Source organism: Typopeltis vanoorti, chromosome 23 (assembly GCF_054136105.1).
Source record: "Typopeltis vanoorti isolate ZY-2024b chromosome 23, IOZ_Tvanoo_1.0, whole genome shotgun sequence".
Classification (NCBI taxonomy): domain Eukaryota; kingdom Metazoa; phylum Arthropoda; class Arachnida; order Uropygi; family Thelyphonidae; genus Typopeltis; species Typopeltis vanoorti.
In genome coordinates, this window is record NC_143571.1 from 81,021,081 (window position 1) to 81,230,439 (window position 209,359).

At 35.0% G+C, this 209,359-nt stretch overlaps 1 protein-coding gene and 1 non-coding gene across 2 annotated transcripts; both read right to left on the bottom strand.

Annotated features, from left to right (window-relative positions):
• Positions 1-6,571: 6,571 nt before the first annotated feature.
• On the bottom strand, positions 6,572-130,624 carry LOC150094031 (Friend leukemia integration 1 transcription factor-like). The gene is made up of 7 exons (XM_090412907.1): positions 130,581-130,624; positions 91,435-92,614; positions 38,803-39,003; positions 33,389-33,472; positions 20,258-20,350; positions 13,254-13,301; positions 6,572-8,827 (listed from the first exon to the last, which is right to left on the bottom strand). Exons 2-7 carry the CDS (start codon positions 92,261-92,263, stop codon positions 8,280-8,282), a joined length of 1,803 nt encoding a protein of 600 aa, XP_090269033.1. The 5' UTR covers positions 92,264-92,614; positions 130,581-130,624; the 3' UTR covers positions 6,572-8,279.
• Positions 130,625-170,224: 39,600 nt separating this feature from the next.
• TRNAL-UAA (transfer RNA leucine (anticodon UAA)) lies at positions 170,225-170,308 on the bottom strand. The gene has a single exon. It is a non-coding gene; the product is annotated as a tRNA-Leu (tRNA).
• Positions 170,309-209,359: the final 39,051 nt, after the last annotated feature.

The following is a 209,359-nucleotide window of genomic DNA, read 5'->3' on the forward strand; positions in this document are numbered from 1 at the left end:
CTGAGTCTTTGTTTGGTTCCTAATGCCTCATTAGTTGTGTCAGTAAACGATGGTACAGGTTTGGAACAGTCGTTTGGTCAGTAAACAATCCCTTGATTGTGCCCCCCCCCCTCCCTCCTCCAGCACCAGACTTCATTGCCGCAACGATGACACAGATGCAGTTTATTGGTCCTCATTCTAGCTTGCCGCCACTTGAGTTCGTTTCTTGTTTAATTACAAAGTTCGAAAATTGCAACACACTAGTTAACCTTCAAGGATGCGAGTGCTGCCATCTGACGCAAACTTTCGATAACAGTACAGAGCGCTTGCAACACTGGATTGTTAATATATTTTTGGTTTCACCACTGTTCGAATTTAATTTATTTTGCAGCGGTGATTGACACCATAGTTATGCTAACAATACTTACAGTAGCATTACAAAATATTTGACGTATGTTTGAGGTTTTATTATGTCTATATTAATGAAATATATAAAAGGAACATTAGTTAGATTGCATTAATATATACATAACAAAAAAAAAAAAATTCAAATTACTTCGTTTTCAGAAATTTCATTGGTAAATAAATTGTATTTAATTTTTGGATGATCACAAATTGTGCCAGAACCGTCAAAGCGTATGCATGTCATCTGAAATAGGATGTAAATGGCCATTTTAATCGGAATTGAAAACATATTACCATCTAGATGCCTTCTAATTTTATTTAATTTTTCCAAAATATAAAAATCTATTATACAAATTATTTGTAATGCTGTAGCCAATGAAGTTTTAACCGAGGCTCGACTATTGCCGTTACCCAGCCATGACCACAGCTTTTAGCTCAATAACACCCTGTTCACACAGATTTTCTTCAATCAGATGAAGGGATGAAGAGTCAAGGACTCAGTCCATCTCACCCCCAAAAGTAAACTGGAACAAGACATATGTTGCTTCTTTCTCTCTATTTCCAATTGGTCCACTGGCTTCACGTTTCTTGGCATGTCACCATGTTTCCCGAAGTTGAAAATACCATAAAAAAATTCACGTGCAAAGGATATTAAATAAAAGATACCAGTGGCTCCATCTCTTAACAAATCAGAAAACTATTAATTACAAGTTTGCTGGCAGGAGCCTCAAACTGTATGCATATAAACCCCGCTGATTCATCTTATGTTTACTTGGATAAGTAAAGGTAGGTAGGTGAATAAAAACATGACCACAGGTTGGTAGGTGTCAGCAGACAGGAAAGAATATTGCATCGGCACCTCTTAGTACTTCTGGACGGATGTTTATTATTGTTATTCGGACAGCAAGTGTGATTATTCATATCTCTGACTACTCATAGGAAAGTTGACATTATTCGTCGCATTATCCATGGTTTCAATTTTGTCTAGAATGGTGATGATGGGTTGTGAAGGAGGCTTTGATGGATTTGTAAACAGCTTCTACAAAAAAGTGTGCCAACTATCTAGCGACACGAAAGAAGAAGCAATATTGCCTGAAATATTACACGCACTCATCACTATGCAAACGTTATTAATGGAAGTAAATGCGCTTTCTTTCTCTCCCTCTCTCTCACTGTTAATAAGAATCTCATATTATCGAAACGGTACACATTAAGGTTTATCTGCAACCTATGAGTTTCTATATTACAGTGTTAGTAAGAGTTAATGCACGTTGGAGTGTCAATACAACAGTCCCTTTAGCACTCGAAGCGCGCGCACACAAACCAACACACGCATACACACAGAAATGCGCATGTATAGATAAGTGTGATAACTCTGAGTGGATAAGATTAACACAAATACAATATTATGCAACGAGGCTCCCTCCTTTTATCGCAGGATTTCGTAAAACATTCCTCCTTACGCCAATCTATAATCGATGTTATATTCATAAAATTACAGAAGACTTTTATAACTAAAAAACAATCGCCCAAATAAAAATTAGATAGACTTTTTTTTGCCCTAACCCACTTTTTATTTATTTTTATTCAGGGAACATTGAGAACCATCATGGCTCCAATACCAACTCTTCATTTCGTGGAGAAATAACTACAATCGGTTTGAATATTACAAGCCAAAATTAATAATGTTTAATTTTTAAAATAATATTAAATACTTTTATAGAATAAAAAACAAAGTTAATAATTAAGGGGATACAAATAAATTGAAAGACAAACGGCCGTTTGGCTTTCAATTTATGTTATAATATACAAACACATCTTTATGGCATTCGTATAGTGAAGGTATGTAAGTTCTTTCACTTAAACCTTGTCCCAATACCCTTGGAGGGTAATGGATGGCAATGCTGTAGCCAATGAAGTTCTGAGGCTTGGCTGTTGCTGTTACCCTCCTGCCATGATCAGAGCTTTAATAGCTCAATAACACCTTATCCCTACACTATCCTCTACAGATAACGGGGAAGATGAAAAGCATTCTTGCTTCGCCCCTTTAAGCCAGTCCTTATAAGGACTTGTTAGTATCTTCCAGGTCAACCTACTCACTGATGAGACCGCAATGAGGGTGGAAACCGGTGCGGGGCGGATCTGGCTTTGAGAGGCTCCGCTTGGAGGTAGGTTTTTGCCTGTCTCTGAGTGGGGCCACCGCTGAGATTATGGCTCTGCTTGGTGGTGGGGTGAGCCTGCCACTGGGTAGAGCCAATGCTGAGTTCTTCTCGGTGACGGGGTGAGCCTGTCATCGATTGGAACGACACTGAGTTGGGCGATCTTTCGGGATCGTCTTATTTTTAGAGCCCGCTTCACCTATACATATACATAAGGTTGAAACCGGTCTGGGTAGTGACCTCTCCTCATAATGTAATTACAGTATTACATCTCCTAGGAGCTGTATTTTTACATTATCAGAAAATATCAAGGATAGTGGGGGAACTTGCTCCACCTTTGCTTCGAGTTGCCTTGGTGTTGTACTACCAAGTGATCATTTACACTTGGATTCGCCGATAGTTTTTCGGTATATATGAAACTCATAGATTCGTAGTTCTCGATCTTAGAGTTTTGCTTACTGGCAGTTGAACAACAAGGGATTTGTATCCCCTTACTTATTATTAAGGATGCCAGAAAAATAGCCGTTTGGCTATTTTTTTTTTCAAAAAATAAAGCTGTATGTATATATGTATATATTAATTAATTTTAATTTAAAATCTAAAATTTACTTAATATTTTTAATAATGTTTTAAGTTTTATAATCTACCTTTTATTTATTGATATGACTTACACTGTAATTCGACTTCTTTTTCTACGGCACGACGTGGTAGGAAAAGAATGTTGACCCTGGGAGGGTAATGGATGGCAATGCTGTACCAATGAAGTTTAACTGAGGCTCGGCTGTTGCTGTTACCCCCTGGGGCGCAGAGATTCGAGAGTTTGAGTTAGCTCTCTTAAGGTTTTTGCCTTATGAGAGCAATTTTAGTCTCCGGGGAAAGTGTTCTCCGGTGAGGGGCTTTGTTGGTGAAAGCTTTTCTTCGGAATATGAGCGGTTCTGCTCGGTAGTGGTGGTGGGTGGAAGGCCATCATTGAGTGGAGCCACCGCTGAGATGGAAGGTCTTTAGCCCACGATTGAGTGGCCTAGGGATCGTCAGAAGTTTTAGAGACGGCTTTACCTTTACATATGGCAATGCTGTAGCCAATGAAGTTTTAACTAAGGCTTGGCTGTTGCTGTTACCCCCTGAGATGCTGAGTTTCGAGAATTTCGCTCTCTTAAGGTTTTTACCTTGAGGGAGCAAATTTGAGTTTCCAGGGAGGGTGTTTTCCGGCACTGCCCGGTGATGGGCTTTGTCGGTGAATGCGTTTCCCTGGAATATGAGCGATTCTGCTCGGGAGTGGGGGAGCCAACGCTGAGTTGGACGGTTGTTAGGCCAATATGGAGTGGTCTAAAGATCGTCCGAATTTTTAGAGCATTGCGTTTACTTAAACATTGGCAATGCTAAATGCTATAGCCAATAAAGATCTAAACTGAGACTCGGCTATTGCTGTTACCCTCCTGCCATGATCAGAGCTTTATAGCTCAATAGCACCTTATTCTTACACTGTCCTCTACAGATAACGGGGAAGATGAAAAGCATTCTTGCTTCGCCTCTTTAAGCCAATCCTTATAAGGACGGCACGACGTACGCTTACAAACGTAGTTGTTTAGTGGAAAAAAATCTATAAGTTTCTGAAGTATCAGTGAAGGGATGTTTATAATGAGTCCAGATTTATTGATTATACCCAAACACCGCATGAACCTCGAAATGTTTTTGAAAGAAATGAGTTCAGAAGTCTGAATTTAAATGATATTGAAAGGAATTTCTGCCAATATTATTATTACTGATTTCCAATGGTCTGGAAACGAGATCCTCTATGTCAAGATGAGTATTGTGAGCATTAATACAAGCCTCATAGCTTTTGTTGCTTCTACTGTAATTCAACATAACCCAGATCAACTCTCCTTCGGATTACACTCTTCATGCTTTTAGGCAATAGTTTACGATAATATAAGCCAGATATTTTGGACCATTCTTTCTTTTAAATGAACATTCGTCAAAGGGAATTCAATGGCCTAGTTTGCCAAGTGGATAGTGTCTCTGCTCTTCAGGGTTCGTGTCCCACTGCGGCATAGATGTCTCTGAATGTTTTTAGGAAGGAGAAGAATCTCATCGTCAATGAGGGGGGGGGGAGGGACCTCCAAACGTGTTTACTATAGGCCTGAAGTGGTCTGATAAAAATTCCAGGTTGGTTTCTAGATTATCGGACCTCTTAATCCATGTAAATTTACAACATTTCGCGGATAGGAGTCACGAAAAAAAAAAAAAATCTGCTGTTGTTGGATGCACCGGCATGTCCCATATTCGATGTACTAGTTAGTATTTTGTTGAGTTGAGAAGGGAATTTTTTGTGTATGCCTCAACCATAAGCCAGACATCAATCTATGGTTGATGTCTGGCTTATGGTTCTGTCTTATATGTGGCTATCCTTCCTTAGAAACCGAGGCTGTCCAGATCTTTAAGTAGTTGTCTTTCTAACGACCAGAATCGCAAATATGGTTCCTTTATGATTCCTAATTAACTTGATAAATATCCAAGAATGCGCAATTAAAAGACATAATAAACGGCAGTCACTGCCATAATTACCTCGCTATTAATAATCCTACCAATCGTAAATTTTGAAGGTATTCACTTTACGTACGGCTCCTTTAATTTTGGCAGTTATTCATCGATGTTGACAGCGTTTGCATTTCAAGAGGTCAAACAATATATCGTATTTGCTATGTGCCTTTTTCAAATTATTAATATCACAGATTTTTCTAGTTATTCTGTTTAAGAACCAATTAAAAAAATCGATAATACAAATAATGAACTTCCTCGTATATATATATATATATATATATATATATTTTTTTTTTTTTTTTTTTTTTCACTTCTTCCGGAAACATGATTTCCTGTTTTCAACTGTTTCATTTCGTTGCCTAATGAGTTAGCAGAACAAATCATTTTGTGCAGATCCATTTATTATTATTAAGTAACAGTTTCCCACATCCATTTGTATTGTTGAGCACGTGATATTTTAAATTGACCAATATTAGATTGAGGTCTTGTACAAATGCAATACGCGATCCTAACTGAGATTAATGAGAACATTTTTAATGAACTGTGATTTCGATAGAAATCCAGTAGTCTCTCGAACATTAATGTCATCGTCAGACATCTCATCATTTAATTCAACCAATCTCTTCAAGAGCCATTTCTTCGAATTCTTGCTAGGACCTTTCATTGGTTTTCTTTATTGTGTAGTCAAAATTTTCAAGTTAGTTAATTCGGTGAGGGCGCTGTTTTTATTGTTATTTGTTATGAGCGAAACAATTAAGGCAATGAGGTTAATGGATCAGTTTCTGGGAGAAAACAAAAAAAAAAAATTCCGCCTATTCATGAGACGAGCTAAATCATCTTCATTTGAAAAATTCTTTATAAAGATTCTTTGCGTTCCAGACGGGATTTGAACTGTCACACATATCGGCCAGTGAATTAGCAACCTTTATGTAGATGTACGTAAACGTCACTTATGCAGGGTATGTGCAAAATACTTGGTCACGTGCATCACCACATGTTCTAGGCAACTATTTAAAAATGCTGCTGGCCAGTGACGTCAACACTGTCGATCACAATGGGAAATACAAAGGCTCTTTCAGAGTTCGATAAAAGGCTTATTGTGGGTGCCAGCCTGACTGGAGCCAAGATTTGAAAACAGTAGAGCTGACTAGTTTCTCGAAAGGTGAGATATCCCAGGTGTTTAATCAGTGGAAAAATAACCCTTGTTGATTGTCTAAGAAACGTGACTGTGGTCATAAGACAGTCTCCTACTTTCTACCTATTATTACTTTTTTGTCTTTTCATTTCTCTTAGTTTGTCCCTTAAATATATTCTTTTGCTTTTTTACTGACCCCAGGGATGCCATATCGACATTCCTTGACGTAGGAAATTTGATTGACTGCAATGACACAAGAAACTATTTTTACTTTCACTACTTTATTTTAATAATAGATTACAGTACAAGAAACACCTACAGAATGATGTACTTTGCTTCTATGATAACTGAGTCGTTTTTCTTATTAAAAAAAGTCTTACATAAGTGTGCGTTGATATGATAACATGGCAAGGATTCGTCTACAAAAAAACGTTCGGTAGTATACATAATGGCTCAATGAATCCGAACAGGGGATGATGGAGAAAGGTTGCACTTGTTGTGACGACAGAAAACTGTAAATTGATAACTTAAAACAGATGCTCAAAATGGAAATGAATTGGCATCTAGAAGATAAATGAAATCCCTCTTTCCCTTTTTCTTTCTGTCTCTCCTGCGTTCCAATTTCTCTCTCTCTGAGTTTAGTTTAGCTTTTTCTCTTTTATATTTCTGTTACTTTCTTTCTCTCTCTTTCTTCTGATATTCTTTCATTCTCTGTAATCTCTCATCCATGTCCTTTATGATCTCATTCGCATCTTCATTTTCTCTTTCTCTGATTTCTTTTACTCTCTGTCATCAGCATCTTCACTATCCCTCTTCCCACACGTCTCTGTTATCTCTCTCTCTCTCTCTCACACACACACACATGGACCTTTTCTTCTTTCTCTCGTTCTTTTCTTTTCTCGCTTCTCCAATTTCAGCAATTTTTTTCTATGCTTTATCTGTATCTAGAACTTAATACGAATGTATCATGCAGTAGAAAAAATTTCATACTCCAATCACTCCTCTTATAGTCTCTTAGATAATAAAAAAAAAAAATTCGAATTTTATTGCGAAAGAAAATTGTTTTGCTTTGTTTATTTATTAATTTTCTCAAGACATTATTCATACTATCTGCTACATTTGTTGAAGTGTTCTATTTGCTTATCAGAATTCATTTCAAACGTTTTCTGATGTGATTCAGAGGTAGATAAATGTTGACTTGACTCATAAAGTGAGTCAAGAAAAACTCAAAAGTTTCTCTACGTCAAGGGAATTTTTACTTCAATGTTTCTTTACCCATATGCTGTCATTCACTTAGCCAAAAAAAAAAAAAAAAAGACCAGTTTTTGTCATTGTCTGCTTTTGTATATTTCAACCAGACTAATACAACTCTTCACACACGCACACGCACGCACACAAACACACATCAATATTCCAGAAAAAAACCACACTATGGTGGCTCCATCTGTAGCGCCAAACGCAAATTACAATGTCTATGAGTTTTAACTATTTTAAATGTAATCATAATAATGATAATAACTTCAACAGAAATTTGTATAAGTTTGGCTGAAAGTTTCCTGTGCCATTAAATTTGCAAAACTATAGCTATAAAATTAAAAACTGTTGGATATAAATATTTAAAAAAAATATTAAATATTCGTAGGTTACAATGATTAATAAAATAAAAAGTTCAAGATGGCAATAGGACATTTTCCCCTACCATCTTTAGAAAGACCGATGGATAAATATCAGTTATTTTATGAAGGCTGCGAGTACACAGTTTAAAGACGAATACTTTTCCGACCAGCAGAAAGTATCGGTTGATTATAATATGTGTACTTAGTTTTGATTATTTGTTGGGTACAAAAATACACAATACAGAAAAATATATCCGGTAAAATTTTCTGCATGTACAGCGTGAACAAAATGTGTTCGTGGAGAGCAACAATTCTACAGCCGCATGCATTTCATGCGTTGCCATGGTTACTTGAGCTCTTCCAAAATTGTAAGTTGGATACTGCAAGCGATAGTAAAGGTCTTATAGATTATATATCAAACACACGTAGAATAATAGTGTTCCTTTACACAATAGTATTCCGTACAGAATATCCGCTGGTCCTTTGATTTTGAGGATTACTAGATTGTGACAAATCACCAGAAAATTCCAAGCAGTTAATAGATGGAGGGGAGGACCAGTAATGAGGAGGTGTGGTGTTCAGTTGTTGGTTTAAAGGACTACCTGGAGCGGAACTGGACCACGTGGTGAGGTAGTTAATCTTACTGGCAGGGCCAGGATACGGAGGTAGCAGGTAATCTGATTGCAGTTTGAAAGAATCGCTGACGTTGGGCTGACAGGCTTGGGCTAATCCCTGGAAGTCGAATTTATAGGCATATCGTTTGCCGTGTACTTTGGTCATGATGTTCTTGTCGTAATAGTAACGCAGAGCTCGACTTAGCTTATCATAGTTCATATTTGGTTTGCTCTTTCGTTCACCCCATCGTCGAGCCACTTCGTCGGGGTCAGTCAGCTTGAACTCGCCGTTTGTACCTTCCCAAGTGATGCAACTGGCGTTGGCGTTGTCGGATAGAAGTTCCAGAAGAAACTGCCATAACTGGATTTGTCCGCCCCCTGAAAATGCAAAATAAATAAAATAAAATAATTAATAAAAATAAAATTAAATAATTGATTTTATTTAAAATTCAGTTTGAACAGAAATATGAGTTACAATAAATGAATCTGGATGATTTATGTTTTGTTAAAGTCAATTTTAATAAAATTATATATACGTAGGTGATCTGAAAAGTTCTCGGCCTCAACCATAAATGGCAACACTATCGGCACGATTTTTTTTTCTTAATTGGTACATCTGTCATAAGCATCCATGTGAAATTGCAAGTCAATCTATCAAGTAGTTTGTTTTATACAGCTGTCTGAAGCAAAAGTGTTGTCTGTATTCCTTGAAATGGATAAAATTGAGTATCGTGCGTTATAAAATTCTTTGTAAAAGAAGGTTTAACGCCAAAAGAAATTCATTCGAAGTTCATAAAAGTTTATAGGCACTCTTTTCTTTCGTTTACGACAATTAAGAAATGGGCTGCCGAGTTTAAACGCGGCCGTACTAGCCTTGAAGATGATCCACGTGAAGGACGTCCAAAAAGTGTAACAACACCAAAAATCATTGATCAAGTGCTCAATATGGTATTGGATGACCGGCGAGTCAAAGTGCGTGAAATTGCTGAGACTATAGGCATTTCAAAAGAACGTGTAGGATATATTTTGGATGAAGAATTGTATGAAAAAGGTTTGAGCAAGATGAGTGCCGCGCTGATCAAAAACGCACTCACATGAAAATCTCTGAATAGTGCTTGAAGCGTTTTAACAAGAATAAAACTGATTTTGTGCGTCGATTCTTTACTAGGGATGAGACTCGGATTCACCATTACACACCAGAATCCAAACAGCAGTTAAAACAGTGGACAGAAGCCGGTTGTTTAGCGCCATAGAAGACAAAGACGGTTCCATCAGCAAAAAAGGTCTTAGCATCGGTATTTGGGGATGCTAAAGGTATTTTGTTTATTAATTATCTTGAAAATGGTAAAACAATAACCGGGGAATATTATTCCGATCTTTTAACCAAACTAGGCGAAAAAATTCGTAAGAAAGACCCGGTTTTCAGAAGAAAAAAAAATCATCTTTCATCAGGACAATGCACCTGCCCACAAAAGTGTTTTGGCAATGGGAAAATTAAGGGATCTGCACTATGAATTGTTGAAGCCTCCACCCTATTCCCAGATTTGGCTCCCTCTGACTTCTATCTCTTCCCAAAACGAAAACTCTTCCTCGCCGGTCAGCGTTTTTCTTCGAATCAAGAGGTGATTGCAGCTGTAGAGAGTTATTTTCCAGATCTTACTGAGAACCACTACAGGGACGGGTTAGTGGTGGTGGAGCATCGCTGGAATAAATGTATTACTCTTAAGGGAGATTATGTGAAAAAAAAAAAAATTTCATCATCATCATCATACGTATCAAGGATTTAGGCCTAGTATGGCCTGTTCCGGCCTTAGAAGTCATCGTTGAATCGTTTAAGAGGGCGTCCTGGTTTTCTTTTTCCTAATGGCTTGTACTTTAAGGCTTGTTTTGGTAATCTTTCTGTTTTCATTCTTTGAACGTGTTCCATCCATTTATGTTTATATTTTTTAATTTTTTCAATTACTGGTTCTTGGTTTAATTCTTTCATAATATCTTCGTTTCTTTTGTGATCAAATAGGGTATACTTTGCAGTTTTTCTCATAAACTTCATTTCTGCTGTTGTTAATCTTTGTTTGTCTTTTTGATTTATTGTCCAGATTTCGCTTCCATACATTAAGACCGGTAGGGCTAACGTATTGTATACTTTTAGTCTGGTTTGTTTTTGAACTAGGTTTGGTTTAAATATAGAGTTAATTATACCTGTTATTTTTAAATATTTTGCAATTTTTATGTTTATATCTTTTTCATTTTCATAAGTGATCATACATCCTAGGTAGTTAAATGAATTCACCTGTTCTGAGATCTTGTTATCTAATACTATTTTAGTTCTTGCTGGATCTTGTCCTTTAAAGGCCATAGTTTTTGATTTTTCCGTTGATATTATCATACCATAATCTTTGGATATCTCATTTAGATTTAAAACAGCTTTCTGTAAGTCATCTTCAGAATTTGTAATTATTATTTGGTCGTCTGCAAAGAGGAGAATGTTTAAGTTAACTGTAGGTGAAAGTTTAATTCCTTGATGTAAATTTTTATTCCATTTTATTATTATTTCATTTAAGTAGATATTAAAAAGAGTTGCTGAGAGGGGACATCCCTGTCGTACCCCTTGGTTTATATCTCTCGTATATGATAGCTCGTGATTTAATCTTATTTGTATTTGATTATTTTCATATATACTTGTGACAGCTTTTAGAATATTATTTGGTATTTGTCTTTCTTTTAGTATGTTAAATAATATGTTTCTTTTAACTTTGTCAAATGCTTTTTCAGAGTCAATAAATGCAATATGTGTTTCTAAATTATATTCTCTTCTTTTCTCTATTATTAATTTTAGGCAGACGGCTGGGTCTGTACATGATCGTTCTTTTCTAAATCCATTTTGCACCTCTAGAATAAAGTTTTCGGAATATTTCATTAGTTTGCTATTTAAGATTCTGCTATATATTTTGTAACATGAATTTAGTATACTGATACCTCTATAGTTTTTAGGGTCATCTCTATTACCTTTCTTAAAGATAGGAATCACAATTACTTTTTTCCATTCTATTGGGGGGATACCATTTGAGTAAATTTTATTTAAAAATAATAGGAGTCTTCCTTTGAATCTTGTTCCTGCGTATTTATATAGTTCTGAACCTAGCTTATCTTCTCCAGGTGATTTCCCGTTTCTTGTTTCTTTCAGGCTGATTTCTAATTCTTCTTCAGTTATTTCCTTTTCGTTTTCGTTAATTGTTTGCCAGTTGTCTTTTTTTAAAATATTTGTCTGTCCACAGTTCTGTGTAGTAATTTAGAAATTCTTCTAATTTCAATTCAGTGTTTAATTTTATGTTTTCTTTGGTATCTGCATTTAGGTGTTTCAAAATCTTATATACATGTCTTATTTTATATAAATCATGTTCTAAATTAGAGACAAATTTGTTTCATGATTCTGTATGTCTTTTTCTGACTTCTCTTTTAGCTATGGCTCTTATTCTTTTATATTCTATTTCATCTTCTAATCTTTTACTGCTTAACCATTTGTGATAGGCTTCTTTTTTCTTTTTGATTATTTCTTTGATTGTATCATCCCAGATCTTCAGTTTTTTCTTTTATTGAATTTTTTGGTCCTTCCTAAGCTTTCATTTGCTGCTGCATTTAGTATCGTTTTTATATTAAGCCATTCTATTTCTATTTCTTCATTTTGTTTTATTTTATCTAGATACTGGTTAATTCTTTGTTCATATAGCCATTGTACATTTGTGTCATTCAATAGTCTAGTTTTATAAACAAATGTTTCAATTTTTCTTTCTGTTCTTGTTACTTGTAGCCATTTAGGTGGTAATCTTAATTTTATTTTAACAAGGAAGTGGTCACTGCTTATTTCATATCCTCTGTGAACTCTATTTATAATTTCAAAAAAAATTTGAAATTATAAATTCGTTTTTTTATTATTAGGCTGAGAACTTTTCAGACCACCCTCGTGTGTGTGTGTGTGTGTGTGTGTGTGTGTGTGTGTGTGTGTGTGTGTGTGTGTGTGTGTGTGTGTGTGTGTGTGTGTGTGTGTGTGTGTGTGTGTGTGTGTGCCTGTCAAGTTCTTCGACCTTTTGATTGAATCCATTACCGATCTGTACTCGAGTCAACCAGCCTCGTTTGTTTCGCGGTGCACACGACTGGACGCAAACGTCCTGAGCACTATTCCCACCATTTCATAGTTGCGAATCTTTCCATTAAGCTCTGCCTGTTTGATAGTTGCTGACATCGTTATAAAGTAAGTCTTTAGGAAATAAAGCACACACACACACACACACACACACACACACACACACACACACACACACACACACACACACACACACACACACACACACACACACACACGTGTTTGTTTTTGCTGTTATTCACCACCGAATCAATCTTTTCCCTCCCTTGCATAGTAACAGACATCTGTTAAGTAAAAACGCCTGTCCTGATAACGTGCCCGCTAAGCACCCTCGTTTCCAACAGCGTCAAGTGGCAAGGAGTGAAATGAAATTAGGCTTAAGCTAAAGCTAATGGAAGTCAAATGATATGTTAACAATGCCGGGCTGCTTTGGGTACACAATAAGCCAAGCCGAGGCTACAGAATCCCACTGTCGAGCGTCAAGTTACCTCCCACCGCACACCCTCCCTCCTATTTGCATGGCGTCAAGCGATGTTTGCTTTTGGCACGTGAGTGGTTAGCTTCGTTTACACGATGTCTTGTTTCCCCCTCACAAAAGAAGAAATCGCAGACGATACGCCAAAAAGACAAAGAAATTAAAGGTTGTGAGTTGTACAGACTTACCTTGGGATACCAGACGATGGCTTGCTGCACTAAGGAGTCTGTAGGGATCTGAAAAGAATAAATAAGAAACATTTAGGACCGGGAAGTCATAATTATAGAAAGAGCAAATGAAAATGTTGATGGCAACAATGATCATATATAAATTAAGGGGATAAAAATCCCTTATTATTTTACAGCCAGTAAAATGAAAAAGCAAACGCAAAAGATTCGAGCTTGACTTCCATAGATATGCAAACTATTTTAAAAAGGCATGCTTTTAATTTTATTTTAAAATTTTATTTTATTTTTATTTTATAATGATCATATATATTTCTTGATATCCATTCTCTGAATTCAACGTTAATATAATCAAACATTGCTGTCTAGCCGCTGATCACTTGTTTTTTAGGGCAGTGGTTCTTAACCTTTTCGAAGTAACGGAACGCTTTTGATTAGAAGAAAAATTTGCGGAACACCAAAAGCATTAGGGTCATAAAACTAACAATAAAAATATGCATGGACTTGCCTTTTATGAAAATGGAACTGATTTTAATGCGATACCTGAACCCGTTGGCTTTTGCAGATATCAGCAATGTCAGATCTAATACGTGATATCGCTACCCTCATCTCTTTGTGTATATTAGTAAGTCTTTCACGCTTTTCAGTTTTTATATTGGTTGATATTGAGAAACCGAGCTCACACAAATATGATGTTGAAAACTGTAACCAAATTTTCAGATTTTGAAAAAGGCCAATAATTCATTCTTAAATTCTAAAATTCGGAATTGCACTTGACCCCTGGATAATCATCTTATTTCAGCTTGCAAAAGCAAAGATTCGATTGATTCAAAGATATTTGCATATCAATGACTTTCATTGATAAAAAAACATGACTTACAAAATACAAGACTAGAATAGAAGAACAATCTGTCACATTTTCTCAGCTGATTGTGAATCAGCTAAGAAAGAACACTATGTTTTGTTTTTTCATGGATTCATATCCGCGGCTATTATTCACAGAATGTAACTTCTTTTTTCCGATACAATAAATCGTCTTGATTTTCTCTCTCTTTTTATTGTTGTATTTTTTTTTGGGGGGGGGGGATTGAGATGATTATCTTATCAATGCAAAAAAAAAAATATTTCAATTAATCTTGAATTATTAGACTACGAGTATTTAATGAGAAAATGTTTTTTTTTTTTTAAATTTCTTCTTTTTTTTTTTTTTTTTAATATTATGCCTATTACTTTGTAAGTTTCGAAATCTTTTCAAGTGTTTGTCATTCTTATTTTATGAACTAGCCAAGGTAAAGATTAACAAGTGATATGTACATACAACGGTCGCAAGAATGGGTTATACATAATGCACATAATGAGATTTCAAATTCTTTATCCTTTTTTTTATTTCTGTTTACGCTGAATATCGCATCACATTCCATTTATGATATGATATGTCCTTATAGTCCTTATAAGGACTGGCTTAAAGGGGCGAAGCAAGAATGCTTTTCATCTTCCCCGTTATCTGTAGCGGACAGTCTAGGGATAAGGTTATTGGGCTATTATTAAAGCTCTGATCATGGCAGGAGGGTAACAGCAATAGCCGAGCCTCAGTTAGAGCTTCATTAGCTACAGCATTGCCATCCATTACCCTCCAAGGGTATTGGATTGAATGAGTCAATCACCGCATCTCACGGTCGATTGAATTCAGTCCATGATATGATATGACGACATAAATTCGGGTTATGGTTTATGTTTATAAAAATAAAAAATTGATGTCTTAGTATAATATAATTTAATCAAGAATTATTAAAAAGTAAAATATATACTTTATTTTTTTTAGTAATATATTATAGTATACAAAAACTTTTATATCTAGATAATAAAAAAATAAATTTAAATAATGTGTTCTTTTGTATATTTTAGACAAACATGTTTCAATTAACATTTCAGTTAACAATAAGAAGTCCGTTTTTTTAGACTTTCTGTTTTGTGTGTTGGTGTTTTTTTGAGCGAAATGTCTTAGTGGTAGGCTACATCTGCTATTGGTGCTTTTATTTTTGAGCGAAATGTCTTAGTGGTAGGCTACATCTGCTATTGGTGCTTTTATTTTTGAGCGAAATGTCTTAGCGGTAGGCTACAGGTAGTCAAATCATACGCAATACATGGATGACCTGCAGGTCAGTTCTTAGTCTTATTTAAAACCGTATCTTGAACATTGTACAGTATAGTAATGAAACCAATATGTTAAAGTCTATTAATTGTGTATGTTCTGAACAGTTTGCATGTTTTTAAACAGGAAATATCGCGCCACCAGAGTACGAGTCTGGCTAACTACCTTCAGGCGAGAAATCTTTATACAGATTTATAGATGGGATTCCTACATAAGTTGAAATCCTATAATATAATACAATGCTGGGAATAACAAAGAAAGTAAAAAAAAAAATGTTACGTAAGGATATTAATAGTATTATATATCTCTTAAGCGGTAATAACAATAGGAAAGACTGCATAATAATCATGCAACATCATTGCGTAATTAAATATACAATCACAAAATGCCTATCGTATATTCATTGCAGAAAGCAGGATTTTTTTCAGAGATCCTTTTTCTATTTAGAAGTATTTAGACATAATATTCAATGAAATGTGTGATATTGACGTTCTCAAGTTTAGATATAGTACCAAATTTAAAAAAATATTATGTTAAAAGTTCTTAATTATGCAACATTAAAAAGAAGAAACATAGCACTGAATAATTTGATTTTAATTAAGCAGCTTGGAAAAATGTGTCGCCCTTAATAACTTCGTGACGACACTAATAAGTAAGATGACATACGCCACAGTCCCAATGTTTGGTAGTCAAACGATTTTTCCACACCTTTTTTTAATGATAATTTTGTTACGAAACGTAAATCGGCATTAGCTCAATGCCGTGGTGGTGGTGGTGGTGTGTGTGTGTGGGGGGGTTAAAGGCTAGGCCACACATGGAACGTTTTTCAAGCCACATCAGGTCTCCGATAAACAGGGCAGTCTCACACCGGGAGATGAAAATTATCTACCACTTAAATGCATTTCCACACATCCATGCTCACTGGGGGTATTTAAACCTACAAAACAACCTTCTAGTTAGGGAAGATACTATCCACTCAACCAGCAACTTTGACGACTGCTACTGTTATTTAAGTTCAGCGTGAATTTCGTGATTATTTGAAAATTGCAAGTCGGTTTTATGAGTGTCTACAACAAACAGATAGGTTTATAAGTTTCAAATTATTCGGACTACAGTGACGGGACGTTTCCGGGGGGGGGGGGTCAAAACTCCGGAAAATATTGTCCTGTTCGGTAAATATGAATGCAAAGTGCCGAAAAATCCATAAAAAAATCGATTGTTAAGAAACAATTCCAGTTTTAGGGAACTCATCAGCATATGCAAATGATGCGAAATGCCCCACACAAAACTCAGAATCTAGAATCCCTTGGCGTAGTGATAAAGACAGTAGATGATTTTTGTTGTCTTTTTTCAAGTGTTTCGAGATTTTTTTTTCAGTTATGTCAAACATGTAAAACTAAATAAAAATTCGAAAATATATTGCCAGAGCCTGTGTAGCTCAGTGGATGTGGCGTTTGCACACCATCGCGCTAGGCCGCACGAAGGAAGTCTTGGTTTCGAGTCTAGTCGGCGACTAGAGGAAATTTTTCTAAGCCTTTTTTCGACCGGTTCCCGAGTTAGTCGATCTCTGGCACGGGCAAGCAGGTTTTTCCTCCCGGAAACTCGGGTTTTTCGTCCTGTAAACTCAAGAAAATCGACCGTAGAACCCACATTATTTCAGACATTAAATATATTGTGTTAGGTTTAGAGACCACGAGATGGCGGCACATTTGAGCCGTCTCTCTTCACTGCGTACCGCTTAATTAGTGATAGCCTTGGGCCATCTGTCTCTGATTGGGTACCAGTGGAGATTGAACTGCCCACTCAGTCTCCAAAAGTTAGATAGGGCTAAATGGCCTCGCCTACTCCCGTATATACGGGAATAAAAAGGCGTTAGCTGATTTTTTTTTTTTTTTTTTGAAATATATTGCCGTCGTCCGGTACCATTCTCTAGCAAGAGGGTTGCAGCAGATGAGCAGCTCTCCTCCATTTCTCTCTGCCTGTCGCCTCCGTCATTCTTAAACCACTCCATTCATCTTAAGTTATTAATGTTTCTTCCATTTATTTTTATTCCTTCTTCTACATCCTCAAGTGCCTCTCTAAGCATCTGTTCACTATAAAGGTTAAACAATAATGGTGATAACTTGCATCCTTGTCTAACTCCTCTCTCTCCACCGGGAATTCTCCTGTTTCCTATCCATTTACACATACTGGCGCTATTTGTGACCAATATAATCTCTTTAAAATTTCCAAGTCATAAGAGTCAATATCAATATTTTCTAGAATGTCAAAAAGCCTTTCATGTTTCACTGTATCAAATGCCTTTTCAAAATCTAGAAATCCCCAAAACAGCTTTCCACCACGGTTTGGTGTTTTCTCCCCAATAATTCTTAGACAAGTTATAGCCTCTCTAGTTCCTCTGTTGGTTCGGAATCCAAACTGTTCTTCATTCATTTCTTTTTTATTCTTAATTCTCTCTAAAATTATTTGTGCCAGAATTTTTGCTGTGTGAGTTATATAAAATTGTTACAGTCTAAAACTCCCGTCTTTTTTGGAATGGGGATAAAAATTGATCTTCTAAATTCCTCTGGTAATTCTCCCTCATAAATTCCGTTAATAATTTGCCATAACACTTCCATACCTTTTTCACCTATATTCCTTATAAGTTCTATCTGTACACCATCTATTCCAGGGGATTTTCCTTCTTTCATCTTTTGAATTGCTAGATTCAATTTCTCCCTCATGATGTACAGCCTCTGCCCACCATGCTTTTCATTTAATTTTCTCCTCTTCCTCTGTCTTCATAAAGTTTACTTACATATTCTTCCCATCTCTGTAATATCTTCTCTTTTTCTATCAGAATTTCACCTCTTTCATTTTTGACTGCTCCAGTCCGTTGCATCGTTCTCCTTCCTGTCATCATATTAATGTTTTTATAAACACCTTTTATGTCCCTTTTTCTTGTGTTTAGAAAATTTTAAACACCTTTTAAACTAAATAAAAATTCAAAAATATATAAAATTAATAAAAAATGGGAAAAAAATCCTTAGGGACTAAGAATAACAACAATATAGTTTAATTTTTTCCGTTAATTTGCAGAATTGAACAGTAGACATTTTTTTTTTCAAGGGCATTAATTTAGTATAACGGGCATCCTTTGTAATTTGTATTACGGCACAGCGCTTCTATTGTGAATGGTTATTATTTTTTTTCCCGCAATACTTCTATACCGAACAGTCGTATGGGCTACCTAATACACTTTGCTGCAGGATTCTGTTTACATTCTATGTTAACCCTGCATAAGCCTTGTTTTCTTACATCGGATGTAATATGATCTAATTGTTAATTATTTATATGATTAATTTATTGATTGATTCTTATTATTTGATAATATTTACTATTTATTAATCTTTTGTCTCCTGAATAATAAACTTAAAAACCTTAATAGGAGACCGAACTGTTTTAAACATTTATCTTGCGACAAAGTGATGCATTATATATATATAAGCATTTCTACATTATATAACAATAATATTCACTGTAGTTTAATTACTTTGATTATTTTCTTGTTTCTTATGTAAATTCGAGGGACATTAGAAAGACGGCACAGCTGTTGTAGCCATGTAGTCAGAGAAATATTTACGGCTTTTCAAATTCGCGAGGTTCCTGCCTGATACGCTCCTACCATTCGGTTTACTTTTTTTTTTCTTTTTTTTTTTTGTATTTTTCTTAGAGCACAGGTGGTCATCACTCTTCCCAACTACCCCACGACTGTCAGTGACATCCCTGAACGTTGAGAACATATCTGAAGCAATACAACATCACTTCTGGCTATTTCAAGACTGAGCAGACATTCGAAGTTCGTTACGAGGGTTGTCTGGTGATTTGTTTTTCGCCTTCGAGCGACAACTTGTCTTAGATAAACACAAACTCCTACAGCTGCCTACTGGCTAATTATATAGAACAGACGTTGCATTAGTAGTGATTCTCTTTGCATCACATGTGGACAAGAAAGAATAATTCAGAACACAAAAAAGACGTAAAAAAAGAAAAGAAAAAGGGAAAAAAATGTGACTAAAAAGTAATAGAAAATAAGTCCAAGAAAGTAAAGTTCAAATCTTAAGATTTGACTTGACAACCGGTGAATGCCCTACGATCAGCTGTTTTGCATTACTTTTGAGATCTTTCAATCCCAACTAAAATATAAATAATATGACATCATATCCGGTATCAGTGATCGCTAGAAGAAATCTCGTGCTGTTAAATGTGAAACATACCATGTGTCAATGGTGACGTCATCACCCCTGTCTATTGTTGTATAATACGGTGACTATGCAAGTTTAAAGCCTGTAAGAGACAATGTTTGGCAAATAAATCGAATTACGTTATCACGCGGCTAAAGATTTCTCAATCTTGTGTTTAGAAAACACTTATTCAGTGGAATCCATTTCAATTGCTATTATTCTGAGTGTTTGAAGCGTGACTCAGCAGGTACGCCATCAAGTTTTTCTTGACATATTAGATATTACTATCTAGAAAGAAAATTATCTCCTTCCCCAATGGGGCGCCAATCCTAGTGATTTTGATAATGATATCTTTTATAAACTTTACGAGCCTTTGCACTGATAATTTTTATAAACAGAAAGCACAGGTGTTTAACTTTCTTAATGACTTTGTTTAGTCGATATTTAATTCGTTAATTTCTAACTATTTCTCATTGCAGTCATTTGACATTTTGAAGTAAAACACTGATTTTTAGATTACATTTTAAAGGATTATAATTTTTTAAATTCAAATACCATTTTTTGATAACCATCAAGGATGTTGAAACTTGCATTTAAGATGTAAGAAGTGTAATTATGATTGCAATACCTACCATTATTGCCGCAGATCTCTAGACTTGAGGAGTCTGAGTTGAATGTTGATGTCAAACCATTTCTTCGAAATACTTCAGAATATGCTGAAAAATCTAGAAGAAAATACGAAATCCCATAAGTAAAGAGTATTTTTAATATTTATCATAAAGTTTTTAATGGTCAACAAAATATTCCTAAATTTTATCCGCAACTTCTGTTCTGCTAGCAGAAATCGGTTTATCGTGACGTTAATTCGAATGTTTTGTGCGAATATAAATTTTCCTTCAGTCTTTGACTGGATTTGACCGCGTAATTCATAATTAGTGAGCAGCGATGGGTACGGGAGGGGATAATGTATACTTCAATTTTTTTTGTAATAAAAAAAGGCGCCTGCATGTCGAAAGTCAAAAGGTAGCGAACTGCCTGATTCACTCAATTTTGCATATGCAAGCTTGTTAATTAATGCAATTACTTAAATGAAACAATAAATTGGTTCATTCACTCCCATATTACAGTTGGATAATCATTGAATTGGGATTGGCACCAACGATAGGGCCAATAAACTCGGACTTGTCCGATAGATAGCACGCATGTGAAGTTCCACAAACAGAACAAGTTCAAGACAGTAATAATACTTGTACTCCAAGGAAAGCTAATTTGAAAGAGAATGGAGCGTCTGACTATTTTATTTCGAACTAAAGATGATATTTGGAGCTCTATAACTTGGATGTTAAATACATAAACACTTAAGTAATGCAATAAAACTTTTTTTTTTTGTTTGTAGTTTTTAAGCAATAGATAAAATGCAACCGCCCCTGTGAAAGTTGTTTTACTGCATAAATGAAAACACGAGATGAAGGAAAATAACATATTTAACGCAAATTCATTTCGAATTTTCATACAACCGTTTGGATACAAATAAGTACAATACAGTATTATAAAACAATTAAAACACCAAGAAATAAAATAGCTCAAATGAAAAGTGTTAAAAATTTGTCTTTAAACTCTTCTAGACTTGCTTATCCCAAGATAAGCCACTCAAATAGTTCAAAGCTTTTTAAGACATTCTTAAACTTCATACCATTATGAACCATACTGCAAGGATTATAGGTCACAAGATGATCTCTCATTGTTAAATGATGCATGTACAGTGTCGGCGTATGTTCCACTCTTTCCTGGCAATTTGTCCTCTCCTTCTTTCATTCACACTTTCTTTGATTTATCCGATGGTCACACTAAGTCCAGTAATTTTGGCTTCTTCCATAACAAGACTAATTGATATAACAATGGATGGGGATCAGAAAACCAATCACTTATGTTCCCACGTCTGGTAGTGACGTTTAAAACCGCTGCCAATAGAACAACCCTTCGCCTCTTCACGATATCCAATGAAGCCAAACTGATGCCAGTAACAGAACGAGCAGCCAGCTCAGTGGCTGATTGAAAGAACCAACAATACTTGGCCATGGTTGCTATGGATACCAAACGAAATAAAGCTCTTTCAGTGATTATATTTGATACTATTGTGCGTTCCTATCAAATGAAACAAGAGAAGTGTGTTGATGAAGGAAATGAGCTGTCAGATATGTTATTGCTAAACTTGATATGACAAATTCATTAAAAAAAAATTAAGAAAAAAAAATTTTGTTCATTAATTTTCCCATACAGATTGATCATTTTATTGGCATTATGCGTACACTATAAATTGGCGAAGATTAGCAACTACCCATTTACTAGAAATAGGGATATGTAACGACTGCAAAACTATTCCAAAGAGGGGTTTTGGTGTTCTTTTAACTGCAGCAAGGACGACTATGATTACTGGGTGATTTATCAATTCAAGGCTATTTCAATCCACTTATAGCATGCAAAGAACAACAAATGTCAAAGGTTGAACATAATTTCACAGTCGGAGATCACCGTACTATCTAGGATTCTAGTTGGAAAATAAAGATATACCAGAGAAAAGCACATGTTGGAGTAATAAGCAGAACATAATGAGATAAAAATCATCTATTATCTAAGGACATTCAGAAATATCCATGTCCACGGTAGGATACGATCCCGTACGTATTACTTACGGAGAAGTGGATATGTCAACCAGCCCAAGCAATGTTAAAAGTAAATTCAAGTATTCAAGATAAAACTTGAAATATAATTTAAGAAAATATTTTTATAAAACTGCAATCCGTATTCTTTTTCCTCCTAAGGAGTTTAATATTTAATAAATGTAAGCACTAAGTGAATTAATAACTTTGTATTGTATGATTTCCACTCTCATAAATTAAAATAAAATACACAAAAGTCAGCAAACAGATTTTGCAACTATAATGTATCCCTCCGCACTTATGATTCCCATTCATACTGAACTCAAGAAATAGTACCACTCAAACGATATTATCGAAGGTTAATTAAAAATAACACGCTTTTAATCATATTTGCATTTATTTTGAGCATAAGTAAATTAAATGGCTAAGCAAAAACAAATGTGAAACCGAAGCATTAACATTAACGAGAGAAGCGGATTGTTATAATTATTGTTCATGTTCTTTGAAATTTCATAATACAGTACCTCAATGCAAGCAAGCTATAATTAACATATCAATAATATTTCATAATAATATATATAAACGTAAAAGAAGATGCAATAGAATATAAGAGAATAACAGCTGTAGCTAAAAGAGAAAAAACAAAACATAAAGAATCATGGAACAAATTTGTTTCTAATTTAGAACATGATTTATATAAAATAAGCCCCAATGTATAGAAGATTTTGAATGTACAGATACTAAAGAAAACATAAAATTAAACACGAATTGAAATTAAAAGAATTTCTAAATTTCTATACGGAATTGTGGACAGATAAATATTTTAAAAAAGACAACTGGCAAACATTTAATGAAAATGAAAAGGAAATAACTAAAGAAGAATTAGAAATCAGCTTGAAAAAAACAAGAAATGGAAAATCACCTGGAGAAGAAAAGTCCGATTCAGAATTACATAAATATGCAGGAATACGGTTCAAAGAAAGACTCCTAGTATTTTTAAATAAAATCTATTCAACAAGTAACCCCACAATAGAATGGATAAAGCAATTGTGATCCCTGATCCCAATCTTTAAAAAAGGTAGTAGAAACCTAAAAAATTATAGAGGTATAAGTATTCTAAATTCCTGTTACAAAATATATAGCAGAATTTTAAATAACAAACTAATAAAATATTCTGAAAACTTTATTTTAGAAGTAGAGAATGGATTTAGAAAAGGTCGATCATGCATAGACCCGGTCTTTTGTCAAAATTAATAAGAGAGAAAAGAAGAGAATACAATTTAGAAACAGATTACATTTATTGGCTTTGAAAAAGTATTTGATAAAGTTAAAAGAAGCATTTTATTTAACATATTAAAAGAAAGACAAATACCAAATAATATCCTAAAAGCTATCACAAGTATATATGAAAATAATCAAATACAAATAAGATTAAATCACGAGCTATCATATACGAGAGAGATAAACCAAGGAGTCCGACAGGGATGTCCCCTCTCAGCAACTCTTTTTAATATCTACTTAAATGAAATAATAATAAAATGGAATAAATTTTTCCATCGAGGTATTAAACTTTCTCCTACTGTGAACTTAAACACTCTCCTTTTTGCTGACGACCAAATAATAATTACAAATTCTGAAGATAACCAACAGAAAGATATTTTAAATTTAAATGAGATAGTCAAAGATTATGGAATGATAATATCAGCAGAAAAATCAAAAAACGATGGCCTTAAAAAGACAGATCCTATTAGAACTAAAATAGTGATAGATAATAAGATTTTAGAAAGTAAATTAATTTAACTACCTAAGATATATGATTACATATGAAAATGAAAAAGATATAATTCTGAAAATTGCGAAATATTTAAAAATAACAGGTGTAATTAACTCTATATTTAAACCAAACCTAATTCAAAAACAAACCAGACTACAAGTATACAATACATTAGCCTTACCGGTCTTAATGTATGGAAGCGAAATCTGGACAATAAAACAAAAAGACAAACAAAGATTAATAAGAGCTTAAATGAAGTTTTTGAGAAAAACTGCAAAGTACTCTATTCCAGTGATTATCAGCCTTTTTCATAATATGGCACACCTAGCTAATTATTAAAATTCTGCGGCACACTAAAATATATTCTTTTAATTTTTTTGACGATCTAGCAAAAAATAGGCATACTTTTGATTGATATACACACACAAGATATTAATAATAGTAATTACTTATCCTTTTTTGCTCCAAACATTTTTGAACTATATTTTTGATATTTTGAGTAAGAAAAACAGTACACAAAATTATTTTTAAAATTTTTTATTGATTCTTCAAACGAATATATAATATCCATATTAAAGGAATACTATTGAATAAAATTAACTGAATGTAAAAAAAAAAAAAAAACACAATAAAAGAACTCTTACCAGTTACCTTAAAAATAAGAGAATTAAATGAAGTTATTTGTGAACACACTTATCAAAAGATTAAGCTGATTAACACACAATTTTAACCCGATTCACCAACCGTAAGTTTCGTAAAATATAAATAAGGGAGCTTCTGGTGCGGATGGAAGACCAGACACTAATAAATAAATGCGCAAATTACGATATTATTTCTTTCAATTAATTTGTTTTCACAAATCTCGCGGCACACAAGTTGAAAATCACTGCTCTATTCGATCAAAAAAAAAAAAAAAAACACGATGAAAGAATTAAACCAGGAATCAGAAAAAATTTAAAAAATATAAACATAAATGGATGGAACACGTTGAAATAATGAAAACAGAAAGATTACCAAAATAAGCCTTAAATTACAAACTATTAGGAAAAAGAAAACCAGAACGTTCTCTAAAAAGATTCAATGATGATTACAAAGATAATCAGCCTTTCGGCTGATTATCTTTGTAATAGATAATCAGCCGAAAGGCTGATTATCTTTGTAATCATCATTGGATCATAATGTAATCATCATTGGTAGTGACCTCTTATCATAATGTAAAACAGTATTTATACATCTCTTAGGAGCTGGATTTTACATGAGAGAATATTAAAGTAAGTGACGGAGCTTGCTCCAGCTTTGCATGGAGTTGCCCTGGTGTTGTACTACCCAAGTGATCATTTACACTTGGTTAAGCCGATAGTTTTTTTGGCATTGAAACTCGATGGATGTCGACCCGAGTTTCGTACCCGGCTATAAAATAAAACGGGATTTACCATCTCCCGCTCAATCAAGATTCAATGATGATTTCTAAGGCCGGAACAGGTCATTCTAGGCCTAAATCCTTGGCAAGCATGATGATGACATTTAAACGTAGAAAAAAGTTTTGTAAACAATCTTTGTAATTTGTCTATAAAACAATAATGGATATTTATTATCCTTTCGTATAATTTATTAAATATTATAAAATTTGAATATACTTTAAAAAAAAAAAAAAATATATATATATATATATATATATATATGTGTGTGTGTGTGTGTGTGTGTGTGTGTGTGTGTGTGTGTGTGTGTGTGTGTGTTTAATGAAAAAAATACAACGTTATATGAATCACTCATAATTTGACTATTTGATTTTATTTTTATATGAAAAGTATTGGAATGAAGTCCTGTTTAGGACTTCCAGGGTAACAAATGGCAATGCTGTAGCCAATGAAGTTTAACTGAGGCTCGGCTGTTGCTGTTACCCCCTGGGACGCAGAGATTCGAGAGTTTGAATTCGCTCTCTTAAGGTTTTTCCCTTAAGGGAGCAATTTGAGTCTCCGGGGAAAGTGTTCTCCGGCACGGCCCGCTGAGGGGCTTTGTCGGTGAATGCTTTTCTTCGGAATATGAGCGGTTCTGCTCGGTGGTGGCGTGTGGGTGGAAGGCCATCACTGAGTGGAGCCATCTCTGAGATGGACGGTCTTTCGGCCACTATTGAGTGGTCTAGGGATCGTCTGAATTTTTAGAGACGGCTTTAAATTTAAATATGGCAATGCTGTAGCTAATGAAGTTTTAACTGAGGCTCGGCTATTGCCGTTACCCAGCCATGACTAGAGCTTTTAGCTCAGTAACACCCCATCCATACAGATTTTCTTCATTCAGATGACGGGATAAAGAGTCAAGGACTCAGTCCATAGCCCAGTTCTTTTAAGAAATATTGTATTGACCTTACATATGAGTGAGCTGGGGGGGGGCACTGCTTAGTGATATTTAGTATTAGTCTCGCGTTTTTGATTAGTGTGATATTGTTGGGACTTCCGAATGATAGATAGATATATGATATTTAGAGGCAAGCTTTCTTCGTTTTGGCTATTTTTGTGATTACACATTGTTTAGCGCTGGTAGACTCTTGCGTGAGTCTAAGGGATTTGTGAATATACCCTCCTAGGTCGTCAGGAATAAGACATCGGAATATTCCTTCATTGCACACAAGGATGGAGAATGTAAAAGATATTAAGAACGCCATTCAACATTTAAACAAAGATATGTCACTTGACATTCTCAAATTCATTCTAAAGAAATTTGAAACGGAATATCCTGGTTGCTTGAATCTCTTCACTCAAGTAAATGACACCAAAGACGATGATGTGGACATCGAAGGGGACTTTACACCTGTTCCACCTACAAAGACTCCCCTGCAGTTCGATTGTTCACAGGAGGAACAATCTAATAATAGACACAGAACATCGGAAGATGGAATGGAAGAGGATGTAACAACTCACAAAAATCAAGTCACCCAAGATAGAAAATAAAAGGTCCCTCCAGTTAACCTTCGAGATAAAGATAAATGGACCTCAGTCTCAAGATCCCTAGAGGAACAAAATATCAATTTCTCCTGGGCAAGAAATACTGACGAGGGTGTAAAGATTCATATTACCACTGTCACAGATTATCGCATGATGACGAAAATGCTGGACAACTCTAAATTGCCCTTCCATACCTTTGCGCTAGCAAGCGAGAAGAACCTAAAAGTGGTTCTAAGAGGGGTGGCTGAGGGCATCATAACTTGTGAGATCACAGCTGACCTCATCAGTCAAGAATTTATTGACCCCAATCAAAGTCAGTTGGATGCTGAGGTCAGATAAAATACCAATGCCACTGGTGTTGGTCGAAATCTCCAATACACAAAAAAGAAACCATGAAGTTATTGACATTTGTAAGCTTAAAATTACAACCGAACCTCTAAGGAAGAAGGCATCGGCAGGGCAGGGCCACAGATGCCAGAGGTTCGGGCACGCCCAAAAACTGTGCAGAGCTGCCTAAAATGCGGTGAAGGTCACCATACCAACTGCTGCGCCAAGCCCAGATCCACACCTGCCTGCTGGACCAACTGTAGAGGACCATATCCTGCTAATTACAAGGGATGCCTTTTCCATCCAAAAAACCGTGGATCAACAAGAACGAACTACGCTCCTCCAAGCAATGACACAAACAACCAAGCAGGTCGCCCTCCAGATCGTAATACCTCACATTGGGCAGCACAGGAAGGCACTCGACCTTCGTTCATGTCTAAATCATATGCGGAAGCGGTAAGAACTCAGACTCCTTCATCGCAAGAGCAAACAAGCTCCAAACTCACACAAGCTAAAACTTCACTTGCAACAGTGCTGCACGAATTCAGCAAAGCAAGCACCTCACCATCTTCCAGAAAGAGATTTTATCTAGAAACCCAATCCATATTAATAGCTCTCTATAATGTTTAAAAAATTAAAACCGAATTCCCTCATGATAACAGCATGGAATGCCAATGGCTTAACAAATAAAATTCTCGAGCTGCAAGAATTCGCAAAGAGATACAATCCAGACATAATTTTGATCAGTGAATCCCACCTCAGACCATCAAACAACCCAAGACTAAGAGGTTATATTTTATATAACCTCTTAGTCTTGACTATCATCCAGACATAATCTTGACATATACAATCCAGACATAATCTTGATCAGTGAATCTCACCTCAGACTATCAAACAACCCAAGACTAAGAGGTTATATTTTATATAGGACAGACAGACTTAACACTAGTGGAGGCAGCACAGCTATTTTTATTAAAAGTTATTTGAGCCACAACTCGTTGACCAGCCTCCAAACTATAAACCTTGAAGTGACAGGTGTAGAGGTGCACACTAATAACGCAGGCAAACTCAAAATCTACGCAGCATACAATCCTCCCAGCATTCCACTATTGACAGCAGACTTAGACTTCATCCTCGGCTCCACGGGTTCCATAGTTATAGCAGGAGACCTAAACTCCAAATATACGGTTTGGTTCAGTTCGTCAATCAACTCCAAAGGCCGTACCTTATTCAACTACACGTCACTCAACTCATCAATAGTAGCTGGACCCACTGAGCCCACCCACTACAGCCCATCAGGAAGTTCTGATGTATTAGACATAGTTATCCTCAGAAACATCAAATATCAATACCAGCTAGAGACATTAGAAGAGCTTAACTCAGATCACAATCCCATCCTGCTCAGGTTAGGATTTCAAGATCAGCTCTCTCCCCATCATTCTTTCTTACCATGGGACAAGCTCTCCAAGGTTCTCCCAGTCCACATCAGTCCACCTCTGTCATTCGTAGAAAAGAAGACATAGACCAAGCTGTAAGCAATTTAACTAGGCAAATTTGCCTAGTTAAATTGCTTACAGCTTGGTCTATGTCTTCTTGCTATTGTTTTGTCTTGGTCTATGTCTTCTTGCTATTGTCTTGTCTTGGTCTTTGTCTTCTTGCTACTGATGCTATTGTGTCATCACAGCAATAGCATCAGTCACTCAAACCACTGTCTGCCACGCTTCCAACTGGATCCCAGAAGAGATATGATTAGGGCCAAAAATAAAGCCAGAAAGCGATATCACAACACTAGATCCCCGCAGGACAAAACAACCTGAATAGACAGGTTCGAGAAGCCCTCCAGATACACAGAATTTCAAATTGGACCAAACTCATAGAAATCAACCCAGAAGATAACTCCATGTGGAAATTTGTAAAATCTCTTCGTACCAAAAGACAGCCCCTTCCCCCTTTGAAGACCAATCTTGGAATTGCACACTCAGATGAAGAAAAAGTAGAAGCCCTAATTGACAATCTGGAAAATCAATGCAGCCGATCTTACGTAAACTTAAATATCAATCTCATTTACAAAGTTCATCGTAAAGTTAGAAAAACATTAAGACAGCCTAAGGATGATTCAGAAACCATCATCCCCACATTTCCAACAGAAATAATAAATATTATTTCCCATCTGAAGAACAAAAAGGCTCCCGTCCCGTCATTAGCAATAGAATAATAAAGCTACTCCCACGGAAAGCCATAATTCATCTAGTTAATATTACCAATTCCATTTTAAGATTCCAGTACTTTCCCACAGATTGGAAAATCGCTGACATTATACCTCCGAAAAAGCCTGGTAATAACTCACAACTTCCCCAAAGCTACAGGCCCATCAGTCTTCTTTCCTGTCTTGGCAAAGTAACAGAAAAGGTTATCTTATCAAGACTACAATCAGCAGTGGACAAACAGAAAATAATCCCAAATGAGCAATTTAGGTTTCGCAAAGCTCACAACACACTACAACAAATTCAGACTAACAGAACATATCACCCATGGTTTTAACTGGCACCTTCACACTGCTGCTGTATTTTTAGATGTTGCCAAGGCCTTTGATAAGGTCTGGCATCAAGGCCTTGTCTTCAAACTAATTGAAAACAATATCCCAATTAAACTAGTGAAACTCATAATACTCATATATTAGTGAAAGATACATGTAAGTAAAACTCAATGGAATTGTGTCGTCAAGGCGCAAAATTCTGGCGGGAGTACCTCAGGGTTCTCTTCTGGCCCCAGTACTTTTCACAACTTACATAGCAGATAAAGAGCCAAGAGGCTATTTTTTCCGGCGGTGTAAATTAAGTTAAGGGGATAAAAATCCCTCATTATTTTAAAGCCGGATACGAAAACAGTAATACATCTCCTAGGAGCTGCGTTTAACATTATGAGAAAATATTAAGGATAGTGACGGAGCTTGCTCCACCTTTGACACGAGTTGCCATAGTGTTGTACTACCCAAGTGATGACTTACGCTTGGACTTGCCGATAGTTCTTCGGCATGAAACTCTTAGATTTCGATCTCCGAGTTTCTTATCCGGCTATAAAATAATGCGGGATTTATTATCCCCTTAACTTAGTTTATGTCGCCGAAAAAATCGCCTCTTGGCTCTTTATCATAGTAATAATAATATATGGGTACACCGGTCTGGCATTTCGTTAGTAGGGGTATATGAAAATTCGGTTCACTTGAACCTTGGTATTGACCAGCGCTAGGAGATGGAGAGGAAAGAAGCCAAAAGTCCTTTTTAGGACTTCCAGGGTAACAAATGGCAATGTTGTAGCCAATGAAGTTTTAACTGAGGCTCGGCTATTGCCGTTACCCAGCCATGACTAGAGCCTTTTAGCTCAATAACACTCTATCCACACAGATTTACTTCATTCAGATGACGGGATAAAGAGTCAAGGACTCAGTCCATCGCCCAGTTCTTTTAAGAACTTTAAGAACCTTAGTATTCGGGTATTCGGGTAGGAAGGCATGCAAGTGTTTCAGATTCAGGTCTGAGAGATCTGGAAGAAAAATGAGTCTTTTTTAGGACTTCCAGGGTAACGAATGGCAATGCTGTAGCCAATGAAGTTTTAACTGAGGTTCGGCTATTGCTCGTTACCCAGCCATGACTGGAGCTTTTTGCTCAATAACACTCCATCCACATAGTTTCTCTTCATTCAGATGACGGGATAAAGAGTCAAGGACTCAGTCCATCGCCCAGTTCTTTTAAGAACCTTGGTATTCGGTGGACTTTTGGTAAATCCGGAAGGCTACAAAAAGTCCTTTTTAGGACTTCCAGGGTAACGAATAGCAATGCTGTAGCCAATGAAGTTTTAACCGAGGCTCGGCTATTGCCGTTATCCATCCATGACTAGAGCTTTTAGCTGAATAACACTCCATCCACACAGATTCTCTTCATTCAGATGACGGGATAAACAGTCAAGGACTCAGTCCATCGTCCAGTTCTTTTACTTAAGAACCTTGATATTCCAGGTTTACCTACTCACTGATGAGACCCAAATGAGGGTTGAAATCGGTGCGGGGAGGATCTGGCTCTGAGAAACTCCGCTTGGAGGTAGGTTTTTGCCTGTCTCTGAGTGGGGCCACCGCTGAGATTATGGCTCTGCTTGGTGGTGGGGTGAGCCTGCCACTGGGTAGAGCCAATGCTGAGAAGTTCTCGGTGATGGGGTGAGCCTGTCACTGAGTGGAACAACGTTGATTTGGGAGATCTTTAGGGATCGTCTTATTTTTAGAGCCCGCTTCACCTATACAAAGGTTGAAACCGGTCTGAGTAGTGACCTCTCCTCATAATATAAAACAGTAATACATCTCCTAGGAGCTGCGTTTTACATTATGAGAAAATATTAAGGATAGGGACGGAGCTTGTTCCACCTTTGACACGAGTTGCCATAGTGTTGTACTACCCAAGTGATGACTTACGCTTGGACTCGCCGATAGTTCTTCGGCATCAAACTCTTAGATTTCGATGGATTTCGATCTCTGCGTTTTGTATCCGGCTTTAAAATAATGAGGGATTTATTATCGCCTTAACTTAATTTACATAGCAGATATTCCTCTCAATTCAAGAACAACCACTACGGCCTTTTATGCCGACAACACCGCTATTCTAGCAAGATCACTCAGCCCTCGCCTAGCAATCACCATCCAAGGAAGTATCAATGAAGTAGCAAACTGGTTCACAACTGGAGGATTCAAGTGGAACCCTCAAAAGCTCAGCCATGCTGTTTTCTAGGAGAACGGTCTGCATTAAAGAAGACATCCTGCTCTCTGGTCATAAGATCCCATGGCAATCAGAGACCAAATATCTTGGGGTATTAATGGATAAGAAACCCATTTTTAACAAGCACATCAATCTCATTGGCTCCAAATCTTCCAAAGTAATAGCACAGCTCTACCCATTGATCAACCGCAACAGCAAATTGAACTGACATAATAAATTGCTACTTTACCAGGATGGTAATACGTCCAGTCATTACCTACGCCTCACCAGCATGGAGTCACACTTCAAGATCAAACATTTCAAAATTGCAGAGAATCCAAAATAAATGCCTTAGGAAGATCCTGGATGCACCGTGGTTCGTCAGAAATTCACAGATTCACCGAGAAACCGGCACTCCATACATCTCCTCCCTTCTTCGTGATCGTGCAGAAAAATTCTTCGTGAAGTCAAGTTCACATTCAAACCCACTGATCGTACAAGCTGTCAATTACAATGAGTCTGATTACTACAAACACAAAAGAGCGAAGGCTATTCTTCTCTCAACTGATCACAGCTAACACAACAGCCCCCAGAGGGCGAGCTTAATTGCTCACAAATCTCCCAATTCCAAACAACTCTCATTACAGATAAAGGGGAATATGAAAAGCACTAGTGCTTCACCCATCCTGTCAGTAACGTTAATGGTAAAATATTTTATATCATATTGTATTATATATTGCATCCGTGTATGTGTACTTTAAGTAGGTACATAATTCTATTAATTCTGTATACTAATGGGTGTATTCTAAGTAGATGCAGTGTAATTATACTTGCGGTTTATTATATTATATTATATATCACGGATTTTGAATGAAAATGCTGCATCACTTAACTAAATTCATAATAATGCTTTATCATTAACTAAACTTATGAGGTATTTTTTGCTGTATAAACACGATTCAGAGAAACGTGGAAAGATTCTTTTCTTAATTGAGCAGAATTAATTTGTTTTCTTATTAACGTCATATGAATACGTGAATTATAAAAATAACTTCGGCATTTATTTATCGTGAACAAATATTTGCATAGTTGTTAACCACGTTTTCAACTTAGACCTAACCACTCGTCAGTTGTAAGGAGATTGAGAGTAGCCAGTGACGGGGTGGGGGATTAAAAACCACATCACTACATCCCTCTCTACTTCATTCGACAGAGTTGTAACTCAGAAAATGTCTGCTACTATTACTGAAATGCTGTAGTTTGAACTATCGTTCAGAGACAATTCTACGAAAGTATCATTGATTTCATGTTTACTTACCATTCTTCTTCGAGTCAGCAGTAGAATCTTTGTCTGGAGTGGTCTCCGGAGATTCAGGCCTGGGTATAGGCCCATATCCGCTGGCTGCAATCAAAGAAGAAAATTAGGTCACTGGAAAGGAATACCCAGATTATGTAATAAGCAAATATTTGTTAGAAGGGGGGTTCATTCAAATACTATACATTACTTTATGGGCGAAGTTTCAATATATAATTTTAGCAAAGTTCTAGTTTTAAACACAATTATGATCTGCGCTTGACAGATGATTAATGTTTACGAACAATAGAAATACCGAGCCGTCTCCAATGGCAATTTCTTCAGCTTTCCAACTGTCATAAATTGTGAGTGGAATAACAAACTCCTAATTGAATTTTCTTCTGTGCCTTCCACCTGACACAAGTTCCGTGTCATGAAGGGACTTCCGGGATTCCCCGAACATTCTTTTTAGATTTTTTTCCCCCTTCTTGTTTCCGTTGTATGAGAAACCGGTTTTGAGGTGATCACGCAAAGAGAGACTGAGAGTGGAATGCTGTAGCGTCCTGAAGGGGTTCGACAACGTTCACGATGTTATGAGGAAATAATAGGGATGAAAGGAAAAGCATGGTTCACTTCCAGGTGTTCGAGTTTCTCTTAAACTGAAAGTCATGCATAATAAAAACCGTTTCATATTTCGACGCCACTGAGATGATTTATTTTTCGCGCCCACTCTACTGCTCCATCAAAAATATGAAAGAATGTTCCATCTCCATTCAACAAAAGATGTTCGTGATCTCCACTGAAGTCATCCTTTATACAGATCAAAGCCTGTCATCTATGTCTACAAGTGGCTAAGATAACTTAGATTTGCCTAAAAAAAAAAAGACTTAAGAAAGTCCTAGATACTTTTAAATACGAGTTTCTTGGAGAGAAAAACTTTGCCATCTAAATAAGACAGCTAACGACCTCGTGAAATGACTTTATTCCTTATGTTTCTCGTGGAAGTGAGATAAGAACACAAATCTCTGGAACCAAAAGGGGGAGCATGTGTTATTTCTATGAATGCTCAGAACGCGCTTCCTTCTGTAATGGATTCATGTGAATTGTTTCTGCCCAACCTATGAAAATCTCTTGAATGTCGGTCAAGAAAATTTATCCCTAAAGACTCCAACTGAATTCCATCCCTACGAAATTCAAATGGTAAAGTGATTGCAACTAAACTGCCGTGGACTATTTTGACTGCATAAAGTCACTTTCGAATAATGACCTGGAATATCATGACATTTAAAAGAACGACGCGTCTATTGATTGAAAAGGTCTAAGTTCGACTCCAGTCAAGGACGAGAGGAACGTCTTCTAGACCAGAATTGATGGAAACTGATTTAGCCTGATTGAGACGGAAATGGTTCTCTCTCTCTCTCTCTCTCTCTCTCTCTCTCTCTCTCTTTCTCTCTCTCTCTCTCTCTCTCTCTCTCTTTCTCTCTCTCTTTATCTATCTATCTATCTGAAAAACCTCGTTTTTTATTTTTATTATTTTTATTAAAATGGTTATCTCTCTCTCTCTCTCTCTTTTTATCTATCTATCTATCTATCTATCTGAAAAACCTCATTTTTTATTTTTATTATTTTTATTAAAATGGTTATCTCTCTCTCTCTCTCTTTATCTATCTATCTATCTGAAAAGCCTCGTTTTTTATTTTTATTCAATTTAAATACAAATAAACAAACGGCAGTTAAATATTCGCAATCGAAAGACACGTGATATGGAAATGCGATATTTGTTTCAATGGATAGGGCGTCACCTCACTCTAAAGTTTGTTGGTCGCAACGAGTAAGCATCAAAGACAATCATAAAAAGATGTATTCAACTGCATTACTGTATAGCGATAACACTCACTACTCTAACTAACCCACAAGTTGATTTTAGCTTATTTACTGCAGACAGTTTATTTATAACATCAGCTTGTTTTGCAGCGAATCGTTTTGTAACTACAGATTGCCCGGTTTAAACCAAAATTGAATTTAATAAACGTTTATACATTTTGCAAATACACAAAAAAAAAAGAGAAACAATGACGGTAAGAGAAAATGAAGTCATAGGTTGTATATATAGATATTTAAGAAGGAGAAAATGTTGACAACTAAGACGTTTGTCCAAAAGGAAGTCTAGATGACACTGGCGATGAAAATTCCTAAAAGGATAAGACAAGGCAAGAGAGGAAGAAGCATGTACACAGGAAAGTCTCGGGAAGCATGGATGTCCTGATAGGGATCACATTTGAGATGAAAGATAAATTTAACTTCAGTATTTCAAAGAAGTATCTTGCTCGATTCTCAATACAATTATGCACCAGGGAGCTTCCGTCTAAATTAGCATCATAGAAATTCACGTAGTTTTGGTAAAAGTTGCTGATCAAATGCATTTTCTCATGGTAGATTTCGTAAAATAATTTTAATAATTTAAACACACAACATAAACCTTTTAATTACACTTTTAATAATAACTTTCTCTAAATTTTAAATTATGCATGGCGAACTCAGGCATACACATTATACATATATGATATAAATAAGTAGAAATAGGTGTTATTTGTAATCAAGAATTTATTTTTATTTCATTTATATTTTAAAACTATATTCAAATAAGCGTTTGCATTTTTTTAAAATTTATTTTTAACGTGTTGCGTACACTCAGTTGGATCGAAAGGATAAGTATATATAGCATGGGTTACATAATATTGGAACCATGACAGGAAAGGGAGAGAACGACAAAGATGACATTTAACTGAACATTGATAAAAACAATTTGTCTTATTTTGGGTCTGAAAAAAATAGTAAAAGTAAGTCGTTGAAGTTGAAAGGTAGGATTCGTAAGACACTGAAAGATGACAGCGAATTAAATGTCACGTGAACCTGACTTTGACTTTGCAACATGTAATATTACATTATATGAAAAAATTACATACATCGGGGGTGTTTCACAAATCCTTTACTTTCACAGTACACTCTCGGTCCACCTTTGGCCACGATTACAGATGCACTCATTCTGGCACACTTCCACCAAATGTTGATAAACATATACAGTTATTTTGGCCCATTGCTCTACCAAAATGGCACTCAGTTTACGTTTTGAACACGAGAAACTTGCCTTAAATAGATATTTCAATTCTTCCAAGGGGGGTGTTTTACAATAGTATTCCGATATGACTGCGCTGTTGTCCACGAATTGAACTTTATATTCCCACCATCCAAATAATACAGTGCACCCCCTTGCAGGATAATATCATACGTGATCATGTTTCATCAGTTTATATTCACAATCAGTTTCCATATTTTAATAACCGATTAATGATTATTAACGCTTCCTTCTCCAACCACTAGGTGGCAGGTTCGCATTCCATCGAAGGCATGAATGAATGCCTTTAGATGGAAGATGAGTTTCGTCGCAGTGTAAGATCACCGCTCTGAGGCTTCTAAAAAAAAACTTCATGTTGGTCTTTATATATATATATATATATATATATATATATATATATATATATAAAGAAGTAAAGTTTTCAAACCCTTGGCTACCGGATTCACGTGGTACTTCAAAGAAAGAAAGAAAGAAAGATTCCAGAGGAATGTAAGACCTCAAAAACCATACTTTTATTCAAAAAAGGGAAGAAGGAAGACAAAAAATAATCGTCCAATCTGTCTATTCTCTCACATATATAAGTTCATGAACAGAGTAATACTGAACAGAATCCAAAACTCTCTTGAAGACAACTCCAGTAGAGAGCAGGCAGGATTCAGAAGAGGATTCTCCACAATAGATCATATTCATGTCATTTCACAACTAACAGAAAAATGCAGAGAATACCGAATCCCTCTATGCTTCTTCTTTATTGATTTTAAAAAAGTATTTGATACCATAGAACACAATGCAGTTGTCAGTGCCTTACTGGAAATAAATGTAGACCCCTACTTACATTCACATGATAAAAGAAATTAACAAAAATCAGACCATACAAATAACCCTATTTGATCAACCAATAAATATAGATATAAAGAGAGGGGTCCGCCAAGGCGATGGGATCTCCCCAAATCTATTTACCAGCACTTCAGAATACATTCTAAAAAAATAGACCAAAACGGAGGAATAAGCATAGATGGTTATAAACTACAAATCCTTATGTTTGCCGATGATCTAGTACTGATATCCCACAACCCAAAAGACCTAGAAGAAATGGATGAAAAAATATACACAAACAGCAGTAAGATAGGCTTAGAAATGAATCTACAAAAAAACAAAATGGATCAAAAACATCTACACAAGTGACAGTCACCTATGTATTAATAACATCCCTATAGAAGAAGTTGACTCCTACAATTACAAGGACAAACAATAAAAATGAATAACGATTTATCTGAAGAACTAGCAAAAAGAAAGAAAGCTGCATGGCTATCATTCAACAGATTAAAAGAAACACTTACTGATCCAAATCTTGACATCTCTGAGAAGGCAAAACTATTTAATGGTGACATTCTATTAGAAACACGGAACTAAGAAAGAGATCAGGCATAAAAGATGTGATAACTGCAGTGTATGAATGCAAGATGAGATGGGCAGGTAACATAGCCTGACGCAGGGATAACAGATGGACATAAAGAATACTCAATTAGCAATCAAGAATAAAGAGAAAACTAGGAAGACCACCTACAAGAGGGAAGATCCACTAGTGAAATCTATGGGTATAATATGGAAGAGAGAGGCTGAAGAGCGAGATCGTTGGAGGCATCTTTGTGACCTGAACTCATGGAGAAAACTGAGGGAAGCAAATGAATCCTGTGTGAGGTTTAAGCATTGCAATAATAGTAATTTTCTCTTCCTGAGATCCCTAAATTTTCAAGAAGATTTTCACTTTTGTAATAACATCAAATATTACAAGTCTGTTATTTAGGCACATCAAATAATCACAAGAAAGATAATGAAGATAATCGAAATCTTGTTCTTGTGTTTTCAGAACATAGTTTTACAAAATGTCGTTGAAACGGTATTAAAGAAACTAGTAAAATACTTAGATGTTTGTCAGAAAGCTGAGTTTAAAGTCAACATTTGATCTGGATAGAAAAGGACTCTGTTATTACAACTTATTTATATTAAAGAGAATGTTTTGTGAAAATTTCTAAACTCTTTCCCGTATCCCCACCTTTCTCTCTCTCTCTCTCTCTCTCTCTCTCTCACACACACACACACACACACACACACACACACATACATTCTTGATCGTTTCCTCATTTAACTGTGTTTTATCGATTTTCAAGTGAAGTCACTTGCTGAATATATGGCGTGCTCTTAAATGGGAAATCAGTGACTCTTATCTAATGTGGGTTATCTGCGATAATTTAAAAACGAATGCAGCAGAACAAGTGGCTGTCGGCGAGAGTTTACTCACACTGCCTGAGGTGCGCTAGGTGTGTCGTCAGGATATCCGCCGACCTACGATCTGTCACTCGCCGGAAATCTTCCCTGGTGAACCTACTCAGCTCGTGACCAGTGCTGGGGAACTGGGAGTGGTCGATGGGGTTGAGGTTAAACTGCCTTTGGGCCCATTCCAACCACTGACGGATATGACGTACTTCCCACTCTTCCGGATCTGTAATATAGTAGCAAGGGAAATGGTGTTATTTTTTTGTGACATGTGGCTCCATCTATTAGCTCTTTTGGTAAATAATAAACACATTCACTGTATAAATAAACATGTATAGAAATAATGTGAGATAAAATAATAGGAAAGTGACATGATTCATTATTACAGAAAATGAAAGCAGAGCTGTTTCTGACTTATACATTTGTAACAATTCTGTATAGTTTTATCTAAATTCTAGGAGAGTTTTGTGTTCTGATGCATATACGTATAGACAAATCTAATAAGTACTTAAGCACTTTCCAAAAACACAACTTGAATATTTTGTTCAAAAATATAATTCTCTTCTCCTTTTTTAAATAATTATGCAATAAAAGAATCTAATTAAATACAAAACCACTTATACGACTACAAAATAACTCCATTGTGAATCAGAGTTCTCAGGTAAATAGTGTTTAGGTGACGTCAAATTCTAGTATCATCATGAAGGAAAAAACAAAAAGGTGTCTATCTTAACGCTTTTTTTTTTAAATAAAAGAATAGTTTTATTTCTACTGTAAAATTTATTTTCGAAATTAATATTTTATTTTACCTACAAAAGATATGTCTATTCACATTTCGAATTAAGAATATTTGAATAAAGCGACGTTTTCACCGCCATCTATCATCTGCATTAATTCAAATATTCGTTTGTGCTCTCACTGTTGAAGAAATCAACAGAAAAGGCTTAGGATATTTGATTTTATGAAAAATTCTTCCGGACACATGCATGAAAAAGGGAGGTACTAGTAGAAAACCAAGAACAAACACGTACGCAAACCTGCTATTCTGCGTGTCATTTTTTTTTTTTTTTTTTGAATGTTCTTCGTGGCGTAATTGCTTACTGAAAATCTCATAAAGCAAACGAATAAGGCTGTTTATAATATTAACACATTGCGAGCATTGATATTATATCTGTGAGTTATGTGTGTTCGTCAGCTAGTTTATCTATTTTGTTGGGAGGAAGAACAGAAGGAATGTCTTTCATCTTCGGCAGATTAATTGACAGGAGCTGAATCTTGCATGATGCATATTAATGATTCCATATGTATTTTAATTCAAAGAAGACAGTCGTTTGTTATTGTTCGTCTGCTAATCATCCATTCGCAGACGAACGTGTGTACATCACCGTTCGTCTGCGAACGGTGATGTACACACGCATCTACGTGTGTACACACGAAAGGGTGATGTACGCACGAAAGGGTGATGTACACGCATCTACGGATGCGTGTACATCACCCTCCCATGGTTAAGAATGTTCATCAATTTAGTCAACAGAACGAAAGAAGAAATATCGAAGATGGAATGAAAGAAGAGCATTGAAAACAGAAAAGAAAACGCAGTCTCAAGATGAAACTTAATGAAAGCAGTAACGAAAAATCACAAACAAGCAGATTAATATAAAATACAGCAAACTGTCTTCGCAGTTCAAGAGTACTATTTTCTAACCGTAGAGTAACACAACTACAAACGCCATGCGCGGAGCAACACAACAGTTAAAGAAAATCGACACATTTGAGCAGATGTTATGGCAACCATCAGAAATCGCATAACAAACATAGAGAAGGCGTATTGATTGGAGAAAGTAAAAATGGTTATCGTTAGAATTCTAAAGAAACAGCAAATGATAACTCTTCATCTTTAATTAATCAGATATAAATTTCAATGCATCAAAATATTAATTTTTTACAGCGCAATTCTATGAAACTGCTATCCTTAATTAAAATCACAACAACACCAAAATTAATAATTGAAATCCCTCTCACACGATCTCTCTTTCTTTCCTTGTTTATCCATGTCGTTATCTTCTGTCTACGTGCACATGCACCGATTTCCTCTCTACCGCTTTTAAAGCTAATTGGGCAAAGATGGAATCGGTGGAACTAGCAGGTCGATCAAGAGTGGCGTATGGAATTCCCCCTCCAATTGTCCCCTATCGGAGATAGAGAGAGGAGCTGGGTGTGTCTGCATTTATCGACTTTCCCATGCTGCCTTTTATTAAACACAGCACACGTGTGTTGAGTGACCTTTGACTGCTACCTGTCTGGACCATCGCAGAAATATCCCGGTGCAGGAATCCTCGAAAGACCCTATCAGTTTTTTTCGCTCCCTAAAGCAATCTTTGACGGAAGCACAGTTAATCGTAGGTTGCTGGAGTAACGTTGCTGTTCCCACGGATCGGTCCAAACCTGTGCTTTACGGGCGTATCTGGAGACACGGTGAAAAAATCGTGCTCAGGACCCCTTCCTCAGGGTGATTGGTAATTTGGTAATTATTCCGTAGCTCTTTTTTCGGTCATCTGCTTCCAGATCAACTTCTAGTTCCTCCCTGACTTGCAGGAGGAGCGGGTAGTCTAACAGGTGTACGGAGGTCAGGTGTGTTAAATATTGAACAGTGGGCATCGAGAGGTCATACGAGGGTAATTGAGGAGTGCAAGTATCTAAACTGGGATTTCGCTGATGATCATCCTTATTAACGTTTGGTCCCTTGTCCAAGACTTGCCATATATATATATATATATATATATATATGGCTTCTAATCATATATATATATATATATATATATATATATATATATATATATATATATATATATATATATATATATATATATGGCTTCTAATCATATATATATATATATATATATGGCTTCTAATCATATATATATATATATATATATATGGTTAGAAGTGAAATTAAAGGCTGCAGATAGTTCTGTTGAATCAGAACCTCCGTGGTGAGCTAGTAAACTAAATATATCTTACTTCTTGGCTATTTTTATATGATTTAAACAGCATGTCTGTACTTCTTTGACAAAAAAGTGATTTACGGAAAACAGCATATAAAGGAGTTGTAAGGGAAGAACAAAAGTCTTGATTGGTTTAAAAAAAAACCAGTTGAAATTTATCTGGATGAGCATCAATGTTAACAAAAATGGAGAATGTGCAAAAGTTACTTCAAAGTGATTAGCGATGAGGTGTAAGTAATATTTAAAAAAATAATCAAACTGACATTTTTAGCTCCTCTCGATCTGAATATGAGACACATTACTGCAAAGATTGCCACCTGTTGTTATTTGGGATTAATTACGTCCATATGAATGTATGATGTTTTCAAATTCCTTCTGTTCTTCTGCCTGTCGTGGGATGAGAGTTCTAGAGGAAAAACTCAGTTTTTTTCGCTCGTTGCTGACTGCATTATGGAAAAATCATCCCCTTAATAGGTGATGATATTTTTTAGAAACCTCGTCGATGTAAATTATACATGCATTTATGAATTTTCATTTTATAAATGAAAATAGCAGTATAATTTAAATCGTCTTGAAGAAAATAATGACTAGTATTTTGAGAGGTTATCGTAATTTATTGAGCGAAGATAAAACATGAAGAGATGTTACTAATAAAATGGTCACTCAGTGCATATGAGTTAATGGAAATTCTTTTCTATACGTGCACAACAACATAAATAAATTCGTGGGCACACAGGCGTGTATATTTTATATTTTATAAAAATATATTTCATAAAAACATATTTTATATAAAAATATATTTTATATTTTTTATATTTTATAAAAATAGTATATTTTTTATATTTTATAAAAAATAGTATAGTAGATAAAAATAGTATATAAAAATATATATTTTATAAAAAATAGTATAGTAGATAAAAATAGTATATAAAAATATATTTTATATTTTTTATATTTTATTTTATAAAAATAGTATAGTAGATTTTATAAAATCAGTCGTTAGGCCGGTTCTTATATGAACACCATAAATGATCACTTGAACAATTCACATGAAAAATGTCAATAAATAAATACCTTTTATTTCCAAAAAAAAAAGGTGTTTTAAGAGGATCTTGTTTCTTTTAAGTAAAATTAAAAAAATATTTTTATAAATATTTAAAATTAAAATAAAATTTAGAAATGCACATATATATTCATATAAATTATGTTAGTATATTAATATATTACTTATATGTTTATTATTATAATGTATGTTTACTTAATAATACTAAAGAGGAAAAATTATACTGGGAGATTTCGAAGAAATTTAACAGAAAATGCCCTTCACTTGAAAACTTATTAATTTAGAAATTAGGTGTCGGATAATTAGCCAGTTCCTTACGATGAGACGGAATCACACGATGGAGGACGTTTTCTGTTATTTAAAGTTATTTTTTCATGAATTTATTCCTTGTTTACAACAACCCAAGGCACAATAGTTTTAGAGGTAAATTTTGCGTCTTCAAAATGCAATTTGCATATATGGTACCGCATTCCTTTGAAATTTTAAAGTGAATTTTATAATATATATATTTTATGGTAATCAACGAAGTATATATTTGTTTGGAAGTATAAGTTAAACGCTAACCTTTTGTTTTCTGCTTGGATCCGAAATTACCCTCGGGATCACATCTTTCCACGAAGAATTAGTTCAGTGATTCTCTATTATCGTTAAAGCAGTTGCAGAATTAACTTTCTTAAGGTATGATTCGGATATAAAATGACTGGTTAGTATGAACTGTCCGTTGCATATCCGAAAAACTTAGTGTGAACTAAAGAATTATAAACCTAGTTATGTGAAAAAGCAGGAACATAAACTGACATCCAAGGAAATAATCTTGGAGGTCCTAATTAGCTCATTTTTCGTGATTTTAATTATTATTATTATTTTGAACATTTCATTGTTTATAATTTTACATTTCAAACCTGAGAATAGCAGAATTGAAGCACATTATAAGTTTAAGCGTAACATTAGAGACATTTCATACATAAAAAGGAAAAGAAAAAAGAATAAAAGTCACCAAAGAAGAAAAAAAAATTTTTTCGCTATTCTGCTTTATTTTTCTTCTTTCTCTCTCTCTCTTTCTCTCTCTCCGTTTCTATCTTCTGGAGGTCAATGACGTCACCATTCTCATCCTTTGGAGTCCGAAGCGCCGACCCTCTTGGGTAGCGATCGCATCACACATCGTAAGTGGGTGTATGATTTAGGGGATCGTATTTTGCCATTTCCGACGTAGATGGACCATCAAGCGAGGGTTGGGAAGGCATCACGAAGAGTTACTGGACCCCTTATTGCTGCATCCCGTTTACTCAGGAGGACCACGGAGCTGTAATCGTCGGCAACATGACGAAGGGGAGGGCGGCCTGTTTGATTTACATAACGACGCTATTGTGACGTCCTCTCACCTGCGACTCCTGTTCAACCTCTCGCTGGCAGTTTTCAAATCGGCACCCTCGAGCCTCTTGCCCCCTTATTTATGTTTCGGAAGGGGGGGGGGATTGTTCTCTTAAAGCCGTTTCTTGCTCGCGTTTCTACAGCAACACCTGTAATTACCTGCTTCCCTCTTCTAATCTGCTCGTAAAGAAAGCTCGTCGTCAATCTCCGTATGGACACGTAAATGCCCTCATCTCCATTTGTGGTTAGGGAACTGCACTGATTTTCACCTGTGCGTGCACTGAAACCTCAGCGCACGCGGGAGGTGAAGCGCTGAGTAATCCGTCAGTGAAATTCACTTTGGCACGTTTCACGCAGGTGTTAGTTTTCACTTTTTTCCCATACAACACTCTCACTTGGGGAAAAAAAAAAAAAAAAAAACCTTACGTAAATAACACACAAAATGAAGTTTACCACTCACTCACTCTCACTCTCTCTATCTCTCTCTCTCTCTCTCTCTCTACTTTCGTCTTTATATCTTACGAGTTCTCTTAATATCTCTTTCCGTTTTCATTTTACACAGTCATTTATGTTCTCTGAATATCAGATGACCTACTACCTAGAAACCTCCATCAGTTGGCTTTAAATGTTAACTACATTGTATATGCCACTGCGTTATTTGTTTTGTCTTCTTTCTTGTTCTGTACTGTCCTCAGTCTTCAATATCACTATCTTTTTCTTCTTCCTCTTGTACCTTATCCCATCTATTTGGGTCTTTTACATGATGCGATTTTACGCGCGCGATCCCATCCGATTTGTCGCCTAGTCTGATGTTGGGGGAGGTATTTTATGTCTGTAGAAATGTGCCCGGTTTGCCTGTTCTAAAGGACGAAAAACCGGAGTTTCCGGAAGAAAATAAAACGCTAAAAAAACCTACGTATGAGACCGGCTAACTCACCTTTAGTCGAAAGAGACCAGATAAAGGGTCCGTGTAGGAAGATGCAAAGAACCTTTGCATTAGAAAATGCATGTTCTAATTGTTTTCAATAAATTTAAATTACACCCTTAGTACCATTTAGTTTTATAATATTGTATACACAAACTATTTATAACAAACTATAAAGATTAAAAACATTTATATTTATAACAAACTATAAATTATAAATAAAACTATTTATAAACTATTATACGAAATAAATGGTACTAAAGCTGCAGTTGAAATTTATAATTAAAATCAATTATCAAATATTAAAATTCTAAATTTCATCAAAATTCGTCAACACACAGCTGATCGGGTTTTATGCAAACGAAGCAATCTTAATGTGCTGAAATGTAAATGCATCTCCGATGTCAAATAATCCTTTCGTCTGTAAAAGGTTTTTTCTTTTTCTTTTTTTTTTCTTTATTCATTCTTATAATTACTTGAGAGAGAGAGAATGAGTCCGAATCCATCGGTCTATCATAAAGCAGGGCACATCCCTTGATATTTCTCTTTCATCGAACTTGGCGATAACATTGTGATCTTCACGAGTTGCCTGTCTAAACATGCTACATTTTTGCATGTTCGAACCCTTTAGAATTAGCGCTTGTTGATACCTGTCGTGCTGTATTTTAACTTGTAACATTTATCCGTCCACGATCATACTGCTATGACAGTTTACAATCATAAAGCGCACTTGAGTCTGTCGTAAAGCTTCAGATTTTTAACGGAGAGCTTTCGACGGTGAACAGCGATTGGGTAGATTAAAACGATGTCCCCTGATAAGCAATTGTGCTCCTTAAGTATCTGGACTGGGCGATGTTTTCCCAACGTTTTCGCGCGGATGCTGTGCCTTGACCTCCGGACGACGAGGGTCGCGTATTCAACGTAAACCCCGTCATTACGCAGTCCTTCCATGTATCTTACGAAAGTCATCTGCAGCCTCCAGAACTGTATAATAGTCTCACCTGCGCAAGTAGCCCACGTCAGCCGGGGTCAAACTGCGGAATGCCAGACACGTGCAGAATGTGCTCCCTCGGTAACGGTTCGTGAGAGAATCTCCCACTGGACACCCGTTTTTCTGCCCTACCTACGCCGCTAGTCGGCTTAACGTACCTTCCGGTAACATTCTTGTCGTTTTCAACAAGTGTTGCTATGGTGACACGAGCAAGCATTGTTGCGGAACCAGACCGATATGCGTGTGCACATCCTAGCGAGTGGCATCCAATTATCAGACATAAAAGGCAGGACAACGCAATCGACGTGGGTGTCTCCGTCTCTTTTTTATCTCTTCGTCATCCGGCCGCTGTTTTTATTCTCTGCTAGTGTTAAGAAGTCTCAATTATGTTCTTAACATTGAAAGGAAATTCTTACAATGTAATACAATAATTTCACGATAATCAGACTTGGTCAAGTTTATACTCATCTACATCAGATGCCTAACGTGATCTTATAAAGTTCCCTCTTTTAATGACAACGATTTCAACACCATCAGATATTATTATTAATGTTATAAAATATTTTTAATATTACTATATTATCAATATTGAGATAAACGTTTTCAAATTGTAGAGGTGCGAATTCGTGTTCAGGTAAACTTAAATGTCTAATTTGCAACTTTTCTCTCTTTATTTTTTTATGAATATAATTTAAATGAAACAGATATGGAAGATAAAAGTTATACCTCCCTTAATTTAGATTTGCTGAGTGCATAATTTGCATGTTTTTCATCAATTCATATACTTTGGATTTCAAATTACTTTATTATTCTTGTGTATCCATTGATTATTACCATACTGTAATTTTACCGTGGATTATTTTTTTATAGCTGTGGGGTAAGTCTTCCTCGAACATGTACATGGTATGAATATGAATTAACTTTATTCTTCAAATTCATTCCTCCTCCTACTAGGTGGATTTGTGCATATGCGTGCTTCTTAAGTGTTTTTCCCAACGAAAACATTGGGAAAACATAGCATATTATTATTATTAATCTTTCTTCGAAGACTAATAATAATAATAACAACAACAGATGTCTATGAATTGGTGAGGTTTTGCACAATAGGTGAAGGTAGGAAGAGAACAAGAAGTCATCCCTGGATTTATTGGTTTATACAGCCATTCATACAGCTGTGTAAAAAAAAAATTAGAATTTTGTTGATTTATTACACATATGTCAAATGGAATATTCACCCTTTCGCTCATCTATCGCTAGTTTTTTTAACATATTTCATTATTTTTATGATTTAATATAGAAAGTATAATAATCTCAAAAAGAGTTTTAAAATTCTTTTAATTTTTTTATTTTTAAAAAAATAATTATATATAGATTAATAATTTTTTAAAAATAAAAAAATTAAAAGAATTTTAAAACTCTTTTTGAGATTATTATACTTTCTATATTAAATCATAAAAATAATGAAATATGCTAAAAAATTAGCGATAGATGAGCGAAAGGGTGAATCATGCTCCCTTATTAAGAATGCTGTTCTTTCATTATTTACATTTCCACATCTAGCATTTATTCTTTTACGTCCTGCTTTCAAAACATAATTTTGAGGTGATCAAAATTAGTTTTCTAATGAAGTTTTGAGCCATGTACCATATCTATTATGCCTCAGTTTTTTTTTTTTAATCAACCCACAAGAGATTATATGTATGTCTATAAAACAGAATAACAGAATGCTAATTGCTCAAGCTGTTTCAATGTCTGTGATTCGACTGATTAGCATTACCAAAAGTCGAAGTTTCATTTTTTAGTTTTTTTCAAAGGTTTGTATTTCGCTTCCTTCAAAAATGTATGTTTCAAGCACATCAACAAGAGATCAAAATTTCAATAAATCTATAAAAATAAAAATAATCCATATAATAAAGAACGTTACGTATGCTCTTCACTATATAGATAAGAACACAATTTAACGCCTATTATAATGGAAATAAAACAGAAACGCTTCGCTGTAATAACAGTTCGGTGTATCCACCCGCCGACAGCAGTAATTTAACATTTCTTCTGTTTGGCTCCAACATTCTCACTATAACCCATCGTGTAATTCCTTCTATTCCCAGTATGCACATTGAGAATATGAATCCGAAACAAGTCGGTGACACCAAGTTAGTGATGCGGCAATCTTTTCTCAGAACTTCACAGGTGTGCAGCAGGTCGCATAGCCATTTCACGGAAGGCGGGAAACTTGAAAAATGGGAACAACCCGCCACATCAAAGGGTTCACTGGCGTCTGTTTGCAAGCGTCCAGGTTGCACGCACGCGGTGGTCTTTTTAAGGAGCGACCATGCCATTCACACGTCGCGATGTCTATTGTTCAATCGGAGAATTTGCAGGCTTGAACATTTCCTTGCAGTCGTTTTTTTAAGACCGAGGGAGCAAAGTAAGAAGGGGTAGACACCTGTGAGATTTTGTTAAGGCTGAAAAGTAAGGATGATACCTGACACCAACTACTTCTTACAACTCAAGATAAACTTTATACAGATTTTGCAGTGATCTTTCACTTTATTAAGATGTTGAGATCATCGCGACATCATGTAAAACAGAGTGGCCAATTACAGTACTTTGGTCAAAGATACATTACCTTTCTTATATTATTTTATTAATTACACATCATGTTTAATTACCTGCTTATATTTTTTCATTGTCTATTATTAAACCATTAGGTTGAAAGGCCTATATTTGTATATTAATCAAAGGCCTTAATATATTAATATTAAATTAATAATATATATTAATTAAAGGCACTTAATTAATGTATATATTAATTAAGCGCTGCATGCTTATTTAAAACATTACTCATTTATTATAAGATTTTTTCTCGAATGGTATTTTTAAATTTACTATTAATGTGCCCAAACATACTTCAGATGATGTGACATGAGAAAAAAATGGTTTACTGGTTATTTGATATCGATTCTTCACACTAATGATCAATTAGAAAAGCGACTTATTGAGATTTTTTTAAATATCTTTAAGCTGTAAATAATTTGGAGAAAACAGGAGAAAATAAGGCTTCAAAAAATAATAAAAAGTTATGTTGGACGTAGTGTGAATGTTGACTAGCTGCCACTTCTAGTCGGTTGACTAGAAGCTATCTACGAAAGATTTCATCTTTCGTAGATAGCTTCGTTGACTTGCAGATACTAAATTTGTACGCCCCCCCCCCTCAACTTATGAAATAAATAGAGTGTCATAAAATAAGGAGAAAAAGGGATTCCAAGTACGTACTTGAAGTCGTTTCAAGTATTCCGAAAAAACTTTGATAACGACATTACCAAGGATGTGGTGATAACGATAATAGCAAGGTAATATTACGAATGTATAAAGGACGCCTTTCAAGATCTTGAAATTAAAGTGATTAGAAATATTGATTAACGACAGTTTCCTGAATTATCAAAGCCGCTAAATATTTCATATGGAAGTTGCATGCACAGTTGTCGATCAGGTATGTTTTGTCATTCATTTATGCATTGCACATATGAACGATTTCGAACTGGAAACCGTATATATATATATATATATATATATATATATATATTTTTTTTTTTTTTTAAATTAATTTTTTTCCCCGTACGTTTTCCTCTATCTGTATTGAAACTGGAATGACTTGTTTCACAATAGAAATTACTGTACCTAGGAGTGTCAAATATTCCGAATCATTTTGTTCAAATAAAAATGGCCATTTAACGAAGAAAATGAAAACAAAAAATGTTTTTATCATTTTAAATTAATTTTTCAATAGAAGTGAGTTAATAAAAAAAATCGATGAATTTAGAACATGTAAAAAACTATTCTGAGGGGATCGCATCCAGTTCAGAGTTATTAATTCTTTTATAACTGTTTCCACAGAATAGAATTTTGACTACCGGTGTTTATTTATTTATATATTGCGTAACTAAGTTACGCAAATACTGTATTATGTGACATTATGTAACAAAGTTATTAAAAAAACTTTACATGGTCCTTATAAGGACTGGCTTAAAGGGAAAAAGCAAGAATGCTTTTAATTTTCCCCGTTATCTGTAGAGATAAGGTGTTATTGAGCTAAAGCTCTGATCATGGCAGGAGGGTAACAGCAATAGCCGAGCCTCAGCTAGAACTTCATTGGCTACAGCATTGCAATCCATTACCCTCCAACGGTATTAATCACCACATCTCACGGTCGATTAACTTCTTATAATCCTTATAAGGACTGGCTTAAAGGGGCGAAGCAAGAATGCTTTTCATCTTCCCCGTTATCTGTAGAGGACAGTGTAGGGATAAGGTGTTATTGAGCAATTAAAGATCTGATCATGGCAGGAGGGTAACAGCAATAGCCGAGCCTCAGTCAGAACTTCATTAGCTACAGCATTGCCATCCTTACACTCCAAAGGTATTGGATTGAATGAATCAGTCACCGATTGTGTAAGTAAAGGGTAAAATCTCAAAAAATCGGACGATCTCTAGGCCACTCCATAGTGGGCAAAAGACCGTCCATATCTCAGCGTTGGTTCCACTCAGTGACGGGCTCCCCGACCACCGAGCAGAACCGCTCAAATTCCGAAGAAAATAATTCACCGACAAAGCCCCTCAGTGGGCCGTGCGGGAGAACACTTTCCCCGGAGACTCAAATTGCTCCCTTAAGGCAAAAACCTTAAGACAGCGAACTCAAACTCTCAATATCTCTGCGCCCCATGGGGTAACAGCAACAGCTGAACCTCAGTTAAACTTCATTGGTACAGCATTGCCATCCATTACCCTCCAAGGGTTATTATCAATCAACCACCGACTATGTAAGTAAAGGTGAAATCTCAAAAAATCGGACGATCTCTAGGCCACTCCATACTGGGCGAAAGACCGTCCATATCTCAGCGTTGGTTCCACTCAATGACGGGCTCCCCGACCACCGAGCAGAACCGCTCAAATTCCGATTCAGAAGAAAAGCATTCACCGACAAAGCCCCTCACCGGCTGTACCGGAGAACACTTTCCCCGGAGACTCAAATTGCTCCCTTAAGGCAAAAACCTCAAGAGAGCAAACTCTCGAAACTCATTATCCAAGGGGGTAACAGCAACAGCCGAACCTCAGTTAAACTTCATTGGTTCAGCATTGCCATCCATTACCTCCAAGGGTATTAATGAATCATTCACCGCATCTCACAGTCGATCGATTCCCCACAACCTCGATTAACTACTCCGCCGTTGTCACCATATAATAAATAAATAGATAATAAAATAAAGAAGGCGTCCGAAAAGTTTTATTAAATTTTATCAACTGCCTGGAATTCAATTTAAAAAAAAAAATATTAAATTACTTGACAAATTTTATGTAAGTTTTTTAACATTTATCTAGAAATACTTAAATATTAAATCAGTTCATGCCATTTAGCCAATGAAAATCTTTGTTGAAATCAGAATGAACCACACGTTTGTTCTTGTATTATTTGTTTGTTCCTTCAAGAATGGTCCGAATAAATCAAAAACTGAAACGGTTCGGCAGATTTTTGTAACGATTCCCAAGAGTAAATTTGACTAAAGCGAAAATAATTCTGAGTTGTTTTTGAATAGGAACACATTTACTGGTTTATGAAATAATTTCGAAATCTTCCCGTTTGCAAATATAAATAATTAATTAAAGTTACAAAATACAAATGAAAATGGAAATGTGAGCCAAAACGTATTTAAATTCATATCTTTGCATATTTCTTTTTTAAGGGAAGAATATCTGACACTGTACGTGATATTTTGTGACACTCGAGGATGACCCCCCCTCCTTTCAAGATTAATTCTGTTGTGTGAATACAAAATAATTTCCTATTTAAATTCATATTTTTGTTAATGTATTGTATTATAATATAATGGTCAATCGGATGATTGTGATTGTTTTTGTTACTTTTAAAAAAATTATACTGGATGGCCTCAAAATAACTAAGTACAGCAATCCTCACTGTAGTACTTACCATTACTGTAAAAAGCAAAAGAATATATTTTTTACTACATTTTTTTAAACATCGGTACCACATATGATAGCTTGCAAAAACATTTGTGTGTTCGAAGGCTGGTTTCTTTTGTTTTTTTTTTTCGGAAAATATAATCCGAGTTTCAGGAGAAAAAAATCCTTCCACCTCCGTTCGAGACCGGTTAAATTACTTACTTATTCTGTTGAAAAAGCCTTTATAAGTTTCTTTCCTCTCACACACATTCTGACCAAAATCTTTTCAACCAAAGTACAAACTGCGTCCTCCTCGCGAATATGCTACGGAAGCGCCTATGATGAAACCACTCACAGGCTTAAGACCGTTTTTCTCCGATACTTAGCACTCTCTAGTAAAGAAAAGTTATCTAAGTTAGAGCCGTTTCAACAGGACTAGTCATTAACAGTTAACCGCAGTTCAACCCAATATTCTCAATACAATCCTATTATGACCACATAAATTAGTTTTTCAGTCTGTTTCTAAAAGACTGAATATAATTTTCTTAAAGGTATGATGATCTTCCTATTCCTATCATTAATATAAAATGTGTTTAGCTCTTCAAGCTGCATTCGAGGAATGTTCATAGCACGAGCTATATTTTGGTTCGGACGTCAGCCTCAATGGTCCAGTGGATACAGTCTCCATTCTCCAACCCAAAGATTGTGGATTCGAACCCACTTTAACATGACCGTTTGTGAATTTCGCTGGAGAATTTTCATCTCCAGCCAAAGGGCTTCCAGATTTGCTGATTCTCAGAACTCCACAATAATAAACCTAGAGTAGGTTTACCTTTCACGAGTAGTATTTATATAAAATATAGATGTAATGTCAATAAATGTTATTTATCTAATATTTATATTATATGTATTCCAATTATCCCCAATTTTGTGGTGTCGGGAGAATAGAGGCTTCTGATAGCACACGTTGCGTTTCAATTAGCTGATTGATATGCTATCTCTTTGTGTAAGATCCGACATAACGATCAGCACACGTCATTAAAGTCTTTTGCGAGACCCCTTCGTTTAGATCCGCATTTTACTTTCCATTTTCTCACCGTTATCAGGACGGGAACCCAAGCAGAACCTCGGAATTCCATCGTCGACGAACTACCGCATCTCTTTTCTCGCCATCGGCAACTAGTCGAAAGTGTGTCGACTCCCCCCCCCCCCTCCATCACTTTTCTGCACCACGCAGATCTCTGACAGACTGCCCTAATAGGAAGTAGGAGGGAGTGTCCCCGTGATGACACCTAGAGAATCCGGGAGGCTGCGATATCCCGGCGTCTTTCCACATCCGCATTTGAGATCGCTCGCCTGGCGACACAGCGAGAAGCTCGAGGTGTGACGTCTACCCACGTATTGGCGGGAGTCGTGGCACCGCAGACGGCAAACGTTCATCGCCCCGAATCACGTACTAGTGAGTGCGACAAACAGTTTGGTGGAATGTCACTGATAACAGCATCGATGACCCCACAGTGTCGTCTCAATTTCGGTAGGTCTCCCCCATGCAGGGTTCATTTATGTGATCCGATCCTTCATCATTAAACTATTTCCAGAACATCTTCATTACTAATGGGGGAAGGCTGCACTATGGTGCGCTTAAGTGATGCTTTACAAGCTCACTGACCTGTAACCTTTTTTTTACGGACACACCGAAGCGTTGCAGCACGTGGTGCAAAAGTACCCAGATAATCATCCTTGTTCTAAGAAGAAAGGCGCTATTAAACGAGTCAGGTTGATAGTTTCGCTCGCCCGTAACCACCCGGCAGTTTCTTGACGACAGATGCGAAGTGTAATCTATGCAATACAGCGTATTTTAGGCCTTCTCGTTACAAGAGAAGTTGGTGGTACTGAAATTATGTAGTACCACAATAAATGAACATTCTTTCAATATTGATTTATTGGTGTACTATATAAATCCCCATCAATGAATAAAGATTGTGTGTGTGAAATTTTAATAAATTCCGTTTTTTTACGCAAAAATAACCCTAATCATAATATAAGATTGGGGTTAATTTTATGATATAATTTGTCAAATAATATATGACAAATGAGAAATGACATGAGAGCGTCTAGCTCAGTAAGTATCGCCGATGCCCTTTTTTGGAAAGACCTTGGTTCAAATCACGGACGTGAAGAACGTTTATCAGTTCTTTCAAGTGAGGAGTTAGCAGGTTTCATACGATCGTGGTAGGAATCCTACCCCTATCGTAACTGGTAGGGGTAACTGCCCTTATCAAAGCATTAATTAGGTTTGAAATAAACCAAGTTACTTGACCATGACAACCAAATGAGTTTAACACGCAACAGAAGATAGATGAATGACAAATGAAATTATTCTAGCCGTCATTTTGTTAGTCGAAATACGTAATAAACGCACTAGTTTTTGTGTACTTAAGCTTCTTTTCCTGAAATATATTTTAAAAAATGCACTCATTTGCTAAAAAAAGTGTACAGATTTATTAATAAAGCTGGGAAAAAAAAACTGTAAAGAGATCTTACCATAAAGAGAAACTAACACATGGAAGCCATAGCTCGTTTTAATACGTAGAAATGAAACCGTTACAGACGAATAATTTATTGAAATCAATCAAGACCTTATTTTTAAGTCCTTATAAGGACTGGCTTAAAGAGGCGAATCAAAAATGCTTTTCATCTTCCCCGTTATCTGTAGAAAGTGCAGGGATAAGGTGTTATTGAGCTATTAAAGCTCTGATCATGGCAGGAAATCAAGACCTGACACTGTTTTTCAATTTTATATATATTAGGTATTTTAAAATGTATATATAAAGATCGAAATGGTGTGTTAATATATATTTAATTTAATTGTGGAATTAATTTAAAAAATTAAAATTGAAAAATACTTTGATTAAATTTTATTTATTTTATTCTTTATATAAATAAAAATCAATAAATATTTGTTATGGTCACAGATAACTGAATAAGCAACGTATTGGTGCATGTACTGAAGATTATGCGTGTGTGGTTAGATGAGGGGAGATTATGGAGGAATATTTGTTCTCAAAGATGAATCAACTTTCTTGACAATTACAGTAAGAAACTATTTATTTTTATTTTTTTTTTTTTATAAAAGAAATTTTAAGAACTAAATAGGAATAAAGCATTAAAATTATTGTATACATGGCATTGATCACATTTAATCTGCATCACATTAGCACCAATTTGATCACCTGATTTACGGTAATCGGATTACCGTAAATCACACCTGAATTCTTGGGAAAATCGGATTACCGTAAATCACGTATCCACATTTCAGTTAAGCATGCAGATGCTGATTTTTTTTTAAAAGAAAATGTGAATTGCAAAGCCCAGATGGAGCAAGTAAGAAGGAAGATATAATTGAGATATAAGATGGTGGGTAGTATATCATACAAAATAAAGAAAGCAATTTCTCATGACAGGAAAGAAAAGGAAGACAAGGGACCATTTGTGGGGGGGGGAATATATATATATATATATATATATATTCAAATAACCCGTCATATATATATTTATATATATATATATATATATATATATATATGACGGGTTATTTGAATAAAAAGTTTTAGCATGAAAGTTGATTAAATATAATGTTTGAATAAACAAGAAATGCTAATAAACGAAATTAATAGAACAGAAAATATTGAATGTTTTGCCCAAAATGTTATAAAATGAGGTCATCTGATAAAAGCAGTCAAATGTCAATCGCTGAAATTACAGTGATATGGGCACGTCATAGAGACTCACTCTCATAATAGAACAACTTGCGTTGGTAGCAATTTAAAACGATTTCTCCCCGAACACTTTTTTTTTTTTTTAATCTTCGGGGAAGCTGTTCTGGTCTCATTATAGTCAGCTTATGACAGTATTTGTCCAAATACGGATCCTAAACTAGGTTTCGAGGTCATTTAATATTGCATTATTTATACTGTTGAAAGTATCAATTTTTGTTCATCTATCGACTTTGTTCCATTTAACTTGGGGAATTCCTTCTTATGCTATACGCATGTAGTAGCTACACCTGAAAATAAACAAATTCAAAGAAGTTCCTTGTTGCGAGGTCGCGTTTCGAGTACTGGGAAATACGTGGCTGGTACAGCATCGTACACTTAAGGGATTTTAATTGACACAAGCAAATCTAATTGTAATCAGACCGAATCAATAGAAAAGAGAGCTAAGGTCAATTATAATAATTACCAAAACTAGATATTGAATTATAAACAGTCTTGGATAATAATCACAAAAGTGGAAACAAATTAACGGAAACACAATAACGGAAATAGAGTAGAATAATATAATCACGTGTGCTGATATGGAATAGAGTTAATTTTTATATCTCTTTTAATGTTGTTATGAAAATAACCACTTTTCTATTTATGGACCAGCCTATACCTGTCATAAAATGGACCTATCATCCTCTTACTATATAAACAGTTCATGTTTGTAGAGAATCTAGTTCTCGGTATTAGCTATCACCTATTTTAGGAGATGGACGAATTCATTCACCTATTTTTTCATAACTTTGAGGGTTATGAAGAAACTATTCCCCTCCATCCAAGAGTAGTTAACTTAACCTTTCTGAGAAAAGGTTTAGAAACTGCTAGCAACAGACAAATTCAAAATTCAGATTTGTCAGACCATGTGACAAATGACGTCACGCATTATTACTCCTATAGAAACTTTAACAAGCAGCAGTATATGTTGATGGCATTCACAAGTTACCTTTTTTGACTTCCAACCATAATAAAAAATGAGTTATATGAGATACAGCAATGACGAAATTTATCGCTTGCGAAATAACCTCTCAACTTTTTTTTTTTATTATTATTTTTTTCCCTTTTCTTTTCTGGGTATGTTTTATAGTATGACGTTGCTTTCACTGCATATTACGTCAACACAAGAAAAAACTCTTTGTGTGAGTTCTGATTTTGTCATAGATAATGCCTGTTGGAACATGTTAGTCTCAGTAGGAATTATAGGGGGTAGAAAGAAAAAGATAAAAAGGAAACTTGCACTGATATTACTTCACATGCGGTGAAAAGTACCATTGTATTCACGGCATTCATTATTATTTTTTTTTTAAACCAGATATGAAGCTATAAAAATAAACATCGGATTGAACGTAGGACGTAACGCCCACGTGTTGAGGAAGCAGTCGCTTTTTCGAATGAGAATTGACATGTTCCGGTATTAGAAGCACATCATTGAGTCATTAAGAGCAGATCAACTAGGGTGTTCGCCGACAGTGTACGATTCCGTAGCCTCATATTATACACATTTAACAAAGAAGCAAATAAAATGACACAAACACCGACGGTGTTTGTATTATTCCTATCAACCTCACTTAAATCACTCCAGGTGGGCAACGGAAAAACCACTTTTAACCCTGCATGAACGCAACTATTAAAGCCACTCACAGAGTTTTTCTGTAGCTGAAGACAGCACTTGTACAGATTATTCTGTGTCTTTATAACGTTTGGTTTTACACCTTCGCACCTCATCCTGACTATTTAAGTCAGTACATTTAGCTACCCGAATAGTTATCCAGTTTTTGGATTGACATGGCTTGAAAACAAACGCCGATTCATACTTTAGCAAATTGATTTTCGATTAAAAATATAATATTAATTAGTATTATTTCTATGATGATACAACAGCCGTGAGGCCCCTTTTACGGGGAAGTACTGCACATCTCAATCCCCCCCTAATTTTATCCTGACTAGGGACCGGCACAGCTGACGAATCACGCCTATGGCTGGGTCTTAAGTATTCCTGACTGTAATCCGTGTGTGTTCACGGGGTCGGTTTGCCTGTTCTGGGGGACGAAAAACCCGAGTTTCCGGGTGAAAAAACTCCCCGTATGAGACCCGCTAACTCACCTTTCGTCGAAAGAGACCAGATAAAGATTCCTCACACGTCACTGACGGGAATCGAACTCAGGTCTTTCCGTCCAAAGGGTTTCGTCTATACCGACTGATAGGAGGCTCTATAATACTTCTCATTAAGGTTATTAAAAAAAAAACACAAAAATTTGACTTTAAATATTTAAAAGAGCGACACACACACACACACACACACACACACACACACACACACACACACACACACACAAATACAAGTTAGTACTTTGTAATTTTAGCAAAGGGCACATATGTTCTTATGCTATCATTATTCGTAAAGTAATTACTATATAACAAATATATAATTTTTACTTCATATTACTATTACAGTAATGATTTATGGTTCGATCTAAACTATTTTGTGGTTTTGTTAACGAGCAGTAGACAGAGAGCCTTTAATAAGCTCGGATCCGGGCATTGAGGCGATTAAAGAAAAAAAAAAAAAAGACTACATTAAGAAACTGATGTCATGGTTCCTTGGGCAAGGTCGCGAATGTCGAGCAGATGTCACAACATCACCCCGAAGGACAATGAACAGGGAGGTGCGGTGAGCAATGAAAGTGTGATTCACGGCTGACGCAAGCTGGTAGAACTAAGACAACGTCTCCTCTACGTACTCCCATTATTGTCAAAAGGGTACCGTTCGACATCCTCTATTAACATCCTGTTTCTGCAGTATACGAAGCTCACCCCTCTCTATGGGTCGGGATGATAATGCACCCGCTCTCCTTACCATCGATATCACGCAGCCAAACTAAACAGCGTCACACTTAATCACTCACAGAACGTAACAGCTCGCAAAACACCCTCTTCTTAGGTGTTCTCTTCATCCAGCGCCAAAGCGCCTTCCCCTATACTTAACGGGTAACTCTTCGTATACGCAACCGCCAAGGTTCTTTCTGGTCGAATCGCATCGGCGAGCGCCTCTGATTAACCACTCGATGACGAAGAAGTAAGTCTCCTTTGAACTGCCATCTCCGCCTTGTAATCTTTTCGGCGTCAGACACGTTATGTTCCGTGCTGTTACACGTGCCAGATAATGAAGGCGAAACTCACTTACTAGAAACGATTTGGAAGGGAGCACGACATGAGATAGAATTATTTCAAGTAAGAAATAGTAAACAGATAACAATCAAATTGTCTTTCTAGTTGGCAACAACAACGAGAGCAGGTGGCTGATATAGCTTTTTCTCCTAAAAAGAGCTACTCTCTTGTTTTAAGAGGGGAAAAAAAGTGGAATTGAATAGGCCAGGTTTTGGAAATAATATACGTAAACAATCAAAACTTAGTTAATACTTGAACAGAGAAGAGTTAAAACTGTTAGTATTATGGTGATTTAATTTTCAAGATAATCATGAGTCGTATTCTTGGATAGCGAGAATTCTAAATGAACATACTGGGGAGAAAAAAAAAAAAAGATTTTTTTTTTTTTCCTCGCGTAAATAATTTAATCAATTACTGAGTAGTGCAATCTATGATTGTTTCGAATTCGATTTCAGATAAATTTATTTTTTATTGGAAATATTTACCTTTTTTTAATTCATAGATTTAGAAAATGTATGATAGTTCGCGCTGAGATTGATCGGGAATAAGCTTTTTTTTATTATTATTATAGAGTTAATGAAGGGCTAAAATAGAAAATCAGGGAAAACAAATACTCCAGATAATCACTATAATTCTGCTATCATCATTTCAGCTCGGCTAGACTTTAGTTTTTCAAATTATTTTCACTGGTCAACGGTAATTATCAAATTCAGGGTATCGATTGTGATTTTACATACTTTTCTGTATATGACATAAAAGCTAGTAAGAATAACAGTGTGTGTAGCATCTGACAGCTTAATCAAAGAGTGGTTTATAGGGTAATATAGATAATAAAAGCCACGTGGAATGTCTTGAGAGAGAGAGAGAGAGAGAGAGAGAGAGAGAGAGAGAGTGTGTTTCTGTTATTTAACTGCTTTTTATTTTGCATATTAATGATATTGTGGTTAGTTTGAAGGAAATATACAGTTGTGTTTGTTGATGTTACAAAGTTAGAAATAGCGATAAGGGATGACGAATAGAAATTGTATCTTCTTTTATAAGGCTTGATTCGAATGCATTTGGATAACTGGAAGTAGGTTTGGTCTTTTCGGTTTCTGTGTGAGATGTGGAAACATTGGAAGCAGTGCAGAAGAGGATAACTAAAATGATATCGGATTATGAAAACTTTGAATACGAGAAGAGATTTAAGGGCTTGTGGACTGTAGAATAGGAGCAAAAGAAGGAATATGGTAAAGGAGTTTTACAGGACAGACTCAGGGAGAGTTTTCAATCCATGATTCTTGGAGGAGAATAACTGGTTATTCCTCGAAGTTGAATAGGAACGTAGTTAGCAAGGAAATAATAGATTTTTCTTAAGACAAGCAGTGAATTGATTGCTGAAGGAAGGTGTGAATGCACTAAGGGAGAATGACTTTAAAAACGAGTATGATAGGTATTGTATCAAAATCAATAAGAGAGAATGGACTTCGGCGAGAATTCCTAAAACTCCACAGGAATTTCGGCTTATCATAAACGGAAAACTGTTATTATTGTCCGTATGTCAACCTCCATTTGCCAGTTTGGAAATGACTTGAACGGATTAGAATTCATTCATTTCTACATGCGGCAGAAATCAGTGAGGGGGGGGGGGAAATGATTAACAGGATTATATTCTGCAAAGCAGCTTGTAAAGCAAAGAGAAATCAAATAATCTCACAATGAAATAGTTCTACATATTTTTGATTCAGAAGTAATAAAATATTTTGGGAACTCGTGATTCATTCATTTTTGGATCATTTTGAATTCCAGGGAAAGTTTATTCAGCTGATACCCCCCCTCCCAAATTTCCGCGGTGCTCTTTTTTGATGATAATTGATTTAAACAGCAAACAGAAAAGAAATGTTCAAGTTTAGAACGTTATGTTGACTTTAACACCAATGAATTTAATTCTAATGGAATGGAAACTCATATAATTCATTTAATACAAAGTTATAGCAATTCGCGATTATATTTCTTATAACCGAAGGGGAAGGAAATGTCCCCCAATCGAAGGGGGGACGTTCCCCCCCTTCGTTTCAGTTGGGATACGAGAGAAGAAAGGCTCTCATCTACAGTGAATCTGATAACACTGAAACTTTTTTTTCCCCATTAAGGAAAATACAGTGAATTTTTAGATCATACAACTAATTTTTTTCTAATGTTTTTTATTCGTAAGCCCCGCTTTCTGCAGTCTAATAAAAGGACCAAAGTTCATCTAACATACTAGAATTCGGTCTTCCTTGGAACCGCTTTTCCAAGGATTCAATGTGGTGCTGAAGCCTTTTGTTCGTCGCTGAATACACCCAAGTTTAACCAGGCAGAAATCCAGGTATGACTATAACTGTCAGACATCGAAAAAAACTAACTTGATGGCCAATCGCGGTGATTTTTTATTTATTTATTTATTAAATTTTGTTTTCATCAAAATGGTCTTCATAATTGTTCGCATTTGTGGACCAATAAAGATGTTTCCTTTTTACTTTAATATCATTTATCCTTAAGAATATAATGAATGTGTTGGCAGTACAGTTGTTCATATAATGTAAAGTTTAGTGGAACATTCATACAGATTTATGAAAATGGTGGGCAATATAAAAATAAAAAAATAAAAATAAAAAACCTCTATTTTGGTCTAGCTACTCACTGATGAAGCCTCAAAAAAGGCTGAAACCGGTCTGGATAGTGACCTCCCACCTTAATGTAATAACAGCATACATTTCCTAGGAAATGTGTTTTTACATTATGGAAAATACCAAGAACAGCGATCAGAACTTTCCCCACCTTTGCAACGAGTTGCCCGTGTTTGTACTACGATCTAGGACTACTTGCATTAGCTCACGCTAGTGATCGCCGATACTTTATAGTTTACTATATTCGGCATGAAACTCTCTGATTCCAATCTTTGAGTTTCTTATTCGGTTTTAAAACAATGCGGGATTTAATATCCTCTTAATTTAAATAATGTTTATATCGCCGAAATGAAGCCTATTGGTTCTTTATATTTAAATATAAAAAACCTATTAATAATCAGACAAACAGTTAAGAAATCATAGGAATATGACAAGAATCTCTGCACTAAGTTTTGTACATCTGAAAGAGGCATACAACAAGTTGTCCAGGAAAAAGCCTTTCAAAACGTTACAGTTATATGGAGTGAATGGAACATTATACTAATCAATACATAGTCTATATTCAAGTTGTAAATCAGCAGTTAGAACTGAAGGAAATACAGGATGGTTTGATGTAAAATCAGGGTAACACAAGATGCACATTATCTCCACTCTTATTCATCATATTGATGATGAATAAGAGTGGATCTATACGGATCACATTATGAAAGAAAGTGACATTAGGCCTGATATTAGAATTGGAGATGTACAACTTAGCTCTTTGCTTTGCTGATGATGTTGTACTCCTGATCACATCTAGTGCAAGTCTCCAGGATTTCCCAACTAAACTGAATAACAGCTGTAACAAATTTGATGACACGAAAATCAGCAATAAAAAGACCAAAACAATGAAAATAGGCAGAAACACAACACAGCTACATTCAATCTTTAATGAAGAGACTACAGAAGAAGTAAAATATTTCAGCTATTTAGGCACAGTTTTTAGTGAAGATGGCAAGTTAAATTTGGAAAAAGACAACAGAATTAGTTTGGTGGGGATCCAGCTGAATAAAGTTATATGAAATAAGAGAGGGATTAGTCAAAACACTAAATTAGCTGTATACAAGACAGTGTTCAAACCAATTTTAACTTATGGATCTGAGAGCTGGATTAGAAATAAAAATCTTGATCAAAGACTGAGGACCACAGATATGGGAGTTCTGAGAAATATTAGGGGACTGAACAGATGGCGTCAATGACAGTATCACATTAAAAACGAGAATATTGGGAAAGAACTTGACATTGTTAGCATTCAAGAATATGTCAGCAGAGCTAATCTAAGGTGGTAGGCACTTAAATAGAATGGGTGAGGAAAGGTGAGCAAAACAAGTGTTTGATGCCAAGATGGCAGGAAAGAGACCCAGAGGAAGACCAAGGTCTAGGTACCTTAGACCTTGGTCTTCCTCTGGGTACCTCAAGACCAAGGTAAAAAGTACTGAGAAGCACGAAATGGTAGATATGACAATACTGGGGCGCTACAAGTAATAGATTGATTTGGAGAGAAATGGTTGATAGGATATTAATAATAATGTAAATTTAATCATGTAATGCTGTCGTAGTAGCTTGAACACCCCCCCCCCTCAAGGGGTGTTCAGGCTACTACGAGGGGGACATATGAGGGTGACATATCAGAAAATTGACGATAATGACGATTCATAATCAGAGTAAAAAATACGTACAAAAATCGGAAGAATTATTGCGAAGTACAAAACTTGGATTGTGTTTGTGTAATCGAAGAAAAAGAAATAATCGGTGCAAAGGTGTCTATCGTATGTTAGCGGTTCCATTCTGATTGGTTCCACCATTCCACCAGAGGCACTTCTTCTAGGTTCAACTTCGGCCATTTCGCTAATTAGTCGATCTTTGGCGCTGCAAGGAAGTTTTCTTCCTCCCGCGTTAAAAGTTAAAAACTCAACTTTTTAACTTGGCATCTCAATAATCGAATGAAAAACTCACATTTTCGTACTATTACAAACAATAATGCGAATGTTAGAGTTTAGGGCTGCAATATGGAAGAGGGTTGCCTCTCTCTCTCTCTCTCTCTCTCTCTCTCCTCTCTCTCTCTCTCTCTCCTCTCTCTCTCTCTCTCTCTCTCTCTCTCTTCCCCCTGAAAAGGCGTGGCTAATTGATAGTTCAAACTCACTATTGGTGAAAGCCTGCAGGATGGAGACTGGCTGTCAGTCTATCCCCAAAAAGTTAGTTATCATAAAGAAAGCCTATAGGGAATAAATGGTGTTAGTGGATTTTTTATGTATTTATATATCATTTTTTTATAATGAACGTAAGCACATTTGCTGCACTTAATGAACAGTTATCAAAAAATTGTGGAGTTTCAAACAAAACTGCTTGCATTGTCATTATCGTCAACCGTTTGAATTTAGTACAGGTATCACTTGCTTAACGCGGTTTTGCTTAACGAGGGATTTGACGCAGCGAAATTAATTGCGGCAATCCCTTGATATACGCGGCAAGAGTTTTGATTAATGCGCCTTTAACCCTGCGGAGCTCGCAGGTGATCTGACAGATACATGCAAAATGTTTAATGTAAATATTCTTACACAATTCAGTGTATAGCTTGGAGGTCATGAGTAGCTGTGCATTCTTATGTTAAGAGTGATATTCCGCACTGTTTTTTTCTGCCTTGGTTTAACACATGTTATATAACGGTTTGTGATATTTCGCAGTTAAATTGTATCTGAGAGATACCGCGACCTCCGATGTCAGTATAGTATGGTTTATTTTTATTTTTTTCCTATTCTTTGTTCAATAATTTCTAGATTGTAACTGAAAATAAATAAACCATCATGTATTACTGAAATAGAGAGCCAAAGGCTTATTTATCATACATGTCCTCTAGGAGATGTGCTTTACATTATGGAAAATACGCAGGAAAGTGATCTGGAGCTTATTCCACCTTTACTACGAGTTGCCCATAAGGTTGCTTATGCTTGCATCCGCCGAAACGTTTAGTTTCTATATATTCGACACGAAACTCTTGTAGTTTCTATATTCGGCTATGAAATAATGTTGGATTCAATATTCGCTTAATGTGTACCATCATGTATTATATTTGCGGTGTTTTTTCTTTGTTTTATTGCTTGTTTGCTGAGGCTGGAGAGTCATTTTGTTTGTTATCGTAGAATTTATGCCAATAAGAATAAAACTAAAACTGCTCAAAACTTTTGATAAAAAAAATTGAAGTAAATGATGTAGGTACAAGTATTTATTAAACATTTATTTTGCATTCATTTTTTATCTTTCCTAAAAGAGTACCATATAAAACGAATTATTAATACAGTAATCGATCATGGACGAATTGTACTTTTTAGCATTGATTTTTATATTTGATTAACGCGATTTTGATATACGCCGTAACATCGAGGGATACCTGTATTTAATATTTAAGCGTCCTGTTTATACGGAAGTTGTGAGGCTTTCCTCCAGGTAACAGGTTTTTTCTTGAATAGATTGCGATGAACCGTTATAAAGGCTTTTCAGCTGGAACTGAGTTAGTCAGTTTCATATGGAAATAACCGGAAACTTTTATTTAGAGAAAAACTACAGATATTAATAAATATAGAAACTATGGAGATAGAATTAACTGTCCTAATAAATTTTGAGAGGGCGGCTAATTCTCTAAAGATAAATTACTTGACTGTTGGGAAATTGGGCATAAGTTGATATACGTAGCATTTAAATTTATTAACTGAAATGCACTGCATTTAAACTCTTTATTAAATACACACACGAGAGAGAGAGAGAGAGAAACGTGCGTGACCAAATGTTTTTTAAACGAAATGTATGTGTTCAAAGCATATTTGGTCACGTGAATATTTGTTTTTCAGTTGCACTCCTTCCATACAAGAAAGCTATTCATTCCATTATCTATATATTTATCTATTATCTATTATATATTTATATATTATCTATATACATCCGTGTTAAGATATTAAGGTAAGAGAACATATATATAGCTGATATAAGTTTATGTATCCGCTTTAAGATATGATATAAAATATATATTTCTGGTGTATCTCTGATATGTTTAGATATATGCTTATGTGTAGTCCTTATAAGGACTGGCTTAAAGGGGCGAAGCAAGAATGCTTTTCATCTTCCCCGTTATCTGTAGAGGGCAGTATAGGAATAAGGTGTTATTGAGCTATTAAAGCTCTGATCATGGCAAGAGGGTAACAGCAATAGCCGAGCCTCAGTTAGGACTTCATTAGCTACAGCATTACCATCCATTACCATCCAAGGGTATTAATCACCGCATCTCACGGTAGATTTTCACCTGACCATGTGTTCTTAAAGTTCTTAAAAGAACTGGGCGATGGACTGAGTTCTTGACTCTTTATCCCGTCATCTGAATGAAGAAAATCTGTGTGGATGGGGTGTTATTGAGCTAAAAGCTCTAGTCATGGCTGGGTAACGGCAAAAGCCGAGCCTCAGTTAAAACTTTATTTGCTACAGCATTGCCATTTGTTACTCTGGAAGTCCTAAAAAGAACTATTCATAATCGGAATCTTCTCCCACCTGACCATATGTACTGATAACTGACAACATTACTGACATAAGGGTGAAGCAAAAGCTTTTCATATTCCTGGCTATCTTGGGAGAAGCTGTGAGTTGGGAAAGTTTATGAGCTAATTGCTCGCCCTGAGTGGGCTAGAAGATTAATCCTCAGTGTTGGGGTTTAGGATGGCTTTAGGTCTTTTGTGCTTAGAATAGTCCATTGCGTCATAATCAGCAGCCAGTTGGATCAGACTGTTAGGGTGCACAGTTGCTTTTGAGAAGAATTTGATTGCTATAGTCTGCATGAAAGTGTAAATATAGGGGAGGTTTATGTCCCGATGTAGCTGGACAGTTCGAATGAATCATGGGGCGCCCAGGATCATTCTGAGACATTTGTTCTGGATGCGTTGTAATTCGACAATATTCGAGTTTGAAGTATGACTCCAGGGCGGTGAAGCGTAGATGAGTATTGGACTAACCATCAGTTTGTATATGAAAAGTTTGATTCTGGTGCTCAGCTTACTGTTTCTGTTTATTAACAGGTAGAGCTGGGCTATGTTGGCACAAAGATTGCTGATGTGTGAACTGAATCTCAGTTTTCTGTCTAATCCTTATAAGGACTGGCTTAAAGGGGCGAAGCAAGAATGCTTTTCATTTTCCCCGTTACCTGTAGAGGACAGTGTAGGGATAAGGTGATATTGAGCAATTAAAGCTCTGATCATGGCAGGAGGGTAACAGCAATAGCCGAGCCTCAGTTAGAACTTCATTAGCTACAGCATTGCCATCCATTACCCTCGGAAAAAGTTTTGGACAGTGTATCCGTATTAAGATATAAGATAAGATTTATAAAAAAAAGTATGGTGTTAACTGGTTTACTTATTTTTGTGGAATTTGTTTTTTCAATTTTTCAAATATAATTATAACGAAAGTTATTTTATTTTATTTTCGTTTAAAATCTTAAGAAATTAAAAAGAAAAAAAAATAATCCAAAAGGAGCGGATGCGATGTGCCTATATCTCGGTTCCAATAATTGTTTGAAGTAGTTCCCTGACGAAAATAGCCTCGATCTTGTTTGACCGATCGACACTCCAGCCATTATGACATTTATGATCATCAGGTCTAAAGTAATGCCAATCTGGTCGGCTAAGTCGCAAGTTGCCAGCCCATCTTTGTTTGTTTGTTCGGTATCCAAGTGATACCTACTTAAGGAGTGCACAACAAGAAAGAGATAGACACCACTTCACTTTTGGATTTAGCCATGGTTATGTAGTTTTATACCAGTAATTCTGAAATTTCTAAAAAAAAAAAAGGAAGAACAAAAAATATTTCTAGAATCAAATAATTAACTGTTACTTGCATTATATATATCTAGAGGCTGAAATGAACGTGTTTCAGCAACTGCTAATAAAAGAAATAAGTGCTACTGGACAAACTAAAATAAGACAAGGAAGGAAATAAAGTAATTTGGAGGAAAATCAGCAGCAAATTACAGTATAATGGTAGAGGGGCGTCAGGAGGTGGCGTCAGTTGCAACAACATCGCACGACAATACAAATCTCATGACAGAGGATTAGTGTGGAGTCATGCGGCATTCGAATGCTAGTTCCCCAAGGACCGTGTTGTAATCATTTAAGAGAATTTGCTAATTTCTCTGCCTTAATTGTTGCGCTTAGCTGTACGCAATAGAAATTGAAAGATGGTATTATTTATTTATCATTTTTTTTTTTTATATAAAGATCACAGTCATGGGCAAATTGTAAACCTACAAAACACTAACAACAGGTTATGTGTAATCTTTTTCTGCGTGCATCGAGAGGTTCTGTTTGTAGTGATTCTTCTGACTATTCACATAGCATTCAGGTAAGTTCAGGTCATATGTAGAACATCTTGCTTCAGCTCAGACTTGGCTTTAGTGGATTCCTGGTTATTTCATAAACTCTAGGACATTCATTTTAAAAATGAAGAACAGGCTAAAGAAGAGGACAAAAATGGTTCCAAATACAATTCGAAGAGATTCTGTTTAAAAACTTTACGACAATAAAGCAGAAAATTCAAACTATCTTTTGTTATTGATTTCACTGACATATCCCATTCAGTTATTGGAGACACTATTCTTGGAACCCTCCCCTGGAATATATATATATAATGATATTAATGGTTAGTTGTTTGAAATTACGAAAAAATCAACTAAGGCTGTGTCCAAATGTATAACGTTCTGCTTCAACGTGTTCTCCCGAGTAGGTTTGGTCTGTTTTTCGGGATGAAAAACTCCAAGTTTTCAAGAAAGTTCTTTCATCTACAGATGAAACTGATTATCCTATCCTCAGTTGAAAAGCCCCTCTAAAGGCTCCTTGTGTTAGACGGATTCGAACGAAGGTGTTTCATTTCAAAGGACAAACTTCGCGACTATGAAAAGTAAAGTGCTTATGAAAAATAGCATGATGTCTCGGACAGTTCCAGTTACTTGCGTAGCAGCATTCTAGTTCGCTAGCGGATTACATCACTCGTTGCGTTGATGTTTCTGTTCAAGTCTGAGCACATACCTCATCAACGATAACGACCTAATAATGGATTCCTTTCGCTAATTTATCGGTCTTCTTTAAATTGCGATGTAGAATGCGGTAGTCAACATAAACGGTAGGCATCGTTTAGTTGGAAGAACTGGATTCAAATCTAAGAGAAAGAGTGAAAATTTTATGAGTTTTCAGCTAAGATGAGTTAGCTACTACTGTTATACTGAGGTAGAAGGACTTTTATTCCGGAAACTGAATTTCTCATTCTACGCAAAACATGCATACCGGCAGGGGAACGCAATTAACACACAAAAAATATACTAGCCTCAGAGATGGGAATTAATTGTAAATAACCACAACGGTTTATATGCATATAAATTCATACTCAAGATTCTGTCTGTTACCATATATCTCGTGAAGAAAACCCTAAATGCATTATCGGTTATCAAGCCTAATACGTTTTTATATTTTCTATTTATTTTGATTCATTTGTTATTTTTAGTATACATACATACACTTTCCATAGATGAAGATTTGATACAGCCTACACGAACTAACAATAGTCAAGCACTAACATCAGTGCGACTTTGAATTAGATACAAACAACTTTTAGGATAATTTTTATCTAAAAAAATTTTGCATTCTAGAAATAATTCTATATTTTTTAGAACAGAAATTTCAAAAAAATCAAAACAATTAAAAGAAATTAATGGCTAATTATAGTTTACATATTTTTTGATATAATTTCTTTAAAGCTTTTAAAAATAATAAAACTTTGTCATATATATCAAGCTATTCCCGTGTCAACAATATTAAAGGTTAGCTATTGTATTCATTGCGAATATCAGTTTCTCTTTGTAGTTTCAGTTATCTGCTATGGTTTTTGGAATTACGCCGAAGCAATTAAGATATTTATTATATTTGTTAATGGTATATATATTCCGGTCAATTTTTTTTGTCGTTTGAAGAGTCATCGTATACTAGATGACATTCGAACACGTCTTGACATCCAAACAGCATCGTTGATAGGCGAATCATGAATGTTTATGACATATGAAAGAGTATGACTGCTAGAAATAAAATTCTTGTTGAATGTAAAAATTCCACGCATCTTTCACCGTCTTATTTTTATTAATTATTTTATGATTATCCTACCACGAAATACTGTAAATTTATAGAACATTACAGAAATTTATGGAACCTTACACGGAAAATTCTGTTTTTAGATACCAAATGTGGTATCTTTTCCAGACAATTTACGCTTCAATAAGTACCTGATGTTCTCGCACCTAGCGATGACGTCATCTCTCACTTTCTATGGATTCTACCAATTATTAACTTCATTACAAAATACCAAAGAGCCACAAACATCTGAAACCGCAATTCATGTCATATGGGGATGTTGCTGTTGTTCCGAAATTAAATGCCGAAGCAACTAAAGTTCTGAAAAGCCAACATATCGTGTCTGTTAACTGCTTTTGTTCTCCTGACCTATTTGTCTCGTTTGCGGGATTTAAAAAAAAAAAAAATATATACATAAAATGTTTCCTGGAAATAAAACTCTGCTACCGTACGCCCACAGATGCGAGACCCTTCGACACTTGTGCGCATGTCAGGAGAAGGAGAATCCATTCCGATAATAGGTAATCAATCCGTCTTGTGGGATGAGTTGTTTATTATTACACGTCGGAAAATTAACTTTTCTTTTATGAACATTGTAGTTTTTAAACTACTTTGCTTGTATAACAGTTGGAAAATTTTACATATAGAGCACGTGATTTAGCATGTTGCTGACCAATTCGTATCCTTTATTTCTTTCTCCCCTTTAGCATGAATTGACTATTCTTGGCAATCTGCCACACCCGGTTCTATGAACTGTGGGCGTACAATACCTCTCTATCACACGGAGACATCCTAAAATTGAAATCACTTTCTACGAAAAAAAAAAAAAAAAAATTATATATATATATATATATATATAAAGAATTTTGCAAACATAAAAGCGGCACTTTCAAGTATTCAATTAAAAAAAAAATTAAATACCCTTAAAAATGAATTGGAAACACTGGTCAATACAAATGTCATGATTGTGAATATTTACACAACCATGTAAAATTACTGAAGTTACAAAAATATAAATAAACTCATTTCAAAATTTTGATTTAGAGACAATGTGTTGATATAAAATTTCTCTTACTTTTGCTTATTTTTTTAAGCGTGAAACTTCTCGAGCATGTACGTTGGGATCACGTCACTAACGACATTTGAGTTACAGTAATATTTTTTTTTTTTTTTTTTTTTTTTTTTGAGTAGTCATGTGAATTTATCCTCAATGGATAGATTGCCTTCTTAAAAAAAATGTAAATTAAGCTTTTGGTTATATAGGATGATATCTGAAACTGCTGGATAGTCATTAATTATAGTTAACTAAGTGATGTAATTCTTTTCATAAGATGCGCTCTGGTTCGATTTTTCCTTTTTTCATTGTCTTTAAAGTCTTCGATTTTTCTTATCGAAAACCCAGGCATAATTGATGAATATAATGGTCTTAGTTTTCCTAAGTGTTAGTCTCTTCAAATAGCATAAATGGTATTCTGTGTTGTATATGTGTAAGAAGTCTGGATTTTCCTAAGGTATTTTTTTTTTATCCCTTTGTGCAAGTTTTCTAGTAAGCACGCATTCTTCTAATCCATTTGATGTATTGAATTTTCTCCAATGAAAAACAAAAATGTTATTTTGAGTAAATTTCAGTCCTTGTAATACCACATGTCCATTCACTCTTTACCAAGGTTAACCGAACTAGACAACGTTCACGTTGCACACCCGTTCTGCAACCCAAAAGATCACCTTCTCTGAGGTGGCCTTCAGCTTACTAGATGTTCACATCTCAGAGATTGATGCCATTACATTGATCACAACATTGGATTGTCTAGTGTGATATTTAGACGCTTGTTAATTAATAGTATGAGCATCTCATTCTTTCAACCCATCGAACTGAGCAGCTGGATTTGGAACGTTTCCAAAAGAGACAAAGAACAGAAGAAACATTAGTTATAAGTAGATAAAGTAACCCGTCATTATTTTGAAACGACCTTCAGATTTTTTTTCAAGGTTATCGTTAGCCTTTCCCCATAGATCTTAAGGAGGAAAAAATATTAAACTAAAGCGCGTCTAATGCATTCGACCTTGACAAACGGATGCTATTCCACAGAGGAGACATCTTTCAATATACGTCGGCATGAGGGCTCCAATACGAATAAGGAGACAGTCCTTGAACGAGATAAGGAATTTCCCCAACTTCCTTGGGAGATTGCAAGAACAAGCCTAACCTGGTGACCCTTATTGGAGCAAAGACTGTGCTCAAGGTTTCGAGACTTCAACATTTATGTACCAGTTCTGTGTCCAAGAAAAAGAGGACATTGCAATTATTCCATTGAATAATTGACAAATCTTGGGACATCTAACATTTAATGTTTTTTGGTATGTTACAAGTATCGTTGTCTTAGAATCCAATAAATTAGGTTTTCGCTTTGGCTCAATGGTCACTCTATTTCTAATGGCTAATCCTTGACTGAGTACAGAAAGGCCCAACCGGGATGATTATTAACATATCTCTGGCTGTCCACTCTCTTTCACATAGATGTTCAGTTGTTCTGTTTGTATTTTATATTGTCATGTTCAAAGTTCTTCAGAATTGTAATCGGTAGGTTCTTTAAGTTTTTTTCTAAATCTCCTCAGCTCTAAACTTACAAAATGAAAACTTCCTCCTCTTCGCTTCCTGTGCTTCCCAAAGAATAGAATCTTCACGCGTTAATAACCAATGCTGACAAATTTCTTCTCAAAATAGTGTCCTCCGGTAGGCTAAGCAATCTCTCATGTGTGAGAATCTATAAAAAAGTAGTTCTTTGAAATATCCAAAGAACATCAGGCGAAACGAAAGCATAAAATTAAATTCTTTATCATTAATAATAATTTGATTAACAATCAGCGCCATATGAGATTCATCAAGAGATACACAAAAGGAAGAATATTCTCATGATGAAGACAGCTCTTCGTCATGCAAACACGAGCCAATGCTGCATGCTGTCTAAAGATATTTTCACAGTCATTGTTTCTGATTATATCAACGATTCCTCAAATTGCTTCTGAGCCTGTTAATATGAGAACAATAACCAGTTCTCCTCTCTTCACAACGGAAAATTCAACTAATCATGTCTGTCTTTTTTTTTTTTTTTAAAGATCATTCATGTTTTCCTTTTATTTTATTTTTTTCCCTTTTCTTTTCATATTTCTAGAATATAACCTCAGTGTATTTGTGCATAATATACGAACAGTACAACTCTTGTATATGATTACTGTGAAAACGTGCAAAAATAGATTTTAAAATAATTCACGAGATGGAAAGTTTGCTTTCTGATTCTGTGGAAGAACAGAAAGCAACAAAATTGAGTTAAATGGTAAAAGGAGGCGAGAGAGAGAGAGAGAGAGAGAGAGAGAGAGAGAGAGAGAGAATTAAAAGTTAGTAAACATGTTTTCAAAATAAGTTAAAATGTCAAAATCGCACCTCTTATTCCTATACTAAAAAAGAATGAGAAATTCGTTATCTGTTGAGGACAACAGTCAGGTGATAAACTGTAGTCGCACACGAGGCTTCATGAACCAGGTTGAAAAGTTTAACCTCTAAATTTGGAATCTTATTCCGATGAATTTCTCTTTTGGAGAGTCATCAAAGTACTCTGCCAGAGGAAGATTTTCTGAAATGATCAAAGGCTGCTTTGGTTAGAAAGTGGTTCTCTTCTTATGTAGAATTTAAGTGATGATGTATTGCAAGGAATCAAAACGCTGTATAGTTTAATTTAGTACAAAAAATTAGTTTAAAAGATTTAAAAGTACAGGTACGTTATTCTTCTGATTTTTTAAAGTTTTTTGACTTAGCAATTCAAATGTGAAACGAAGTCTATCTTACCCCTAGAACTAAGTGTAGTGAAGACAGCCTAAATTTATGTATCACCAACTCATGAAAAGCTTTGTAAACCTACAGCGCATCAGTGTCGTGGGCAATGAAGAATTTTTTAAAATTATTTTTATTTTATTTATTCTTTTACATAATTCGGATACGCTGATCTCGATACTAAACACAGAACGTTTTAAACCCACTTCATCCCTGAAATTAGCGAGATGGTAGTTTCACACCGGGCAATGAAATTCATCTCCCAACTAAAGATAAGCATTCATGACAACAACGGGAATCGAACCCGAGCCTACTGTCTAGAGATCAGATAAGCTAACCACACAAATACGCTAATAGGCAGACAACATTGATGTCCATTGTCATCTTTAAATTTCCTTCAAGAGTCATCCGTTTATTGCAAGTTACTTTAATTTTTATCATTTTTAAAACTCCCATGAAAGCACCTGTTCCATATTTCATGGTTATACAAAAGTAAATAAAGAACAACAACAAAAAAAAAAAAAAGAAAAAAAAAGCATTTATAATCTAGAAAGATAAAGTATACAAAATGTTAGTATCTTGTAAACGGTACATTCGGGTACCGTTTTCAGTTCTTTTTTATAATAAAAAATGCATCGCTGTTTGACTTCATTATTATTATTATTATTATTATTATTATTATTATTATTATTATTATTATTATTATTATTATTATTTAAATAGAGAAAAAAGAGATGTAGTCAGTTAAACAACTAAGTAGGTTGTTTCATTTCTATATCTAAACCTTTCCCACGCATACACATTTCACTATACTGTACTGTACCAATAGTCTTCTGTAGACTTTATATGTTTCACATTCCTTCCCTGTTTCTGGCCACGAAAATCAGATGACAGCATTTGTTCACTGAGGGCACAATTCAGAAAGCGTAGCTAACAAGCTTACCTCTTGATTATAGTAGACAGCGAACATTAGCAAGTGGGGAAGCCACGTTTCGACTTGTTTATCTATACAATAAGTAATGTAATGACCTTGAGAGCGTGTTCTGACAAGCTGTATTATTATTACACGCAAATCGCACCCACCTCATAGTTTCTATTTGCCAAAAAAAAAAAAAAAAAAGAGAGAGAGAGAGAGAGAGAGACAAGGTACGCCACAGTAGGCTGTCTTACAGAAAGATTCACAATAGAGAAATATCGAAAAAGATTCACAAATCACGTTACATTTCCCAACTTGAATATTTCGTGATCAATCTTTTTTATTGTACGATTTTAAATTAAATTATGTAATACATTTTCATCCCCAAAGAGACAAGCGGCATTTATTGTTTAGCTCTAACTTTTTTTGGAAATAAGTGGGCACCCCGTCTCCTTTTCTCATCATTGCCTCACTTAGCGTATTTCTGCAGTGCTAGATGAATGGTGGTGTTCCTGATCTTAACTAGAATTTATTGTGTATGTGTGTAGTTAAATTTTCCTAGTTTCAGGATAAAAAAAAAAACAAGATTTATTTAGTGACAGAAACTAGTTACCTGTGACAATGTATCGACTAACTATGGAAATAGCTCTAGTCGATGACTTGAATCAAACGTCTAAGTTCATTCTTCTGCAGAACGTGGAGTATTACAAGCGCTATGTATATCCCTCGCTCCTTTTTTTTTTTTTTAAGTCATACCAAATGCAAAATTCTTTCCGTTTGTTTTTTTCATTTGTCTTTCATTTTTCATTGGTATTATTTTGGATGACCTTTTGATAATATTTTCATTGTAAGTCATGATAAAAGTAGTAAACCAGAATTCACTGTGCTCTGAGCTGATGTCGTCTCTAGCTAGTCGATATCGAAATTCTCGTAGAACTTGAGAAAATAGTTTCAAAATGATTGATGTGTTAAAGAACGTTTTTAAAAATGACGCGATGTCAAAACTTCATGCCTTTCGATGTGTGAAAAGCGAGATGTCAATGATAACCAAAAATATAGACGTTAGCAACAATTTCATTGCAATAAAAATATTGAAAAAATGTCAGTTATTTAGTACAAAACTGTTTTCTATTATCCGGTCAAAATCTAGTCAAACGTAAAGTTAAAAACACAAATAACACAAAAACACAAAGATAACACAAATATCCACATCATATTTTTATTCGTTTTTCTCCTCGACGGACGCCTTTGCCATTCTGTATCATCCATAGAAATTACTCCACTTTGAAAACCCAAGGAAATATTTAAACTCGTTTATTTTCCGAAAGGAAGTTTTTATCATCTGCAAGATTTCTTTGAACTTAAGGAGCATGCGTTGTTCATTGAAATCAGTCATTTTTTGATGACCCTGAAATTCCAAAGGACACAAAACATAATCGCAAAATTTCAATAGATTAAACCGCATCTTTGAAATGAACAACAAACGAATGACCCAGCAGATCCCACTCTGCCTTTAGCTAGTAAAAGATCATTGTGTTAACTGCATATATATAATAAGAATGTACCATCTATACATGAGATGGTATTATAAAATTAGAATTATGGAAATGATTCGAGTGAGAGAATAAATAGATCAAGTGCGTATCGCGTCAATTTCATTCGGATCCTGTCTTCTTGCCTATTTCAGCATTAAGCTTTGATACCTAATCATACAACTACACATTAATGGAAAAGTAATCCCCGATTATGGATACAATGATGGTAGTAAGCAGCTTGCTTTTAGTTCTCTTCATGGACATCTTAACGTATTTTCTTTATGTGACTTTCACCCATGAAAGGTTGCAAATCTAAAGTACCTAAGTATTGTATATGGACTACAGACCGTCCATAGCTTCGTCAGTATCACTCAAAAGAAGTGGAGATAGACCTAGGTTCGAATCCAGTTTGGGACGCAAACAGTGACGCACTCAGGATTTAATCTTGGGAGGGGGGGAGAGCACTCAAGATTTTATCTTGGGTGGGTGGGGGGGCGAGTTGAGTAGATGATTTGAAAATAGACCCTACGCATTGCATACGACCTGTGACTGAACATCTGCAGTGATCGCCAATACACGAAATCCGTGATCTCCTCTGGCCCGGCTCGAAGTAGTGCTGGAGCGGACCGAGCACTACTTCTTGCGTTCACAGCGGCCATGATTCCCGACAGATATAGGGTATTCCCATCTTATATGACCGCTAATTCATAAGTAGTATAGAAGACACGACACAACATAAATAGAATAAAAAAAATTTAACTAGGGAAAAATTTTTGGAAAATTTTCTAGTGTTTTTTCCTGTTTCTTTTTTTTGGGGGGTCGGTCCCCCCTTACTCCCCCCTGAGTGCGAAGAACTATTATAAGAGGTTGAATATGAATTAGAGGGTCTTATAAGGAGGTGGACTGGACTGAATTTCGTGTGTTTTATTTAAGATTCTAACTTAAATTATTATTTAAGATTAGAATTAGTATTCTGAGGTTCGGCTTCTTAATGCATTTATTACTATTGATGAGTTAAAAGCTAGCTACCCCCAGGAGATTTAATAACTGTTATTGAAATTGAATAGCAAGAACTCAGCTTGCTTCTACACTGTTTTAGTTGATAAAACACTTAATCCAAATCATTCTTCACGTTCACAATTGAAAAGGTGCTTGAATGATGGCCCTACTCGTCAATGTATGCAAAGCACGGTTGCTGAATTCAAAATATGCAGCAGAGCGCATTTGGAAGTTCATTAATAAGATTAGTAACGTAGGCCCAAGTGAAGAAGATACCGGAGGCAAAGAGGAAGAAAGAAAGTAGTTAATAAAGGGGCGTCCATCACATCAATACCAGTTCTTAATGGATGAACCCGACTCGTTCGCCGTATACTTTACGTTGACTTCCTTAATCTGTGGCTACTAAGGGTTTTGTTATTACCCTATAAAGTCCCGTAAAAGAAGTGTTATTGGAGTTGTATGTGATGCTGAGTTTCTTGATGTTTCTACGCTTAAACCAGTTCGAGTCTCGCCCACGCCAAAGTGTGTTACTCAACCGCTCACCAGCTTCATATTTCTCATCTTGGGAATGCTTCAATTAGGAGTAAGGCACTTGGTAGGCGTGGCTTTCTTTGTCACACGCAATTTCGCAACTTTTCTAACACAAAAAAGCTGCCAATGCCAAAGTTCACCATTAGACCAGACTCTCTCTCTCTCTCTCTCTTCAGTGATATTTTCGCCAGCTTCTTCTATCCTTACTTATACGAACAGCCGTAATACTTGGAAGTCGTATAAAAAGTGCATTATTTTCATTTACAAGCAACAAAGGCCTGGCCGAAGACGAAAGGGAAATGGTTAACCACATCCTGTGACGAACATCAGGGATTCTATGACCGAAACGTCCTTGATGGGTGGAGAAACTCAATATTTGAACTCGGAGTTGGCGATCCTTCTGGACCAACTCTCTTTATTTATCTAATTTTTCTTTCCTTCTTCTTTCTTCTTTTCTGTTTCTGTCTTGATATCATTTGTGCAATTTATTCCATTCAGTCTTTCTTATATTTCTTTCATTTGTATCATTTCTTCTCTCTCTCTCTCTCTCTCTCCTTTTCTATCTGTCTATCTCTTTTATTCTCTGTTATTCCTTCTGTATTTTATTCTCTTTCTTTCTATGACTACCTCTGACTTTAATTCTCTTTCTCTGTGTATATAATCAAGTCTGTCGCCCCCCCCCTTTTCACTCAATCTCTTTCTGTATTTCGTCTTTGCTATCTCTTGCTCCACTTACTTAATCTTTTCGCCATTGCGACCGTCATCAACTTGGTATCTCTTCATAATCAGGCCATTCCGTTTTATCACGTGACAACCCTCTCCTCGTCTTGGAACAAAGGCCGATTAAAAGTCATTTTTACTTATCTCTTTTCCGTACTTTAGTTCATTATATAGTTAGTGTAGAAAGAGTGCTTCTATTTTTTTTTTTTTTTATTCCCGAGTATCCAAACATCTGCTTGTTGATGTTGCATCACGAAAGATAATCGTGACTTCACCACACATAAAGTTACGTGCAAAATTGTCTCTAGTACGCATGCGTAAGATAAATTTCTTTTTAACAATTCCTTGGACTTTGCGAACTCATCGGATCACCTGCTCTTTGTGGTTACAGAATCTTAGCGAGAGATTATTATTCAGGAATTATCTTTACGTTAAAGTAAAAGCACGCTATAAGCACACGCCGAGGTTAAAAGTGCCCTCCATGCAGGCTACGCATCGACGAGATTGCCGTCTTGGAATACTTTTAATAGAAATCGAAACAATGGATTGTTAAAAAGCATTGATTTAGAAATAAATAAAAAAATTGCGAACAAAGATAAAAATGTGTACAAAAAAGTGGCTAACAGATAATAATAGAAAGACATATTATAAATAGAAGTGTTTAAGCTTCCAAAGATAACTGATATGTTCGTAAAATTAAGAATTATAAACATCATCCTTATCAAAAAACAGGAATCATAAAATGTTTAATTCATGAAGAGTTGAGCAATTTGTTCTAGCTCGTCGAATTAAACATTTTATGATTCCTGTTTTTTGATAAGGATGGTGGGCAGATTGTTTGAGACTTTTACTGGACGTTACACTCTCAAACAAATCTGCCCATTCTTACATTAGTCTGATGTTATCTTTAACTGAATTTATAAATTAAGATTGTTATATGAAACTGTGAATTAATACCTATAATTTATTCATCACTCTGATGAAATTTACCTCTCTTTAATGCTTAGCAATGAGCATCACGCGGCTCGTTCTAATTTTGAATTATCAACTGTTTGTATTTCACCTTGTAAAAACTGTTCCTCTCAAGCCACTGAGGATAGTCTGTTAGTTTCAGACTGAAATATGTGGTAAACATTAACATATTCTTGTGTTAACATGTTTATAATTCTTAATTTAATGTCACAAGTCTCTCAAGAATAGAATGATATGTTCATAATCTCAGATTATAAACTACATAAGCATTTCTAGAAATCAATTCACAATTAATCTAGATCCTTCGTGAGCATAGTAGACTAATAATTGGGGTCGTTTCTGACCGGCTTTTCAGAATTTGATTGTAATATTATGATACGAAACGTTTAAGATGTACAGTATACTGTTTTCAGAAGTTTAAATTACAATTACAAATTATCCTCTTATGACGTATTCCTTCAAGGAGTATACCAAATATATGAAAGTATAATATAATTTGGAATGCCTGACTAGTTTCCTATCATTAGTTTTATTCCAAACTGTCTATTGTTTGACCAGTTTTCACATATCAGTCTTCTAATATATGTCTAATTGCATCGACCCAACTATATCTTGGTCATCCTCGAAACCATTTTCCTATAGACAGTTGCTTTGCTAAGCTTTCATCTTTCATACCGTTTACGTGTCTATCTCATCTTAGATTAATGCTAACGTATTCTCGAATATTAATCTGATGGCATCTGTCCACTACTTTGTTTTTCACAAAATTCTTATACCACACTATTCGAACCAGCAGCCTATTGGATGGAGAATGGGTACGCTAACCACTCGGCCATCCATGTTTAAACATCGTTTTGTGTACTGCTAGTTTCTTTGTTTTTTTCTCGCTATTTCTCTCTTGTTTCATATAAATTTATTCATCCGAGTCCCCACCTTTCTCTCGGAAATTTGGTTTTGTATCCTGCAAAACTTACAAACCGGCCAGAAGAATACATCGAAAACAACCTAACCTAACACTTCCCACCATATGAAAGCCTTCCTTATTCTAACATCTATTTTTATGTTACAAAAAAAGTATTCATTACTAAAATGTATTGGCTGTTTCGTAGAAGGTTCAATCCCAAAAATGTTCAAGCTGGATTGGTTGGATTTACGACAGCTACAGCTACAGCTTTGGGACATTTGTATTCTGTCTATTAATGAATGTTTTTTTTTTAAGGACGATTTGCCCATTTTTCTCGATGAAAATTTCAACCATTGACATATCTTCAATGAAAAGTTCATGTAAAGGTTCTTCGCATTAAAAATGGGTTCGAACCAATAAGTTTCCCATCTAGAAGAGAAATGTTGTGACTGGGCTACGGAGCAGCTCTTACAGTGAGGTTACGTTTTATATTTCTTTTTTATTTTCATGGTCTTTAGTCCTTTCTTATTTTTTTTATGTAAACATAAGTTCCATTATTATTTCCAAAAGAGAAAAATGTACTACTTTCATAAGCTATGTAAAAAATGCATGCATGACGTTACTTCCTTCTCAAAAAACAATGAAACAAATCTTCTTTGATTAGATTTAAACAGAACACAAATGCTGTGAAATACTCATGCACTAAATGTTCCTAAAGCTTTGGTAATACCTTAGAACGCATTTAGATTTTAAATTAATGAGCTAAACTAGAAGAGTTATTTCGGTCTCATAGCGGTATTGTTTAATTGAAAACGCCATTTCTACAGTTATAATCTTGCATAAGTTACAACATAAATATGCAATTTTATTTCGAGACCAAAATGCGCATATTAAGTCCGTAAACAATTAATTTTGCCTCGAATTTCAGCGAAACAGATGAGCTTATTTATTGGAGCATAACTGTCTGCGTGTATCATCTGTGTTGCAATGCAAAGTGGTCCGTGAAAAATTTCGCTAGGAAAAAGAGTGGAGCTTTCTTGTTCTGCTGGTTCCTACATGAAATGAAAATTAAAAACGCATTCACGTTTTTCCCACTAATCTTTTTTTTTTTTTCTGCTTTCTTTCACCCACTAAAATGATAACTGAATATTGAACAAACTGTATGAATAATCAAATATACCCTGCATTTTGTAAACAATCGGATATCTAAATAAGGGACATAAAATTCAATTTTCACTTCGATAATATGCAATTCAGGATTGCAGGACCAAGGAAAAAGCGGAATAAATCACAAATCGAAAATGTCTTCATTCGTTTCCACAAAAGATTTCACGAAGAATGGAGTTCAATGAATTCGAACATCGACAAATCATCGTCTGTGTAGAGACGAATTTGGAGTCTAGTAAATTCCCCAAGACCACTAGATGAAAGACCATGCCAGTACTGAACTAAGAACGCCAAATGAAAATTTTTATAGAAAGAGGTTGAAAAATGGCCCGATTATGCCAAACGGAATTACAATCACAAATGCAGCAGTAAAGAATTACCCAGGCCTAGAGCTTATGGTCCAAGGCGAAATGCTTTTAACTATTTTATCCTAAAGTTCGGCCTTCATCAACAGGAATTTCACGAACTGATTAAGGCCTACCACTACATGATGCCATATTAACTTAGCGACTATTATAATATGCTGTTTACCAGAGACTGGACTCCAGAGGAATGAGAAGATACTCTCTTGAAGATCGAATTTCGCTATTTATTATTTTCGTTAGACGGGATGGTCTTGATGTGACAACCACCCAGCAAATGGCTCCAAGTTGATTTGCTTAGTATGGACGAAGAAATCCATGTGTAGCAATGAATTACTGCTTTTTGTCGAAGATACACAATTGGTTGGTTCTTCCTCCAGTTGTATTATAAATAACGCAACATTAACTGCGAAAATTTAGTTCTTGAGAAAACAGCTTTACACGTATACACAAAACATTGTAACAAACTGAGATATGCGAAGGCATAAAGATGGTACCAATCGACTTGCGATTCATCTCGGACATCAGACTCAAGATCGGACATCTTGAGTCTGATGTCCGATCACGAAACTTGGTAGCATGGGGGGGGGGGGGAGGTAATATGAGAAGTTGTCTATAAAATCGATGTTCAACCCTTGAAAGTTGTTCTCTGTTCCGTGAAAAATGTTACAGATTACTGAACAGTAAGCACTTAAACTTTGTGCCACACAGCAGGCCCAACTCACCTTAGCTATATTTATATATATGTTATGTATATTGTTCTAAACCTGCCTATTCATATTGACGATATGAACTTTCTTGTGCTGCACAATATCGTGTAAAGTTCCGAATTCAGAGAAAGAGAGACGATAATTGTCAGTGACTTATTGATATAACACAGATGTTTTGCTGGATGTCGAACTGAAATAAATCTATAAAAATACAAGTTCGCTTTAACGGCATAATTGTAAGCGAACGAGTCTGACTCTACTGGAATTTCTTTATCACTTCTTTGACCTTGAACCTCTATTCCGACGAGCTGATATTCTCTGAAAGTCGCGTTACTGATATCGCTTCAGTTCTAAATTTATATACTCCAACATCCAGCTTGGCTTCAGATACAAGAAACAACTCATGTGCGTTTTAATGCACTTCCGCTAAACCCCGCCTCCCCTATGACTATTAGTTGTCTTTCACGACGTGGCGCAACTCCACAGATAATAAATTCAGTTACAGGTTGAGGATATATTTTTTTTCAATTCAGCCATACCCTCGAGATGTCGTTAAGATAATTTATCGAATACTAACGGAAGCATAACAGAACAATAAGCTACACATTAGAGACAACAGAAGGTTTTGAATATATAAATAGACCCTGTGTTATCCAACCCTTTATGAAGCAAGGCTGTTTTATATTGCGTGTATTGTTTGGCGCCTCTTGGTTGCCCGTAGGTGGACACATGTTCCATTTTTACCCTTCCTGTCAAAAGGCATTTAATGATATACATGTCTATCGGTAAGCAAGCAGTTGGTTTCCAAAAAAACTCGTGCGCCCGTGGTTGACGGCGTGTGTTTCACACCCTGATAATGATTCTCGGAAAGAATTATCTCAACTAATTGTGCTCATCCTTGGATCGGTGTTTACATTTTCTGCCGGAAAATTGGCGACGTAACCGCCCACGCTTTCCGTTCGCATATATCGATAAGATTAAGAAGTCGAGGGTTCCGGGAAGAGGGTGCTTGGCACGGAAAGAGGAAGACAGGTGAGAATTCTAAGGACTTTGTAAGTGCTTTCGTGTGGATAATAAAGAAAACAACTCAAGAGCTGCTGACTAACTTCCACAAGAACAACTTTTAATTGTGTTATGAACGCTACTCATCGATCGAGCAAACAAATGAGTAAAAACAAGTATAAATTGACAGAGAAAACTGATACTAGAAAGAAGAAAAAGAAATTGACGTTTTAACCCCTTCCCCTCTTCTGGTTAGCTGACATATCACGTGATTATCAGAGTCGACACGATGACTGGCATTAATAATACAGAATGCGAATGTAAAATCAGACTTGTGTAACAGTCCTTCAATGTCAGACTTGACATATCATTGAAGGACTGTTACAAAATTATGAAGACTAGCTGAGATGTTATTTTAGTCTGATTAAGTATTTTAAAGAAGAAGAACGTCAGAAGTCAATGGAGATGGAGGATCTTGAAAATTGTCCTCTTGTCTTGATTTCTTCTATTAACGAAATCGTAATTTCCCGTGGCATTTTTCCCAGTAGAATTCACATTATAAAAAGGATGAACGACGCCAATAGAAAAACAGTCTTCGGTATACTTTTTAATTTAATGCCTTCTGGTTTTTGGTAAGAAACTTCGTAGACAACACGATGCACCCTTCTTAATGGTCTTTTGTTTTCCAATAAGGAAGACAGTGTCAACCCAATGTCGTCGTCATTCTGGTCCATCTTTAAAACTCCTGATCTCCTGAAAAATATCCCCGTATGCGTAGGCTGAAGTAAAAGATCGACCGCAATCGACTGGGTGACATTGCTGCTAAGCGGCTGACGTTGCTTATTAGTGGCATTTATTTATTAGTGTCATTACTGTTGTTGAGTTCTGGTGTTGCCGGGATTTCAGGACGCTTACATTCTCAACGAATCAAACAAATTCAGCCACTTGTATATTTTGAAATTGTTATTTTTTCTTTAGTACTTGGCTTCTTTTAATCGTTCACAAATGAACAGTACCCATTAGTTTTATTATATTTGTTTGTCTGTCTATCCGTCCTCATGAAACAACTAGAGAATAAATAAAATGATTTTGGAAAAAAAAAAAAAATTATGACTGAAGAACAACTGCTGGGAATTTTTTTTTTGTTATTGTACCATCATTTTACACGCGGCCAAACATGTTTTCACTGCCTAGTGACGCATGCAGCGAGTTATCCATTGACGATAGCAATTTAAATCTCTCCAGAGTATAACTTATTGAGAACAGCAAACTTTATTTTTTGTTACTTTCCTATATTTTCTTTATCGAGTAACAGTTGTTAAGTATTATACCGTAATATCGAGAAACGCACCTGCAATGTTACGTTGAACTCGCATTTCGTAACGTGTTTTACACGAGATGTTTAGCAGGCATCACTTAAATTTTTAATCAAGTAGGTAAACTAATCAATTGATTGAACAATGCATTTGAACATCATTTGTTGTGTTTTCCAAATCGGTGGAGATTAGATTTCATTTTCGAAATTATGGATTATACAACCGTGTTATAACTAACTCTTTTTATTATTCCGACGTTTCGATCTTCATATCAAGATCATCATCATCTGGAGCATACACAAATATACAAGACAAGCTGAGTTACATTACAAACCTAAGCTAGAGAAACAATGATTTGATCACATGTTATTCTACTGGCATGACCTCTAGTGAAAAAAAAAAATATAAATTACTTCAAGCTAGATTAATTACATCAAGCTAAAGAGGACTGTAGTGAATCCAGGATCCTAAATAAAAAATAACAATTGTAATACTAAAAATAGCACATCACTGTTACTGAAAGATTACTATCTATAAGAAAAAATACTGAAATAGGAGTGATGTTAGCTTGGTTCACCTTTGCTACGAGTTTCCCGGTGTTGTACTACCTTACCCCAGTCCTGAAGATATTTTCAGGCGCAAACTTTGTTTGCTCACACTTGGATAAAGGATTAAACTAAATTTATTATAGTCTAACCAAGTGAAAAATAAACTTTCAACGTGTTCAAACATTAATTTCAAACATTTCAAACATTCAATGAATGTTTATTCATGTTATCTTAAATTAAATTTAGCTTGATGTAATTTATATATATATATATATATATTTTTTTTTTTTTTTTTTTAAATTTTTTTTTTCCCACTAGAGGTCATGCGAGTAAAATAACATGTGATTAAATCATTATTTCTCTAGCTTACGGTTTGTAATGTAACTCAGCTTATTTTGTATATTTGTGTATGCTCCAGATGATAATCTTGATATGAAGATCGAAACGTCGGGATAAGAAAAAGAGTTAATTATAACACGGTTGTGAAATCCATAATTTCGAAAATGAATGTTGATCACCGTGTAACACTAAAAGAAAAGTGGAGATTAGATTTTCGTACAAGCACTTCATATAGTAGAAAGCGATTGAACAAGGCTACTTGAGAAGATGACGCAGAAGATTTTCATCAGTTTTTTTTTTTTGACTGACTGGATTTTCCGCTTCACATGTGAAACAACCGGCCTATTTTACCGAGTGATATAACGTATCCACTCTCCAACCAAAATGCTGCGAGTTTGAATCCCGACATAGGTATGATGTTTATAATTGTTTTACTCATAACGGAAAAGGGCACATGCGAATCGACCACTTCCTTCTCTAGCAATAAATTCATCTCAAAAACCTAATGAGGTATTAGAGTTGACCACACGGCGTAGGCGAATGAAAAAAAAAAATAATGATAATGTGGAACAGGAGTTATCGCAGCTTGAATGTTGGTCTAAATGATCCTGTAATATTCACTGAGTAATTCTACCAGTAATAAAGATCAGTGAAGTAATTTATGGTTCAGGAGAGAATAGCTGCATGACTGGAAGGACTCCCCCCATCTGTTCTTTTCATTTCATAAAATTCCAAAATGTAACACAAAATTGGACATTCGCACGCAGTTCATCATCTGTTATTACGACTTTACAAAACTGCTCATACTCAGACATAAAAAAGAAGAAAATGGTCTCCGATGATGACGATTTTCTTTTATTCGGCTAATCCAAATTGAAGTAACTTTTAATTCTGCTAGTGACTCAACTGTTGTTTCATCAAGTACTCAAATGGATCCTTTTTTATTATAAGATCGTTGTATTTTATAATCGTTTTGATATCATTGTCCGCATCATTGGAAAGTGCATGTGTAGACGCTCCTGTGAATTCAAAGACAATTCAAGACGATATTAGTTTCTGTCGGAAAAGTAAGGAGGAAATACAGTATGGGTTTGTTTAAAGTGGTGCTGATTGTTTTGCTTAACGTTCATGTGGTACGAAGTTCTAGAAGACTTTTTGAACAGAGTGGGAATTGACCATTATCAGTCAGTGATGGTGGTAACGTTTTTGTCTCTCAAGACACTGACAAGCACAATTCACTTTGCTGATGGCCTTAACTGCTTCAAATTAATTCACGATCCACTATAATTCAACGATGCTTTCTTTCCAAAATACTGGATCAAAGTAGGCCTGACCAGGCTCAACCCAGAACAGTACCGTGGTAATATGAAATGCTAAAAGTATTTTTTGTATTTATGGATCGCAAAGAAGAGAATATCTACTTTTCTGCTTCTAAAGTAGAATTGACTTTAAACCATGTCAATCTCTGTGTGGAAAAGAACTATTTTCAATTGTTATACGATTAAAAAAAAACTAATATCGGTATCATCGTAATGTGGGTGCAGTTTGTGGAAATAGTTTGAAAAAAAAAGAAGAAAAAAGCACTTTACAAAATGCAGTCAAACGGAACTTTGCAAACCTCTCTTTCATTCGATGTAACACCTATTTAAACTAACCTCGAAACAACTATAATCTGTCAATTTTTATTTTATTTTGGCTTACGGCAACATCTGTTTATTACTCATGAATTCTTAGGGACTGATAAAAATGTTGCCGAGATCCGGTTAAGGCCTTGGGGCCATACATTGCACGAGGTCGTAAATGAACAGCGGAAGATATTTCTTATTCATATTAAAAACGATGACACTAACTTTTATATTTTACTTTTATTATTAATAAAATACTAGTTTAAAATTAATCGATGTTCTAATAATAATAGTCTGTAATATAGTAATTTTGGTTATGGATAAAAACTAAAGGTGCAATGGAATCTGGAGGAGATTAAATATTATTCCCTTGCGATGTATTATGAGAACTACGCAATCTCTACGTGATTTTAAAAGGACTTTTGTTTCTTTAAATATTTCTCACAATTGCTTTTTGATATAATAGACTTATAAGGAGAAATAGTCATTTTGATATTTGAAAACCATTGTTCTTGAACATAAATTACGTATTTCTTACATATTTGAAAGGAATGTATTTGAATATATTGCAACTTTTCCGAACTTGTATCAATGACAGTATGCTTGCTTTTCTATAACTTATTTCGTTAATTAACACAGTCAATCCAATTTTGCTGAATTAGCATTAAAATGTCAAACATTAAATACCAGAGTTCTTAAAAGAACTGGGCGATAGACTGAGTCTTTGACTCTTTATCCGTCATCTGAATGAATAGAATCTGCGTGGATGGGGTGTTATTGAGCTAAGAGCTCTAATCATGGTGAGTAACGGTATTAACCGAACCTCAGTTAAAACTTCATTGGCTACAGCGTTGCTAACCGCTACTCTAGAAGTCCTAAAAAGGACGGGTCACTTCAACCATTAAATACCAGTTCTTATAGTTCTTATAAGAACTGGGCGGGATAAAGAGTCATGGACTGAGTCCTTGACTCTTTATCCCGTCATCTGAATGAAGAGAATCTGTGTGGATGGAGTGTTATTGAGCTAAAAAGCTCTAGTCATGGCTGGGTAACGGCAATAGCCGAGCCTCAGTTAAAACTTCATTGGTTACAGCATTGCCATTTGTTACCTGGAAGTCTTAAAAAGGACTTTTAAATACCAGAAATGCTTTTTTTGCTTATTATTTATTCGTATGCAAAATTCAAAAGGGTGTCTGAAGTATTAACAAAATTTAATTAGAATTCTTTAATTAAAGATAATACAAATTAATTTTACTTAATAATAACACAAATTAAAAAAAATAGTATTTCAATTTTTGCTATATTTTGCAATGTAAGGTCCATATAAGCGTGAAACACTTATAGACGCCAATGATCTTTAAGACTGGATAAATAATAATATTTCATCAAAAAAATATAACATTATACTTTTTTTTAAATTACAAAACATTTCTTGATTTCCATCTTAATAAACTGTATAGTTTTAGGCTAAACAAGCCCCCCCCACCCCCTTGAGAAACCTTAAACCTAAAATTAAAAGATAATTTTTAGAATACTGGTTGTCGTATATGTTTTCATCACATATCATTATTGATCAATAATGAAAACACTTACAAAATATTCAAATAACAGAAGTTCTTTAAAGGTTGTGAAAATAATAGATACATAAATATTGTAAATGCAGTAAATTTTTGAAACAGATCATGTTTAAGTACATTCGCTGGCACATTCCCTCTAGTAGAAAACGTAATTTCAGGTGATAATCATTCACATGTTTGATAAGCCATAAATGTATTTAAAGTGACGAGAATGATTTTATTGCGAAGAACATGGAAACATTAGTGGCAGTTGGGATGTTCTTACATGGTTGAATTCTTTTCGGTAATAAATCTAAAAAAATGGCGAACACGTTATAATCCATGTCCAAGTGGAAAGTGTTACTCTTCCACAGTTTGGAAAAGTTAAACTGTCACAGTATTTATTAGACTTAAGTGTTTCCAATCAATGAGGTGAAAAGATCTGGGTTCGAATCTCATCTAGGATGCGAAGAATCTTTATTAGAACTTTTCAACAGATGGTGAGTTATCCGTTCTTATTCGGACGGAGGTGATGGGGTATTCCTCCCGAAAATTCATGTTTTTCATTTCCCAAAAAAACAGAAAAAAAGATCTGAGAATACAACGCCAACGATAGACAAAATAGATCATTAATTAGTTTTGCATGAAACTAAGTTATTCAGCCGAATATGTTAAGTAGAAAGTGAGGTGAAGTATTTATTAGAACAATCTCGTGGAGTTTATTGCTGGACTTCGTTTGACAAAATTAAAGAAATAATTTAAGAAAAATAAAGCAAGTTATGGTTATGCATAGATTCTGTATAGTAACTATTACACTTACAAATAATAGTATATATCGAAAACAATACGATAAACAAATTATTATTAATAATAATAATAATAAACACATTACAACTAAAGACGTTGTTGTGAAAGGAGCCAATTACGAAGACCATTGTTATTATGAGATAATTGGACAATGAGTGTAATTTGATCGTCTGAAACAATACGATAAGCAAAATTATTTAATAATACATCAAATAAATTATATTATAAATTAAATTCATTCTGTTTCAAATTTGGCAGAGTTATCTTAACAATAAATGTAAGTGAAACATAGTTATAACAAAGCTTTATCTATAAATCATTTATACGTTATAATACACCATTTTGTTTTTTATATATATTATTATAAAAGCCAATTTTCAGAATATGGTAAAACAAAATGAATTACATTTTTCGTTCTTTAAAACAAAAAAAACACCTATATTTAATTTCAGATCTAATAGCATGTTACTGAGCTTTATTTCTGATTCTACTCATATTTTGCAATTAAAAAAGGTAGTTTATTCATCTCTGTGGCTGAATAAATGTTATTCATCGAGAGACATTAGAAACATTTCTATTAAATTTGATTAGATCTGTTATTGTAGCCTTATAGGATATAGCAGTTATATATCAGGAAGACTGACCAACTATTACTGTACATTCTTTTCAGACATTTATGGCGATTATACCCGTACTTTTAGAATAAAGAAAAAATCTCTTACAAATGTTATTTGTAAGAGATTTTTATGAGTGAAGGAATGATTATGAGTAATCACTCCTACAGCATGCAGACAGCTCTCCTAGGTACAGGTTTCTCCATTTTAGCAACTTATGATTTTTTTTTTTTCCCTATTGCATCATTTTCGTTTCTTGGAATATTTATGTAACGAGGTCAAATTATTTCATCATAAATTAGCACATAGAAAATTCCCTTATGTTTTATATAAATAAATATATATATATATATATGCAATTCTAACCGGTTTTTCAATGTTATTATTCATATTTTACCTTAGGGGAGCTTTTGAGTCTGTAAATGTGGTTGCAATGTTTATAATTAATAGATCTAAATTAATTTATAGACTGGTTTTTCTCGTTAGCATTTGCTGATTTGAAATGTGAATATGAAAATAAGCAGGAGAAATAAGGAGAGAGATGTCTTTAGTTGTTTTTTTTTACTTAACAGTTGAAAACTGCTATATCCTATAAGGCTACATAACAGATCTAATCAAATTTAATAGAAATGTTTCTATCTCTCTTGATGAATAATATTTATTCAGCCACAGAGATGAATAAACTACTCTTTTTTTACTTGCAAATTATGAGTAAAATCAAAAATAAAGCTGAGTAAGATGTATTGTTGTTTTTGTAGCTCGTTTATCGTGAATCAAGTTAGTACTTAGTCATCTGGTATCATTACTGTTGAGTATGTCATGATACAGAGTTGCGTAGGTGTGCACAAGATTACTTAGCTTTCAAGGTAATTTTCAACAAGCAGTTGATTTCAGATAACTGAAATAAAGATTTTAACGTCGTTTTTCTACAATAATTTGGATTACTCGATTATAATTAAGGAATTAAACATCCAGAATAACATTGGGAATATACATATTACAAAAGAACATAAAAGCGCTTGCTTTTGTGAAGATAAAATAAATGTAAATGCTTAGGGACACTTACCTGCTGGTACGAGGATGGTCGGCCCATTACTGTCACTTTCTTCTTCATCGGGGCTTTGTTCTGTACTTATAGGGTTCCTTTTCACTTCACCCAGCAACGTGAGGTCACTTTCTTCTGTCAAAGAAGCACACGTGGTACGAGTTTCGCTCTCAGTGCCTTCAGCGCTGTTTGATTTAAGTTCGTTTTCCACGCTCGGCGTAGATATTAGCTGGGGTCCCGAGGGAGAGTGGACATAACGTCCCCTGGACTCTGAGATGTCCAGCAACTCAGTAGGGGATAGTTCTCCGTTGTGCCACTGCGACAGAACCGAAGTGGCGTAGTCAGGGGGTGACTCATCGTAATGTTCTCTGTCGCAACGTGCCGTGTGCTGCCGAGAATCGGCTTCAGGACAGTCTTGATTGTTCACCGGCACGATTTCCGCTGCTGACTCGCCGTAAGTGTTCGAGGAATTTGGGGTTCCGAGTGTGGGTGGGTCGGTTGGGAAATCGAAGAATGCGTCAGAGTTTGTAGCTACTTTGGCCGAAGTGTCATAGGATGTGGTTACGGTCAAAGCCGCGTCATTCGTCTTCGGGGAGGCATTCACGGAGTCCAGGAGCGATTGCGAGCTCAGACACGTGCCGAATTCGTGGATCTGTTCGAAGAATTCAAAAGTGCTGAGATCCAGATGGATGCCAGCCACAGTGGCGGGGGATGAGGGCGTCCCATGGACGGACGTAGCAGACGGCAGGTACGGACAATAAGGGGGAGAATAGAGGGACCAGCTTTCGTCTTCGGCCGTCGCATCGCCGCTGCTCTGCACCATGACTTTTTGGTCGTCGACGGCCGCCATTACGGAGTTACACCGGGGAAATCGCCATGTACGCAAATGTTAATAATTCATGGCTGCTCGCGCCAATAAAGCACCTCTATTAGCTGCAGGGATCGGGGGGAGGACGCATTCTGTTCGGCACACGTTGCCCGAGGGAAAAGGGCGCAACACTTCTTCTCTATTGGCCTGATGAGCGAACTCTTTTGCCTACCAGAGACAGGGAAGCGGGGAGGGCGGCGATGCACCCCCGTGTCCCGCCCCGACGGGCTGCTACGGATTCCTAGAAAGAGGCACCTCCGTTTCTGTATGGCCGCCAGGTCATATAATTAATACCTGTTCTGCTCTCCATCCCTTTCTTGTTGGCTCACACACCTGGAAAAAAGAGAAGACACCAGTACTGAGAAACAACGAAAAAACTCCATTTTGCAGCAATCAAATGTGTCTGTGGCTTGCGCGGCAGCGAAATCATTTGTTTGGATGCAATATTTGCTCTCATACACATTTCTTTCTCTCTCTCTCTCTCTCTCTTCCATTTTTTAGAGAAAAAAGAGGTGCAGAGTTTCTTTTGTCCCAGTCATAATCTCTATTTTCTTTTTCACGTCCGTCTCTTTTTTTTCCATTCGAATGAAAAGACAAACTCTTTTTATTTTTAACTCTCTGACTTTCTCTCTCTCTCTCTCTCTCTCTCCCATTTTATTGGAGATTTCATGGATCTAGCGCAGACCTAACTATTTAAATTGAAAAAAAAAAAAAAAGAACAGATTTATAGTGAACTGTATAGATTATAAAACGAATTTAATGCAATTTGAAAGTGATTGTTTTTAATATAAAAGTTTATCTGAATATTTAATAGGGCTTCCGTCACTTAAGTGGGAGATGAATTTCATTTCAACTCGCCAACGTGAGATCACCATTTGCTTACTGGAGGCCTGAAGTGGCTTGAAAAAGTTCCATGTTTGATCTCCAGACCAGGATTTTCGGACTAAGTATATGAAAATAATATATAAAAATGATGCAAAATCGTTACCCTGCCCATGGTACTGATGTACAACCTTCCGTGAGTGAGAAACATAAGAACAAAAAACTTCCGTAATGCTGGTTCAAAGTTGAAAAGTTTGGATACGGAACAGAATGTATGTGCGGCTGTGATGTGGGGATGAGAAGACATTTTTCCGCTAGAAAAATGCTTGCATTGTTATTAAATTAGTCGTCAAACGTGTGATGTAGTTTTCGAACATCATTTTATATTTATATTATAATAATAACAACAACAACAAAGAACTGGAAAAAAATTACTGAATATCGAGATCTGGCAATCGAAGTTGGCCGGCTACGGCTTAAACACACCAAAGTCATCCCAATAGTTATCGGTGCAATTTCAAAGACGCTGTCTATTTACAGCAAGTAAACATCATCGAAGTGACCCCAGATGATCCACAAAAAACAGCATTACTTGGAACAGTCCATATTTTACGACACTACCTGACAGACTATTCTTAGATTCTTGGGTGGAATCTGAATTGTTTTGTATCACCAGTCAAACTGCTGTTTAAATGATATCTTGTTTTGACTGTATCATCAATTATGTGAAGAAAAAAAAAATAATAATAAAATGAACTTTACTGCAGATTATTATATATAATAACTGCTTACTGTAAATATATCGTAAATTCGATTTAATTTTATATCATTCATATCGTATAATGGAAGTTCACAGTAAATTACAATGATCTCTTAGTTTTCTAATTTCGTTATTCATACAAATTATTGCTAAAATAAAATGGCATTTTTTACAATCAATAACTTTTTATTGTTAAAAAAACTTTAAAAACTGATAACAACAATATAACAGTTCGCAATTGATAATTTACGATTTCTTGCATTTAGTAGAAAGATTTATGTTCATTTTGCATCGGCTTGTCTTGTATAGTAGAAATTTTCAGGGAGAATAATTGCATACCCATGACACTAATGTCTCTCAAAATGTCTTGTATTCAATTGCATTTTGAATTGCAATTTTTTCTGAGCGTGAAAAAATTACAATTGAAATTGCAAAAAATTGCAAAAAGAAAAAAAAAATATAATATTGATTTATTATTCAAGCACTGATGGCCTTTTATATGCGCACTCATCTCAAAAATCGGATAAACATCATTTCTTATCACTTTTGTATTGGCATACTAGAAGCTGTCCGGTTCAAAAAAATTGAATATATCATATGTAAACACTTCAGCTTCCTTCTTTGTCGACAATAAATAAATAATTTTTTGTAGTTTCTTTCATTTTCTTGCTCCTTCCTTTTTCATCTGTGTAATTGAATGGACCAACGAAAACGAAGCGTGCATTCATCTTAGCGAACGAATTGCAGAGTTGTTTTACTATAATCGTAAGTCTCGATGCTGCTACATGAAAAGTTAACGAAAAGCCCAAATGGATCTCTCTTCCGTCACCAACTTTGTCGACTTCCATTAATCTCGAAATGACATGGAAACTCCTTCTGTATACAGACATAGAACTAATTATTATTTACAAGGAAACTAGCTGGAAATCGGATCCAGCTCAAATAACCACACGACGTTGTTCCCTTTATTTTTCATTGTATTATTTGCTTGTTACTGAGCGCACCAGTACATTACGCGGGCATAATAACAGACTTCAGTTCTTAAAAGCAAGAAGAGCAAGGAAAGGCCTATTATGAGACTACCCTAATCTCTGCAGTCTCGCTTCATACAGTGAAGTTGCAAAGGAGAGAAGCGTACCGCCTTGTATTTTAGACACTAACAGATACAAAAGTAACTACGTATAACTTCAGAAAACCGGAGATCAATATTAGTATACAAAAAAATTTTTTGACTTCGATATCGTTCAGTAAGCAAAGGAATTGGGAATGTTGAATCGTTAATAAAAAAATACCGTCGTCTTATTGGTGGTAGAAACTAAACTAAAAGGCAGCTTATGAACTATTATTTTTTTAAATAATTAGATATTTATTGCTATTCATTTAATTAAACTTAGCCATCTGCAGTACTTTAAAATTTTAGGTATAGGTATGCAAGACGATTACTAGTCCTAATAGGACTGGGAGATGGACCGAGTCTTTGACTCTTTATCCCTTCTTCTGATTGAAGAAAATCTGTGTGGATGGGGTGCTATTGAGCTAAAAGCTCTAATCATGGCTGAGTAACGGCAATAGCCGAGCCTTATATCTAAGTAAAGCCGTCTCTAAAAATTCGGACGACCACTCCATAGTGGCCGAAAGACCGTCCAGCTCAGCGTTGGCTCCCCCACCACCGAGCCACTCTCATATTCCAGGGAAAAGCATCCACCGACAAAGCCCCTCACCGGAGACTCAAAATGCTCTCTCTGGCAAACCCCCCGAAATCAAGGCCCCCCCCCTCACCGGGAGCAAAACTTCGGAAGAAACCTAAGAGAGTGAAACTCATAATAGCAATATAGTCGCGCCTCAGTTAAAACTTCATTGGCTACACCATTCATGATTACTAGTCCTTATATCCTTATAAGGACTGGCTTAAAGGGGCGAAGCAAGAATTCTTTTCATCTTCCCCATTATCTGTAGAGGACAGTGTATGGATAAGGTGTTATTGAGCTATTAAAGCTCTCATCATGGCAGGAGGGTAACAGCAATAACCGAGCCTCAGTTAGAACTTCACTAGCTACAGCATCGCCATCCATTACTCTCCAAGGGTATTGGATTGATTGAATCAATCACCGCATATCACAGTCGATTGATTCATCCCCCATGATTACTAGAATTTTCAAAGCATTATTTTATATTCAAATTTTATTAATTATAAATTGGTAGCTAGACTTATATCATTGTTGTTTTAAAAAATTTCCATTTATAGCAGGATTTTTATTTTTTTAAGTAGAGTTTAGATCAAATTTTATTCTAGATTAAGTAAAAAAATCGAATAAAAAGATTAAAAACAGTATATCAGGATATTTATTATAACATCTTATATAAAATGTACTATATGTTATATAATATATGACACGTATATTATATATATAATGTATAACATATATTATACATAATATTTCATATATTATATTATATCTGCAAAAAAAATAGAAGCACTGATAGATGTATATACATTAAATAAAGCGATTAGTTTTATACAAATATATGTAAATACAAAATTTATATTTGTATATTTTTTTAAGCATTCAAATAAGAGCTTAAGAAAGTTTAATTTGCGGCCAAAAAATAAATACATGAAATAAAAATTAGCTATACACCAATATGTTAACCAAAGTTACATAAAATCTTCAGGATGTTTCGGAATAGAAGAGAATATAATATAGTAAATAACATTTAGTGTAATTTCTCTTAATATTTTTTTGAAAATTCAACTTCGATTACGGTATTAGTGAATAATAGTGTAGTTTTTTATAGGCTAAAATTTCGGCACTGAATAGCTGGGTCAAATAATTAGGAAAGCTGGATGGGTTAAGTGGAGACCATAGGTTGCTTACTTTTGCTTTATGTATGGTCAAAGTAGCCATTTTAAAGCAATTGATCTCGATGTCCTTTCCTTATCGTCAATGCGCTATTGCGAATTCATTGGAACATGAAAGAGTCAAAATAAATAAATAAATAAAAAAGCACTACTGGTGTTTCTTATATGGCATATGGTTATTAATCGAAAAAGGGATCATACAACTTGAACACTATTACTTTTATGATATTCTTAGGAAAAAAATAAAAATCTCAACGATGTACAATACTGCTTAAAGTTATCAATAGTGTGCATTTTGTATGAAGTACATTCAAAATTATTCCTTACGCAAGTTTCAAATTTTATTAATTTTTAGCACTTTATTCATTTATTTAGCCTCAACACATAAATCTATTCTGAGAATCTCATTACTTTCAGATGAAAAAATATGTTGAGAATCTCATTAAAGTTACGTACTGTTAATAAAATACTTTCACTATCACACAAATAGTGTTATTAACAGCATAAAAACCGTTACATATGCTCTTTAGTATCACTTCTCATGAGACAAATTTAAAAGCCATTTAAATTTGTCTCATAGCTGCTCTAGAAGTGGCACAGACAGAACGAAATGCACGACAGCACGTTACTTGTGTTTTGTTAAATAAAGCATCCCCCATTAATTCAAAATAGATATATATTTATTTTTAAAGGACAATTATGCATCAACTTCAAACTAAATTAAACGACAGCGCATGTCTGAAATGCCTAAAACCATAAATGCCTTTAATGTCTGCGAGAATCACAACGTAATCTATTGATTGATTGTCGATGGTTTCACAGTAGGTGGATACAACGTGATGATCATGATCACCATCACTTATCGCTTGTCATTTCCACCTAATAACGAATAGAGAAGATTTCTTTTTCCTTATTTTAATCATTTCTCATACAGTTAGGCACATTTGTTGAAATAGTTTTTCTACTGAGAATTTCAAATTTCTGGTACTGTTCTAAGAACCAACTCACTAATGATGGGTGGATTTCCCAGAGAAAAAAACATGGCTGGAGAGGGGGAAAAGGGCAGAATGCGGATCAGTACGTGAGAGTGAAGGGGTCGTAAGACAAAGAATTCATGATCGTTTGGAGAGTATGCAGTAACAACCGCTGATAATATTTCAGAAATTTAAACTTTCTACCATCACCTCTTTGGAAACCCAATGACGACCCAAAATGCCCTTACTGTTGGAACAACTAACCCTTTTATAAATCTTAAAACCTGTTAACATCCATCATTTCTGAATTGTTACTAAACATTTACAACCTTTAAATTTTTAAAGATTTACAAAAGCTGCATTATTAAAAAATAAATAAAGTACGAAACATCTTAAAATCTTTCTTTTCCAGCTTCTAACCTTCGTGGATCTTTTTTTTTTTTTTAAATGAATATCGAGAGAAAGAAAGTGGCAGGGAAGAAGAAAAAGAATGAAGTATGAGCACCGATCGGTTACAGCCAGCATGTTATTTCACCTTTCAGATGCAAAGAGTGATTTAATTCAATTATATTCTTTTGAGCTATACTTTGAGATTGCGTGCACATAATACATGCATGATGGAGTCACATTACGGGCGACATTGGTTCCTGCAAAATAATCTAGTTGCTGTATTAGCTACATGTTGCTAGGTCAAACAGTGGTGTGACATATTTGACTTAACGTCAATTCATGTCCGGAAGCGAGAAAAGATAAATATATTATGAACAAGAATAACCACAAGTTTGGTACAATTAAACTTAGTTATAAGCACTATTTGTTAATATGATTAAAAAGCAAGCGAGTCCAAAGATAACCTTTCCAAAGATAATCTTCGTTTCACCGGACAGCGAAGACAAAAATTCGACAGTTCCCTGATAGAAATCTGTCTTCAGGAGGAGCTCGTATTATTGAGCTGGATTGTCTCTTTACATGTTTTGCATGTACTTGACAAGAAACATGTTCAGAACATGTGCACTGTCACCTGGCTTAATGGGGAAATAAAATAGCACAAAACGCATTTTTGGTTCTACAGGCATATCTAACTTTTGGACAGCGGTATTAATATACTCTAAGGTTTCAACTTTTCTTACCGATACATGAAAATGAGCAAAAAAAAAAAAAAAACAAATCATATCATTTAGTTTTGAGTTTTGAATAGACAAGAATTATCAGCATTTTAAAAATGCCGAGAAAAATGCATTTAAAAAAGACTTCATCTAGAACACTTTTTTTACCCCATTTTTTTTTTTTCGGATAACTAAACCTATACTAACATGATGGATAATTTCATAAATTAAACATAAGATATATATATATATATATATATATATATTATTCTGCGGAAAATAAAGAAGTCAAGAAAACCAGCAATTGAAATTTTAAATATTTTTCATTTATGTTTACGCGAGTTTTCGAATCACATAACTAATTTTATTGCACTTTTAGATATCGATGCGTTACGTTTCTATATATATACTTAATAAAAATATGATCTTTTTTTCCAATCATTTATCAACTTATGATCGATATGTAAAAGGCCTCATCATGTATCTAATTGCAGTATGGTGAGGTAGACGCAGGAAGTAGGAAAGGATAGGCACAATAACACACGGAAAATATACGATGTTTGTAGAATGTTTCTTATGCAGAACACTCGATGAATGTTTTCCAGAAAAAAAAAGCTTGACATATGCCATAACGTCCATAATATTCGCGTATTATGCACTTTTATTTTAACATCCTTCTTTCTCCTTAACGGCATCGTGATTATCGACTGTGTTACGGAGGCAGTTACCCGATAGTCGGATGCCATTCGGTGTCTCCGCAGGCTCGGCTTCGAATGTGTCGCCGCGTACCTTTTCGATGTATCACACGGTGATTTTTGATGTAAAATGTTCACGGTCCGGTGTAGACATTATCCTCTTTATTGTAGGCCTGAAGCCGTTTGCAAAAATGTTCCATATTTCTTTAGTTTGACTATGAATGCTTAAAATAAATAGATGTGCATCAATGGATAGCCTGGTTGGCCAAAGCAGTCCGCTCTCCAATCAATATGTTGCGGGTTGGAGCTCTCCAAACAGTCCGCCTTGGGCATGGATGTTTGTAATTGTCTTTAGGGTGAGGGATGAATTTCATCGCTCGCTATGATACCCCCCCCCTCACCCCTTATTGGAGGCCTAAAGTGGCTTCCAAGAGTTTTAGTTTCATGTTTGGTCTCTAAGAACGGTTTCAGACCAGTTAAAAACATTAAAAAAAAATCAACAAAAATAAAAACAATCTGTATTTAATGCGTTAAACAAAAAAAAAAAAAAAAAACGCGAGAGAAACCTAACTTCAGTTTTATAAATGGGCCACTCCCATTCCGTTATATGGTTCACAGACATGAACTGCTAAAATGAAAGATCAAAGTAAAATACAGACAGCAAAAAGACATTTCTGAGAACTACAAAATATCTACAAAATATACCAAATGAAAAATTAATACATTAAATACGTATTTATAGTTTAAATGAAAAGATTCAAGAAAATAGAGCGAAATGGAAAGAGCATTTATATAGGATGGAAGGATACCGGATACCAATAGAAGTGGATAAATACAGAGCAAAGTGAAAAAGAGACAGAGACCAGCTTCAAGATGGAAAAACCAGCAAAGTTAGAACAGGCAAATGCCTAACCCTTGATGCAAAGAAGCTAGCACAAAGAAATTTTTCGGAAGACATTTATTTTTTGTCACGGAAGACAGAGAAGTGTAATATATACATTATTGAGTCACTTGTGAAGAAAAAAAAATAACATTGGTATTAGAATTTTAAAAAAAAAATATTATTATCCATAACTAAAGTATGCACTCAAACTATTTTTATTACTTAAAATGAATTTGTTGTTACTAATGTCATAATTGAGATATAAAATGTTTAACATTAAATAATTAATTTGCTTTTAGGTAAAGTTATGATTAAAACAAAAAATGTTTGATATATAAATGACTTTTGAAACTAGATAATAATGTAGTCTCTGATCTCACAGAGTTTATTTCTAAAAATAAACCTGTCGCAGAAAGAATCTAAAAATACTTTTAGACGGAGTAGCAGTTAATTGATTGCATTAAGTTTTATGTATATTGGACCACAAAATTCTTCGTATGATATATGAAAATTGTATATAAACCTCTCTCTTTCTCTCTCTCTCTCGTGCGATGAGTCTTCGACTCCAGATGGTTAATATAATAACATTTTTTAATCAATAAACTCAATCTTTATTATTCATACACACTATTTGCAATATATACACACGCAAAATGTATGTACAAGTACATACACGTACGTTAGTTATATGCATAATGCTATATAATAATTATCATGTCATCTATACATAATACACATAAATATACATACAATTAAGATACTGTTATTATTATTATTATTACTCAGTCGGAATGACAGCTACACTGCATACTTAGTTTAGGAATTATCTCACAGACAGAATGCAAGTAACAAAAATAGGCCCGCATTATAGTCGGGGAATACAAACACAGCACAGAGTCCCTCAAGGAGCAATATTATCACTCACGCTGTTCGACCTATACATAAATGACATTCAAAACTTGGCCATACAAAGTCAAATATATCAATAAGCAGATGATACAGCACTACTAACAGTCCACACGACCATAGCACTGCTCTCTCCAAAGCACAACATGACCTAAGCAAAATAACTACCTACTTTTCCCACAATTCAATTATAGTAAACAACACTAAAACGCAAATGCTAATCATAAAGAACCCAAGAATCATCTGCCCTACGCCACTGACGATATACAGCCACATACTATTACATTAACCACGACAGCTGACACTGTTCCGATCGCACCCGTAACACCCGTAGTAAATACCTCGGTTTACATATAGACAGCCACCTTAAATGAACTAAACATATAAGAATACCTTCATAACAAACTACGCACTACTGCTACAAAATTCTTCCAAGCCAAAGACATGATGCAGACCAACAAACTCATAAAAACACAGTACTGAGGTACGGCACAATACAGTACGATATAACACTATGCAAACACCCAGCAGTTATCAAATTTAGAAAAAAACTTCACCAAAAAATTGTTTCAATGGTGTTTTGGAGTCCCAATACACAGAGACAATCTAATAGCAAGCCCAAAATTTTGAGCATAAATAAGTTTTAAGCATAAATAATGCTTACCGTAATAACAGAGAAACGTGTCTCATTTTTAACTAAATTATAATACTGGAATAAACTCACGTAGAATATTATTTTATTAGTATAATTTCCATGTAAGTATCAAAGGCATCCTCAATACATGTCAAAAGCTAATCGAACAATAACTGACAATTCCAAAAGGTGCCACCTAAGTAGCTAATGTAAGATAACTAAAAAAGATAACTTTAAAAAGTACTCTCTCCCACAAAGGGGGTAAACGTAGACCATCGGATTTATTTAGGACAGCGAAGTGAAGTTTCACATGTTTTTTTAAAAAGCCGTTCAGTTGCATGGTCTTCCCAAAGTTCATAAACAAGGTATTCCGTTAAGAATCAATTGTAGACTCTGTAGGATGTCCCACTTATAAAATTTCAAAATTCTTATCTAATTTACTTACTTCTTCGACTAGGAGAACTGCTACTTATATAAAAAAATAGTTTAGATTTCAAAAATAAAATTTCGGATCTTCATTTGGACGCTTCGGATATTGTAATTAGTTTAGATGTTGTTTCATTATTTACTAATGTCCCTTTATCTGACAGCATTGAATTACTACAACAAGAATTTCCATCGGACATTGATATGATTCTGTAATACATTCATGGTTATTTTCCCTTTAAAAACAAGTTATATTAACAAATGAACAGCAATCCTATTTCCCCTGCTGTCGCCAACTTCTTTATGGAGCACTTTGAACAACGTATTTTCGACAACATTTCACCTATACATACTCACTGGGTTCAGATATGTAGATAACATTTTTGCTATCTGGAATGACTCTTCTTATGAATTACAACAGCTATTCTCTAAATGAAATGCACTTCATCCGAGGGTCCAATTCACTCTAGAAGTAAATAAGCAGTTAACCTTTTTAGATCTTTTAATTCTTCGAAAAACCAGATGGTTTTTCGAAGAATTAAAATTCCCTTCATTTCTCAGTGTTTCGGAAGAAGACTCATATAGGCCATCATATCCACTCCAGAACTATTAAAATACTGGTTAATCTAGCCCATTCAGATGAACTATTACAGAAATAATAACAACATATTATTTCCACTTTTTTATCTAATGGTTATAAGAATACTTTCATCAAAAGAGCTTTGAACAGTTTGGTATCTCTACTCTTAAACTCCTATCCCTTATGTGCAAGGCATTAGTGAACGCATAGCGAAAGTTTTAAAACCACTAAATATTTTTGTTGCCTTTTGACCCATCAAAAAAATCACCACCTTTCTCACTTCTTCAAAGAACAAGCCTCCACATCTCAATTATCCAGATGTCTACCAGATACCTTGCACTTGTGAGTTACCTTATTTCGTATAAACAGTAAGATCTGCTTTTATTCAGCTTGAACAGTCTGGACTTGCAGAGCATGCCATCATCACTAGACATAGAGTTCATTGGAACAAGACAATAGTCCTTCACAAAAGTTGGTTCCTGGAACGGCTTTATAAAGAAACATGTGAAACTTTACTTCACTCTCTTAACTTAAACAGATCCGATGGTCTACGTCTATCTCCTTTGTGGGAGATGGTACTTTCTAAATCAGCTAATCATTCCTAACTTTATTTTATTTAATTGTGTATGTATAAGTTAGGAAATTTAATGACCTTTTTAGTTATTTTACATTAGCTACTTAGGTGGCACCTTTTGGAATTGTCAGTTATTGTTGATTAGCTTTTTACATGTACTGAAGATGCCTATGATAATTAGGAGAAAATTATACTAATAAAATAATATTTTACATGAGTTTATTCCGGTATTATAATTTATTTAAATATGCCTGTCCACAGTATTTTGTTATTGAAACAAACGTATCACATAAAACCAAACACAACCTTCTACACAACCAGGCCATAACAATTTGTATGGAGCTGCCATGAGGGAGCAGCTCATACCCACACTACTCAACAATCTGCCATACAATTTAAAACACCTAAACAGTTACTGAATATTAAAAAAACGAGCTGTGGAAACTGTATGAACACACTTAGTACTGCAAAAGTTGACAATTCTTATCACATAAAACATAATAACCACAGTTAAGAAAGATAAAAACAACAACTAAAAAGTTATGTAAGTACCGCTATCTTTGGAAAAACTAACTCTAGTTAGTTTTTAATTATTATTAATACCGCTGTCTTTGGAAATGCTAACTGTAGCCTTCGAAATCAGTGGGATTACTCCTCCTCAACATCGTTTTACTGCTAATATTAGCATCCAACTCGCATCCTATATAATTTCCTTTCCTTGACTTACTTTTAAAAAAAATTATTGGTATTATTACTACTGTTATTAATATTGCCAGTATTACAATTTAAAATAATAAACAATATTAAAATTTAATCATATGTATGTGAAGGTTTCTGTGCGTCAGTTGTTTGAGAGATAGATTCCGGTATTGAGACCACATGTTTATTAAATACGAACAGGATAAGTGAAAACCCGACAAGTTTCGTAAGTCGTATGACTTACATCATCAGGGGTATTCATGTATAAAAAAGTTAAACACAACTAACAAAGATTAAATTCAGAGTCCATTAGATGCTTCCAACTGTAACATTGAAAAAATTGAAACATTCGTTACTGAATGTTTGTTGGAACGTTGATATTTGTCGTCACGTGTGTTATGTCCAAGATCTGAGGAAGTTAGATTTTTTATGAATGCAGACCACTTGGTGTAATTTCAAATCCCTGGCTTTTGTTGCACTGTGTAGGAATTCTAAGATTTTTGCAGCTTCCCTGAATTTCCTTGTGAAACAGTTTTTATCAACATATGACATGATATAATATATCAATAGCGATCATGTCATATCAATATATGACATGATCGTTTTTTCCCAAAATACTTTATGGCCAGTAGAAGTTGTGTGGAAAGCTAGGCCTGATTTGTTTTCTCTTCTTTTTTCTACGACTTTTTTATGTTCTACCATACGGATTTCTCCTGACCTTCCCGTTTGGCCTACGTAACAAATGCCACAAGAACAACAGATTTGATATACCCCTGTTTTTTTTTGTTTGATTTTATGGGATGGCGCGAAGGTTTCGGTGGATGTAAGAATCAAAAGAAATAAAAAAAAGTGGATCAAAAAAAAAACCCTCAACACAGCTCCCACGACCAACGTGGTAAAACAAGATTTCAAGAACGCAATCTCACTACCATACATCAAAAATGTCACGGATAGATTAGCGAGATTGCTCCACAAGTACAACTTAAAAGTAGCTTTTCTCCCTTTAGAAAAAATATCAAGATTCCTAAAAAAATTCCGAAAATTTTAATCCTGTTAAAAAATGTTATCTTTTTATACTAAGGCAATGCCAAGATTTATGGAAACAATGGAAGTACGTTATGCTGTACGCTTTTACTAATCAGAAAATATAACATGTTAATTATATATATATATATATATATATATATAAGTAACAATAAATACTTGTAGATGTATGATAACATTTTTTTCCAAACTTAAAAAAATAACCATTTTACTTTTAATATATGTGAATATTAGTTGTATAATTTCCATTACAAATATTAAAACGCAAATATTGTTGCACATCATTATGTTGTCCTTCTACACATATTAATATGTCTTCACTATACGTTTCTTTAAGGTGCATTTGTAATTAATATACTATTATACTTAATGTTATTATTTTTATTATTACTAGGATTTAGTATTAACTATATATATAGTTGGAAAAATACTTTATGATGAAATATAAATGTATAATGCAGTAAAATACCAAAAAAAAAAAAGAGATTAATTCCATGCTAAAATGCTCAGAGTATTCGAAGAACAAGGAAGTGCTCTATCATGTAGCATACAACTATCTTAATGATATCACCTTATATCAATTTATTATTTAATTTTGCAGCTTTATCTTATAATCAACATACGTAACTTTAATATCTTATATTAGACATGACTTTAATATTATTAAATTGAGAATATAAGATTTAATATAACAATTTTTCAGAAAAAAATATTCACACCTTTTTGTTTGTATAATCATAAAGATTTAAATTTTATGTTTTTAATTTTCCTTGAACTAATTTTTAATTCTTTTCGTTGTCATTATCTTGTCTTGATGTATTCTGCTACTGGCGAAAATATTTGATAAAATGTATACATTTTGATAAGCTACAATGCCAATGGTAAAAACGGTTGTTTAATAAATTTAAAATAATAAACAATATTAAAATTTAATCCTGCTAAAAACTGTTATCCTTTTTATACTAAGGCAATGCCTAGGAGGGATAAAAACCAATTGTATCTGAAACAAAAACACCGTTTTTTGTTTTTAATTTTAAACATTTTCTTGAATTTAAGGGGGGGGGGGAGAATAGTGCTTGCTTAATTGCGGTATGGGTACCAACAACGGCTCTACCTTTCCCTGCATTAATTTCAACCAAAAAAAAAAAAAATACTCAAGCATCTCTAGAAGTGTTATGAACAAGCATGCAAAATGTTTATGAAATTCGGAGAACGAGGCGGTATACACACACACGCACACACGGGTTTCAATGGGTGTCTCGCTAATGCTTGGTAGACTACATCTATTTCAAAACCTTGTCAGAGAAAAAGTAAATGATAACCGATATTATCATTATTACTCAAGACAGACTACAATATTTCTTTAGAATTTAATTGTAATTAGATTCTAAAGAAATTAAAAAAACAAAGAAATTATATATTTCTTTGATAATAATGTACATAAAAAAGTATACTTTTATATATTTTTCTCTCGGCTGTCCGGGAGGGACACAGGATCTGAGATTAAGGCCCAACGAACAAAATTATGGTCAAGTGGATCTCGTAAAAAACAAGTGCTCAAAACTAATGACTAAAATAGCACATAGCTGGTAAAGCTTCAACAGGCTGAGAACCCAGCAAGTATAGGTTAAAATTGAGTGTGTTACTTTGTAACCTGATCAAGTCATCCCTTTGGTGAAGACATTTGTAATAAAGCTTATTAGATTACGCAGATAAGTCACTGGCACTCCAACCAAAATTTCTTTCTTTGTATATTATTATTGTCATTATTATCATTATTATTATTATTATTATTATTATTATTATTATTATGTATATTATTATTATCTCCACATAATCTGCTTATATTAATATATAAGCAGATTATGTGGAGAAGTAATCATAATGGATCTTTATCAAAATCAAACTTCTGTTTTCCATTTACAGTCTTAAATTTATTGCAACGGTATGCTGTTAGTGTGGGATTCGAAGAAGCTGCTGTTATATGAATTGAGCTTACGTGATAAAACCCTTTCCTACCACGAGTCAGTCGATTGTAAGAGATATCTGTTCAATCATGGTTGCCATCATTCGGAGATACAATGCCATTTTGTACATGGCAAATTTCAAAGCATTTTCAAGTATTGCAAGAAGTCCATGCTGAAAAAAAAAAAAAAACTGCCCATACCTCACACTGTTGCTATGTATTGGATTAATATATTTTACACCGGCAGGGGCTACTTACTCATAAGTACCCTCATATCTCAGTCCAGATAAGTGGATTATATAACTGTAAGATTGTTGTAAGACGCCACGGGTATTTAAAGATAATCCACTAAATACATCGATGGCAATTGGTTAGTTAGCAGATTATTGACTTTACTATTACGAGAAAGACTTTAAGTGTACTTTATAATTTAGCTCCAGATATTATTCAAGTAACTCAGATAAGAAGAAGGGGGAGGCCTGTGAGAGTTTCTCATTTTTCTAGCATCACGGATAAAAATATGACACAACAATTTTGTGATGTAGTCTCAATCAACAATATAGTTCGATGATGTGATGGTTTGCTTTCTTTTTGTATACATAAATCAATTTCATTATCATTTTTTAACGTGTAACAAGTGAGGAAATGATTGCAAACAAAGGGTGTTTCTTAGTAGCATTTTTCACAATAATTGAACCAATGTTATTTGTTCCAATTTACTATTAAATTGGTTTAAGTGAAACGACATATTTCAAGAAGTAATTTTTAAATACAAAATTTCCTTTTATTAAATTCCATGAAAAAGGTTTCGCCAATAAAAACTGTTGAAGTTACAGGGAATAAAAAAAAATGCTATGATAATTTTGTCAATTAAAAATACAGCTTAAATTAAATAAATACAGTTTAAAATAAAAACGGTTCAGAACTGAATTTTTGATTGTCAATTCGAGTGAATCCGAAATCGAGTTTCGCCAAGTTTATAACACATCATATAAACACATAAAATTGTGCTCGCTACACATATTTTTTTTTTTTGCTAGATGGGTGAAGCAAGAATGCTTTTCATATTCCCGTTATCTGTAAAGAAAATGTATGGATAGGGTAATATAGGGCTATAAGCTCTGATCATGGCAGGAGGGTAACAGCAATAGCCGCTCCTCAGTTAAAGCTTCATTGGCGCTACAGCATTGCCATCCATTACCCTCCTAGGTACCCATTTTAGTCGCCTCGTACGACATGCATGGGCTACAGTGGAACTATTCTTATCCCAGCCACCACGCCCTGAAGAAAACATCGATTGATTCAGCCAGAGAGGCATGTGGTGGGGTTGTCTGCAAGGATAGAAAAATTAGAATTCCATGGTGAACACAGAAAGCTAAAGAGGCAGCGAAGGAAAAGAAGAAAGAACTTTTGATATTTAAGCATATCAAAAGTTGTTGGCCAATAAGGGTGGTCTGAAAAGTTCTCAGCCTAACAATGAAAAAACGAATTTATAATTTCGAAATTGTTTTTATTTTCCAACATAATCTCTCTTAAGACTAATACATTTATTCCAGCGATGCTCCAGCGCCATTATCTCGTCCCTGTAGTGGTTCTCAGTAAGATCTGCAAAATACCCCTCTACAGCGGCAGTCACCTCTTGATTCGAAGAAAAATGCTGACTAGCGAGGAAGAGTTTTAGTTTTGGGAAAAGATAGAAGTTGGAGCATATCAAAGGTGAAAAGATGAAAAAGATCAAGACTTAGTGAAACTCTCTGGAGATTTCCTATGAAAGTTTTCCATAATATGGTGAGAAGTCTTCATATGCTGAGAAGGCAACACTTAAGAAAAACAAAAGGGACAACAAACCTTTATGACTAACCCCATATCCCACAATTTCAGCATATCTTATCATTATGATCTTAGCTGCTTCTGTTTAGAGTGCATTAATTATTGCATGGTACTGTTATGGTGTCACCCTCGAATCTCTGAAGACATACCAAATGGACAGGGGTGGCAACGTGAACGCTTCCGCTATGACCCCGAGTTGATTGGCTGAATACATGTTAATCCTACTTGCACTCTTTGGCTGACCGACTACAATGACACTGTAAGGTTTATCCGTCCGAGTAAACGAGGGAAAAAAAAATTAGGATTTTTTTTTTCTGTAATGATCATTCTATTAAATAATTATATCATTATAGTCCTTTATAAGGACTGGCTTAAAGGGGCAAAGCAAGAATGCTTTTTATCTTCCCCGTTATCTGTAGAGGACAGGTAGGGATAAGGTGTTATCGAGCTATTGAAGCTCTTATCATGGCAGGAGGGTAACAGCAATAACCGAGCCTCAGTTAAAACTTCATTGGCTACAGCATTGTTATCCATTATCCTCCCGATAAATCATGCTATGAGATTTAGCATATTTCAGATATTTATAAGCATATTTTTATTTGGTTGATTAATTATAGTATAGTAGGGTCTAAAATAAGTAATAATTTACTGTAATTATTTCAGAGTAATATTATAGTTACAGTAGAATTTAATATAAAACATACTCAATATTGAAAAAATATGATAACAATGCTACAGCATTGTTATCCATTATCCTCCCGATAAATCATGCTATGAGATTTAGCGTATTTCAGATATTTATAAGCATATTTTTATTTGGTTGATTAATTATAGTAGGGTCTAAAATAAGTAATACTTTATAAGTAATTATTTACTGTAATTATTTCAGAGTAATATTATAGTTACAGTAGAATTTAATATAAAACATACTCAATACTGAAAAAAATCAGTGAAAAAATATTCCAAAATGAACACACAGTGACACCCATGCTACTTCTAAATAAACAAACACCCAAATCACACTTAAAAGAAAATCATGCGAAAATTTTCTAATTCTAATTCTATCTGTCTATGTAAACATTAGTAGTCGGAGCAGGAAAGTTCAGAATTAGCATTGGTACAAGCATAGAAGGTCAAAATTATATATAAAATTACAGCGTAAAAAATAAATGCAAATAAATAAAATAAAAAAAAAAAGGAAAAAAGAGTTTAATGTGAAATTAAACTTTATTAGATTCGAGAAGTTAAACAATTCTCGGCAAATTTTATTTTTGACTTTGTATTCGTATTTGAAAGTTTCTTTGCATATTAAGTGAATTAAATGATTTAAAACTGAATTGATTTTCAATGGTGATGTAACATAATCACAAATACGTGAGAATTCGATAAAGTATTGGTCTGTAAATAAGTATATTATTATGATAATGATGATGCTTTTATAACAAATATTACTCTTTCATTATTACTCTACGGAGCTCAAAGTTAGAAATAAAAATTAGCAACAAATGTGCCAAACCGATCCAGTTCGAAGCTTTTCATCGATTTCCGCTCCAATTTTGCATCTCTAGAAAGCTGTGATTTTTTTTGTTGAATAAAATTGCTATTTTAGGATGTGCTGACGTAATTGAGAGAGAGAGAGAGAGAAGGGCGAGAGACGTCTGACTCAAGATATGCTTTTTTTTTCTTTTTTAAATTGAAGTAAGTAATGGAACATCTATGCAATTAATTAAATCAAATTATTCAATGAATTCTAGATTTTGACTTTTTTGAGAGATAATTCTTTTTCTTCAAGTGTTCAATAAATTCATTATCTTCCCCGCTTCTATTCTTCAGTAATCCCAATTATATCTTTTTACGAGAAATTTTTCGGGTGTCATTTTTAACTAGTTTGCAGATTTTGCTGTTATTTATTTATTTAACTATATGTTTAGATCAATTTATAAATATTTGGCAGTCTTTTCGGTAGATATATGGCGATAACACGATCTTTACATCTTTGTCGGCTGGATGGTGACCATGAGGTAATAACCCTCTCGGCATATATCAAAAGAGAGACCGTTTCTTTGTCGGCGAATCGGCTTCTTTAGCTGAGTCAACTGGCGAAAGTTTTCTTTTTTTTTTTAAAGTCTTCTGCTGCTGATGATGCTATTTTATTGGCCAAAAATGAGGCTAAACAAATTTATTATAACCACGGCTTATGCCGTGACAGCCTATGATCCAGTATACATCGAACCAAATGACATTTATCTGCTATACGAAGTATTGTGTCCAAATTAGTAAATCCTGGCCAAACAGTAGCTCATTTAAAAGCTTGGTTTTCCTCTAGCTTAATTTCAGATTTGGTGATGATAATAATATTCCAGTACAGTTCAGTTTAAGTGATATATTTTCATGGTCGCTTTTAGGGGAAAAAAAAAAAAAAAAATGTCCAGTGGTTATTTATGTTTAGCTGAATTATGATAGATTTGCCATCATATGATACTATCATCCATTTGTTTGGATTTAGTTTGAAAGCTTTAATATATATATATATATATATATATATCGAGTGCTATCTGTCTATCTATATACAGATATCCGTATATCGACAGCACCCTATAATGCAATTCCCATGTTATCTTTTTGACAACTAATAAGGTACTTCTTCAATAGAATCTATTATGTTAAATTTTTTTAGCATGGCATCATTTTCTGAGCTGGATATTATTACTCCAACTTACTGTCCCACATATAGGCATTATGATCGAGGATTATGATCTGCGTTGTTGGAGAAACTAGTTGTAGTACCGAAAGCAAATAGAGAGAGAGAGAGAGAGAGAGAGAGAGAGAGAGAGAGAGAGATGTTTCACAAACTCTTTCAATCTATAGCCATTGACACAGCCATGATAGCATATCTGATGTTATACCGGATGATATAAAATCTGTATCTTCAGATTACACATATTTTTTTTAATGACCGAAATAATTACCTATTAAAAATAATTTGTGTAACTCAAATGATGATAGTTACAGAGAATATCGTTTATACTGTACATGTGTCCTCAAATGTACATTGTTTTCTAGTAATCACCACGGCAGTTGCTCTTTGTTACACACATGTATTTATGTTTATTTTTGTTAGCAGTTCCACATTACCTACTTATTTTCTTATGCTTCTTATGTTACTGCTATGCACCTCGTTATTTCATCTTAAACTTACCCTCGTTCATGTACATTTTATTGCCTCATGATATTCTTTCGTAATATATAATCCCATGATTACTGTACAGATCGACTCAGGTTTTCAATAAAAATTCAAATATTCTACTACTACTACTACTACTTATAATAATAATAATAATAATAATAATAATAATAATAATAATAATAAACTTTCTCTCTTTGCAGATGTGAAGTGAAGCTGGACAGTGGTCAAGTGTTTGAATGACCAACGTTCTTTACAGGATGATTTTAAAAGATTGAAAAATTGGACTGTGATTTAGAAAGGAAGGCATTATAGATGGATGTAAGTTGAATGGATAGGGTTTAGAATTAATTAGTGGATATATAACAATTTGGATATTTTGATTAACAGGGAACTTGAGTTCAGAAATCGTAACGCTCCATTAAAAAAAGTTTCATAAAAAAACTTTAAATGATTAAATAAAAAATCTTAATTGAAAGAAAATTCACTTATAGGAAGTTATGATACAGTAATACAAATCCTAGTTTATGGATTATGGTGGATTACGGCTTCCAACTTTACTCACCAGTAAATGCCAGGACAAGGGAAGATATTCAGTGTGGAAAGATCGTATCAGAATAATTATGAGAATCGGTTGCAAATATTTAGCTAACTAATAGGAGAAGATATTTAATTAAAGTTCATAGGTTCGTAAGAGGTTCAGTGCACATATATTATCATGCATGTGGAATTTGTGTACTTTGTTCTACGGTATTGTCGAGCATGTTCAAGTGGGTATGATCTCGTGTACGCCACAGTTGGATGACTCAGGAGTAACAATCCGAAAGGTTATAGCTTATGTTAGTATTAAAGTGGACTGGATTGACAACAATTTCTGTCGATTACGTATATTTTGATTCAAACACATTATAGCATCTAAGAATTTATCATAGATACTTGCTAAAAGTCACCTGGTAGTTGTATTGATTGGTTAGGAAAAGTTAGGCTTATGTTGTGGTTATGATTATTTAATATATTTCTTTATATTTTCAGATATAAAACTAAATAAATAATAAGCTTGTTCAAATAATGAATAAGCTTGTATTTTTATAATTGAAAATTGTTGAAAAATAAGAAGATGGAGAAAACGTATTACACATGGAAACGATTATAAACTAAGGAATAGGTTCTACTAACATTGATTTGCCACGCTCGGGAAGACTACATTCTGTCAAACCACTGAGAAAATGATGCTGACATCGTGGCTGCTGCTGCTCTGACAAAAAACAAACAAACAAATAAATAAATAAAAACAAAAAAAGTCCACAAAAGAGTGCATAATCGAACATCTCTAACAGCTAAGAAGGATAATAGATGATTATAGACTTAAACCTTATCGGCCTCTCCTGATTCATGCTCATCTGAAGATGATGCAGACAGAAGACAGACTACAAATATGTGACTTCTTTATTAACAAACGTTAATGCATAATAATACGACCCATCGAAGCCTCCTTTAAATTAAATGGCCAAGTCACATTGAAAAAACAACTAAACCAGCCAGGAGCAATTATGTGCGGCGCGATGTCCTAATCCAACCTAACCAAACCAGATTGCAGGGCAGACCGAAAACAGGTTGGTGGTGGCGATAATTTGGTCTGTTCTCATGCACATCACTGGGTCCTCTCATCTCCATTGAACGCATCCTGACCGCTAATTCTTACCTGGGGTTGTTTCGGACTAGGTATTGGCCTACTTGATGACACTGTAACCCGATGAATTTTTTTCAGCACTACAATTCCTCGTATCATAAGGATCCCATTATGCAAGCATGATTCGAAGAGCATATCCAAACATTACGTGCGCTCCTGGCTGCCTAATTTTCTGATTTAAATCTCATCGACCATTGTGAGATCGTGTAGAACGAAGCATTCGTCTGTCGACGCCCACATCTCGCTGACCTCTGAGAAGTTATTCTGTCCAAAGGACATCTTCCGTGGTCTTGCGGAGCAATTCCAAGATGGGTGCAAGTAGTTATCTCGACCAAATGAGTTCCTACACACTGTATATAGATGATCATAATGTTTAAGCTCACGAGCGTATGCTATTCAGTAATAAAGGGAATAAAAAAATGTATGTTTTGAAATCTTCTATTCAATTCAATTCACTTCTAATCTGTATATTATGAACACAGATCAGTTAAAATTAATATATTAATATTAATTTTCATATTAATATATTAATTAATACCAATTAATATACGAAATAAAAAAATAATATGTCTGTTTGACCAGAGTGTTGATTAACAATGTATAGCTCACCTGAGGAAGAAATTAAAAGTCCTCTAATGACACTCTTAGTTGGTGAAAAATACGAATTTATTATTTTATATCTAACTAGCTCATTTAACACAATACATTTCAATTAACCGAAAAGAAATTAGTATTATCTCAACTGTTTCGTGTTATTTAGTGGGAAATATCTCTTAGATAGTACAATAAAAGGCGACCATTCGTGATAACGCTTTCTGCTGCAGGTTCGTGTGTCTAATTGAGAAACCACGCGACCACTTCCAGCAATTATGGTAATGCGATACTAACTCAATACTGGAAACCTCCCCTCATTTCCTTCCATTTTGCACATGTTTGCTGAGAAATAATGCAACAGACTGCGAGAAAGGGTATGTCCTGATAAAGGACTTTCTAGGAATATTTACTTCTTCCTAAAAGAGCAAGAACTTTATCATTAATTTTCTTAAAACATCTCCACACAAGTGCTACCTAGTTGGTTTCCGGCCTTAATCTCTTAACACTGAGTTATTTAGGTATACATTTGGTGCTCTTTATATATATATATATATATATATATATATATATATATTGACTCAGTTAACATACATAGTTTTATGAAAAAATTGAATGACTAGAACCGAGATTTAAGTAAAAAGGTTTTAATATAAACACACTACTAGTTTCGGCCTGTAACAGTCTTCTTCAATGTTTAGTGTTTTTTCTTTTATAATGTCACCTGAAGAAGGCTGTTACAGGCCGAAACACTAGTAGTGTGTTTATATTAAAACCTTTTTACTTAAATCTCGGTTCTAGTCATTCAATTTTTTCATAAATATATATATATATATATATATATATATATACAGGGTGTTCGGGATAAATTTGACATATTTATAATTAATTATATTTTTCCGTAAGTTACATGTATTAACACACACTTCTCTTCATTTAAAAGTTTGTACCCTTCTTCATTCATATACAAGATGTCAGAAAGGATGGATACCTGGAACCCACCTGAATCATGGAAGAGAATAACTTGTATCATGATGATTCGTGCCCGCCATCAAAATAAGGATATTACGACTGCTGCCCAATGCTCCCTGAATACAGTAAAAACAATCAGGCATGAACTAGAGACTTGCAATGGTGACTACGAGGATGTAGCAAGAAGAAAGATCCCTAGCAGACGATCTGATTGCGTTCGTACAGCAGAATTCCTCGCAAATCTGCAGGAACAGGTGTTGAAGAACCCTGGCATTGGAATTCGGGCTTTGTTCGTGGAGTTGCTAACTGTAGTCAAGCCCTGGATAACAAGGGTAGCCAATGGTAGGCCGTATGTATGGCAGCAGGATTCGGCCCCTTGCCACACCTCTGGGAAAAGTCAAAAATGGTTGTCTGAAAATTTCTACGACTTCACCAGTCCAAATGTTTGGCCTCCAAACTCCCCAGACCTTAACCCCATGGATTATTTTGTATGGGGCGCAGTTGAAAAAGACACCAATCGCACTTCCAGTAATACAAAAGCCCAGTTAATGGATAAAATTAAAACAGTTTTTGCGGCCCTTCCCAGGGAGACTGTAGCATCAGCTTGTTCGAGGTTCCGAAGCAGAATTGAAGCTGTGATCGATGCTAATGGTGGTTATTTTGAGTAAATCTTGTTGATAGTACTGTAATTAACTCTGCCTGTAATTTTTTTTGTCAATTCATTAAATTTAATAGATACAAAGAAGATTTTCTTTTTCCTTACGAAACTGTCAAATTTATCCCGAACACCCTGTACATATATATATATATATTTTTTTTTTTTCAAAATTCATTTTTACTCGGTTGGAATATTATAAAAAAAGGTTTAATGACTATTACAGAGAGAAAATATGACAAGATATATTTAAAAAAGATACTACTAGTTTACTAGTTTCGTTACATGAACATCCTCAGGTATCACAATCAAAGAAGTATATAAAAAAATTACAGAGACTTAAAGTTGTGCTAACAGAACAAGTATAAAAAACAGTAGCGTGTTTGAAAAAAATGCAAGTATGAGTTCCAAACAAATGTGCTGGCGGCCTTCGTCTGAGTTAGCTGAAAAGAGAACGTGGCTAGAGAGAGCGCTAGCTCTAGTCCTGTTATAGGAGATATCTCTACGGTGTTCACCCAAACGTAGAAGGATTGATTTAGCAGTCTGTCCATAGTATGGTTTTCCGCAATCACACAAAATCTTGTATACTCCTGGAAACTGAGTAGGAAGATGTTTCTGTTTATGTTTGCTAAGTAATAACGAAGTTTTGGAAGCGTAGTGAAGCATGTTTTGAAGTTGAATTTCTTGAGAATCTTTGCCAGTTTTGGTGAATATATTAATGCAACTTGCCTTACATCAGCTCTCTTTCACCAAAACTGGCAAAAATTCTCAAGAAATTCAACTTCAAAACATGCTTCACTACGCTTCCAAAACTTCGTTATTACTTAGCAAACATAAACAGAAACATCTTCCTACTCAGTTTCCAGGAGTATACAAGATTTTGTGTGATTGCCAAAAACCATACTATGGACAGACTGCTAAATCAATCCTTCTACGTTTGGGTGAACACCGTAGAGATATCTCCTATAACAGGACTAGAGCTAGCGCTCTCTCTAGCCACGTTCTCTTTTCAGCCGCCAGCACATTGTAAACTGGACTCAAACTGCTAACATCCATGTGTGCTACGATGAACTCGAAAGAAAGATTGTTGAATCTAGGGAAATTTCTCTAGATTCCTCTCATATCAACAACAGCCTGAGTTACAATCTCTCTGACGCACACGTTGCTTCTGTTCAGTACTGGCGCACTCGCGACAGCGCGTAGTATTCGTTTGTTTGGAACTCATACTTGCATTTTTTTCAAACGTGCTACTGTTTTTTATACTTGTTCTGTTAGCACAATTTTAAGTCTCTGTAATTTTTTATATACTTCTTTGATTGTGATACCTGAGGATGTTCACGTAACGAAACTAGTAAACTAGTAGTATGTTTTTTAAATATATCTTGTCATATTTTCTCTCGGTAATAGTCATTAAACCTTTTTTATTATATATGTATATATATATATATATCACCCAGATATTTTAATTTAAAAAAAAAAGTTTTTTAATCATGAACAAATGGCACTATTTTTCAATGTTTTAAGACATATTTTAATACTTCACAATATAAACAGCTTTTAAGAGTTCATTCGTAAATGGCCAGTCTTTGTACGGTCACAAAAATATGGGAACGCTTTTTTTTGTTATAACTCATGTCACGAATTTTTTTGCTTGGGATGGCCGAATACCGAATCTTTCTACCGAAGCAATATTTGAAAAACACGCGAATCCCCAAACAAAACTAAATTGGAGCATCCCTAATATTACTATTCTTTATTTAATCGTCTTTATTCTAATGATCTTCTAAATTTAAAAAAATTAAGAAGAATTAATTTTATCCTAATTATTCTTTTAAATTTAAAAAAAAAATTAAGTAGAATTCATTAATTTATTAGACATTATAAAATAAATATTGTCTAAATATTTGGAAAACTTTAAATTATTTGAAGAAATCTTGCGACACCATTTAGAAATTAACTTAGTAATTCTTCATATATTAGATGTTGTCTTAAGGAGATGCGGTGAGGTTGGAGGGTCGACCGTGAGATGCGGTGATCAATACCCTTGGAGGGTAATGCTGTAGTCAATGAAGTTCTAACTGAGGCTCGGCTATTGCTGTTACCCTCTTGCCATGATCAGAGCTTTAATAATAGCGCAATAACACCTTATCCCTACACTGTCCTCTACAGATAACGGGGAAGATGAAAAGCATTCTTGCTTCGCCCCTTTAAGCCAGTCCTTATCCTTATAAGGACTATAGGGAGATGCGGTGAAGTGATGAGAAAAAGGGGAAAAAGTCATTTTTAGGACTTCCAGGGTAACAAATGGCAATGTTGTAGCCAATGAAGTTTTAACTGAGGCTCGGCTATTGCCGTTACCCAGCCATGACTAGAGCTTTTTAGCTCAATAACACTCCATCCACACAGATTATCTTCATTCAGATGACGGGATAAAGAGTCAAGGACTCAGTCCATCTCCCAGAACTTTAAGAACTGTTACTTTGATATAATTAAGGGCTTTCGTTATCGTTATATATATTTCCTGGCTTAAATATAATTTATTGTCACAATGAGCAAAGATATTCAAGGAAGAATATAGGAAAGAAGTTAATAGGTATTTAGAACAGCAGCACTTTTCTACGATTCTTAAGAAACATGAATCACTGATGTTTTACTTATGGAAATACGATTTTAAACATTTGTCAGCTTGGTTGGCCGAATGGTCAGCATATCCGCTTTCCAACCAACTGGTCAGCATATCCGCTTTCCAACCAACTGGCTGCGGGTTCGAATCCGTCACGGGCATGAATGTTTGGGATTGCTTTTAGGCGGCCTGGTGTGAGACCACCTGGCCATAAAAAATTTAAATAAATAAAAAACAGCCCTCCCAAGATACAATTGTACCATAGGTTTACAAATAAACCTTTCGTCGGTAGGAGTCACAGAAAAAAATTCTCTCACGGAAAAAGCTGAAGTCCAAAGAAAATGGAATGAACATACAGCTATACTAATTTTAGTCACGTGTCTATAAATAATGTATATCATGAAAGTACTCACAAATCACGATCATTCTGCTCATACCGATGCAAAATTCTGGCTTAGTACTCATGCGAAGCACTTTTTTAGGAGAAAATTTTAAAGGCCACAAGCAGTTCTTCCATCTCTTTGCAAATACATTTTACAAGAGGAGAGAGAATTTGTTGAGCTGTCTTTTTACAGACAATTTAAGAGTATACTAGAGAAAAGATTCAGAAAAGAATGACCAAGTTAGTGAGCGCTGTAAGGAATACTCCCTACATTGATAGATGTAGGAAACATTCCTTACAGAGTTTGTTGATAGACGAAGAGGGGATATGATAGAAACATTTAAGTTACTAAAAGGTTTTTATATGATTGATGCAGAGGAAACTCGTTCAGCAGTGGGATTATATAATATTCAATTAATGTTATGTTCTTAGCAAAAATGTGTTCCATATTTGATGCAGCATTTATGAATAATAAGTGGAGGACTTTTCGTCACTAATCGTGCGAATGTACAGTATATTATTGCATGAACATTAAATATTTACAAAACTTGGACGATCTAACAACCAATAAAATCGCAGTTTTGAGTTGAATTATTAGAATCAAATATATTTTTTAGTCCATATCGTGATCAAACCATTGGAGGTTTTAATTTTTCTTTAATTTGTTTCTCAAAATGAGTATATCAAACGTTTTATAAATTCGGAATGCATTTGTCCAAAATTAATCTATTTATTTGTTATTACTCAATATAAGTAATAACCAATTATGAATAAATCTCCTTCCCTTATCATTTAGAATTACTCCAAGAATCTAAGTCAAGATTCATCAATGGGATTGCACTTTACTGGAAAACGTATTTTCTAAAATCGATGGAACTTTTACAAATTATTTTTACTGTAATCTTTTAACTTAAACAGAATTTCACCGCAAAGCAGTATTCACTAATTTCGTTAAGATTCTTTTTATTTATTTAAAAATATATTAATAATTTAATAGTTAAATAAGAGAACTGAAGTTAGAGGAATAAGGGATTGAAATTAAATCAGAAGATTAATTGGATGTTCAAAATACGGTGACAAGTAAGGATCGAAAAAGTTATTATTAATCTTTATAAGTCTCTGATAAGTCCACATCTGGATTATTGTGCTCGTATTTGGTTGCCTGGTTTTCTTGGTGGTCGAGTGGATTCAGAGTTGGGCAACCAAGATGGTTTCCGGCCTGTAGCATGTTCCATGAGAATAGAGTAAAGATTTGTGGGCTACACAAATTAGTAGAAAGAAGGAAGAGAGGTGACATGATAGAAACATTCAAGCTGCTAAAAGGGTTTTATAGAATGGAAGTAAGGGAACGTTTTCCGTATATGTCAGGTGGTGACAGAACAAGTGGTCATCATTGGAAGTTGAGTAAAGTTTGGGTATCAGTTATCTGCATGCAAAATAAAATACAGCAAGTTCTGGTATAGTTCTGAAATAAATCAAACCATCGTATCTGATGTTAAACTTTAATAAATTTGCATATTTAATTTTTAATGTAAAATAAGGCTGTTTGAAAGCAAAACTGTTATACTGGATTATAACACTTGTCATCAAAAGATTTCAAAAATTAATTTACAGTCATTTGGAACAAAACTGAATATTATAATTACTAGTTATAATTGTAATCGGAAGGGATGTACGGTAGAAAAGCATTAAGGGTAGTTAAGGGGCATTACCCCGTATGTGATTAGTTTCACATGTGTGCTTCATAAATTTCTGTTGACATTAACAGCTTAGAAATGTCAGATTGCAAAACAAAATGCTGTAATGATTTGCATCGAAAGCAAACATTTTTCTTCATATTACAATATATCCCCTCCCTCTCCCCCCCCCCAAAAAAAATATATATATTTATTTATTGTTTTATGTGAATTCCATTACAGACACGGTACTTTTAAATCCGGTACTTTTAAACCACTTCAGGCTTGTAACAAACAAAGCGGTGGTTTCACATCCAAAGATAAAAATCATCTGTTATCTAAATACGCAAAACGATCCATGCCACAGCGAGATTAGAACCACAGAGTATTGGTTGACATCTATATTTAACGTATATTATTTAAAAATACAAAAAATTAGCTGAATTAGAAGTAGACCATCACACCTTAAATTTGAACCTTTGATTATTTAGTATAATTTTATTACCTGATACTCTATTATTAAAATCAAAAGCAACTTCCGGTTGGATATTTGAATGAATTAATGCCATCTAGAGAAGCGACAAGGGGCTGTTAGTTGAATTGTTATAACTAAATATAACGCATGAAAATTTCGTTAAAATCTTTTAAAATAGATAATTTTTTTGTATTTTATAAAATAAAAATTATATTTAAACACTTTTTGACTGTTTTAAAGATACTAAAAAGTAAACAGTAGATTCTGAACTAACACCCTAATTTTTTTTATAATATAGGAAATTCCTATAATTTTAGTGCAAATTTTACAAAGGTAGGGAAGAAGAATCGAGATTCAGGGTAACGGATGGTGAATGCTGGCCAATGAAGTTCTAACTGAGACTCGGCATTGTCGTTACAGTTTCGCTCTCTCAGGTTTCGTCCGAAATTTCGCTTCCGGTGAGGGGGGAGCTTACATTTCGGGGGGGGGGTTGCCCTGGGAGAGCACTTTGAGTCTCCGGGGAGGGTGTTCTCCGGCATGGCCCGATGAGGGCCTGTGTCGTTGAATGCTTGTCCCTGTATGAGTGGTTCTGCTCGGTGGTGGTGGAGTCCGCCACTTAGTGGAGCTAACGCTGAGTTGGACGGTCTTTCGGCCACTATGGAGTGGTCTAGGGATCGTCCTAATTTTTAGAGTTGCTTTTACTTAAACATCGGTAATGGATGGCAATGCTGTAGCCAATGAAGCTCTAACTGAGGCTCGGCTATTGCTGTTACCCTCCTGCCATGATTAGAGTTTTAATAGCTCAATAACACCTTCAAACTGTCCTCTACAGATAACGGGGAAGATGAAAAGCATTCTTTTCATATTTTCCAATTAAAATAACCTTCTGTTTGAGGAAAACTAATATTTCGTTATTTAAATTAAGGGGATATTAAATCCCACATTGTTTTAAAACCGAATAAGAAACTCAAGGTTCGGAATCAAAGAGTTTCATGCCGAATTTCTTATTCGGTTTTAAAACAATGTGGGATTTAATATCCCCTTAATTTAAATAATGTTTTACATCGCCGAAATGAAGCCTATTGGCTTATTTCGTTACTGACTGCGGCAAAACTGATCCTCTAAACTTCTTACCCATGCGTGAATGAAAAGTACGAAAGTTGTGTGCTCGGAACCACAACAGAATCGAAGGCATTAACTATAAATACAGAAAATTTCGCCGATCTATGATCTAAATACAGAAAATTGTAACCTATTGCAAATCCTGATAACACATCGGCAACAGATGTGTTACCGATTTGCTATAATAAATGCATCCACCATTAATTATAAAATTAATTTAAATTCAGGTCTAAATAACGTTTTATAATATTAATGTATGCATATAAGAATGTTAAAATATTTGCGGGTTGAAGTATTTCTTTTACTGGAGTGATTAAAGGGGCTTCTTGTAAATTTATCAGCTACTTAGGGTACTGTTGTTTAAGAGAAATATATTTTAAATATTTTATTTCTTGATTTAATGCTGTAATGGATGTGTGATAATTGAAAGCGTTTATAGATTGTATTAAAATAACGCATTTCTTAATATTGTAAGAAGTAAATTGTAAGTAATTCCGATATTTATTAAGTTCATAATAGATTTTAGTTCAAAAATGTTGGCTTAATTTGCTCCGATTAAATTTAGAAAAGATGGATTTTTCTTGTTCGTATTCTATGGAGCAATTTTGCTTATTCGATTATCTATTAGCATCTACAGAGGTAGTTACTGAATTGATCTAAGAATTATATATTGTCTGGTTTCCCTCAATACGCAGTCCACGTATTTTCAGTATAATATAATAACTGCTGAAGTGCTAATTCGAGAGGGGCCAAAAATAAATCTGCAGGGTGACGGCTTACATTTTGAGCCAAAGCCCAAATCCCTGACATAAACATCCGATTTAATCTAGACACAACTGCATGTTTTCCACAAATCACACAAAAAAAATGTGTCACAATAACGTAATTTAAATTTCCGATGACAAACAGGATGTGATTGCTCGAAATTTAAATACCCGATTAATGAAACATTGTCAGGACTGCAACATTATTCCGATCTCTGATTTTTTTTTTGGCGGGGGGACTATCGAAACGCCTGAAATTAAAACAAACCTAATCGCAATAAATATATTGTCATATCCAAAACCTATTCTTGAGTCTGGCATAATAGTTCATAGAAACTTACCTATTCTACTTTCTTCAACTCTTTTCCGTAATCCCGAAAAGCGATTATGGAAAAGGAGTTGAAGAAAATAGAATAGGATAAGTTTTTCTACAACAATGAAATTTTACCGAAAATTTCAAAAAAAATGTTAAAAGACGTAGTTCTGCTTTCTGATCCAGACCATCTCAACTAGGGTTTACTCATTATTCTTCTTTATTGTATTTATCCTTCTTTAAATGACAAACAGAAGACTAATGAAGTATTTCAACTGATATTTCAAAAGCTTTCACTTGAACTAAAATAATCAGCTTACGAAAATTTTAAATAGTCGTTTGTTAATCGGTGAATTGTAAAGATTTTATGTTTCAAACTTATGGTCTCGAACATTTTTCTTTTATATCGCTATAAGATATTTACTTTGAAAAAAATCTTTCTAACAACTTCAGTTAATATAAAATACTTAAAAATGTTAATGATATGTTTTATGCTATTATAATTTGAGTTGTCAGATCATTTTTGTTTAAATTATTATGAAATTGCAATTTACTATCGAAACTGATCAGTTTGAATGATATCCTGAGCTATTATTTGCAGTTTCTATAATTGTGGGCTGCAATAATTCGAACACACATTATATTATTCATAATAAAGTTAACTTAAATGTCTAAGTTAAGTTTAATTATAAAAAATAAAAACAAAATTTATTACAAATCAAAAACAAAAAACATTTATAAATAATTTCTTGCATGATTTAAAAATACAAAATTTAGTAATACACCTCTTTATTTTTTGTATATAACAGCTGAAAAAGTTATTTTTAAGGCAAGCTTTTAGTGAATTCGAACGGTGAATCTAATATCCTTGGAGGGTAATGAATCGCAATGCTGCAGCCAATGAAGTTCTAACTGAGGCTTGGCTATTGCTGTTACCCTCCTGCCATGTTCAGAGCCTTAATAATAGCTCAATAACCTTATCCCTACACTGTCCTCTACAGATAACGGGGAATATGAAAAGCATTCTTGCTTCACCCCTTTAAGCCAGTCCTTATAAGGACTATAAGGAAGCTTTTAATAATCGCTTATTCCTTTTAAAATTTTAGTGGCAAAAGCAATTAGAAAGAAATAAAATAATATTTCATACAAACCAGTAATTATAAAATAATATTTCATACAAACCAGTAATTATAATTTTTTTGTGCATTTGCATTATAATAAATTACAAACTTGTGAAACTTTAATGCCACCAGTTCAGACTGTACTGGCTTACATAATAGAAGTCAGTCACGTTTTGTTCAAGAATTCCTTCGGATTTTTTTAGTTATTGAAAAATGAACTACAGAATCGAATCTGTACCACACTTTAGGAAACACTGATATATGGTACAAAGAGGTTTACTAGAAACAAAAATGTTTCTCTTAATTTTCACAAGTGATATTACATATAGCGCATCATTATGTTGCAATGGCACCTGGTTTGCCAAATGGGTAGCGTTGCTTTGGGTTGGAGAATTTTAAGCATCTAAGGTAGCGTATTATGTCTGAGTGTGCTTTTCTCATGGTGTGACTGTTTAGCAGCACACAAAACTCAAATTTCCTGGAAGAAAAGCCCTGTCACCTCCATGCAACAAGTAGACAGTGTACTACCATCACCACCATCCTCTTTACTGGAGGTCTGAAGTGCTTTGAAAATAGACCATGCTTCTTCTGTCGAATAGAGAAATATCATTATCTAACATTTAGCTCACCCACAATATTTAAATGTACTACAGATGTAAATTTAATTTATATTTGTGCTATATTTACAACTTTTCGTTGGACGGGATTCATATATAAAAAAAGTTAATTTAAAAATGTGTTAAACTATTTTATTATTGTATTAAATTATAGTATAACTATTTTTAATAAATGTAAATAAATGGCTTATGTAAAAGAGTTCAGACTCAGAACATTACAAACAAGTAATAGGAATTTCAAACTTCGCTGTTGGTACTAAACTTCAAACTTCGCTCTGGGGATTTGCAAATGTACATTTTAAGGAGGGGACGATAAGTTCCCAGTGAGGGGCGAAAGGTTCATCTAGGTACTTGGTAATGGTAAACTCTAATGTCTTCTGAAGGATGCACAGTACTCCAACAGTGATTGAACTGTTGTTGAGCCCACTCTATAGTGACATATCGACATATTCAGGATACAACCTGGAAGGGATCTTTAAACGAGCATTTAACTTTTTTTTTTTTTTTACTAATTAGTTCTATTTCTTTTCTTTTACTTTAAAAATATTAATAACTGCAATATTTACATGCAAAAAATTTATCGAATGTGGATAATTTCGAAAGTATTGCATCCTAACTATATATATATATACAATATTTTCTCTAAGTATTCTAATATATACATACGCCTTCATAAAGTACAAAAAATACTACATAAAACATAATTATAATTAATGTTGGGTATATATGAAGGAAAAGACAATATATAAAACAAGATGTAACAGAAAGTTCCCTGTCGCCAGTGCGATAGATATGTACAAATGAAATATTAATATATAAATTATTCGAATAGTTTAAATAAACATCGTCTTTGGGATTTTACAATAATAAAATAAAATAAAAATAAATAGAGAATCGAAATACCACATAAAGGACGCAAGAAATATATTACTTACCTGTAGAAGATCAAATGATATTATCAGATTGAAAATAACCTACAGACATCAATATATACTTTTCAAATGCATTAGTAGGACAATTGGAAATGAAAAAAAAATGAACAATCGGGGGGAGGGTGTCATTCTGTGGATACAACTTGTCAGAAGTAAAGTAGTCATCGATAAATAAATAATAAAATAATAGAACAGATAAATACTTCCAGTTAACTGTGAAATATCATATGAATATTAAAATAAAAATTAATTACAATAATTACATGTTACGAATACTATTAAATTATATTGTCTGCCGTCAAGAGCGACATGAAATAGTAAAATCTCTTAATCCTAATTTAATATATATATAAACGTCTTATCTTCTTGTGAAACTGTGTATATTTTCTGGTCCGTCTTTCTCTCATTTCAAAAAAAAAAAAAAAAGTATATATACAAAAAGAATTAAAAATAAAATCAATAGAAGAAATACTAAATTGAAGTAGACAGAGCCTGTAAAGCAAATGACAAATATACGATATGCTAAACAAACATGAAATTGTAAACCAAAAGAAAAAGAAGACCGGGCAGATGCAATTGTTAGATTAAGAAAAACAGACCGGAACAGATCGAAAAGTCTGTGTCCATGATTAGTACAATGATAAGGATGACGTAAAAATAAGCAATAATTATGAATTAGCAAATATTTCGCATCCTATGTAATGTATCTAATTAGATAAAGATGCAAAAAGATTTCTGCTGAAATGAATATATGAATGACAGCACAGTGATAAAAAAAAAAAAAAAAAACACTGACCAGGCATGCAGTCAGGAATACATATCCATACTTGAAGTAGAAAAAAGTCATTAAAAGTCTGAAATGTGGAAAGGCAGCTGGATTAGATGATATTCGACCAGAAATACTCAAGTATAAAATATTCATCTTACAGTGGATGCACTGCATAGTATAGAGGGCCTGGTCAGAGGGACGAATTCCCGATGATTGGAGTAGAGCTCTCATAGTACCCACATTTAAAAAGGGAAATAAAACTGAATGTGAGAATTACAGAGGTATTTCTCTACTGAGTATTCCAGGTAAGATCTATGCATGTATATTTGAGAAACGATTGAGAAGGACTGTGGAAGAGAAGCTTTTGAAGAACAAGCTGGATTCAGGCCAAATAGAGGCTATCAGGATCAGATCTTCACTTTACGACAAATAGTTGAGAAATCATGGGAATATAACAAAGATCTGTATTTAAGTTTTGTAGATCTGGAAAAAGCATATGATAAGGTGCCAAGAGAGAAGCTATTCAATCCGCTACAACTATATGGTGTCGGTCGGGTATAGCAAGCAAGTCAGCAGTTAGATTTGAAGAAAATACAGGAACATGGTTTAATGTTAAATCTGGTGTGAGACAAGGATGTACATTATCCCCTCTGTTATTCATTATCTATGTGGATCACATTATGAAGGAAAGTGGTATTAAAGCTGATATCAAAATTGGAAATGTTAATCTCAGCTCTTTGCTTTATGCGAATGATATTATACTTTTAAATAGATCTGCTACAAGTCTGCAAGATTCCCTGACAAAATTGAATAACTGTTTTAATAGATATGGTATGAAGGTCAGCATTAAAAAGACAAAGACAATGAAAATAGGCAGAAGCATTGAAAATATTAACTGCATTGTGAATGGAGAACCTGTGGAACAAGTAAAACATTTCAGCTACTTAGGCACGATTTTTACTGAAGATGGTAAATTAATTATGGAAATAGACAACAGAATCAACAAAGCTGGTATGGTGGGAAGTCAACTGAATACATTTATATGGAATAAGAGAGAAATTAGTCACAACACTAAATTAACTGTATAAAAGACGGTGTTCAAACCAGTTTTAACTTATGGATCTGAGAGCTGGGTCAGAAGTAAAACACTTGACCAAAGACTAGAGACCGCTGATATGAGAGTCCTGAGAAAGATTAGAAGCATGAACAGATGGCATCAGTAGCAATGCCATATTAAAAACGAGGATATTAGGATAGAACTTGACATTGTCAGCATTCAGGAATACGTTAGCAGAGCTAATCTCAGGTGGTATGGTCACTTAAACAGAATGGGCGAGGAAAGATTAGCAAAACAAGTGTTCTCTGCCAGGTTGGCAGGAAAAAGACCCAGAGGAAGACTAAGATATAGGTGGATTAATACGGTAAAAAGGGCCTTAAAAGATAGAAATATAAGATCTGACAATGTTGGAGCTTTGACAGGTAATAGATTGATTTGGAGGAAAATTGTAGAGAGGAAGTTAGTAATGATGTAAATTTTTCATGTAGCACTATCATATCCTGTACACCCCTTGAGGGTAAATGTCAGAAATTTGATGACGATGAATATATGAACTCTACAAGTTAATTATTTCAATAGAACTTATGGTCGGAGACTTCCATCTTGACATTTATATAAATATACACCAAAAACTGAAATAATAATTTATATTTGAACATATTGCATTATACTGAAGCCCACGTCAGAAGATGATTTGTAATATCACACCAGAAATATGTAAAATAATGCAATATTCAATGAGAAAACCCTACAAGAAGATCATAATGATAGAATGCAATGAAAATTAAAATTAAGTGAATACTTTTAAATTACCACATTGGCCTTTATTAAATGAAGGTAAAAGTCATATAAAAATGAAAATTTCTGAATTAAAATTTATATATAAATGAAAATCATACAGAAATAACTATTTTTAAAGAGATTCCAAATCAATTTCATTTGACCAGACCAAAGTAATAGTTCTGTGTCATTTTGGAAGGGAAAAAAAAAAAGATTTATTTGCCCTAAATGGTCAGATTTAAACCAAAGTTGAAATGCCTCAACAGATCCTCGTAAGGATTCCAAATAATACATTTTATTAAAAACTTTCAAGTGAGCCAGTTATTTTAAGTTATTATAAAAAGATGGATATACATCATAACGAATCAATATCCGTGCTTACACTTTTCTGCAAACACACACCGAAAAACAAACAAGAACTCTATTCTTCAATATTCTCTGCAGATAGACGTGTAGAGTGGAATGGGCATTATTACGAAGAAAGATTCAATAGATTCAGAATGAAAAAATAAAAATTATTAGAACGGCAGCATCCATATACCCATAAAACAAATGGGGGAAAAAATTGTCACTGGCCCACTCTAAATCATTGAAATTGCTCTTAAGTAATATTTACATTTAATAGAACTTAAAACAGTTCTCACTTCTCAGATCACTCTATCTCGAAAGGTAATTAAGATAAATAAATTAAATCTAGTTTGTTTAAAATTTCTATTAGTAGATTATAATTACTAAATTTCTTTCCAGAATATTTAGTTCAAGTTTAGTACTGAAAAAACACATTTAGCATTTTGAGGTATTTCTGACTTTTTTTCCCCTTGGTTTTCATAAACTTGAGTTCAAAATTCCTAAAAATTTGTTATGCGACAGAGAGATTAAATCTTGCAGTGGAATGCAACGTCTCCATGCCTGATGCGCCTTTTTAAAGAAAAAAATACTAATTTTAAAATATTGATCAGGAGGAGTGGACGAGAGGGTAAAGAAGGTAGTTGGCAACACTTGTTCCTTTTTTCAGTTTATTATTATTATTATTATTTTTTATTTATTTATTTATTTTTTTTTTAATTACATATGAATGTTATGTTCTACACTTTAGGGTATTGAGAATGCAGTTGAGAACCAAATGATAGACGTTTCACTGGAAGGTTAGAGCGGGTGAAGCTAGAAATGTTTAAGCTAAGGGATAAATTGGAGAAATAAATCAAGTGCGGAAAACATGGCAGAAAAAAAAAGATAAAGAAACATAACAATATTAAAAATTCAAATATTAACCATCAAAAAAAAAAAAAAAGAAAAAGAAACAGCGTAAAAAAAAATATATCCAAGTTAAAAACACGTGAAAATTCTGATAAGACTAAAAGTATTGCTGAACAGCAATTGTTTCTGGATAACTGAAGTAAGAGATTTAAAAAAAAATAAAAAATAAAAAAAAAATAATTGAAGACGGAAATTTTTCTGGAGCTTTCGACTGTATATATTTTATTATTTGTTTATTTATTATAATTTTACTTACTTTATTCTGGAGGGATGTACTATATATGTATCATTATAGCCAAATTTGGTTGGATTTTAACTGTAAGAGCAACTGACTTACGAATGTAAAACTAAATAGAAAGAGAATAACAGAAAAAAAAAAAAAAACGGAAAGATTACTTGTTTTATTAACTTGTTATGAAAGCTTCGAGTAACTTGCGATGTGGAAGATCATATTAGAAGATGCGATACATTAGAAAGGGTAGCCAACATATCGGATGAAAACCTACTTCATTAGTGTACTTAAAAGAGCGAGAGATATGAGCAAAGTATATTGAACTTACTTTGTTTAACATTTCTGTTTTCTGAACTTGACATACTCTCAAAGAACGAACATCGGACGAGTGTCGTACGCTATATCTAACATCCCGTCTCGTAGTTGCTATCTCTTTTTTAGTGTTGACATTTAGCTACTGGCTGACGAGAATTTGTTACCAAAGAGAGTTACATTATCAGCAAATCTTCCGCACTCCTTGTTATGCGTGTGTGGGCAGAGGGCGCTCTGAGTAGGTGGAGTCTAGAGTCTATCATTTTCAGGGAACTTAAGGATCTTCCCTGTTAAGCTGTCCGCTGACAGGGGATGGAAGGGGTGAAAGTGAATGGGGAGAAATAATTTCTTAATACCGGCTTTTGAGGCGAATGCTATGAGAAAGAGCCAGCAGGCTCTCATACTTCAGAAATGAGAAACTTGCACGAGGTCGACGTGTTGGTCCGTTGAAGGGGAAGACCCATCATGGAATGCATCGCTTATTTCGCAGGATTAGACGCTTCCGACATATCACAGACACGTACTTTGTACTCACTGAGCAACTGAATACGTACAACGCACGAAATTTATACTGTTTAATAATAAATTGTTAAGGAATGTATTTAAAAATTCATTCAGAAGGCAATGCATAATCACCTTGAACGATATGCCATGAGATGTTGATAAGAGGAACAAAGAAAAACATAATCATAGGTTAGAACACTAATGTGAATCAACAACCTTCAACTTTTATACCAGTTTTTTTTTTTTTTTTCCCGGCTAGATGGATAAATGAAGAATGCTTTTCATATTCCCCTTTCTGTAGAAGAAAATGTATGGATGGGGTGTTATTGAGCTATAAGCTCTGGTCTCGGCGGAGTAACAACAATAGCCGAGCCTCAGTTAAAACTTCATAGGCTATAACATTGCCATCCATTACCCTCTGGACTTCTATACTACTGAACGCAGAACATTAGTTCTATTAGGAGGAAGCATGATACTTTTATAATCTCTGCTATCTAATAAGGTTACTGTGTAGGGGACGTTTCCAACTTTGTTGAACCCCACATGCTCCTAATTGGCAACGATTGTAACACGACTGTATTAATTATTTCCGCTACTATATACAGTTTTTTTATGATGAATCCACACATGAAAGGTCACAAGACCTATAACACTACAAAGCCTTATTATATATAACCTTATAAGGACTGGCTTAAAGGGGCGAAGCAAGAATGCTTTTCATCTTCCCCGCTATCTGTAGAGGACAGTGTAAGGATCAGGTGTTATTGAGCTATTAAAGCTCTGATCATGGCAGGAGCGTAACAGCAAAGCCGAGCCTCAGTTAAAACTTCATTGGCTACAGTGTTGCCATCCATTACCCTCCCAGGGTGGAATCATCATTCTTCAATCGTCTGTCCCTACAAAGCTTAATATAAATCAAACTTATTATATAAGGTCTATAAATAAAAAGAAAAGGTGTAGCCGTTTAAAAATTTTATATCAAATTTTCTCTTTGAGAAAGAAACACTGTGTGTGTGTGTGTGTGTGTGTGTGTGTGTGTGTGTGTGTGTGTGTGTGTGTGTGTGTGTGTGTGTGTGTGTGTTAACAACTATTTGATATCCTAAACAAATATTTAATAATAAACCAAAAAGAAAGAGTAAACGCGTTGTACATCTCAAAATGAGTTTTTAACCTAATTCGATTAGATTAAGAAATCATCCGGAACAGACCAAAAGGTGTATATGGTAAGAACCTTGCCGAAAAGGAACAAGAACCAAAGGTCATGCATGAAAGGTGAATAAGGATTTGTTCAGGAGGGGGCGTGAGGCTAACCGAGGTGAGTGAGTGGAATATATTGCCAGCGAGACTGCTGAGTTCAACATCAGTGAGTTAGTTTATAGATGTGTGTGTGTGTGTGTGTGTGTGTGTGTGTGTGTGAGAGAGAGAGAGGACAGGCATTGTGTGAGCTGCATGGGACACCCCTGAACGTTATTACTATTGTTTTAGGTTGATAAGCATGGCGTGAAAAGAATTGATATGATGTGAATAAGCTGTTATTATGATGCATGTTGAGTGGATCACCCGCGATAAGTCTCCGATTCCGTGAATGTGCCAATGTAATAATAATATAATAATATGAAATTCAAAAAATAATATTAAAATTATATGAATGAACTGAAATTACATGGAAAATGACAGAAAACAGACTCGTTATACCGAACACCGTTTGTATTTGATCATGAATTCAAAATAGAATTTGTTTGGAATAAGTGTGCAATTTTATCTATAAATTAATAAAAAATTAATGACGCTAGCAATTTTAATTTTGACCAAGAAAAAATGCATAAAAGCAATGTCAATTAACGCGAATTATGTATGCCTAGAAGTATTAGAAGCTTGGATCATTTGCTTTTCTTCTCAACTCAAGAGCTAAACAACAAGCAGAAACTGAACAGAGATTAATGCATTGAACACAAATCGAGCGATGAACTCGTGGATTATACAGGTGATCTGATACACCTTAGGTGCAGTAGATTTGACAAAAGAAGACTTGGACAAACTGGACCCGAACACTCGAAAATTAATGACTATGCATCGCGCATTACATCCACGAAGTGATGTTGACCGAATGTATCTATCAAGAAGAATAGGTGGACGGGATGTTCTGCAAGTGAGCAAATTATTGAAGATGAAGAAATTAATTTAAAAAATTACATCGACAATAGCACTAAGCAACGAGCCATTTCACAAGGTCTTCTAAAAGCAATAGGAAATAAATTCGATTACAAAAGTGAACACCGAAATAACCACACGTGCGTTGGAAAAATAAACCCTTGCATGGCCAATTTCTGTGAGACCCCAGAAGAAAAAATTGACAATACCCAGACGTGGCAATGGCTACAATATGAATATATCAAGAAAGAAACAGAAGGTTTTATTCTAAACGCTCATGAATAAGTGTTACAAGCAAATACAATTAGAATGAACATCGAGAACATCGGTGTAACAGTAAATGCAGATTATGTGATCAGAATGATGAAAGTGCAGAATATCTGATTAGTGCCAGTAGCAAGTAGCACAAACTGATTATAAATACTTCTGCGATCAAGGGGCCTACATAACTCAGTGGCAGTGGCGGCCCGTGAAATTTTATGTGGGGGTGCTGCCTATACAAAATAAAAATAAAAAATAATTTTTTTCCTAATCAGTAACCAATTTATTAATGAATAAATCTACAAATTTATTTGAAAAACGACTGGGAGTAGTAGGTTCGGTGAGGAAGTAATTGGACTGCAAAGAGATATTGGACAGTTTTTCTCGAGTTCTTTAGATTTGGCAGAAATGGGAAGCATAATGGACGCTGGTTCTGCTGAACAGCGGCCATGGAAACATCTGCAGAAAAGACACAGTAAGGAAACTGCTCTTCAATGAGACAGCGGCTGAAGAGAGTCTATGAAAAGAGATGTCATTAATCGATCGAACCGTCCTTTTCTCCACAGCGTCAAGAATTTTTAGGGCGGTCTTAGGCGAACCACCCCAAACATGAGTGTTCCAAGGTTGAGTGGATTTGAGATGTGTACAGAGTAAGTAACTGGTCACAAAAGAAGCAACATCTTGAGCGAGAAAAAAAAGGATGCCAAGGTTTTTGAAGCAGGATGCTATCGAATGAGTACTTCAATTCTCATCATCAATCGTTATTTATGAGAGATTTTTACATTTATTGATGGTCTCATACGATAGTAGCAGGATTTTTTTCTGAAAACTCAAGTTTTTCCTCACGCAAAACAGGGAAATCGGCCAGAGAACACGTGTAGTTAACAGTCAGAAATATTATGTCGGAGGGGTATAGTGCAGACGATGGATAATGTAGTGTACACAGTAAAATGTGTAGCGCAGAGTGGCTTCCTGCGATGAGTCCTGAGACTCATCTCAGAAAGTCACGCTGTCATTATTATTACGATACCTCAATGTAATAATAATAATAATAATAATAACATAAAAACTCATGTAGGGCGTTTCGTCTTGATCAGTGGTACTGGCCACATCCCAGGTTATTGGATCGAAGACTTTTTTTTTAAAAAAAAGAAAGAAAATGATTTATCTGATTTACCTACTGAATTTTAGTTTACTTACAGTAAACGTAATAATCCCCAAATATGTTTATAAAGTTGGACTTAAGTTTATAAGAAGTAAGCCAGAGACTTTGGAAGAATAAACAGTCTCACAACTACTCTCCGATGAATTAACGGAAGAGACAGAAAGAAGAACAACAACAACATGTGAGATATATGTTGAGGTACTCGTATACGTAACTTTTTTCCAATTTCCAATTCCTATATTTTAAACCCTAATAATAAAAAATGAATTTCATATGTTTCTTCTACCTCGCTGTTTGTTCTAATATTATTCTACATTCGTTCTAAGTTAGAACGAATTCGTTCTAAGGTTATAACGGTTATAAATATTACCTTTATAACCTTCAATTGAAGGTTATATTTAATTAAATATCCTCTCTGTTTCCTGTGAGATAAATGTAGAAAAATTCCAACTAACTAATTAGCTATCGAAGTGTCAGATCGTGGTTCCTCTACATTTAGTCAATCATCTCTGAGTAAAGCTGGAAGCCTAATCTAACATTGGCCTGACTAAAAAGTTGCATAAGTATCCTAACATCTTGAGGCTTACTACTTGTCTTACCAATATGAGTCCTAATCATAATTCCCTGCCAACCCAACTACCAAATCTTTGAATTCATTAATTCTCTTATATCTATCTAAGCAATACCTTCTTACCAAATCGCATATTTTTCATTTTTTTAATTTAATTTAGTTTTATTTTATTTTTTTTTGAACCGCCAAGAACAATAGTTACAAACATTGTCGGTAGAAAAAGAAGAATCCTGATATAAATAAATATGCAAAGGTCTATCAAAAAGTTTATACACTATGAGGTTAAAGTTGGAGATATAATTCTTAACTCAAATAATTAACTTAAGGAGAAATTTACAAACAAAGAATATCACTTTTTTTGTTTGAGAAATTGCCATCAAAGCTAACTCGCTCATAACGAGAATCTTTCGTGCAATTTAGACGTTACATTGTTGACTACAGCAGGGTATTAATTTGATGAAAGAAATTAAAATAATTTTATTTTAATTTGATAGTATTTTTATTAAAATTAAAAAATATACATATAAAGGAGATTATCAAAAAGACTTATAATTTGTTTCTTTTAAATACTTATAATTATTTGTACCGACACCTTAAAAATAAACAATCGGGACATAATTTTTATTTATTTATTTATTTTTATCCTCATCATTGTTAGCAGATTAATGTAGTTAGTTAATATCAGAAATTCACAGTTAGGTTTACAGCAAGACGATTGCTGTATTTTTTTCGAGAAAAGATGTCCATTTAGAGTAATTTTCGATGCATGCTAGGTTTTTATGGAAAGCATGTGATAGGCTATAAGGATGGCCTGTCACTTAAGAGTTAAATCACAAAAACGAGCCAAATGATTTCAGTTTTACTAAGTATATCCTACACTGCAGTCTGACGGTTCGAAGAAGGGGTTTTCTAAAACTTCCCAGTGTGAGGGATGATGTCGATTAGGTAAAGAACTTCCGCTATATATATATAAATACAGGGTGTTCGGGATAAATTTGACATATTTATAATTAATTATATTTTTCCGTAAGTTACATGTATTAACACACACTTCTCTTCATTTAAAAGTTTGGACCCTTCTTCATTCATATACAAGATGTCAGAAAGGATGGATAGCTGGAACCCACCTGAATCATGGAAGAGAATAACTTGTATCATGATGATTCGTGCCCGCCATCAAAATAAGGATATTACGACTGCTGCCCAATGCTCCCTGAATACAGTAAAAACAATCAGGCATGAACTAGAGACTTGCAATGGTGACTACGAGGATGTAGCAAGAAGAAAGATCCCTAGCAGACGATCTGATTGCGTTCGTACAGCAGAATTCCTCGCAAATCTGCAGGAACAGGTGTTGAAGAACCCTGGCATTGGAATTCGGGCTTTGTTCGTGGAGTTGCTAACTGTAGTCAAGCCCTGGATAACAAGGGTAGCCAATGGTAGGCCGTATGTATGGCAGCAGGATTCGGCCCCTTGCCACACCTCTGGGAAAAGTCAAAAATGGTTGTCTGAAAATTTCTACGACTTCACCAGTCCAAATGTTTGGCCTCCAAACTCCCCAGACCTTAACCCCATGGATTATTTTGTATGGGGCGCAGTTGAAAAAGACACCAATCGCACTTCCAGTAATACAAAAGCCCAGTTAATGGATAAAATTAAAACAGTTTTTGCGGCCCTTCCCAGGGAGACTGTAGCATCAGCTTGTTCGAGGTTCCGAAGCAGAATTGAAGCTGTGATCGATGCTAATGGTGGTTATTTTGAGTAAATCTTGTTGATAGTATTGTAATTAACTCTGCCTGTAATGTTTTTTTGTCAATTCATTAAATTTAATAGATACAAAGAAGATTTTCTTTTTCCTTACGAAACTGTCAAATTTATCCCGAACACCCTGTATATATATTTGCTTAACTGTGAGGGTATTTCTCTTCGACAATGTTCAATGCACCAATCATACAGCAAACCACCAGGAGAATACACTCAATTTACACACAAATCTATATCTTTTGGCATACAATCAACTCTCCCCCTCCCCCATGCTGTATTTAAAAAATAAAAAAAAAATAAAAACTTATGGTTACGAAAGCCAAAGGAAGTCTGACAGATCGTGGGCCCTAACTGGCATCTTGAGTTCAACAAACATAAATTTAGCGTTAATATTTTCTTTACGTAATAATTGTGAATCGAAATTACTATTTCGATTCACAATTATTAATACTGTTAATTCGATGTTGTATTTCTCTATATATTGATTATGTAATTGTAAAGTTTTTGTAATGGTTATATAAAAGCAAAGAATAAATGCTACTTTTATGCAATTTGTATGCGCAACTTATTTTTATTCATATTACAAATAATGATTCAAATTATATTTGACTATTTAAATACAATCTATTTTAAAACATCAAAATGTTTTCTAAAATTCTAAAAAAAATATGATATTCCTTTCTTGCCAGATTTTGAGGTGTACACTGTTGTGCGGACTATTCATTTTATCATTGAACCATCTCATCAGGAAATCTTGAACAACACATGAAATTATGCCAGCTTTATGTTTCGGTCTTCTAAGGCCCTCCTAACTGAATCAATCCACGTAAATCTCAGCCTCCTCTGGGTCTTATTTTTTTGATTGCCATCTTGCAATCAAACATCTATTTTGGTAACCCTCTCTCATTCAAAGTTACTATAATTCCCAGGATTAGCTCAGTTCACACATTCCTGAGTGATAATATCAAGTTCCTTCATTTCTAAGATGATTCTGCGATTGATGCCATCTGTTCATCCCCTTAATTTTTTTCTTAGAACTCGTATATCTGTAGTCTTTCATCATCCATTTTATTTCAAACCCTCTTAGATTCATAAGTTTAAAATCATTCCCTACCAACTAGTTTCGCAAATTCTGTTGCATATTCCCATATTTCATTTACCATCTTCACTAATACTCAAAGCTTCGCAAGATAAGAAGTAAAATCATGTACCTTATATATATGACAGAAAATAAAACTTACACAGTTTTTGTGAACAAAACACAGAATATAATTGTGTACAAACAGCTTTTTGGGAAATTAATGAGAAGTATGGATCTCTCTCTCTCTCTCTCTCTCTGTCTGTCTTTTATGATAAAATAACTGCGCTTAATTGGGATATTCAAATTTGGTGTTCCCAATCATCGAAATCGATTGCAAATGCTCAGCAGATATGGCTGATCTGTAACGAGATTTTACGTGTTCATATTTCAACATGTCTTAACACCGGGAATATTTCTACAAATATGTACCAAGATTCACCAACGTAAACTCGTGATAGGTGCGAGTAAGAAATCCGTAGCTTTCAAAACATTGCCAAGTTTGCATTAAGTGAGAGCGACATCGCGCGGCAATAAGAGTGCAGCATATGCAAGCCTGGCTACCTCACATTTAAAATTTAAAACCCATCTTTAGCTTGCGGGCTGGATCCAGACAGAGGGCCGTAGTTTGCCGATTCCTGATATAGATGATGAATAAGAGTGGAGATAATGTGAACTTTTGCCTCACACCTAATTTAACATCAAAACATCTTCTTGTACCTCCTTCAATTCTAACTCCTGAGTTACAATTCAAGTAAACACTAAGAATTGCTTGATATAATACTCCATTGACACCATACAACTGTAACGTTTTGAATTGCTTTTCTCTTGGCACCTTGTCAAGCACAGATCCTTGTCATATTCCCACGATTTCTCAACTGTTTGTCTTATAGTGAACATCTGATCTTGCCGTCCTCTATTTGGCCTGAATCCAGCTTATTCCTCTCCAAGTTTCTCTTACACAATTTTTCTCGTCCTCTTCTGGAGAATGCTTGCATAGATCTTATCTATGCAAGCACTTATTAGATGGTACTAATAAGTGCTGTACTAAAATCGTCCGGAATTCGACCCTCTCACCAGATCTTCTGAATTACGCAGTGCAGCCACTGTAAAACTTTTATCCCTCCATATTTGGGCATTTCTGGTCGAATATCATTTCCACATTTCAGCTTTTTAATGGCTTTTTCTACCTCGAGTATTGATAAGTACCCATGACTGTATTTCTTTGATTTTTTTTTTTACCATTGTTCTCCTTTCCTTTAACAGTCTTGCAAAGTAATATCTCCAGACATTCAGAATATCCCCTGATTTACTGTTCCTGATATTTATCTTCTATATTCTTACCAAAGTCTTCAAGTGGCTTTTCTGCTGACTTACTTGTAAGGAAACTTTCATACGCTTTCTTTAACTTCCTGAGTCCGCAACGAAGTTCGATTTTTCTATCATTGCAAATAACTTCAGTACGTGGGCCTGAATCAATCAAAGTTTCCTTCAGGATTTGCTGCAGTGTCTCTAAGATTCGGTTCTTGTTTTCAAACTCTTTCACTTTCCTTGGATTAATATTTGTATATTTAAGTCTGCAGGTCACTCAGAAAGCTATTTGACTATAATAATTTAAAAAAAAAATAATAATTAAAGTTGCTAATAATGTACTACAGAGATCAGTCCTCAATCCATTGTGAATGTCATTACTTTACAATAATGACATTGGGAAGGATTTGACATTTTTCTTTTGAATGTGATTTTCCCTTTTATCCTGCTCAAAATTAAATGTCATCTCTTTTGTCCCCTCTCCATGTGATTTTTTGCACATCTTTATGAGTTAGTGATGAATATGGCATTAGAAATGACCAGCTCATGTTTTGCACAGAAATCCAGTATTATTAGCTTTACTCTTTTCTCCAACTTTTCCCGAAACATTTCACTATGTTTGGTATTCATTTCCTACTCTACTGTTTAGATCTTCAACAAGCACCTTTCCATTTTTGGTTCAATCGGACCATCAGGAGTACAAAAGAACAAAATCTTTCAAAATTATATATGCTATGGACAGATGGAAATGAAAAAAAAAATGTGCATAGGAAGATGCCCAAGCAGTTCAGTTTGGCTTCATTCTCTGATTTTTTATTATTAAAACGATGCGAATTTATAATATTGGTAATTCATCGGTTGATTGAACTGAGTGCAATTTGATATTTTGTTTCGCTGTTAAGTTTTGTCGAGTGATTTCGGTTTTTGTTTCAATCGGATCATTTGTAGGTTTAATTAATTAAAATAGAATTACACATATAGGGTTATGTAAATCAAACAGATGTAAGACATTTCCTAAGTACGCTATAATATTTCGTATCTCTCTTTGGATTTTTTAAAAGAAAATATGGAACTTTATAAACAGCTCAAATTTGACAAAAGAACAAATTCTAGAGAAAATGACAGAAATATTGACATATAAAAATTTTACTCTGAACACTCTCAAGAAAGTTGTATTATAAGGGAAAAAATCAGGGGAGGTTCCTAATGAAAATTTGAAAGCCTCCATCTTTACAGTAATGACATTGTGGGGACGACAAAGCTTAATGCTACCACTGAAAAGGTAGCATTAAGCATTGAGCTCAGTGCTGAGTTCTACCTCAGTAGCTCTTCACTGGATGAAGAAACCCAGGTGTATGAGAGGAAGGTATTAGAGCTGTTGCATAAACTAGATAAGAATTCGGAGATACGAACCAATAGAATATCAGCATGAATTCTAAGACAGTGTTCAATTGAACAGGCTATGCCTTTGATCTGGCTGTATAATTTGAGTCTTTGCACAAAGATTCCACAGGAATTGAAGGAATGCATGATAATCCAGTTGTATAAGGGTAGATGGGCAGTGGCAAAGACCGACGTATAATGACCTATCGGTATCTCCTGAGTAGTGGTTAAGATTTTGGAAAGTTAGTTAGGGCTTGCATGCAGAGAATGGGTTGACTGAGAATCTGTGCTTTGCAACGAACAGCATAGGTTTACATAGGAAAGGCCATGTTTGAGTAACTTGTTCACATTTTATAGTTGTGGTTCAGTGAGACCAGGAGAATGGATACACCATGATACTTTTGGACTTTGCTAAGAATTTTGACAGGATATAGAATTGAAGGCTGTTCCAGGCAATTGAACCGTATTATAAACTATTAGCTTGGATAAGTTAATGACTGACTAACTAGCATCAAAAAGTGGTGTATGGGAGATGTGAGTCTGCAAGACTTAAGAGGACTAGTAGCGCACCACAGGGATTAGTCCACATTGTTATTCAGTCTTTACAGTAATGACATTGGTAAGGATTTGACAGTTGACATATGGCTGTTTGCTACAAAGATATACAAAAATATGATGGAAAGATATGCAGAGTAACGAGGAATGAGGTGCTGATATGCAATACCTGCAGAATGATTTGAATAGGCTGAAATTGTGGACACTTAGTTAATGTACATTAACTAAATATCGTTAGATAAAATTTGAATTTTATCTCATTAGGTTAGGTTATGTTAGGTTACGGATCCTTGCATAGAAGATAAATCATAACTGTATAATTCTGTAGTCTCGAAAGGATTCCTTTTTATTCGTAGATTTGATTTCTTTAACATCTATCAGCAACCAATATTTTTCTTTCGTTATCACAAAACTATTTAATTTAAAATCTTGCTTTCCAAAAATAGCATAAAACTTTTCTTTCATGTCTACTTGTACCGAACTCATCGCTTTCATTTTAGAAGGGTAAATCATTTTTTTTTTTTTTGATAACTGCAATTCCCACGTTAACTCTACTTTTTGACAACTGACGTTCGCTGAGATTTTGGACTCGGAAAAGTGGACAGGTGCGCGGGCAGCTTATTTTAGCGATTTTTCGAACACATACTATGTTCTATCCGTTAATGTGAACTAGTTAAAGTGAGAAATAATATTTTTTTCGTACTTTAACAACGTGATTCCGTTAAGGTTGACAATAACTAGGTAATGTTAACATTAACGACTTTCAAACAGCGTTAATATACGAGTATATGCATATTAGTTAAATCATTTCTTGAAACTAAGATTTTATTTTATACTGTTAATATACGAGTATATATGCATATATGTATGCATATGCATATATGTATGCATATGCATATATATGTATGTACATATATATATATATATATATGTATGCATATATGTATGCATATATATGTATATGTATGCATATGCATATATTAGTTAAATCATTTCTCGAAACTAAGATTTTATTTTATTTTTTCAGTTAAACCATTTTTTGAAACCGAGTAATGGTTATTATAGTCCTTATAAGGACTGGCTGAAGTAAGGACTGGCTGAAGCAAGAATGCTTTTCATATTCCCCGTTATCTGTAGAGGACAGTGTAGGGATAAGGTGTTATTGAGCAATTAAAGCTCTGATCATGGCAGGAGGGTAACAGCAATAGCCGAGCCTCAGTTAGAACTTCATTGGCTACAGCATTGCCATCCATTACCCTCCAAGAGTATTGGATTGAATGAATCAATCACCGCATTTCACGGTCGATTAATTCCAATATATTGGAATTTTGAGTGATATATCACTCAATCCCCCAATAAAAGTTTAATTTTCATATAAGAAAAATAAACTGGTGTATTTAATAATTGCTAAATAACGATGGAGAACTCAAATTATTGCCATTAATTTTAAGTATTTTAAATAATATTTTATTTTATTCAATTTTTATAGAAGACAAAATACCTATCTGTTTTGTTCAAAATCATAAATAATTTAAAACGATTAAAAAAGTAAATCATTGTCATGTTTTTAAACGTTAATTTCAATTAACGCTTGTGGCGCCATCTATGGCCATTTTATAGAAAATTGTGAATTCACATCGAAATACGAAATAGTAAATTATGTACCCAATGTTGGGATGCACAAAAAAAAATAATTATAATAAAATAAAAATAAATAAAATAAAGTGAAAATAAATAAAATAAAATAAATAACAGCAATTAGTTTCCGTCCTCTTTTCAGCTAGAGAGGGAACTTATTGCACCCCACGGGATCTCATATTTTATTTCCATAAGAATTCGGAGATACGAACCGATAGAATATCGGAGCTAGGTTCGACTGTGAGATGCGGTGATTAATACCCTTGGAGGGTATCGGAGCTGGGTTCGACCGTGAGATGCGCTGATTAATACCCTTGGAGGGTAATGGATGGCAATACTGTAGCCAATGAAGTTCTAACTGAGGTTCGGCTATTGCTGTTATCCTCCTGCCATGATCAGAGCTTTAATAGCTCAATAACACCTTATCCCTACACTGTCCTTTACAGATAACGGGAAGATGAAAAGCATTCTTGCTTTGCCCCTTTAAGCCAGTCCTTATAAGGACGATAGAATATCAGCATGATGCTAAGCTTATTCCTTTAGCTTATTACATCATCAAATGGGTTATTACAATAAAGCATATTACCTTTTTTAAGCCTAAATTTCGTAATGAGACCAAAATTAAGTATGCTTTTCTGTCTATCAGTAAATACTGTATAAGCATTTCTGGTCTTTTATTCCCCTGTTTTACAAGAGAAAAAATTTCCAGTTTTATTTAGAGAAAAAAGCCTTATCAGCTCTGTATACAACAATTTACCTCAATCTTCTCTTGAATAGTTTTTATTACGACTGCTCTTCGGCAAAAGAAGAGTTTCGAACTTAGGTCCTTCAAAGTAAATGTCTTGAAAATAGAAGTCTTCTGTGTGAGTTTGGAGTTGAACTGTGATCATGAAAACATTTGTAGGAAATGCAGAAACTGAATATTAATGAGTAAAATAGTGGACTGAATTGATGAGAAATGCTCGTTAATGAACCCAAATATTATTTTGTGGTTAGTGAAGTATTTTTGGAAGCTGTTAGGGATACATCTCTTAATGTGAAAACAGCACTCAATGACCTGACATTTGTATACAGTTAATAAAAGATCAAAGGCAAAATAATGCATTATTCAAAAGAGAAAACTGTTTCTTGTATGCAACAAAGCGATATTTGTGCTATGTTTATGCCAAAAGAAGATAAAAAAAACTTGGCTTGTCTAAGTTATTGTCAAAAATAAAACTGAAAAATAATTTTTTTCCGTTTTAAAACAAATAACTCAGGATTGAGTTTTATTAGCATTGAAATTAATAAAGTAATCGTACTCCATTGAAGAATGGCTTGTAGATCAGAATTCAGGATTGCAGAAGTAAATATTCCAGAAGGTCCATCCTCCATTGTAATGTGAGACTAAAAAAAAGCTGGCCAGATGAACCAGTTGCATAAGATGCACTATATGATGTAAGCTTATTTAAACGGGTCTATTTGGGAAACACGATTCAATACCTTAGAGATATGAAGATCTATCACTAGAGATGCTTTAAACCTTTCTATGACATTTTTCCAAAGGTGGGTGGAATAAAAAAGAAGATCCAAAGTTAGTCGACAGTGATGGAATCCATATTGGCGATTGTTTACTAGTTAAGCAGATTCCGAGTAGCATAAAAATTGAATGTTTGAAGGAAAACATTCAATTTTTATGCTACTTGATGTTTTATGCTACAATCCATTACTTGAGAGAGAGAATGAAAACGTTCTCTCTCAAGTAATGGAGAAAAAATTGAAGTGAAAGAAACGGAATGGTAATTTGATGGTAAAGATTTGCCACTCCTTGCAATGAAATGAATATTAAATGCCGATGGGACAAGAGAAAATTAAAAGCGAACACAAGACAGGATTCAACTCTGCAGCACAAACCTTCAGAATCATCGAAGAAATATCAGGATCAGAAAAAGTTTTTGATATTCAATTTGGATAACATTCTTCTGATTCCTTTCCGAACAAAAGTCAAAATGGACATTGAATGTTGTGTGTATGGAATAGCAGGAGGAGATTTACCAAGATTATCAATGCAAGAATTGGAGGAAAACCAAGACACTATGAGAATAGTTCCTTGGATAACGACCATTTGGATGCGATAGATTTTTCTTTCCCTTCAAAAATTAGTTGTGGATGTGTTGAAAATTTGCTTTCTACCATTCCCGGCTTGACTATGAAGAGAAGAGAAAATGGAAATCTCGATTAAAGCTAATTGCGATATGCTTGATTCTTTTCGTGTGCTGCCTTCGGACACTTCTTGGAGAAGTGTCCTAAGAATCTTAGATAAAGAAAAATTTTTATCTAAGCCTTGGAGAATCAAGGCTTAGATAAAGGATGAAACATTTAATGTGGAATGAATTCACTGTAAATGTTTGTATCAGAAGACTGAAAACAATAATTCAATTAAGGGAGTGAGTGAGTCATAGAAATCCCGAGGATTGTTCCAACCGGTGCTTAATATGCTATACAGCATGAGGATGGTTTTGTGAGTGTTATTCTATTAAGAGAAGATTAAAAAAAACCTGGATATTTTTGAATATATATGTTTTTAACCATTTAATGCCAACTTGGACACCAAACATATTGTAAAATAAATACATAAATAAAATTCTCCTTTGAAAAAGACTTTTGGAAATACTAAATGTAAGAAAATTCAGCAAAATTTTGCATTCCTGTTTTGATTATATATAACTAAATAGCGTTAAATGACATAAATATGAATTTAAAATAACAACTTTAACGATATTTAATTAAAGAAATAGTTTTGTCAGAATTCTCAGTGGAATATTTAATTAAAGAAATTTTTTTTTGTCAAAATTCTCAGTGGAATAAAGTTAATTACACCCAAGAAACTCGTGACAATCGACTAAAAATCGACCAGAGCCTAAATTTACTGAAAAATATTTACAAATAATTTAATGATATAGATTTAGATAAGGTGTCTTCTTATATTTTCAAAAAATCTTTCAGAAAATAAATTAAACTTTTAAATTTTTAAAGATTTTAATTTTTATAAATAAGAGTGCATAAAGAATAAATTAAAAATATTTATCATTATACATAAAACTCCCTAAACTAATTAAACATTTTTACAGAAGTAGCAAGCCACATGAGGATGAGAAACGGACAACAGAGGGTTAGCCATTTTATGACCCTAATTTAATCCAAGTTTAATATCCACTTGTCAGTTCATAAAGTGTGCCACAGTTAGTCAACACATTTTAATAAAATCTCTTATAGATCGCTTTTTTTTTTTTCAATTGGAAGAAGTACGTGAAAAAGGCAGCATTGGTTATATTGATCAATGTGGAGCTTTTCTCTTGATAAATGACTAAAAAACAAGCAAGTGAATTCTTATACTTTCACTCTATCCCCGATTTCTCTAAACGTACAACGAAAAAAAAAAAAAAAAAAGGCACAAAAGTAAATATTTTTACATTCGTTGGTTACCATAGCAACAAGGCAATCCAGCTTAAGGCATGCAGCCCTTATGGACGAGACGACACTGCTACCATCCAATAAATCATCTGGTTTACTTCTACGAGATTTTCTCAAAACATTTTGCAATGAGTGTGGAAAAATCTTGTGCATGGAAGAAGAGCGGAGTTCTCTATGTCGTTGTTGTAGTGGTGGTTTCACAAGTTGATTTGCATATACAAATACCGGCCACTGAATTAGACACTTTTATGCAACGTAAACGTCATTTACGCAGTGCATATGCAAACTACCTTGGTCACGTGCGTCACCACGTGTTCTAGGCAACTATTTAAGAATGCTGCTAGTCCGTAATCGTCAATAATGCGAAAAACAAAGGATCCTTTGAGTTCAATAAAGAGCTTATTGTAGCTACCCGTCTGGCTGGAGTCCACTATTTTGAAAGACAGCAGAGCTGACTGCTTTCTCAAAAGGTGAGATATCCCTGGTGTTGAATCAGTGGAAAAATAACCCACATTGCTTGTCTAAGAAACGTAACTGTGGTTCTAAGACAGTCTCTCAGGAACGATATCGCCGTCTTCTGAGAAGGTTTGTGTGGACAAACAGAACTTCGTGTGTGGCAATTGACCAAAGCATTTAATGAAGGCTGTTCCCAACCCACATCTCACCGAACTATGCTCAGGGAATTGAAGGGAATCGGTATTGGCAGTCGCATACCTATATACTGAAACCACTATTGCATAACAAGTCTGTTTTTTGAATGAGATGATAACCAAAATTGCAGTACGCATCCTTTAAATCTCCAATAAAGCAACATCGGAACAAATAGCGCGGATTCTTTGCAAGCAGGGGCGGCTCGTAGGCATTGCGAAACTGCAGCACCCTCAATTTTTCTCGATATATAAATATATTTATTAATTTATTTATATTTGCTTGTAATATTCATCAACAATCCTATACAATTCTCTTAGTTTGTATAAAAAATAATAAAAATCCATCTTGTAGCAGCGCTGTCTTTACTACAGTGTCATATTGCTAAGTCAAAGTGGACATTGAATCGTTTTGTTTTACTTTAGCTACCTATAAGGGTTTATTATATTCAACTCCTGACATAAAAAAGAGAAAGACTGATAAAGAAAGCTGCAGTAATAAAGAAACTGGTGGCAGAAGGTCTTACCTGTCTGTGCAAATGATTTCATTGCTTTTAAAAACCCGGCTGATAACATTATTGAAGAAATTAGCGCAATTGGAAAAGAACTTGGAAATTGCATGACAAGATGAAAAAGTCGAGCACGATTCAAACATCTTTACTTACTTTTTTTTGTAAAAAAGTAGTTCAATCAAATGTTTAGACATTAAATAAAAATATAAGTAATTGATTTTTATTAACTTTGATGATTTTATCCTCTAATATAGCTTATACTGTATTTTTCTTTTCTCCCAAATTTACGCTAACTGATGGATGAATTATAATTATTTCTATTGTTTATTGTATTCGTTTGACGCGATTTCGATTAGCGCGCATTAATTGGTGGATTAATTAATCGAGTTAATTAACAGCTAATAACACAATTTTAATAATTTAAAGGTTAGTAGTTTTAACATTTTAATAGTTTAAGGTTTTAATAGTAACTGGGTAATATAAATAATGCAAACAACTATAAGTTTCTGTTATCTCAAAAAAAAAGAAAGAAAAAAAGAAAAGAGACAATCCGAATTGTTGATCAAGCGAGTAATATGATTCTTTGCTCTTATTGAAAAGAAGTTATGAATAATGTAGCAGGAGTATCAAAAACTTTCTAAATATAAGCGAGTCGTATTTATTTTCTGCCTTTGTGGTCATTTCTTTATGAAGACTTCAAGGAAACGAGATTTCATGTAAACAAGATTAAATGAAGGATGTAAAGCAGTTCTGGGAAATTTCTAACTAAACTGATGGGATTTTCGACCGAAATCCCATCAGTTTAGTTACAACAACAACAACAGACCGATGACCTACAGTGTAGAGATTTTCCTTGTTCAAGATGAATATCAAAATCTGATTCTACCAACAATTTTTGTTGAATTTTATTGTCGAAAAACTGACTCAGCCTTAGAGGTTTTTCCCACCCACTTCATCAGCTTACGTAGAAAGAAATAAGTCGACCATAAACCCTTCCTCTCACAACACACGCACAATAAATTTAATTTATAAATTCTGTGAAGCTTCGTCGCTGTTTGTTTCCAACGTAAACAACGACATTCACAGAGCCGATACCCTCTGACGTCCATGACGGCAGGCGTGACACAGTACAGAGTGTATAGAGTAGCTGTTATCCTGAGGAATATTAAGAGCTTTCTAAACATTTTGCAAAGTTGAAAGATGAGGATTATAAGAAAGATATCTTTCTAAGTTTATCCCAAATAAGCTAGAAACCTAGTATCTGATGAGAGCCAACAGTTCGAAACAGTTGTCAGGCTATTGAAACCAAAAACACACTAATAAAAGGCGAATATACGGACTCCTAGACAGTGGCGTTGTTAGAGTTTTTGCCGCCTGTGGTGATCCCTGAGTTTTCCGACCCTCTCAATACACATCAAAAATACTACAAAAAGTCAAAACGATGCATAGGGAAATAAATTAAAACCTTATATTTATTTTTTAAGTAAAAGTTTAACTTCAACATTCTAAAATGTTTTTCTTGCTTTTCTATTAGCAAAATCGTCGATGACATTGGCGATGTCTATTTCATAGTAATGTAGGTAATTCTTAATCAATTTTATTTAGAAAAACTCTTCACACAACTAGCAACACTTACGGCAATTGCGAGGAAAATTCGCAGTAGTATTACAATATTTGGAAATGAGTTCTCGAGATGTATTTTAGAATTAACTGCAAAAGTTCAGAAAGGTTCAAAGTGCCGCTCGGGGCGGACTTCCTCCTTCGCACACCCGCAGCTACGCTTCTGCTCCTGGATAGAGCACGTGTCTTTTAAGTAGTGCAACTAAAGCAACTCAGATGCCAAGGGTTGTATACTCCTAAGCTGTTTGGTCTATTTTGGAAAATTTTTCAAGTTTCTGTATATTGTGCTGTGAAATAAGAATGGATCTATAATATCTCCTTCTAAGAATTTATGCGCTGAAATGAAGCCTTTTTTTAGGGTCTTCGTCAATAATTAATTTATTTTGATAATGCCACCGATGAAAAGTTGGAAACAAATGCACATCAATACCGTGGATGGATTAGAAGGGTTAGATAAACTAGAAATCCTCTGCAAAGAGGATTTCTAGTTTACGATCGATCACGATATTATCGTGGTACAAACCCCGTTTCCTTGCATTTAATACAGACAATCTTATCTCAGTGAAATTTTACAATTTTTATGGGGGGGGAACCCCACAAAGTGGAGAGAGAAGCTTGGAAATACATTAGGTATACACAGGTAAGTAAACACACACACACACACACACACACACACACACACAGATAAATAATTGTCCATAACACGAAATGCTGATTTCAAAGCATTTTAATTTCATGTTTGAGGAATTAATGAAAAACTAACTTGAAAATAAAAAAATAAAAACGATGTGCTGTGTATAGTTGAGTTTTATTTTCGATATTACTCCAAACGATTTTAATTTATAAGGGCAAAAAAAAAAAAAAAAAAAAAAAAATTACTATTCCGAGGATGTTCCAGCTATCGCGAGCATAATTGTTATAATTTCTCGTAATTATAAAATACTTCCACTCCTCCAGCAAGTGTGAGTGGGTAAAATAGATATAAATATTTCCTGAAATGGCAACACTTTTCTTTTTCTCCATTTCTGGCGCCACACTGTTCCAAGAAGTCCATGAAGAGCTTGCAACTTCGTGTGCAAAACCACCCGAGCTGGTTCCAAAGTCTTTGCTACTCCTCCTTCAGTGTCCCTCACCTCTACATGAAGACGTGAACTTTAGAACCCATACATACTTGGAGTTGAACAGAACGTATACTCAGCTAAGACGATGTTTAAAGTTGGATTTTGAATTTCAACCAAACACACGAGCAATGAAATTTTTATAACATTTAATGATGACATCCGAAAATTGTTTCACAAAACATATCATTTATTTAGACCACTCGAAATATATGCTGGCTTTGTATCGTTCTGATATGAATATTTACTGGTTGAAAAACGCAGTCTGTTCTGTTCAGGTTCTGAAAAATCCTTTTATGGAATAATTTGAGTTAAGCCATTTACATTCACTTTTTTATGAATAATATTGTATATGCTAATAAAAACATCTTTATTTTGCATGAAATGTATATTACCAGAGTTGTTTTCCCACATTTCTATATAAACATAAAACACATTTAATTCTAAGTAATGTTAACACACCATTTCATTTTTAGTATAAAAATTAAATAAAGTAATGCGTGACCATATCGTCCTTGAGATGCGGTGATTGATTCATTCAATCACCGCATCTCAAGGACGAATTGGATGGCACTGCTGTAGCCAATGAAGGTCTAACTGAGGCTCGGCTATTGCTGTTACCCTTCTGCCATGATCAGAGCTCTAATTGCTCAATAAGACCTTATCCCTACACTGTCCTCTACAGATAACGGGGAATATGAAAAGCATTCTTGCTTCGCTCCTTTAAGCCAGTCCTTATATAAGGACGAGAGAAATTGTGTTTGGAATGGTAGGATGTAGATATCTCCTGGGAGGGTAAGGCAATGGATGGCAGTGCTATACCAATGAAGTTTAACTGAGGTTCGGCTGTTGCTGTTACCCCCTTGGGCGCTGAGATTCGAGAGTTTGAGTTCGTTCTCTTAAGGTTTTTGCCTTAAGTGAGCAAATTGAGTCTCCGGGGAAAGTGTTCTCCAGCACGGCCCGGTGACGGGCTTTGTCCGTGAATGCTTTTTTTCGGAATATGAGCGGTTCTGCTCGGTGGTGGGGGAGCCCGTCACTTAGTGGAACCAACGCTGAGTTGGACGGTCTTTCGGTCATTGTTGAGTGGTCTACGGATCGTCCGAATTTTTAGTTGCCTTTACTTAAACATCGGTAATGGATGGCAATGCTGTAGCCAATGAAGCTCTAACTGAGGCTCGGCTATTGCTGTTACCCTACTGCCATGATTACAGTTTTAATAGCTCAATAACACCTTCAAACTGTCCTCTATAGATAACGGGGAAGATGAAAAGCATTCTTGCTTCGCCCCTTTAAGCTAGTCCTTATAAGGACGAGAGAAATTGAAATATTTCAAACGTTTTTGGATATAAAAACACCAAAATTCGTAGCCGCTAATATTATTATCTTTATTTTTTTTATTAACATTACTTGCTTTTTCGTCACTTACAATTCTGAAATTTCGAATACGATGCTTATTCTGTCATATTCGAAATGATGAATTAAAATCTCTTTTACGATTAAACCTCATTTGGTGTTTACGACCTACTTTAGTATGGAACGACTAACTTTAATATGAATTCCTGAAAATATCTTTTATTCACAAAAGTATTTGGATACTCCCTCAAACAATAATAATAATATTTAAAAAAAAAAATTAGTGAAAGAAGTGAACATGGTGTAAAGCACTAGAGCATGTAAGGGCACTTAGTGGATCCCTCCCCAATCTTTTACAACAGCATCTTTACAGAAAGTTTCAAACTTCAGATATTAATAGGACTGATTTGAAGCACGTTATTTTACTAAGTGGAGCTAATATTTTTATAAAAGAGTTGTGGCTCAAGCGTCACATAACGCCACTAAATATTTATTGGAGTAGTTTTAAGGTTGCCTCTCCTTGCAATGAGCAATTGCCATCTGAAATGCACAATTTTCGGATCTGAAGGTCAAATTCTGGTTTGGGAAACTAGAATTCACCATCGTGCTTTATCTCAACAATGATTTTCTGAAGAAAAGAAGGGAAAAATGGAACGACTAAGTGTCGTCGTATGGGAATTTTCCTCACGGTTTAAAATAGTCCCTTTGGTCATGATGAAGACGCTCTATGCCAGATTGGTATCACAGAATTATCCATTTTGGATAATTCTGTGATATCTGTACTCTGGCATAAAAAATACATTCTGGTAAAGCCATTTCTGTTCTACCAAAGTAACATTCCGTCCCATGAAGCCAGCCCTGTCAGCACCTGGTCAAAGTTCAGAATTAGCTTATCCGTTCGTGACGGATTACTTCAAATGTTCACTCCAAAGGTTACGCCCAAGTTTGTCCAAACACTTCTGAGAATACAATGTACATTTTCCTTAAATCACAAAAACTAAATCAAGAAAGTAAAGGTTAGTTCTGTATTAAACAATGAATATAGTCATAAAATAATATCAAGTAGTGCATTTTTCGAGGTAAAAAAAGATAACGGCATGAAAGAATTTGAAGAGAGTGAAATTCAAAATATATAATATAAATACATACTTCATTTACTTGTATTTAAAAAAATAAATAAATAAAATTTATGCAAAAACATTTTCCGGAAATCGAACAATGACAATGAATACAATAAAAGTATAGGGAAGTATTGATTTAATTTTATATTTATATTTTGTATAATTATATAAGGAGAAAAATATGATGCATGTTAACGTGTAAGAAGAATCTAGTAAGTGTAAGAAGACGGTATATGACCCATGGGTGGTGCTATGAAGGCCTGTTCTGATCAAATAGCTTAGCTTCTCATAAACCCAATTTCGTTAATGAGATGACAGGAGACATGTATGATATATCTCCTGAGTTTGATGTGGCTGTCATGGTATGGGAGGAAATATACATATACCGTTTCTATTAGAAATGAAAACAGGAGTATTATCAACTCTAGTATTCCTCTACCAAAACAAGTAGCATTGTATTATATATATATATACAGGGTGTTCGGGATAAATTTGACAGTTTCGTAAGGAAAAAGAAAATCTTCTTTGTATCTATTAAATTTAATGAATTGACAAAAAAACATTACAGGCAGAGTTAATTACAATACTATCAACAAGATTTACTCAAAATAACCACCATTAGCATCGATCACAGCTTCAATTCTGCTTCGGAACCTCGAACAAGCTGATGCTACAGTCTCCCTGGGAAGGGCCGCAAAAACTGTTTTAATTTTATCCATTAACTGGGCTTTTGTATTATTGGAAGTGCGATTGGTGTCTTTTTCAACTGCGCCCCATACAAAATAATCCATGGGGTTAAGGTCTGGGGAGTTTGGAGGCCAAACATTTGGACTGGTGAAGTCGTAGAAATTTTCAGACAACCATTTTTGACTTTTCCCAGAGGTGTGGCAAGGGGCCGAATCCTGCTGCCATACATACGGCCTACCATTGGCTACCCTTGTTATCCAGGGCTTGACTACAGTTAGCAACTCCACGAACAAAGCCCGAATTCCAATGCCAGGGTTCTTCAACACCTGTTCCTGCAGATTTGCGAGGAATTCTGCTGTACGAACGCAATCAGATCGTCTGCTAGGGATCTTTCTTCTTGCTACATCCTCGTAGTCACCATTGCAAGTCTCTAGTTCATGCCTGATTGTTTTTACTGTATTCAGGGAGCATTGGGCAGCAGTCGTAATATCCTTATTTTGATGGCGGGCACGAATCATCATGATACAAGTTATTCTCTTCCATGATTCAGGTGGGTTCCAGCTATCCATCCTTTCTGACATCTTGTATATGAATGAAGAAGGGTCCAAACTTTTAAATGAAGAGAAGTGTGTGTTAATACATGTAACTTACGGAAAAATATAATTAATTATAAATATGTCAAATTTATCCCGAACACCCTGTATATATATATATATATATATATACAAGCAACTTTTGGTTACTTATACGAGATATATATGACTTCTACATTACTTCAACCTTGATATCTCTCCGGTGTCTGGCTCCCAATGATGAGACCTTAATAAAGGTCGAAACCGGTCTAGGTAGTGACCCTTTCCATTATGCATTGCATCATACACGTCTGAAAGGGGATGTTTATGGGATACATACTAAGGCAAGTGATATGAAGTCATTAGCCTCTATATGCAAGTAGCTCAGACGTGAATATATTTCACATGCCAACTTTGTTTTGCTTACTTGGGAAAAGGATTAAAACTAAGTATATAATTTCTTGGTATCTTTAACGAATAATAAACCCAAGGTAAAAAACTTTCTACATTCTATATATATCTCGTTTCTATTAGAAATGAAAACAGGAGTATTATCAACTGTAGTATTCCTCTACCAAAACAAGCAACATTGGTCTGAGGGTACATGGAACAAGTTGAAAAGCCTTATGTCCTAGCTGCCTTTATTAACACTCAATTATAGTACTTACAATTCACCTTCATAAAAATTACTGCTAATCTCTCTCTCTCTCTCGAAAAAGCGAAAGAACCTTTATAAAGAATTTTTTCATTTGAAGGTGAGTTAGCCATCTCCTACGAAAGTGGTAAGGTTTTTCCCCATCGAAACTTTTTTTTTTTCCATTTCACAAACGAGACAAATTGATAAGAAAACCCATATGTATTTTAAAACATAAACACTGTACAACAGGCTTTATTGCCTTACGCTGCTAGGTCAATATTTATTTTTAATGCGTGTTTTGCACATCGACCCTAATTAGAATTCTTCAAGAAAACAAGTTATATTTTTAAATTAATAATATAAATAATACGTAACTATTTTTTCATATCTCATTAATAAAAATAAAATTTCCAAAGAAATTTTAGCAATAATCCTAGTTGAACACATTTACCTTATTTTATTTTTCATAAAAATAAGTAATTATTTAAAAACAGTAGTAATACAAGGGGCGTAATTGCGCCATCTATATCTATATCTTCATTCTTGCTTTGGTGTTATTAAAATTGTAGACAGACTAGCTGCTATCTTCAGATAACAGTGCAATTAACTAGTAGCAGTTAATAATAAACAGTGATACAGTGATATGTGTTGAAAGAAAACACATACGCGCAATTTCCTCCTCCTATCACATTTAATAATTTACGGAGAAATGGAATGGGAGGAGTACACAAAGACTGAAGACAGGAAGGATAAAACGAAGGTAACATTTCGTAACTGTTATCCACCAGTGGTCTGTTTCCCTCTACACTAGTTCAAGCTGTTCAAGGTTGACCTTCTATAAAAAGAGAAAATTCACAGTAAAAGGAAACATCAGACCATCTTTATTATTTTTTAATGATAATGACAGCGATGGTCTTACACCACGGGTGTGTGTGTGTGTGTGTTGTCTCTACGCACAAGCACGTGTGACAGTTGGGTATTGGGGGAAGACAGTGATCATTGCAGAACAAATGAATAGACCCTGTCGGAGTCTGTGATAACAAAATGAGATAAGGCTTTTGAATGCAAACAGCTATCAATCACCCTTTCTCTTAAAAAAATATACACAATGAAGAGCTCTACCTGGCGGCATACATGTAAGAAAGAACGTCATACTTACGTCACAATAAGTTGCCTTTTACTAGCGTAATCAACTAACAGACACCAACTGCAGATATTTGAATACTTGCCAACTTAGACAGACTAAACACGTGTTGTTCATCCAGACACACACACACAAAGAAAACTGTGTGCACAAACTAGAGTACATTATATGACTTTATGAAAAGCAGGAGATTCAGGTTTGAGGTGAATCACACGTAGTTAGGACGCCTACGGCACAATACAGGAATATATTTCGAAATTGTACGACAGTATAAAGATACCTGGAATGCCTCTCATGCAGAGCAGTATTGACCTCTGATGTGTGTGTGTGTGTGTGTGTGTGTGTGTGTGTGTGTGTGTGTGTGTGTGTGTGTGTGTGTGTGTGTGTGTGTGTGTGTTGCAGTCAACAACTTAGGGAGTCAATGCGTGAGTAACGGGAGCAGTTTCCTCCTCGTGTTGCAATACCTTTTTCTAGGAAGAACAGAAAGATTTATGGGAGCGAATTTTTTCTCCTTATCATACTTTTCATCACATCTATCTGCATTTTTACTTGTCTCTATTTTTTTTTTTTTTTCATTCTATATTCTTTTCTTGCTTTGTTTTAAGCACACAAGGTTCGTTGAGATTACTTAAGCGAACTAATCTTCGGTAATCTGATGGCTGGCAAAGTATAATATTCTGATCCTTTTGTCAAGGATGGGATGCAAACAGACCCTAGTGATTCTTGCATCTTCTGAGTGGAAGTAAACCCGAAACTCCTGTAAATTATATTTCTTTAATAGGAAACGACAAGCATATACTTTTCTGGGCCACTCTATATTTTCATTGGGGCGTTCGACATATTCCATCGTAGTGCTGAATATATAATGAAGAATAAAATGACTATATGATGGATATCTACTCACTGAGCAGTGATTTCCAAATGGATACCGCGACACATCAAAGGTTTTGACACATATTTTGCCATAACCTTTGATTTCGAGTGACGCTTTGTATGGCGTATGTAGGTTGCTTTGGTCGTCAAAAGAAAAGTTATTATTGTACTTTGTATCTCTGCTAAGCTTACGAGGATCGAAGAACAGATTATGGTATTTTCATAGTTCAACTCCAGTCGGCATTGGAAAAGATATCGTGCAGTCAAATTCAGTTTGATTAACTATTGTCATCTAAGGTCACGCGATGAACATATTTGATTTGTGGCTTTAGATGTCATATATTATGCCATCAAACGGGTAGCCCTTTTTTTTCAGAGAGAGAGAGAGAGAGAGAAAATTTCTCAGAGAAAGACTTACTTTTGAAACTAGCTTAGTTTTAGATGAAAGGACCTATACAAATGCTCCTTGACTGGATGAAGCCAAAGTTATTTAAATGAAAGGTGATCTATTCTTTCGACTGCGCCATGGAGACATCAATGGAGTTCGACTGCTTGTCGTACGCATATCTGGGAATGTGAAGAATGAAGAAATACGGTGACATCTGTGACTTTGGATTGGTTGTCTGCTCCAGTACAATCACTTTCCTCTGAAGAACAAAATAAAAACAAAGTTCGCATTTATTCTATGATCGGAAGCGTGTTTTGGAAGAAAAAAAAAAGATTAGTCGGTCTTGGGGGTTGAAAGCTTCTTTCCTGAACAATTCGGACCCCCCCCCTCCAGAAAATATGCAAACTGACGGAGAACATCGTAACTGATTTATAGTGCACTAATCACGTGGTCTTAACTATCTAAAAATAACTCTAAAAAATCAACTAACTGTAATCTTTGAAAGACTGAGTTGTTAAAAAAGATGCTTGGTTAACCCAGTGTTGAGCATACTTACTCTCCAATCAACAGGCTGCAGTTTGCTTTAGATGAGAGTTCAATTTCCTCGTTCTGTGTGAGACCACGACTCGCTCTTATGGAGGCCTGAAGTGGCACGTGGCTTGAAAAAGATCCTTGTTTGGTCTCTAGACTCACGTAAAAAGAAAAAAAAAAAAAGAAGAAGAAGACCAAATTTGGTCATCTTTAATTTTTCTGAAACGAATTCTTAGGAGTAGGAGTTATCTTGTTCCGGAACTTCTGAAAAATTTCCTTTTGAATACTGTTGATCTGAAAATCTTCACAGCTGAATTTCGGTGTACTCTATTGCGCGATCCCTTCTTCCGTTAACCAGGGGTTAGTCAGCGCTGTCTTATTCATCGGTGCATCCACCCGTAACAGGGAATTGAACAAGCAATAACACACCCCCTTTTCTGTTTATTTATTCTTTTACCTCCAAAAATGACTGACAGTGCCATCTACACTCTCCTTCCGGACTTACGGAGTGGGAGGTCAACACGTTTCCCATTACGGCTGACCCCTGCGTCCATTGACACTTCAGATTCCCGCCACACCTCTATGAGTAATATCTCTGTCGTAACAGTCTGCAAAGGAATTCTATCGTATGATCCGCTGCCCCAGAGCTATAATTGACGATGCTCGGATGTTTCACGAGCTTGTATGTGTGTGTGTGTGTGTGTGTGTGTGTGTGTGTGTGTGTGTGTGTGTGTGTGAATACATGCACGTATGTTTTTCATGTCCGAATACCTTTCGTTTGAGGCACACCTCCTCCAGCAGTGACCTCTTTCGATCAAGCAGTTATAGTGGTGTGGTGTGGTATGTTATGAAATTATGTTTTAGTCAGGCGATGGCTAGCATCGGGGATTATCATTTCGAGTTGCCTATTTTGGGAAGCCGGATACTAGTTGTCAACTCATTTACTTGCAAAAAGGCTCGCATTTGTGTTCCGCTAACGGTTTGCTATCCACGTCACAGTGACAATGAATAACAGGCCCCGGATGTCTTTATGAGAACAGTAAACAGCACAGTATTATAAAAATATGAAGTATTTTCCTTGAACTTACATCAGGGATGGAAAAGGGGGGGGGAGGATTAGTGGGTACATGTACACAGTTCTTTGAGCAGCAAACGGGCGTGGGATTCAACACACATACCAGTGCAACTTATCCTAGATGCAATGAATTATCATTAAAATGTTTAATTATACTTTGTTTTTTTTTATAAATTAATTCTTTGATTATTATTTTAAAATTTTGATTGTTTTAATTATTATTAAACGGTTACTAACAGGACATCTCTTATGAAACAAGTTAATGTTTCGTCACTTTTTTTTTTTTTTTTTTTGGTACACTCTAATGAACTAACACCTAACCAAAAAATCTTTGTAGCTATTAAAATTTAAAATATATTTAAAATATTCTTTCCTGATTTTCTTGAAAACAAAAGTTAGTTTAAATATTGTATTTTAAAGCAATAATTTTGGACTGGAAAATAAAAATTACCTGATGTTTCAAAATGTTTCAATAATTTATTTTTTTTTAAATTTATATTCATAAGGTACGTATTAGGAAAGTTATTTATTGATAATAAATTTCAAATATACGGACGATTCCGAAGTTTCAATAAGAATAATATTGAGTTTAAAAATATTCATTTTTATTAAAAATCTAATTTTTTATATTTTTTTCGAGAATAAAATATTTTATTCTTATTAAGTACATTTGTTGATATACAGGCTTTAAAAGAACATTTACAAAAACAGAATTCCAGTTTGTGAAATTGGCTATACTTTAAAAAAAAAAAAAAAAACCTTTAAGCATGGGAAATCTATCGTGAATTTTATTTTCTTAAGTTTACATTTAAAATGCGATGTCCAATATGCGAGTGAGCAGATGGACAGGTGTGGGTATGGCAGATGCTGGATGAAAATCTTTTACCAGAGTGCGTAACCCTGTTTTTCTTGGTTTGGTCTCGGATCTCTGTTTGTAGTGCCACGAACATTGAACTCCGATAGGTGTCTAAACATTCTGAACAATGCAATGCTTCCCACTTTTGTGGCGTTTCTACAGAACTGGCCATTGTTGCTTTAAGTAAGACAATGCACCGGTTCATAAGGCTTCTGCTGAAACTGCGTGATTTGGGGATATAAACGTCACCACACTTGACTGGTCTCCACAGAGAACTGATCTCAATCTTTTGAACATCTTTAGGATGAACTGGAGCGTCGGTAAGGTCAAGGAACGTCCACCCGACAAAAGTCCAGAATCTCATTACATGCCTACAGGAAAAAAGATTCAAAAATCCCATTGATTGCAATCCTACGCTTCAGGAAAGTATGCCCCGTAAGATTGCTGCGGTCATCGCAGCGAAAGGGGGGTCCTATGTCATATTAAAGTGAACGCCATGGCTGTTTGTTCCACACGCTATGGTTTCCGTTGATTTTTTTCCAAAAAGTGCATATAGTATTATATTTGCATGTTGAAGATCGCCACTTCTCCGATTTTTCAGAGAGACGCGGGGCTCGCATTCTGTGAAACCATCGTTTCCCGGACAACGAAACGATGATTGCATAGAACTGGATGAGTGTCTACCTAAATTTACTCCTTTGTAAATGAACGTTTTGTAAAGTGTGACGTCATTGGTACATAGCACGGCAATTGCAGTTCAAATCGAATGATAAAATTAATTCAAAAGTAAATACGTTACTATTATTATATCAAATTCATTGTGACGTCATTATTAATAACACTGACCAAAATTAGTATACATATTAGGGTCCGTTATTCCCTGGGTAAAGAATGCTAATATGGACAAAACTTCTCATGGTATTCAAGTTTGGAGTGGAAAGAATGTGAAAGCAGACAACTCTTTATAATGGTCTTTCATACGGTTTTGCTGAAACTGAAGTAGGTCATTTCTGACCCTACTCACAGAGGGTTCTTTATAAAGATTTGTCACACAATTTTATTAAAATTACGTGATATATCTGACTTGCTTTCATTGAAACATCATAATCATCTTTATTTCCACCCAGACTAAGCCCATTAGAAGTTTGCAAACGAAATATTTCTTATATTCGATGTTTCAATGAAAGAAGCGATTGTGTTGGGCCCCCGTGATTATTTTCTCGTTATTGCAAGACGGTTATGGTTCCAGGGGCAGTTGATCATCGGGTGACCAACTTGTTCTCGTTATTCCAGTATAAGTCAGGATATCAGGAGTTGGTAGTTGGTTTGCTACAGTGGAGAAGGGAAAATTAGGTTTTTCCAGGTCTAATTTTTATTATACTACTTTAGGTGTTTTAGACTTAGGTTTTTCTACTAGGTCTTTTTAGACCTAGCTGAAGGCACTTAGTGCCGGGGCTATCTTTGAACTTCACCTTGGCCTTTTTCCAGTCTGTTTCAGACGAGTCGACCATTTGATGCAGGTTGGTAATCTTAATCTGGTAAGCCTGTAAAAATAATAGTATTTATTATTAATTGCTCAGACAGACAGAACAACCCCAGCTGTTGGTTCAGTGGTGTGTGGTGAAGCAGTGCTCAGTTTCTGTATTCTGTATTTCTGCACGCATTGTAAGAGGGTCGAAGAAAACCAATATTTTCTTTGGGGTAGGATGGAACGGGATAAAAAAAAAAAGTATACCGTGAGTATTTTTACACAGCATAGTTACGGATTAATGTAATTAAAAGGATTAGTAAAGTCCTCAAGGATATCAAATCTATGTTTTCTTTGGCTTCATTATCTGAATTCATTTTTTTTTTTAATATTGTTCCAACCTACGAAAAGTTTCATATAAACCTATTAAAAAAAAAATTTTTTTATTTTATTTTTGGGCATTTTTTGTATTATTATTTATTTCTTTATTTTCTAAAATTTACTCTAAAATCCGAACACATCTCCAAACCAGGTTATGACAAAAAAAAAAAAAAAAAAGTAGAATTCTTGAAGGTATATGTAATTAGCCTTATATCTCTCTCTCTCTATATATATATTTGTTTATTTTGTTTGGTGTTAAAATTGTCATATTAAAGTTTCACTTATCGCACTAATAACGCAGAAAAACAACTAACCTTATTTATGCTCCGATTTTTTAATGAAAAAAAAATAGCCTTATTAAACTGAAGGAATTATATAAACTACAAAGTAGATTCTTACAAATATATTGTATTGGCGTTCGTAAAATACTGACGCCTCCAATTATGCAACATAGTACATATGATTTTCCCCTAATACAGTATGTGTGTGTGTGTTTTGAAATAATTACATAAATTTCTAATAACAGAAAAACATCTGATATTTTTTTTCTGAAACGTCTGAAAGCTTCTACCTGCATTCGGCTTTGAACCACGTTGGGTGTTTAATATTTGAATATAATTTATATTGAAAATATATGAATATATTTATATTCATTATCAGAAATTTATTTAATATAGGAAAAAAGAGAAAGTCATTATATCAGAATTTTAAACATCGTTGACCCTAATAGTGCAATTCACATAGTTAAGCTATCTCGACCAGTTAATTTCTGAGATCAACAATCCCTGCCTATTTACCAAGCAAGCCAAATTTCATATTTACAGATGCAACATGCTTTGAAATTATGCATCATCATCATCATCATCATCAAATTCCTTACATATACCCTCAAGGGGTGTACAGGATATGATAGTACTACAAGAAAAACTTACATCATCACTAACTTCCTATCTACAATTTTCCTCCAACATTATCAGATCTTATATTTTTGTCTTCTGAGGAACTTTTTACCGTATCAATATATTTTGGTTTTCCTCTGAGTCTTTTTCCTGTCAACCTGGCAGAGAACACTTGTTTTTCTAATCTTTCCGCTCCCATTCTGTTTAAGTGACCATACCACCTGAGATTAGCTATGCTAACACATTCCTGGATGCTGACAATGTCAAGTTCTTTCCTAATATCCTCGTTTTTAATATGATATTGCCACTGATGCCATATGTTCACGACTCTAATCTTTCTCATATCTGCGGTTTCTAATCTTTGATCAAGTGTTTTACTTCTGACCCAGTTCTCAGATCCATTAGTTAAAATTGGTTTGAACACTGTCTTGTATACAGCTAATTTAGTGTTTTGACTAATTTCTTTCTTATTCCATATAAATTTATTCAGTTGACCATACCAGCTTTGTTGATTCTGTTGTCTATTTCCATATTTAATTTACCATCTTCACTAAAAATCGTGCCTGAATAGCTGAAATGTTTCACTTGTTCTATAGGTTCTCCATTCACAATGCAGTTGATATTTTCGATGCTTCTGCCTATCAATCCTTCTGCCTTGAAATTATACATGCAATGCTTTAATTTAATTACGTGCAAATGAAATCGATCAATCCCAAATTAGTTTCAGACGATAAAAAAGTAAAATATGAAATAGAAATATGGAAAAAATCACTGAGTAAGAGAATAGGAAGGCATCTTCTCTAACCTACCCAGAGAATCTTATTAGGCAATCAGTGTTTTCCAGAAAAAAAAAGTAAAAAAAAAAAAATAAAATAAAATAAAATAAAATAAAATAATAAAATTTAGTGGCTCCCCTAGAGCAACAAAATATCGTGACGTTCTCTTTTCGTATGAGGTCTATTTTGCATGTCGTTTAATTTTTTTGCAAAATCTGCAAAAATTTTTGATATTCGCTCACCAAGAGTGTTCACTATAATTGTAACTCATAATTATATTTACATTAGTATTAGCTTCTATCACTAATTTTTTTTTTTTTTTTTTTTAATTAATCTGTTATTTGTCGGGCTCTAAAGCATTACTCATTTACGTAGATTTTATGGATCTTCACACTAAATAATAATCACATAAACTATTTCATAAGTCGTGGATTTATTCAATTTAACTGCTAAATGCGTATGGTAATGATCTTTCAGTATCATAAAAAAAAAAAAAGTACCAACTCTAGTCGTGTTTTGGATCAACCATGACAGCGTTGCTTCTGATGTCGGCAGTAATTCCGAGTCACCACTACTAACCTATTTGTAATCATCTGCGGCTGTGACGAAACTTGGGATTAATATCTGGTTCTCTGCTGTGCAAAAATACAGTGACCCGTAGGGATGTCTTAAGGCAACTGGAGGCTACGGGGGCCCCTCATTTAACTTTCAACTATGCTTAGAAAACACCTGGTCTTCTAGATCGCTTCTGAAACATTTTATAAATAAACAGGGAGTTAAGTATGTGGAATAACGACATAAAACAGTTTAAGCACATACAGCAAAATGCGAGGATTTTTTTTTTTTTCGTTATCACTGAAACATGTATAATGAAAGAAAAAGCCGCTTAAAATTTACTTTCTAACAAAGAAATATTCTACAAAATGCATGAAATATTCAATCCATTCGTTTAATTGAAATGATTATTAGAAGCATTTTACATCAATTTCCTGATAGTAAAACAATCTTTGTCTTTCAAACGACACATCAACAGAAATTCGGAATGAAATTTGCTTTATTATTCTAATATACTTAAAAGACAACGACATCACACATGATCACGTAATATTTCGTGCAAGATAGCACAATATCAAGACAGCTCGTGTGGAATATTGCACTTCGCAACTCTATTAAATGCGAATCTTTTTAGGTTTCAAAGCGAAACATTTTTTACTTGGCTATAAAACAACAATGGATATTTATTATCATTTCTATTAATAACGTCTTTCAGTACAAATTGAGACCATTAAGCCACTTCAATTTACGCGCATAATACACTGTCTCATAGCTTTAGTTATTTCGGTCGTAGTTCCAAACCATCACAATATCTGTTTAATGCATAATATTCATTTACACGAAGAAATAAAATAAATTGAAATTCAGTATTGAATTTCAATTTACAGGTGTATGTGTGTGTGTGTGTGTGTGTGTGTGAGAGAGAGAGAGAGAGAGAGAGAGAGAGAGAGAATTTTGCATTGTCATTAAAAAAGGAATTAGGCCGTATTCTTTGATTTATAAAAATAGAGAAGTAAAATGACAAGCCCTGGCATTCATACAAAATTTAAGATTATAGATCCGCACACTACAATAATAGATGGTGTGTGGCTATACACCACCTATTATCGGCAGCCCAACAGCGAAAAACAGACCATAAGATAGAAGCTGAGTTTATCACTGGGGAAAAAAAAAAAAAAAAAAGACTAGAGTACTAAGAAATATCAAGTAAAAATTATACAGACAACATTTTCGATATTTTTCTATAGAAGTCGTCTAAAGATAAGAGAATGAAACCAAAAAAAAACACTGGAATTAATTCTATGATCATTTATTAACTTCAAACAACACAAATGGTCTTGAATCCTCTGAAGCCAATTTCCGTTCTTGCGTAATTTGTGGACTGTGAAAATTGACGCTGATTGCTCGGTTACACTACAGTACGTGCCCCAATCATTGTAATGTAAGTTGTTATATATTTTATATAACTGTACAATTTGAAGAAATCATAAGATAAATCAATAGCTGGATTCTGTTTGTAATGAGCAATTTTGTTTTTTCATTTACTTTGGATTAAAAATATTCAGTGTTCTAAATAAGCAAAAAAAAAACTAAATCTAACCATTTCCTTGTGATATGACATCATTCTAGAATCTTCTCGATCCCTGTCACCGGTGATTGATAGAAGTATATAAACTTCTGACCGAGTGTTATAGGATATTGGTTTATGAAATTTTTCATTATATGGAAGGTTGGGGAGGACGAGGAGGGACCTGGTGAAATTAAGTTTGTGTGCAATTAAGGAAGGGGTGAGAGCTAGATTTTTTCTCTCAGAACCGTGAGTGAGTAACAGTTTGCCCCTTGAAATGGTGAGTACATCTAGTGTGAATGAGTTTAAAAGCGGGTATAAGGCTGGCGTGGGTGATGTAAGTCCTCCTTCGATAAGTTCTTGACTCCCTGGAGATCTCAGATAATAATAATAATAATAATAATAATAATAATAATAATAATAATAATAATAATAATGAACTTTCCTGTCCCTCCAGGTGTGACATCATTTATGATGTCACACCCATCTTGTGCTCAATAAACATACTGTAGTGACGGAAAAACTTAACCTTCTCAAAATAACTAATGATGACTATATTGCGTCCGATAATCAAATTGAAACTAATTTTGAAAAAAATAAAAATATAAAAGAACCCAGTTTTCCAGATAGAAATTGCAGGAATATTTATTTCCATAAATGTGTCAATGCTTAACATTAACCCTTCTGATCTTTTAAATGGATAACTATTCGTTGATTATTTTAGCAATGATCTGGATTAGTCAGTACACTGATTTAGCTACAGTACATAAGTGACACATGTTACAACAGCGCAGATAAATTATTTCACCAAGAAATGGAATCTTACTCAGTACCAAAGTTCACAGAAATGCGATTATCCCAGTTTTAGCATTACTTGAACACCATTAACTCTTCAGCATAAATTCATCGTCATTCTACCAAAAGAAAGCTTTGCTAAACTGTCCCTGACCTAATCAGTGTTATTTCTTCTTACTTTTCTGTTGATCTACATACTAAATGCACCACGGATTGAAGAACATTCCGTGTATGGGATTAAAATAAAATAAAACTAATCTCCTTCGAGAACCATGCAGCGTTGCCTCAAATCTAAATCTAAAATTTATTTAAAATTCAAGGAAATGGACTGTCCTTATTCTTTTAAGGACTGGCTTAAAGGGGCGAAGCAAAAATGCTTTTCATCTTCCCCGTTATCTGTAGAGGACAGTGTATGGAAAAGGTATTATTGAGCAATTCAAGCTCTGATCATGGCAGGAGGGTGCAATAGCAGAGCCTCAGTTAGAACTTCATTGGCTACAGCATTGCCATCCATAACCCTCCAAGGATATTGGATTGAATGAATCAATCACCCGACGCCGGAAATGGATTGCGTTTGCATAAGCCCATTTACTATTTCCAATATATAAAAAATCTAAAGGTGTATTTATATATTCTAATAAATATCTTAAAAAATTTGATAAAAGAGCAAAATAACAAAATTTTAGATTGTATTTATTACTTAATATATTTAATTATAAATAATTAATTATTTAATATAATTAATAATTTAAAAATATTAAGTATTATAATATAGTGAAAAAAGATATGAATTTTTGTTTCTCTTCTATTTTGAACGTTAAATGACGTTCAAAGAATGGTAGACATGTCTAAGTAGTAACTTTTCACAACCCACATTAAAATTAAAATGTTTGGATGGATCAGTTTTGTTTAGTGCGTGCTGTTATATTGGACAAAATTAAGAATTTGAATTATATATTTAAAAATGGCACACATAGATATTCTTTCTGAACTGCATTAAAAGCATTTTTAATAACCATATCAAAAATATCACAAGCGATATTAAAGAATAATAATTAAGAGTTGACGTGGACTCTAAATAGCATTAAACTGTAACAAAATAATCGACTTGCAGTCTATATTCAAACTAGAAATAATTCATTGTTAGAAAGCCAATATATAAATAAACCTTTTCCAATTCTAGTAAGGTAGGCTGGAAAGAGAGTTGCAATTTGTTTATAGACAATTAGAATGCATCGACATTCGTGCAATATCAAACATAAAAGGGATAAAAGCAGTGATGTGTCCAACGAAATTGAATTATCGGAACTTTGTTAACTGCATCCTCGGACTCAGTGTTTAGTTGGAAATAGCAATGCCCACTTTTGTACACAAAAACACAAATAAAATGAAAGAAATCTAATGTAATCCCTTTTATGCATGCACGCACGCACAGATACACACACACGCTTCAAAAAAAAAAAAAAAAACTAATTAATTATAAATTCGAAAAGCGGCATTACAAGGTAAATATATATTTCAGTGTCACCACCTGGAGAGTGAATATCACCTAAAGGGATCCTTATGACATAAAAGCAACTGCTTTTGAACAGTAGGTCATATTGCGATAACGAGAAGGGGAAAAACCGATTCTCATGGGAGAGTCGTGCGAAATCACTGCTCAAAGGGAGTGTCGGCAGCTCAATTTCCCCGACTTATTGTTCAGTAAAGACATTAAAGTCTACACGTTTGTGAACTAAATGGTGAAGAGGAAAACGATTTGGGTAACTATACGTAAACATTTTTGAATAAGCTTAAGTCAAATTGCTAACAGGAAACAATAAAATAAAGCTTAATATTTCTCTTCGCATAAGAACAAGTTTCCAAGGAGAATTACTGCTGAAGACGAAATATATTAAAGGTAACAATATTCGACGAAAAGTAACTGAGATAACCAGTTTTTTTTTTTTTTTAACTTATATTTCTTTTATACATGTGCAAGTATTGCATCCCGGCTAAATGCATTATACAGAAAAACGTTATCATGGAGTAGTCATTTAATTCGTAGCATGCAAGGTATGTATCATCATTATTAACAACGTCTCGTGCAATCCTGATTGTTTGCACGAACACAAGCTGTTTGAGCATTTTTGTGACGCAACACGTGTCACGCTATTCTGGGTCGTTTGCGCAATTCGTATTACTCATGCGCTGATGAAGCAAAAAAAAACAGTAATTATGGCTGTGGGTACTTGTCATAAACAAGGTGGCGCTTTCGTTCTTGCTTTGTTACAGCAAAAGGAGATCCGAGAAGTGTTTAATGAGTTCAGAATAATTTCGATATTTGTAGTGGAAAAGGGAACCTACGCTGTTACACTTGAGAGTTTTGAATCGTGTGTTTATTGACAATGTCAACAACTATCAGGAAAACAGTAGCATTTAAAATGAACTGACTGAAAAAAAAAAAAAAGAAAAAAAAATTAATTATACAGCTGAGTTGCTCATAAACCAGCTGTTTTCAAACGTGTACAACTGAAACCATTTTATGATTTTCGAAATAGGCTTAACACGAATTTCATGAGAGAGGATAAGGGTGGAAAGATCATTTCATTGTTTCAGTATATTATTTGCTGTAATTTGGATTATTTTAAGTTTCATACAATGAGAAAAATTGATAGCAACAAATATGCTTTAACCATTAACCGCTCTCGTAAAAAGAAAGAAGAAATCTCTTTTATAAGAGATTTTCAATTGAAGGTAGTGGTCTCCTGAAATGATTCCATCTACGGTATGTGGTGGAACCATTGCCTATATGAAATTGCACTTCGTCGGGGTTCTTTTGATGCGATGCAGACTAACTTAATCTCCTTATGAGCAGCGAGACTAATCCGAATATAGTAAGAAATAATGAAGGAGTGGTCAACTAGGTCCGGAGGTCAAAGCTTTCTAGAAGACTGCTTTTGAAGAATGTCATACTCATGTTCAAGGTCATGAAGTCCGAGATCCAAAGAATAAACGTAGCACCATTATAAACTTGTCAATAACTGATGCTTCCTTTCTGGAAAGGACCAATAAACATGAAAGATAAATGAATGCTAAAGAGATTCTTCCTGTTGTTCGCCATTCTTCCCGTTATGTTCAACGGTTAAAACACAGCACTGTTGCTCGTTTCAGCATCATCAACTACTTAAATGTCTTCGAAGACCAAGACATTTGTTGAACAATCTGCTCTTGGTGTTGCAGAGTGCAATGCAAATAGCTAGCGAACGGAAGTTGTTCAAGAAACTTCTTAATCATCTGAAAGCCATTGGAACATTCATCCTACTCGTCTGACATCAGTCTGTGTAAAGTTGATCTCGTCACTAAAATCAAAAACTTTTATGAGAATGACTAGAATGGCCTGGAACCACCTTGTTTGTAAGCTTCTAAAAGAAAAAGACTTTGAATATGGCTTCAGATTTAAGATATGTGCGCAGAGTAGAAACTGACCCTTCCCCTGTAAAAAAAATAAAAAAATAAGGATTGCTTTCAGTTCCATTGAAAATATTTAGAAAAATAGCAGCTATTTTAAAAATGGACAGGAAATAACGCCTTCCTGTTTGTTGCGAGAGGCGGCAAAAGCTTTGAAATGTTTAGTACAACCTCGAAGATGATAGCGTCGACTGGAAGGCCGATATTAGGAAAGTCTCGTCACCGTACTTTTATACGGATATGTGATTATTCTGTTTTATGTGGTGGGTAAATCATTTATTAATATTAATATTAGTAATTTTAGTCATTGGTTAACTTCTTTCACTACCAAAGATAAATTCTACAATGAGGTTTTTAATTTTTGTTTAATAATTTTTATTTTTTTTTATTTTTAATATTGACACCACATACGAGAAGTTGTAAAACCATTAGCATAACAGTAGCATATATCTTGCGCAATTAAAAACAATATATTTTCTTGTTTTCATAAGATAATAATAATAATAATAATAATAATAATAATAATAATAATAATAATAATAATAATATATGAGTAACCTTTATATGTCAGATTTGTAGAAGTATATTAAACTTAGATTAACAAAGCTATTTCAGAAATCACACTCAAAAAGTTATATTTCAATGCATTCCGTAAGCCATTTTATCAGAGTCACAAAATTTAAATTAAAAAAAAAATGATTGAATTAAAATTATTAAAAAAAATATTGGGTTTCCACAATACAAAATCGTTTATATTGCACTAATCTGAGGAGGAAAAACACGACAAAAAATAATTCTTTTTGCCAGAAGTGGGGTTCGAACCCACGCCCTCTTACGAGGACCAGATCTTAAGTCTGGCGCCTTAGACCACTCGGCCATCCTGGCGATATTAAAGTGAAAAAGAAAATGTCAAGTCATTACTATCGCGAAATATCGCCAAATGACATTTCAAGATCCGATTGATGAGAAGGCTTGAAATGATCATTTGGGATTGTGTAAAGTAGGTAAAGTGTAATTTAATGCTAAACAGAATGAATAGTCCGAAGGAAGTAAGTAAAGTAGGTTTTAAAAATTCGTTGTACTTTTCATACCCGAAGCCATTTATAACTATTACGAAATGACCCTTCTTAGACAAATAAATATGTGATGATTTGGAACTTGGGAGTGTATAATTTACAAAGAAATAAAAAACCGGCTGAGAGTGTTACGCCACTCATAATTACGTTCGGGAAACAAGTTCTTTCATTCACGTCGTGAATGAAAGAATACGTGAAATACGAAAGGGGGAAAAAAAAAAAGGAAGGAGCAGTCCCCTGACCTTATTTGCGTCCACATTTCACACAAAAAAAGTTAAGCTTAGTTACTTTAGTTATGTACCGCAATAACACAAACCAAGGCTTGTCAGTCACCGGAAGTGCCCTAAGCGACATGCGTGGGAGCACTGCTAACACAAAGACATGGTGCGCCATCTCTTGGCAGTTGTTTAAAGTACTTAATAATTATCTGTTTAGCATGCCTAAAATATAATCGAAGGGGTGCCAATTAGCTAATATTTACGAACGAGAAAAGCATACTTCCTTAAGAAGATTGGATAGTTGGATAGCCTGAAGCACCTGCTCCTGTTCTGACTCAGCTTATTAACAAGGAAGCTTATGTAATCAGTACCATAAGAGCGGTGGCTTGTATTCGTGACCAGTGTCCTAATTGCAAGGGGGATTCCCCATAAGAAGTAGGTTTTATACGTGTGTGTCGTTGAACTTTCTCAAAAATTGGTTGTATGTTAGCACAGTTAATGAAAAAGGGACTTTTGTCAATAGGATTTTAGCCATTAGTTCCATTTCTCAACTTTTATACGCTCTAGTAAAATTCGTGTGACAGTTTGTGTCTATTTAACCCTAATTTTTACGGCAACAACCAAAGTTTTGATATTGCTAGATACAAATGCATAAATAAACACTGCAGTTTGTGTGGTATAAATTTTATACGGTACTCTTTATTTAAGAATAAAAAAAAATACACAAACGAAAGCAAACAGAAAGTCAAAAACAAGAACATGATAATAAAAGGGTGCCAGCATTAGGTTGCTCGGTGCTAGACAACTCAAGTAGTTGTCCTTAGATTATCTGCAAGTGTAATTATAGCAACACTCATTCACCTCTCTCCTTATCGAGCTATGAAGAAACATCACTCCTTTAAATAAACCAATAGGGAGAAAGAATTTGTAGCGTGAGTTCTCGTGGGTGGTAGTAGACTGAATATGACCTACATATTCATCGGAATTACGATCGGGCCAAAGGTTGAAAAATGCATGTAGAGATTTGATTCTAGGAAAAATGTATTTTTTAACCAACGTACACGCGTATCTCTGAGATAAATATATTGACTTTGCACTTGCCAACCACAAATACTTCCAAGAATATCTTCACCTTCTCTCCTACCCCTCAAAAAAATCAAATAAATATAAAATAAGAGATTAAAAATAACATAAACATAAAAAAATAAAACGGAAACAATATTACAGTTATAATAAATTGATGTTTTATATTTACTTCATTCATTACTGGGAAAAATGAAGATATATAAAAAATTACTAGCTTAAAATTCGCCAGATATGGCTGTGAAAAAGAAATAAAAGTCTTAAATTTATTATCACAAAATTCATTTGCCAAAACTCTTTCAGGAAATTTCTTTTAAATACAAAATCATCGTAGCCAAAATTGTTTGTTATAAACACAATTGAAACATTGTCTGGGTCTTCAGTGCGCGCGCACACATACACAAACACACGATGATTCAGAGCTTTTTTTTAGAAAGCCGTAAGGTGGGACTTAAATCAAAGTCAGGATGCAATGTGGGTGAGAAAATATCCATATGTAGTCAGATTTGCATCCTTTACAACAGCGCTTTCTTCTATTAAAAAAAAAAAAAAAGTATTTTCTGACCGCCTCTAACCATTAATAAACTCTGAAACGGAAGTGTACGTTACAAGCGGTCCCAAACATTACGCCTATTTATGAAAGTTCACAGCCTTCTATTTCTTCGGAATTTTATCGCAGTTAATGCTTAAACATATTTTCAGTACGTCGTCTGCCATTATAACTATGATTATCAGGCATTATTACGTCAGAGTGTAGCCAGATTCGTCACATTCCTCGAAAATTATAGCTCTCAAGTCGAATATAAGTACATAATTTTTCCTTAACACTTAGTGGAAATGAAATATAAATACTTGCAAAACACAGTTTTTATAGAATATTTTGGAAAATTGCTAAAGTTAGTGAGAAACTGCTCAAGTGAAATTAGCAAATATACAAAAAGAACTCTAAATAAATGACTTCGTTTTTCTTGCCCTGATCAAGTCTGCTTTAGGATTTCAACTGTTTTGACGTTTTGTTTCTTATATTATTATAATTCGTCTGCAATTATATTTATGAATAAATTAATGCTTTTAAGCATAGCTGAACTTTTTTTCCGAGATGCTTTCTGAGTCTATGGAGTTTAGTTTAAAAATTACGTCCGCATGCATTGAAAGATCTCTAATTAATTGAAGGAAGTTAAGGTAAAAACAAAAACAATAAATGAAAAGATTAAAAAATACTGATAAAAAATACAAGAACGATATGCAAAAAGTTGCATAGAGATGACTATAACTATAATACATAGAACTCAGAAAAGATAAAATATTTATAAAAAAAATGATAAAATATTATAAACTATATATAAAAATAAAATACAAAATTATATTCGTATAAAATATAAGCAGTAAATGAGTGATGGATAAAAGCAAGATAGAAAATCATGAATAAACCTAACACACTTTTATTTTTATCATATAGTCAAACTTGAAAGAAATCTTAGATAAATATTAAATGTGTGGCCACAAAAATCATTACTCCACAAAAATCATTACTATCTTTTGACTTGAATGCCATATTTGATACTGGAGAGCCTACCATTGTGGCAGGGGATCTAAATGCCAAACATCCTACCTGGAATAGCCACTCCACTAACAAAAATGGACAGATACTACAGAACTATGCTGATTTCAACAACCTTCACGTAATAGGCCCTGCTGATCCCACCCATCACAACACTTATGGTAGGGCTGATGTATTGGACATTGCCATACTGCAGCACATTAGACTCCAATACAATTTAATGACAATCAATGATTTATCATCAGATCATAACCCAATACGATTAAAATTAGGAAATCTTGAAAAATTATCTCCACCCCCTCACTCATTTATTCCCTGGGAAAGGCTCTCCAAGATGCTTCCAAAATATATTGGTCCTGTTCCCATCATTAAATCAAAAGAGGAAATTGAGATAGCTGTCAAAAATCTAACAGAACAGATCACAGCAGCCTGTGCAGCAGTTACTACCCCTGTAACTACCCACAAACCCAACCATCTGCCCGAAGATATTATGAATCTGATTAGGGAAAAAAACAGGGCTAGGAAAAGATACCACAACACTAGGGCACCACAAGACAAGCGGATCTTAAATAGGTTAAATTCTGCAGTGAGAGATGCACTCGCAACTCATAGATCTCAACTCTGGGAAGAAAAACTGACCTCCATCTCCACTGATAACCACTCTGTATGGAATCTTATCCGTAAGATCAAGAACAAAAACAAACCTCTTCCCCCTCTGCAAACAGATTCAGGTCTCATCCACACCGATGCTGATAAAGCTGAGGCAATAGCGAATCATCTTGAAAATCAATGCAAACCTGCATACAGTCACCTTGACATTAGTCATATCTACAAGATACACCGTAATGTCAGATATTCACTCAAGTCTGCTCCCACACATTCTACTCAAATCACACCCACCTCACCTGCTGAAATATATGCTATTATTCAGAAATTCAAAAATAAAAAGGCTCCTGGACCCGACGGCATCTCCAACAAAGTTATAAAACTTCTACCTCGCAAAGCTATTGTTCATTTGGTAAACATAATCAACTCCATACTTCACTACAAGTATTTCCCTTCCTACTGGAAACTGGCGTACATAATACCAATTCATAAATCTGGAAAGGATCCCACTCTGCCACAAAATTACAGACCAATCAGTCTCATCTCTAATCTCGGAAAAATTGCTGAGAAGGTAATTCTTACTAGGCTTCAAGATTCAGTACTCCAGTTAAACATCCTGCCTGAGGAGCAGTTTGGCTTCAGACAGTTGCATAGTACCACTCAACAAATACACAGATTGGTGGAACATATCATTACAGGTTTTAACTGGCGTCAATGCACTGGGGCTGTTTTCCTAGACTTAGCCAGTGCATTTGACAAGGTTTGGCATTATGGTTTGCTATACAAGTTTATATCATCCGGTGTTCCAATCGGAATCATTCAACTCATCAAGACATACCTCTGCGATAGGCGCATGCAAGTGAGATTAAGTGGAGTAGTGTCTGCACAGAAACACATCTTGGCTGGAGTTCCACAAGGATCCTTATTAGCACCGATCTTATTCTCCTTATACTTGCATGATATCCCACACAACCCATTATCTTCAATTAAAGCTCTTTACGCTGATGACACGGCGATATTGGCCAGATCATTAAAGCCTCATTTAGCCATCAAGAAACTGCAAGAAAACCTACTACAAATAGAACAATATTTTGCCAAATGGCGACTCCAGGTGAACCCTCAGAAGAGCGTAGCCGTCTTATTCTCTAGAAGATCAGTGCTTCCTAATGAAGATATTCTCCTGTTTAACACAAAAATTCAGTGGAAAACAGAGATCAAATATCTTGGTGTAGTAATGGACAGAAAACTGACTTTCAACTCCCATATCAAGACTCTCTGTGTAAACACGTCAAAAACCATAGCCCAGCTCTATCCGCTAATAAAGAGAAACAGTAAGCTGAGCACCAGAATCAAACTTCTCATATATAAACTGATGGTTCGTCCAATACTCACCTATGCCTCACCGGCCTGGAGCCATACTTCAAACTCAAATATCATTAAATTACAACGCATTCAGAACAAGTGTCTCAGAATGATCCTGGGCGCTCCATGGTTCGTCCGAACTGTCCGACTGCACCGGGACACGGAGGTCCCCTATATCTACACCTTCATGCAGACTATAGCAACCAAATTCTTTTCAAAGGCAACTGTGCACCCTAACAGACTGATCCAACTGGCTGCTGACTATGATGCTATGGACTACTCGAAGCACAAAAGACCTAAAGCCATCCTCAAACCCCTCACTGAGGATTAATCTCCTAGCCTGCTGAGGGCGAGCAATTAGCTCATAAACTCTTTCTACTCACAGTCTCTATTAAGATAGCCGGGAATATGAAAAGCTTTTGCTTCACCCGTTAATCCAGTAATGTTACTAGTTACTAGTTACTATTAAATGTGTGGAGGATAGGCGAATCAATCAACCGTGAGATGCGGTCGATTGGTTCATTAATGCCCTTGGGGGTGATGGATAGCAACGCAAAGCTGTACCAATGAAGTTTAACTGAGGTTCGGCTGTTGCTCTTACCTCCTTGGGCGATGAGTTTTTGAGTTAGCTCTCTTAAGGTTTTTGCCTTAAGGGAGCACTTTGAGTCTCCGGGGAAAGTGTTCTCCGGCACGGCCCGCTGAGGGGCTTTGTCGGTGAATTATTTTCCTCGGAATTTGAGCGGTTCTGCTCAGTGGTCGGGGAGCCCGTCACTGAGTGGAACCAACGCTGAGATTAGGACGGTCTTTCGCCCACTATGGAGTGGCCTAGAGATCGTCTGTATTTTTGAGATTTCACCTTTACTTACATAGTCGGTCGATTGGTTCATTAATGCCCTTGGGGGTGATGGATAGCAACGCAAAGCTGTACCAATGAAGTTTAACTGAGGTTCGGCTGTTGCTCTTATCCCCTTGGGCGATGAGTTTTTGAGTTTGCTCTCTTAAGGTTTTTGCCTTAAGGGAGCACTTTGAGTCTCCGGGGAAGGTGTTCTCCGGCACGGCCCGCTGAGGGGCTTTGTCGGTGAATTATTTTCCTCGGAATTTGAGCGGTTCTGCTCGGTAATCGAGTTTCACTGAGTAGAACCAACGCTGAGATTTGGACGGTCTTTCGCCCACGAATGAGTGGCCTAGAGATCGTCCATATATTTTTGAGATTGAACCTTTACTTACATAGTCGATTGGTTCATTAATGCCCTTGGGGGTGATGGATAGCAACGCAAAGCTGTACCAATGAAGTTTAACTGAGGTTCGGCTGTTGCTCTTATCCCCTTGGGCGATGAGTTTTTGAGTTCGCTCTCTTAAGGTTTTTGCCTTAAGGGAGCACTTTGAGTCTCCGGGGAAGGTGTTCTCCGGCACGGCCCGCTGAGGGGCTTTGTCGGTGAATTATTTTCCTCGGAATTTGAGCGGTTCTGCTCAGTGGTCGGTGAGCCCGTCACTGAGTGGAACCAACGCTGAGATTAGGACGGTCTTTCGCCCACTATGGAGTGGCCTAGAGATCGTCCGTATTTTTGAGATTTCACCTTTACTTACATAGTCGGTGATTGATTCATTCAATCCAATACCCTTGGAGGGTAACGGATGGCAATGCTGTAGCCAATGAAGTTCTAACTGAGGCTCCGCTATTGCTGTTACACTCCTGCCATGATCAGAGCTTTAATAGCTCAATAACACCTTATCCCTACACTGTCCTCTACAGATAACGGGGAAGATGAAAAGCATTCTTGCTTCGCCCCTTTAAGCCAGTCCTTATAAGGATATAAGGATTAAATGTGTGGTCGTGATGGAAGAATCAATCGACCGTGAGATGCGGTGATTGATTCATTCAATCCAAACTTGGAGGGTAATGGGTGGCAATTCTGTAGCCAATGAAGTTCTAACTGAGGCTCAGCTATTGCTGTTACCCTCCTGCCATGATCAGAGCTTTAATTTGCTCAATAACACCTTATCCATACACTGTCCTCTACAGATAACGGGGAAGATGAAAAGCATTCTTGCTTCGCCCCTTTAAGCCAGTCCTTATAAGGAATAATTAAATGTGTCATGCGGGATTCATTCAATCCAATACTCTTGGAGAGTAATGGCAATGCAATGCTGTAGCCAATGAACTTCTAACTGAGGCCAGGCTATTGCTGTTATTCTCCTGCCATGATCAGAGCTTTAATAGCTCAATAACACCTTATGCCTACACTGTCCTCTACAGATAACGGGGAATATGAAAAGCATTCTTGCTTCGCCCCTTTAAGCCAGTCCTTATAAGGACTATTAAATGTGTCGGTTTGTAAGATAAGTCCTTTTTAGGACTTCCAGGGTAACGGATTCATGATTAGAAAATCATGAATAAACCTAACACACTTTTATTTTTATCATATAGTCAAACTTGAAAGAAATCTTAGATAAATATTAAACGTGTCGGTTTGGAAGATAAGTCCTTTTTAGGACTTCAAGGGTAACGGATAGCAATGCTGAACCAATGAAGTTTAACTGAGGTTCGGCTGTTGCTGTTACCCTGATGAGTTTCGAGAGTTCGCTCTCTTAGGGTTTTTGCCTTAAGGGAGCAATTTGAGTCTCCGGGGAAAGTGTTCTCCGGCACGGCCCGCTGAGGGGTCCTTGTCGGTGAATTATTTTCTTCGGAATGAGCGGTTCTGCTCGGTTTCACTGAGTGGAACAAACGCGGAGATTTGGACGGTCTTTTGCCCACGAATGAGTAGCCTAGAGATCGTCTGATTTTTTGAGATTTTACCCTTTACTTAAACAGAGGGTAACGGATAGCAATGAAGTTTAACTGAGGTTCGGCTATTGCTGTTATCCTGCCGAGTTTCGAGAGTTCGCTCTCTTAGGGTTTTTGCCTTAAGGGAGCAATTTGAGTCTCCGGGGAAAGTGTTCTCCGGCACGGCCCGCTGAGGGGTACTTGCCGGTGAATTATTTTCTTCGGAATGAGCGGTTCTGCTCGGTGGTCGAGTTTCACTGAGTGGAACCAACGCGGAGATTTAGACGGTCTTTCGCCCACGAATGAGTGGCCTAGAGGTCGTCTGATTTTTGAGATTTTACCCTTTACTTAAAAATCCAGGGTAACAAATGGCAATGCTGTAGCCAATGAAGTTTTAACTAAGGCTCGGCTATTGCCGTTACCCAGCCATAACTAGAGCGTTTTAGCTCTACAACACTCCATCCACACAGATTTTCTTCATTCAGATGACGGGATAAAGAGTCAAGGACTAATTTATAGGTTGTCCCACCCATCAAAAGTTGCAAACCTAAAGCATCACTTTTCACTGGGAAGATTATATAATCCGCGAGCCCAGCGCTAAACCCTCAAACATAGTGATTTTCAAGCCTCGGAGATGAAATTCGTAGGTTAGTGGTCTCGCAACGATAAAAGCAGTCATAATAGCTAAAAAGATTCATGCACATAATGAGATTTAAGCCGATGGAGAATCTAAGTATTTCTCTACTCCATTATGTGTTAAATAGAAGTCTGTTTGCTCAGTAATTTTTTTTTTTTTTTCATAAACATTTCTACTGCAGAGGAAGAAAATTCTGCTCTTTCCATATCAGTCAGGTTAGCTCAGCCTTTGGTAGAAAAGCTCTTATAAAGGTCTCTCATATCATCTTTCCTAAACTAATTTTCCAACCAAAAGGTGTCGCTCTACTGACTGTGCTCTTTTTAGTATTTCTGCATTCCGTTTGCAAATTCAAATATCCCCTTCAAAACTGTCATTTGGGAACCATTCTCTGCCAAATATTTGTTCGACACTTCAACTGATATTATTTCCTATTCTTTTCTTTTAAATATTTTTAATATTCTCAATTACGTATGTTTTCAAATCGCATTTCAGTTTGAAAACAGCCAGAAGCCATCAGGAACTATAAAGAATAAAAGGCGATATCATTCAGGATTATACGTTTTTGTTTTTTTTCCCCCAAAAATTGACTGATTGTGATATTTAGAAGCTCCATTGGGGAGCTTCTAGATATGACCGTGGATCTCTAGAGCTGCTTTGGCAATCTGTTGAACTTTGATAGAGTAAAGCTTTTCTCTAGGGTTATTGTCAATTTTCTGTAGAGCAGCAGCAATTGCTGGAAGATATGGACAGGTGTTAGTTCAACTCCTGGACAGTTTTTGCATGTTTTATAGCTCCTACTACCTGGCTGAATTTTCATGCTTTAAAATGTTCCATCCTTCGTCTGGTGATGATTATGGTTATTTCTGTATTTCTATAACTTCGCTGATTTCATTCTTCTTCTTGATAGTTTGTTTTACCAATCTTATTTTGGCGACAGAGATAGCATCAGTTAGTGATAGTGGGTGTAATTTTTGATGTAAGTATCTTGCTTCTTTGGCTAATCTGTCTGCCTTCGATATTTACATGGGCTGGTATCCATTGCAGTGTGCAATTCTTATTTTTCAAATGTAAGGTTGTTAGTAGTTCATGAATTTCTTGTGAGAGTTTTTTTTTTCCATTTTTTAATGCCTCAAGTGCAGATCTTGAGTCGCTGTAGATGGTTATTCCTTCAGTAATGTTTATTACTGGATTTGAGAGCTGTTTTATGGCTGTTAATTCACAAGTGAAGTTTGAAGCTATTTTTGCCAGCTGTGGGTTTGATTTGCATTTCCTCGCCTCCAGGTAGAGTTAGAAAAACTCCTCAACCTCCATGGTTGAGTGCTTCATCAGATGATCCATCAGTATAGGCAATGACATGGTTTGGATTGTTTAAGTGGTGTATAGTGTCAAGTCCTTTTCTTTTCTTTTCTTCCTATGAATCCTTTTATGAACAAGGTTCGAGGAGATTTAAGTTTATCATTGTGTTTTTTGGTAGAATAGTGGAAAAGGATGGCTCTTTGCTTATTTCAATGGATAGGTGCTCTAAGTCAATCGGTTTTCTAATCTCTTGACCATATTATAACGTAGATGATCTCTTTAGTCTAGATTTTCCTGTTTAGGCATTGAAAGTCCTGAGTGAGATATGATTCTGTTGTTGGCTCCTGATTCTGTTAGTGAATTTAAATGTGGAGAGTTTTCTTCTGTCTTCTAGTATGTGAAGCCCACACTCTTGTTGAGCTTTTTAAATTATTTGTGGAAAATATAATGATTAAACTTTATTTAGGATATAATATTCAAGAATGTGTTATTATTTTAGCGTTAATATCAAATTTAATGAAGAAAAAATCAATTGCTTTATCTGAGCGAAGTGTTTTTCTTAAAAAAAAAAAAAAAACCGACTCGTAATGAAGAAATAAGAGCATCTTCCTCATCACGCTTCTAATTTCCTTCCCTGTGAGTACAAGTTCCCCGGATTGAAGTTCATCAATCATCATAATTGCTAAGTCAGGATGGAGAAATTCTCTGGTAAGTAGCAGTTTAAAATTACGACCAACTCAAATCACAAAATGACGCAACCAGAGACAAATTCACTTGGTTTTTCCTTTTGTTTAAGATTATTGCGCATTTAAGCAAATTTCTCTCTCTTACTTTCTAAATATTTCATATTTTCCCGTGTTGGATGACGTGCACTTATACACCACACCTCGTTTTTCGCTTGAATTTTATAGAGTTCTAGGGATGGGTCACGTCTTCCATTCCCTCGCTGACTGCACCCCTTTTGATCAGTGCTTCTTTATAAGAAGGTTCCTCTACAATTAAGCAAGCATCCGCTCGAAATGTATCACAGATATTCCGCATTTATGATTGAGAAACGGCTAAGAAGAAAAGGTGGAGTAATTAAATTGGAATCGACTGAAGTGATAGAAGAAATTGTATACTAGCCAGAAAGTAAAGATAGGAGTACAGTAGGAGTAAAGAACTCCTACTCTACTCCTGTAAAGAACAGTAGGAGAAAAGAAAGATGTAAGAAAAGATTGTGTATTATCACCCTTATTTTTCAAACTGTTTATAGAGAATGCAATGAAAGTAATAAAAGATGGAATGAAGGGAATAACTGTAAGTGGAGTGCAGATACATATGATCGCTTTGCTGATTATATAGCTCTATTAGTTAAGAATAAATAGGATTTCAAACAGATATTATCTACGATGGATATGATGATGATGTTTTATCTGATTATGGACTAAAGATAAATGCAGAAAAACACTAAAATAATGGCGGGTAGGTTTGAAGGAACAAAATAAGATAAACAAAATATTGATTAGAGATAAGACTATTGAACAAGTAAAATCGTTCATATATCTTGCAGGGACTGTTCAAGAAGACGGAAGATGTAAATTGAAAATCCGAAGAAGAATTGATACGGTGAAAGAAGTATTTTAAAAAAAAAGAAGAGAGAATTTATTAGAAGTAAAGACACGTGGGAAAAGATTTATGAAGAATCCAACTGTTGGAAAGGATTCCTGGGAATAAAATGGCAAAAAAGTAAAACCAACGAAGGTCTTGTGTGGAAGAATTGAGTTTTGCAGAAGACCATCAAAGGATGGAAGAAAAAATTCCTGAGACACGTATGGAAACATAACCAATGAATTATAAATATTTTAGAAGAGAAGATAACCAGGAAAAGAAGAAGAGGTCGTTCGAAATACACATGCTTGGACGTGTTTAGATTAATCGAATAGGTTATAAGCTGCTAACGATAAAAGCCGGAAATATATTGGGTGATCTGAAAGAGGGAGGAATCCATAGGGCAGGGACTGTTCCTTACAATGATATTGATGATGGTATATGTACGAGTATATCCTTCAACTAAGAATAGAATAGGATTCTGATAATAATAATAATAATAATAATAATAATAATAATAATAATAATAATAATAATAATAATAATAATAATAATAATAATAATTTCGATAGTAACAATTGGAATAACCTGTGGATGATGGAAATACATACACCGTTACGTTTATAAGCAATATCTTTCGAAAAAGCAAAGCAGCTCATTTTGTAATAATGAACTGTTGTAGCGAATGAGTATTTATCAGCTGCAGCACTGGCTCATAAGTGGTTATTACAAGTATTATTCATTCAGTCTTAAGTTAGTGTCGTTTCCTCGATGGTTAAAGGAAACGACACTCAAAGTGCTTGCACATGTCTCACATCAGCGCCTCCGTAACCAGTTGTGATCTTTTCTAGCCACTTCGACTAGAAAAGATCACAGTTCGATTCTCACCATGGCGAAAGCCAATAGCTAATCTCATACGGAGGTAACAGGTTTTTTTTCCCCTCCCGGAAACTTGATTTTATCCCGCATACAGACAAATGAGCTATGAGAACACACGCAAAAGAAGGGGAGACGATGAGTTATGTAGTATGCCCTCTCACGATGAGTCCTTGAACTACTTGGACGAATTATCATGTGATAATAATAATATCAGCATTTTTTTTTAATGTGAGTCTCACCCCTTAAAGGTTATAAACGTGATTTACTTAACCATTAGCGCACCCATTCGCCAATGGTTAAATAAATCAGGAAGTCCATCTACAACTTTTTCAAGCCCTCAGTAAGCAAAGTGATAACCTCACATCTGACGTTGGAATTTACCCATCACTTAACCATCGCAAACATCTATGTCTACAATGAGATTCGAAACCGCAGCCTGTTCCTTGGAGATCAAAGACGGTTTCCATTTGGTCAACATGGGCGAGGATTGTCCGCACTCAATAAGTCCTCTCATTCTCAAATCTGCTGTTCAAAGTGCTTCTTGAAAATGGCATAGATATAAACACATTTTACGCGATGCTCTTCAGTTCAAAGCCACTTTAGGAACTTCAAAGCTTGTGGATATTCATTTGACAAGCAGCTGTTGTAACACTGTGTTAAACTACTATTTGAAGCACGTTATTTGCAAAGTGGTAATTAACTTCACTTTCAGATCCAACACCAAGTGATCTAGAGTCCCGCATATGTTGGTGTACGTTGAAGTGAATGTCAGTTTATTCCCTGTTTGTAATATTTTTGGTAAAAGCACATAACTGATCAAGGGCAAGTTGATAACGTACAATGGAACGTCGAAAGAAATAGACTTCGTAACTAGACCATGATAGACATACATGCTGTTAGTGCTGTACTTACTAGCTAGCCAACGAAATCATGAAATAACCATATCTCCTCCCCAGTGTAGAATCAGACCCACGTTATATAAACTTTTCTGCTTAAATTCTGAAGAAATCAGCCTCATATGTTTGGTTGAATCTGGAGCACCAGAAACAAACATAATGTTAAACATGATTTTCATTTCGCTGCTAATACTGGACAGTTTTATGTCATGTCACACTTTTTGTGTTTGAGGGTTTGGTAGTTATCAGTATACCACTATAGTTTTTACTATAGCTATATTACCACTATAGCTCTTGTTATAGTAAGAGATTTCGGGAGAAAATGGATGTTTAGTACTGGTAAATGACTAAAAGAAGCATGTGATAATACTGTAGTCATGTACAGTTTTTTGTACTTGGAAAGTTCTCCATTGATTTAATAATGTTAAAATATTTCTGTGTTTTACGCGTAAATCCGAAAATTTCAAGAATACTGCAAACGACCAATCATCTCTGATTAGTTGTTAAACTGTAGATTGGTCCCGCCCTACCTGAAACACACACACACACACACACACACACACACACACACACACACACACACACACACACACACACACACACACACACACACACACACACACACACACACACACACACACACACGCAAGAAGAACATCGCCCACCGTGAAGCTGCCATAATCACCTTGCGAGCAGGTCGGCACCACCCACTTCTCTTTATCTACAGCAATGGTGGGCTGGAAACCGTTTCCGACAAAGAACTGCGAATTTACGGTGGTCCGACTCTCTCTTTGCGTCGTTTTCATTGCCGGTGGTCTAGTGGACTTTTATCATTGTGGGTGGCACTTCTCGGCACTTGTTTGAACAACAGTCATGGTGTTTAGGTCACAGGAAAAAGAATCGAAGTGCCACCTGGTAGAGCGATAGTAAGAGGGGTGTTTTGCTAATTATTAATGTTTATTCCCAGTACCGTGTGATGGTGTGCTGAACGTAATTATAGGTTGGCATTGCAGATGTCTTTATGTTCGGGAACTACCTTTATGCATCAATGAAACTTTCAGCCCTGAAGACAATTGTTAGTTTGCGTAATATTTGCCAACTCATAAAAATATACTTAAGGAAATTTCTACCTCCACTAATCACGGAAGAGGGTGGGAGAGGCGTGTTCCAAACGTGACAGTGATATTGCGATAAAAAAATATAATAATAAATGCACGTATACCTTTCTATGCTCAAACATGGTGGCACCGTGTTTCACAAGTCTATTGGACAATTAGCTAAAATTTGTTGTTCTTTTCCCATTTAAACATTTTTTAAGAATTTTCTGGAATATTAAAACAAATTTTTTTTATGTCTTTTAGGATATTGGATTCACATCAAATAATAAATAAGTAGGCTGTTGGTCTGTTGCCCGAATGAAGTTCTACTTTCCAGCCAAAATTATTATTGCTCATGAACATATTTAGATCAGAGATGATTTTCATCTCTCGGTGTGATCACCACATGCTTATTGGAGGCTTAAAGTGGTTCAAAAATAATACCATTTTGGTGTCTAAAACAGAGTCCTTAACCTGCTAAATGTATCATAGATTTACAACCTTTTGTAAGCGTCTGTCAGATAAATGAAAATATCTGTATACTCTATATTCATTATTCCCATATATATGTTATTCTTTATGTGTTTCGAAATTATATAGAAAAATCTATCAATTGACGATGACGCCCTTTGGTTGTAAAGAGGTGGCTCGAATCCTGTCTCGCATGCGTAGAACGTATTTTAAGGCTTCTCAACTGAATGTGAGTTAGCAGGTCTCATTGGGGTGGCGCGATATATATATATATATTTTTCCAGAAATCAGTTTTATTTATTTTTTTGTTCTGTAAGACAAATGCAAAAAACCGATCAGAGAACACACCTATAAATCGCAGACATGATAGCTATCAGCATTCATTAAGCCTATGAATTCAACAGGTTATTGACCGTGACAGGTCACCCTTAAACCTATATATAAAAGAAATGAATTATTCTTTCAAACGTTTCCAGATTGTATTATTTCAGTAAATATTCCAAAGTACGAGATCAGCAGTATTTCTGTTTTTCTATTCAAGATTAACCTTTAAAAGGATCTCATTTCAAAATAGATCGGTAATTTTGTAGCTATAAATATCAAAAAAAAAAAAAAAAAAAGGAATAAAAAAAAGTATTCTCAACTTTCAATTTCAAATAGTTTGCATTTAGTCTTTATAAGGACTGGCTTAAAGGGGCGAACAAGAATGCTTTTCATCTTCCCTGTTATCTGTAGAGGACAGTGTAATGATAAGGTGTTATTGAGCTATTAAAGCTCTGATCATGGCATGAGGGTAGCAGCAATAGCCAAGCCTCAGTTAGAACTTCATTGGCTACAGCATTGCCATCCATTACCCTCCAAGGGTATTAATCACGCATCTCACGGTCGATTCTGCATATATCTATCTGGTTTGCATTTATAGTTCTTATAAGAACTGGACGATGGACTGAGTCCTTGACTCTTCATCCCGTCATCTGATTGAAGAAAATCTGCGTGGATAGGGTGTTATTGAGCTAAACGCTCTAGTCATGGCTGGGTAACGGCAATAGCCGAGCCTCAGTTAAAACTTCATTGGCTACAGCATTGCCATTTGTTACCCTGGAAGTTCTATAAAGGACTTTCTCTGTCCCGTCACCTTCTAGTTTGCATTTATTTCCAAAATTTTGTAGATAAATATTTACAGAAAATAAAAAAAAAGGTGTCTTTTGAAATCCTTTATTAATTTTTCAGAATATAAATTATCAATAAATAGTCATTACTTTTATTCAGAAAAGTATTCTTTCTGTTAATTTATAATAGAATTAAAAATCATATAATCATAAATATAGCTATTCAATTACTGTATTATATTTATGAAATTCGGATTTCACTTGCTGATCTCCTTAGGTAATTGAAAGTTTTTAAATGGAAGGGGGGAGGGTGACGTCAGTATGTGTTACTCGCATTCCTCGCCTTTTACCAATAAAATGAAACTTAGGAACCAGTTTCTATATTGGTCAGTCTGTTTTTTTTTTCCCTAAAACTACTTCTATTTCTGTATATAGTACACATTGAATAATACCAGAAATTATGAATGTCTAGCAATGAATATTTGTCGATGCGATCTCTGGCACGGGCAAGTGGGTTTTTCCTCCCGGAAATTCGGGTTTTTCGTCCGGTAAACTCAAGAAAATTGACCGTTGTACTCACATTTTTTCAGACAATAACATATCGTGTTAGGGTTAGGCACCAACAGATGGCAGCACTTGTTTGCTGGTCTCTTCATCAGTAGCCGCCTATAATTAGTGATAGACATAAGCCAGCTATTGTCTACCGATGGAGATTGAACTGCCCACTCAGTCTCCAAAAGCTAGATAGGGTATAAAGGCCTTGCGTACTCCCCATTAGGGAATAAAAGTCGTTAGCAAATTAACCTCTGTTTACGACAACGCAGTCATCCTTAAAATGCGTCTCTTTGAGTCTTGCACATATTTGCCAGTTTTTGTTTCTTTCTTTATTATTTTTTTTAATACTTCCCAAGGACACCAATCGCAGCTGTCTTCACCTCTTTTAATGATGAACATCCTTAACTGTTGAGGTGGGCCAGTGTTTTGGGAATAAGAAGTTATACAAAGAATGATCTAATGACATGAAAGATGACGTCAAACACGTAATCTCTCAACTGGCCACTCACGATGTTTCTAGTTATAATACTAAGTGCACATCTCTTTCGAATGGAATTTTTTTTACAACATTTTCTACCATCATCCATTTTGAGACGTTTCAATCATATCCGTTTTGTTTTGAGATGTGAAAGTCGTACACATCTCAAAACAAAAATCAGATGCGAAAGTGGTGATTTCTGAAGTTACAAGATATTTTATGATCATGTAACATTTTCATAAATGTTCTTGTGTCTATAGATAATACAAAAACAAAAACAAAAAGAAAAAAAGTTGATTTTTAAACTAATCTCTTACTATGAAAATATCAACAGTTATATCTAACAATCTTTAGAGACCCTACTTCTCAAGGTAAACATCATCATTAAGATATTAGTAATTTTCATTAACACAAGATTGTTTTGTTTCTCAAAAAAAACTTCACTCTGCGATTTCATTGTCAACAACCTAAAGTATTCACATATCCAGTATTGTTTAATCGATTCAAATGATTGATAATCTACCTATCAAATTTACTTATATTTACCATGCGGTTTTATTTCACTAAAATATTGTTCATACGAGGGAGGGGGCTGAAAAATTCTGATAAACGTCTAGAACAAAAATTATATTAAAGCAACTGATATAACCACAAGAAAGAACATATCTTAAAACTCTTTAACCCCATGTTCATCAAATTTTAATCATTTGTTCTTTTTTCTTTTAGGATATATAAGAAGACATGTCAGAGATTTTTAAGAAATTCGAAGACACAGAGGTACGGGCTGTCATCGGGTTTTTCGTGCTGTAAGAAAAGTCCACAACTGAGATTCACCAAACTTTGTGTGAGACTTTAGGGGACTGTGCTCCAGCATATCCAAGAGTTGGCAGATGGGTGGCCAAGTTTAAAACTGGTCATTCTGAGACAACAAATCTCCCCCCTCTTCAGATCAGGAAGACTTTCCACAGCGATGCAATGCATGCCATGATCGTGGATCATAGACGAATGCCAGTCAAAAATATTGCGATGACTCTGGAAATATCCTGAGAAAACGAGTTGGGGTCATTATTCACCAACATCTGGACGTGCAGAAACTCTCAGCGAAGTATATCCCCAAATATCTGAATGCCCATCAAAAGAGACAACGTGTGCTGTCATCTCATGGAGTTTGGGTAATTTTGAGAAATCAGGTACACATTTTTGGCTTGTATTGTGATTTGATGAAATATGGCTTCATCAATATGACCCAGAGACAAAACAACAGTAAGTGGAGTGGAGACACGAAGGTTCTTTACCTCCAAAGAAGTTCCGAATCCAAAAGTCAGCAGGAAAGGTTCTTGTCATTGTCTTTTGGGATATGGATGGTGTAATCCGCACCAAGTAACTGAAAAAAAGGTGAAACTGTTACAGCAGCGGTTCGTTCAACACAGCTCTGAAGGAAAAAAACGCCTGCGGGAAACTGAGCAGAGGCGCGTTGCTTTTGCAGGACAATGTACCCGTTCACACTGCTCATGAAACCCAACAGACAATATGCAACTTGGGCTTTTATTGTCTGACTATTGGCCCCATCTATTTCCTATTCCCAAATTTAAAGAAACACTTGAAAGGAACAAAATTTACCACAGATGATGAAGTCATAGCTGCAGCTGAGGACCTGGTTTGTGTAACAAGGGAAAGACGTTTTGCTCAGAGGATTGCAAATGATGCAGCAGCGTTGTAACAAATGTATAACACTTCGTGGAGAATATGTAGAATAATGTACAAGTTACATGGTTCCACCTCAATTCCTTCATGGTGATGATCACGCTTTTCAGCACACCCTCGTAACATGTTTTCAGAAACCTATTTCAGATGAATGAAAACATTTAATTCTTTAGTTCAATACATTTCTGGTCTTCGGTCATCTTTTATGGATGTCTTAGTATTAAGGTGTCAGTGCTGAATCCATGGCCTTAAGAGGACTGGTAGAAATGCTTAAGTCTGATGATGATAATCTCACGGATATCAGCATCGCTTGAAATCAGTTAAAGATACCTTTAGATAGAGGAAAGAAATTAGTATGCTTCCTTTCTCTTATTGCTTGCTTTTGCACTGACTTTTTTTTTTTTTAAAAAAAAAACTTCTTGATGGAACCACGATCGAGATTACAATGGCGATAAAGATCGCACCTTCTCCAGAGTTTATCGAAGTGAAGGAATGGAAAGGATAAAACATTCATTCTCTGTTAAATCTGAGCTGTGTGAGGATGAGGATTCATTCAAACATTGAAATAATTGAAGATTTGTTGAATCTTCAAGATTCAACAAATTATGAATTATTACAGTTTTTGTTTTTTTATATCAAAGATCATGGTCTAAATCGGCGATTTTCAACCGGTTTGCCGCGGCACACTGGTGTGCGCGAGATTTATAAAAGCAAATTAATTGAAAGAAATAATGTCATAATTTGAACATTTATTTATTAGTGTCTGGTCTTCCATCTTCTTGTGTGTGTAAATCAATCAAAATTATTCCTATTTTTTGTCAGATCATCAAAAAAATTAAAATAATATATTTTTAGTGTGCCGCAGAATTTTAATAATTAGTTTAGGTGTGCCGTGTTATGAAAAAGGTTGAAAATCACTGGTCTAAATCATCCGACAGATGAGAAATTTGGAACAAACGGGTCTTATTGTCTTTGAAAAGTATGGACTCTCTGTCAATCCATTCTGTATGCGAGCCATAATCAACATTTCCAAAGTCTTCTACTACTCCGGAGATACTAATTGGTCGAGAGTCGGATACATCAGTCTTTGCATCACCCTTGTGCAATTGGATTAGCATACACTCTTTCTGCTCCTGGGGAATCTTCCCTGTTCTGAGACTAAAGTTATATAACCTTGTCAAAGAAGTAACAGTCACCTGAGCTGAACACTCTGTTAGCATCCGAGCTGATATCCCATCAATCCATATTACAGAATTCTTATTTAGTTTGCGCTACCGCTTCTCCTCACACCCCTGACTTTTTTCATCCAGTAAAGATGAAGAGGTAGAGGTTCCATGCTTTAAGTATTGCATACACCACGTTGACAGCTTTTAGCAAAATGGCCACTGAAATTAGTTGAACAATCTCTTCTGTCTCTGTCACTTGCATACTATCTGCATTCTTTCATATTAGTTATTTCTTTTAATTGCATCATAACGATGGAATTCTTTTAAGTTTTCTTTAGCATTCAGGATCAGTTTCTTTTCATACTGAGACTTAACTTTTCGTACAACAGCTGTCACTTCTGTCCTGCTGTTTATACTTTTCATACCTGACATTATTATTATTATTATTTTCTTATGAATCTCCACCTCAATTTCATCCATTTCACTCTTGTCCTATTCAGGATACATTCCGATATTGCATTATTTAAATATTTTTTGAATGCTTTCCACCCACTATCGACATCCTTCCCATCGAACAATTGATACCATGCAGCATAATCCAACATACTCAGTTGATCATAATTTCCTGCTTTGTAGGTTCAACTGAAGACTAATTATAACCATCGTTTAACCTTTTCTGAATGGAACATTCATAAAATTAGCCAGTTCTTAGGTAAGTGAGTACAGCATGATTACTGTCACCAACCGGTGGCAGAAGAGAATTCAATAGCTCATTCAGTTCCATTCTTCTCATGAGATTTTACCTACTCAGCCAATAATTGGATAATTAAAATTCCACATCATGATATATTAATCTTTTCGCCCCCATCGTCTTTGTTTGATGATGATGCATTTCTTCGTCACTAGCAACCGATTCATTAGATATGTAACACTATGTATTTGATCTTCTTAGACTCCCCCCTTACACCAAATGGCTTCAATCTCGCTACTACATGAAAAATTGTTACCAGTATTGCCGCCATAGGTCTTAACTCAAACTGGATTCAAGTCATCTAATAGCATTAGAAACATACACCCCTCTCCTATCCTGCGTATTCTTCCTGAAAATGCTGTACCCCTACACTCGATACCAGTTAGTATGTCTGCTTCTGTCACTAATGCCTACAATCTAAGGTCCCAATATATTAACCAAGACAACAACTCTAACCCTCTTTGTTTTTGATACTCATAGCATTCGTGTACAGTCATAATAAGTTATCTGAATGCTTGCGAGTATAGTAGCATGTACGATCGTATACTTCTCTCTGTGCTCTGTATGACAAAGTTGGACAACTTGCAGATCTCTGTTCTTATCTGTGCCTTTCTTAAGCTAATATTCTTGCATATTCTGATAAGTCCGAACAAGAAGAAAACAAATTCGTTCTTTCCTCATAATCGATTCCATAACCCATCATTCCCATCATTAACACAGTTACATAACATTGTCATCCTTACACATATATTCTCAAAGTTCCTCCCATTATAATTTAGTTTCCCGGACTCTCTGTGTTAGGTATCATAGCAGTTATTAGTTTTTCAGATTCCTGATATCAAACACATTCAGGTGTAGGTCGTTCCTCTCATACAAATCCAATTTTCCCTCGAACTCACTCCACACCTTGAAAAGCTCGCATCTATTCCTTCTACACAGCATACGCATTGAATGGTTAGCCTTTCTTCTTAATACATTTTCATCATATCGAGGTAATAAACTTAGTATTTTCACTTTCTCACTCTTCACTCTCGCTTTTTTTCCAACAATTCTTTCATTCCTCTCTCATCTACCAATCGACAACCTTTTCCAGCAAAGGTTGGTCGATTGGTAGAGTCTCTGCTACTAATGGCTCACGCAAAAAATTAAGCAAGTTTGAGCGCAGTTAGTAGTTGGAAGGGATCAATCGTTCGATGCTGTTGGCACATTCTCCCTCGATGAGTCTTTGGACTCCCTGGAGGTGTCACATAATAATAATAATAATAATAATAATAATAATAATAATAATAATAATAATAACTTATCGATTGTTAAGTCATTTTTACCTACTAGAATCACAATATCTTTTGCTTTGGTTTTCTGTTTTTCAATTGTATTTGCTATATTTTTAATTTTTGCTCCAGGAAAACTTGAAGCTATAGCCCGCTCGTCAATGGCATGTTTTATGATAGGTTTAAAATCAGTAAATCTGCGATTTCAGAGGTTAAATTGTTTTCAATATCGTCTTTAGCGGGGCAAGCCTTTTTTGTTCTCGAGTTCGCTGTTCTTGTTAGTGTTCCGTTTCTTGTGCGTTTTTGGCGTCATTTTAAAACAGTGCAATAGGGATATAAAAATCAACGAGCACGGTAATGAATCAGTTTGATGGACGGGCTACACATTGGGTTCTGGCATTTTGAGTGTGGGGGGGAGAAGAGAAAGTTGCCCAGAGAAAGGTAAAAATAAAGCACGCAAAAGAATATTATCTCTTAACGAAATTTCTTTCTCGTATGAATGATAAAAGTAAAGAATGGGGGTTGGTTACCATGATAATTGGTAATACAAAGCAGTAAACATATGAATTCCCACAGATCAATGACGTCACCGTTGTACTTAACGAAATGAACAACCACTTTACAAACTATGGCAGGTGTGATTTCTATCCTACAGAGAGGATAAAGTACGTGAGTCACCTTCTTGGATTAAGAATTCCATGTATCTATACGCAGTAAATGAAGATGAGGTCAAGAGTATAGTAATTCGGATTAAAAAAAAGAGGGGGATTTGATCATATAAATGTCGAAAAACTAAATATTATCATTAAACCAAAGTTTAAGTTCTTTACATATATTATTAATAAATCTTTTGAACACGGAAAATTTATAAACACTTAATGATTGCTTCAGTTCTTCCGCTATTTAAAGGAGGCAACAAAAATGAAATCAGAAATTACAGATCAATATCTATACTACCTATAGTCCCAAAGGACATAAAATCCTAAAAAAAAAAAAAAAAAAAAAACACGATTAAATAGTTATTTTAAATACCATATCGTTTAGATCCGCATTTAATATAGAATAAACGTGATTGGAGTTCGATAAAACAATTTCTAGTGGGATAAATAAAAGAACGTACACAGTAGCCGTTTTTCTTGATATATCTAAAGTGTTCAACTATGTTCCTACTACTACTGAAAATGTCTAGATACGGCATTAGAGGAGTTACTAAAGACTGGTTCAAATCCAATCTGAATAATAGAAAACAATATATCAGCTACGTCACGCACAACAACAACAAACAAACAAATAAAAACAAAAAATTTAAATACAGAGTCCCGAAAGGTTCAGCGCTAGGATCCATCGTATTTTTAATATATGTTAATGATCTGTAAATGCAAACTTGTTTGGTAAAATGATATCGTTCGCTGATGATACGACATTAGTATACATGGAAACGATCCTTGACGATCTAGAAAATGATATGTTGAAACTAAATATGTGGTTTAGCAATAACGATCCTAAAATTAATACCGATAAAAGTTATTTTCGAAACGAAATACTGTATATTTACTTCACGTTAGAACTTCCTAGCTCAGTCAGTACAGACGAAGCCCTTTGCTCGGAAAAACCTGGGTTCAATTCCGTCAATGAAGTGAGGAACCTGTATCTGGTCTCTTTCGACTAAAGGTGAGTTAGCCGGTCTCATACGGAAGTAGGGTTTTTTCACCACAGAAACTCGGGTTTTTCGTCCTCCAGAACAATCAAACCGGCCATGTGAACACACATGGATTACAGTCATGAATACGTCCCAGCCATATGCTGGTCTCGAGCCCAGATAAAATTGGGGGGAGGGGGGGGATTGAGAAAAGAAATGATGAACTACCCTGTAAAAATTATCACCAGGAATACTTTATGGGCAATGCCTACAAAGTTACCAAAGTTTCCTTTCAGTCATTTCCGACTGAAAGGGTAAACAAGTGTACTTCACGTTAACAGAAAAGTTAGATCACAATATAACCACAAAATTGCATGAAACGAAATGTCGTAATATCCAAAATTGTAACTGTAGCTCAGTCAAAAAAAAAAAAAAAAAATCAGTCAAGTATTTGGGTCTCCACATCGATAGCAATCTGAAATGGAACTCCCACATCACATTTTTAACAAATAAGTTGAGGTTCATTATTAACAATATATTATGTTAAACAATTTGTAACAGCAGCATTCTTAAGATGCTTATACTATTCTTGGGCAAATTTCTCACTGCAATATGGTATCACCTGTTGGGGTGCAGATTACTACAACAATCTGCTTCCTTTGATACGAATGAAAATAGAATAATTAGAGCTATAGCCATTACTGACTTCGCATTCAAACAGCAATCTATTTGGCATTCATAATATTTTGCCATTACAGAAACTCATCTTTATTGTTGTATATGTGGTAACAGTAGGATCTCATGAGAAGAATGAAAATGCATTTATTGAGCTGTTGCGAGACAACTTCCTCAAGCAGTATGTGACAGAAGGAACTCGAGGTCAAAGACTGTTAGATTTGATTATAGTGACAGAGGATGTTTCAGTTAAAGACGTAGCTGTTCTGCCTCCGGTTGGTGACAGTGATCATGCAGTACTCACTTGGGAAGTGACTAAGTTTATGAATATTCCATTCAGGAAAGGTTACATGCTGAACTACAAAGCAGGAAATTATGACCAACTGAGGAGTATATTGAGTTCAGTGGAATGGGATCGGTTGCTGGATGGAAAGCATTTAAACCAGTGTTTCCCAAACTTATGGATGTAAAGGCCGCCTTGGAAAAATTAAAATATTTCACGCCCCCCCCCAAAACTCGTACTACAGACATATATTATTATAATATTTATTGTATTTATATTCAATACAAAACATACAAAGCGAATATTGCAAAAATCAAATGCAAATATTACATTTTTTGTATCTTATATATACATTTGACATGGCACATTTAGTCTTAAAACATTTTAAATTTGTTTTCATTATTTCACGGCCTCCTGAACAAAACTAACGGCCCCAAAGGGGGCAGCGGACCACAGTTTGGGAAGTACTGATTTAAACAATACTTAAATTATGCGATATCAGAATGTGTCCCGAGAGATCGAAGAATAAATAAAGTAGGAGTCAAATGGATGTTCAAATGAAAGCAAAGTCTGAATATGAAAAGAAACTGGCTATGCTTGCTAAAGACAACCCACAAGCATTCTATCGATATGCTGTAAGTAAATGAAATAACGAATATTAAATAATAACTCTTCTAAATGCAGATGGCGTGAGGGCTATAGATGCAGAAGAGGTTGTTCAACTAATGAGTGCCCATTTTTCAAAAGCTATCAACCTGGTGTACGCGACTTTGAGCTCACTGCTACCTCTTCACTGGATGAAGAAACGCAGGTGTATGAGGACGAGGTATAAGAGTTGTTGCACAAATGAATAAGAATTTAGCAATACAGACCGATGGTATATCAGCACCGGTCCTAAAAAAGTGTTCAGCTGAACTGGCTATTACTTCTTTGACCAGGCGATATAATTTGAGTTTCACAACAGGGAAGATTCTGCAGGAATGAAAAGGATTGTTATGGTAATCACATTTCACAAATCTACTTTGCAAAGGCCGATGTATCCAACTATCAACCAATTAGTATCTCAGAAATGGTGGTGAAGATTTTGGAAAAAATGTTAGGGCTCACATTCAGAAATGGGCTGACAGTGAATCTCTACTTTGCAATGAGCAACATGGGTTTACTAAGGGAAGGTCATGTTTTAGCAACTTGCTCACATTCTACAACAATGTCACATCTCACATAGTGAGATGCGAGCTATTAGCGTAATACGGCACTGTCCGTCGCGCAGTTCCACTGTTGTTTATATGCAGTTTGCGCCAGTATTAGAGTGTTCGTAGTGCTTATCGCGTTTACTCCGTCTCTTTAAATATTTGGACTTTAAATAAAGGATTTAATTGTAATGTCAAAAAATTGTAAACCCATTCCTTTAATTACAATTAAAGGAATGAATTTTATCTTTAAGTAATTTTGAATTATACCAAACTGTATAATTTTATCGATAATAAACAATAATTTTTCATGTTTAATGAAATTAATGCAGTTATATGTTTAATTTTTTACCATAATTTTGATATTTTATCCAAACACGTATACACTGTCCTTACAGTGTGTATGTATATTTCGAAAGCTGCAGCATCCCCACGATTTCAAGCCACGAGCCGCCACTGATTACGAATAAAAATAATTTCATTAGATCTTAGCTAACAATACAACACACCTATCGCCCAAGAAGCTCGATTATTCCAAATAATATATTTATTCCAAATTATATATACTTCGTTGGCTAATAAGCCTCATTTACATATGTAGCAAAAAACAACTGTGTACACAGTAATATTGTTCGATACGAATTGGCTGTTTGTTTTTAGAATCAAATTATGAATATCAATGCAGTTCTTTGTTCATTAAATAAAAGTTAATTTAGAGAGAAACAGTAAGAAATTCAATCTCTCATTCCAAATCAGTTATTTCTTCTGTTTATCATGCTGTGATATGCTTATTTAGAGTAAAGCAGTTTATGATAGTTTTGTTGATATAATAAGTTTACAGTACACTAAAGAAATGACACTTACAGCATCTAGCTGCTTTTTAAACCGAACGGCATTTATTTCTTGTAGCTGACAAGGCAGAAACCGTATACGGGACAGATAAGCTGGCACCATACATTCATTTGAAACATGAGAAAGGGCTACTTTAGTAATTGAAATGATCATTTAGTCATTAGTTCAAACCATTAGCTGACCTTTCCACTATACAAAATGTTAAAAGGATAAAACAAGAGTGATAAACTGTTCCCTGGCCCCAGACAGTCTGTCCCTCGTAATTATAACCTAGGTCATTTTTTTAAGTTGTTTGCCAACTCTATAGAAGTCGTTATTTTGATAAACCTTTAATATTCCTGATAGCGAAGATTAAAAAAAAAAAAAAAAAGAAAGAAAGAAAAGAAGATCCTCTAGTAATGCCAGGAAGACACCAGTTTTTTTCTATTTTTTTTTTTTTTGGTGTGTGTGTGATTTTTCTTTTCATTCAACCCTCCTCCCCCCTCCCAGATCCTGTAAAATTAGTTACCTGAAGTTCAAATCTCTGAAATCTCCCGTTTTTTGAATCTCAGTGTGTCAATGTCTTTAGAAGAAATTCATCGGCCAGTGAGAGATAACCACCTGTTTATTAGAGGCCTGAAGTCACTTGAAAAAGTGTCCATTGGTTTCAAGAGTCGAATTTTTCCGGATCATCTAACCTTTACTTCATTCATTGTAATATTCGTAGCCTCCGTAACGCAATTGGAAGAACGACGGTACATTGCGCCCTTCGATTGGAATAGGCCTAATTTCGATTCTCGTCGCGACGGGAGTCGAAATCAGGACGATTTCAATCTGGACGATTTCAATCGAAGGTGAGTTAGCCGATCTCATACGGAGGTAGCAGGGTTTTTGCTCCCGGAAACTCCGGTTTTTCATCCCGCATACAGACAAATCGGCCCTTCAGACACACACAATTTACAGACAAAAAATACCAGTTGTGGTGGTGGTGGTGGAGGTGGGCGGTAGATGGCGTTGATGGAGATGATTCGTAGTAGAGGTTCGGTGTAGTGGTAGGTGTCCTCCCGCGATGAGTCTTCGGACTCCTTGGAGGTATCAGGAATAATAATAATAATAATAATATGCTAGGTTCACACCCTTTCCTACTAAAATCACACTATTATTTTATTTTACTTTTTTTACTAGGCCAGAAAATTTACATTATTTCTGAATTTTACTGAAATCATACTTTCAAGCACCTATATTACCAACCCCTCCCCTAAGTCTTGATTCGAGTATGTGACATTGTTTGGCTCTTCTTATTATATCAGTTGTTTAAAAACGATGGCAAAACTTCTTGAAAGAAAACAAGAACACTGGCGCCATCTATGTATAAACTAACGAATGATCACACATGTTTCGAAAATGTAGCAGACGGATTCCTTATTAAGAGGTATTGCTACAGTGGAATCAAGTGGATATAAAGTTAGGAGTATTGAATGAAAGAACAATCATTAGCTGAATTTATTTCAAAAGCCATTACAAAAAAAAAAAAAAAAGTCCTTTAAAACCGAGAAGAACTTCCAGTCTTTCAACATACGCTTACTAAATTATGTTCTAAGAAATTATGTATAAGTAGATATCTTAAGTCATGATCTACCAAACATTTAGTGATTTCGAGCACGTTTTCGTACTCGAACATCATACTCGTACGACGTATATAAGTGTACCAGATTGATAATACCTACTCTCCAAAAACCTGCTAAGATCGAAAATCATGCTCAATTTCAAAAAACGTATTTACCGGAGACATGAATAGCTTGAAAAAGTTCCATTTTGTCATTGGAAGGGGGATTGAGATTATTTCACATTAAACTACTAGTAATATGCTTTAGTATGATCTATACTAATGCTCTTCACCATATTTTTGAGCTTGGGTTTATAAAAATAATGACATTATATTATACTATATTTATAATTATACTTTCATGTATAATTATAATTAATTATAATTATACATGCATACATATATACATATATAAAACCTACTTTAAACACACATGTATCTGCCATTCTTGATTTTATGACTCTGGATAAGCCGAAGAAAAAATTTACAGAACGAGTCGAGTCTAGTCACTAATGAAGAACTCTTTTAAGGAATTTTTTCAGCTAGATCCCACGGTTGCTAAGGCAACCATCGCCCTACAAAAGTTAAAACCATTGTGGGGAAATAACAGAATAGCGATCACAACCAGACTAAGACTAATTGATACCTTGGTGAATTCTGTCCTCTTGTATAGGTGTGAGGCCTGGACTTTATTGAAGGAAGATGAGAGGAGACTCCTGTCTTTTGAAATGAAAACTTACAGAAGACTTTTGAGAATCCCCTATACCGCTTACGAAACCAATGAAAATGTCCGAAAACTGATTGATTCAATAGACGGGAGAAAAAGCGAAAATATTCTGACAGTCATCAGAAGAAGACAGATGAAATGGTTCGGACATGTGAAGAGGACTAATGGCATTCCAAAGCAAGTACTAGAAGGAATCGTTTCGGGACCAATGGTTAGGGGTCGACCTCGATTAAAATGGACTGATAACATCAAAAAATGGACAAATTCCTCCCTTTCTCAACTGACATCACGAACAAGAGACCAAGATGACTGGAGGAGGCTAACCAAGACAATCACCTACCAGCCATGAATAACCCAACGGTCCATTTAGGACTACGGGAGAAGAAGAAGAAGAAGATCCCAAATTAGTCGATCATCGAGCACAGAAAAATTAAATATATATATATATATGTCGGCTAATAGGATGACCGGCGTATAAGACGAGTCCTAAAGTTTAGGCTATTTTTAGGTTTTAAGCTTATGTCGGTTTTATAAGACGGCCCCCCAATTTCTTCTTTCTTGTATTAATGCAATGTTAGGTATTGTTGTTATATCCGTTATTTTTATATCTATGCATATCCGTTATTTTGTTGCATAGCATAGATTTAGTATTTACTCGAATTACCCTAATTAAAAGTGATTAGCCCCAATTTTAATTGATTATTAATTTTGCATTTTTTTTAAATTTTAGGATTATTAAGATTGTTATCATTTAAAATCACGGAACCAGCAACAAAACCAAGAAAGTATGAAGCTCGATTTAATATAAATAATTTTATTATTATTATTTGACACCTCCAGGGAGTCCAAAGACTCATCGAAGGAGAGTGTGCAACAGCATCGAACAATTGGTCCTCTTCCAACTACTAACCGCGCTCAAACTTACTTAATTGAACCATTAGTAACAGTGGCTCTACCAATCGACCAACCCTTGCCGGCAAGGGTAATTGAAATGGCAAAGCAAACTAATAACTGTACTGGTGCAAGAAAGTTTGATATAACCGAGAAGATGGTAAAAGAATTGAGGAAGAAAGAAGATATTTTTAAAAAATTGCCAAAGAAAAAATGTGCGATGAGAACGGGGATCACCCGATGGCCGCAACTGGGAAAATCACGTTGTAGAATGGGTATTCGAACAAAGGCAGAATGCTTATGACTAAACAAACACAGTTAATGACCACAGTAATAAGTTTTAATAAGTATCTAAATTTTCATTTTTTCAGTTTTTCATTGTACAATAAAGCAGAATGGTTATCTTATTACGAGAAATATGATTAGAGCATATACACTATAATTGGATGTTGACTGGTGTAAAATCATTTACAAACAGTGGATCTATGCGCGCTGCATCACTTGATATGTTGTGCAATTTTGTAATCAAAGCATGGAATAAAGTAAAAGTAGAGACTGTAATAAAATCATTTAAAAAGTGTGGTATCTCTAATCTTATGGATGGTACGGAAGATGATCTGTTGTGGGACACTGATGACGATGAAAACGAAATCAATTCACCGGATTCGAACTGGGATCCATATAACGCTCATTTAAACCAGCGTTTCCAAGAGTTTTCCTACGACGGAACACTTCACAAATCCTGAAATTTTCACGGAACACCTTGGTTATTTTTTAATGTATTAATAATTAATTATGGCATAACATAAAGAATTAGTACACTTATGTATACGGTGTGACATGTTGACAAATATAAAATTACATTTAAGTCACTTATCAATCACTGGACTAATGAAATCTTGTAGCATATTGTAGTTTCCTCAGACCAACATCATTAAATAAATTTGTGCTGATTTTCATTGACATATCCCATTCTGATCACCAAAAATTTATAATATTATTATAAGTACTTACGAGTGAATGCAGACTTTTTCTCCTGTGTGCTGGTAGTTTTCCCATCCTTTTGTACATCCTGGAAATCGCTTTGTAGGCTGGTTGTGGATGAATCATTATCTGTTGAGTCACAAACACCTTCAATAAGAGATTTCTTAACGCCCAAAAACAAAGTCCCTTGTCTCTTATTCATATTAAAATTTAAATCTGTAGGCCTATTACTTTTAAAAAATCACGGCACTATGGTTTCGAAACACTTTCACCCTACAATACGAACTTGAGAAGAAAGTATTCATTATTACTAGATTTGAGAACCGGATACAGACTACCTTGATCTTTAATTTCAGTGGAAAAATTTTCTTTATACTTCCTTGCTGATTGGTCTCTAACATTTGCAACACAGATGTTATTTCTTTGAGTTTTGAGAACACGCCGCGCACTGTAATCGGCTTGCAGACAATTTTTATGACCGGTCATAAACAGCGGTATTCCTTTCCCCGAATTACTTCCATGTTCAAAAATATACGGCTTGGTCCTGACATCACGGAAACCTTATTCACTTTCCACGGAACACAATTTGGGAAACCCTGATTTAAACAATGAATCTGAGAAAACATTTCAACAGATGATGAAGAAAATTAACATGAAAATTGAGGTTAATAATTATTATTTGTTTTTAAGACTTACATCTATTGTAATATTTTAAATAAACTTATAACAAAAAATTAATCTGATTTGTTTATAAACATTGCCCATTTTCTTATATAACAATATATTGTAACTACCTAAATGTTCATTCAAGGAATTAAGTTCCCTTTTTATACTCGCCGTATAAGACGACCCATGATTTCGAAGGATTGTATGTAGTATTTGAGAGTCTTATACGCCGACATATACGATATATATATATATATATCATCAAGCAATATCAAGTACAGTGAGTGATGTGGGCAAACATCAAAATGGGGAAAGGCTATGATGGGAAACTCTTCGATACGTACGTTGTGTAGAAGGAAAAGATGCGAGTGTTTGGATGTGTGGAATAAGTTTGGGGGAAGAATGGATTTTTATAAGATGGATGATCTATATTTGATTTCGTTTGGTATGAAGTCTTGAAAAATTATTAATTGGTTTGAGATCCAACACTATTCCTCCCATCATAATTCAGGAAAACTGAATTATGATGGGAGGAATGGTGAGAATCCGTGTGCAAGAGCAACAATGGTATGTAACTGTGTAAATGATGGGAAAAGGTGATATTATGAAAATGATTATGAGGATAGAACGATTTTATTTTCGTCCAGTTGCGATCTATGCATGTTCAAAGATGTTTGCATAGGACACTACATAAGAACAGAGATCTGCAAGTTGTCCAACTGTGAAACGCAGACTACGGACACCGACAAAAGAAAAGCATGCAGGCAACATATTATGTCTACACGAATGCCAAGTGTATCAGAAAGAAAGGAGTAAAGTGTCTTGGTTATACATTGGGATCTCAGATTGTTGGCATTAGTGAGACCTGGCTATATCAGAAGTAAACATACTAACTGGTATCAAGTGTAAATTGTGCAGCATTTTCAGGAAGAATAGACAGGATAGGAGAGCGGTGTGTGTATGTTACTAATGCTAAGAGATGACTTGAATCCAATTAGACTAGAGACCTATGACGGCAATACGAGTAATAGATTTTCATGTAGCAGTGAGATTGAAGCCATCTGGTGTAAGGTAGAGATCAAATACATAGTGGGTGTTGTTAGATGTCTAGTGAATCGGTTGTAGGTGAAGAAGAGATGCATTGCCAAATAACGATGATGGGAGAAACGATTATTTATAATGGGAACTTGATTAACCAACATTGACTTGGTAGCTGTGAAATCTGTGGAACGAATGAGAAGAACGAAATTGAATTTGTTGAGCTATTGCGAGAAGACGTACTCAAGCAACATGTGATAGAAGGAATTCGAGGTCAAAGATTGTTAAATCAACTTAATCGGGGAGGAGTGGGGTTCAGTAAAAGACGTGACTCTTCCGTTTCTGGTTGGTGACAGTGATCATGCGGTACTGACTTGAGAAGTGGCTAAATTTATGAATGTTCTATTCAGAAAAAAAGTTACATGCTGAAGTAAAAAGGAGGAAATTATAACCAACTGAGAAGTATCCTTAAATCCTCCTCATGGCGTTAGTTGTTGCATGGGAAGTGTTTAAAAAACACTTAACGCAATATCTGAATGTCTTCTAGATTTCGAAGAATAAATATGGTAGGAGTGAAATGATGTATAATCTATTTAAGAAAGGGATTTGTAAGAAAAGATGATGTGGACGTCACGCTACACTCTATGAATGAACTCAGGAGTAGAGGAAGAGGTACTAGAGCTATTGTACAAACTGAATACGAATTCTGCAAGAGGAACTGCGGTGATATCAGCACAGATGCTAAATATGTGTTCAGCTCAACTGACCATTTCTTTGACTAGTCTATATAAATTCAGAGTTAATTCCACGGAAGTGGAAAGAATGTATGGTAATCAGATTAACAACGGTGGTGCAAAGACTGATGCATCCAACTCTCGATCTCTCAGTATCTGTGAAGTGGTGGTAACTATTTTCGAAATGTTTATTAAGGCTCGCATACAAAAATGAGTTGACAGAGAAACTATACTTTGCAACGAACAACATGGATTTACTAAGCGAAGTTCATGTCTGAGATAGTTGCTCACATTTATAACAATTTCACTAGTGAGTTAGACAAGGGGGGATACACCACGATACTTTTGAATTTTGCTAAGGCTTTTGACAGAATACAGCATGAATGACTGCTGCATAAATTAGAGAATATGGAATTTAATTATAAATTATTGGCATGGATAACAGGATCCCTGAGTGACATAACTGACTCAAAAAGTGGTATATGAGAGATATGAGTCTACAAGATTTAAGGTAACCAGTGATGTGCCTCAGTCCTTGGTCCATTGTTATTTAATCTATACATTAACACTTTCATTGGCAAGTTGAAAATTGGAATTTCGTGTGGTGGCCAATTTTTTATTTTTTTTTTTTATTTAGTTAACGATAATTGCAAATACAATTCAGAGGATAATTTTTTTTTTTTAAATAACGAAACCTGTGGTGAGATCATAATTAAAAGAAACACACGTATTAACCATAGTGAAAATTATTTAATTGTAAATATTTCATCCTAAGTATCTTAGGACATAATCAGTACAATAATTTAAAACAATAATAGGAATAACATACAGTTAGGGCATATGATTACAATAGAATCTCATTAAACGTGCGTAACGTGTTACAGAAGTTTAAAAAAAATTAATAATAATTATTTAACACAATTTTGTATGACAACTTCCCATACTATAGGAATACTAAGAACGTCATTGCGGTTTAAATTTGGTCTGTGTAGTAGGGCTTCAGAACTTTCTTTGTATAAACGTTCATGTTTATACAAAGAAAGTGGTGGGGACAGAGGTGGGGTTTGCGCATACGTTTGCTCCGTTATACTATTCCAAAGAGTATTCAACCTAGAATCTCGAAATTCTGACCTCCTTTTCGAACTTTTCAATGATCTCTCCTTAAATGTTCATTTTCTTCAATCCAATTCTCGAATCAGCGAAGTCATCTTCTTAGGAGACTTCAATGTCCACAACGCCAGCTGGTTATGCATTTCCAACTGTACAGATCAAGCAGGTAGAGAGACTGAGACTTTTGTAATCATAAAAGTCTTGCATTCATGCGTTGTATGGCACTGCCAGAAAGTCAAGTGAGACGACCTTCGCAACTAATTTCTTTGATCAGATTACTGTTTCAAACCACCTGAGCCACACCTATGTGCAGAAAGAATCATCGAAATAATTATTATTGGCATGGAAACACTTCTCAGCTCCATTATACATTATCGTCCCTTATCTAAGCTTTAGTTCTTCCCGAAGTGTTCCCATAATATACAAAAGAAAATCATACATACTGCAACTGGTTTGCATCCAAAACTCTATCTTCCTATACTGCCTACACCAAAGCGTGGAACAACTGCAAGAAAATTATGACACATCGAAAACTGATTTTGAGAGAGCTAAAAGCAAGAAATTTTCATCCTGCCCAAATGGCAGCCATGCCTTATGGGCTCTAGCCAAAACTATTCACTGTAACTTCTGCTCAACACAACTCCCACCACTATTACAACCAAATGGTGCTATCACATCATCACTCACAGAAAATTCCAACTTCCAGGCTTCCTCCTTTTCCTCCAATTCTTCCATAGCTGATCATGGCAATTGTTCCACTACCATTCTACTCAATACTCAATCTCGCATTTGGCCTTTCCCCAGAAAGATATCAGAAAAAAAATTTCAAGTTGGATTGTAAAAAATATCCTAGCTCTGCTGGCATCCCTTCAATTGTTTTGAAGGTCCGAAACCCAGACTTCATCTCTGGATCAACACCATGGAAAAGCTTGGCGAATCTCAAGTGTTTGCTCTTGATATCTCTAATGCTTTTGGCTAAGGTTGACACAAAGGTCTATTATGAAAACTCCCATCATTCGGCCTACGTCCTGACTTCTGCAAGTGGGTAAACAGTTTTCTAGCCAGATGCTCACTTCCAGTAATTGTGGGTGGCTCCTTATCTTCTGTCTATAAAACTTATGCTGGAGTCCCACAAGGCTCTGTTCTCTCGCCCACCCCTCTTCGTTCTTTACATAATCGATCTACTTCAGTTGACTGCCAATCCGATACATACTTTTGCTGATGTGATGAGAGGTTGCACTCTTTTTCCTTTTCATTTGCCAAATCCTGTAAAGCACAAACCTTTAACCTCTATTACTTAAAATTCTGACCTTCAAGACATACATCAATAGGGTTTGGATAACATTATGAACTTCAACGCTAGCAAAACACAACTCTGCATTATTTCCTACAAAAAAGAATCATGTTCTTCTAATTTTACGCTTGAAAATCCTCCAATCTCTATTCAAGATGAGGTTCACATTCTCGGAATAACTCTCTGGCATTACTTTAACTCCAAACAGCTCCTAACAATATTCAAATTATAAATCTGTCCAAACATTGAATATTGCTCTTGTATCTGGAGTGTGCTTTAGCTACCTAAAAATACCGAAATCTACACAGTAAAGAGCAGTTAGATTGATTAATGACCTCTCTCTCATTAATGTACTCGTCACTCTCTCACACGGTTCAGTTTCTCAGCTTGCATCTTCCAGAAATACTGTTATGACTGCTATTAATCAGGATTGACATGAGTATTTCCTCCATCCTCTTGCAAATCAGTCCAAACACGTGTGGAAACCAATCAACATCCTCTCACAGTTCAACTCAAAACCTGTAGACCAAACGGAACAAAATTCTCTTCATCTTCGTTTCTCCCATCCACAACATGTATTTTCTCAAGGAATTCAACTGACAGCTTTTCAAGTCGAATGTGAACAAGTTCTGTATTGCCCATCAATGGCAAAGTGTACTGTAGGTTGACCAACCTATTGTGGACGGCTTCTCTATAAAAAACAACAAAACAATACAGTCCATATTTGAAATGTAAGTCAGCTGTTAGAATTGAAGCGGGTGCAGAAAGATGGTTTCATGTAATAGATGTGAACCGATGGTGCACACTACCTTCACGGTTAATCATCGTCTATACGGATCATATTATGAAGGAAAGTGCCATTAAACCTGATAAAAATTAAAGATGTTAAGTATAATTTCTTGGAAATTCCCATGCTACTCCTCTTAAACACTATTAATATAATTAACGGCTATTTTAGCCTGTTTTTGTTTAGGAGTGTCCCTTATATTTAATACATTGGCTAACCTAACGCAAAAGGGGTATATATATATATATATTAGGGCATTATGGGCGAGTATAGAAGGCAATTACGGCAGAATAAAAAATGCGGAAAAATTATGTACATACCTTGTTTTTGGTTTAAAGGGTATCCTTATGTGGAAACTGGGGCCCCAGTTTCCACATAAGGATACCCTTCCCCTTCTTTTCCTCCCCCCCTCTCCCCACAACAAAATAATATATATATATATTTATATATATATTATTAATAGTAATCCGGGTTCCCAAACTTATTTCCCGTGTCTCAAGTACATCCCCATGTTCTTCCCCCCCCCCCCCCCCGTTTACACACAACCTTTCAACAAGAGCTTGGATTTAGAAGACATCTTTAAACCAAAAACAAGGTATGTACATAATTTTTCCACATTTTTTATTCTGCCATAATTGCCTTCTATACTCGCCCATAATGCCCTAAAATATATATATACCCTTTTTGAGTTAGGTTAGCCAATGTATTAAATATAAGGGACACTCCTAAACAAAAACAGGCTAAAATAGCCGTTAATTATATTAAAGATGTTATTCTCAGTCTCTGTACTTTATGCAGATGATGCCATAGTCCCTTTAAATTAATCCGGTAAAATGCTGTAGGATTGTATAACTAAACGGAATGACTTCTGTAAAAAATTTGGCATGAAGATCAGCAATAAAAAGACAAAGATTGAAAATAAGCAGGAGGTTTAACAACAGTAGCTACATGAATATTACAAACTAAATATGGAAATAGACAACAGAATTAGCAAAGCTAGTATAACAGAGAATTATCTGAATAACTTTATATGGAGTAAGAGAAAAAATAGTCAAAACAAGAAATCAGCTGTATACAACACAATGTCAGATTTAAACTTAAAGATCCCAGAGTTGGGTTGCAAATAAAAACTTGATCACACACTAGAGATCACAGACTTCAGGGTTCGAAGAAAATTTAGGGGAGTAACCGATGGCATCTGTGGTAAAAAATCTATTAAAAATGAAGATGTTAAGAATAAACTAGAGTTTTTTGCATTCTGGATTATGTGAGTAGATCTTATCTCAGCTTTTATGGTCACTTAAAAAGAGAGGAAAAAGGAAGGTCAGTAAAGCAAATTCTTGATGTCTGGATGATAGGAAAAGGGTTCCATGGAAGAACAATATTCAGGTGGATTGCCTTAGAAGACTGAAAATGATCTCCAGTATTGTCAGATTTATCTCACAAATCTGCAACATTGGAGTTTTGACAGATAATAGATTAATTTGGAGGAAAGGGGAGTACCACAACATCCAAAGGAACCAACATGAGTAAAAGTGGTGCAGAATGTGAAGTCATGTGGCTTTCCACATTCCCTTTTTTTCAAATCTGTCAAGAAAATGACTTATGGAGCTGACTTATCGATGATGATATGACATCACTGGCCTGGTAATGTATAATATAATAACCTGCTCGTATTCCCTTGCCCATAATTTCTTTCCCAAGAACTTGAATCCACATCTTTCTTGTAGCAATGTATCAAAGAGATTAAAAATTACTATAAAATAATGCCAAAAATGTTAACAATTACTGTTTCATCCACCCTCGAAATAAACTATTTTAGTAGTAATAAGTGCAGTGTTATACATATTTCGTTTATAGTGCTGTTGAAATATATTTCGTACGTCCTGCAACTCTTTAACATATTCACTATCATTGTATCATATGATATAATATGTCATATGATAGTACGTCATATATATGATTATGATAATATGATATATGATTATGATAGTATGATAATATGATATATGATTATAATAGTATGATATATGATATATGATAGTATGTCATATTATATAATAATATAATATTATATAACCATAAATATGTCAAAAAGGAAAGAGCACGATAGTTGGAAGAAGTTTAAAAATGACAACGTTACAATTCAAATTACAAGAATATAAAATAATAATAATAATAATAAATAAATAAATAAATAAAAATAAATAAATCAGCTAATGCCTTTTATTCCCTTATAGGGAGTAAGCGAGGCTTTTATACCCTATCTAGCTTTTGGAGACTGAGTGGGCAATTCAATCTCCACCAGTAGCCAATCAGAGATAGCTGGCCCATGTCTATCACTAATTATAGGCAGCCACCGATGAAGAGGCTGGCAAACAAGTGCTGAAATCTCTTGGTACTGAACCCTAACAGGATATGTTACTGTCAGAAATAATGTGGATACTACGGTCGATTTTCTTGAGTTTACAGGACGACGAAAAACTGGAGTTTCTGGGAGAAAAAATCTGCTTGCCTCTGCCAGGAGATCGACTAACTTGGGAACTGGTCGAAAATTCCTCAAGTCGATCAAAATAATAATAATAATAATAATAATTAGCTAACACCTTTTATTCCCTTACAGGGTGTAGACGAGGCATTTTCCCCCTATCTAGCTTTTGGAGACTGAGTGGGCAGTTCAATCTCCACTGCTAGCCAATCAGATATAGCTGCACCATTACTATCACTAATTATAAGTTGCAACTGATGAAAAGAGGGACAAACAAGTTCTGCCATCTCTTGGTACCTAACTCTAACAGGATATGTTACTGTCTGAAATAATATGCGTTTGGTCGATTTTCTTGAGTTTACCGGACGAAAAACCCGACTTTCCGGGAAAAAACCCGATTGTCCGTGCCAGAGATCGACTAAC

Bases quoted from the DNA above. Each gene is read 5' to 3' on its own strand.
- LOC150094031 (XM_090412907.1), bottom strand. From the start codon at position 92,263: ATGGCGGCCGTCGACGACCAAAAAGTCATGGTGCAGAGCAGCGGCGAT. The intron at 39,004-91,434 runs GTAAGTGTCCCT...ACTATATTACAG, and splicing joins GACCATCCTCGTACCAGCAG to ATCCGGAAGAGTGGGAAGTA. The intron at 8,828-13,253 runs GTAAGTCTGTAC...TTGCATTTTCAG, and splicing joins CCATCGTCTGGTATCCCAAG to GGGGCGGACAAATCCAGTTA.